The sequence below is a fragment of the Doryrhamphus excisus genome, chromosome 11 (assembly GCF_030265055.1).
Source record: "Doryrhamphus excisus isolate RoL2022-K1 chromosome 11, RoL_Dexc_1.0, whole genome shotgun sequence".
Classification (NCBI taxonomy): Eukaryota; Metazoa; Chordata; class Actinopteri; order Syngnathiformes; family Syngnathidae; genus Doryrhamphus; species Doryrhamphus excisus.
Window position 1 is genome coordinate 6,489,465 of NC_080476.1, and position 274,107 is coordinate 6,763,571.

The 274,107-nt window shown below is 41.5% G+C and overlaps 18 protein-coding genes across 38 annotated transcripts; 12 read left to right on the forward strand and 6 right to left on the reverse strand.

The window, feature by feature from the left end:
• Nucleotides 1-240: 240 nt before the first annotated feature.
• On the forward strand, nucleotides 241-37,391 carry LOC131138574 (connector enhancer of kinase suppressor of ras 2-like). Of its 6 annotated transcripts, none has more exons than XM_058087597.1 (22): nucleotides 241-752; nucleotides 8,190-8,353; nucleotides 10,256-10,458; nucleotides 10,544-10,649; nucleotides 13,387-13,428; nucleotides 13,525-13,644; nucleotides 16,531-16,590; nucleotides 16,668-16,736; nucleotides 21,835-21,981; nucleotides 23,881-24,014; nucleotides 25,513-25,718; nucleotides 25,792-25,884; nucleotides 28,118-28,308; nucleotides 28,391-28,436; nucleotides 28,510-28,688; nucleotides 28,780-28,853; nucleotides 29,765-29,836; nucleotides 29,935-29,999; nucleotides 31,168-31,268; nucleotides 32,323-32,812; nucleotides 34,267-34,466; nucleotides 34,557-37,390. In XM_058087597.1, exons 1-22 carry the CDS (start codon nucleotides 689-691, stop codon nucleotides 34,602-34,604), a joined length of 2,874 nt encoding a protein of 957 aa, XP_057943580.1. In that variant the 5' UTR covers nucleotides 241-688; the 3' UTR covers nucleotides 34,605-37,390. The 6 variants fall into 6 exon arrangements, with proteins under 6 accessions (XP_057943580.1, XP_057943581.1, XP_057943583.1 ...); XM_058087598.1 differs by having other exon boundaries at nucleotides 23,896-24,014; XM_058087600.1 differs by having other exon boundaries at nucleotides 10,562-10,649.
• Nucleotides 37,392-38,029: 638 nt separating this feature from the next.
• LOC131138684 (olfactory receptor 52D1-like) lies at nucleotides 38,030-46,119 on the reverse strand. Of its 3 annotated transcripts, none has more exons than XM_058087826.1 (4): nucleotides 45,605-46,119; nucleotides 41,335-41,404; nucleotides 41,085-41,161; nucleotides 38,030-39,387 (listed from the first exon to the last, which is right to left on the reverse strand). In XM_058087826.1, the coding sequence occupies exons 3-4, from the start codon at nucleotides 41,086-41,088 to the stop codon at nucleotides 38,411-38,413; spliced, it is 981 nt and encodes a 326-aa protein (XP_057943809.1). In that variant the 5' UTR covers nucleotides 41,089-41,161; nucleotides 41,335-41,404; nucleotides 45,605-46,119; the 3' UTR covers nucleotides 38,030-38,410. The 3 variants fall into 3 exon arrangements, with proteins under 3 accessions (XP_057943809.1, XP_057943808.1, XP_057943810.1); XM_058087825.1 differs by having other exon boundaries at nucleotides 41,296-41,404; XM_058087827.1 differs by lacking the exons at nucleotides 41,085-41,161; nucleotides 41,335-41,404; nucleotides 45,605-46,119 and adding an exon at nucleotides 39,491-39,569.
• rnf167 (ring finger protein 167) lies at nucleotides 45,682-51,878 on the forward strand. Its single transcript, XM_058087824.1, has 10 exons — nucleotides 45,682-46,102; nucleotides 46,675-46,795; nucleotides 46,872-46,949; nucleotides 47,047-47,184; nucleotides 47,265-47,352; nucleotides 47,423-47,513; nucleotides 47,598-47,703; nucleotides 48,654-48,747; nucleotides 48,951-49,031; nucleotides 49,954-51,878. The coding sequence occupies exons 2-10, from the start codon at nucleotides 46,697-46,699 to the stop codon at nucleotides 50,397-50,399; spliced, it is 1,221 nt and encodes a 406-aa protein (XP_057943807.1). The 5' UTR covers nucleotides 45,682-46,102; nucleotides 46,675-46,696; the 3' UTR covers nucleotides 50,400-51,878.
• A 283-nt stretch (nucleotides 51,879-52,161) lies between these two features.
• srrt (serrate RNA effector molecule homolog (Arabidopsis)) lies at nucleotides 52,162-59,555 on the forward strand. The gene is made up of 20 exons (XM_058087865.1): nucleotides 52,162-52,268; nucleotides 52,792-52,910; nucleotides 53,030-53,158; nucleotides 53,237-53,383; nucleotides 53,683-53,871; nucleotides 55,252-55,421; nucleotides 55,497-55,675; nucleotides 55,802-55,897; nucleotides 55,978-56,134; nucleotides 56,226-56,374; nucleotides 56,467-56,528; nucleotides 56,633-56,711; nucleotides 56,898-57,089; nucleotides 57,157-57,324; nucleotides 57,409-57,562; nucleotides 58,487-58,680; nucleotides 58,746-58,902; nucleotides 58,994-59,086; nucleotides 59,169-59,268; nucleotides 59,348-59,555. The coding sequence occupies exons 2-20, from the start codon at nucleotides 52,792-52,794 to the stop codon at nucleotides 59,421-59,423; spliced, it is 2,610 nt and encodes an 869-aa protein (XP_057943848.1). The 5' UTR covers nucleotides 52,162-52,268; the 3' UTR covers nucleotides 59,424-59,555.
• On the reverse strand, nucleotides 59,548-63,399 carry mogat3b (monoacylglycerol O-acyltransferase 3b). Its single transcript, XM_058087866.1, has 8 exons — nucleotides 63,029-63,399; nucleotides 62,279-62,369; nucleotides 62,071-62,178; nucleotides 61,194-61,264; nucleotides 60,848-61,052; nucleotides 60,595-60,769; nucleotides 60,330-60,514; nucleotides 59,548-60,261 (listed from the first exon to the last, which is right to left on the reverse strand). The coding sequence occupies exons 2-8, from the start codon at nucleotides 62,358-62,360 to the stop codon at nucleotides 60,107-60,109; spliced, it is 981 nt and encodes a 326-aa protein (XP_057943849.1). The 5' UTR covers nucleotides 62,361-62,369; nucleotides 63,029-63,399; the 3' UTR covers nucleotides 59,548-60,106.
• Nucleotides 63,400-66,378: 2,979 nt separating this feature from the next.
• On the forward strand, nucleotides 66,379-104,755 carry LOC131138529 (neuronal tyrosine-phosphorylated phosphoinositide-3-kinase adapter 1). Of its 2 annotated transcripts, none has more exons than XM_058087509.1 (7): nucleotides 66,379-66,919; nucleotides 86,738-86,987; nucleotides 96,122-96,489; nucleotides 96,569-98,269; nucleotides 98,342-98,581; nucleotides 100,915-101,021; nucleotides 101,957-104,755. In XM_058087509.1, exons 2-7 carry the CDS (start codon nucleotides 86,800-86,802, stop codon nucleotides 102,392-102,394), a joined length of 3,042 nt encoding a protein of 1,013 aa, XP_057943492.1. In that variant the 5' UTR covers nucleotides 66,379-66,919; nucleotides 86,738-86,799; the 3' UTR covers nucleotides 102,395-104,755. The 2 variants fall into 2 exon arrangements, with proteins under 2 accessions (XP_057943492.1, XP_057943491.1); XM_058087508.1 differs by having other exon boundaries at nucleotides 98,339-98,581; nucleotides 101,957-104,754.
• Nucleotides 104,756-106,493: 1,738 nt separating this feature from the next.
• On the forward strand, nucleotides 106,494-118,096 carry atp1b2b (ATPase Na+/K+ transporting subunit beta 2b). 2 transcript variants are annotated; one of them, XM_058087245.1, is made up of 8 exons: nucleotides 106,494-106,858; nucleotides 112,779-112,907; nucleotides 113,006-113,113; nucleotides 113,244-113,449; nucleotides 113,587-113,646; nucleotides 113,736-113,762; nucleotides 114,991-115,086; nucleotides 115,163-118,096. In XM_058087245.1, the coding sequence occupies exons 1-8, from the start codon at nucleotides 106,768-106,770 to the stop codon at nucleotides 115,328-115,330; spliced, it is 885 nt and encodes a 294-aa protein (XP_057943228.1). In that variant the 5' UTR covers nucleotides 106,494-106,767; the 3' UTR covers nucleotides 115,331-118,096. The 2 variants fall into 2 exon arrangements, with proteins under 2 accessions (XP_057943228.1, XP_057943229.1); XM_058087246.1 differs by lacking the exon at nucleotides 113,736-113,762.
• Nucleotides 118,097-119,935: 1,839 nt separating this feature from the next.
• gltpd2b (glycolipid transfer protein domain containing 2b) lies at nucleotides 119,936-126,315 on the reverse strand. 2 transcript variants are annotated; one of them, XM_058087243.1, is made up of 4 exons: nucleotides 125,766-126,315; nucleotides 122,285-122,343; nucleotides 122,002-122,180; nucleotides 119,936-121,912 (listed from the first exon to the last, which is right to left on the reverse strand). In XM_058087243.1, the coding sequence occupies exons 1-4, from the start codon at nucleotides 125,833-125,835 to the stop codon at nucleotides 121,306-121,308; spliced, it is 915 nt and encodes a 304-aa protein (XP_057943226.1). In that variant the 5' UTR covers nucleotides 125,836-126,315; the 3' UTR covers nucleotides 119,936-121,305. The 2 variants fall into 2 exon arrangements, with proteins under 2 accessions (XP_057943226.1, XP_057943227.1); XM_058087244.1 differs by lacking the exon at nucleotides 125,766-126,315 and adding an exon at nucleotides 122,768-123,686.
• On the forward strand, nucleotides 123,281-141,412 carry chrne (cholinergic receptor, nicotinic, epsilon). The gene is made up of 13 exons (XM_058087241.1): nucleotides 123,281-123,567; nucleotides 131,137-131,233; nucleotides 135,588-135,721; nucleotides 135,887-135,931; nucleotides 136,011-136,120; nucleotides 136,200-136,355; nucleotides 136,431-136,531; nucleotides 137,363-137,563; nucleotides 137,869-137,983; nucleotides 138,106-138,220; nucleotides 140,248-140,455; nucleotides 140,526-140,659; nucleotides 140,733-141,412. Exons 2-13 carry the CDS (start codon nucleotides 131,164-131,166, stop codon nucleotides 140,898-140,900), a joined length of 1,557 nt encoding a protein of 518 aa, XP_057943224.1. The 5' UTR covers nucleotides 123,281-123,567; nucleotides 131,137-131,163; the 3' UTR covers nucleotides 140,901-141,412.
• Nucleotides 141,413-142,405: 993 nt separating this feature from the next.
• pld2 (phospholipase D2) lies at nucleotides 142,406-158,766 on the forward strand. Of its 2 annotated transcripts, XM_058087893.1 has the most exons (24): nucleotides 142,406-142,869; nucleotides 146,090-146,248; nucleotides 146,327-146,451; nucleotides 146,802-146,944; nucleotides 147,033-147,126; nucleotides 147,789-147,854; nucleotides 147,928-147,986; nucleotides 148,090-148,335; nucleotides 148,402-148,545; nucleotides 148,609-148,692; nucleotides 148,767-148,845; nucleotides 149,689-149,799; nucleotides 149,887-150,099; nucleotides 150,168-150,312; nucleotides 150,391-150,509; nucleotides 150,887-151,000; nucleotides 152,719-152,823; nucleotides 153,267-153,355; nucleotides 153,526-153,639; nucleotides 154,526-154,572; nucleotides 154,818-154,952; nucleotides 155,783-155,936; nucleotides 156,035-156,152; nucleotides 156,254-158,766. In XM_058087893.1, the coding sequence occupies exons 2-24, from the start codon at nucleotides 146,116-146,118 to the stop codon at nucleotides 156,476-156,478; spliced, it is 2,862 nt and encodes a 953-aa protein (XP_057943876.1). In that variant the 5' UTR covers nucleotides 142,406-142,869; nucleotides 146,090-146,115; the 3' UTR covers nucleotides 156,479-158,766. The 2 variants fall into 2 exon arrangements, with proteins under 2 accessions (XP_057943876.1, XP_057943877.1); XM_058087894.1 differs by lacking the exons at nucleotides 142,406-142,869; nucleotides 146,090-146,248; nucleotides 146,327-146,451; nucleotides 147,033-147,126 and having other exon boundaries at nucleotides 146,810-146,944.
• A 518-nt stretch (nucleotides 158,767-159,284) lies between these two features.
• mink1 (misshapen-like kinase 1) lies at nucleotides 159,285-188,573 on the forward strand. Of its 6 annotated transcripts, none has more exons than XM_058086083.1 (32): nucleotides 159,286-160,495; nucleotides 165,779-165,844; nucleotides 165,988-166,170; nucleotides 166,240-166,350; nucleotides 167,773-167,863; nucleotides 167,944-168,074; nucleotides 168,150-168,204; nucleotides 169,671-169,749; nucleotides 171,449-171,624; nucleotides 171,730-171,799; nucleotides 172,967-173,177; nucleotides 173,952-174,059; nucleotides 174,597-174,683; nucleotides 176,162-176,338; nucleotides 176,435-176,605; nucleotides 176,770-177,036; nucleotides 177,177-177,256; nucleotides 177,427-177,530; nucleotides 177,610-177,701; nucleotides 178,480-178,503; nucleotides 178,811-178,962; nucleotides 179,030-179,147; nucleotides 180,128-180,244; nucleotides 180,620-180,731; nucleotides 180,896-181,045; nucleotides 181,529-181,672; nucleotides 182,041-182,175; nucleotides 182,299-182,399; nucleotides 182,484-182,633; nucleotides 182,714-182,873; nucleotides 182,953-183,092; nucleotides 184,101-188,573. In XM_058086083.1, the coding sequence occupies exons 1-32, from the start codon at nucleotides 160,439-160,441 to the stop codon at nucleotides 184,182-184,184; spliced, it is 3,903 nt and encodes a 1,300-aa protein (XP_057942066.1). In that variant the 5' UTR covers nucleotides 159,286-160,438; the 3' UTR covers nucleotides 184,185-188,573. The 6 variants fall into 6 exon arrangements, with proteins under 6 accessions (XP_057942071.1, XP_057942066.1, XP_057942068.1 ...); XM_058086086.1 differs by having other exon boundaries at nucleotides 159,287-160,495; nucleotides 176,878-177,036; XM_058086088.1 differs by lacking the exon at nucleotides 180,128-180,244 and having other exon boundaries at nucleotides 159,285-160,495.
• A 361-nt stretch (nucleotides 188,574-188,934) lies between these two features.
• gnb2 (guanine nucleotide binding protein (G protein), beta polypeptide 2) lies at nucleotides 188,935-198,736 on the reverse strand. Of its 2 annotated transcripts, none has more exons than XM_058086090.1 (10): nucleotides 198,522-198,736; nucleotides 195,753-195,833; nucleotides 195,625-195,663; nucleotides 195,436-195,542; nucleotides 194,083-194,146; nucleotides 193,775-193,937; nucleotides 191,864-191,930; nucleotides 191,597-191,798; nucleotides 191,242-191,458; nucleotides 188,935-189,846 (listed from the first exon to the last, which is right to left on the reverse strand). In XM_058086090.1, exons 2-10 carry the CDS (start codon nucleotides 195,807-195,809, stop codon nucleotides 189,740-189,742), a joined length of 1,023 nt encoding a protein of 340 aa, XP_057942073.1. In that variant the 5' UTR covers nucleotides 195,810-195,833; nucleotides 198,522-198,736; the 3' UTR covers nucleotides 188,935-189,739. The 2 variants fall into 2 exon arrangements, with proteins under 2 accessions (XP_057942073.1, XP_057942072.1); XM_058086089.1 differs by having other exon boundaries at nucleotides 188,936-189,846; nucleotides 198,274-198,736.
• A 2,197-nt stretch (nucleotides 198,737-200,933) lies between these two features.
• slc12a9 (solute carrier family 12 member 9) lies at nucleotides 200,934-211,226 on the forward strand. Its single transcript, XM_058087344.1, has 14 exons — nucleotides 200,934-201,225; nucleotides 202,926-203,150; nucleotides 203,223-203,357; nucleotides 203,444-203,581; nucleotides 204,740-205,042; nucleotides 205,114-205,221; nucleotides 205,326-205,437; nucleotides 205,667-205,824; nucleotides 205,888-205,970; nucleotides 206,045-206,169; nucleotides 206,782-206,974; nucleotides 207,064-207,238; nucleotides 207,922-208,068; nucleotides 208,512-211,226. The coding sequence occupies exons 2-14, from the start codon at nucleotides 202,946-202,948 to the stop codon at nucleotides 209,348-209,350; spliced, it is 2,721 nt and encodes a 906-aa protein (XP_057943327.1). The 5' UTR covers nucleotides 200,934-201,225; nucleotides 202,926-202,945; the 3' UTR covers nucleotides 209,351-211,226.
• A 76-nt stretch (nucleotides 211,227-211,302) lies between these two features.
• hsd20b2 (hydroxysteroid (20-beta) dehydrogenase 2) lies at nucleotides 211,303-217,038 on the reverse strand. Its single transcript, XM_058087345.1, has 11 exons — nucleotides 216,888-217,038; nucleotides 215,927-215,973; nucleotides 215,752-215,827; nucleotides 214,890-215,000; nucleotides 213,317-213,384; nucleotides 213,191-213,235; nucleotides 213,083-213,117; nucleotides 212,924-213,005; nucleotides 212,785-212,850; nucleotides 211,735-211,881; nucleotides 211,303-211,647 (listed from the first exon to the last, which is right to left on the reverse strand). The coding sequence occupies exons 1-11, from the start codon at nucleotides 217,036-217,038 to the stop codon at nucleotides 211,504-211,506; spliced, it is 972 nt and encodes a 323-aa protein (XP_057943328.1). The 3' UTR covers nucleotides 211,303-211,503.
• A 4,826-nt stretch (nucleotides 217,039-221,864) lies between these two features.
• Nucleotides 221,865-235,233, forward strand: gucy2d (guanylate cyclase 2D, retinal). Its single transcript, XM_058087343.1, has 19 exons — nucleotides 221,865-222,206; nucleotides 223,464-224,463; nucleotides 224,542-224,843; nucleotides 224,915-225,287; nucleotides 225,360-225,444; nucleotides 225,591-225,696; nucleotides 226,840-226,959; nucleotides 227,044-227,124; nucleotides 227,190-227,366; nucleotides 227,430-227,586; nucleotides 227,669-227,818; nucleotides 228,575-228,723; nucleotides 228,824-228,987; nucleotides 230,139-230,331; nucleotides 230,418-230,592; nucleotides 232,453-232,551; nucleotides 233,759-233,853; nucleotides 233,927-234,009; nucleotides 234,085-235,233. Exons 2-19 carry the CDS (start codon nucleotides 223,617-223,619, stop codon nucleotides 234,167-234,169), a joined length of 3,441 nt encoding a protein of 1,146 aa, XP_057943326.1. The 5' UTR covers nucleotides 221,865-222,206; nucleotides 223,464-223,616; the 3' UTR covers nucleotides 234,170-235,233.
• Nucleotides 235,234-237,869: 2,636 nt separating this feature from the next.
• si:ch211-284e13.4 (insulin receptor substrate 1-B) lies at nucleotides 237,870-252,330 on the forward strand. 2 transcript variants are annotated; one of them, XM_058087011.1, is made up of 3 exons: nucleotides 237,870-238,502; nucleotides 240,905-243,892; nucleotides 247,532-252,330. In XM_058087011.1, exons 1-3 carry the CDS (start codon nucleotides 238,154-238,156, stop codon nucleotides 247,537-247,539), a joined length of 3,345 nt encoding a protein of 1,114 aa, XP_057942994.1. In that variant the 5' UTR covers nucleotides 237,870-238,153; the 3' UTR covers nucleotides 247,540-252,330. The 2 variants fall into 2 exon arrangements, with proteins under 2 accessions (XP_057942994.1, XP_057942993.1); XM_058087010.1 differs by lacking the exon at nucleotides 247,532-252,330 and having other exon boundaries at nucleotides 240,905-245,408.
• A 1,083-nt stretch (nucleotides 252,331-253,413) lies between these two features.
• Nucleotides 253,414-258,075, forward strand: slc25a15b (solute carrier family 25 member 15b). 2 transcript variants are annotated; one of them, XM_058087012.1, is made up of 7 exons: nucleotides 253,414-253,922; nucleotides 254,774-254,872; nucleotides 255,470-255,728; nucleotides 255,798-255,935; nucleotides 256,784-256,959; nucleotides 257,025-257,183; nucleotides 257,259-258,075. In XM_058087012.1, exons 2-7 carry the CDS (start codon nucleotides 254,818-254,820, stop codon nucleotides 257,375-257,377), a joined length of 906 nt encoding a protein of 301 aa, XP_057942995.1. In that variant the 5' UTR covers nucleotides 253,414-253,922; nucleotides 254,774-254,817; the 3' UTR covers nucleotides 257,378-258,075. The 2 variants fall into 2 exon arrangements, with proteins under 2 accessions (XP_057942995.1, XP_057942997.1); XM_058087014.1 differs by lacking the exon at nucleotides 253,414-253,922 and adding an exon at nucleotides 254,433-254,555.
• tm4sf21a (transmembrane 4 L six family member 21a) lies at nucleotides 257,963-273,349 on the reverse strand. 2 transcript variants are annotated; one of them, XM_058087016.1, is made up of 5 exons: nucleotides 273,260-273,349; nucleotides 271,707-271,783; nucleotides 270,594-270,659; nucleotides 269,941-270,074; nucleotides 257,963-258,542 (listed from the first exon to the last, which is right to left on the reverse strand). In XM_058087016.1, exons 2-5 carry the CDS (start codon nucleotides 271,779-271,781, stop codon nucleotides 258,347-258,349), a joined length of 471 nt encoding a protein of 156 aa, XP_057942999.1. In that variant the 5' UTR covers nucleotides 271,782-271,783; nucleotides 273,260-273,349; the 3' UTR covers nucleotides 257,963-258,346. The 2 variants fall into 2 exon arrangements, with proteins under 2 accessions (XP_057942999.1, XP_057942998.1); XM_058087015.1 differs by lacking the exon at nucleotides 273,260-273,349 and having other exon boundaries at nucleotides 271,707-272,084.
• Nucleotides 273,350-274,107: the final 758 nt, after the last annotated feature.

Sequence of the window (274,107 nt, forward strand, 5' to 3'; positions counted from 1 at the left end):
ATTATTATTATTTGAATGTACATTTATAATGCAGCCTTTTCCTACACATGAAAGGCCTGCAGGTCGTGACCCAATACTTTTGTTCACCTACGTTACCTTGAGTTGCTGTGGTTCTTATTTATGGGAAATTGTATTGTCAGTTCCATAGCCCCTCCTCCTTTGCATCCTCCCCCCCGCACACGCACACAGCTTGGTGGCATGAATCAGCCCTCATACCCACGCACTGTGCGCGCTGTGGGCTGTGCCTCCTCCATGTCTGTACAATGTGAGGGGAGGATGCTTCGAGGCAACCTTTGCTTTCAAGAGTCCTGCACAAAGCCAGTGGCTTCTCCCGCCCCAGTGCTGCCGCTTGGATGTATTTTGGAAGGCAGCTGTATTTTCGTGCAGGCAGGCAGGCAGCATCACCATCATCACCCCACACTGTCCACGGAGCCTGACACGCATGTAAAGTAAAGGAGACAAGTAAAGCAGCTCTTTTGACGGCAGCCAGCAGCACAGGAATGTGCCCAAGTGTGGTCTTCAAGCCACATTTAGGCGCTACCTTCGCTTTTTTCTTAACCCCGCAGAGCAAGTCACTACCCCTGCTGTAACCCTCTCTACCTATTTTGTGTTTTATCGCAATTTGTTGCTGGGAGGACGTTGCTTTTCTTTGCTTTTTGTCAGGCGTGAACAAGACAAACTTGTGTGCATGGCTCTGGTCATGGAGCCCGTCAGCAAGTGGAGCTCCGGGCAAGTGGTGGACTGGATGAAAGGTAAGATTCCCACACAACATCCACTGCGATTCAATGTGCACTGCAAGCCTCGAACACAAAGAGACAAAACACCTGATGAGCCATTTCATCATCTTAAGATTTTTTTTTTTTTGAATGGAGGTTCAGCCCGTTTGCTGCACTAAAAGCATGTAAACAAACCTCCATTGTGTGCTTTTGTTAACGGAATCTCACAGGAGGCGTATTAAAAAAAAAACCAAACCTTTAAATCCTCATTTAGATAACCAATCTTCATCACAAAGCCACTAAAAGCTTTAATATTGGAGCTTGGGAAAGCATTTGAGCTACTCACTCATCCACAGATGCTCAGCACTGTACTACAGACTACAGGTCACTTTATTAGGTACACGTCATTTGACAATTCCAGCTGGATCAGAAATTAGAACAAAAAATAAGGTAAATAATATGACTTTTTTTCTCATATTTGCTTGCATCTATATCAACCGTTTATTTATACACTGTGCATTTCAGTTCATTTCCCCCAATATATTATAACATTCATTCATTCATTTTCTACTACTTATCCTCACAAGGGTCACGGGCGTGCTGGAGCCTATCCCAGCTGTCTTCAGGCAAGAGGCGGGGTACACTCTGTGGACTGGTCACCAGCCAATCACAGGGCTCATATAGACAAGCAACCATTCACACTCACATTCATACCTATGGACAATGTGGAGTCACAAGTGGTTAGTGTGCAGGCCTCACAGCTATGAGACCAGGGTTCAATTCCACCCTCGGCCATCTCTGTGTGGAGTTTGCATGTTCTCCCCGTGCATGCGTGGGTTTTTTCCGGGTACTCCGGTTTCCTCCCACATTCCAAAAACATGCTCGGTTAATTGGTGACTCCAAATTGTCCATAGGTATGAATGTGAGTGTGAATGGTTGTTTGTCTATATGTGCCCTGTGATTGGCTGGCAACCAGTGCAGGGTGTACCCCGCCTCTCGCCCGAAGACAGCTGGGATAGGCTCCAGCACCCCCGCTACTCTCGTAGAAAATTAATAAATGAAATAATATGTAAATTGCTTCCTTTCTGCCAACCTTCCCATTATTGCCAGGAAACACCCCCTTTCACTCCTAGAACTGTTATTAAGATTTCTTATGTCACATTCATGGTGCAAGTAAATAAACAAACTATGAGCCCTCTTTTCTTGGTTCCATACATTCTTGCCACAGAAAAAAATCAAAAAACATTGTCTAGCATGATGTTTCAATGACTGGTGTTTCTCCATGTAGATCGAGATGAATCCTCAAAATCAGGGGTGGGTAAACTGCGGCCCGTGGGCAACATCAGGCCCGCCAAGCATCTTAATCCGGCCCACCCGGCATTTCCAAATTCTGTTTGAGAATGCATGAGTCGCCCAAATAGTCACATGCAATCTGTAGCTAGTACACAAAAGCCATCCAAACAACACAACACATCAACACAACCTACCTACTGAAACATGTGGACATACGAACAAATATCTAAGTGCACTACCCATGCTAATAAAACACTGCCACAAGGCATGCTGGGTAGCTTGTGGTACCCACTACATTTTGCATGTTGAGGAGGTCATCAAAAAACAAGTTGTTATCCAATGTTTTACTGTTCATGTTGTTCTTGAAGCTGAACTATCCAGCATGCCTTGCGGGCATTTGGAAATAACAGTTTTAAGTTATGTGTTATGTTTCGCACTTAGTTTTGGATTTATGTGATGGGTTAACTCGCAATGGATGTGTTTTTGTTTTGTTGCACCGTGAGCAAGTATGCTGTTCTGCTTGATGCCACGTCCATACATAGGCAGCCTCTCTGGCAAATGTATGTGGAGTTTTATTGTATTTATTCATGTAGTGTGTATGCATGGGAAGACCTGCTAGACATTTTGTTGTTTTGAGGTATAGATTGATAGATAGATAAAGTGCAGCACAAGCAGATTGTGTTGACAGTGGTGTTTGAGTGTGTGTTGCGTTGTTTTGCTGCGCCACGTGCTCACGTGTTTGCTCACAGGTCCTTGATGATGCTTCAACTGTACATTATACCTTTACTGACAAACACCCGTTAAAGATGGATCCCACAATATGAATGTTTTTGCTTGCGCGGTGGATGAGATGAAAAGTCACACATGTAGCTGCATGATGTGATTACGTGGAGGCTAGAGTGCTTAAACCAAGATGATGTGTCAAGAAATGAAGGCGAGAGAGAGAGAGAGAGAGAGAGAGAGAGAGAGAGAGTGAGAGAGCGTCTTCACTTTCCCACATGTGACAAGTGGAGCAGTGACGGTTCCAGCGCCCGGGGCCCAGTAATGGTGATGTAAAGTGAGGGAGAGTAGGGGGATGCGGCGGCGGCGGTGGTGCTTGGTGATGAGGGGCAAGAGAGGGGGGGCTTCCGAAGCCTGGCTGCATTTTGTGGTCACTATTCAGTGTCTCCATTATTATTAGCATAGGGCTCTGTGATGTCACTGGAGGCCAAACAGGGGCGCCCTGTGACCTTCCCACAATTCCACTCTCCACCCCCCACCATAGTGCTTTGTGTGCGCAAGACGCTTTATTCCCAGCTGTGACAAAGCCGCTTTAAAGGAGAGATTCTCATTAGTGGAAAAAGAAGAAGAGAACTCCAGTTTTTAGTGGAACGGTGCACCATGTTTGTTGGAAGTACGCTAAATCTGTTTTCACTGTGGTTTCTGTTGGGTTTTTACTAAGGATGTTGACATCAAAATGAGATATTGATTCATATCTATATTGGTTTCTGTGCTGTTCAGTGCGGAATTATTTATTAGAAATTCTGCTAAAGCATTTTCATGTATGACGTCTAATCTGTTTTGTTCATTCATGACATGCTGATTGTATTCCTGTAGGGTTCCATACTTTGCAATTTTGATCTTCTATGGCTGTTTTAAAACTCCATACTTACCAGCATTAATTCCATGGACTTCCTTTTTTTTCCTATTCCATGGACTTCCTGCTTCCCATCCAAACAGTTAATACAGTAACTTTAATACAGTTAATTTACTGTAACCCCCGCCCTCCTCCACTTTGTTTGGTCACACTCCCAAGCGTTCCCGAGGACTTGCGGATATGTAGGTCCACGTTCTGCAGCCCATAAAAGGTTCCCAGAGCCACCCATAACATTAATATCTGACACTTTGGTACTGTTTAACACAATAATACAACATTTTAACAACATTTATAGGTCGAGAAAGTGCTCGCTATCAAAAATCTGCTATCCAAAAGTGCTGGACATATTGGATATACAAAGGCCAATATCGAGCACACCAAGTGTTTTTTTTTTTCAGCAATACATCCTGGCAATAATCAATGATGACTTGAATTGGCATTAATCCATCATTTAGCATGTACTATTTTCCATAATCAGTGGATTACAGTCAACACCGTGCTTTTAACTTCTTCTCCTCGTGACTGATAATCTGATTCGGTCACGAAATGGACAAGAAAACCGATGCAGCAGAGATTACTTTGGTGTAATCAGCACATCATCACAGTGATACTGTCAGGCAAGATAGCTACTATGCCTTCCCAACAGCACATTTAGCTTATTTTTCTATTTCTGATTATATTCCCTGGTAGCTAGATGCATAGACACTCATTTTTGGTCTCATAGTGGAGAATGGGAATATTTTTTAATTCCTTTAGTCATCCGTGAAATCAGACCTTTTGATCTTTGTGTTTTAGGCAAAACACACACATCAACTTTGACGTTGGCAATCAGTAATCAACAGTTTTTCGTAATTTTTGGCGTAATCAATGACTAATTGAAGCAACAGTTGTCCCTCGTTTACCGTGGTTAATTGACCCGACCGTGATGGGTGAATTTCCGTAGAATTCAGTATTAACAAATACGATATTTTGGAGTTAAAGCATAGAAAACCTGTTTATGACCTCCTAAAAACATTTTCTACATTAGAGCCCTGTGGATATTAAATAACACCCCTATAGTAGACATGATAAGTAATAATAACGCAACGTCCTGATTGTTGTAGTATCATCCATCCTCACTATGACGTTTGTCACTTGATTAATATACAGGACAGCCAGTCTAACATTAATCTGCCATACATACACCAATTCTATGTATTTTTGTATGCACCACCATGCGGAGGCTACAGGAGTTAGCATCCAATTAATTTATTCTAAAATTGAGAATAGGTTTGAAACTGAGTGCGGAAGAAGGGCGAAATTAAGAAGTCAAAAATGTACCACTGCCACACGGACTGGGAGAACTTTTTTTTCACCATGTCATGTCGGACTCATGGCTGAATTAATGGAGGTATTGTCTCATCAGTGTTAAATAACTGACATATGACTTCCATCCATCCATTTTCTGTACCGCTTATCCTCACGAGGGTTGCGGGTATGCCGGAGCCTATCCCAGCTGTCTTCGAGCGAGAGGTGGGGTACACCCTGAACTGGTCGCCAGCCAATCACAGGGCACATATAGACAAACAACCATTCACACTCACATTCACACCTATGGACAATTTGGAGTCGCCAATTAACCTAGTATGTTATCTTTCATTATTTTTGGACTAGTCAACCATGAAACGGCTTCATCCATTTTTGGAAAAACAGCGATGTAACAAGGGACAACTGTAGTTGCTGCCCTAGTGCTAAGAACCACAAGGCCCCCGTGATTAAAATGTAGTGATGATGCCGTGCAAAGCAGCATAAAAATCATCCATACATCTCCCACGAACAATCAGTTAACACGGCCCTCATATGCAACGTATTCCTTTCATTTTGCTCAGCCATCATGGGAATCCCCTGCCAATAGCCCGCTCCATGGTTTCCATGGCAACACAGGGGGATACTTCACTGACATAATGAGTCTCAATTAACTTGGTTAAGAGGCTGATTAGTTAAGCCTTTAAGTTTTGTGCAAACCATGAAACTTCTTGTTTCCTCTCCTCTGCTTTGCTGCCAGCTCAACCTGATCTGAATGCTGGATCGGCCCACAGGAGAATCACATGTGTATGACTGAGCCAATGCAGTGAAACGTTAGAAAAAGCCCTATGAAGGTGGCCGTTTTGCTCTCCTGTTAACATGCAGGGCACTTTGCTGTGACATTTAACTCTGGTTTCGATTAACATTTTATTAATTCAACAATGTACTTTCCTGGGGGAAGGAGGAACGCTTGACAAGATGGTCTGCTCAACATGAGAGGGACTTCCTGGAAAACATCCAGGAAGTAAAATACAATTCATTCATTCATTTTCTACCGCTTATCCACACGAAGGTCGTGGGCGTGCTGGAGCCTATCCCAGCTGTCTTCGAGCAAGAGGCGGGGTACACCCTGGTGTGGTTGCCAGCCAATCACAGGGCACATATAGACAAACAACCATTCACACTCACATTTGTACCTATGGACAATTTGGAGTCACCAATTAACCTAGCATGTTTTTGGAATGTGGGAGGAAACCGGAGTACCCGGAGAAAACCCACGCATGCACGGGGAGAACATGCAAACTCCACACAGAGATGGCAGAGGGTGGAATTGAACTTGGGTCTCCTAGCTGTGAGGCCTGCGCGCTAACCACTTGTTCCGCCGTGCAGCCATAAATAAATCAAATTGGCAAAAAATTAAATGTATTTAAAAAACACAACATATGACCTGGGTGGCACGGTGGTCTAGGGGTTAGCGCGCAGACCTCACAGCTAGGAGACCAGGGTTCAATCCCACCCTCGGGCATCTCTGTGTGGAGTTTGCATGTTCTCCCCATGCATACGTGGGTTTTCTCCGGGTACTCCGGTTTCCTCCCACCGAAACATGCTAGGTTAATTGGCGACTCCAAATTGTCCATAGGTATGAATGTGAGTGTGAATGGTTGTTTGTCTATATGTGCCCTGTGATTGGCTGGCGACCAGTCCAGGGTGTACCCTGCCTCTCGCCCGAAGACAGCTGGGATAGGCTCCAGCACCCCCGCGACCCTCGTGAGGAAAAGCGGTAGAAAATGAATGAATGAATGAACATATGACCTTTGAGTACTGTTAACCCAGCCATCCCATAATATTTATGTTTGATTTTATGCTTCACTGCTAATGTTTTTTGCTTTTTTTGTTCTCACTTTTTTTAATTTAGTTTAGATTTTAATGTCATACAGCGGTTACACGGTGGCCACACAGCTAGGAGACCTGAATTCGATTCCCCGCTTGGGCATCTCTGTGTTTCCTCCCACATTCCAAAAACATGCTAGGTTAATAGGTGACTCCAAATTGTCCATAGGTATGAATGTGAGTGTGAATGGTTGTTTGTCTATATGTGCCCTGTGATTGGCTGGCCACCAGTCCAGGGTGTACCCCGCCTCTCGCCGAAGGATAGCTGGAATAGGCTCCAGCATACCCTCGTGAGGATAAGGGTTATATAGAAAATGGATGTGTGTCATTATATTAGAATATTCTGACAGTACTCTGTTACTCAATCCCAAAGTACTTAGTTGCTAATTGCTCATTTCACTAATTAAAAAAAAGAGAGGTCTAACCTGGGCTTTGGATAAAAAGAGTTGGCCTGTCGGGCAGTAGTCCAAGGTCCTGTTCTCTGACGAAAGCAAATGCTGTGTCTCATTTGGAACTCGAGGTCCTCGGGTCTGGAGGAAGACTGGAGAGGCACGGGACAGAAGCTGCCTTCAGTCCAGTGTGAAGTTTCGTCAGTCTCTGATGATTTTGGGGTACCATGTCATCTGCTGGTGTTTGGTCCACCCTCTTTTATCAAGTGCAGAGTCCAGGAGATCTTGCAGCACTTCATGCTTCCATCTGCTGAAAACCGTTTTGGAGATGCTGACTTCATTCAGTACCAAAACCACTAGTAACAATGGAATTTCTGGTTTTTCCTGAACCCCTGAAGGCCGCTATGGAAGCATCCTGGGCCTCCGTAACACCTCAACAGTTCTACAGGCTGATTGCCTCCATGCCAGACCCAATTAAAGCAGTGATTCATGCAAAGGTAGCCGAAACCAAGTATTGAATACAGTAATTAAACTACTGTACATTTCACACTGCCCTACAGAGCTAATCAAAGTCAGTAAACATTTCATTTCATTTCAACTTTGATGTGTGCTCTTTTATAAGCGTGGTGGGAGACAGACGGTGAATTTGAACAACAACTGCACCACCAAAGGATTTAACACCTGCTGCCTCTGTGAAAGATGTAAAAACAAGCTAAGCACAGACGCTATGCTCACTTTTTTTTATTTTTTTACCCTCAATGTCCAAACTGGTCCTCTGGTCTGTTGACTAACGGGAAACTTGGTTTCCCATGTGAGGACCCAAGACAACGCAGAACCTGTGTAAATACTCAGTGAAGGAGTGCAATAGGAAGTCTCAGTACAAAAAAAAATGTTTGAGTGACTTATATATGCACGAATGTCCCATTGCCAGGCAACAAACAGTTGGCAAGCGTGTGAGTTGAAGTTGTTTGCTTCCCTCAGGACTGGATGACTGCCTGCAGCAGTACATCAAGACGTTTGAGAGAGAGAACCTCGGGGGGGACCAGCTGCTGCGAATCACCCACCAAGAGCTGGAAGATTTGGGGGTGTCCAGGATCGGCCATCAGGAGCTCATACTGGAAGCGGTGGACCTGCTTTGTGCGCTGGTGAGTCTCTCCTAATTTACTAAATGAAATGTACTAATTTCTACTGATTTACTAATGGTGCCTTCCATAACGCTAGGAAAATGGTAATTGCATTGGAACACCACATCTAATTTGTCCTAAAAACTATTAGTTTATATTAGTTCTGCTCTTTATCACCATTTAACACACGTTGATATACTTCCCAACCGTCGGGTGAGCCCATGCGGAAGGGAATATATATATATATATATATATATATATATATATATATATATATATATATATATATATAAGAAAACTGATGTATTGAACAGAATCAATCAATCAATCAATGCTCCACTCAGTCTTAACACAGTTGGTTTTATTGTTCCTATTAGACTGCATGACTGATTGTGCATCTGACGTATGCAAATGGCAACATGAATTCAGCTCCAAGCCCCCATTTCCATGGTCAGAACTGCAGTCCCTGACCTTTCTGATGCATGCAAGACTGCAAACAAGTACAAACACTGTCCAAGAGAGACACACTCACGTAATTTCACCACACAGTTTCCATTGAATACTGTATCATTTCAAGCAAATTGCACAGCACATAGCACAACGTGCCATATGGTGTGTCTGTAGCTTTAATGCTAATGAGCTGTATTTGTGAGTAGCATCTATTGTGCACTCATATATACTCTAACATACATACATAATAGATGCCATTAAATCACACACATGAACTCTTTCACTACCAACGTATAAATACGTCTTTGGTAGCGACTTATTTAAGGAGGTGCTGCACGGAGGTCAAGTGGTTAGCGCTCAGGCCACACAGCTAGGAGACCCGAATTCAATTCCACCCTAGGCCATCTCTGTGTGAAGTTTACATGTTCTCCCTGTGCATGTGTGGGTTTTGTCCGGGTACTCCGCGCCCAGCCCTTCACCAACAAAAGAGAACTCTCCCCAGGGCTCCCACCGGCTTCTCCGGGATCGTTTGCGTCACCGCCACGCAGCGCCCGTCTCCGACACTCCAAGTTCGGAGATCTGAACCCGGCTCACTTTCGATCGACCGGGGGCAACTTAAGCCATCGCCCCGCCCTTTGGAACGGCGCTCGCCCATCCCTTAGGACCGACTGACCCATGTTCAACTGCTGTTCACATGGAACACTTCTCCACTTTGGCATTAGTTTCCTCCCACATTCCAAAAACATGCTAGGTTAATTGGTGACTCCAAATTGTCCATAGGTATGAATGTGAGTGTGAATGGTTGTTTGTCTATATGTGCCCTGTGATTGGCTGGCGACCAGTCCAGGGTGTACCCCGCCTCTCGCCCGAAGACAGCTGGGATAGGCTCCAGCACTCCCGCGACGATCATGAGTATAAGCGGTAGAAAATGAATGATTTAAGGAAGTAGGACAGGAGGACTATGTTAGCTAGAGTGCGAACAATACACTCACATTATAAGAGTGACATCATACTACTTTTCTGAAGAAAAACACAATGATCAAACACATGGAGGTCTCATCTAGATGGCTCTATGTCCCCCCCCCCCCCACTCCCGCAAGAGACAGAATGGAGATTTAGTGGACTGAGGTCACAGATGCAATCTGAATGTAAACCCCCCCTCATCCTCCATGCCTGCACAGGGGCCTTACTTCAGCTGCAAAGCTTCTTACATAACTGGGATTTACTTTTAAGTCTCTCAGGCACTGCTGTATTGGATATGATTAGTGGCCCTCCTGCTGGGCTGCACTCATCCAAGTGGGTGCAACAGACTCCCTGAGGTCCCTGTAGGTACACGCTGGTGGCAAGGAAGGGGCCCTCACAAGTAGCATCTTCATCCACATGTTGCCCAAAATCTTCATCTCAGGCTTCACGAGTGTGTTGAAAATGCTTTGCAGATCTCAAGCTCATCAAACAATACTCTATGTTCTCTAGAATTATGGACTGGAAACAGAGAATCTGAAGACTCTTTCTCATAAGCTGAACGCCTCAGCCAAGAACCTACAGAACTTCATCACAGGCAGGCGGCGCAGCGGCCATTACGATGGCCGAGCCACTCGCAAGCTACCTAACGACTTCCTCACCTCTGTCGTTGATCTCATCGCTGCTGCCAAAAGCCTTCTGGCATGGCTAGACAGGTGAGATATGAACAGTTCCATATGCGGTATCATTCAAAATACAGACACTATCCTAAAGGGGGGGCAAACTAATGGTTAATTGTAGGTGTTCTTTCTTCTCCAGGTCCCCATTTGCTTCCGTGGCTGATTATGGTGTGACCAGAAACAACGTGATCCAGCTGTGTCTTGAGCTAACTACAATTGTACAGCAGGTAAAGCCATCATTGTCTGCTGGAATTGCTAACCTCCAGTATGTTTATAACACCTTCCTACACCAGAGTATACTAGTAATGGCGCCAATATATACATTCGGGATGTCCGATATTGGCTATTTTTGACGAAAACCGATATGCCGATATTGTCCAACTCTCAATTTCCGATACCGTTGTCAGCCCATACCGATACGTGTAACATGGTAATGGTTTTATTTCATTTGAACATGCATTATAATTGAGTGCATCACATAATCAGTTCACAGTTCCACATGTCCAAAAGGAGTAGGAAGAAGCAAAGCTTATTAAATCCTACCCCTCCATCTGGTACTTTTATAATCAGTAACTGTTACATTTGTTCACTTCCTGCTTTTCTAATATAACTAAAGTTTTTATTTTATTATCATTTTGTATTTTTATTTATTTTTGTCACATTCCTAAGTATGATGTGATATGACCATCCAATGACATAATGGGTACCATAGTAAGTGTCAATATAGTGATATATATAGCACATCATGACTGGTTCAAGACTCTTCATCCTTGTATTTAGCAAACATCAACTGCTTGTATTGTTTCTTGAATTGGCTCATCGTTGTGCATTGTTTGAGGTCCTTACTCAATCCATTCCATAGTTTGACTCCACATACTGAAATGCTATGGCTTTTTAACGTAGTCCTAGCATACAAGTGTTTCAAATTTTGTTCTTCCCTAAGATCATATTTCTCCTGTCTTGTAGAGAAGTATTGGATGACATTTTTAGGTAATTGGTTGTTTTTAGCCTTATGCATTATTTTAGCTGTTTGAAGATGAACTATATCAGCAAGTTAAAGTATTTGTGATTTTAGAAATAAGGAGTTAGTATCTTCTCTGTAGGCGGCATTATGAATTATCCTTACTGACCTTTTTTGCAGTACATTTAGCGAGTGAAGATTGCTTTTATAGTTCTAGTTTTATAGTATATTTCCCCATATTCCCGCACAATAAATAAGATAGGGTAGAACCAGAGAGCATTAAAGAGTGTGGAGTGATTTCTGATTGAGGACAAATTTTGCTTGACATATGTCCTGTGGTGGAATGAACACATTCAACAACATTCAGGTCAATTGCTGTGTAGTTTTGATTTAAATTTAAAACATTTAGGTTTGACAGCAAAAGATGAATCCACCCCATTTTCCATGTGAGCAAAATTATTAGAACATGTGACTGACAGGTGTGTCCTGCTACCTTGCTCAATAAATAGCACAGAATGTTGACACTTGCTTTCAGATTGGATAGGATAGGTTTTTGCCTGTGTAGACTGAATTTAGAGGTGAAAACAACATAAAATCAATCAGAACCATCGCAAAAACGTTGGTCACACAAAGTAAAACCATTTGGAACATCCTGAAGAAGAAAGAAACTGCTGGTGAACTAAGTAATAGATGTCAAACAGACGTCAGAACAGTCATCAACAACGGTTGACTGGGAATGTCAGGCTGGAATTTACAAGAAAGTACAGAAATGAGCCTAAAAAAATCACAAGTCCATAAAACATAATGTTTTGGTCATCACCTGCTGATGTTTTTCTTGATCTACGTCTTCTTACTTAGTAGTTTCTTAGTACACCAGTGGTGTCTTTCTTCTTCGGTACATTGCAAATGGTTGTACTATGATCAATAGACTCACAGACAGCTTTTTGGTGTTCATGTTGTTTTCACGTCTAAATGGAGGACAAAAGCTGTTCTACCCAATCTTAAACTGAGTGTAGACATTCAGTGCTATTCATTGATTGCATAATCAATACAATAGGACACATCTGGGCAACAAAACACACCTGTTCTATTACATTTTCTAATACTTTTGCTCATATAAAAAACGGGTGGCTTCCAACAATAGGTATTCTGATCCAGACGGGTAGCTTCTTTGTTAGAAGCCAAAGACATAAGAACAAAGTAGGACTCCATTGGACACTGGACTGCCATTTTGTACATTATCCAGAAAAACTGTGTGAAAAAATTGGCCAAACACACTAACTGAGGTGTTCATTAACCGAGGTTCCACTGTATACCAAAGTCACGACGGACAAGAATGAAGGCCAATAACAGTGCATGTTTTTGAAATGATTACCTCTAAGCATGTGAGTGTGCATGATGTGTTGAATAAAAACAGGAAATAGTTGAAATAGCGTTAGATAGTGTATAATGAATGTAGCTGATGAAAATAGCACTTTGATCTGAGTACTTAAACCAAATCAGTCGGCATGAATCCATTCTTGTGTGCGTACTTCATCATTTTGCATCAAAGTACTAAACACAAACATGTCTGATTGTTTTGAAATAAACCTTATGTGGTCATTCGAGTGTTTTGAGTGTGCAAACTAACTTTAGCAGTGATGCTAACAACACAACAGGGGTCCTGGCTGGTCCCACCATAGTAGTTGATGCGAAGTCATCATGGCAATGACAGTGACTTAGAGATCATGAGCTAATCACTTTCTCGATAGTTTGAGGATGCTGATTAAATGGAGGATCTTGCTGAGAATAAGCGAGAAACTGGTAGAGAAATGCCCCCGCACTGGTGGTGATTCATTTGTTTTGTGTCAGTGCATGTCTGTGTGGGAGTGTTGGAGGTTAGAGGTGCCAAGCTGCTTGCTTTTTTGCTTATATCCTCCTACAGCCAAAAAATGCCAATAATAACTCCATTTGGACACATTCTCTGGTGGTAACACTGCTGCTCTCCCTTAATGTTCCCCCAGGATTGTTCTGTATATGAGACAGAGAACAAAATCCTGCATGTGGTGAGTTTCATTTGACACATGCAGATGTAAATACAGTACAAGTATCCCACACGTTCTCGAAGGTAATTGCTCGAACCCCACTTTGTCCTCCCACAGTGTAAAACTCTATCTGACGTGTGCGACCACATTATTTCTCTGTCCTCCGATCCCATGGTGTCACAGGCTGCACATCTGGAGGTGGTGCAGCTGGCCAACATCAAATCTACTGAGGGACTGGTGAGTTCACAACGTAAATCGTCTCAGAAAATGCTTCAAACCATCATTCTGGGTGATGATCCTGGCTTATAGGGGATCTTTCTGCAGTTGGTCTTAACTGGTTTGGCTGTATCATGTTAAATTTCTCAAATGTCTTATATTCTAAAAATAATTAGACATTAGAATAAGCAGTGTTGTAGTGAGTTCCACTGCATTTGCAATGTAGTATATTGTACACTGCAATATATTACCCTGTTGTACCCTGTAAGACTCAATATACTTGCAACATCAAGACTCTTTTCCCAGGTTTGATGACGTAAACACAGGAGAAAGCGACTGAAACAAGTCAAGTACGAGGCTATTTATAAAGCTCAATCATTTCTAATAACACAGCATGATGAGTTGTGTTTGACTCCAAAACAGCATGTGTAAATGATCTCCCAGCATGCACCTCACATCACACACAAAGCACATCACTAACTGATGTTCATTTCCTTCTTCTAAGAAAAAGTGTTCATTTCGCTACATACATATGTACGCTGTTTATAGTAGCAGTTGGCAACCCACGGTTTCAGTCCTTGTTGCGGTCACCGAGGCATTTAAGCGGTCTGACTGCTGATTGGATGAGCAAAGGAGGGAGAGGTAGTCTAGTGTATGCAGTGAGCCTGTGACGCGCTAATATGAGGTGGAGACTCAGGGAGAAGCAGATAGTGCTTTTACTTAGTCTACCACATCACGTCACGTCAAGTCTCCAACTACAACAGTTCCTACATTTGGTGCTAAATCACCAAGAGATTTGGAAAGTTGCCAGATATAGTGATAAAATGACCAAGTTGGCAACACATGACATGGGTAGGAGGGGGATACCGTCCACAGATGGAAAGTATGAAATAAAAATATCAGCATCTATTTGCCAAGAAATGAGTGAGTACGTAGTATTCAGTAATGTTACATTGATGAGATATGGCATTAGATTAGTTTACCTTCACACTGGTGGAGTCGTGACAGAGTGAAACAAGGTTTCCTCCCATTCTGTGTGGAAGTGGTACATTTTCTTGGTCCTTTTTCTTTATGCTTTTTGAACTAGTTTAGGTTGTGAGTGTAAAGGTGACTATAGGGGTGTTATTTCACTGTTAAGAACTATTTAGACCAGGGGTCTCAAACGGGCCAAATGTGGCCTGCAGGCCACGTGTAGGACACTAGTTTGATATGGATGCTGTATGGTATCATGTACCCAGAAAAAATTATTACGTTTGATTAATGTTCATGTTAAAGGTTAAATAACTGTTAATAGTTATCCTCCCTATCCGTGTGGAAGTGGTAAGTTTTTGGCTATTTAAGTTTAAAGGAAATAACTTGAAGGCTACCGTTTAGGTCGCTAGCTCTCTAGTTTGCGAGTTAGCATGTGTCTCAAGACCCTGCAGTTGCGCAATATGTTGTAAATAAAAAGAGTATAAATGTGACTATAGTCGTGTTTTGTCATGTCTACAGGGCTCTAATAATGCTTTGTTCATTTTAATCTGAAAAAAAATAATTTGTCTACCCACCAACTATATGTGGTTTAAATTTTTATTATTTGCCGTTTTATTATTATATTTATGACTGATTGATTGATTTTCTTTATTCTTGATTTGTTTATTTATTTTTCATCTTATTTTGTGTAGAAAAATAAAAAGTAAGATATTTGAGAACAGTGGAATGTTTTATCAGAGCTTTTCTTGTAGAAAATTGGAACCAAAGCAAAGTTCTTTATTTTTTTGTTTTTAATAAATGCGTTTTTTTTTTTTTTTTTTTTTGGAAAACCTGATGCGGCCCAGTCTCACCCAGACCCAAGCTCCAGTGGCCCCCAAGTAAATTGAGTTTGAGACCCCTGATTTAGACAGTCATAAACAGTTTTTTTTGCTTATTGATATTGAATCCTACTTTGCGGTTATTCACTAATCACAGTCAGGATAAGTAAGGATATTAAATGTTTTCTTGCATCATTAGTGCTATATGGACTGAAGTATACAGACATACAGATTTTACTTTTTATACTACTAAACAATGATTGTACTCACACACATTATATAGGTGACCAGCATATCATTTCCACAGAAATGTCATTGACTGATGTTCCTCATTTCCATCTTCTTATTCCGAGTAATTGGGACAATGTTTCTGGAAAGACGGGTCACTGCTCCATTTTTAAGACGGCACTTTAAATATCGGTTGTGGCATGACTTCACATTTTACCAGCGAGGCTGTGAACACGGCGCTGTGGCGCTGACCTCCCAGTCATCCTAAAAGTAGGTTTTGCTGAGCTAGCGGGGGTATGAGTTGACTAACATGTGATAAGGAGCGTCGGCCATGTTAATATCAGGGAAAATAAACGTCTTATAAACTGGGCTAGTAGAAGCGTCAAGACCTAATGGGATGGCATCTTGGCACTGACCCACACTGCGGCACGGTTGTCCCAGCTTGGGGCCACGACGACAACCCCCGCCCACCTCCCCCACCCCCACATGAATACTAGCAAAGGGCCAATGCAAGTTCTCTCATCCGTTCACAGAACACTAGGCCCAGTGGCCTAAAAATAAACCTCTTACAGTCATCTTCAAGACGAGCATGCTGATGCTGTTTTGCTGTGAGAGTGTTCACGTGCACTCATGCACATCTGTGTGTGTGTTTTGGGTGTTTGTCATGCACTTCTGACCCCCTTTCGTGAAAACAGTTTTATCTGTTTCTCCAACAAGATGAATAATCCTCCATGTTTGATTCAACAGGACATGTAAACTGTTCTTCTTGGACAACTGTGAAACATTTTGCTCTACAAGCAAATCAAATCTGCTCAAATATAATCCAAGTAAGGGTTGTTGCACCAGTCTTCTACACAAGTCAACTTTCTTATCCCCCATTTTACCACAGGGCATGTACATTAAGTCAACATACGATGGATTGCATGTCATCACGGGAACAACAGAGGGAGTAAGTGCAAGACCCTTTTTGTAGCGTTTGCTGCACAACAAAGGTGTTTTAATTCATGTCTCTATTTGTCATTATAGTCTCCAGCTGACCGCTGTAAGAAAATCCATGCTGGAGATGAAGTCATTCAAGTCAATCATCAGACCGTGGTAAGATTTATAGTTTGCCTGCATGTTTTTGGATGCAATATGTATATCTTACACAATATCGTGTACACCGTCACTCACTAGACAATTCATTAGGAACACCTGCCAGTCTAATCACGACCAATAATCAATACAGTCACTCCCTTTCTTGTTAGGAACAAAAAATGTATTGTGTTTTTCTTCAAATAAGGGGGTTATTTTTAAGACATTGTTCGAAATTGTTGTTCTATATTATAAACCAAAAGCATTTTTCTTCAAATTTTGTAAAGACTTTTGAAATCATTTTTTATGAAAATTTTTTATGGAAAATGTATGACAATTCATAAGGGATACCAGACTATGTAATGACGGCCAATAAGTAAAATGTCTATCAATTACAGGTTTATTGTGGTTTATTGTATTATAATATTATTTAATAATAATAATAATAATGGTTGTTGTTGTTACTATTATTGTTATTATTGTTATCATAGCATATCATAATACTTTATTAAATCTATTTTTTTATGGTACAAATACCCCCTATTTTGTTAAAAAAAGTACTGCATTTTTCTTCAAATTAAATAATTATCTTTTTCAAATCAAAAGATTTTTTTTATTGCCATTTGAAAAGCAGACAATTAATGAGGTAAACAGCCCAATGAGAGCTAATGAGAAACATTTAAAGTCTGAATTTTTTAAAGAAAAATATGCCACCATTGTTTGTAAAACATTTTTAATTTGGACTGGATTTAATATAATAAAAAATATTGTATTCAAGACATGTCATTTATGTAAATAAACCCTGATTTTGTCAGAAATGTCATTTATTAGGTACATGTGCTGATCTAATCCATTTTTGAAATTTGATACAATGTAAATTTAGTCATTTTTGATTGGTTTGTTTAGCAAACTTTTTTTATCAAGAAAAATACTGCAGTATTTTAAATACGTATTCATTAGGTACACCTTAGTGGATGGATGGATGGATGGATGGATAGATACACCTTCCCATATGACACATGTGTACTACTTATCAAGATACTCCCTCTTTCTCCATGTTATTACTCTAGGTGATGCTGGAAATGCCCAAACAAACACAAATCCTTAGAATGCACTATTTATATAGGAAACATTTCTAAAATAATTGCTACGTGTGTATGCGTGTGTGCAACAGCAGAATGTAAACTAATTATGCAGCTGGAGTCAGGTTTCACCCACTCAATGCAGAGAAAACAAGGGGTTGATTTTTTATTTTTTTGTCGAGACTCTTTTCATGTGCTGATGAAGGAGAAGGAGAGAGGTGCTCGCTCCTTTTGGAGTACCGTACAAGAACAACAACAAAAACAAGCTCACAGCAGCCAACCTTATTCATGGCAGTTCTTCCTAGTCAAAGCAGGACGGTGCAGGTGTAATTAGGAACATCCATCATGGTTGTTCAACCACGGAAGCTGAATGTGAGCCATGATTTATGTATATGTATGATTGCCGAATAGTGTTTGTGTGTGTGTGTGTTTACAAGGCTCTCACAAGGTGAAGCTGTGTGTTCCACATTGTAACAGTCTCTCAAATAGCTATTGTGTGTCGATTCAGCCATCAGTGAAGATGCTCAGTGACTATAACTAAGTGTCGGTTCAGCCACTCGCTCTCTGTGGAATGTCACTAAAGTGGAAACTAGGGAGTGTTGGGTTTTTTTCTCGGCTCTAGTGTGGACATTTGATTCATTAAAGGGGACCTATTACGCTGTGGACTCCGATAGAGCAGCTACACACAATAACCCGCAAAGAATGCTTTCTAGATCTTCCAGATTCTGCACCGCTTTCTGCAGTGTAAATATGTAAACAGTCTGTTTAATTTACTCCACCCCTGCACCTCCTTTAGGCACACTCAACTGTGATTGGTCACCCTCTCAAGCACTGAGGGCTTCAGGATACATACAGTTGGTCCGCGTTTACTGAGTGCAGGCAATCTGCAGCCCATATAAGGAAGTTTGATTCGTCAGTGGAACTCGGTGTTAATTATCTGATGGTCTGGCATTGTTTAACACGAGAATACAACATTCTAACTACATTTATAGGTCAGAAAAGTGGATAATAAGTCCCCTTCTGGTCATTTATGACCATTATTCATTCAAGGGGAACTGCACTTTTTTTTATTGTGCCCATCATTTACAATCCGTATGTGAAACATAAACACAAACAAAACAAGTTAATATGAGCTAGCTAACAATGCATGTCATTGGGACACACCTATTTTGACTACAAAACCCTCTAAAAAAAACAATGATGGGCAAAATATTAAAACGTGCAGTTCCACTTTAACCCAATTGGGGTTTACAATAGTGTAGAACTGCTCTACATCATACCGACAATTGTTTCGGGTGTTGTGCCTGCAAAAAGTGACCCCCAAAAACTAAATTTCAGGGAAATGCATAGATATAATAATGACGTGTAATTAAAGTATAATGAAGACAAGCAGGAAACATGCAGCAGTGAGAAATAAGATTTTACTGGTGTGTATGTTTTGTGTAAATCAGACATGCCTATCAATCTTTGTTTATCCAACAGACAAACTAAAAAGCAATAATACTCCAAAATGTTTAACTTTGAATATTGTGATCACAGGATATAAAGCTGTCAAATATTCGTTTGTTTAACAAAAACAAGGCTGACATAAATACAGTATAGGCGGTGATGATGGGTGGCCCACAAATGGCTTCAAACACGATAATGTAAATTGTATCAAAATGGAAATGATGTGACATATGTATCACTTCTCCTGCAAAATAGGACAATTATGTAAAAGAGAATTTGTTCCGTGCAACCACAGCAAAATATTGGTGCAGGCTTCGTGTTCTGTATCTGTCTCTTTAACACTGGTTCAGTGTGAGGACTTCTCTGCAGCGACTGTCAAGATGAAAAATGGCTCGGAAAGTGACAAAGTAATTGCTTGGTTAGTGCCTGAAAAGTGCACACTTTCTCAGGCTGCTGGAAACACACGACAGACGCAATGTGCACAATGTATGAGTGAATGGCGTTGTGATATTTCACCCCAAACTGGAGCTGGCACATTTGGCACACCAGGATTGTTTTTTTTTAACACCAAATATCATCAAAATGGGTTAAAGTCTGTTTACAAGGCGTGCAGCTGTTCTTAACCTCGAGGGTTTAGCACAACTTGACAGTGCCTTCACAATGATGTCACGGAAGGCGTGTAAGCTGCTCCATGGCCTCCAGTGTTGCATTTAAGGCTCATCATGATCCATGTGTAATATTACAATAATCACCACAACACATAAGTCAGACTTTGAATAACCTCAATGTAAAATAAAGTTTCTTGAAGCAGCGGCAATGCAAAGTTTTAGTTCTAGAGTATATTGTGTACTGTGGTCTTTGTTTCTTTTTTTTTTTTTGCATGTTTGCCACACTTAAATGACAAGTAAAAGTTTTCTACTTTTACTTACTAAAAAGGTATTTATAAATTTGCACTTCTGGTTGGATGCTAACTGCATTTTGTTGCCCTGTACCAGTAACATGAGCAATAACAATAAAGATGAATCTAAATCTAATCTAAAAATGTTTCAGATCATCAAACAAATTAACACAACTGAATGTAAAATGCCATTTTGTAAATTAAATGTTTTATTATTAAGGGAGAAAAAAAAAATCCAACCAACATGGTGTGAAAAAGTAATTGGTCCCCTGTTAAAACTGAATTTAACTGAGATTAATCGTGATTAGTCTGGAGTTTTGGGACTCCAGCAAACCACAGTGAGAGACATTATCTACAAATAGTGAAAACATGGAACAGTGGTGAACCTTCCCAGGAAGTGTCCTGACAACCAAAATTACACCAAGAGTGCAGTGCCGACTTATCGAAAAGGTCACAAAAGACCCCACAACAGCATCCAAAGAACTGCAGGCCTCTCTTGCCTCAGTTAAGGTCATTGTTCATGACTCCACCATAAAAAAGACACAGGGCAGAACAAAAAGAACAACACAATTTGCCAGGAAACATTTCCTTTTTGGAAGGTGTGTGTCCTATTACATTTGGTGTAAAGGTAACGCCGCAATTCAGAAAAAGAACATCATAGCAACAGTAAAATATGGTGGTGGTAGTGTGATGGTCTGGGGCTGTTTTGCTGCTTCAGGACCTGGAAGACTTACTGTGATGATTTCTTTTTTCTTGTGACATCAGCTCTTGTGGGACGAGTCGTTAGAGCTCAGGCCTCACAGCTAGGACACCTGGGTTCGATTCCTCCATCTCTTGAGGAACAGATGTATGCATGCTAGGTTAATTGGCGACTCCAAATTGTCCATAGGGTGTACCCCACCTCTCGCCCGAAGACAGCTGGGATAGGCTCCAGCATGCCCCGCGACCCTCGTGAGGATAAGCGGCATAGAAAATGGATGGATGAGATCTTGTGACACCCCTACTATTAACTCTTAAAATGGCAAAGCTCACATTGATTCAAATGTGAACCAATCACTTGTGTTACCAGCTACTTAGACCGTAATGCTTGGGTGTTGATTCATTTCAATGAATCGTACATATATGCTGCTATACAAGCTGTACACAGACTACTCTTAAGTTATATTAAAGTTTCCTATTGAGAGTATATGAGATATTCATTCATTCATTCATTTTCTACCGCTTTTCCTCACGGGGGTCACGGGGGTGCTGGAGCCTATCCCAGCTGTCTTTGGGCGAGAGGCGGGGTACACCCTGGACTGGTCGCCAGCCAATCACAGGGCACATGTAGACAAACAACCATTCACACCCACATTCATACCTATGGACAATTTGGAGTCACCAATTAACCTAGCATGTTTTTGGAATGTGGGAGGAAACCGGAGTACCCGGAGAAAACCCACACATGCACGGGGAGAACATGCAAACTCCACACAGAGATGGCCGAGGGTGGAATTGAACCCTGGTCTCCTAGCTGTGAGTTCTGCGTGCTAACCACTAGACCGCCGTGCCGCCCTATATGAGATATAATAATACAATATTTGCTGAAATGTGAGAAAGTAGATGTAATAATAACCTAAAATAAAATGAGAAGCGTAGTTGTGTGGTGTTAGTCATATACTGAGGAAAGCCTTCTATTATTGTCTGCTAGGTGGGCTGGCAGCTGAAGAACTTGGTTAATCTGCTGCGTGGGGACCCGGCAGGTGTCACCCTGACATTGAAGAAACGCCCACAGAGCACGCTCACCTCCACACCTGCTCTCCTCAAGAACATGCGGTGGAAACCTTTGGCTTTGCAAGTATGACTACTACAATACTTTCATCCCCCACGTACTGTATGTTTTAGCTTGTTCCTCCTTCTCGACTTAAAAAATTGACAATGTATCAAGCATTTAATGCCCATGTTTGCGGAGACTTCCCTCCACTTCCTGGCCTGTAGAACAACACACCAATGATTGCTTGACAATGTGTCCGTTGTCCTACTTTATCAACACACATTATTAGGAATATGTGCCAGAGCCACAATGGGTACAAATACGAGTGATATGTGTGTCCAGTCTTTCTTTGAGGGCCAGACCAGAGAAAAACGCTTCTATTCTACCCCCTCAAGGCACTCAAGCGCTACGTTCCTCTGCATCACATTTCCCTTCTCCACTTAAACCCCATCTGCTCCCCTGCTGCCATTTTGGAAGACAGATAAGCAGAAAAAGAAACTGCAATGTTTTAATTCCCGCACTGTTGCCAATATTAACAAGTGCTGTGGAAGTATTGACACAAAAAAGTACATCATCGCACCTTGTCAATGGTTTTGTTCTCTTTTACTGCATTTTCACAGCTTGGTACCTACAAAACCTACATACATTATACGGTACATAGACTGTATTCCAATAGTTAGAAGTACTAAGGTACTTTAGTGATTCATTAGTACTCTATCAGACAGACATGGACGACTGCATTCCATTTTTTAAAACCCCATTATAGCACGATCACATCTTCCATTAATCAGCTGTGAGATATGACCCGAGCCTACCCGCTCATCCTGCATACTTTAATCACACAATGAAAAATCCATGATATATTATTGAATATATTATTATTGTTTAACTGTAGGCTACTAATTTACAACGGAGAGGGTTTTAGACTGGTAAGATATCTCCTGGCAGGTCTTTGGTGAAGTTATTTATAAGAAGTGGTGACAAGATGTGGTGAATTGTGATCTTTATGCATTGTTGTGCTTTGGTCTGCAACAACGTAATAATCAGTACAATCCAATCCACTTTATTTATATAGCACATTTTATAAACAGAGTTTCCAAAGTGCTGCACAGACTAGTAAAATAAAAAGTGAACATAAAATACAATAAATAAAAAGGTATAAATTGGATTTAATCCAAAACTAAAAGATAATTTAAGAAATCACAACGGACAGATAAAAAAGAACCAATTTTTCTGTAATGCATTTCCAATAAAAATTCATTGCATATATCGGATTTTTTATAACGGATTTCGCCTATTTCGGACAAAATCTCCAGTCCCGTTCCAATGCATTTCCATTAAATTTCCCTCGCATATATCGGATGGTCGCATCGTGGCGCTCCGATTCGCCGAATCGTGACAGGCCGCTATACGACATCATTTGCAGCGTTTGCAGCGTTGCCTGCGTGTCCAGGTACATTGGAAACATAGTCAAGGAAGTGCCTTTTTATAACGGATAAAATCCGATTTACGCATATACCGGATATAAATCCGATATATGCGTAAAACGGAATACGCATATAACGGATTTCGCTTGTATCGGACAAAACCAGTGGGAACAATTGAATCCGATATAGCCGAGGTTTACTGTAGCTTGTGATTGGCTGCCAAAAAAAGCTACCGTTACCTCACTGAGTCGTAGTCGTTGTTGTTGTGAAGTATAGGAGTTGTCATGAGATTAGAACATGGTCATGAATTAGCCGCACTGCTGTACAGTATAAGTCACAGGGCTCAAAGTTTAAGAAAACAGTAGCACCTTATACACTGGAAATTACGGTAATACAGTTTATGTTCTTATGTCCAGATTTATATTCAGGATGATTAAACCAGCAGAGTTATGGACACCAGTCAGTATCTAAAATATGGAGTGACGCTCATTTCTCCTCAACTTCTCAATCACACTCTCTCTCACACTCACACGCACATGCATTCACTCACACACAGCCACTGTTCCCTCAGAGTCCCAGCAGCAGTGCTGCCACACCGACCAGTACTTTAAGCACCCCATCCAGGAGAGGAAGCTGCGCCCTCCAAGACCTCTACATCCCCCCTCCTCCTGCAGAACCTTACACCCCCAGGTAAAGTACAGTAACACACAAGGTCACAGTCCAGTGAACTTACAACTAACAAACTCCAACCACAACATAGCGTCCTCTGACAGTGTAGCATATGTTAATGCAGGCAAATAAATTCAACAACACATCAGTCATTTTCAGCGGGCGACATGTTCATGATGACAATGAATATGGACATGGTCATTATGTTGAGTCAGTGGTGACACTCTGAGACAGGCATGCAGGCCAGTAGCCAGGGAGGTGATGCATGTGTGCAAACGGGTGGGGGGGGGGCTTTTGCTGAGTGTGCGTGTTTGTGACGTGTGGTAATAATTTGCAAATGAATTAATTTCTCATTTTTTGGTGGCAACACCTACTCTTTTACACACATAACCACATTATGGTAATGGTATTATTTCATTTGAACATGCATCAGATTACAATTGAGTGCATCACATAATCAGTTCACAGTTCCACATGTCCAAAAGGAGTAGGAAGAAGCTTATTAAATCCTACCCTTCCATCTGGTACTTTTACAATCAGTAACAGTTACATTTGTTCACTTCCTGCTTTCCTAATATAGTTTTTTTTTTTTTGGTCACATACCAAAGTACGAGGTGATATTGTAGAGCGGGGTGATTTTAGGGCTATCTGACTAAATAACGCAGAAGAGTAGTTCTTGAGAGTCTGAACTGGTGTAAATGAGACATGGAAACAGGTGCTTTGCAGTGAAATTATATATTGTAAACGAGGGAACAAAATGACAAACAGAAGTACATTTTCAAAAACAGAGGATTACCAGTGGCTGTTATAACAGTTCAATGAGTCTCTAGGGTAACAGGGAGTTGAGGCCTCCACTCTAGAGGAATGGTTCTCGATCCTTTAGTCCAATATCCAGAGTCAAAAAGAAAGACAGTCCTACCCGTTCGCTGCCAAGGCTTCCTTTGCTTGGGGTAGGACCAAAGCCGTCTAAGAAAAAACCTGACCGCAAAGTTGTTTTCTGTAGGTATTGATATCAAAAAGGGTTGTGAGCATGCCGCTTGTTGACCAGCCACAGCAGGAGCCACTGATTACCTGCACCTGCTGGCCCTTTAGTGCTGCCTTGCAGGACAGACAGCGAATCAGGAGAGGACCTACCGTCAGCTGACCCAGTCATATGACTGCTACTCATTTGGGTGGTGGCATGACATGGGTTACAATATGATCATACAATGACATAATGGAAACTTTAGGAGTTTTATGACTTCAAGGTTTGCTATTGTAGCATATTTCCTTGCTGGTTGCCTTAGACTTAAAATTGCATATTATAGAAAATGTGCACCTCTTTACCATGTAAGGAACAGCATTGGGTACTTTCCGAGGTCCATTTTGCATACTACCATGGCATTACTTCTGCTATGACACATTTAGCATTTAGCATGTTGTATTATTTGGACTGCATTGTTCACAACATCCGTACTGACTTTTAAACATACATGAACCCCTTTTTGTGGTCTGATGTGCTTGCTTCTATTCACCACAGAGACGACAAAGGGAGTCTGCAAACCGACGATCCACAGTCTGACCATGTCCACGCCACAAAGCGCTCCGAGTCGCCAAACTCCTACCTGGACCAGGAGTGTAGGCGACGATTCCCTCTGGTGGAGGATGATTCTATACTGTACTGCTACGAGTACGACCAAAATCAAGAGGTGTCGTCTGTCCGCAGGGGGAGCACGCCCACCTACAGTAAGACTGCAGCGTACATGTCATTATGTTTTTGCTATATTGTGCTGATCTTCCTTGTGTTTCGTGACCCCAGACAGACTACGGCCGATCTCCATGCCGCTGGAATACAACTGGACGGGAGATGAGGAGGAGGATGTGGCAAAGCTGAAGAGAGAGAGTAGGAGAGGTGGGTGAGAAAAATAAGTAGGGAGGGTGGGTGACAGATAGGAGCAGAGAGAGCTGATGTGAGTGGGAGGAGATCTCCTGATATCCTCACCCCTTTTCACATCTCACAGCCGAAGCATGAGCTGGCCTGTCGGATGCGCTAACTTGCCGGATATCATCTCCTGCCTCAATCCTTTCCGTATGTTGACCATCCATCACTCCCCCTCCCCTCCTCTTCTTTGCTATCTTCCTCACTCTCAGTGTTGCTGTTGCTCCGGCAACTGTTACATATTTTCACATGATATTCACAGTTTGTCAGAGAAAAGGTGGCAAGGAGACTGATGTGCTTTATTTCAGTCTCAAAGACAAACTTTGTTTTCTCTGGGGACGATGCTGACGTCTTTTTTCCCTTTAGGCTTCTCAGGAAAAGATGACAGAGTTATATTTATATCTACAAGAAACGCTATGACCAGCTTTGCCTGACAACAATATTCCTTTGAAACATTCATTCATTCATTTTCTACCGCTTTTTCCTCACAAGGGTCGCGGGGGTGCTGGAGCCTATCCCAGCTGTCTTCGGGCGAGAGGCGGGGTACACCCTACACCGCCTCACATTCATACCTATGGACAATTTGGAGTCGCCAATTAACCTAGCATGTTTTTTGGAATGTGGGAGGAAACCGGAGTACCCGGAGAAAACCCACGCATGCACGGGGAGAACATGCAAACTCCACACAGAGATGGCCGAGGGTGGAATCGAGCCCTGGTCCTCCCAGCTGTGAGGTCTGCGCGCTAACCACTCGACCGCCATGCCGGCCTCCTTTGAAACAAATACAAGAAAATGTCTCATGAACAATGCAAGCTTTAATCAGGGTTTCCGATACCTGTTCAGCCATTTATCATTATTAGAACATACATTTGTTTGACACTTATTATTAAAATAGTAGTGCAATTTATTGCTGACCCAATGGAAAAAAAACATTGACTCATTTTGGGTCTCCACCTCCTAGGTGGTGGCTTCAAGCAATAAAAAATATAAAAATGGCACCATCCTCCCTACATGCAGAGCACCGGCTATGCATAGGGCCCCTGCATCCTTCTTAACTCCGTAGACGCCATGCAGTTTTTTTCAGTTTTGTCATTACTATTTCAAAAAGTTGTAGCTTGAAAATGAAGATCTAATGTGCATATTATGACGTCACCAGCTTCAGAATTTATGCTACTCGCTCATCATGTCTGGCCCACTTGTGATACGTTTCCTCCTCTCTCAAGCACACCCAGCCATCATCATCATTTACAGCAGGATCTTGAATAGCCCTGCTGCCTGCATCGCCACTATTACTGCTATTGTTACATAGATAAAGTATCTATTATGCCTGTGAATATTCTCATTCATACAGATCCATATCTATCTATTATGAGTCCATTTTTAGCTGAGGAGTGTTTTGTGCAAAAATATGTTTATTAGTATCGAACCGTTTGATACACGGGGTCACGGCCGGGTGATCATGTCACTCCTCCCTTGCTGCAGCTGCTGCTCATTGCCGTGACTGGCATGCTCAAAATGGCTTCCTACGACACGGCTATCGTGACCGGGAGAACCAGAGTGTACAGTGGGCGGGGGCCATGGCGGGGCAATACGCATTAATGTGTGTCCACGGTGATGGGAAAAACCACAGTGTAGAGATGGGGGAGTGTGTCACCCGCTGCGAGAGGAGCCCCTGCCGTGGCAGGCCAATGTACATAATACTTTCACCCGCACTCCTCTCCAGCCTTGCCCGTGTTTTCCACCTCTTTGCTTTCCTCTATATAGCTGTGGGCCTGTTGCGAGTGTCGGTGGGGTGTTCTGACTCCTGGTGGTTCCACCTCTGATGCCTGAGCCTTCTTGGGGCAGGGTGGGTGATATCTTCTCCTGCCTTTAGCTGGGCGTTCCCGTGTCAGGGGTCGGGTGTGTGCTGGCCCGGGGCTGGCTGAGCCCTGCTCTCTGAGGGTTGGAGGGTGTTGTGGGCGGCTGGCACTCCTGGTTGTGGGCAGGTTTCTGTTTTGTTGGCGGAGGCGGCTCTTGGCCTGCTTGCGTGTGGCCACTGGTGCCCCACAAATAAAGACATTATAGATAGATGAATACATCAATAAAAATGCAGTAAGAAACATTGTTTAATGTATAAAGACCTTATCCATTCAGCTATATATTGAGGATGCATTTTGTGTGATAAGTGTGATTTCATAAAATGTCTTCTTTTGTCCATCATCTGCAGAAAATTCACTGCTGCGTTTTACCAGTGAAGACAAAGGCCCGGGGGGAGACTTTTTGCTGGGCCGCAGCCTGAGTCACAGTAGAAGAAAGATGGATAGGGGAGGCAGCCCGACCCATTACACGCTCATCCCGGCCCTCCAGATGGAAGTCTCCCTGTCTACATCCAGCTCTGACTCTGCCTCTCTGTACCATGTCAGTCCCTTTCTACCTTTTTCTTTGACGCCTGTGTAATAAAGTGTAGCGGTTGGGTTTACACTTTTGTTTGTCTTCACAGGTGTTTGAGCGATCCTCACTGCTGTCCAGGTCAAAGAAGAGTAAAGGTAAGAGCTCAAATGTTTTAAGCCAATTTTTTAAAATTTTTTAACAACTCTCACTGGTTGGATTTTCCTGCAGGCGGAAGCCCCATGGCCTCCATCAGCAAACGACGGATCTCCTGCAGGGACTTGGGCCAGGGTGACTGCGAAGGCTGGCTGTGGAAGAAGAAGGACGCTAAGACCTATTTTTCTCAGAAATGGAAAAAGTATTGGTTCATCCTGAAAGACACGTGTCTGTACTGGTACATGAACGAGGAGGTGAATGGAAGGACTTTCCTGCTGGCTTTAGAGAAATAGCATTTTATGGTGTTTATATTAAAGGGACACCTTTTCATTATTTTCACCACAGGATGAGAAGGCAGAAGGATTTGTCAATCTTCCGGAGTTTAAGATTGATCGTGCCACTGAATGCAGGAGAAAGTAGTGAGTCATGCTTTTTTTTTTATTTGGATTTCTCCATTTCCATTTTCTCCATTTTCTTTTAAATGACAAATATGAATATAATGCAATGTAATATAATATTCATTAATTCTTATTCTACCGCATGCTGGAGCCTATCCCAGCTGTCTTGGAGAGGCGGGGTATACCCTGGACTGGTCTCCAGCCAATCACAGGGCACATAAACACAAACAACTATTCAAACTCCCATTCATACCTATGGACAATTTGGAGTCGCCAATTATAATATAATGTAATATAATGTATATGCAGAAAACACGGTGAAATAATAACGAACGGATGGAAGTTATTGTTGAGGCAGACTTCCCGTACATTCGGTTCGATGGAATTCAATAGCCTTTCTCAACTTCATTCATTCATTTTCTACCGCTTTTCCTCACAAGGGTCGCGGGTCGGGGGTGCTGGAGCCTATCCCATCTGTCTTTTGGGCGGGGTACACCCTGGACTGGTCGCCAGTCAATCACAGGGCTCACATAGACAAACAACCATTCACACTCACATTCATACCTATGGACAATTTGGAGTCACCAATTAACCTAGCATGTTTTTGGAATGTGGGAGGAAACCGGAGTACCCGGAGAAAACCAACGCATGCACGGGGAGAACATGCAAACTCCACACAGAGTGGAATTGAACCCTGGTCTCCTAGCTGTCTCCTTAGCTCTGCGTGCTAACCACTCGACCGCCGTGCCGCCCCCTTTCTCAACTTCTTTATCAAATTGCTGGTACTCACCACTTCTCACCTCTTTGGCCCCATGGCAGGTTATTTAGCAGTCACATTGACACGTACATAAAGTGAGGCAAAGTTTTGGTATTCTACATGGCCTTGTTCTTTGGTGCTGCCATTTTGAAATAGACGTTTGGCTCTGTTTCAGCGCTTTCAAGGCTTGCCACCCGAAGATTAAGACTTTCTACTTTGCGGCAGAAAACGTAGACGACATGTCTCGGTGAGTTAATGAGCCTGACACAGTTGTACAGTTTAAACTTCCCAATGCTTTCATTGTTATACGCTTCTTACCGTCTCCACCCTCCTTTGGTCTCACAGGTGGTTGAGTCGTCTCAGCATGGCCGTGGCGGGATACTCCGAGCAGGACAAAATACGGGACCAAGGTGGGTGTGGTTGAACAGTAAATGCGCCATGTAGACAGAAGTATTATCATATATACAGTATTACATACAGTATGTATCACTTTATCACTGTGCTGTATACTTTTGTATAATAATTTTTATAATTTCTATGCTTCTTATTTTTATTGTGTCTCGTGTGTGTTTTGTTACACACTCACATGTACTTTTTAAACAGTTGTGTGTTTCAGTGAAGCTCTCCGTTCCCCGACGTGAGACGTAATTAGCACCATCTCCCACTCACATCTCACTGTCAAATTTGAAAGGCTCTGACTCATGTAGGATATTGAGCTGGAAACACAGGCACTTTTCTTATCAATTTCACATTTGATATAAGCTGAGTACAAAATGCTTGACGTCACATGAACCCAAATGGGCCAGAAATCAAGGTTCTATTTTGAGTAACCTGTGTAGGAACTGAGCGATGGTGAAGTGTGGGTGAGAACTGGTCTGTCGTTTGATGTATGTGGCTTTGGGGGGGGGGTTCTTACATCATACAAAATGAAATGACGCATAACATAACGCCTCCAGAGAACTTCACAAGGCATTCTTGCATCTTCACACTCCAAGTAGACCTTTAAATCACACCTACAATGGTAGCTCATTCTGACCTAAACTGCATTTCAGAGACACAGCTGGTATCTGTGCAAGAACATTTTGTATCATATTAACTCATTCATTCCCAACCATCCCTCTTGCTACCGGACATTTGTGATGATTTAATCTGATTTTTAAAGGCACACATAATATTGGGTTCTTCGGCTATATAGACATGGTATAATACCATAAGAAAGATTTACAATTTTCACATTTGCAATTGAACTGGATGTGCATGCGCTAAAATTTCCCTTCAATGCGTAACCTCCTTCACTCAACACGGCAAGATGCCTTTCACTTCCTAGTTGCTGAGAGCATTTATTTCCATGGAGAGATGGAGGTTGTGCTCTTATAAAATTTATTTCTGCCACCTTGTGGCCATTTTTTCTGCTTAAAACTGTCCTCTATTCTATTGTGGAGTTGCATCATCACCTCTTTGTGCCTCTTGCATAAAAAAAACATAAAATACGTATAAGACGTCTTTGGGGGCAAATAAGTTAACATAATCTGACTTTTAAAAGTTAGGATTGATTCTGCTGTGTTTGTTCCTGAATAGATTATTGGAGTGAGAGTGACCATGAGGACATGGACATGTCGTCCATGAGCAAACAGGACAGTCCCCCGCCACCATATGACACTTATCCCAGGGCATCATCAGTAAGTACGAGTGTAACCTATACACACCCGGGGCTCAAACCACAGTCCACCAAATGAGCGATGAGAGCACTAGGCATTGAGCTAAAAGCCCAAGCTGTCAATTTGATATCACTCAGGCAGTGAGGTTTACCAACGTACTTTCACACTAGCTTGGCTTCTGTTACACTTGCAGTGTTCAATCCACCTCACAGGTGTGTCATGTCAAGATGTTGATTATACAGCATGATTAGCCAACAGGAGTGTCTTGAGCTGGCCACAATAAAATGTGCAGTTTTACATTCATTGATTGATAAAATTGCACATTTTGGACTGACCTTTTATTGTGGCCAGCCAAGGACACACATATGAAATAATCATGTTTTTTAATCAAGATGCTGATAATGAAGATGTGCACTTTTATCAATCAATATAAAACAGCACATTTTGAAGTGACCTTTTATTGTGGCCAGCCAAAGGCACACATGTATAATCATGCTGTCATATTAAGATGCTGATAATGAAAATGTGCACTTTTATCAATCAATCAATACAAAATAGCACATTTTGAAGTGGCCTTTTATTGTGGCCAGCCAAAAGCACACATGTGCAATAATCATGCTGTTTTATCAAGATGCTGATAATGAAGATGTGCACTTTTGTCAATCAATCAATATGAAACATTACATTTTGAAGTTGCCTTTTGTTTTGGCCAGCCTGTGGTAGACCTGTGAGTCTAATCAGCATTTTGGTATGCCACCCCTGTGAGGTGAGTGGGTTATCTTAGCTTAAGGGACACCTGTGCATTAATCATGCATTATGCATCTTGGTAAGACAGGTGCACCTTAGGCTGGCCACAACAAAAGGCAACTCCAGAATGTGGCCAGTCGAAAGCAACCTGTGCAATAATCATGTTGTATTATTAGCATGCCACAGTGAGGTGTAGCTACAATACATCAAAGTAATAATCATGAGTACATGAGAAAATTTAGAAAAGTGCTTGATGTAAACTCAGATTTGAATTTAAATTGAACCAATATATGAAAATATTGATCGCATAACATTTGATGTATTTTAGGTGAGCCCGTTTTTAGAACCTAAACGTGGCCATTTCTCCTCATCGGACACGTTCCAATCACGTTCCTCACACGAGGATTACCACTCGGAGCCTCTAGAAGGCTGCAGCAACAACAATGGCGGCATCTCCCCTGGGCCGAAGGCAAGCAACCACCGAAACTCCTGGCAGGACCAGATGGAGAGCAATGCCAGAAAGCACTTCCTCCAGGCGTATCCCGTTGAGGAATCCCTGCTATCCAGGGACAGGGACCAACTGGCCATGGAGTACCGCAGGCAGTCCACGTTGCCCGCACAGCGAAGCCTGCTGCAGGAACAGTACCAAGCCTTACCCCTGCCCATCAGGTCCAGTATTGATTCGGAGGTGGGAGGGAAGCCTCGCAGCTTCACGCTACCCAGAGACAGTGGTCTTCACGCCATCCTGGCCGCCAACGCCGGTGCGTCGGATGACAGAGCACCTCGACACTACCAGCTGGAGCGGCCCAGGGAAATAGGTTAGATAACTGATGAAGACTCAACAAGCATGTTTGACAGCTTTTGAAAAAGCTTTTATATCAAGCCCTGTACACACAGCATGGTGTGTGTTTGTGGGGCTAATGTTGTTATAGGATTGGATTGGCCGTGGCTTGCTGGCAGAGCTCCAGGGCACTTTATTAAGTGTGAGGAAATTCAGTGTTTTAATACACGTCTGTCTTGGCACTCCAAGTCCATTCAATTGAACACTCTTCTTCTCCTTCCTCCTCATTGGAAATGTCACAGTGCCTCATGGCAGTGTTTGGATGCTAGAGCTGGGATCAATCCTCTCAGGCATGTTAATGTTGAACATGATAAAGATGCATGCTCCGGGCTTCCTCTTCTCCTTCTTTGTTGCTGTATGTTCACTTTTCTCTTAGTGCAGGCGTGGGAGGAGCACCAAACAAGCATGATACTGTACAACACATAGCTTCTACATGAGTGTAGTGTCATTGTCTTTCCATCTGAGGGCAGTATGTGACAGCATACACAACAATGGTGACGCTATCACATCAGGATGATTCATTAATGCAGGTTTTACACAATATCCTAATATTTTCGTGAAGTCCATAATGGACGTTTTCTACATGGCCACAGTGTATTATTAAGATTGTTATACAGTCGTCCTTCGCTACATTATGATTTGAATTTTGTGGCTCCACTCTATCACGGTTTTTATTAATAAATCATTATGCTCTGTGGTTGAATAAAAACAAATACTGTTACTAATTTTTACCTAAATTAAAAATCCAATACAGTACAATAATAATTACATAAACATAATAATAACAGGGCTGCACGGCGAGCGAGTGGTTAGCACGCAGGCCTCACAGCTGGGAGACCCGAGTTCAATTCCACCCTCAGCCATCTCTGTGTGGAGTTTGCATGTTCTCCCCGTGCATGCGTGGGTTTTCTCCTTGTACTCCGGTTTCCTCCCACATTCCAAAAACATGCTAGGTTAATTGGCGACTCCAAATTGTCCATAGGTGAGTGTGAATGGTTGTTTGTCTATATGTGCCCTGTGATTGGCTGGCGACCAGTCCAGGGTGTACCCCACCTCTCGCCCAAAGACAGCTGGGATAGGCTCCAGCACCCCCACGACCCTAACAATAACGGTCAACTGTTGTTGCCATAATCCAGCTAAAACTCAACTCCCAACGTCACTTCCTGTCCACATATCCGTACCGCATTTATTGCAACACACAAGCAATAATACTTATTTATGTCTTAAATAGCATATTTTCTCTGATTATATCTACTATATTGGGCACGGGGAATATATTGGGAATGACATGTTCATGTTTAGAAGGTTCTAATAATGTTAAAAACCATATTTAGAAGGTAAACAGGTTTTTTATACTCCAACTGTTATTGTAATGCAAACAGCTCATGTATAAAAATGAATGATAACTTTTATCCTCTGGCTCTTTTGAAGGACGTGGACGAGACTTGAGACTGCAGTCGGACTCAGTGGGGGATTTGTACCGAGCTCTGGAGCAGACCAGTCTGTCCACCTCAGCAGACCACCGATCATCCAGCCGCTTGGAGTACAAGCGCTCGTTTGTTCGCCGAGTTAACGACCCTCTGCTCAACGACAAGCTTCACCGCCTCCGCATCCTTCACAGTTCTCTTAATGTACAGCCACATTGCTGCACCCATATACTGTACCTCTCAATATGCTGCTGTGGTTTGCAATACTAACACCCATGACTTATTTTCTTTCAGAATGTTCCTCTTCAAGACACAAACCGCTCAATGGGCTTTTTAGGCTAACCTGTGATGCCTCCAGCGTCCGTTTGGTGCCTCAAGCAGCAGCCGGAGATGAAAAGGCACCAGAAATCTTCTTTTACCTTCTTTCTTGGTACCCTTCACACATCCTTTTTGTTGTTTTGAGGATGAGAACCGTTCCAAGAGGTCAAGCACTGGTTTGCGGGGGAAAAAAAGCACTTTGTGTGTATGTCATGGACTTGATGGACTGGTTCACGTGTGTAACCCTGCACACGCCTGGGGCTTGAAATACGGTCCACCGAAAGAGTCGTAAATGCTAGGTGTAACCCGCCTGGTTCTGCCAGTCCTGTGTTTCACACAGGCTCAAACCAGGATCTACAGAAGTTGAGCTAAAAACTTAAGCTGTCAACTCGATGTCCTGTGTAACAGAATGGTGGTGACACTCTTAAGGCGTCAGCTCCATCAAGTGGCATCCATTACATAGGCATGTCTAGCATGGCTATTAAGGTGTCAGGGAGTGATGTTTACCAACGTACTCTCACACAGCTGCATCAACTGGCATTCGTTGCATAGGCATTGAGCTAAAAGCCCATGTTGTTGACACAATGTCCGGAGCAACTCTTAAAGCATCAGGAACTGAGGTTTACCTGAGGCACCAACTGTTCATCCATTACATAGGCATTGAGCTAAAAGCACGAATTGACAACACAAAGTCCAGCGCGACTTCTAAGGCACGTACTTTTGCACAACTGCTGCACCAGTTGAGCCATTGATCTAAAAGCCAGAGCTGCCAACTCTATGTCCAGCACGACTCTAAAGGTGTCAGGGAGTGAGGTTTACCAACGTACTCTCGCGCAGTTAAACCAGCTGGTATCCATTACACAAACCTAAAAGCCAGAACTCTCAACTCAATGTCCAGCATGACTCTTAAGGCATCTGGAAGTGTTGTATACCATTGTACATTTGTACAGCTGCACCAGCTGGTATCTGTTGCATAGCCATCGAGCTAAGAGTCAAGGGAGGCTTATAAATGTACTCTTTCTTGCACAGCTGCATCACCCCCGCTAGCTCACTCTCATCTGGGTCACAGCACCAATATAACCCATCTGGTTTGCCCCCCTGCCCATGTAGGGGGGTTCAAACCAAGGCCCACTGAATGAGAGTTGAGAACGCTAAGCATTGAGCTGAAAGCCCGAGCTGTCAAATCGATGTCCAGCGTCCAGCTGACATCCGTTACACATGCATGGCTGTTTCCCGTCACTTTTTGCTGGAATTGTGTGCAACTGAATTACTATTTTGGATGTACACACCACTTTGTTATGTGTATGATGAATCTATATTATTAAGTATGACATTACTACACAATGTCTTGAGGATATGTGCTGGGATACAAATTGTTAACAAGTGCTGTGCCTCAGTGATTGTGAATGTACATTGTACTTTTTCAAGAACAAGAAGAGAAGCCGTAGAACGCACGTTTTCCCTTCAATGGGGGGAAAATCTAACCTTTGGCAATAAGGAAATAGTATTGTAAAATACAAAAGGAATGGTCAGAATAGTTGTCTATTTTTGTATGCATGCAGTCTTTCCAATGGTGGCAAAAATAAATCCTTTTTTTATTTCTAATTGTGGTAAATTCGCCTCAACCACAAGACTTATTTTAAGAAAAGCTAATTTCACTGTAAAAAACATGGAGTATTTACTGTATTTATTATTAAGTGTTTCATGTACAAGCATGTTTTGTAATACTAAAACACATGACCATGCTGTTTAAACTGCACATGTGTGCATATTGCCATATTGTAGCTGCAATACAGTACTTTTATTTAACAATAAAGTATGGCGTGGGCACACAGCCGACATGCTTTTGTCATACTTATATTTAATGGGGACCTATTATGCTTTTTCCACTTTTCTGACCTATAAATGTTGTTAGAATGTTATTTTCTCCTGTTAAACGATGCCAAAGCTTCAGATGATGAGGTTTGTGCATTGGGAAGGTAACCCTGCCCCCCAACATTATTATTATTGTTATTGTGTTATGGTTATTGTGTGTAGCTGCTCTGTAGGAGTACACAACTCAATACTAAGGGACGGAAATTAGCATAACAGGTCCCCTTTAAGCTTCTTTCAGTTTGCTTTTAATTTTTTCATATCTTCATAAATGATATACAGTGTACCATCATTTGTCATGGGGGTCGGTTCCCAAAATAGCCCACAATAAGTGAAAGCCACAAAGTAACCAATTTAATTTTTTTACAGTTTTAAGGCTGAAAGACCGTTAACCATACATTTTATTTACATATACATTTTTCCCGACGGGCATTAACATTTTCTCGCATTTATCTCTTGTTTAAACAGTCAAAAAATGTCTAATCTTTGTTTGCATTCGAACAATTAACCTACCAGGTTGGACACAAAAAATCCTTAAGTGACTCGTGTATTTCACTCGTCTGACCGTGCCTCTTCATCATCATTGTGTCATTCCACTGTATTGTAGTGTTTTTGCATCCTTGTTAAAACATATTGCTCCCGTTTTTTTTCCTTCTTCCTTCCTGCAACCTCAGGTGCCTTTGATGGTGCAGAATGTTTCATTGACACTGAGGGTGTTGTCAAGGATCAAACACACTACTTGTGATCAAACATTTATGCAAATTTGGCAAGGTGAACGTATTCTGTACTGCACAGGAAGGCACAAAGACAATTTATTGACAATGGTCTACAGTCCCTTAGCCAATCAGGACGCAGACCACAACACATGTTCACATTTAATGTATAGACCGACTTTTAGCTTATCAATGTTGCCTTAATGAAAGTGTGAGTCAGCAGCTGACAAAAAAAGCCATTGATGGAACAGTTAAATATGCATAAATATGCATCTTTAAAAAAATATATAACCCTCTTACTAGCATGCGTGCAAGGTCTTTTCTTGTGTGGCTTTTATTTGACACTTTTATTACTACTATTTTTACTAAAATTACCTCCACAATAATTTTTTCAATATATATATTCATTATGAATAAACCTACAGTCCACCCATAATGCACGGTTAAGCTGCCAAACAGGACAGATAAGAAAAAAACATTTTATATAGATAGAGGGAGAGAGGCAGGTAATCTCCAAGACAAATTCACATTTCAAGCAGCTTTGCAAAATGTCATAATTAACTTAATCATTTGATCACAAAATATATAAGAAAAATAAGACAAAATGCCATTTTCATTAAGTATTTGTTAATATTTTCATCTAAACACCCAGACAGTGCATTTTAATTAATCACAACAATTTTATTTCTTACTGGTTGGTAATATTATAGTAATATTCCCAGTACACACACTTTGAACAAGAAGTAATGAAGTGTTTTCTGCTTTGGGAGGTGTGAGAGTCAGCATATTTATTTGCGGGCTTTTTGATTGAACAGTAGTTTGAATTGTAAACAAATATGTTTTTCTAGGGATTTTAGGGAATGGATGACATGAATCTGAATCAGCGGTGTCCGTTTCTCTTTGCTTTGTATGGATTAAAAATGTGACAAGAAAAACGATGAGGTACATAGCACGGAGGAAATGTATAAACTGCATTTTTCCATATTATGGATGATTATTATGGATCATTGTCGATGCAGGGGTCTCCAAAGTGTGTCCTAGGAGTCAACGTATTTTTAAAAAAATGCAATTAAATAAGAATACTAGAAAAAAGAAAAAACACAAGCTGGCATGCAAGATGTTTTTTTCTTTAAATATATATGAGTTCTTAGCATACCTACTACATGGGTTGCAAAAAATTCCAAAATATCAAACGGCCCACAAATACTTAGAAAAATTGGACCTCCCCTGGCTTTAGGCTTGAGATTAAGCCGTTATCATCCTCCTTGTCACTTTTGCCATCAAGATCCTGTATTTAATAAACAACTTGATGATGTGGACTCGAACAATTTGAGCTCCGAGTCCGTACAGCAGCGGGTTGGTAATTGGTGGAATGATGACAAAATATAAAGACAAAAAGATGCGTACTTCCATGGCGATGTGATTCATACTAAACCTCGTCTGGATAATTTCAAACATGGAGCCAATGGTGTAATTGAGCAAAGATAATAAATGTGGGACGCATGTTTTAAGAGCATTTCCTTGAGATTCTTTTGATAATTTCTTACACACTCTCGCTATTTGACCATAGGAGAAAACAATCATGATAACCTGAGGGACGACAAAAAATAAAATCAGCACAAGCCCCACGATACCTATGTGCGATACATTTGAACACGCGTTGTTTACCAGTTCCATGTTGACGCAGTATAACTTTGCCAAGTTTTTCCCACAAAAACTCAGCTGCAGGGTGAGACAGAAATAGCCGGCAAATAGAACAAATGGATAGAGACCCACACATACCACCAGTTTGATCACCTTTGAATGGCACATGATTGTGTTATAATGGAGGGGGTAGCAGATGGCAACAAAGCGGTCGTACCCCATGAGAGCTAATATGCAAAACTCAGCCCCTGCATACGTGTGCAGGAAAAAGACTTGAGCCATGCACCACTTGACACTGACCTCAGGAGTCTTGAACAGGAGCACGCTCATAACTGACGGCAACAAGGCGCTGCTGCCGTACATCTCATTCAAACATAACATGCACACAAAAACATTCATGGGCTGCTGCAGCTCTTTGTTTTGCACAATGACAGCGATCAGCAGTACATTTAGGAAGACAGTAGCAACATACATCAATAGGAAAAGAAGAAAGAGCTTGTGTTTGTAGTTCTCCATGACCGCATATGCAGTCATGGTGAAGGTGAGTACTGTCGCGTTGACCATGCTTCTGGAAAATTCTGGAAGGAATTCAAGAGATTTGGTTAGAACAGCTCTTTGAGTACATTAAACACATTTCACATAAGCTCAGCAGCATGACTCTGCAGTCATGCTTCAAAGTACCTGTGTTGGTGCCCACCTCTCCATGCAGCTGAGTGTAGCCCCCGTGTGTGGGCGTCCTTTTATGCTTGCTCAAGGTGGGCTTTGTTTGCTGCTTTGACGCCTTTGGCACATGGTCTGATTTTTGTTACCATGGTTACAGAAAAACATGGTATGTATACTGACTTGGTGATGTGGAAACATGTTCAAGATATAATATATATTTCAAGAATATATGCTTTAAACTACATTATGTATGATATGTGCTCAATGGAAACCTGCAGATCTAATACATGGGCTATAGGAAATTATGTACGCTTAAAGATAATAACACAGAGATGCTTGGCACTGGCTGTCTTCCCTCAAACCAATCTCATGTAATGGACACATTATGCTTCTTTTACTGTGATGAGAACAAATACTGCAATATGCAATGTAAGTTATAGAGAAAGTGCCATATTTATTATGAAAAAATTTCTCTCAACAGAATAGTCATTAAGAAAATCATGACAAACAGCCAACAAGTTCCCCTATTATGAACAAGATGGGTTAGTCTTAATATATTCATGAATAAGAATCCATTTAAATGATTCTGACAGCTATACAATTTGGACAGCTGCACTTTTTTATGTGGCACAAACATCCATATAAAAACAACGTAAAGTGCCATGTCTGAAATTCTGGACTAACTACAGTCAGTGAAATCATAAACTGGCATCATTCAACACGTTTCCCATCTCTTATTATTTTCATTCATACCGGTCCGTGCGTTAGTCTTAATATATTCATGAATAAGAATCCATTTAAATGATGCTGACAGCTATACAATTTGGAAAGCTGCACTTTTTTATGTGGCACAAACATCCATATAAAAACAACGTAAAGTGCCATGTCTGAAATTCTGGACTAACTACAATCAGTGAAATCATAAACTGGCATCATTCAACATGTTTCCCATCTCTTATTATTTTCATTCATACCGGTCCGTGGCACATTTGCTACCGGGCCGCACAGATTAATCATTGACTCACTGTCTCCCATCACACCTAGATGGGACCATCTCATCTCAACAAAACAAGCTGATTCAGCGGGTGAGTTATATTTTCCCTGCACTGAACATTTGCTTTTCGCTCCGTCGTGTTATTTTCTATTTGCTGTATTTTTCTGCCACATATTGCCGGTCCGTGAAAAAAACACCTAAATCACACTGGTCCGTGGTGCAAAAAACTTTGGGGGCCCCTGCACTAAGGTGCTGAAATGTGTGATGTTTATCCATACGGCGCTCACTGAGCTGAAGTCTGAGATTTGTTGATGTCTTCATGACAATGATATGTGAATTCCCAAATTTTGTTAAGTTAAAAAAAAGGAAACCAGCAGTGTATCAGCTTGACGGTAAGTAAGCAATCTGTTGACATTATAAAGTGAAAACATGAAGTCAATGTACCTGTGACCGTATGGACCTATGTTCTGTATGACGACTGCAATGGTTGTCATGGGTCAAAGCAAGAAGATTGAATTTAACATGGCTTTGAAGCATGAAAGGAGTAGTTGTTGCCATTGCTGTCAGAAGAATACAGGACATGTGTTTGCTGATAAACATGATGCAAATGGAACATACTCATGAGAGGTCATTAGTCCACTCTGTGTTTCCGTTCCTTTTCAAGGCAATGAGCCTCCAGTGCTTTGGACAGTGTCCTGAGAATAAAGACGATAGAAAGAAAACAAAAGTTGGGCTCCCTTTGGAGATCATGATGCAACACTGAGGCAAAAGTGTCTCTGCAGACCAGTGGCCTTTGCACCAAGGATAACAACGGCAGTCATTTACAGACCTTATTTCAGTGATGCACCAAGTATGGATACAGTGGTACCTCTACTTCCCAAAGGTCAGATGAATCCAAAGCAATTTTTCCTGTAGGAAATAATGTCAATCCAATCCATCTGTTTCAAAATATGAAGAAAAGAATAACAAATAATTAGCTATGATGAATGAAATGGATAATTCAACACTTTTTTACCATTACTGAAGGCTTTTGTTGACAAAGACGGCGAGGAGCAAACAGGAAGGGAGGGGAGGCCTTCATTATTTAATGTGTTCTTTAAAAAAAAAAAACATTTTAATAGTGTTTCTTACATTTCTCACAAAAAAAGAAGACAGCACATTTTTGTTTGTGCACACCTGACTAGTTTGTTACATGCAATATTGTATGACAGCTGAGGCAAAAATTTGTTGAGAACCGAACTGTACTAAAACTCGATCATTTGAAAACAAGGGTCGGCTGTACTTCACTCTGTACTTCAATCATCTACACTGGAGTGGTCATAGTTTTATTATTTCATTTGATGGACTTGATGAGCTCACCACGGCCATTAGCGCCATTTCTCCTAAGCGATCTGGATCCATGAGAACCAACCAAAGTACAAGCATGCAGTATGTGTAAGGTACAGTACATTGAAGAACTAGAAGGCTGAATACCATATTGTCTGATATATTTATTCTCAATTCATTTGTTTATTAAAATATAGCTGCAGTCCAATCTGTTCCATCCATCCATTTTCTATACCGCTTATCCTCACTGGGGTCACCGGCATGCTGGAACCTATCCCAGCTGTCTTTGGGCGAGAGGCGGGGTACACCCTGGACTGGTCGCCAGCCAATCACAGGGCACATACAGACAAACAACCATTCACACTCACATTCATACCTATGGACAATTTGGAGTCACCAATTAACCTAGCATGTTTTTGGAATGTGGGAGGAAACCGGAGTACCCGGAGAAAACCCACGCATGCACAGGGAGAACATGCAAACTCCACACAGAGATGACCGAGAGGGAAACCGAACCCTGTTCTCCTAGCTGTGTGGCCTGTGTGCTAACCATTTGTCCACAGTGCAAGAAAGTCTAAATATTTGGGTGGTGGGGCAAATACCAAATATATATACTTATATACTTGGGCGGCACAGTGGGCGAGTGGTTAGTGCGCAGACCTCACAGCTAGGAGACCCGAGTTCAATTCCACCCTCGGCCATCTCTGTGTGGACTTTGCATGTTCTCCCCGTGCATGCGTGGGTTTTCTCCGGGTACTCCGGTTTCCTCCCACATTCCAAAAACATGCTAGGTTAATTGGTGACTCCAAATTGTCCATAGGTATGAATGTGAGTGTGAATGGTTGTTTGTCTATATGTGCCCTGTGATTGGCTGGCGACCAGTCCAGGGTGTACCCCGCCTCACGTCCCAAGAGACAGCTGGGATAGGCTCCAGCACCCCCGCGACCCTCGTGAGGAAAAGCAGTAGAAAATGAATGAATGACTTATATACTTATATACTATATATATACTTATTAGCATACCATCAAAATATCAAATTGCATCGTTTCATTTTTCAGTATGTGGCTCTTGGTGTAAAAAGTTTGCACACCCTTGCTGTAAGCTATTATCATCTGAGCAATGTTGGTCTCATGACATCATTAAGTCACAAGTTGGACGCAGTGATCTAGTTTCTTTAAATTAGATTAAGAAAAGCATGTTCTCCAGTGATGCCTATTATTCTATTGAATGTCACCAAATCATCCGTTTGCTGCTTCTTATTAGCATTGCTCCACCTCTCAGACCAACAATACCACTAAATCCTGACCCATGCTCACTTTGGAGCCAGAGAAGGACGAAAGAAGAATGTCTCGTTATTGTGTTGTGGTTTGGACCATCTTGGTGGTTTTACTGCTGAATGGTAAGTATACTCACTATTGTTTGCAGTGTGTGCTATTGTCTCAGCAGATGGGGTAAATATAACATTGGATTTCAGTTGTTGACAATGAGGCTGCGTCCTTCCCATGGTCGTGCCCTGGTCTGAAAGGCGTTTGTCGAAAAGTTTGTCTGCCAACTGAACTATTCTTTGGACCTCTGGGCTGTGGAAAAGGCTTCTTGTGAGTTTTGATGTTCACCATCATGTGATGTGAATGTGTGTAATATTTTCCTTTTTTTTTTATTTCTAGATGCTGCGTGTCTCATTTTCTATGATCGCTAGGAGAAGTATGTGGGATGCAATGTGGGCCCAAGCAGTCCATGAAGAGAAGATGTGATGAGGCATTGTTGTGTGGATGATGCAATTAGCATTGTTTGCACTGATGTAGTCATGTAACAGCTTTATGTCACCCATTTTCTGTGTTTAACTGTTGAAATGGAGTCAAATAGTACATTAAATATGATGTCCTCACTGACTTTGGTTATTCTCTTTGGGGATGAACAAAAATTTATTTAATTTTTTTTATTAATAGTTTTTTTTAAGCTTTGAGTCAAAGGGAAATAGAGTCAATTTGAACTCAGTATTAGATTTATATGTTTGTTATGGTGGTCTTAGCTTGCACAGCACTGCATCACACTGAGAGCTGTTTCTAATAATGTCACCCATCTCAATCTAGGTGTAGAAATGTATAGTCTATTTAACCCCATCATACTTTTTGATTACAGTGAGACTTTGTTATTAATTCATTGGAAAAAGTCTGATGAAAACCGAAATGTACGAAAACCAAGTTAATTTTTTCTAAGAAATCATGTATATTCAATTAATCTATACCAGACCCCCTAAAATATGAACAAAAACATTTTTTTTAGAGAATAAAAAACAATATGAAATAATTTTAAATGACAACTGGATGGCATTCCAACTTTCTTTGGCCCCATGGCGAGTTATTTAGCAGTCACACTCAATGAAAAAAATAATGATCATTGTTTTAGTATTTTAAAGTGTTTTTAAGTTAAAAAATATATAAAATAAATATATATATATATATATATATATATAGTACAGGCCGAGTGGTTAGCATGCAGGCCACACAGTCAGGAGCCCAGAGTTTGAGTTCGGCGGGCGAGTGGTCATAGCTAGGAGACCCGGGTTCAATTCCACCCTCGGCCATCTCTGTGTGGAGTTTGCATGTCCTCCCCGTGCATGTATGGGTTTTCTCCGGGTACTCCGGTTTCCTCCCACATTTCAAAAACATGCTAGGTTAATTGGCGACTCCAAATTGTCCATAGGTATGAATGTGAGTGTGAATGGTTGTTTGTCTATATGTGCCCTGTGATTGGCTGGCGACCAGTCCAGGGTGTACCGCGCCCTCTTGTCCAAAGTCCGCTGGGATATGCTCCAGCATACTAAAGCGTCGATGATAATTAGCTTGACATCTAAATTCAATTGATTAAGGGTCATCTAAATAAGGCAATACATGTCTGCCTCAAAGTGAGGTGTTTCTAAGTTTGAATCTCAGCAGAGTTTGCATGTTCTCCCTCTGAATAGGATAACGATAAAAAGTAAAAACGTTTTTTAAATTGAGTTTACAAACATAGCACCCAATGAGTTGCTGACTCACTGTCCGGGCATTTTTGTACTGAGTGGGACTACAAAATAACCCCCACGGGGCCAAAGAAAGTTGCCAGTCATAAAAAAAGATGTGAAACACTATAATTTGATATTCAGTAAGTTCCATTGCAGTCATTCATCATTTATAATTATTTGGCTTCATATTGTATAATTATTTTCATTTACCATGCTTAGTTTTCACTCATTTTATGCTGGCTTGCTGCTTAAATACAGTCACATAAGAAATTGTAGCAAGTAAACCACTTTATCATGCCATTTTGTTGCTATTACATCACAAGTCATTTTAAAAAATAGCACATTTCTATGCACAGGTTGTCACAGAATTACATAAGCAAAGGTGTCAATTTCAGTGGTATGTTGTGAGAAAGAGGTTGAAAAGGAGGATGTCAGGGAAAAAAAGATGCATAAGAAATGTACCAGTTAGGTAAGTCTGTGATGCATTGATACAATTTAAAAGTGAGCATGCCTCAAAGTTCAGGTGTACACACTGCAGGTCAGGTAGTTTGCATTCACATTTATATTGTGTCCTGATTGTTATTATTGTTTTATTCATATTTTGACATAAACATGGGCAGATTTTATTATTGTTTATTATTTATGTTTTCTGTTCTGTTAAAATGCATCTGGAGGTATCTGTTTAAAATGTCTGTGGCATGCATAGTTCTTATTGCACCACAAAGTTCTTCAAGGTGAGGGAAAATTCAAAATAATGATCTCACTGCCAAAGCATGAGGATATGGCACCACCTTATGGAATGTTTACATACTTATCCCATCTATGCTGATTAGTTGCTGTTTCCACATTCAGCCGCTGTTGGCGCTGTAGGTCGGCATGCCGCTGAGTCATATTCAATGTCGACACGCAAAGAAGAGCCAAGGCACTGGAGCAAGCAATAACAAACACAAGCCACTGGCGAACACAAGTTTCGACAGCCGAACAAAAAGCTATTTGACGTCCTTACAAGTCATTGTCGTTTTTATACTCATCTAACCGTATAACCGTGCGTAAGTGTAGCATCGTCGCCACACAGTGCTCTGGCACGTAAGGGATTTAACTGTTATCTAACATTTGCCACAACAAGCCAAACAGCTAGCACACGCTAATCCTTTCTGGCTAGCGTGTTCTCGTCCAAGTAGAAGACAGTGGCAGGTAGATAGACGTTGGCAAGTGAACACTTATTGAATTTACGTGGTGACATGTGAGAAACCGAGGTGGGAATCTTGGACCCATTATAACGGTACCGTGACATTAAAAGGATATCAAGGTAAGCTAACTAACGACAATGCTAGTCACTGCCCTGCTTCGCTTGTATTGTTGATGATAGGTGTGGAACAATCACGGAAATTAATTTAACTTCTACAACTTATACCGTGTCAAACGTGTATAGCGTTAATAACACACAATCTATTTGTTTTGGACATAGTATTTGCATTGCTCAAACGTAAAAGTAAGAATTGTTGGGGGGCACTACGCAGATACTCATCTAACTTCCTCTTTGCGGCATCATCACAAAGGAAGTTTGTTTTGTCCAAGTGTGCAGTACGTTATTCAAACAGGATATTCATGTTAATGTTGGAAAATTGACAGAAAACAAATGGCACGGCTAAAAATAGCTGTTCCGTGTTCTCATCATGTGTTTGGTCATGCCTTGGAGGTAGAAAACCGCAACTGATGTCAATTCATTCTTTGATTATTTATAAAATAAATAAATGTGCACTTAGTAACATTTGACATCACCCTCTTATTTGTATTTTAAATAGAAGATTTAAATTAAGATTTAAATTAAAATGCATGTTTTTTTCTCGTGTGGTACTCAAATTATATTTCTCACTTTAGTACTCATAACAACCATCTAAGGATGCTTCAATTGTGTGGCTGGTGGGCTGGAGCACCGCTGACAGCTCTTATCATTATAAGCAGCATATCACCCTCGCCCACACAAGCATATATCTATGCTGTAAGTAGCACGGCATCAGCATACAGATTGCTGTTGAAGTATGAGCCATCAAAAGTACTGTTTTGTTTCTCTAAAGCATTACAGTAACATGACCATGTTGTTTGAGGACCTTCCTGCCCTGTTTGGATCACCCCTTCCTAAGGATGGACTAATGGTGAGGGAATTTGAAGAGGAATGCATCGTAGTAATAATAATAATGTAAAATGGCCATTATAGTCCAAAATAATAACAAGTTTGCCTTGATTTTATAGGGTGTTTTAGTGGTGTCCCGCCCTCTTAATGGCTGTGCAGCAATTGACCCTCCGCCTCAGCTGCCATCCGTTATCGACGCCAACACCACCAAATTCATAGCTCTCATAAGACGCTATGATTGCAATTTTGATCGAAAGGTCAGTGAAAAGTTTATGGTTTTAAAAGCATTGAACCCTTTCTAGTGCCAAGCTTATCTGATACAAGCGACTCTTTAAAGGTGTTACATGCACAGCAAGCTGGGTACAGCGCTGCCATCGTTCACAACATGTACTCTGACTCTCTGCTCAATATGAACTACAGTAATGGTAAGGCAGACAACACATTTGGAGGCATGCCTGGTTTTCCTTTTCTTCTATATTTTTATGTGTTTTCCAGATACCATAGCAGAGGAGATTGACATCCCCTCAGTGTTCACCAGCTTCTATGCCTCAGAAGTTCTTAAGAATTTTATAATTCCAGATCAAGGGTACAGATTGCATAAATTAATCGCTATAGATTTGCCGGAAGCCACAATATAGTGTCTTAATTTTGTGTTTCACTTGTTTTGCAGAGCCTATGTGATTTTAAAGCCAGAGTTTGCTTTCCCACTATCATACTACCTTATTCCCTTCACTGGAGTGGTTGGCATGATCATTCTTGTCATGTTTGTTATCTTGGTGAGTATTATGTGTATGTGTGCTTCCCCATGGGAAAACTGGGTTGGGTTTGCCTTTTTTTGCCACCACATTCGAACATATTCAGCATACATGCTTGTCTGTGTTGATGGGCTCATTTGGATTGAAGCCGAAGTTTTTCCACATGGGGGCTTTTCCGTCCTAATTTCTGCTACCGTGTTTTCTGCACCATTCATTTGCACCATTTAAACCATGGCAAAGTTTCAAATAATGAGGTTTGCACATTTGGAAGTGAGCCCTGAAAGACGTTTGGGATGGCTCAAAACGGTCGGTTTGAAAAGGCGTGGTAAAACTACTCCTTTGTGATGTCACAAAGGGGCAGACTTCCTTATATGGTTCATAGTTTGGAAGAACTTTGATGTGTGACCAATCACAGTGGAGTGGGCATGCCTGCAGGCGGGCCTTGGGTGGGATAAATGAATTTTGGCAGGAAGCACAAATCAAAGGAAATACAGTTGGAATAGGTGCAGATTCTGGAAAATCTAAAAGGTTTCTGGTGTGGGTTATTGTGTGTAGCTGCTCTATAGGAGACCACAACTTGATTCAAAGGGTCGAAAATGAGCATAATAAGTCCCCATTAACACATACATAAGGGGCACTGTATTATAAGGCTCGTGCTAAAACATGCAGTCTACAAAGAGGGCTCACTTGGTTCAAGCCGTTGACTGGAAAAGAAGCACAGAGCAAGAGCACCTTCTTCCTGCCTGTTTGGTGGTGAGAGAAGATAAAAACAGACACGCATACACATATATTGAGACCGGCCAAACTGAGTTGATTTTAAGTTATTAATTAAGTTATTTTATGTGATGTCAAGACTGTTTTTTTTTCCTGAAAATGTTCTTGTGGCTGTCCCTGTCCAGAGTGTAAAGAAACGTCTTTACACTTTTCTTCTCAAATCATCTGTAAAATTGCCTTTTTTGTCTGTTTTTCAGGTTGTACGCTGTGTCCAGTACAGAAAAAGGCTTAGGAAAAATCGCTTGTCCAAGGAACAGCTCAAACGCATTCCAACCCACAAGTTCACCAAAGGTAAAAAGATTATCTGATAAATGTACTTCATGGAGCTGCACTTGACGCTTGCGCTAAGCCCATGTCAACTCATGCTCACATGATAATTTGGTTATCTATGCCAATAAATTATTCTATTTAATATTTATCTTGTTGAGCACATATCACATTTTTTCTCTCTGTGGCCTAAAATCTTCCCTCTGACCTTCTTTCTTTCCTTTCAGGGGATGACTACGATGTGTGCGCCATATGCTTAGACGAGTATGAAGAAGGGGACAAGCTACGGGTTTTACCCTGTTCACATGGTAAATATTATTTAAATACAGTCACACTTCAGTTTTTCTACATCCAAGTTTTCATATGTTTATGTTTTGTACAGTATTGCCTTCTACTGGCCTTCTATTTGCCAGGATCTACAGGACATCCACATAAACAATAGTTTCTATTCATTTACCAGTCATAATTATTTTGCATTGTATTCGACATATATTCTGTTCATATTTTTGGGTGTCTGGAAGGAACTCATTGGATTTACATCTTTTTCTATGGGGAAAATGTCCTTGTTTTTTTTCTCTGTTTTGTAATCAATATGATTTGAACTGAAAATAACATTCTGGACTTACTGAAATTCATCAAGTCGTACATAAATATCAGCTTCACTTACCAAATTTAAAGACAAAATAAATTTTGTACAATATTGTAACATGGCATATTTACTATTAAAGACACACTCACTGTGCCCGGCGTCACTTGTTAGCTCCGATGAGTGAGACGCTTTTTTTTTTCCCAACAGCTGCTGCGGTCCAGCAAGACCCTGTAGTAGTTCTACATTTGACCAAACTTACTTAAGAATTGTCAGATCAAAATACAATCGCTACATATGACTTCAAAATAGTGGCGTCCAATTCACTACTTCCTGAATCTGCACTGTAAGCATCATGGGAACTGTAGGTCTTTTAGCCATAAATTAGCCGCATCATCATTTAAGATGCATGTTTCAAAGTGTGTGAAAAGAGAGAGAGAGAGAGAGGGAGAAAAGAGAATTTACACTGCATATGGGGTGACATAAGGACAATTGGATTAGTAAGTGCCACACTTTTGCTTGTTTGTGAACCATACTGCAGCTATAATACTGTAACAATAACCTCAACCTTTTGTTGTTTTTATTCACACTGCATTTTGTGTTCTGTGAACGAGCCTCTGATGTGATGTGCTTCTTCTTTGTAGCCTACCACTGCAAGTGTGTTGATCCGTGGCTAACTAAGACCAAGAAGACATGCCCCGTGTGCAAACAGAGGGTCACCCGGACCAACCCAGAGCACTCAGAGTCAGAATCCGAGGATGAACGCAGTGTGCGGGGAGAAGAAGAAGGAACAGAGGGTGATGCTGACTCAGAGCGCACCCCTCTGCTCCGCCCGTCGAACCCAGGTTCCCCCTCGGGGAGTCCCGGGGCCTATTCAGCCACCACCACTACAGTGACCACCGCCCAGTGCATCGCCTCACCGGCTCACGACAGCTCCCCCGTCTTGGGATATGAAGGCTACTATTCCCCTCAGGAGGATACAGACTCAGAAAGCGATGTGACCGAAGATGAACAGCACCACGGTGCTGGCGGCGGCGAAGACGATGACGACACGGCTCAGCTTATTGGCCGGGATACAGTGCACATCTGATGGCTGGATCTTCTACATGACTCGTGAAGAAAAGGGCCTTTGCTGTTCTCTTAGCTCTCTATACCACTCTGTACTCAGTAGTACTTTTGTTGTATTATAACCACACGCATTGAACATTTTGACTCAAAGTTATCTTTATGAATGAATGATTCAGTAAAGGTGGAAGGTTAAATGAATGATAACTCAGTCATATTCTGGGATGTTACATGTGAAGCAAGGACACTTGTTTTTGATTCCATCCTAATTCTTTTTCATGTGACAGTCCATCCTTCATCCTACGTCTTTACTATGTGTCTATGCACAGCATTGTTATTTCAAAAGAAAAGTTTTCTTGCACATGTTAGTTTTCCTTAATCTCACACTAAACTACGCACTACTATGTGTAGCTACACATGTCTGCAGCTTTTGGAGTATATTGTTATTAATCAATATCCATCATTGTCCACATGCTTATTTTTGGTGGACTTCTGCGCAGTGTGCCTATCTGTTAAAGACTACACACCACATCATTTTTGGACCATGATCGAGTACATTTGTCCCATTATATGTTGCTTTTTTGCTGCATACTTGCATATGAGAAAAACAATCTGAAGGCTCTGTGCATCGTGTCAGGTAACAACACTGACACAAGTTTGACAACATTTTTTCTGTGGGTGCAGCCAATGGTCACTGTACAGAGTTTATTCATCACACTCCTACACGAGTACGTGTTCCTGCCACAAAGTTAGAGAGGTCTGAGCGAAGAAATACTTTTCAGTTAATGGAGTTAATCCAGGATGAACAAAGAAATTGCCTTACTTTGGTCTTTATGTACATTGTTTTATGTTCAGAAACACACAGTTATGATTAGTTTTAGTTAGTTTCTTAACTGTATTTTTATTTGTACTGCTAAACATTTTTGGGCTGAAGTAGGGGTTCTTTAGTGTGATTAATGGGTAACGTGTTGATTTGCACCAGGGCATGTATACTGTATAGTCCTCCACATTGATCACGTTTGGCTCCAGTCTGTTTGGTATAAAAACTGCAAATGTTAACTTTCTTTGGAAGCACTATTTTAGCCTGTTAATCTGCTTGGTGTAAATACACTCTTTCACTTTTATCTGACATCCTAATGTCACAGCTGGACTACGTGATTGGAATGTTTGAATTCAAATGTGGAGAAATGATGTGGAACTGTATGCTATTTATGTACAAATGAAAGCTCACAATGATATGCGGAATTAGAAATTATGTTTAATTTGAATGTCCTGTACCACCGTCAGAGTTGTTGGCTTCATTTAGCGATATAACTTTTTTAAAATCGTTTTTCATCTACTTTCACAACAGGCTCAAGTTTATCAGGCATTACTACATTTGAAATGTCAAGTTTAGACCCTCGATAACATGATGAAGGATGTCTTGGTCTATGGATAGCTGCAATTCAATGTCTCATTTAGGGAAGATTAAACTGAAAATTCATTTAAAATACGACTGCTGCCATTTTTATTTTGAAATGTTTTAATTGCTCAGTCACTTTTGATGTATTTTTTACTTACAATATTGACATAATAGAGGCATTGGAATACGTACCTGGTGATTATATTATTACTATATATGTATATTTTAATTATAGCTGTCTGAAAAAAGTATACAGTAGAATTACAATACAATTCAAGTAAATAAACGTGTATCCAATACTGGTACTTCAATGTACTGTTGTAAATATGTAGGAAAAGGTTGTGATTTGAGTTAAACTCCAGGCCAGCTGGTGGCGCTAATGTACACTGATTCCAGATCAGTCGGTGACACTAATGTACACTATGGAAGAAGACCAGAAGGAACTCGAAGAGGTCACGGACTGCAAGCGCACCGACGCAGAGAATTGAAAAGGTATTTATGTGGTTTTAATGCACGTAAACCTTTCCGTGCCACGTCGTTTTTAGATAAATTGGTAAATGAAGACTTCTAAATATTGGCCTTCTTTTATAGAAGTTCTGTTTGGCTTCTCTTTGAAGTAGCCTGAGAGCTAACCATATATTGATGACCGGATATCGGCGTTTGCTAACTGCAGTCAATACATCAATTATATATTTGAGTTGGACTTCAGTAGTTCATCTTTGTTCTTTAAAAATATTTTATTTTTGTTTTGTTTATTGTATATCTGATACTTAACCCCGAGTCTGGCAGGAAATTGAGCCGCTATTAATGACAAAGAATAATGTTAGCATAGCATGCTAACAGCTGTGCTAACCTAACCGGCTTGATGTTGCATTTCTTTTGCCTTGTGTTGTTTATTTACACCTTATCTCACGGCACTCTTGGTTGAGTTTCCTACAATGAATATGTTTAATAATGGCTGACCAGTCGCTCTGATTCTATTGCCTATCCTACATTTATGTTTTTCTCCCCACAGATGGGAGACAGTGACGACGAGTATGATCGCAGAAGAAGGGACAAATTCAGACGGGAAAGAAGTGACTATGACCGTTCCAGGGAGAGAGAGGACAGGCACAGAGATGAGTGGAATGATAGGTAAGAAACAGTCACGGCCCAATAAGCGCATTCATTTCTAAAAAGCCATCAATGTTGTTGTTGTTGTGGTCTGGTCCTCTCATCCTTGAGTTTGTTATTGATTGGGTTGTATTTGCCAGAGAGTGGGACAGAGGCAGGGAGCGGAGAAGCCGAGGAGAGTACCGGGATTACGACCGAGGTCGAAGAGAGAGATTCACCCCTCCCAGACATGACATGAGTCCCCAGCAGAAACGCATGAGAAGAGACTGGTGAGTTTAACTGCAGTCCTGTTCCACAGTCCTTAGATTATTGGCATTTATGGAACCTCTGCTATGCTTCCCTGGAAGGGATGACCACGGTGGTGATCCCTACCGTGGTGGGTATGACATGGGATATGGAGGTGGAGGAGGGCCAAGTTATGGCCCACCACAGCAATGGGGCCACCCTGACCTGCACCTCATGCAGCCGCATCACGGCATCCCCATTCAAGCAAGGTGAGAGACTTAAATGAGCGCTTAAGAATAGGGATGGGAAGGATCTGATATTTTGTTGGCGTGGTTGTATATTAAAGCAAGTTATAATAATAGTTATTATAAATACAGTGATGCATTCCAATTTACTGTACTTGCACATATCCCCACCAGTAATTGGTGCATCAACAGTTTTAGCCCTCCTTCATGGGCAATGTTAATTTTTTGAAATTGGGCATACCAATGTATGACTATAACACTAAAATATTGCTAGGAACAATGGGACTTGTTGTTCTGGAATGTAATCTCTTCTCTTTTATTAGGCTGGGGAATATCCATGAAATGGACTTGGGTCCACCCCCTCCAATAATGAAGACCTTTAAGGAGTTCCTGCTGTCGCTGGATGACTCTGTGGATGAGACTGAAGCGGTTAAGCGCTACAATGAGTACAAGCTGGACTACCGCCGGCAACAGATGCAGGATTTCTTCTTGGCTCACAAAGATGAGGAGTGGTACGGTCTTGACTCTCTTTTCTATCCATGTCTTAATTACCTGTTAGTAGATTTATAATGCATTCTTCATTCTTAAATATGTGTTCATTGTGATCACCCTCTAAGTTATTGGATATAAGATTCATGTAGTTAGCTTGGGCCTGATCCTGTGCTGTGTGCATTGTAGTGTAATGTTAATGGTCTTTTGTGTCGCTAATGAATGAAGAATTTGTACCACCAGTGCACTTCTCTAATTTGTCTAATGTCAAACTGAGGTGCTGTTGCACTCAAAAGTAGGAACAGGCCCACAGTTTCTTATTGATGACTTGTTGTGTGGAAGAAAATCAACCCAAATTCTACATCCAGCTGCAGTTGACCAAAATCTATGTAAAAAGATTTGCACTTATTAATAAACCTTGCCAAAGTGCGTCCCGTGATACGTGCCCCCCATGAGATTGTTACTGAAACAAGCCTCTCTAAATTGGAGTACCATCATGTAACAGAAATCAGAGAGAGGACATTGTTATTGTTTGGGTTGATTTTCATGATAAGTTTCCAGTTCTGTCCTGCCTGTTATTGCTTACTATACTTATTTCACAGGCATCATGCAAAATTGTTCTGTTTTGACATAACCATTTTCCTTCCTTCATCCCCACTACCACGTTGACGCCGTGTTTTTTCCTGAAGAAAAAGTGGAACTCTGCAACAATCGGATTTAGACAGCAAGGGCATGCACTGCGCACAATGCAGTTGCACTTAGACACACAGTAACAGGGCTTTTAGATAGATAGGACAATTCCTCCCACGCTTGGAGTTTTCTTGTTTTCGGCTTTTTCCTCCACCATTTTCTTTTTATATTTGGATCAAATCGAATCCCAAAACTCAAAATGTGTATACAGAAACACCAATGGGGTGAAGTGGAGCCAATTCTTACAGAGGAGACCTCTCTGTATTTATTTGTTATTAAAGTGGCAGAACACAAGGTAACTGTAGTTCACTCAGTGAACATTTCAATATGTGCATTTTTTTTATTCTGCTGTAATTTTTCCCAGCTGTGGTGAGTTGATTGCAAACTTTACTAATGCTTAACAATAAACCATGATGATCAAAGAGTTAACATGTAATAAATAAAAGCATATAAATTACAGTATATTGATTCTTCTGTATGTTTAACTTTCATTCCACTGATTTAATTTGTGCATATTTGAAAAATTCACGCCAAGTATCATCTCAATGTGGAATGATTTCTTAGATGATTAATTATTTTCAATTGCTTCATGTTTATGATTACGTTTATGATTTATGTCTAATTTTATATTTCCTAACTTCTACATCTCGTTCATCCCGCCCCTCGCCATTCTCTCCCCCACTGTTTTGTGGACCCACCAACTCCGGACACAGGTTCAGGTCTAAGTACCACCCAGATGAGGCCAGTCGGCTTAAGTTGGAGGGATTGAGAGCCCTGAACAACCGTTTGAATGTCTTCACGTTCCTGATGGAGAACGCCTGGTTTGAAACCGTCTCTTTGGACATCGAACAGACACCGGCCATCATTAAAGTCCTGGATGCAGGTGAACATCGCATCAAAAGTATTAGTTTGTGAGGACACACAAGTGTAGGCGCCTAGAGAATATCTTCTCTTTCAGCTGTGATAAAGATGGAAGGAGGGACAGATCATGATCTTCGCATCTTGGAATTGCCACTTGAGGAGCAGGAGGACAGGGAAAAGTCAGCACCTGGTGGAGCAGAAAATCAAAAGAGTGACCGTCACAAGAACATGGATGGGGACTGCAAACCTTCAGCGGCCAAAGACAAGGATGAAAAGGTATGGTTGGCCACCACAGATGGTTAATGAATATTTGACTAAATGAACATGTGAATATGGTAGGAGAAACACCACTCTTTATGCCTAGTAGATTTCAGTTGTAAACATTTTTTAATTGCCCTATAGAACGAGAGTGATTCTGCCTCCAATGAAAGGACCGTTGCAGGAGGCGGGGATGAAACAGAGAAAGCGGTCGAGGAAGAAAAACCTGAACCCAAGAAGGTTTGTGTTGCCTTCAATGATTTTCTTCAGGAACCCGGAATGTTCAATGTGCCTCTGGTATGCTATTTTGATTTGTCCAGCCAAGGAGAAAGAGGAAGCGCAGCGCAGACAGCGATGATGAAGCCAGCGCCTCTGAGAGCGACTCTGACTCTGAATCTGACTCCAACTCTGTCTGTTCTGAAAAATCGGTGAAGAAGGAAGAGGCAGAAGATAAGGATGAGGGTGAGGAAGGTGGAGGTGAGAAAAGCATTTTTATTTTATAATACATAGCACGTGAAAAGACTTGCATATACACACACACACACCAATCTGCTTTCACCCATTGAAGATGATAAACCGAAACCGAATGCTGAAGAGGAGGAGAAAGTGGAGAAAAAGGTCAAGGATGACACTCCTAGACCACGGCCTCTCCACAAGACGTGCTCTCTCTTCATGAGGAGCATTGCTCCGACCATTTCCAAGGCTGAGATTATAGCTGTGAGTTGATCACTCACAATTCTGTATTTCCTATTCAGTGATGTGTGTTCTGTGTAAGGATATCCTCCTGACATCTTGTTTCCTCTTATCAGCTGTGTCGGAGGTACCCTGGCTTCCTGCGTGTTTGCTTGGCTGACCCTCATCCAGATCGCAGGTTAATCACGTACAACTAACATGTGGCTCTCTTTACAATGCCTTTTAGCTTATGCTTCCTTATTGTGGCTGTATGACTACTTAAAAAGTGGTGTGGTGTTGTAGGTTTTACCGACGCTGCTGGGTAACATTTGACCGCAGTGTCAATATCAAAGAAGTCTGCTGGAATCTTCAGAACATTCGTGTAAGTGGCACAAAGATCTTTATCACTGCACGTAACTGCCAGGTCCCTACAGTAGTAGTATGTAGTGGTCTTTTTGTTGATATGGATTACTGTTTCATTTAATTATTTTTAGTGTTTTAGTACTGTGTATGATGTCCTTCCTTGGGTCAAGTTTTCCATGTGTTGGACCTGTTGGGCCTATTACAGTTACGTGATTGTGAGCTGGCACCAGGCGTCAACAGGGATCTGGTTCGAAGGGTGCGTAATGTGAACGGCATCACTCAGCACAAGCAGATACTGCGGAATGACATTAAGATGGCCGCCAAGCTAATCCACGCCCTGGATGAGAAAGGAGAGCTGTGGTGCAGCCCAGCCCAGAAGGAGGGCCATAGTGCAGAGGTAGCACACAATATAAAGCGACTCATCTTAAATTGTCGCATTAATCATTTAAAATGTATCATTGCAGAAGACTCAAAACCCCATCTTGAAGAATATAACTGATTACCTAATCGAGGAGGTTAGCGCTGAGGAGGAGGAGCTCCTGGGCTCTACAGGTGGGGTGGATCAAGAAGAGAACCCCAAGGAGGGTCACTCAGCAGAGATGACTGTGGAGAAAGATGAAAAGCTTGCCAAGGTTTCCATCGGCATTTGCTATTTGTTTCCCTACCTTGTTTGTATTGCCACTTCATGCTTTGAAATGTACATTGTCGTTAATCAGGTGTTGGACCGCCTGATCTTATATCTGCGCATTGTGCATTCCATCGATTACTACAATGCTTGTGAATACCCAAGTGAAGATGAGATGCCAAACCGCTGTGGAATGATCCACGTTCGCGGACCTGTGCCGCCAAACCGCATTTCAAATGGAGAAGGTCAGTGACTTATGTAGCACAGACGAGCATTGTACGAAGACTGACTGTTTTCTAGCTGTAGCTTTAATGCCGGAATTGATCTTGTTCTTGTTTTATGTGCATGAACGTATTAACTCCCCTCTACCTTTTTATCTAATTGTATCCCACTGGGCTACATGATATTTATAGTCTTTCACGTCTGCTGCCGCCATGTTTGTGTGTGCATTCACATTTCCAAATTGTCCAGGCGTATATGAATGTCAGTGAGAATGGTTGTCTATGTGTGTCCTGTGATTGGCTGGCAAACAGTCTGGGTTGTACATTGCCTCCTGCACAACAATCACCCGGGATAGGCTCCACCATGCCCCAGCAACCCTAATGAGGATTAAGTGGCATAGAAGATGGATTGATTATTCACATCTTAGGATTTAAAAACAGGCCAAAATTGATATTAAAGTTTGATTTACTTCCAAAATAAGTGCAGAGATCATCTGGAAGATGGGCTACATTGTGGTCATCTGTGGCCACACATTTCCTCTTGGGCATTTACTCGATACCAGGGATCTCAAACTCAACTGAACTGGTAATTTTTTTATTGGCACTGTGATTGTAGTCATGTTCTGTTTAGGGACTCCCTGTTAATTTCACTGAGTGACAAGGTGAGTGACAAGGTCACTGTTGGTTCAGTGCTGACTATTGCTTGCCCAATTAAAGAGCCCCTTCCTTTAAGCAAGCTAAAGTACCTCAAGCCATCTGACCAGGGTTTGTGGGTGCACGTATACTGAACTTGATGTCAGATGTGGGGGCATAAAAGCTGCATTTTTGAGACCTCTATTGTATAATTTGACTGATATATGAAGTGAAACTGTGTGCTCTCATTAGACTTTCATTCTTTACATATCGTTAATAGCAACCGGGCGTTAATACTGCTCTTGTATCAAATAGTGCAACAATGGCAGAAGGTGATGGAGGACAAGCTGGGTTCTTTGTATAGTTCCAAAGAAGTCCTGTCTGAGGAAGAGGCAGCCAAGATGGGTCGCAAGGACCCCGCTGAGGAGGTGGAGAAGTTTGTTTCTGCCAACACGCAGGAGCTCGGAAAGGACAAGTGGCTTTGTCCACTTAGTGGCAAGAAGTTTAAGGTACATTATTTGTGACATTTTTCCAAGAATGAACATGGTTGCTTAGATTGCACGATTGATTTAAGGGCCCAGAGTTTGTACGAAAACACATCCTGAACAAACACGGGGACAAAATTGAAGAGGTGAAAAAGGAGGTGGTGTTCTTCAATAATTTCTTGATGGATGCCAAGAGGCCATCTCTGCCGGAAATTAAACTTCCTCCTCTTCCAACTCCCGGTCAAGGTGGGCTTGTCAACATTTGACTGATCACTTCCGATTACAATGGATGTTTATCCGCTGTCTTTCAGTAATATGAGCGTTTTTTATTCTTCAGGTTTGCTTTCTCCTGCCATGCCATTCCCTCCTCAAGGTCCTCAGGGCCCAATGGCCTTTGCACAGCCCCGCCCCCCACTGATGGGCTATGGTGGTATGTGCAGTAGTTGTTCTCGTTTGTAGTTGTTATCCACTTCTTTGTGGATAGTGACCCCTGAATGCTTCCCAAATTGTAGGTGGACCCCCTTACCCACCTAACCATTTTGGAGGCGGGCGAGGCAACTACGACAACTTCCGTGGACAAGGCGGATACCTTGGAAAGCCACGCAACATCAGGTAAGACCGCTACTCTGTGATTTGTTATACACCTGGAGACGCAATAGAATTGAATCCCTAATTGGGTTCTCTGTTCCAGAATGTCACGTGGTGATCCCAGAAACATCATTGAATACCGGGATTTGGATGCACCAGATGATACGGACTTCTTTTAGAAGGTTCACTTGGCCCTGTCAGTTATTTTTTTTTCTCAAATGTAGGGTTTTTGTTAGTTTTTTTGCTTTGTAACTACTGTGTATTACATTGCATGTACACCCATTACTCAATAAAGCTGTCAACCTATAATATTTAATCTGCACAGATACTTGAGGTGTGCCACAAAGACAAAACATCAATCAACGTCACAATACTGTTAATGTACACTCACACACATTTATTTTAATATGGTGCTGGAGTGCATTATGTGTTTTTCTTATATCTAGTCTAGACGCAGTATGTGAAGACATGGTGCCCTCTACTGGGCGAAGCTTTGAATTACACTGAGTTGTTCCAGTTAGCTATTTTTAAAAAGTGAAGAATATATTAGATGTAGAAAAAATAAACTGTGGTACTTTCTTTAACAAATCTATAGTGAGAAACAACCAATTACGTTTGTTTGATTTCCTTCATACACTGAAACACATTGTGAGCATCAAGTTGAATTATTGCCGTCAACTCCAGTATGTTTATAAAACACTGACAGAAATGGCCCATCTGATGTAGTTGTTGCCGTCATTGTTAAGTTCTCACGTTTCTTGAAGGGATTTTGAAGCGATAATGTCTAGTTTTATAAATTCTACACAACACACCCACATAATGACCAGTTATAGTCCATTGAGGGCCCAAACAAGTGAAACCTCTAAATAAAACAAAGCTTGTGACTCTCTGAAAGTCCACACCTGACTTTGTGGTCGTGGAATAACCGTGACAGGGCGTCCATGTAAAGTTGATGATAGTGGTCCACCTCCTCCTCTGTGGGTGTGGCACGCTGAGGCATGGAGATGGGACTTCCCACTAGGAAGGAGGGTAGGTGTTAGAATATAGCAGGCACATGATCTCCGCTTGTGGGAATGAAGACTCACCCACTGTGGTGATGGGAGTCCTGTAGGGCAGCACTGCCCAGCGCTCACCGACAAACAAGCAAGGGGCAAAACCCACAATTCTTTTAAACAGGTCCTGTAATCTCCGACCAAGTGTACCCTCTGCGAAGATGATCTGATGGAAGAGCTCAGTTTCCCCGAAGGAGTAAACGGGCACCAGGTCAGCCCTGTGTATGATATCGCAATGTTGCAGTAATGTCATCAGATGCTGCCTATGGGTGAGTATCTGGATAAGCAGTGTTCTCACCCAAACTCAAGCGCCATCCTAACAAAGCCTTTTCTCTGCTTCAGCAGGACTGTCTGTTCTCCAGGACGGGAGGCCAGAGACTCTGCAGCGCCACCTATCACTATTACCACTGCGTTTCCTGTGCCCTTCTTGGACAGAAGGTGGACAAGGCATGACTTGCTGACTGGAACCAGGCCTGTTTAAACAAAGTAAGACAATGCATCATTCTGTTGTATTCACACAGCTATAGAGACGGCCAACTTGTTAGAAATACCTCCACCCATCAGGTACTCCCGGAAAAATGGGATGCGAAAGAGCCCAGCCAATATGGCTAAAGAGGCCCGCATCCCAGGAAAAGCCTCTGGGAAGCCGCAGCAGTCTGCACTGAAGCAGCCGAAGGCTCCAATACTCATTATACCGTGTGGGTGACAGCCTAAGATGTAGTTTTTGTTTGGACTCAGCTCAGCCGTCTTCACCAACTGAACAAGAGAATGAAAAGCTCACCATTCGGAAGTCTGCGTTAGAAATTAGGTTGTATTATACCTAATCACAGACAAGTACCCACTCGAGTACAAATGAAATGATGACTGTGGATTCAAATATGCACAGGTGGGTCTTACCTTGATCGGAAAATAGTCTCGGAAGTGTTCCCACACCTTCCACCTCCTCACAAATTGTTTTCTCCTGCTATCTGTAACATAATTCAGGTGAAGAATATCATACAGTGTATCTGGGGCGGCTTAAAAAGTCTATAATTCAATCATTTGAATTTAAGGTCTTAAAATGTCTAACCATAGGGGAAATTGATAAACTGGCAAACTGGTCGGGGGGCAGACTATATATTGATACTGAATAAGACACCCAGAATGTAAGTGAATAAAGGATTTCCTCCCATTCCATGTGGAAATTGTAAGTTTTTGGCGTTTTACTTTATCGTTTTTCCCCACTCCGTTTGAAACACTGAAGTCAAGAACAAATAAATTGGCAGCTAACTAGTTAGCTTAGAAACTGCTACACTTTAAAGTATTTCTAGGGGAGTGGAGGAGAAGGACAAAGAAACCAAAAACGTACCACTTCCTCACAGAACGGGAGGAGAAAGTTCTTTCACTCAATCCCAGCCATGGCAAGTGTCCATGCAGTAAGAAATGTAATGTAATGCATAACATTACTGATGCCTAGTTACCAGAATACTACATATAATTTGTCTTTCAACATTTTTTGACTAATAATAGTCAATAGTCAACCATGAAACAGTGATCATTGATTCATTATTTTGAAAAAAAAGCGAGTGTGTGGGAGCGATACTCGAACTGCGACAAGGCCAGGGAAGACTGTAATCTCCCAATATCATGAAATCATTTGAACTTAATTGCTTTTTGCCCTGGTAATCTGACCTTTTACTTTTCTTGCAATCTTTCAAACTTGAATTGAGGAAAAAAAAAAGGCTACCCACCATGAATGACTACATTGTCTCACAACTCTTGTCATTTCCTTTACCTCTCTCAGGGGTCTGCCAGTCAATCACAAGCCATATGAAGGACAGAGTGGGAAGCAGCCACAGGGATGTAAACATCAGCGCCACCATCAAGATGATACATGTCACACCTCCAGTTGAATGCAAATGGAAGGTTATAAGAGATGCGGGCAAGCACTAATATCCCATACTACTAATAGTAGCCTAAAAGTACAGATGAAGTCAACATACCCAAGAAGAGAAAGGTCAGTATCCATTGTAGAACACTTATGGCTTCTAAAAACTCCTTCCTGTGAGTTTTTGCATCTGTCATGTTGGTAACCTGCAACATGAGCATCTTTCTTTGAGTTGTCCTTCGCATGAAAACTTCAAAATCAAATCAAGCTTGACTTTGATTGACCTTAATGCTAATGCTGGACACAGTATTAAAACTGTTATTAACAGCCATCCAACACCTCACCCCTCTATACCATCATTAGACATTCACAAGGATACACACACACACACATAGAAAAAGGAGGACTAGAACACAAACAGCACCATTAGTCATAGCACTTAGTTAAGTTTGATTATTATTCAAAACATAGATAATAGGTTAAAATAAAGTACACTAAAACCTCAGGCTAGAGTACTTTCAAATAAATAGTTATCCATAAATAATAATACTTCCTGGGTACCTAACAGCAGCCTTCGGGTCATCAGGAAGGCTTTGATGCAATAAGTGGCTACATACTGAAGATAGCACTGTGTTAAAAAGCAACATTTTAATGCAAAAATTACGTTTTAGACGAATCCAGATGAACAGTGCTCCATATTTGGCAGACAAGACAACAGCAGCGTCAAATGACTCCCGATTGAATTAGCTCACAGGCAAAAGCAGCATTTGTAACTTGCTCAAAAAGAAAGTTTTATAAGGCACACCAAGCACACCATTCCACACGTGTCCACAGGAATTTACACCATCTCAATATATTAGTTTACCTGCTAGCTGCTAGATGCAAATGAAGCAGTGCTCCTTACACACACTTTGCACTTTAACCCTCAAAGCTCCTGATAACAAATCCACTCCCTCGATACTTTGGCACACGGGCCATCAGTGTACAAGATAAAACGTTTTATAATCACATAATTTTTTGGTCTAAACATTATGTGTCGTGTCTTGGAGAGAGACCATAGGATTTCACGGTCCAGTCTGAGTGAAGGTTCTATTGCTCCCAGTCACTAAATGACGCGTGCAGTGGTCATTCTCCAACTTCAAAGCAGCTCAGAGAACATTCCAGTCATAGCTACGTTGTAATAAACACTCTATTTAGCTCCATAAATGGAACGCTCCTTTGTGCCTTGTTACAGTATTTCCAGTCCTCATAGAAATAAACAGAGCATGTCTTGTTTGTCTCGGAGCTCTGAGGAAACATGAGAAAGTCATATTTCTCTTGCTTGCCAGAGGGCAAAGCAACTTGAGTCAAACCGGTCACTTCCTGTATGACCTTCACAATACAAGCTTGACACAGAGAATCCAGTAAAATGCCTAAAGTATAATACATTTCTGGGAAATGTCACTTTTTTGCTCTTTAATAATAATAAATAATATATAATAATAATAAATCTGCCTTTTTGACAAAAAAATGATTTATGTTGTTAGAGAATAAGAAGTGGCTACACGGCGGTCAAGTGTTTAGCGTGCAGGCCTCACAGCTGGGAGACCCGAGTTCAATTCCACCCTCAGCCATCTCTATGGGGAGTTTGCATGTTCTCCCTGTGCATGCGTAGGTTTTCTCCGGGTATTCCGGTTTCCTCCCACATTCCAAAAACATGCTAGGTTAATTGGCCACTCCAAATTGTCCATAGGTATGAATGTGAGTGTGAATGGTTGTTTGTCTATATGTGCCCTGTGATTGGCTGGCGACCAGTCCAGGGTGTACCCCGCCTCTCGCCCGAAGACAGCTGGGATAGGCTCCAGCATGCCCCCACGACCCTCGTGAGGATAAGAGGTAGAAAATGAATGAATGAATGAATAATAAGAAGTAGAACATGTGACCCCAATTTAAGAACCAAGGACAGCTCTCTGCCCCCTAATCAGCACTTTCGACACTACATCAACAAGTATTGAGACACACTGCTTAATTAGAGCTCTGCTGTCCATACTAGAATTTTGGTGCTTTCCTAAAACTTTAGAAACTCATGATCAGAACAGATTCTTTGAAATAAACAAGGTACAAATGCTGAAAGCTGCTAGCATGCCAAGCATGCCAATGATTTATTTAATGCCAACATAGCTAGTAAATTGACAGGCGACTTTGGCTGGTAAATACCAATGACTCCATATTGGAAGAGTCATGATAGCGTACAGCAACCGGTCTCATTGATATGCAGTCATCATCAAGTAATTCATCCTGCTGATGCTTTTTGTTGCTGTGAAAACACCTGTGCGGGCGTATGGTAGGTGTGTTGCAGCTTTTAAAATCCCATCTCGTCGGAGCCTTTGGGGCGGATTTGCCATCTGCCAAGAAAATAATGGACGTTTTAAATGATGATCTATTCTTCTGATCTTTACACTGTATTTACTTTTTGGTTCATTTTCTGTTGTACCCTGCAGCTAAACGCTAAATATTGACCAACAATGATAAATATGTGTAAAGTGCTTGTAGGAAGTAAATGTTATCTTCTGGACACATGAGGACAAGATTTAGGCTTCAGGGATTGATTCAACTATGTTTATTTTCGTGCTTGTAGGTTGCATTGCTTCACACTGAGAGCTGTGGCTCATATTTTGGTGATCCTATTTTTCATCAATTGAAGGGTTTTTTTTTGGCTCCACTATGTGTGCCTTATGATGTGTCGTAGTATGTACTTCAGGTGTCTGCTTTATTGTACCATGGCATCACTTCCATGTTGTTATGGACTTTCAGCTTTCTTGCAGATGGTCCAAAGATCACAAAGAGGCTCTTGTTCTATAGTTTCTTTGTATATTTGCTCAAATGAGATAACGTACCTAATGTTGTGTCCAGTTAGTGTAGCTTCTTCCTTCAGGGGGCATGTACTCCGATATACCACGGGAGGGGTGTCCAAAGTGTGGCAGTTCATTTGCTAACCAGAGGAGGTTTTTATCTGGAAGCTCTAATCACAGCAGCTATATCCACCCCTCCCTCCATTTTGCGCATGGGGACGCATTCTCGGCAAATGTGCAAAGGATACTGCTGTCAGGAATAGGGCACAAAGTCAGCCTGAGGAAAGAAAGGAGAAATAAAGAGGCTCCTAATTTGGAACCATGCCCCAATTAGATTATAATAATCAAAATTTTTTGAAATATTTCACTCTGTGCAGTGACTCTTTCAAATATAACACAGATAGCAATATGAGTTTCACATTTTTAATTGAACTACTGAACTAAAAGAACTTTTCATAAATACAATATCTCATTTATCACTGTTAATCCATATCTAGATCCACCCGGGATGAGTGAAATTTTCACAAAATAAGAGTAAATCAGCCATATATGTCAGAACTTCTTAGCCGGTTGGACCCAGTATACATTTATTTGACCCACAATAATCCAGCAGGCAACTCAGGTCAGAGGTCGAGGTCAGAAACAGTTCGCTGGGCTGATGTGTGCCAGGCGAAGCCATGAGACAAACAAGGAAAAAATAAAGAGAGCTTAGCAAATGCTTAGCAAACTTACTAAGGATTCAAACCTAGGAATCTGCGTGCGGGCAGGAAGGGTCAGGAAGGTGTGACTCGATTCAAACAGAAGAACGAATAGAAAATAGAAACAACAGAAGCAGAACATGAGAACTGAGGTAAAGAGCTAAAGTGATTACAGGTGTGTCTCGAGTTTCACTCAGGACCAGGGACAGAGGTGTCTATGACCACATACATAAGACTCATGCTTATAAATACAGACAGGAAGTGGATTTCTTTTAGGGATTATGGGTCAGTTGGGAGAGAATAATTACAGACAGGAAGTGGATTTCTTTTAGGGATTATGGGTCAGTTGTGAGAGAATTCACACCTGCAATAAAAGCCTTTTGTTGTGGCGATCAGGTGTGTATGTCTCACCCGTATAAAACCTATAGAAAAATATCAAGTGGCTCAAGAATCCTTTGGATTTCTTCTCTTAATAGACATTTTGGACACTCCGACATACCAACCATGTTTATATTTAATATTCTGTTTTTTTTTAAATAATGCCATAATACAATGCTGTGTCTTCTTCCTGTTTTGGTGCTTTAGGTTTAAGGGAATCATAAATCATCTAGTGAGTGGATGGATGGATGGATGGATGCTAAGCCCCTACCAACTGGTGAGTGAGTACTCAGGAAGCACTATGGTGATGCTGTTGCTGATGATGATGATGTGTGGATATGGAGTACAGAGAGGATGCCCGGCTCCAGCTCTTGAACCAACATTGACATCTGCGCTTTTTTTTGTTTTGACGTCATCCTCCTCCCTCTTCTTTTTCATTGCCTGCAAAGCATGTTTTTTCCCCCTCACACACAAATACACTAAAGGATGTTTTTTTTCCTGCACGTTTTTCGTCTCCCCGCCAACGTCGCATTGACTTGCACGATGCTTCTCAGTCAGGAGTCTGCGCCGAGCAGCGCTGTTTATCCGAAAAAAATGGAAGAGCTCCCACATCAAGGGGAAGGCGTCAATCTGGAGAAAGGCGTCTGAATTGTTGATTTTTCAACCCATCGTACGTTGACACATCTGGGAAGAGATTTTTTTTTCCTCCATCCTTTGAACTCACGCCCTCTCTCTGTGGCGCCTTAGCAGGACAGCTGTGTCATCAACAACCGGCGTGGTTTTGTTGTTGTCTCATCCGGGAGCCGCTTGGCTGCGTCTGCGCCAGCCCTCGGCTATAGCAACACCAAGGTAGGTCTCACCTTCAATTATTACCCTCTTTTTGCGCCATAAATCACTCACTTGCGTGATGTCGTCGTCAAAAACGCGCCTTTTTAAACGGCGGTAGACGGGATGTGCACACACCGCCTCGCTTGCGTGGCTGCTGCGGAGGTAGCATCGCAGCAGGGGCCTTTTTTTTTTTTTTAAACAGCGTTTTTGCAACAAACAACAGAATGACAGCGGGGTATTTTGCGTGCATAATAGCCACTATTCAACCTTGAAGCCCCCTCACGGCGCTGTAGTGAATATTAATCCTTTATTATTTTGTTTCAAAATAGCGCTCACTTAAAGCCCCGCGAGTGAAGTCGTGACGAAGCCCCCCTTATGAATATTTCACCCCAAAACAAGCTCCTCCATCAGCTGAGCGGTGATGCCCGAGCGTGCACGCCGCCAGGAAGCAAACACCAGGCGGGTTGTGCGCGCTCATCGGCGTGCGTGTGCGCGCTCGGAGCATTCTGCAAAGCCCATGATGAAAAACATCTGCATGTTTACGCATGATAAAAGCATGGCAGGATGCGAGTGTAGTGTAGTGTCGTGCGTGTGCATGTCGCGATAGTCACTCCAGTTGTGTGTGTGTGTGTGTGTGTGTGTGTGTGTGTGTGTGTAGCCAGGTGAGGATGTGCTGGCACGTCTGGGAATAAACACACAACATGATTGATATAAGCAGCAGGGTGCTTGTGGTTTTTTATATTTTGGTTTATTTTGAAAGTTCCACTCGAACCCTGGCGGTGTGGCTGTGGATTAAATGTGAAATTAATGACTGTCAGCAGCACTTGTGCTTTTTTTTTTCCACGGGCGTGACAGTTCACCAGATCACCACAGGCTTAACAGAAGTCCCCTCCCCTGTGATATGTTTATCGCTAATGCACATGGCACACTCTTTACCTGGAGTGAATAGACATTGCATGTGGATATTATATAGGAATGTAATGGTATGTAATATAATCTGGCCTGCTGGATTGTTCACTCTCACTTTGACCTTGAGGCTGAATTGAAAATAAGAATAGAATTAGGCTGAGATAAGCAGGGACGTGTTTGTGTGTCAGTGCGGGTGCCGTTCATCATGTTGCTGGAGGAGAGAGGATGTGTCTTTGGTGGCTGGCTGGCTGGCTGGCTGGGGGGGGTCAATGAGTGCAGGCTGTTTTAGGAATCCAATGCGGAGGGAAGTCTGCATGCTTCCAGAGTCTCTAAATGAGCACAGTCAATGAAGACGGAACGTGCTCTGTAGTAAACCCCTCGTCCTTGAGGATTTAGCCTGTTAAATCCAAATGTAGACATTTTCAAAGACGACCTGCAGCGGGAAGCTTTAAGGTGGAACACCCACCTCAAATTTGTTTGTGTTGTCACCCAATTTCCCCCTAGTAAGTATTATAAAAATAAGGTAACTCCAATAGTTGTATCTTTACTGACCTGGTTGTTGTCATTAATTTGTTCGGAAAGGTGAGCTGAAAACTGAAATTCATTCATTCATTTTCTATCGCTTTTCCTCACGAGGGTCGCGGGGGTGCTGGAGCCTATCCCAGCTGTCTTCGGGCGAGAGGCGGGATACACCCTGGACTGGCAATTACAGCCAATTACAGGGCACATATAGACAAACAACCATTCACACTCACATTCATACCTATGGACAATCTGGAGTCACCAATTAACCTAGCATGTTTTTGGAATGTGGGAGGAAACCGGAGTACCCGGAGAAAACCCACACATGCACAGGGAGAACATGCAAACTCCACACAGAGATGGCCGAGGGTGGAATTGAACCCTGGTTTCTTAGCTGTGAGGTCTGCACGCTAACCACTTGACCACAGTGCCGCCGAAAACTGAAATATCCAATTAATCTGGTCCAGACATGCAAAAATATGGACACAAAATACATCTTATATAGAATAATTATGGTTTTGCATGTAGAAAACAAAGCACATGGACTAGTTTGTGTAACATTGGCATTTGCCTTACAGGATACTGCAGTGTTTGTGATCCAAGATGGCTGAATAAACAAGCAATGCCAGGGGTAAATACAAGACCTTGTTAATATTCTATGGTGACTGTACAGTAGCTAACATTTTAACATCAGGCGTAATAAGTTGAGCTGTCATATGGTTAAAAATGTTAATCAAATTAATCACCATTTGCAACTGAGTGAACTTTGCTCACTTTTACTGTATTTTATGAACAAAGCTGTGGACTTGAACCCAGAACCTTTGGAATGAGAGTTGAACGAAGAGCCTGTTACTAGCGTACATGGCTGGCATCTCTTACAATAGCAATCGTAATAGTTTTAGGTTTTTTTTGTTTAACTCTCAAGTGTAAAAAGAAGCTAACCACTGTTAACAGCAGTGACACTGGAGTTCCAAACTTCCTGTGTCTATTTGTTATGGATGCCGGCTGGTGTTATGGAGTCACGCTGGACATTGACTTGACAGCTCAGGCTTTTAGCTCGATGGCTAGTGCTTTTGATCCTCATTTGGTGAACCTTGGTTCATGTAACCAGACGGGTTACTCATTAAAAACCCTTGAGTGTGATCCTTCTATTAGTTGCATAAATAGCACTTTGATAGATATTTTAGCATGATTCAAATGCCATGATCGCTGTTTCACATCCCGTCTGATCCCATGAAAAGATGAATTTCACATTGTAAGACTGAAATGATGAATCCATATAGCAGAGGACCGTCAAGCCCCTCACCGGGCCAAAGAAGACGAACGATGCGATGATCTACTGATGGATGTAAGAGAAATTTGGTAGATGATTATATTTAAAGACCATTTCTCATGTAGTGGATACACCTATTGTTTCCATATATTCCACAAGGGGCTGCACGGTGAATGAGTAGTTAGCGCACAGGCCACACAGCTCGGAGATCTGGGTTCGATTCTCCGCTCGGGCATCTCTGTGTGCCGTTTGCATGTTCTCCCCATGCATGGGTTTTCTCCGGGTACTCTGGCTTCCTCACACATGCGAGGTTAATTGTCAACAAATTGTCCATAGGTATGAATGTGACAGCTGGGATAGGCTCCAGCATGCCCGCGACCCTCGTGAGGATAAGCGGTAGAAAATGGATGGTGTGGTTAACTTTTTGTTTTGACTTTTTTCCCTGACCACTTGTGTCCCTATGTCTTCAAAAACAATCTATTTATCATAATGTTCTCTGCGCAGTCCACTCTTGTTAAAAATATCGTAGTAAACCATACGCTTCCATTGAAGAATCGATTGATACGTGTACTTATAGCTTATTGACATATTGACATAATATTTATTTTTATGGGTGGCAGACTGCTCTCTAGTCAGATTCCTCATATGCAAATTGAAGGCACTTTCATGATTGAGAGTTGTCACCAATCCCTCCACAGTAATCCCTGCCATCATTTTTATTCACGATGAAGTTGAATATATATCACTAATGTATTGCAAATGCTTGAAATTAACCTGAAGTGACACACGTTAACATTTGTTAGCATTAGGGAATTTCCATAAAGGTCGAAATAGAGTCGAAATAGTCCTCACTTTGGTTGGGTAATAATTGAATGCTTTTTTATGCGTTGGTGGTTAGCAGTGGTGGCGAACTATACTTCATAAATGAACATTTCATGTGGTATATTTTGGAATTGTAATAGTACGTGTTGTTTGTGTTAAATTGGTCATGTCCGCGTTGCGTTTTGTCTAATGCTAACTGTCGGTTGTGTCCCAAAGGGCGGCCTGGGAGACGACAAAAATGGGGAAAAACTGTGCAAAAATAACTAATAATAATTAATAACTAACTAGGCGGTCAAGTGGTTAGCACGCAGACCTCACAGCTAGGAGAGGGTTCAATCCCACCCTCGGCCATCTCTGTGTGGAGTTTGCATGTTCTCCCCGTGCATGCGTGGGTTTTCTCCGGGTATTCCGGTTTCCTCCCACATTCCAAAAACATGCTAGGTTAATTGGCAACTCCAAATTGTGCATAGGTATGAATGTGAGTGTGAATGGTTGTTTGTCTATATGTGCCCTGTGATTGGCTGGCGACCAGTCCAGGGTGTAGGGTCCAGGGTGGGATAGGCTCCAGCACCTCCACGACCCTTGTGAGGATAAGCGGTAGAAAATGAATGAATGAACTAATAACTAATATTTTATCCTTACATCCACATTCAGCCCCTCTGAGTGCAAAAAGATGGCCATCTGTTGCTCCTCCTGTGTCAACACTGACCTGTGTGTAATGTGGAGCCGAGTCACAATCACGTAGTTCTTACGCGTGGACTGTTAAAATGCAATCCTTTTTTTCTTCTTCAAAGCATCCACTTTTCTTTCCAGTCCACCAATTTGTTTACGCAGCTTCTTAATGTTTCATTAAGGATCTCATGTCGTTGTGTTGTTGATCTATTTTGTTGTTTAGCGCCTTGCTATTTACAGAGCTCTTCATCCTCATGTCGTTAATCTCCCTGCAAACTTCAGAACTCTCCTTCCTGGTGTCATTCAACATCAACATTATCTTGAAATTTGTATATAATGTATGTGTGTCTAGCTATGCAAATCCAAGTGAAAGACTTTTCTGGATTGGAAGCATCTTTCCGTATATCCATGCCTCGTGTCAGTCAGTAGTCAAGAGTAATGATGCGTGGTAATGATTTCCTTCAGGCAACTCATCTTTGTTCATTTCCTGCGTTTTTCTCTCATTACTGTTTTTCAAAGTCATTTTCACGGTGCCATGCAAAATGAATAACACGGAGGCGTCAACACTTTTTACAGTCTTGTCGGCGGTGGTGTCCTGGAATGTAGGATGATCAGTGTGCCTTCAGGAACATTTCAAGAAGAAGGTTCCCTGAGCACATGATATTAGTGTAGCTGGATTTGAATGATGGATAAGTGGAGGATTTAGTTACATTTCTGACAGTAAATCAGTGCCAAGGTCCTTGAATATTTCCTTTTTGGTGTGTGGCAAGTTCAAATTTAACTCTGCATGCCAGTGTGTGCCTGGAGCTGAAGTGAAAGAACATTATGGTCTGTCTAACAAGCATCCCAAAGTGCTAATTCATTGGTGTGTGTGTGGCCTTTCCTAAAAGGTCACAGCAAAGCAGACAAGTATTAGCTTTATACAAGAGTGTGTGAAACAGGTGACTTTGCATGCTTTAAAACACAAATGTCAATGTAATGGTTGAAAATGGGATGCAAATGTCACAGCAATTTTCATTTGGATGGAAACGCAGAAAGCTAGTGGCCTGCCCGAGCAATAGAACATGTAAATTGTCCTAACTGATCACAATGATCAACCCCCCCCCCCCCATCCACATGTTTATATCATGCAGTAGCATCTTCCTAGATCCCTGCTAAACCGTTTGTTGGTACACGTTGTCCTCTCCTGCAAGGAGATCCACATGCTTTTTTTTTTCCATAACTTGAACAGGATCCTTGGAGTGCAGCTTCAACTCTCTTTGAACCGTATCATCTTTAAAAGCTCTGACAACAGAAGCACCCCCACCTCCCTCTCATTCAAGCTTTAGGCCCATGCTCTCCAGTGCATTTCCTGTTCCACTCAAGAGGTTTTTTTTTTTTTAAACTCGAAAGTGAAGGCTTTGAAAGCTTTTTGGAGGTTTCATCTTCATCTACAGATTTCTCCCCATGTAGTTGTTGAAAGTCAATTGGTGTCACGCTTTTTTATTAGTTATTTCTCAGCTACCGCTTGTGTCCATGGAGGGTTTTTATTGTTTGGTTGTACCTGTCTGATAATGTTTTGGCTTTCCCCATCGGGAGTTGCCACAGCGAGGCAATTACATGTTTGATTTTGGTTTAGTTTTGACCTCCTTCCCTCCTGTTTATCCAAGCTTGGGACCGCCACTGGACATCTCCTGGGATTGGACTCAAAGAGGACATTTTTCCTGGACTGTATCGTTTTGCAAAATGGAGTGCCCAAACAAAGCAACCTATATGTTGCTGACTCACTGGCCATTCATTTTGTATTGATGCTGACTACTAAATAATCTGCCATGGGGCCAAAGGAGGTTGCAAGTTTTTTGATTGAAAAAAAAAAAGGTGGGGAGGCAGGTCGTCCAGAAACCGGAAGGTTGGCCTTTTGATCCTGGTGAGACTTTTTGCTCTAGAGACAGTGCCACTGAGGAAAAGACAGGAAGCAGAACTGGAGGCAGCAGAGATGAGGATGCTGAGGTTCTCAATGGGAGTGACCAGGATGGATAGGATCAGGAACGAGTACATCAGAGGGACATTACATGTTAGAAGCCTTGGAGATAAAGTCAGAGAGGCCAGACTGAGATGGTTGGGGCATGTCCAGAGGAGAGATAGTGAATATATTGGTAGAAGGATGATGTGTTTAGAGCTGCCAGGTATGAGGCGTAGAGGAAGACCAAAGAGGATGTTCATGAATGTAGTGAAGGAGGACATGAGGGTAGTTGGTTAGAGACAGAAGACAGGGTTGGATGGAGGAGATTGATTTGCTGTGGCGACCCTTGAACTTGAAGGGAAAAGCCCAAAGAGAAAGAAGAAGCTCTCCACTAAGTCACTGGTGGAGTCACACAAACTATTCCAGGGCTGCTGTGTATACGGGTATAGTTTACCACCGTCAGCATGTGACTAAGGAGTGAGTGAATAATGGGTTCACTTCATTGTGAAGCGCTTTGGGAACCTCGAAAAGCACCTTTATTATTACTATTATTATTATTTTATTATTAGCCAGTGTGTTGGAAGTTTCATAACATTTCCCCAGAATGTAAAATCAGTTTTCACTTGTTTGCAGTTGTACCCGAGCTGGCGGAGGTCTGTGCCTGACTGAGCAGTCTTGTAGTTATTTTTATGACACTAATGTCTTTCCTGTTGCTCGTCTCATGATCATGTGTTCTACTCGCGCACAATAGTAAGTAGTCTTGAGGGTATGCTCATCACCTGTCATTTGTCACACTTAGTAGCTTTTGATCGTACAGGAACCAGCAGGGATCGGCCAAGTGAGACCCTGAGCTGAAAAGCTGAGAGTCAGACCTGCATGTCCAATACAGTATAAACCTTAAAGGGTCTTTTTAAGGCCTAATGTATTGATGCAGTCTCTTCATAGAAAACATCCTTATGCATGTGATGTGCTACTGTATTTTTATGTTATGTCCAGAGGCCCTTGGTCTAAGGAGACGTGATGTGTACTGGATGCAACCACATGAATGAGTGGGAGAGCTGTGTGTGGGAATGTGTGTGTGGGCTACCAACACTCTGACTTGTATTTTGTGGGGGCTTTTGAGCACAAGGAGTGGGATGAGTCCAATGTTGGAGGTTCACTTGTGGCCTACCTGGCGAGATAATCACACCAACGCTTCTGCTCCTTGTTTCAATCAGGACTAGAATGAGTCAAGTGCCCAGAAAGGCATATTCGAATAATAAATAAAGGGACTTTTTGTAGAGAGCACCACGCTCTAAGGGCTGTACATCAAAATAAGTAAAATGTAGGAAAACAGAAAGAAAACACAATATTTGATATATTGGTAATATTTCAAATTATGAAGCCAGAGCTTTTGTTCTGTTAATACTTTATTACATGGAGTACTGTAATTGAAATTTGAAAATTGAGGTATAAACATCAAGTATAAAGTACTTTGCACTTAGCCTCTATCTAATATTCAACAATATAATCATTTTTCTTCTTTTGTCTCGTTTGGCTTTTCTCCTCAGGGGTCGCCACAGCAAATCAATGTCCTCCATCCAACCCTGTCTTCTGTCTCTCTCACACCAACTACCCTCATGTCCTCCTTCACTACATCCATGAACCTCCTCTTTGGTCTTCCTCTACGCCTCCTACCTGGCAGCTCTAAACGCAGCATCCTTCTACCAATATATTCACTATCTCTCCATCTCAGTCTGGCCTCTCTGACTTTATCTCCAAGACCTCTAACATGTAATGTCCCTCTGATGTACTCCTTCCTGATCCTATCCATCCTGGTCACTCCCAATGAGAACCTCAGCATCCTCATCTCTGCTACCTCCAGTTCTGCTTCCTGTCTTTTCCTCAGTGGCACTGTCTCTAGGGCAAACAACATGGCTGGTATCACCACAGTTTTGTATACCTTTCCTGAAACTCTTCTACCACACAGGGCTCTACGTTAAAAACAAAAATGACTTGCCCATGGGGAATCCTTAAGGTGAGAACTACTTGCCCGAACTTGCCCCATGTAAAATGAAAAGACTGCCATAATGATATCATATATCAATATATGCTGATAATTCATCAGATAATAGTACTGATGCATTGTATTTGGAGGAATGTCTCAAAATTTGTGGAGATGTATGTTAACATGGCAAGCCATGCTACCTTACACATGGTAGTCGTAGTAAGCAGTGATATTTATAAGTTGAGCACCACAAAGAAACATTTGACACATTTGTGTACTAGTAAAGTGTTTTTAATCCAGAAAAAAATGCTCAATGGTCAAACAATAATTTGTGAAGCAAAAGTGAGAAAAATACACAGAGAAATGAAACCGCTAGGTTTTGTAGCTTGTGCAAAATCAACACTTGGTATTGGATCTAATCGGTGGTGTTTCATTGTGACCACTTCAAATTGTCACAGTAATGTGATTCACTCACCTGTGCCATCATTTGATTTGCTGCCGCTAATAAAATACTCGTTTAGGAGGCACTGTTTCATCACTTTTTGCTGTTTTCCTTCAGAAGTTGTTGAAGAATTAGATGATGTTGGCAGGGACGCCATGATAGATGTTTTCCTAGTAAAACGATCGCTGATTGGTTGATCGCGAACAAGAACGGGTGTGGGTAAAACGCGGATTGTGGATTACGGACCGCGGTCTAAAAAAACGATTCTGATTGGTCCATTTCAAGATTTGCAAGGATTGGTTTGCAAATTACCACCGGAATTACGCAGTCCGTGTTTTACCAACACCCAACAAGAACCGCTTTAAAAAAAACTCTTGGCAGTACGGCATGCTAAAGTGCACTTGCCCGACGGGAATATTAATGATTGGATTTACTTGCCCGAATTTTGTTTTAACTTGCCCCGGGCCATCGGTACAACGTTATTGTCGAGCCCTGCCACACATCACCCCTGACACTTTCCTCCACCCGTTCCATCCTGCCTACACACACTTCTTCACCTCCTTTTCACCATCTCCATTGTTCTGAACTGTTGACCCCAAGTACTTAAAATTCTCCACCTTGTGTATCTCTTCTCCCTGTAACCTCATTCTTCCACTTGGGTCCGTCTCATTCACACACATATACTCCGTCTTGTTGCGGTTAATCAACAATATAATCCAGTTTATTACTTTAAAAGTAACACTTAACTAGCATTAAAGATCATTACTGATGTCATAATGATAAAACACTGACACATAGAAATCCATGATGTCTTGTCAGTCACCAGTAGCGTGAATCACACCATACCATGTTTTCAGACATAAACGCGACATATTTAAACATGTTTGTAGTTTCCCTGCGAAGTTAAGGACTGTACGCCAAATCACAGCTTGATGCTCCACAGTTGAAATAAGATGAATGGAGTCCAGTGAAAGCTGCTATGTGAGGGAGAAAATCAAGTTTGTAAAGATGCTCAGCTGATCCGTGTTTTCCTTCGGGCTGTTGGGATTTGCTTAATTATGGCTGAATAGTTGATGAGGTTTGATGGCGGGGTGGCGGTACCGAGCACTCCTGCACACTTCGAGGGGGCAGCCGGTACAAGAAAGCAGTGAAACCATCAGTTTAGGCTTCTCAAATTCAGTCAGATGCAGTTTTATTTGTTCAGAGCGAGCCAACAGGAAGGCAGGCGATATTGTTTTGGTAAGAAGGGACTCAGTGGAGTTGTAAAGTGCACCTCTTCCCCTCATCCACCAGCACAGAGAAGGTTTTTTGGCACTTCCCCCTGCAGCGCTACCTTGTCACGTGACCCTTTCTTTGTTGTTGATCTGCTGTTTGTGGTCCAGCTTTGGACAGTTTGACAGAAACAACACAAACAGCAGCCGCACATTCTGAGGCCCTAAAAACGTCTTCTCTTTTAAATTCATTGTCTTGTTTTCTTCTCTGAGCCTCTCCTGACCCCGCTCCCCCATGCCAAGGTCTACCCTGGGTGCTTTGCCTTCTCTGTGATATGATGCGACATTTCAACAACACTTGTGCGTGCGACACAGAAAGTAAACAACATAGTGCATGAGAATGCGCCCAGTGTTGTATAAGCATCATACGCTATATGCTAAGTGCAGCCTGTCACCTTGGTTACAGGGAAATATGCAAGACATCATACCTCTTTTAGAACGGACAATGTCAGGACGGTGGATGCTTTGTTTGGTTATACCATAACTGAGACATATCTTCTAATAACCAGGATCATCCTGGAGCTGTGGCCAACAAATTGTGTGTGTTTAGACTTAAACACAAAAACTAAGGACATTTGTTGTAGTTTACATCAGCGTCCCTGAGGCACTGTGTAGAAAAGCTTTTTTTGTCGCAGTCCATGAAATATATATTTTCTCTTCGGTTTATCCAATGGTGAGGAGAATCCCAGTTGTTACTATGAAATGACAAAGAAGGCCTTCGGTGGTTCTTTCTTTCAACATCACAATAAATAAAGTGGATGGAAGAGCAAGAGGTATGCAAATAAATGAGCCTTTATGTTTAAATATCTCACGTTTGTTTAGTGTGATATAAATTCAGGGAAGAATTTAAGAAATTCTCTCAAAACTGTACGTGGAAATTGAGGAAAAGCCTTTTTTTTTATTTAGTTTTATTTATGTACTAAATAAAACCAAACAAAACAACACTTTTGTTTATGTCTTATTAGTTTTAAACTGAATGCTAGGGAGGGTTCCACTCTTCTAATTTCAGCAATCACGTATCTTCTAGAGTACGACCGAGTATTACAGCTGCATTGAAAAAAAATCTGAGATTCCAAAAAGAAACTCATAAATTTACAAGAATAAAGTCATAAATTTCTGAGAAAAAAAGTCGTACTATTATGGGAGTAGAGTTGTACATTTACAAAACCAAAGGTGTAACATTACGAGAATAAAAACTTAAATTTATGAGAATAAAGACATACATTTATCAGGAAAAAGTTGTAAATTTACAACAAAAAGTCCTAAATTTACGAGAAAAAAGTCCTACTATTACGGGAGTAGAGCGGCATATTAACGAGACAAAAAGATGTGACATTATGAGAATAAAATAAGAAATTTACAAGAATAAAGTCCTAAATTTATGAAAATAAAGACATACATTTATGAGAAAAAGTAGTAAATTTACGCTAAAAAAGTCATACATTTTACAGTAATAAATCCATAAATTTACAAGAAAAAAGTCATACTATTACGAGAGTAGAGTTATACATTTACGAGACAAAAAGGTTTAGCATTCCAAGAGTAAAATCTGAAATTTACAAGAATAAAATCCTAAATTTATGCAAATAAAGACATACATTTATGAGAAAAAAAGTACCTAAATATACGATAATAAAGCCATCAAATTCCAACAAAAAATCTTACTATTACGGGAAGAGAGTTGTACATTCATTAGACAAAAAGCTGTAACATTATGATAAATTTTCAAGAATAAAGTCCTAAATTTATGAAAATAAAGACATAGATTTATGAGAAAAAGTGTTAAATTTACGAGAAAAAAGTCCTACATTTACAAGAATAAAGTCAGAAATTTCTCAGATTTCTCAATTCCAAAAAATTGCACTGTTACGAGAATAAAGTCATACATTTGTAAGGAAAAAAAAATTGTACATTTACGAGAATAGTCATAATATTACGTGTCATCGTGTCATACTGTATGTGTCGGAGGGAAAATCGAGTACAGGTCCTCAGGAGGGAAAGAAACGTCCCTGTTGCATCAGGCAAGATTTTATTTATAACGTGGCAGCAAAACAGAGCAGTTGAGCATGTCTAGCCCTCCTCACCTCCACCTTCCTTATCCCGTCCCTTCCACACGCCCAAGGTCAAAGGTCACATAAGTCAATCCATCCCATTGGATTGAGTTTTAAAGACACCTGGAAGTTAAATGTTGATGTATATGACGTGTCGCATGTGTGACCAAATGCTGACAACACAGCGTCTCTGAGTGGCGCTTTGAACAGACAGTGTGAGTAAAGTTTGCCGTTCATATGCTGAGGCTGCATTTCTATCTAGTGTGTATCATTTTATGAGGACACAACAGGCTGTCCGTGGTTGTTGTTTTTTTATTTTACGAGCCTATGCGGGGCTTTTAATATTTGTCACCAGATTGCTTTAAAACACTTGAAAGGAGCCTACTTAGATGTGTGATCTCATGGGGGCGTTAATGCCATAGTTCAAGTCACATGATACACATACAGTACGTATAGAAGAAGAATGATATGTTACTTTACTGGAGAGCATACAAACGTATTCAAGAGTCAAATTGCATGTTGGGTACTATAAATTTGTACATGTTGTTAGGTCTGCATTGAAATGAAAGCCAAGCACACCCTTGACAGTACCCCCCCCCCCCCCTCCCACCCCCACCTGAGAATGCCTTGCAGTACATATTATAGAGAACAATTATATTGTTAATAGCAGAAAACTGATACATAATGGGCTGCATGGCGACCGAGTGGTTAGCGTGCAGGCCTCACAGCTAGGAGACCCGAGTTAAAGTCCACCTTCGGCCATATCTGTACGGAGTTTGCATGTTCTCCCCGTGCATGCGTGGGTTTTCTCCGGGTATTCCGGTTTCCTCCCACATTCCAAAAACATGCTAGGTTAATTGGTGACTCCAAATTGTCCATAGGTATGAATGTGAGTGTGAATGGTTGTTTGTCTATATGTGCCCTGTGATTGGCTGGCGACCAGTCCAGGCTGTACCCAGCCTCTCGCCAGCACCCCCGCGATCCTCGTGAGGATAAATGGTAGAAAATGAATGAATGATACATAATGCTATATGATAGAAATGGATGAATGAACATTTAGAACCTAATTTTGGCCTTTATTAGAGACTTGTAGGCGAGAGGATGGGTTCCATCATTTGTGATCTCTGTTTCGTCAACACCTTTTCCCAACGTTAGCTTTCTTGGGTTCTTTTTCTTCGCCAGGCTGGAAGTTATTGTTGATGCATACTTTGCAATGACTTTTATTCCTAGAATTCAATAGTGTTTCTCACCTTTGTTATCAAATTGCTAGCACTTGCAACTTTCTTTGACCCCATCGCGGGTTATTTAGCAGTCACAGTCAACTTAAAAATACACAAACGATGAGTCAGCACTTGTTTCTGCAGAAATAAAAAAACACATTTTTTGGTCCAAACGAGCTGTTTCCCTCCTGTACAGGCGGTGTTTCTTATATACTATATATATCATGAACAGTGGTTGCTATGCTAGCGTGGTTGCTATAGGTTACAGATGCTATCTCTAGGTTAAAGTGCTTTGCGGTCTTCCCTTGCAGGGATGATGACATGCAAATGATGGAGGGAAGTTTTTACGCTAGCATCATCATGTATGACGGGGATGGCGGTGGTGGCTTTGTGCATATTCAGTAGCCAGGAAGGAGATGCATGGCAGACAGTGTTGCTAAGAGACCACACACAGCGACTAGTGTGAGAGGCTTGATTGCACCTCCCTCCCCCATTCTTGTACGATAGCTACTCGCTATATTCCCTAGATTTTCTCCCGTTTGCTTATTCCTAACCTCTTGTATATTCCAGATCTCAATATTCCCTGTCTCCAATAGCTTTGAACATAATCTGCATAGTTTAGCCCGCTTTTTACCCCGTGGCTCCATGTTTATTGGCTTCCCCCCATATATTTTTTTTTTTTACCCCTCCCCTTCTCTTCTCTGCTGCTTTGCTGCTCTTCCTCTTTTTGGCTGTGGGTTTTAAGCAGCTCAGTCTTCTCCTGAGCGGTTCTCTCCCTGCTGCATCCTTGCTGCTGCCCCCCCCCCCCCCCCCCCCTCTCTTTGGTTAATACTCTAGACTGAGCTGCAGCATTTTGTCTGGATTCTGCGAGTTTTGCAGTGAGGCTGGGATGTCGAATTCCAGAGATTAGCAAAATAAAATTGCAGCAGGTTACAGATAATAGAGGAGTAGGTAATTCAAGGAACACTCTACTCCAGGGGTGGGCAAATATTTGGACTCGAGGGCCGCATTGAGTTAACAAAATTGTCTGGGGGGCCAGAACATATATTTAACACACACACACTATTTTATGCTTATCATTTTCCTTGAATTATTTGTCTAATTTTATCTGTAAAAGTGTTATCCTATATCAGTTGTATGTTCTCATGTCCCTTTTTTAGGAGCACTTTAAACATCACACCACATCAAACTATGTCATTTAATTTTACAGTTTTGTTGTTTATTTTTTACTAAATCAGACATCCGACTTGCAAGTCATGTTGCCAGTTTGTATGTTAAAAGTTGAAGTTACTTAGAAAGCAACTGGCGGGCCGGATTCAAACGCTTGGTGGGCCGCATGTGGCCCCCGGGCCGTAGTTTGCCCACCCCTGCTCTACTCCAATCGAATTATTAGACTCAAATGACATATTTTGCATCCTTTCACATGCTCAAAGTGCATAGTTACTTTATGTTATTGCCAAGGATCAGAATTGCTGGGTTTATTCAACGCAGGACAAAGACATCCGAGTGTTATAAATATACTAGTGAATGATGGAGGTCGTCATGCAATACTGAATCCAAAATATATATACTATATCCATCACATTGAAATACACACAGTCAAACCTCAGTTGTATGATTTTTCTTTCCAACATTTTGACTTGGTTTTCATACACTTGTCTCTGTTTTTGTACAACACTGGTAGTCCGTCACATGCCTTGTTCTGTATTGTTACATCAAGTTGAGTGGCCCAAAAAAGTTATTTTTATTGGGTGTGACTGCCAAATACGTGTGACGGCCAAAGACAGTTGCATGTGCAGCAATTTGATAACAAAAATCACAAACAATATTGAATTCCATCAAGAAGTTTGCATCAAGAATAATTAAAACTACAATTATACTCCATAAATTGTAATTTGGTTAATATCTTTGGGTGTCTATAACATTAATTTCATTTAGGTTATTTTCTATGGGAAAAAATTGTCTTGGTTTTTGTCTGACCTTTTACAATGATTTAATAACAAAAACTAGGTATGCTCCGATCGATCGACCACCGACTAGTATCGGTTGATTTCCAGAAAAAAAATGTGATCCGCTATAACAATATATTTCAATGACATTTCTTCTTCTTTCGCTTTGGGGTTTTCCCTTCAGGGGTTGCCACAGCAAATCAATGTCCTCCATCCAACCCTGTCTTCTGTCTCTCTCACACCAACTACCCTCATGTCCTCCTTCACTACATCCATAAACCTCCTCTTTGGTCTTCCTCTACGCCTCCTACCTGGCAGCTCTAAACGCAGCATCCTTCTACCAATATATTCACTATCTCGTATCTCAGTCTGGCCTCTCTGACTTTATCTTCAAGGCCACTAACATGTAATGTCCCTCTGATGGATTTGTTCCTGATCCTATCCATCCTGGTCACTCCCTAGGAGAACCTCAGCATCCTCATCTCTGCTACCTCCAGTTCTGCTTGATGTCTTTTCCTCAGTGGCACTGTCTCTAGACCAAACAACATGGCTGGTATCACCATAGTTTTGTATACTTTTCCTTTCATTTTAGCCGAAACTCTTCTATCTATTCTATCACACATCACGCCAGACCGTTCCATCCTGCCTGCACACACTTCTTCACCTCCTTTTCACAATCTCCAGTGTTCTCAACTGTTGACCCCAAGTACTTAAAATTCTCCACCTTCTGTATCTCTTCTCCCTGTAACCTCACTCTTCCACTTGAGTCCCTCTCATTCACACACATATACTCCATCTTGCTGCGGCTAATTTTCATTCCTTTCCTATCAAGGGCAAACCTCCACTCTTCTAGCATCTCCTCCACCTGTTCCCTACTCTCACTACAAATCACAACGTCATCTGCAAACATCATAGTCCATCGAGAAAAGCGGAAGAAGCATCATAGTTCCCATTTACACTAATATAAAATACATTATTTCCCATGTATTTTATAACTCCAAAGCATCCATCCATGTTAACCAATACAGGAGATATCATCCAAGACAATAAGCCATTTGAGACATAATAAATAAAACTTGTGCTTGAGTGTGATGCAATAAATGGAAGAGACGTCAGGGCTTCAGAGCTGAGTTTCAGTTGGATTACGGCCACAACTGTAGCCAATGTTGTTTGTTAATTCAAAACTACAATAAAAGATTATTGTTCCAGTGATCAAGTTCAACTACTGTGCACCTAGTGACAGAAGTATGATATGAAAAATAGCTCCCCAAAGTGTATTGATTATAAAAATAGACGTGTGGGTTTTCTCCGGGTACTCCGGTTTCCACCCACATTCCAAAAACATGCTAGGTTAATTGGTGACTCCAAATTGTCCATAGGTATGAATGTGAGTGTGAATGGTTGTTTGACTATATGTATATAATGGAATTCTTCTACAAATATGCCATGAAATTCGAACTGCGGTGTGGTTGGGTACGACCATAACTCCAATATCAAAATAAATACATTATGTAAATGACTATACTTTATGCTTGCATATGTAGATTTATGATCTTTCAATCAATATCAATGCTGGCTTTCTAAACCAATCTCATTTTCAGTTATTTGCAGCGATATGTTGCTAATATTTGATGAGAATGTTAGGAAATCTGCGGCATATTACAAGCGAATTGTAAAATGTCGTTGCTGCACTGTTCAAAGCTGTTTTGCATCTCCTGCTGCATTGCCTGCGTGCACGTGTGCTAAGCAAGTATTGGCGATTTGAGTGGTGTGTGTGTGTGTGTGTGTGTGATCTGATTGCTTATGTGCATGAATGAGTCGTCCGCTGAATTGCATGCAGCTCCAGTTCTATGAATCATGGTGCCATCTGCCTCCTGGTTCTAATCAGAGGAACTGAAGCGTCTCCTGACCCTACAGATGTCCCTAAAATTACTAAATGTTGTCATTTGAAGTGATTGTAGGGATTGATGTTCTCCCGGTTCTCTAGCTGGTCTAGAGACACCAACTTGGACCATTTCATTGCCTGGCCGCCCGCTCAGTTGCCACCATCCCAGAAACTCCAATCAAACCCTATGCCCCCCCACCTTTTAAAAAGATCAAACTACACTTGCAGTTCTCTAACCTAATTAACATTGAGTCAGCAAGCATGGCGACGTCAGCGGTCGGGGTTGTGGTCAAGGGCCAAGGGATACAAGAATAGAAGACGCAGCACTGACACACTGCATGACACACTCGGACCTGACAAAAGAATTAGACATCAGCACACAACTCAGCGTGCTGCCTGGTCCAGGTAACACAGCCTGATGCTCACACTTTGGATCTGACAGGGCTGTGTCCAGGGCGGTGCTACATTACTGAAATGATCCCTGTAAAGCTTTGTTTCACAGGACTTAAAGGGGCTGTAGTAGCGCTACAACAATTCAGCCATGATGAATCCATGATCAAATTAATGATATTGATAGTATTTTGGCTTTTGATTGATTGTTTTTCTCGTAAATATCCTCTCATTGTGATTAGTTAGCTATGACACTCATTTGTCATATGACACAGCATTTGTTTTTTTTGCATCTTTGATGCACAAAATGTATGAAAATGCAATATCCTGCAAATTTTTCCCAAGCTCGCTTTTCCCAAGATAGAAATTGTAAATGGATTGCGCACACACTAGAGATTTATCATGGCGGTAGAATGTAAAGATGATGAATGTTTCATGCTTGGTTCATGCTTCTTGCATTCAGATCACATTCAAAGGGAATTCACATGCAAAGGCACAGTCACATGTCTTCCATGGACAGCACTTATCTATTTTAAAAGGTAAAATAGATGTTTGTTTTTAAAAGAAACAATAAAAAAAAGTGTCTGATCGAATCCCTGAACAAAGTGGCATTGCAAAGCCAGAGGCAGCGGAAACCCTTCCAAGTCTCTGTTTCCATTTGCGATGGCAAAACAAACATGCATCAGCTGACAGCTGTGCTTTTCTTAGCCAGTTGCACGATGCATTCCCATGCAGCAACGTGGAAACACTGCTGGGCCCGCCCATATCTGCCCCACAACAAGGCTGACGACTCAGGGCGAGCGTGAGGAGGAAGCTGTGCATGCGCTACATATGACATTCTACATTACTGTCTGCTTGGCAGAGAGCCTCAGCTAGGCCATCCCGGGGCCCGCAGCCAGAGACGCGCTGCAGCTGAGTTACCGTGCTTACTCAAATATTCATAACTGCATAATGAAAGTAAAAATAGTTTCCATGTGATACACTAGAGCAGAGGTAAACAAAACAGAAACCATTATTTCTTTCTATTACGTTGTCACTACTAGCATAACGTGACAGAACCTCGATGGCAGGGGTGTCCAAACTATTTCTACAGGAGCCCGCATGAAGGATGGAGATGGATTTGATATATTCTGCACATTAAAGATCCAGTATCGTTTTGATATACACTAAACTATATGATTTTAGCTTTCTGTATTAGTGTAATATCTAATAACACATTTCCTTAATAATACATTTGTTTTATGTTGAAGGAGGGCTGCATGGCGGCCGAGTGGTTAGCATGCAGCTAGGAGACCCGAGTTCAATTCCACCCTTGGCCATCTCTGTGTGGAGTTTGCATGTTTTCCCCGTGCATGCGTGGGTTTTCTTCGGGTACTCTGGTTTTCTCCCACATTCCAAAAACATGCTAGGTTAATTGGTGACTCCAAATTGTCCTTTTGCCCGAAGACAGCTGGGATAGGCTCCAGCACCCCCGCGACCCGGTAGAAAATGAATGAATGAATACGAGTAAGTCAAATCTGACATTTTGAGTCGTCATCAATGGTCCTTCAGTTAGTTAAAAATACACCAAATATATATATATATATATTATATATAATTTATATAATAAATTCCATGAGCTCTGTTCTCCCCGTGCATGCGTGGGTTTTCTCCGGGTACTCCGGTTTCCTCCCACATTCCAAAAACATGCTAGGTTAATTGGCGACTCCAAATTGTCCATAGGTATGAATGTGAGTGTGAATGGTTGTTTGTCTATATGTGCCCTGTGATTGGCTGGCGACCACTCCAGGGTGTACCCCCGCCTCTCGCAAAATGAAATGAATGAATACGTTGAAGGCTAATAAATAAAAAAACTGCTCTAAGGTCAAACACAATAATTTGTTTGGATTTTGAGACATCTTCCCCGTTTGGAAATGAAAAAGTATAGAAATATCAAACTCTGCAATATGCGGCCCTACCATAGGGTAAAATGTTTAGGCACCCCTGCCATAATTGAACTAGAATGAATATATTCCAGGATAACTGGGGCCATAAAAAAGTACATTAGTGGTAAAATACATGCAATGTTGTATATTAACATAATGACATAACGGTCATACAGGTGCAGATAGTACAAGTTAACTTCTGTTGAAGCCACAAATCCATCCATGCATTCATTTTCTTTCGCTTATCGGGGTCCGGGTCACGAGGGCGGCAGTCTCGGTGGGAAAGTCCAGACTTTCCACCGGGAGTTGTCAGGCCAGCTGTGAGATAGCATACTCCAAACACCTCACCAGGGAGGCATCCGTGAGGTATCTGGACTAGAGCTCCTCAGCCAATAAATGTGCAAAGAATGATATGATGTCTCGTCTGACATCATGCGGCGACTCTGGAGGCCTTCCCCCGTGAACGTTTTGGTCGAACTCCAAATCGTATGACAGCCAGCACTTTATAGGTTCTGCTGTAAAGTTGTGCTGTAATTAGTTCATTACCGTCAATGACTGCCATTGTTTGTTCTCATTCAGGTGAAGTCAACAAGGTGGCCTTGTGACGACACGTTCCATCATCTCTGGCCTCCTTGTGTACCATGAGCTCTGGCTCTGCCCAGGATGTGGCAGTCGAGCATTTCCTGCGTGACATAGAGAGGCGGAGCAAGCGGCTACACTGCGCTGTGATTGGCTGCGAGGTGGAACGACCCCGCAGCGATATGAACCTGCTGTATCGCAAGAGCCGTTTGGATTGGAGGCAGAGGGACCAAGATGGGAGCAAGAAAAGGTGAGATGAGCAGAATTTATATGCAGGATTACACCAGGGTTCATTTCAGTGGGGGATATAAACCTCTTCGCTAGAGTCAGTCAGTTTTATTAGCGAATTTGTATTCCGTACACTACTCAATAAGTCAGGCTTGTTAGCTGGAAAAGACCTGGACACATTTGCATAGCAGCACTTCTTACTTACGTAGCATTGATGAGATAAACTTCTAGAATGTCAACCAAATGTCAATGCACAAATACCAGCAATGCAGATGGCAGAAGAAGAAATACATGCGAAAATATACCATGTCGTCATCGTATCGCTAGTTACAACGGCCAAATTCAAATTCTACAGTTAGGATCCAATCTTTCCAATCATTAGCAGGATTATGCAAAAACGATTTTTCAATACCAAGGGTTCTCAATTAGTCTTATCGTAGGAACCCCATTTTCGCATGGTCATTAAAGGAAAACTGCAGTTTGCACCTTGTGAAAAATGTTTCGCTTCATACACAATCCTTACGTGAGACAAAAACTGCTAGAACTGCTAATTATACACTTAATGGGATTCCCTTATTCCGCCTATAAAGCCCTCCAAAAAATGTCGAAAACCGCCAACAATGCTCCATTGTTGTTGTTATAACATTGTTATTGTAGGAACTCACACTGAGGACCCACTTTTCTGTGTATATATACGTAGCTGTGATATCTGGTCCAGCTTGCATGGGCCGTCAGTGTCCTCTTTGCCAGATGCCCAAAGCAGACCCATCGATGGTAATACTGTATGCCACTCAATGCAATAGAAACACTCGATTTTTGTCAGCCTGGCATTTGGATCCTCATTTGTCCCAAAGTAGTCATCGGTGGCAACTCACAAAATTGTGTTGATAAATGTCGATGTGTACTACCTTACCCAAAAGGCTTCGTATTGTCGTGGTAAACCCGACAACTATGAGTAAGTAAGCATGTTGTGCTAATGAAGCAGTAAGGAGTTCCTGGTTTGTTAAAGGTACCTCCTATGCTTTTTCCACTTTTCTGACCTATAAATGTAGTTAGAATGTTGTATTCTCGTGTTAAATGATGCCAAAGTTTCAGATAATAAGGTTTGTGCATATGGAAGTGAGCCCTGAAAGAAGTTTGGGATGGCTCAAAACACTCGGTTTCGAAAGGCGTGGTAAAACTGCCCCTTTGTGATGTCACAGAGGGGCGGACTTCCTTATATGGATTATAGTGCTTCCTAACTTATGACCAATAATAGTGTAGTGGGTGTGCCTGGAGGTGGGCTGTGCGTTGAATAAATTTAAACAGACCATTTTGACAGGAAGCACAAATCAAATGAAATACAGCTGGAATTTAGAAAACCTAAAGTTTTCTGTGCGGGTTATTGTGTGTAGCTGCTCTATAGGAGACCACAACTCAATACAAAGGGTCAAAAATGAGCATGATAGGTCCCCTTTAAATAAGCAACAAACATAACAAAGTCACGCTCTCGATGCTACTGTTGACGAAAGTAGCGTTAGCCGCTACGCGCGCTGTGAAATCAGTACACCCAGTAATGCTTAAGATGACCAAAATGTAGCAAAATACTGTAAGTATTACATGTTATCATGAATGTACCTGTTACTATATGGTTCCAGCATGTATATACAACTTTTTGGATTTTTTTATTATTATTATTATTAGCACTGATCTACAGTATGCTAGCTACCACTTGTACTCATTAGGGTCTATCCATCCATTTTCTTTGCCGCTTGTACTCTCGAGGGTCGGTACGCTGCGATATGCTGGAGCCTATGCCAGTTGACTTTGGGTGAGATACCCTGGACTGGTGGTCAGCCAATCACAGGGCACATATAGACAAACAACCATTCACACTCACATTCATACCTATGGACAATTTGGAGTCACCAATTAACCTAGCATGTTTTTGGAATGTGGGAGGAAACCAGAGTACCCGGAGAAAACCCCCACACAAAGATAACATGCAAGCCCAGATCTTCCTGATCTCCTGACTGTGTGGCCAATATGCTGACCACTATGCAGCATTAGTGTCTTGTGGAGTTAATAATAAACAATCGTTACCAAATATGGTTATATGTCTGATAAGTGTGAGGTGTAATCATGTCTCCAGGCAACAGCAGTAAATGTTCTCCTTCTATTATCAAGCAGCACGTTGGAAGAGTCAAACAGGATGTGATTTATTCAAATTGCATGGACATGGACAAGCTGAAAACATGCAGGCATCAAAGCAGGCTAATGAGATCACGGCAGAGGGAGTTCATGCACACTTTGAATCAGGTGACGGCGAGGCGACGGCATGACACTTTGCTGGTGACAATGACAATCTTCAACCGTGTGTGAGCTTGTGAGGGAGATGTTGTGCAGCACGTGTTTGCAGCAAGTGTTTCAGAAAAGAGATTTCGTTACGCATGTTCTTTGAGGTTATTTGTGGCTTGTTTTGAAGCGTTGTCCGGGGATTCCTGACACCATGGGACGGGACCACGTGATGACGACCACGAGTCCAAACAAACAGGACCGGGTCAGGGGTGAAGTTGCACTGGGACAAAAGGACGGACGCTATACCAAACGGAGATGGACCGTACAGCCGTTGGGGGTGTTGGCTGGGGACAAAAGAGGCAATATGAAGGGCGAAGGTAGACAGTTTGAGATCAGGACAGCCTCGGGAGAGAAATCCCATTTCTGAGGCAGAGACGGATGTGAAGATAAAGAAACAGGCGAGTTTTAGAAAACTCAAACAGGCTATTCCCAGCAGCAGGACCCAGAAATAACACGACAAAGTTATTTAGCAGTTTTTTTTTACTCATACTTTAATACAATATATCTTTGAGTAGCACCAATTAATATAGAATTTCATTGAATCATCCATTCTCTCTCTTCTGTGATTAGCCTTGGATTGGTTTACCTGTATCTACTGTATACCCGTCAGTCAGAATCCGGGGCATAGATGATCTATGGATGGATTCTTTAATGAAACATTAAACAGTTGCAAGGGATTATCCAACATCAAATATAAAGGGGCACTCCTTCTAGCTCAAGGATATACGTCAAGGACAATTTTTGGCCATGTTTAATTGATCTGCCTATAGATTGTATAAATAATGGATGTGGGTGTGAAATGTGAAGTCAGTGCATACACATTAATAAGATCCAATACAAAAAAAAATATGCCTTTAAAAGTTCTTTAAAATTGAACCCGTCAGAGAAACAGCTAGTTATGGTAATCAAAATACAAAACACTTTACTTGACTTAGTATTTTTTATTCATTAATTTTATTACAGCTATAGTATTATTGTTTTTATCTTTATGAGTTTCATTAGTGTTATCTTCTAGTATTCCTAGAGGGAGGGGAGACCTCTACATCAGGGTTTTATCGGTCATGACTGCAGGGGGTCCCCAGTGTAGGGGTCCTCCTGGTGCAGATGGCTCCTGTGATAGTGTTTCCTCACTCTGTGCTCAGTCATATTTGAATTCTATGGGTATACTATGTGTGTGCATATGTGTGTGGGGGTTATCAGGGCATTGATTTTAACTGTGTAAAACACATAACATTTGATGTATGAATAGTGCTTTATTAATAAGGTTTGTATTGATTTAATAACAAGATTTGTGTGTCCTTTTATTATTTAAAATAATATGGCACCAGGCCACAGCTAGGAGACACGGGTCAAATTCCCCTCTTGGGCATCTTTGTGTGGAGTTTGCATGTTCTACCCATGTTCTACCCGTGTGTGGGGGGGATTTCTACGGGTACTCCGGTTTCGTCCCACATTCCAAAAACATGCTAGGTTAATCGGTGACTCCAAATTGTCCATAGGTATGAATGTGAGTGTGAATGGTTGTTTGTCTATATGTGCCGTGTGATTGGCTGGTGACCAGTCCAGGGTGTACCCCGCCTCTTGCCCGAAGACAGCTGGGATAGGCTCCAGCATGCCCGCGACCCTCGTCAGGATAAGCGGGACAGAAAATTGATGCATGGGCATTTACTGTCAATCAGCACACAGAGGCGGGGCGTGCCGACAGGTAAACCAGCCATTTACCTGGGGGCCCCCGGATTTTAGGGGACCAGGGAGAGACCGGGTGCCCCAAGTGCTAATACATGTACTGCACAGAAACGACAACAATGGGTATTTCTGATGCAATTATGAAACAATGACATAGCAAACCCCCTTTGGGGTGGGGGGACCCACCCCCGCACGGCCCTATCTGCCTTCAGCGCTGTCTGCATCAATCAGCACAACACTTTTTTGTGTGCCCCATGAATGTCTTGCTTGGAGCCCCCAAGGACCCTTGCCCTGCCAATGAAGTCCACCAAGATTTATTAAAAGAAAGTAAGCACCCTCGACGGTGTTGTGTCACAGACACGATGTCATAAAACATATTTTCATAAGTGGCGACATTAAAATGTCTAACTCATCACATCCAGATGATGATGTTTACTGTGGTTACCCCCGTAACACAGTATGATGTCTATATTTGGATCCCGTCAAAGCTAACTATATTATCACAAACCTAAAGAGTGGCATTCTCACTCCCAGTGACAAAAGATGAATCACAAGCGTGGAGCTATACGTTTGCAGACAAGCCATAACTTAAGGCCGTCAATTAAAGTGTCATGTGTTGTGTCAAATGTGTCAGTGAGGTCCGTCACAATGAGGACACTCGCACACTCAATGTCAGCGCTCAACCTTAACCTACAACTTTCCACAAGACATGACGGATTGCTCCGACACCACGTTGCATGTTCTCATCTCTTTGCACACATTCACTTGTTTGAACGCAAACCACTCGTGAACATTGGCCCAGAAAGGTAGATTAGAAATGGGACGCCTCGCTGCTAGGGGCGGCGTGATCTACACTGTATTTCCCCAGCAACATCTTCGTCAGCACGGTCCTAATGAGGAGACTTGGAGATGAAGAAATGTTGTTGCAAGCAGTTGATGACCTCATCTTGTGTTATTTCCCCTCCTGCTTCTTTCCACATGATTGGGTCAAAGGTGGCAAAATCACCATCTTTCATGGCAGGGTTTTATTTGCACAGTGGGACTAATGGGACATTTATGGGGGTGGGAGGGGAGACGCTCATTTGGACCATCAGCTGGAGCATTATTACATTAAATGTTTATGATTAATTGCTACTGATGAAGATGTCTTTGTGATAAAAAAAGCATGTCATTTGCCAGGCGATGAGATCATATGAGTTATCACATGCTTGTTAAATAGCTCCGTCCAGAATTAAAGACGGCTTGAACTCAACATATGCTTGTGACTGTACAGTATGAGCCCAATGTCTTTACTAATAAGATGAAGAGCACTATGTAAAGTTATTTCGACATTTTACAGAGAATGTTTACATTACAGGCTGCACGGCGGACGAGTGGTCATAGCTAGGAGACCCGAGTTCAATTTCACCCTCGGCCATCTCTGAGTGGAGTTTGCATGTTCTCCCCGTGCATGTGTGGGTTTTCTCCGGGTACTCTGGTTTCCTCCCACATTCCAAAAACATACTAGGTTAATTGGTAACTCCAAATTGTCCATAGGTATGAATGTGAGTGTGAATGGTTGTTTGTCTATATGTGCCCTGTGATTGGCTGGCGACCAGTCCAGGTTGTACCCCGCTTCTTGCTGTAAATCAGCTGAGATAGGCTCCAGCATGTACCCTAAGAGGAGAAGCAGCACACAAAATGGATGGATTTAAGTGTAGTTTGTGCACACCTGGAGTGTTGGATTTGATAACCTTTACCTTTAGAAAGTACCATGACATCACTACTATTAACAAAACAAAACAACTAGTGGCGAGTGGTCGAGTGGTTAGCGCGCAGACCTCACAGCTAGGAGACCAGGGTTCAATTCCACCCTCGGCCATCTCTGTGTGGAGTTTGCATGTTCTCCCCGTGCATGCGTGGGTTTTCTCCGGGTACTCTGGTTTCCTCCCACATTCCAAAAACATGCTCGGTTGTGACTCCAAATTGTCCATAGGTATGAATGTGAGTGTGAATGGTTGTTTGTCTATATGTGCCCTGTGATTGGCTGGCGGCCAGTCCAGGGTGTACCCCGCCTCTTGCCCAAAGAATGCTGGGATAGGCTCCAGCACCCCCGCGACCCTCGTGAGGAAAAAGCGGTAGAAAATGAATGAATGAATGAACAACTAGTGGCGGTTCAGAGGTTCAAACAATGGTGCCAAGGTGTTTACTATCTGGCAAAAGCCTTTATATTCAACGAGGGTAGACAGGTCATCATCATTTCTATGATGAAATAACAGATGGCTGTAGCCCTTGGGTTATCTCTGGAAAAATTCTGACACTTTTCAAATGACGCAGTGATAGGAACAAGCCTCGGGTGTCGTTGTAGTGCTGATGTTTCAGGTGGATGATTTGGTTTGATGTTTTTTTTTCCCCCCTCATTGCGGAATGTATGCACAACATTTGACAAAATGTTGTCCTCTGAAACAGTGAAAGGTCCCACACGATCGACACCAGCGCCGTCAGAAAATTGACTATTGTGCAATGCACGAGTCTGGGAAGACCAAGCATCTTTATTTGACTCGACCCAATCATGAGCTGTGAGAAAACTCACAACGAGCTTGGAAATTGCAGGCGGTCATTACTCAATATAACAGTCTGCCTTACAAAGAACACTTACAAGGTATACTTAATAAATATACAAACATGTGCCAATAGGAGTTTCAAGATAACAAAACAATTTTAATTTCTACCCATAATGCATTACTGTAGCTGTCATGAGTGCACATGAGCTCAGCTCCAGAGGGAGAATTACATCTTTTTTGCCCAGTGATCCAGTCCTCTGTGGACGTGACTATTTACTGTGATTTTTTTTGTCAACTCACCAAAAAACCCCAAAACAAAACTGTCGACAGGGCCTTTAAGAGAAAGCCTGATCAAACACTGGTGGCCTCTTTCCACTCCCCAAATGCTTGTCCCCTCCTGCTGAGAAGCCAATAAAGTCGCTTGGAATACAAAATGTGATTTCGTGATTTTCCATCACAAGTACCTTTTTATTTGATTATTTTTTTTACACTTTTCCTCACAGAAGCTCTCTCAATTTATCAAATTGAAAGGAGAGATTGAAATCTCCTGTGTACAGCCCTCTTCAGATCACACCACACATTTTCAGTTAAATTTAGGTCTGGGCTCTGGCTTGGTTCTGGTACAGTGAGCTCATTTGGATATACAGCATGATTGGCGCCTTGTCACAGCTGTAGATAAGGAGAGTCTGAAGACGTGCAGAAATATAACAAAAATTTAGAATATATATGTAATATCACGGCCCGCCGGACACGACCCTCGTGAGGATAAGCGGCATAGAAAATGGATGGATGGATAAATATATAACAACACCATATGGATAAATCACTACTCCTTCAGGTCAAAAACACAACACAGCGAACTACAATAGGCCTTTTTTACATCCATTATTTATGGATGTCAATGATGGTTGTTAATATAAATTAGCCTAAAGTAAAGTAGCTAAGGGAAATAAAACCACAAGAGGGTTCCAAGATGAGCTGCTTTCGCCTGTAGAGTAGGAGGATAAAATGCACTTGAAGACGCCTGGAGGAATCACTCAGCCTCTGTTCTGGTCTAAATTTGGCCCTGTAGTATGTGTGTCCAATGTGAGGAGTACATCTCTATAGGAATCCGATGGCATAAACACACACAGTGATGTGAAGAGGAAGACAAACAGGAGCGCCATGCTCTCCGTGATGAGGAACCTGAGGTGGAGCTGCAGCGTTGGCCACATATTGTAAGCTCTAGTTGTCTTCCTCCGTGCTTGACTGCATCGCAGGGATGGATTTGCATGACCCATAGCCATATATTGCTGTGTAATAATTGCTCATATGAGCTGTTTAACTGCGCACTTCACACGCGTCTAACTGCTCCCACTGTCGGCACAGATGTAAATATGCAGATGGGTCCCTTGTGCCATCACTGAGATGTGATCAAAACAAAATGGAATATCTTGTGTCTGCATTTTATAGCAAACATGTACTGTTTGTACAGCATAGCAGCATCGCATCTCTAGAGACAACATCAACAGCCATCTCTGTGAGGGTGGTTAGCGGACAATATGTGTGGCAATAGTATTCCAGATTTTTCTGTCCACACAGATTGGATTGTGGTCCAAGTACCGGATTTTTTTTTTATTCATACAGAACATAGTGTCATTAGTATTCCTAGACAAAGTGTCTTTCCCAGGGACACAATGACAGTCACTGAGTGTCGGGAGTGAGGAGTTAGGCCTACTAAAAGGATATTGTCACTACTATAGTGCAAATATCGAGTTTGTTAAAGTGCATTGCATGCTAGGTTAATTGGCGACTCCAAATTGTCCATAGGTATGAATGTGAGTGTGAATGCTTGTTTGTCTATATGTGCCCTGTGATTGGCTGGCGACCATTCAAGGGTGTACCCCGCCTCTCGCCCAAAGACAGCTGGGATAGGCTCCAGCACCCCCGCGACCCTCGTGAGGAAAAAGCGGTAGAAAATGAATGAATGAATAAAGTGCATTGCACAAATAATCTATAGAATCAGGTCAGTTCTAAGTTTTATAACAACATAGGTACCACCTTGTAAGCCTCACAGAGTTGCGTGCATTGAGAATACGGTTATCAATGGAAATTAGTGTTCATGGAAGAAAGCGCTGTCAGTCAAAAGCATAAAAAAAACAGTAGCCATTGCTCACTTTGTCAGATCCCGCTTGCTTTTATTTATTGTTTTGGGAGCTTGTGCCAGTAATGATTCCTCGATTTCAGAGAGGAAGCATCAAACGGTGGCACATTTCCATGGTAACAGCTGAGAGCAGAAAACAGATGTGGGTTGAGAGTATAAAGAGTGTGTGAATTCCATCAGCACGGTGAAGAGTAAGAGTACTCTGTTTTGACAGAGGAATTGATTTCCTAATTAAGTGCGTTTGAGAGCAGCGTAGATGGAAAAAAACATGAATGTGAACGATGGAGGTGACTCTAGGGTGTTCCTTTTTGCGCAAGGAAGCCCTCCAGGCAGAGATGTCGTTTGAAGACTGGAAAGAGGGGGAGTGACGAACATAATGTGGAGCGCATTTACGTTTTTGATGCTTCTTTCATGCCTTGATGTGTTATCTTTCTGCCTAAACTGCAGCTCCTCTCAAAATGACCCATCAGCGACTGTTGGCAAAGTCAGAGACTTGGCCTCGTTCCGTCGCCACTTCAGAATGGGCTTCATGACCATGCCGGCCTCCCAGGATCTTTCCCCTCACTCGTGTGCCTCAGCCATGGCGCCGCGTTCGCAGTCCTGCCATGCGGTCGGTGCCGGGGACGCAAGTCTTGAGAACGGAGATTACTCTGACAGCCAATCCCAACATGGTGGCCGATGCCCGCCGGCCAAACCCAAGCGTCACCCCAGCACTCGCCTCAGCTCTTCATCTGCTGACAGCCGAGGACCTCCTGAGACGCCGCCGCCTCCCCCGCCCTCCCATTCACAATCCAAGCACTCAGAGAAGAAAAATGGTTAGAAGCGTGTTTCCTAGGGCACAATGTACTCACAAGATGATCCATTTTTTAAAAACTTTTTTCTCTACTCCCGCAGCCATGAAGAAGTCCGACTCTGGAGATATTGGCTCCAAAAAGGTGCCTCCTTTAAAGCCCAAGAGAAGTCCCAGCACCCAGCTCTCCTTTGACCCACTTCCTTCACGCGTGCCTCCTTCTGCCGCATCCCTCCCTTTCCAGGGAGCCGACTCTCAGATCCAAACTGGAGACGGGGACGATGAGCCAGTCTACATAGAGATGGTGGGTCAAGTGTTTACCAGAGAGAGCCAGACTGCCACCCCTCACCCTGTCACCCCTGTAGCCACCACCCCCGACTCGGACTCAGACCAGAGTGAGGCCATCTATGAAGAGATGAAATACCCGCTACAGGAGAACCGAGAGTCACATAGACACCTGCCCAGCAAACATGACAAAATGAAAAGTTCTAAACACTACCATGTTGCCCCCTCACCCTCTAGTAGCTCCTCCTCCCTACCGAGACCCTCCTCTTCCTCTCCTTCCTATTCCAAACCCAAAGCTACCGTCTCCATCTCCCATTCTTCCCCCTTGCCTTCCTCCACTTCCTCTACCCCTGTTCCCCAGGTCTTATCCACCAGCCCCCACACCCCACGAGCTCCGACACCCTACCTGCTGCAAGGAAGCAAATGTGAGCCCGAGTCGAACACAAAGATCCCAGCACCTTTCCCGAATCTTCTCCAACATCGGCCCCCACTGCTGGCTTTCCCTCAACCGGCTGCAGCATCCAGTGGAGTTGGCATGCAAAACAAGGGTTCTGCCTCCTCTAAAATGGGGGCTCAAACGCCCAGCGTGACCACTCAAGCTGGCTCCTCCTCCTCTACAGCATCCTCCAACGTTCCAGCATCAGGCTCCAAAGAGCCATTGGGAGGAAGTGTAACACCTCAAGAGAAACACAGCAGAGATTCCCAGTTGGGACCCGCTCCCGGACTCAGAGCAAGGAGCCACTCAACACCCCTGCCTCCTTCTTCCAAATCGACATCACCTTTCTCCCATCACCATCACCACCCTCACCATAGGCCCTCACACTACCATCACTATCGCAAGCCAGAGCGGGGAGACTCTCCTGCTCCAACCAAGAGCGGCTCTCAGACTTCCACGCAGGCCACCGTGCAGACCCAAACATCAAGTACTGGCAAGGAGGGGAAGTCTGTTAGCTTCCTGTTGAAGACAGACAAAGGAGAGAAGGATAAGGACAGAGACAAGGAGAGGGACAGAGACAGAGAAAGGGACAGGGACAGGGATCGGGGTAGAGACAAGGACAGAGAGCGAGATAAGGACTGGGACCGGGATGGAGGTCCGCATTCTTTACAACTGGATGCTCTTCTGTCCACAAGTAGTCAAACCTCTCAAAGCAGCACTAGCTCAACCCCAACGCCCCTGTCCTCATCCCAGCGCCCTCATTCCCGTCCTCATCTGCGCTCTCACACCCCTCATGGCCTTCCAGCTTACAAGCCGCCATCCTCCGACAGCCCCCTGCTGTGGACTTACCCCTCCGGAGGTTTTCGGAGACCGCCGGCTTACGAGAGCTTGAGAGGAAGCTCCCAGACGCCGTCGCTGCAGCCCTCCAGCCTCACCGGCCTCGGCGAGGGGCTATCCAAGGGTAACGAGTCCAAATCTGGCTTCATGCCATGGGACAGCAGCGCTAGCTTAGCTGCTGATGAAGGCGCTTACTGGCCCATGCAGAGGAAATTATCCTTCAGCCATGGAAGCAGAGAAACCGAAAGTAAGTCAGAGGTCATCTTATTTTAATGCAACGGTAAAGGAATCTTTCAACGTTCTCTCCCTACAACAGAAGAAGAAGCACGGACTTGGAATGGCAGTGCCGATGCCTTATCGAGGATGGATAAGGAAGAGTTTGGAATGGGGCTGCGTGGGGGCCCTTCAAGCATCCCATTGCACTTCAGCGGGGCCACCAGCAGGACTCTTGGTCACAGCGAGTCCATGGTGGGTGCAGACAGCAGCCCGGGGTTCAGAGCCCTTCCCAGAGTTGGCATGCCTCTTCCCTGCCAGACGTTTCCTGCCTGTCGCAACGGAGGTGAGCCGTGTTCCTTATCCAGAAACCCTCACAACAATCAGGATTGACATAAGCACTTTTATATCTACACTGTGTTTTCTTGATCTGCTTTTATTTGCGCTCATATGAAATTTGCCATAATTTAAAGGAGAATTTACCAAGCAGTAAGTCTTTCATCTGTCATAAAAGTCTAACGGCTCTGAATCCTCAGAGTCTCGTTATAATTCTGCACACCTTTCTAGCTTCCTCAGATTGACATACCACTTACCTTGAGAAGCAGAGCGATGCTTTCATTCATGCAGAGCCAGGAAAGGAAGTGTTCATTTTTGAATCCTCAATCCCTTCCGAGACGCTGGTCGACCTCCGATTTAATCCAGAATTCTATTTGGAAAGCACAGAAATACAGTAGCAATCATCTGAAAACCCGCTTGTCATCCAGCCTGTTTGGCAGGAAGAGAGGAAGAAAATGTTATGTCAATCTATCGAGCTCGGCAGAATTATCATAATTATCATATCAGAATTAGATAATGTTTTTAATTATCGTGCGGTTAATTGATTTATTGATTATTGTAAACAGCCCTAGATCACACAGAGATAAAAGTGTAAAAATAAGTTTTCCGGATTTAACAGTAAAGAAGAAAACTGTTAAGAGCCGCTAAACAAGTGTAAATAGAAGCTAACCCCTGTTCATAGTAAAACGATGCATACTGCTTTGAATGAGTCTGCTACCTTAAAGTCACTATGTCATAATTCTGGATCACTGTAAAGAGCCGTCCATCCTTTGATTGGCACCTCTGATTTGTGGTCGTAGTACCTCAGTTTTCCTTTTTGGTTCGTTCCAAAGGTTCAACAAGAAAATGAAATGTAATATGAAATGATGTAAATATAATTCACCCCTTATGGACACCCAAAAATATTACGAAAAATACATTTCACATTGATTAATAGCACGGCACGGTGATCAAGTGGTCAGCAGGAAGGCCACACAGTCAGGAGACTGGGAAGACCTGGGTTCGATTCTCCGCTTGTGGAGTTTGCATGTTCTCCTTGTGCATGCATGGGTTTTCTCCGGGTACTCCGGTTTCCTCCCACATTCCAAAAACATGCTAGGTTAATTGGCGACTCCAAATTGTCCATAGGTATGAATGTGAGTGTGAATGGTTGTTTGTCTATATGTGCCCTGTGATTGGCTGGCGACCAGTCCAGGGTGTACCCCGCCTCTCGCCCGAAGACAGCTGGGATAGGCTCCAACATGCCCAGCGACTCGTGAGGAAAAGCGATATAGAAAATGGATGGATGGACATAATCATATGAAGACTGGGGCTTACAAAAACTATAGTTTGACTGTATTACCAAAAATAAATACGTAAAATTAATTTTTTTGTAAATGTAATGTAAATTGTAAATGTACAAAACACATATTATATCATTCATTCATTCATTCATTTTATACTGCTTATCCTCACAAGCCTCGCAGGGGGTGCTGGAGCCAATCCCAGCTGTCTTCGGGCAAGAGGTGGGGTACACCCTGGACTGGTCGCCAGCCAATCACAGGGCACATATAGACAAACAACCATTCACACTCACATTCATACCTATGGACAATTTAGAGTTACCAATTAACCTAGCATGTTTTTGGAATGTGGGAGGAAACCGGAGTACCCGGAGAAAACCCACGCATGCACGGGGAGAACATGCAAACTCCACACAGAGATGGCTGAGGGTGGAATTGAACTTGGGTCTCCTAGCTGTGAGGTCTGCGCGCTAACCATATTAGCCATACCATATCCATACTAACCATATCCATTTTATATCAGTGCTTTTCAAATAGTGGGGCAGGCCCCCCTGGGGAGGACCCGTGAAGCGTTGAGGGGTGCGCAAGAGGCAGCGAGTATAGATATAGATAGATATAGTATAGATATGACCAGTTTCTATAGTATTTTAAATTGGGAATGTGTGAAAACCTTTCCCATGTTCCCTTGGGGTGGGAATGAGACAGAAACACTGTATTATATCAAATTATTATAACGTATCCCAGCCTCCTCTGGACTCAAAGAGCTGCTTGGTTCACCCCCATCGTATCACTGCAATTATTCCTGATGTCGTGTACAACTTATTCCCACTGTTATTACCTGAAATCAAAGCAAAGGGATACTAACATGTCATAGAATGCAATGGTTGTGACAATGTATGCATCATGCGACTTTACCATTATCTAATAGGTCAATACATAACAGGAACACAATGTACAGCCCACATAGCCAAAACATTCACACCCTCATGTGTTAAACCGAATAATAATATTCCAGTGTTTTCATTAGAAGGCATGCGGTGAACGTTGGTGTCTTTTGCAGAAGTGGGGCGGCTGGGCCGTTCCTCCTCAGCTGCTGGAATGAGACAGGTAGGCGGAGGAGACGTCCAGAGGCAGAGCAGTCTACCAGCAAGAGAAGCCTTGAACCAGGTGAATATATGACTGTCGGCCTTATAACTCTAGACTCTATTAACTTCATTCAGAGTGAACATTAATATTGTCCTCATTATTGTCTCCCCTTCCTTGTAGAGACAGTGCTCCTGCAGGTCTATTTATAGCTGCAAGATATGCTCACTGAGCAGAATAATGTTTTGGGCTTGCAACAAAAGAATAAGCGCAGGTATATGACGCAGGGTGCCGTGTAAGCCTTGAAATGTATGAGAATAGTGGCGGAGGGAACATGCTGTTTTTATGTAGTGGGCTGCAGCATATTTAGCGGGAGTCTGGCAGCATGGCAATTGCTGACGCACTTTGAGTGTGCTGCAGAGATGTCTGCATGCGTCTGCTTGGCTCTCCCTCAACAGATGAAGTGGTGCTACATCCTGGTGGATGTCAGCAGGAACTGCAGTTGTGTTCAATAAGCTTTCAAAGTGAGTTTGTCTTTCCCAATGCTGGATACACTATAAGGGCAGAAATATCTGGACACTGTATCTGGACCACAGTGAGTGGTTAGCATGTTGGGCACACAGTCAGGACATGGGGAATACCTGGGTTTGAATCTCTGCTTGGGCATCTCTTCCTTCCGCATTCCAAAAACATGCATCTTAAGTTAATTGGGAACTCTAAATGTGTCCTGCGATTGGACTGGTGACCCAAAGACAGCTGGGATAGGCTCCAGCATACACTCAGCGAGGATAAGCGGCATAGAAAAGGGATGAATAATAACTAATAATTGACTCTGTCGTAGTTGATAGGGTTGAGGTCGGGCTGGTGAATTATTCCACACCATACTACCGTGGCTTTATGGATCTCGCTTAAAGGCATGCAGGAGCAGAACCTCTCAAAATTAGCAAACTAATGTGACACAGTGATTGGGAATCGCTGTTGTGTTTACTGACGAACCTCTTGTCTCGTTGTGTCATTAGCTGCACAGTCTGCCCCAGCCTCAAGCATCCTGCAATCCCAGCAGTCCCAGCGTGTCCCGTCAGCAGCAGCAGCTTCAGCTCCACCAGCAGCAGCTGCAGTTAAAGCAGCAGCTCCAGCAGCTTCAGCAACAGCACCACCTGCAGCTGCAGTTCCAGCAGCTGGCTCAGCTGGCCCAGGGTCAGCCCGCCTCCTCCTCCAGCGCCGGCTCCGCTGCGTCCGCCGGACAGACCCAAAGAGACGGCAAACTGCTGGAAGTCATCGAACGCAAACGCTGCCTCTGCAAAGAGATCAAGGCCCACCGGCGCCCTGATAAAAGCCTGTGCAAGCAGGACAGCATGCCCATCCTCCCGAGCTGGAGACGGACACCTGAGCCACGCAAGACTGGCACACCACCTTGCCAGAGGCCGCAGGCCGTTGTATGGGACACAGCGATCTGATGTGTAAACACAAGGCAGTGAGGACAACACAGATGAACTGAATGAAGGTGGTTGTATCAATAGAGAAGAGTAGACGTGGGGTCGATGGTGGGGGTTGCATCACTTCCACAAAGCAGGACAGGTTGTGGACACGGAGCACTGAGGTGATACACAGGGATGCTAATCAAACGATTTCAAAGTCTTACCCTGTTAAGTCGCTATAATGTCCCTCTCAGTGGGTTCTAATTGCCAATATTATTACCACTATTAGTAAAGGGTGAGATGAGAATTGCCAAATTTCCTCCTGACTACTTGACACATAGCGTTCTTATTTTTTTTCCTCCAACTCACAGAAAGGAATGCCATGAAGGCACCAGCCAGACAAGAGCTGCTCTGTGGGTGAGTACAGGCTCGGACTCATTGTCAAGTGTTTTGGTATCAATAAATTGTTGTTGTGGATGCAAATAATCATCGCCCAAGTGTAAAAGCTACCTACTCTATCTGTTTGCATAATCTTTGTAAATCACCTTGACATTTTTTTGCAATTTTATAGCAATATGCTCCCAGCGCGGGGGCGACATAACTTCTAGCCTATAAACGTACATATCTTAAGACTTGAATGAGTCGTATTTACTGTGTCATTCTCTGCATGTCACAATAGACATACAGTGCTGTACAAATGTTGTGTAGACATGTTTGACTTTGACATACAGCGGAACTCGGCGTGCTTGTATAAAGATGTTTCTCGGTTGTGACAGATGGCACATCCAGCCAAATTTAGGTACAAAAGGGTACAAAAAGGGTCATCACTGATAGAATCAGACCACTGTGCCATAAGGTACAACTAATAGGACTGTAAGTGTTGATCACCTCAAACAGAATGCTGGAACAATCTGCACAACACACCTAATGTACTGTAAATAGTGATGTACAACTGTATTCAAAATGTAGCAATGATTTCCATTTTCATACTTGTAATCAATACATATTATGTAGCATATACTGTATAAACTTTGTTCACTTGTTTGTTTTTCTAGGAGTATTTTATCTTCTGCTGCAGCCAGTCCTTGCGTTACTTAGAGTTCTAACAAACGGTAAAAGCCCTCGAAAGAAAGGTCCAATGAAGTTTATTTATGCAAGATTCCCTTTAAGATCAGTTTTATTTATGCTTTTTTTTTTTTTTTTTACAATAATGTTTATTTATGGACAGATTTGAACAGCTTGTCGTCTCGTTGCTGCTATCTTGAACTACTGATGTTGTTCATCAACTGTACATGAGGAAACAAGGTGAATATTCTACTGTAGTGCTTATTGTCACATTTTTCTTTTTTTCTCTGAAAGCCACGTGAACCAGAGTTTGTACTTTGAAGAGTGAGCCCTACTGTAAAAAGTATCAAGGCGCTTGAATGTCTCTTGGTCGTTGTTGTTTATATGATAGATAGCACCAAAATGTACACACCGTGAGAAAAAGACCTACCTAAGTGTTGGAGAGTCCCTGCTTGGCCTTTTGTTTGAGTTTCACCTGCGTATCTTTTCTTATTTGGCAATTGGCATCCATTTTCAAACAAAAGCACGCCAGGTTGAAGGAAATGGGCAAGTGCAATGCATGCAGAGACTCTTTACACACAAAAAAATCCTCAATATTGTGCCCCATTTGATTTCAAATGCCAATGAATCACCTTACTATGGTTACTTTTCCACCAACTAATAACAAACCCCTAGGGATCGTTTCCAAAACTAGTTTACAGAAGCTGTTGGTTTTGTGTGTCTACTAAAAACAGTGGCCATTATATGAGTGCCATACTATATTGATATGGTAAGATACGGTGTACCTTGGAAATCACTGTAGTGCTATATTTGCATTTATATTGTCATTCAAATAAATTTTATATAATGAACTTTACAAAACGGCCTTTGTGTGTGTGCGTGTGCGTGAGCGTGCGCGCAGTGAACATGATGTTCCCCCGCAATGCTGCAGCACATGTTGCAACACCCAAAAGGTCCAAATGGGGGCGCACTATTCACTCTGCATGATTACGGTGGAGCTCCATCCACATTTCCCACAAGTATAGCATTCATATTTATAGTTTCTGCCATCGTTATTTTCTAATAAATAATACAGAGAAAATGCACCTGACCTGTTTTTTCCCCCGCAAAAGGTCATCCAATCCACAGGGTGCAGCTACAAATTTGGGCTCCTATTCATCCCCCCCAACCCCCACTTCTTCTAGCCGGGAATAATCCCGTCATTATCTGAGAATAGACACTGGAAATAAAATGACCTCATGCTTTTGACAGTTAAATCCCCTACTTCTCTTGGAACACAAAAATCGATAATTTAATACAAACTTCACACAGTGATAATTGATTAAACCAATGTATTTTTTTACAAAATGTCACCACGACCTCTCACGTGCATCACTAAACCTATGGAAGGAACGTGGCAATCAGGTACGTGTTGCCACACGGACGAATATTACATTGCTCTTCCAGTCTTTACGCAACAAACACTCAACAATGACATAATATTTGCAGAAAATGAATAATAAATGTTATTTTAAAGTGATATTGGATAATTGCTCACAGCACACCTGATTATTTCTCACGGCACACCAGTTCGACGTAGCACAGTGGTTGAAAATCACTGGATTAAACACTAAATTTCACAACTGAATTGATTTTTTTTAATAATTTAATAATTTAATTTGTCAATTAAGATTCCTTGTCATACCATACACTTTTCCAATCATTTGTTGCTAGGCAGATTTGCTGGGGCTCAATCCTAGCTGACCCACAGCACAATGAACCATCTTACTTGTAATATGAAAGTCACATCCAATAGTATGATTGAATAGGAGAACTACACTTTTCTTTTTCTTTTTTTTTACATTTTGGCCATCATCCACAATCCTTATGTGAAACATGAACACATATTTGTTTCCCTTTGATACATACTAGTCCCAACTAGCCATGAGCTTTATGCTAGTTAGATAGTATGTAGATACATCAACAACACTTATGATGTCCGCTCTGCTTGGGATGGCTGTGTCTTCCAGCACAAGACGTGTGCTCCAGTCCTCAGGTAAAAAATGCTGACAGCAAACCAGCATCTTGTCGAGTCTTTGTAGCGAAATTGAGAGCTAGGTATCCACTCTTCTCTCTGTGAATGACGCTGAGACTAGTGGTTAGCGAGGCGTCGTATTAGTCCGCCAGATAAATCTAGTTTTTCATGTTAGCTGTTACAATAATAATATCGCTGTAGCTTGGTTAATATACAAGTCAGTTATGTAAATGGAATTTTTAAAGGTTTTTTTGTGAGGTACTTTAGCGTCAACGTATAGATATTTCCCATGACATCCATTGTTAGCTAGCTCATCTTATGCTAGAATGCACAAAAAATTGAAAGAAATATGGGTTGATGTTTTTTGTAAAGATCGTAAATGATGGGCAAAATAAATAAAAAAAGTGCAGTTCCCCTTTAAAAGGCAGCAGCTGTACCATTACACCACCAGGGACTGACATGTGAGCAGGTGAATTCTGCCATTTTATTCTCCTATGCAATGCCCCATGCAATGTGCATCTTTTGCGCATTTGTCAATAATGCAGCCCCTTGCACAAAAATGTTTGTATGTTAAATATAAATGACATATTGGAAAGTGGATAAAATACATAGTGGCAGCGGCCGAATATCATCATACTTTGTATGAAATATAAGTTAGTTAACCCATAGTATTGTCCTGCCTCAACTAGCCTTCATGAAAATAAACACTACAGACAATAAGATCGTTTACCTTTCATTATTAATGAATACAAAATATACAGTACACGGCGGCGGATGGGCTTTTATTGAATCATGTAAACAGGATACAGTACATGTCATAATTTCCCTTCTTTTACCGTGATGACGTTTAATATGTTGGAGCCAATCAGCGCTGCCCGTACGGGACGCCATTCGCTTCCAGGCTTGAGTTTCACGTTGCGGGCCAGTGTAGAGGACGGGGAGGGGGTAGGAGCGAGGAGGGGGTGCAGATGATTGGCTGTGGCTGCAGCAGAGGGAGGGAGTGAGGGAGAGAGGGAACAGCCTGATGAAAGCGGATGGAGGGTGAGAGAGGGCGGGGGTGCGCTTTACCGCAGTATCACTAGATTTCTGCAGCACTCATCAAAACTCTGCGGCATGAAGACAAGAACTGGGGGGGAGGGCACTCACTCGGACCCGGCTACCTCTTACTTTTAGTCTCCCCTTTCTCCATCCTTAGATAGGCGGTTCTTTTTCTTTTCTCCGATTTGAGCTCCTCCATCACTCCTAGAAAAAAGGGCTCCATCCTCTCTCTCTCTTCTCCATAGGCTGCATTTATTTCAGGTTGTCTTAAAGGAGGCTGATCTTGTATGACATAATGGCAAAGGATGGAGAAAAAAGCGAGTGGAAGGAGTTTCTATGGAACCCCAGGACGAGGGAGTTTCTGGGCAGGACGGCCAGCAGCTGGGGTGAGTAGAGTCCAGCGATAGTGTACAGCATTGCAGCAAACATGGAGCCTTTTAACATCCTCTTGCCTCTGAGGGCTTTCTGCTGCTTTTATTATGCTTCCTTCAGCTTCTCAATGCGACACCTCGCCTTGCAGAAAGAAACCGGCGAATATTATCACTCCCTCTCCCGCTTGATTTATTTATTTATGAATTGATGGCCCCTCTTCCATTGCGCAATGCGCTCAGCATAAGGGTGGAGGCATATGGTGCTACATTTGACAATATTTAGCTGGGTCAGGAACAGGTTTCAGGCTTGATGCAAGGAGTGCACGTCATCCTCCATTGAGGGCAGACTCACTCTTAACTGAAGTTGGACACACTCAGGCTTGACATGTCATTTGAATTGTGTGCAAATGAATTTTCTTTTGAATAAAAAGGTCCTTGGACTGCTGCTACATTGTAATGACATTGGAACATTATAATCTGGTAAAGCCGAGGGTCAAATGCTATTTGTATCACCTCCACTCTGGCCCAGCCCTGTGAGTATGAGTGAGGGATTTAAACCTAATCTAATGACTTCATTAGCTGTTATGGGAAAAAAAGCATTTCAGGATTTCTATTATAAAATAATAGTATTCTAGGTCACATCTTGAAAGTTGCGTCAGTTCCTTGTAAAGAACCCAGATTCACTGTCAGGTCTATTCTTGCAGGAATCATTGTCTGAAGCTTCCGTTTTGTTGGAATCCTCCAGCGCTGTGCCAGTTAATCCAGCTCAGTGCGTCCCAGGTGCTTTAAGGTCTGATGGCCTTTTTAAGCTGTGCTCTCTTAAGGCCGCCTAATTGGGCTATTTCTGTAGTGAGCTACTACTGTACATGGAGTACATGCAGCTAGACTTGGCTTTCCACCTTGTTGCATGCTCCTAACCATGTGTTCAGTCTCTCTTCTTTCCTACTTGATTCCTACTTAGAACGGTATCATTATTAGCTTTCTTAGCAATATCCCATTCAGCACCTCATTACAAGCTTTAAACATTTTGTCTCAATAAAATATTCATGAGTCAGAGGTAGGAGCAAGTCTCAAGTCAAGTCTCAAAGTCAAGTCAAGACAAAACCAAACAAGACTTGAATCAAAGCCGAAGCACTGTCACATCTATTCCATTTGACATATACAGTGATGAGTGCTGAAGAGTGCTGACGTAGCATTCAGGCTTTCAGGATTTAGTCATCGTGTCAATCATGTTGTTGAATTGTCGATTAAAATAACATGTTGTCCTATCAAACAAGTAAGACAAGTTAGTCTTAGTAAGTAGTAAGTAAGAATCTAATAGTCATAAACATATGTATACAAAGTAAAGTATGAATCTCTGGACTAATAATTTGAGTGAAATTATAACCTGGGCTCATTGAGCACATCACGCATGAATGCAGCATGAAACCTTAACCGACACTTTCATTGCAAATTGCATATTTACAATCCAAATGCTTCCAGCAAGCTTAACAGGTTACATCAGAGCTCCTCAAATAGTAGGGCAGGCCCCATGGAGGTGCGGTGATGTATGAGAGACACAGGGGGCACTATATTATACTGCAGTACCATATACTACTGTATACTATACTTTATATCATGCTGGTGACAGCAACTTGTGCAGGGATTTGTACAGAAAAATAAATCTGTAAATAGCACAGTTCCTGTCCGGTAGATTGTCATGACAGAAAACATACACAATTTCACATGTCTGAAAAAGAGCTAATCATATCTTCATACCCTTTCTCCTTGCAATTATTGATTCTCATATGAATCTGTTGTTGCCGCTTTTGTCTATTTGTGTTCTGCAGCTCCTCCCCACCCGAAACAGAGCAGACAAAGATCCAACAAGCACTAATATAATGCAGCTGTTCCTAAACACATCACAAAGCTTTCACTTCGTTTGATCACCAAATTCACGACCCAGTGTTTCACTGTAAAGCATCCCTCCTGGATGCTAAACAAGCCCTCTGTTCTCCGCTTTCAACTGCCGACTGAAAAGTAGCCCCTCCGCTATCTAGGAATTGACCGTAAACCCAACACCCTCTCTGCTGGGGGGAAGGGGGGGGGCACAGATATTTGACCCCCACATGCAGTCTCCCTAGGGTGGTGTCATATTGTGGTTATCACTTAAGTACTTTGTCACCCTCGCTTCATCTGTTTATATTGAATGAGTCGGTTTGTGTCAATATGCCAGTCGACGTATTAACCGCCCCCAATGCAAATCATTCAACATGTAATCTGATGTAAAGTGGATTCTTTTGGAAGTTATGGTCAATTTTATTTTGTTTCCCTCTGAGTATTTTAAATATTTTTCCATATTTATATCTTAATGCGTCACTGATAATGTTTTTTCATACGTTGAGATTTTGCACTTTGTTTTGCGGTCCTTGAATGCACCGTTTGTGCTGTAAGACCCAAATGTATGTTTGACTACGGAAGAACCAGCTTTGTCAGCCAATCCAGCCTCAAAACTCTGGTAAACTCCTGCTATGACAACATAGGCAGTGTGGATTAAGTAGACATGGCCTAGCCTGCTAATCTCTAGCGCGGGGGTGTCCTAACTTTCTCCTGGGAGGGCCACATAAGATTGCAAGGGCAACTTTGATATTTTGGAAAGGATATGCAAACAAGTTGAAAAGAAGGTGGAAAAAGTGTATTATAATTTTTAAAAATATATATTTTCCCAATATTTGAACTTAAAAATATCCTTAAAATATATTCATAAATTTTCTTCTTCCAATTTTAGGACTTCTCCCCCAACCTAATATTATGACATTAAAAAATTTGGTTTTTCTTTAATATTTCAACTCTGCGCTACTAAAATTAAATTATATTTCCTCATATTATTAAGAGTTTATTTCCATATTTCTAATAAATTATTGTAATATTATAACTTTCTCTTGCAACCTAAATGTCCAAAAATGTCATCTTTATTTATTTTGTATCTTTTTGAGAATATTACAACTTAAAAAATAATATCTTATATCGTTCATATTTCAAATATTTCCGAAATGAAATTATTTATCCTCATAATATTAAAATGTTATTTTTGTAACATCTTCTTAGAGTCCATCTTATATTTACTTGGAAAATTACTGCATTTATTTCCATTTTAATGTTGTGAATGTTTTATTTAGTTTGGATGTGAAATTACCTTTTTAGAATGTCCCTAGCTATTGGCTAATGAAAACACAGCCACGGGCCACCCTTTGGACACCATTGCACCAGGCTAAAGGCTACACTGTGACTCCGATTCCTTCTGTTCATGGATCATCTTACATTACCATCCCTTAATGGTGAATAAATATACATTTTATACTTTAAATGTGTTTAATAAGAATGTGAAGCATATTTTGGCTTAAACCTTTTAAACCATGTTGATCAGAAATTGATGGGAGCCTGGTACCAAATATAGACATATTCATGGGTGTGTCAATTATTCACCAGTCGCAGGTGGTCTTGGAATGAAACCTACAATTAATAGTGGCGCTGCACTGTAATAATAAAAAATATATACACCCCTGTGGAGCGGATTAGGAAAACCTGGGTTCGATTTCCCCTTTGGGCATCTCTGTGTGGAGTTTGCATGTTGTCCCTGTGCATGCGTATGAATGTAAGGTATGAATGTGAGTGTGAATGATTGTCTATATGTGCCCTGTGATTGGCTGGCGACCAGCTGGGATAGGCTCCAGCATACGCACCCGAGGATAAGCAGAATAGAAAATGTATCTATGTATGGATGGATGGATGGATGGATGGATGGAACATCTTCCCCTTGACTTTTGTTGTGGATTCCAGTGAAGTGATGCAGATGCAGCCTCCATGCTGGGGGGCATCCAGCAGAGGCACAGGGGTCAGGGTGCTCAGCTGCTACCCTTCACAGGCCCCAGGTGTAGACGCTGAAAATGGGGGGGATGGGTCATAGAAGATGCTATTTTTAATACTCTCGACATGAATGTCACAGACAAGGTAGACTAGGAAAGATGATAGCTGGATAGGTAGGTTATTATGGTTGGAAAACCATACTGATAGTTATATTGGATAGAAACGTCAACATATACAGTAGTTGTAGATTTAGATGCTAAAAGAAATGCATCACAGCATCTCCCACCAATCAGATATGCCATCCCTTGTGGTGATAGCAGATAGCTAGACAGATAGATGGCATGATACAACCGTATCGCTCTCGTCCCCCCTGTGGTGTTTAATTAATTAAACGACCTCCTGTAGTCAGTGCAGCCCTATAATGAAAGTGGGCGAAGAGCGGACATTATATCATTAGATGTTTAATTAAGACCGTTTCGTGCCACACGACCAACAACATCACTTTCCGTGTAACCTTTTATGAGGTTTTTGTTGATTTAAGCGATTAGTGGTATTAATGAACTGATAAACAGCTGGGTTAATGTGAGCCAGATGTTGCAAATGGAATGAAGTCAATATGACCCAGAATGAAGCGGAAAAGTGGGACAGTTCTTATACTTTGTTGTAAAAGTTTAATCACTTAATTTAATGGTGAGATTAGGTATAGATGTAATGATCCATCTTGTCAACCAAATTCAATTATTCATTCAACAGAGTATTAAAATATATTGAAAGCATGTTAGCTGTTAGAGTTAATTCATTCATTCATTTTGTACTGCTTATCCTCACGAGGGTCGCGGGGGTGCTGGAGTCTATCCCAGCTGTCTTCGAGCGAGAGGCGGGGTACACCCTGGACTGGTCGCCAGCCAATCACAGGGCACATATAGACACACAACCATTCACACTCACATTCATACCTATGGATAATTTGGAGTCGCCAATTAACCTAGCATGTTTTTGGAATGTGGGAGGAAACCGGAGTACCCGGAGAAAACCCACGCATGCACGGGGAGATGGCCGAGGGTGGAATCAAACTCGGGTCTCCTAGCTGTGTGGCCTGCGCACTAACAACTTACCGCCGTGCAGGCCATTCAGCAACAACACTGGAAAAAATATCTCTCAAAGATAGGCAAACTTCTGATCCTGATACCTGGCTTTGGATGTCTGCCGATACCGATAACATTCCAATCCCAAAGCTCTGTTTGTTTTAATACGCGACCACGTCAAACCAGGCAACCACTAAACATAGCTAACAGCAAACATAACTGTCTCCACACATGTAGCGCTGCACACAAGTATTACACCTGATGCGTTCACAGCTTCACAGCATGATATCGTATGATATTGTAGTGAGTGTAATTATCAGAGTTTGTGATGTCCGGCTGTATTTGTTGCTGACAACATTGAAATACAGGCGTGGCCCATGGATCCGAAATGATGTCTTGTGGTATCAGAACCTGATAATGATACTGGATCGGATCGGGTCCAACCCGAGTTCATTCATTCATTTTCTACCCCTTATCCTCACAAGGGTCGCGGGGGTGCTGGAGCCTATCCCAGCTGTCTTCGGCAAGAGGTGGGGTACACCCTGGACTGGTCGCCAGCCAATCACAGGGCACATATAGACAAACAACCATTCACACTCACATTCATACCTATGGACAATTTGGAGTCACCAATTAACCTAGCATGTTTTTGGAATGTGGGAGGAAACCCACGCATGCACGGGGAGAACATGCAAACTCCACACAGAGAGTGGAATTGAACTCAGGTCTCCTTGCTGTGAGACCTGAGTGCTAACCACTCGTCCGCCGTGCAGCCCCAACGCTAGTTATGATGATCATATTTAAGATAATGGTGATTAATGAAGCAGTCATCAAACAACATGTAGCTAAGAAATATGATGTCCATTTTATTGCGGCCTTGAAGTTGTTATTTATTGATATTGGGAAAAAATGATAAATCAGAGGTAGTCTTATTCTGGCACGCTGAGCATCATCATCACATTCTTCATTTGATGTTCCTAACCACACTCTTTCTTCTTCCACAGGTCTCATCCTTCTCTTCTATTTAGTTTTCTACATCTTCCTGGCCGGCTTGTTTGCTCTCACCATGTACGTCATGCTGCAGACCTTGGATGACCACAAGCCGACCTGGCAGGATAGGCTCTCCACACCAGGTGCTGTATTGTAACCAGGTCTTAAGAGCCACATGAGCACAGGTCACGGTCTGCGACACAGTGTTGTGATCTCTCCGCTTTCCCTGTGGCACTGGCAGGCATGGTGATTAGACCCAAAGCTGATGAGACCTTTGAGATTGTCTACAACATCCAGAACACAGAGAGCTGGGACATGTATGCTCAGGCCCTGGACAAGTTCTTGGAACGTATGTCTTCAAAATGCTTGCTGTTGCAGATTATCCCACAAGCTTTAATAATTCATGTCATCAGTAGGATGGACATTGCTTTGCATGAGAGGCCCCTTTTAAGTCCCGCCCTCACTTCCTTTCCCTGCAGCCTACAACAACACCGTCCAGGCCCAGAAAAATGACGAATGTAAACCGGACCAGTACTTCCTGCAGGAGGACAGCGGCGATGTAAAGAACAACCCCAAGCGCTCCTGTCAATTTCATCGCAGCCTTCTGGGGGACTGCTCGGGAATGACCGACCGTTACTATGGATACCAGGAGGGCAAGCCATGCATCATTATCAAGATGAATCGGGTATGAACGAGGAGGGGAAGGCAAAGGATGGTGTTGCTAGGAGACATGCAGTACCTGCCATAGAGAAGACTGGAATGGGGGTTGGGGGGGTCCTAGTTTCCTTGTAGAATAGGAGTGATGGCTTTCTTTCTCTGTAGGTGATTGGGATGCTGCCAGGAAAGGATGGCCAGGCTCCTTATGTCACCTGTGGTGCAAAGGTAACCCCAAAAATAACCATCTTCCTATTGCTCATCACCATGACATTGTTTCAACTCCATGCTTTTCTTTCTTTGGTCATTACTCTCAGAGATATAAAGTTGGCAAAGATGAATGGGTAAGGATGGCTGTTTAATAGTGTAGAGTCCAATACTACAGTAATGTAGACGTAGACTGTAGTTGTTGTATCTTTAGCTATGTAAATGGAGTAGAGACATCACAGCACAGTTGCAAATGACAATCTCAGTACTATAAATCCACTGGACACTTCATTAGGCACATCTATTGAATACAAACAAATGTACCCTTAATTGTACTGTACATTATTGCAGTTGTTGCCGTTGTTATTATTCATACATTCATTTTCTACCCCTTACCTCATGAGGGTTGCGGGAGTGCTGGAGCCTATCCCAGCTGTCGTCGGGCAAGAGGCGGGGTACACTCTGGACTGGTCGCCAGCCAATCACAGGGCACATATAGACAAACAACTATTCACACTAAAATTCATATGGACAATTGTCCTATGGACAATTTGGAGTCCACACAGAGATGGCCAAGGGTGGAATTGAACATTTGTCTCCTAGCTGTGACCCCTGCGCGCTACTACTCGGCCGCCATGAAGCCCATTGTTATTAATATTATTATTATTATTGTGGTTGCAGTTTGTACTGCATAGTCATGTCATAACTAAACACCCAAAACAGCTCCTAATTATAGCTCAGTCCAAACCGTCAAGGTTTTTTTTTTTTTACTCATCAGAGAAAACTCACTGTGTTTGGTGCTCTTGGGAAAATACTCCAAATACTACTCCAAAAAGAACTTTTGCAGCCGGACTGCACTCGGTACTAGTAACAACCTGCATTTGGGCCAGTGTCAAAAAATGGATTTGTACTATTGATACTGACATGTAAAAATCTGATACAGATTACATATGAGCAACAAAAAAAAAAATTGGAATTGACCTGCAGTGGGAACGTTGTCCAAAAACTGAAGTTCCATTGTACGGTACTTTAATTCAGCAAACACAAAAGAACAGAGGGTCATCAACTCTAACCACTATCTCACCCAGTGAGATATACCGGTATACCGCCTGTAGAGGGCACCAAAATGAACACTTCATAAATAAATGTGAATTTTTATTTTCTCCTCATCCTTGCTGTACCCCCTCGAAAATGCCGCCCTGGGCAATTGCCTATGCGGCCCATAGCTAAAACCACCACAGGGTAGACATGTTGGCTAATGAGATTTGCAGAAAAGAAGGAGATTAATGAGGCTCACCTCCTCCCTCGCCGACATAAAAGAGGCATTTTTAGGCCATAACAGATGAAATTGTTTCACCCCCACAGAGAGAAGACACTGACAAAATTGGACAGTTGACGTACTTTCCTTCCAACGGCACTTTCAACCTCATGTACTACCCTTACTATGGCAAGAAAGCTCAGGTAAGATTGCTTTAATTCAATACAATTGAATACGAGTTCCTGTGTGAAAAGATTGTTTGTTTCGTGTTTTTCGCAGGTGAACTACTCGCAGCCTTTGGTTGCCGTCAAGTTCCTTAACATCACCGTCAACGAGGATGTCAACATTGAGTGTAAGATCAACTCCAACAACATTCCCACAGGCAGCGAAAGAGACAAGTTTGCCGGACGAGTGTCTTTCAAGCTGAGGATCAACACCGTTAACTAGGTTTTCAAGCCTTTTTCCTCCTCTGAACACCTTATGCTCTGCAACATGGACACACGCACAGAAACTAATCGCAGCATTCCCACCCTTTGTGGCTTTTGTTTACAACCCATCTGTCAAACAAATACTTGACGGGTGCAGACATTGTGTGTGTCCGGGTGTGCGATAATGAGAAAATTTTGGAAGAAAAGGGTGGGAATCCTGTCATTGTTTCTGTCTGTGAGCTTGGGGACAAAATTTGTTTCTGTAAATTAATTTGAGGTGACGTCTATTTATACTGCATGACAAACAAAGTAGGGGATGTGAAGGATATACACGTGTGTTTTTAAAGTTTGCAAGGACCAGTAACATTAACACTACTGCTGCTCCTGTCCTGCTGCCTCAGTATAGAGCGTTATTCCTCTATATGTGATACACACCATTACAAATAGTGTATACCTGCAGTTTTTATTTACACAATATCATAACCTTCTAGCCGTAACAGGGATGGGCATTTTAAATAAATACATTTCACTAATCCTCAATTATCAATCCATTGTTTTTTTTAATCCATTTGAGATTGTAGAAAATACTAAGTAAAGTGTCTGCATGTCTTTTTCGCTCTGCTTCTTGAGACAGAAACAACAGCGCCTCTGCTGGTTGCAGCCAAGTAGTGCACTCCATGATTAACCAACATTCCATACAATTCCTAACAATCAATTATAATGCCCATCCCTAATCCATAGAACTAATCAGTTGCACTCAAAAGATGAAACCAACAGTATATATATTGATGGATGGATGCCGAGACGAAGCCATTTTGCATGTGTGTATTGTCTTTAGTGTGCTGTGAGGGCAGGAGGCCGCCCCCAAATGTCCCGGCTCTTTGCGCAGTGTGGTAAAAAAAAAAACGATTCTGTGAAAGCGCTGGCCACCAGGAGGGACCATCATGTAATCTACGAAACATTACACACACACACACAAAGACAAAGATAGTCTCCTAACACTAACCTTTAAGCGTGTTTGTGGCTTGAATGCGCGTATGATCAATCCAATTTCATACTATAGGTCGGGAAATTGCATGCATTGTGCAATACTCATTAAAATTATACATTATGAATGCTTGATCTCATCGTTTAAGGCTAATTCTGCATAATTCAACATGCTATATGGTCTTCCACCCTCGCCATCAAACACAAAACCCTCACCCCTACTTGAACTCTGTGAGAGGTAATTCTTTTTTTATCCCAATTGAGTTAACAACTCATTTGTGGCCACACACTAGGGGGCATTTCTGACATTTTTAGAAGTTTTTGCTTGTATTTAATTGATTTATCAGACTTCAGTTTTGTGTTGATTTGCATTTGTTGTGCTTTTCAGGGGGAATGAATTTATACACAGGAAATTGTCATGGTACATAGTCTGAAATAAATACAACTGTACTAGAGGAGGGTCTTATTTTCAAAATAATTTCATTATTGAGGATTTTCAGTTACGCTGTGAGCAGTTAGATGACACAATGTGCAAGTGTTTGGTGCTAACGATGTGCTTTGACTGATCAGTGTGGGGAAACAGCGTAATAATAATTCAAACTCAGGCATTCCAGAGAAGCTTTCTGTTTTTTTCCACTCCATTCACAAGCACGCTCCCCTCTTCGGCTGCAACACTTACTTAATTTCACTCTAATCTCATAATCTGGTGGGCTAATCCACAGCCCTGCACACTGAACTTCTTTGCCCTACTTTGTTGCTCCTTCGTGTGGTCCAAAGTAGACATGAAACAAGGATCATTTATTCATTTTGTTTATTTGTCACGGCATTCAATCCTGATTATTACGTTCTAATTCATCCAAGAGCTGTTCAATCGCAAAAACAGCCATTTCCATTTGACGTCTTCAACCAAAGATCCTCATTAGAGTGAAAAATTTGATGCAGAGACAGTGTAGGATCCTGTGTCTGCATAAAAGCTGTGTTATAAAAAGGCCTACTCTTATATAATACGCACAACAAGAATATGTTTCTCCAAGACATAACAGTGCCTCCTGGTGGACAGAACATGTTGTTGCCAGTGTCCAGGAACATACTGTACTTGATCCTTTGACTGTATCTCCTTTTATCAATCTTCCTCTCTGATAATTTGGAGATGTCCTCGGAAAGCAATATATTTCTTTCTCATGTGGCGGTGTGGTGTATTTATGGAAAAATAACAAAACGAGGCGTTAAAAAAAAGTGCGAGACAACTTTTCATGGAAGAATAGAAGTCATGTATTGTTTGTGACTGATTATTTTTAATTGCAATTTTTGTTGTAAAGATTAGAGAATGTATCAGCTGGGATTGTATCACGTCAGCTGAGATACACGGCAGGTTTTCATCATTATTTTATCAAACGTCACCGCCTGGTTGACGAGGCTTTCTCGTTTGTTTTCTTTGTTTTGTGACATTTCCACTCCTTTCCCTTATAAAAGCTTTTCAGGTTTGCAATGAATGCAAAGTGAAGGTGTGTGTCAACCTTTCCCAAACTACGACACAGTGTGTTCTGACCAAAAATATTGATGGAAATATACAAATCATATTATTAAAAAAAAAAAAAAGAATAACACATATACTGACTATTATGAAATCATAATCATGAATGTGGTGCAAAGGGAGGATCAGATCAGTTTGTTGCCCAAACGGATGATGAATCTACCCTGGATCTTTATTTTATGCTCTTACTCTATGTATATTTTTGCTCATGTTTACTGCAAAACAAGATAGAGAAATAAATAAATGTCATTTAAGGAACCAAAACTCAAAGCCTCTGCTTCTTTTAAGTGTCATGTTCTTATTTACGAACTAACAAGTCAAAGAACACAATAGCAGTGTAGTTTAGTGCAGGGGTCGGCAACCTTTAGCATCAACAGAGGCATTTTGCGTCTTCTGGGGGTCGCAAAAACGTGACACAGTCTATAAACGGTTGTTGTTCCCTTATTTATCACAATTATTTGTGAATAATTTATGCTTTAAATGGCACTTAATATATCTATTATAGTGGGTATTGCGAGTGTAAAGGTGACTATAGGGATGTTATTTAATGTCTAGAGGCCTCTAATAATATTACAAACTGAACTTGGGTGGTCACAGAAAGGTTTTCTAAGCTCTAATTATGAAAATATTCAATTTAGGAATAAAGAATCCAAGAACATGGAAATGTATTTATCATGGTGGAGTCTGGAACCCGGACAATGGATGCTGTGATATTCTTATGAACGGCTCTTTCATGCGTTCTCCGTCCTCCTCCTTATGCGCTCCAGTGCAGTGAGTCAGCGACAACGTTAGCAACTGCAGTTGAGCGTGGAGCCTTCATCCACTTTTTGAAAGTATGTTCGCTCTGCTCAACCTTCCGTAGTAGTTCCGAAATCACTCTCTTGCGCCTATTTGCAGTAACTTTACACCCATATTGTCCAGCGCTTCATTACCGATCCTGGCAGCAGCTCTTCCCTCAAACTATTATGTAATGAACGTATCATGCTTCTTGCACTATAATGCCATTGGATGCACCCAACAAATAAACACTTTATATATACAACAATATTTAATGTAACTTTATGTGCTTTTGCTATTGTGGAAAATTATGGGCAATAATTAAACAAAATAACCTGTTCTCCTACGAGTCTTAATAAAGTCACAAATAAGACTCCAATGAACTAAAGCTGGCACTGATACAGTTTAGAAACTGCACATTTTAATGCGGCACAAACATCCATATAAGAACCAGTGCTTATTTTGCTGCATGTACACAAGCTCAGAATTATTTTTTTCTGCGGTGCAATATCAGATTACAAGAGATAAATGACACATCCTCACTTGGGTTGTGATGGATATGCTGGAGCCTATCCCAGCTGTCTTTGCATGAGAGGCAGGGTACACCCTGGACTGGTCGCCAGCCAATCACAGGGCACATATAGACAACCATTGACACCACACTCACTATAACAATATTATTAAAGAATATTATATGGCTCTGGTGGAAGTACATTTTAAAATATGTGGCTTTCATGGCTCTCGGCTAAAAAGGTTCTCAACCCCTGGTTTATAGGTTTCTTCCCCATGTATTTTGTATTATCGGCTATATGCAACAGATAATTGATGAGTTTGTCTACTCTCATAGACAATTGGATCGACTAACAACCATTCATACCGTGGGACAATTTAAAGCCTCCAATTGAGTTAGCATGCATATTTTGGGGTTGTTTTAAGTGAAAAACCAATGACACAAGCTGTCCAATCCTATACAGTTAACTGTACGTCAAAGCTTGGCATATTTCAGTAGATACTGTATATGTTTACAATCACATCTATAGGCTGACCCTAAATTGAAGGATAAAAATCTTGAATTCTGCTGACAATCAGGTGTGTGCGTCCACTTCCAAAGTCTTACTGCGTGTCTCCTCTTATCTCTCGTCACCTTTGTCCACCACGTCACTGTCTTCTTAGAAAGAGAGAGCAGGAAAAGAGAGACAGGCAGGATTACCTGGCATTAGTGGTATTTGTGAACCTAAAATAGTTTCATCGACACCAGTGCGGTGCTGGCGGGGGTAAGCAATTACAATCCAGATGAATGAACACTCCCTTGTTAAGAAACAACACTTTATTTGTATGGAGAGATTTGTGGGTACAGTAGAAAACCTGACACATCAGTGCCTTCCATCATCATGAATGAAGCAGCACATTTGTCCAGCATAGAACAGTTTTCTAATCAAACAGGTCCCAGTACTAATACGTTCATTAAGACTGTGGTACTTTTGAGGTAGTGCTCTATTCTAGTCTAACACTATTAAAAGGTCAACTTTCAGGTTCTTTCATCAATAGAGTCTTGTCATTGTGTCTATTTACTTTTCCTGTTTAGCTCTTTAGCTTACACAAACTGTAAGACGTGTGACATTACCAACAAGTTTGGCAATTTTGCTTTGTGTACCTTTCTTTGTCTTTGTTCCATTTATTTACAAGGAGATGTTGACAGAAGGCACGGGATTCAGGATGTTTAAGGCTCTCGTCGTTGCAGTTCTACACTGTTAGTTACGGAAAAATAGTTATGTTTCCCATGCACAACCCCTGGAAATATAGCATGAAAAAATACTTTTTGGCACGTAAACATACAGTAGCCACTTCAATTTACAATCAATAAGTTACAGAGTTAACGTCATGCTGTACTGAAACAGAAACAGAACAGTTTTCTGCTCAGACCAGGACAGATTGGCCATCGAGAGTACCAGCTACAGAGAGGGCGAGTTGGCACAATCCGGGCTGCCGCTACGTACATGCAGAACCTGTGCTAGCCCACAATGCAATGGGGCGCATCACTGCAGAGCTTAAAATACCCTCTGAACCAAAAAGTCCAGGGCGAAATTTTTCTCCCAGTCCACTGGGACACTGAATTTAGCATAGCTAGTTAAAAAAATGTTTTTCTTTATTTTTCTCCATCTGTTACACATTTCATGAAGACTTCTAGTGCCACCCACTTTGAAAACCACTGGCTTAAAGTCATTAGTACTATGTTTTTTGAGGTATAATAAGTTAAGTCAAGCCATGCAAATGGCGTATGCCCCCTGCTGGCCATTTGAATGAATTCAAGTGTAAGGCACTTCTGCATTAGTCTTCTCTTTCCAAACCCACTACGTCAGTTGCATCATTAGCTGCCTTAAAAACACCTCTCAGGTCCTCTGACTGTATTGACACAAATATAAGACAATAAGAAATAGCCGATAGAGTCCAATAGTGTCATAATAGTTCTTAGCTGATTGAAAGTTGCATCATTGATCACCATAACATTGTTGTTTGCTAGTGTGTCTTTTTCAGGCGTTTCACGAGAATAAGTGTCTTAAATCTGGCTCAATACGGTATAATCACCAACAAACGGAACATTTGTGAATTTAAGAGATGGTACTGTGTGTTCATTCACACATTGACCAGTTTTGATGCCCAGGAATGCACAGTTTTGAACAATGACAGCTTCTGTCTCATGGCAATTCCAGCATGCCATTCTCCTCCAGGGCTTTCTGAGTCCTGTCATAGACCACGCCGATGGCCTGGGTCACCCGGCCCAGTACTGTGCTCAGTTCCTCCTGGTTCTGCACACACACCAGCCGAAAAAAGAAGTTCCTCTCCGGCAAGGCGATGAAGGCCAGCTCAGCAGCCCGGCGTACGAACCAAGTGTGGTGGTTGGCCAGGGTGCTCTTGTAGGCCTCGCGACACAGCTCTGACGGGCTCCTAAGCCGTCCCGCTACTGGGATCTCAGCTAGTTTCTCCAGAAAGAGCTTCAACCAAAGCAGGGCTCGATGCAGGCGAAGAAGAGTCCTGCATCCAGAGTCCGTCTGGTGATGGAAGTCCACTAAGTCTCGTTTCAGCTCCACCCAGATCATGGAACGTACTGAGTGGTAAGCACCAGAATGATATGAGGGGTCCAAAGTGTTCACCTCAGAATCAGGCCTGGCGGAATTGACATCTGGATTCATCTCTGCTTCAGGGCTGGCCTCGGCTAGAAGGGCCAGCTCACGAATAAGAGAAGTTTTGGTCACTATCTCTTTCGAAATAAGGCCAACCATGGGACCCAGAGAATCCATAAACCTAGAGAACACGGAATGAATCATCGTCATCAAGACTAGATAACCACCAATGAAGTCATTTATGAACAGCTTTTTATCTGAAGCTCTTACTTAACAAGCTCATCCCAGCTGGACAGATAAGGCTGTAGCAGCACGTCAGAGGTGAAGGCTGGCGACGCCAGCAGGTGGGTGTGCAGCAGTGACACCTGGAAAGTCTGACCGGGGCACACATCCAGGTCATGAGGGATCCCGGACTCGTCGGAGGCACTGCTGTTAGACAGCTGGTGAAGCTGAACAGAAGGGGGTGGGGAGGTACGGATGAGTGACGTGGGACAAAGAGAGACAGAACAATGCAAATTGTTTCAATATGGAACTATACAGGATCACAACTTACATCATTCACTGGATTGTAGCCTTTTAGACAAGCATCCCAGTGATAATCCAAACTTCCATCTGCATTGGAAGAAAGTTTTTCAGTTTTCAGTTGTTCAATATGACAAATTCATACATGTTGGCAGGTCTGCACTAATATTGAAAGTCGTCCCTGCATCTCACGCCACCCCGACCCCCTACCCCACTGTTTGAGATGGGTGGTGTCCAGGGTTTCATTACATTTGATATTAATATGAGTGCTCTGCTTTACGCAGTTTAAGGCAAAATGATCGCCAGACCTTCGCTATGAAAAAAATGCATAAATCCATAAGGGTATGAATGTGAGTTTGAATGGTTGTTTGTCTATATGTGACCAGCCCAGATCTCGCCTGAAGTCAGCTGGGATGTGACCCTGGAGAGGCACATCAGCAATGTTAAGCTTCGCGCATGCGCAATAGTGTCCAGCCAATGATAAGATCCTGTTTGCACCACAGCCAATACATACCTTGTTGCCAATTTGTCGACTTTGTCACTAGATCTGGCGACATATTTTCTCAAATTTAGCGAGTTTTCTGGGTTTGTTCGGGAGGTTTTGATATTTGGGGTGGAGCTTACACTGTTTTACATAGCGAGATCTAAAACGCAAATGTTATTTAATCTTGTGCCTGGATAAAAGAGGTGTGTTTATGTTAGCTAACAATTATCTTAAATTCTTCGGGTAAACGTAAGTAATTGATAATCCCACTGCATTGCTATGTTTTCAGTTGCCTTTACATATAGTCACCAGAGGAGTGTGCTACATTGAGTCATGTTAACAGAATAAACATTTGAGAGTGAAATTATGGTCAATTTTCAATGAACAAACCAGTAATCAATCATTCGAAAGGCATTTTTTCTCTTTTTTTTCTCTCCTATGGGGTTGTTTTTCCCTCCATAATTTTACTACGTAATATGCAGGTTGTATGCAAATTATACAGTGACGTCATTTTGCGCCGTCTGGGTACCTGCCAATAGCTACTTTTTTTACTGAAAAGTTGGCAACCGTGAGTACGTCTCTGTTTTGCCGGTTAGCATATTGCTAATGCTGCTGGCTGTGGCGAAACAAACGGGCAGCGACAGCAACAGCGACTCACCAAGTCAAAGTAAAATTAAAAAAGCGGTTCTTTTAAGGTGCACTGGCTGTCGCAGTAGGTTCCAGTATACCCCGCAACTTAAGGGAGGATGAGCGGCAGAAAGTGTGTAGCTGGTTGGATGGATGCCGATTGGAGTATGTGCAAACAGAAGAACAACAGGTGAAATTGAGAGGTGAGATTATTTTCATTTTTGAATGAGAAATGGCTGCTTTATAAAACAGGCTGAATGAAACGTGTGGACTAAATGTGTGGCTTAATTACATGTTTTACTGCCGTGCTTTTATTTTGACGGCTGGACGTACCGGATACAGAAAGTGTGAGTTTGTTTTGCTGAAGGTGATTTAATTTGAATTTTTTAAATTTAGACAAAAGTAAACATATACAACACACACAAAACAAAATTAAACATTTTTATTTTGACCTTTTCAAAACTTCTCTATCCCAAATATTAAAGAGCAGATTTTATAGATATCGATTTTATATACATCAGTTATTATCAGTTTTAAAAGTCAGCAGAGGATCCATTTACATTTTTGATAATGAAAAAGTCCAGGGAAGAAAGTAATCTGTGATATGTTTTTATGTTTCGGCCTCATGTTGCAGTGCAGCAGCATCCTGTGTATTCTTTTCACCACAGACTAACCACAATGCAAACGCGATATGTAGTGTTTCCAGGCAAAAAAAAAACCCTAAACATTTCAAACAAAATGTTGGGTGTTTTTTTGTCTTAGGCTGAGATGAAAGAAATCATCCTTGCCCTCTGTTTGAAACCACACATATACAAAATCTGACAGAACAAAAGTTCTCAGTTCCAGGTTTTGGACACGTTTGATACTACAGTGTGTACGATGCTGCTCACAGAGTCCAAGGATACTTGTCCTTGAACAACTTCTAGGAAGGGGAAGTTTGGTTCGTGCGTAGGATTGCTTGGCATTTTTACACCACCTAAAGTCACAAAGTAGCCTTTGAGTCACAATTCCGTGGGCAGCACTGTCATCCACAGAACCGAAAAGGATCAGCCTCCTCCTAACCTCATCTCGTGAGCGCTCTGTCACACTGCTGGGCTGCTCTGTCTGCTGACATTTCACCATCAGGCTAACTTCAGCATGACACTTGTCACACAAAATGAACTGTTGTGACAAGAGGTCACAAGGTCTGTGTTGACACAGAGATTAAAAGGAGCCAAAAGTTAATTATTTCTCGGCTTTTCTCACCTTTAAACTGTATTGTCATCATACAATATTGACATAGGCTAGTCTGACATGACTCACACCTACTGTACATAAAAGGGATATTTAATCCTATAAATTTAGACTGGTCTATGTAGTTCTTTCTCAGGAACAGACACATTCACATAGTCATGTTAAACTTTTTATATAACATGAATGGTGTTGTTGCGCCAAAACATTGTCTGTGTCATTAAAACTTACATTAATACTCTACTTAAGAACCTTAGCAATCATTAGCCAAATGATAGTGCTAACACATTAAATATTAATTTTTTTTTCGATTTAAGCCAAAAATTCTATAATTTTTCATATGACAGTCAAACACCGGTTTCTGTGTGCCTCAGTTTTTATATGATTGCGATTTTGTTAAAAAATTTCCCTCAAATTTTGCCTCAGTTTTCTTACAATGTCTCGGTTTTCATACGGTTTTGCACTTAACAGACGAGTCCATTCACCCTGGACTTTAACGTACCGCAAAAGTGAGTGCCCAAAGTACCCTAAGTGTTGCTGACTTGCTGTGCGTACATTTTTTTTAAAGGATTAATTGGATTTGGGGCTGCGGGGTGGGTGAGTAATTAGCGCAAAGGCCTCACAGCCATTAGACCCGAGTTCAATTCCACCCTCGGCCATCTCTGTGTGGAGGTTGTATGTTTTCTCCGGGTACTCCGGTTTCCTCCCACATTCCAAAAACATGCTAGGTTAATTGGTGACTCCAAATTGTCCATAGGTATGAATGTGAGTGTGAATGGTTGTTTGTCTATATGTGCCCTGTGATTGTCTGGCGACCAGTCCAGGGTGTACCCCGCCTCTTGCCCGAAGACAGCTGGGATAGGCTCCAACACCCCCTGCGATCCTCGTGAGGATAAGCGTTAGAAAATGAATGAATGAATAAACTGCTAAGTAATTGGCTGTGTGATACATAATTAAATCTCATAGCCTGCCAAGTCAAATGAAAGCTTATTTTAATGAAATGTGTTATGTAGAGACCACGTGTATTGGCCAGCATGGCTGTGCCGCTACCGCATGACATGTGACACATTCCTGATCAGACTATATACATTCCTAACAGGGGAGGAGTTGTATGGATTAATTGTACAACACATGCACAGACAGAAAGACAGCCAGAGAAAAAAATACTCACGAAGCCAGAGGGAGCCAAGGAATAGCAGCAGGACTAAGATAGCCGCGGCTGCCTTGCTCTTCACACCCATGTTGAAGTCCACTTTTGCTGCCACCTTTATCTTCTAAATCCTCTGCGTCTCACATGAGTCCTTGTCCCTTGCACTGCCTGTCACCACAATTACTTTCTTGGCCAGACCCCTTCCCTGTGAAGCCCACCGGCCCTCCCCTTTGCCCTTAAATCTTTCATTCTCCTCCCCAAAGCCTCACATCAAAAGTTGCCTCCACCATTGTACCTCAAAGATGTGAACCTCCACAAGCTGCTTTTTCTTCTCATTCCCGTGTCCTTCCCTGGCTGCCTTTGTGTCTAAATGATCTCTCAGGCTGCTGTTGTCTAACGTGTGAGGGTCCAGAGATCAACCGGAGATCAGCAGTGGTTGGCTGATAAAGCAGAGCCAACACAGCATGTCCGCCAGTAACCCCTCTTTTTCTTCTTCTTCTTCTTCTTCTTCCTCCTCCACATGCATCTCCTACTGTGCATGTGCGATATTCCTGGTCAGCTTGAGCAAACACTTGCGTTTTCTCCTCCCACCAACGCCCTCCCTATTTTCCCTCTCTTTCTGTTTCTGCCCCCCCTCACTTATTCACACACGGACCATTAAGAGCACAACATCCTCCACCATATATGTATTATAAGGTGGAAACCATGAAGGTTTTAAGTGCAACAGGAAACATCCTGTTAGGATGCTTTTCATCTTTACTTGTCTGTTAATGTCCAGTGAAGCTGGTGTAAAGCTCTTTATTGGTCAAGCTGAGGCTGCAGAGGTCCGCATTTATCAATGCCTCCTGGATTGGTTTGAGCAGCAAAGCAGCAAAGACCTCTAGGGTGCATATCTTCCAGCATGTTCCTCCAGCTATCATCTCTGTGATAATGACAGGAAATTCTCAACTGAGGAGAACATGAAGAGACACTGAACTCTAAACACTCAAGCTGAACCACATGTGAGGGACCTTACAATGGTATTTCTCAGCGGAGGAGCGCGTAAGAAGCAAAAGCATTCATTACTTGGCTGGGAGGGGCTGGTCATGTGCCTTTTATTCCCTTCAACCAATGGATGATCCCAGCTGAAGCAGGCGGTAATGGACGAGGCAGACTGAATCCCTGTGGAAAACATGTGACCCGCTAAGAAGACCCGAGTCGACAAAGCATTGACTCTGTGATTTATGTACTAACGCAATAAACATGCTTTATTCAAGAGCGGGAAAGCAGTCAGCTATTGTTGCTGTAGCACAGTTTGCCATTGCGCAATGCTGCTGGGTTTAAACATGTGGCCTCAATGCAATGTGCTGTACTGATATGTTTATGTATGGGGGTTCACTAGAGCAAGAAAGAGACATTTCATCATTGTCAGACACTGTATATCCCCCAACCAAATTTTACACCACCCTGTGGCGGCACAGCATTGCTCAAGCGGGAAAAACATCTCCAGTTTCAAAACATTCAACCACACTGTACCACGAGTGACTTGTTTGGGTTAAAGGAAAACTGTCCTTTTTGGAATCATCCACAATCCTTATGTGGGACATGAACACATATGTCTTTCTCTTTTCTGTGCGCTCTAAATCTATAAATACAGATAAAAAGAGACAGCTCATTACTGCACATAATGGGAAACACTATTCCCCTATGTAAAAAACTCAAAACAGTGCATATTAACCAAGCTACAGCGACACTGTTATAAGTATTAGTGGTTACTGTTACTGGTATGAATGTTGGTGTGAATGGTTGTTTGTCTATATGTGCCCTGTGATTGGCTGGCGACCAGTCCAGGGTGTACCTCGCCTCTCGTCTGAAGACAGCTGGAAGGAAGTTCCGGTAATGCTTTAATGCAAAATACATGATAGTATTACATGATATCATGAATGTACCCATTACAGCATGTATTTAAAACCATAGAATCTTGTTGGAAGTTTTTGGAGATGTTTTAACAGCAGTCTTTGTAGGCGGCATAGGTGTGTCTCTCTTTTTTGATCTGTTTATATATCTTTAGAACACACGGAAAAGAGAAAGACCTAAGTGTCCATGTCTCACATAATGATTGCGGATGAATTCCCAAAACAGTGCACTTTTCCTTTAAGACAACCTTCCTATATATTTTAGACAGTATTGATATGCTGTCCTCACTACAATTTGTTGCAGGCAACGTGATCTTCAGCTATATATCTAGTTAACATGACCATTTTCCATTATTGCAGCCGCCCAGGAACAGGCAGCTTGTTGTACTTGTTTTAAAATGAAAAAGGCATAAATATAAACAATAAATACTATTCCCCAAAACTAATTATCACACACCAAAATTATGACATAAATGTGTAAATATAACTGAACAAAAGAAAAAAAATGACGGGATGAAGCCGCACTACGGACTTCAAACAAATAATGGAGAAGATTGAGATCCTCATTCTGTCATGCCTGCAGAAAAGAGGACTCCCTGGTTCACACTTCCTGTTATTGGTTACTATTTTTAACCAACACCAGATGACGCCAAAAACACCCTAATTTCAACTGAATAGACCAAAGTTGTCCAAAGTGCGCCTCAGTTTAGCATATATGAATTTAGATTGAATTGGTTTTCAGCATTTTTAATGTATGTGATTTTTTGGTATGTGGCCAAAAGTTTGGACAAAGTTTGGAACACATTTGATATAGCCATCAACATTCTTATATTTTGTGAACATTTATAAGGTTCAAGTTGGTGGAGGTTTTCAGGTTCTCAAGATCTTCCATACCAATAAAATAATGGGAATGTTTGGACATCAAATTAAGATTCAGGAGAAACAAGAGCAGGGGTCCTCAATTACGAGATGAGGGCCAGATGGCCTCCTTAAAAAAATCTATGATTTATTTATTTTTTCTGAAATGATGAAGTTACAGTAAATTATTAATATGGTGCTTTGACATTCATAACCCCAATTAATAATATATAATTTACCACATAAGGAAATAGGTGGTATATTATCCTACAAAAGTAAGCAAACCTTTTAACACTGAGTTTTAAAAAAATTGTCCAGGGGGCCAGACTATATATCTATAGTATCATACAATCTGTTATAACATCAGAACATATCAAATAATTTATATATTTTTTTTAATTAATCAGGATACTGTAAGTAGGATAAGTTTAGATGTGAAAACAACATGAAAATGTGGGCTGTCATAACCATTGAACAAACATTGGTCATATTCAGTACAACCATTTGAAAAGTTGTGAAGAAGAAAGAAACCACGGGTGTACTTTGTAACAGATATTGAACAGGTAGACCAAGGAAAAGAGAACCATTGTGGGAGCTGTGGAAAGACACTAAAATAACGGTTACTGACATCAGCAACAACCTGCAGAGGGCAGAAGTGAAAGTATCACTCTCTACAGTTCATAGAAGACACATCAACAAAAATACACTACCACTCATAAACAAGAACAATAGGAATTCCACCCTGGAAAATTTGCCACGGTTCTCATACACTGTTTAGGTTATCGTAAAAACTGTTGAATTCTACCCTTTGGTACCTTGAATAAATGTGGACAGATATTACTCCTAGAATTGTTTATTCAGCCATCTTGGACATACACACATACAATACCAAAGTGTACACAATACTACGATATCCTGTAATACAATAGTTTCCATCCTGGGGACGAAAGAAGATGTCATGGTAGCTAATGTTGACAGAATCAAAGCAGCTAGAATCACACTCTTAGTAAACACAGTACTAAACTTTCACTGATGATTCACTTTGGTGTCAAAGTGATCACACTCTTGGACAGATGCAACCTTTCTTCTGTCCCTGTTCCTGTGAGACATGCAATCTGCCTTGTGGAGGCTCCAGTTACCTTAAGGAAGCTCATCTCTGTTTCACAAACTGTATATTTAGAAGTACATCACATACTGTGCAACTCACATGGCACATTCCCAAAATCAGTCTCTTGCCCTTGTCACCGCAGAGCAACTCTACTTATATTACTCACAGCACTAATTATAATGGCAAGTTTAGTCCCTGGATTTGAACTTGTAAAGTCTCGGTTGTGTTCTTTTAAGGTTGAATTGGTAGCAAGTTGAACAGAACTTCTGTTTGAAATGTTGTTGATCATGTCATAAGTTTCTCATGTGACACACCTTGACGAAGAGCTAAGGCTGTGGCTCCAGGTTTTATGACTATTGTCTGCCTATAGCCTTCTAACCCCTCAGCGCTGTGGTCTGCAGACACTGTCTCCTACCAGAGACTCACAGCCAAAGTAGCAAGGCTCTTCTGTTATATTTATACATTGGATACGTAGCAGGGAGTGGAGCATGTTCACCTTACCACATCAGCAGGCATGTGGCATGGAGTCCACACTTGTGCCCAATGGCGGAGCTACGAGGTGGGCAATAGTGGCTGTGGCCACCCTTGGTCCGTCTCTGGCCACCTCAACATTTCAGGTATCAACTACTGCCACCTCTATGTGAGTAATGGACTCACCTTGGCCACCCCAATGAAAAATTTCTGGCTCCACCAATGCTTGTTCGCAATATATATGTGCTTGATATCATGATGTGGGTTTTTTCTAATATTTTGACCACTTTGGTAACACCCCTCAGTCTGAGCCATTGCAGTTATAAACTCCTGCAAATGTCAGCCACAATGACCATAATTTCAGCCACACATTTTTTATTTATTTATTACAATAACTATGGGAGTTGGTGTTGCCATCAGAGAATTGATGAAAAGCGGTCCACATAATTTGCATTGAGCATATTTGGGATGCTCTGGTTCTACTCAGGTTCCTGCCAATATCCAGTTGACCCACATTCCACAATCCAACTCTAGGCGAAGATGTGTTGCTCTGCACGAGGCAACTGACTGCACCCCCCCCCCCCCCCACACACACACCTTTGGCCTTTTATTGTGGCCAGTCTAAGGCACACCTTTGCAATAATCATGCAATTATCAAAGGAGAAGTGCTCACTAACACAGATTTCGGCACAGGACTACACCTACTGTGTACACAGAAAAAAGTTTCTGATCTTTCAGTTCAGCTTATAAAAGATAGCAGCAAAAATATTACTAAAAATTATATTTGTTGTGAGTGTATATTGGAGCTACAGAACATTGGCATCACCCCATATAGTTGGTGTCTAATGATGGTAATGATTATTATTGTGGGTGACGGGACTGTGACTTGACATCCTGGTTTAGTAGCCCCACAGCTGCTGCGTAATCTGAAGCCACAGATAGCAACAGCCGGGTCGGGCACAGTCAGAGGTTTTGGTGGCGGTGGGATTTAGGGCTCTTCCCCCTCGTCTTTACTCTTCCTCTCTCCCTCTCCCCTGTCTCACTGTATGTTCCAATATAGTTGACTACAGCCAGGAGGCCCCTGAACATGATGGCGGCATGCAGTTGGAGGCTATTTTGCGGAATTGTGACTCTTCTTGGGACAGTTATGGTTCAAGGTAAGTAATATGTTTGGCACACCCTCTTATCTATTTAATGTTGTCTGTGACATGGAGACAGTATAAGATTTTATGAGGAATGGTAACTCCACTGACGGTCCTACAGAGAACAGTAGAGTAGATTTGAAAGTAAATGATCAGATTTTTATACTCCTTATACCAGAAGACAGACTATATCTGGACTGGTCTCCTGTCAGTCACAGGAATATTGTGAATGGCGTACTGAGAAGCAATTCATCTCACGCCAGCTGCGTAAAGGTCAGCTATGTGAACCAGTGCACTACCAACGGCCCTGCAGTACTGATGTGACGTGTAAACAAACATGGTTGTACACTGTTGGCAACATACAGTATGCTAGCTGATGGTGGTGTTCTTAGATTTTTGGGTTTAAATAAATCTAATTCCCTTTAATTCTTTGCCACAAGGAATCCATAATGTTATGTGAAGTTGCAGTTGCTAGCGTGTACTAGATTGGGTAGAAAAGTCTAAATAAGCCTGTATCGTATGCATAACTCGCAGTGAGTGAAAATGTCAGTGTTTTGCAAGTTTCAAGTATGTCTGAAGTATTTAATGTCAAATAAAGTACTAAGTCAAGTCAAGACATGACAAGTCCAAGTTAATTCTCCAGTCAAGACACGACAGGTCGAGTCAAGTCCGAAGTCATAAGCACTGTTTAATTTCTCCCAAATAAAATGCAATTTTAACAACGCAGCAATGAATACATGTACAAGTACAATGAATGCATTTTGAATTGTTTTATTTTTTAAATAAAATTATTTTGACAAGACTTAGTCACAGAAAAAGAGTGCTGACACAGCATTCAGGATTTAGTCAGTGCACAGAAATGTAATTCACACATTCGTTGTCTTTTCTTAAAACTGATTGGACATTAATGCATGCATCCAATGAGGCAGATGCAAAAGGAAAACTACTTCATAACAATAATGTCAGTTGAATACTTGCGTCCAAGTCGCTAACTAGCAAGATAACACACAAGCCGGACACATAACAAGTATGAAAATACGGTTTATGTCATAAAATGTACATATAAAGGCATAATTACCAATCATGAATCATCTTCAGGTCAGCAAAAACAGCAGAAAAAAGATGTTAGTGTGCAAAACTCACAACCCTTCAAAACAAATAATGAAACAAAGAAATGAAAGACCTGTCTTGACCACAACACAAGATATATTTATTCCGAAATTACTCTGCAAAGTAATATCATTGGTGGTATGTTTACAGCTGCATGGATTTGTAGCTGGGAATGAGGCCAAGGAGAATGAACGCTTCAAAATGACATACTTGGCTACAAGCTTCCTGCCTTCAAACACAAATGACTATAACATTGACTGAAAGAGTTGTCGTCATGGCAAGTTAACTTTGAACGCTATGAACTAGACCATATTTACAGCTACTTTATAATAGGGTGACCATATTTTGATTAGCGAAAACCAGGCCTGGCAATTAGATATTCGAATAATACATGAGGTTTACTCAAGATTTTAAGATGCCTTAAAATTTGATAACATTTTTAAGTACTGTATACCTCCTCTGTAAGGATAAAAAATGGTTATACAATGGAACCTCGGTTAGTGTACGCCCCAGTTAACGTTTTTGCCTTGTTTTGAGTATATTTTGTAGTTAGCGTATAATATGTCATTTGTCCTGTTGTGTTGTTAATACAAGTGTGTTCTTGGTGTCCTATTAGTGGGAATCGGTAGTTGACTCCGTCTATGTTGTCATCATCGGTTGGCTCTGTAGTTCTTTGCTAACTAACACATACGCCACAGGTTTTTGCTTTTCTGTTGATCACAGCTGTAAAATAACCCATGGCAGAGCCAAACAAAGCTGCAAGTGTCAGCACTTTGATAAAGAGGTTGAAAAAAATAGTATTGAATTCAAGAAATAACTCCTCTGACAAGGCAGCCTTAATGCCAGTCCACTTAACGGTCCAATGAAAAACAATGTAAACAGGGACATATCATCACTTTCCAAAAAAATAGAACAGAATTTGACAACAGAACATGACCTGGGAAAAGAGCACGGTTGGTCACCTTACTGTATAACCAGACCAGACTAAACAAAGGATCGTCACAGAAGGATAAACCAGAAAGTTACACTGAAGTCCCTTTGTGTTCTCATATGTTTAAAAAGTCCCATGATTAGCTGATGGTCTCCATTAAAATATTACTGATAGAGTATTCTGTTGCTACAGCAGTTGTGCTTGTGTTTTTCGGAACGCGTGGGTCTTTCAATGAGTCTCTCCATACACATTGAAAGATCATGATTAGCATGATGACTTCGTCACTGACAGACAATGTAAGGAATAACGATTCATGAATAACGATGGCCATATTGTAGTGGTATAGTGATGATTATTGCAGATCACCTGAGGTTGACACTTCACAGTCCTGTTTTGAGTGTCCCATCTGTGGTGTAATCGGAGCTAAGCATAGTGACAGCTGTGAGGGAAGAGGCAAGGGGTCGGAAATAACCTCTGCCTTTCTCTCCCTTGGTGTGTCATGAAGTTTGGACTATTTGTGGCTGAGAAGTGTTACATTGTGACTGATGAAGACTGAATGATGCTCATTGTCATTAAGGGTCTGTTTACATGACATTGAACTGACGTCACATAAAAACAGTGTTATGCAGATATGAACATTTTGCTACCTGAAAATGACGTCAATGACAGTTTGATAATGTCATAACCTAAACAACAAATAGCAAAGCATATGATGTGTATTAATTAATACACTCATAACTTCCCTAATGTTGCCAAGACAACAGTATTGTAGTTTTTTTATTGGACAATTGTTCCACACAAATTCTGCCTAGCAACAAGTGGCTGACCAGAAAAAAAAGAAATCAGTAATCCTCTTGATCCTATTGATCGTAGCCTCCTAGACGTTTTATTTCAGCTCCAGAAGTATATGAGCCACAAATGGTTTTGTTGTTATGGGACGTGGGAAAAAGTAGTACAAAAGTAAGTATGATGACATAAGATCATTGTGCCAAAGATCCACAGCTGTGCAATGTCATAAGTTTACCTCGACCCAAATGTGAACCAGAACGGCATGCCATTAAAATAATACAAACCCATTTGGAGCCAGCTGCTTTCACAGCAATGGCAGTGTCATTGTGGTCTTTATCTTTGCTTACAGGTATAAACTGTATCCCAGAAACCTATCTTTTCTTCCAGCTGTGTGAGTTGCTTTGACACTGCTGGGACATAAGAGTTCTCTTTTTTTTTAATAGTCTGCAAATTCCTTCAGCATGAGTAAAAGTGGAGCCATTTCTCAGTAGATAAAAATCAATGTGAGATGAGTGGTCATACTTGTTTCATCCCAAACTCTTAGTTTTGATGGACTTTAATCTGCAGAAATGGCTGGAAAATCAATTGGTACTAACTTGGTTAATAGCACTTTCCTGTATTTTCTTTAATTTCCAATGGCAAATGCATAAATCTTAATGACATAATTCTGGCAGGTGGTGGTGTTTATGCATATATGCTATTTGGTGCTTAGTTAATTATTAAATGTCTAATGGGTCACTTTCTCTGTTTCCACAAAGTCTGTGTTGCGTGTTGGTTGATTTGCATACTAACAGTGATTGGATGGTTACTGAGAGGAGGGAGGGGCGATGTGAGCTATGAAGAAGCATCCAGCACAGCCACAGAGATGAGTGATGAGTGGATCTGCCTTGTGCTCTTACTGGTCGAGTTTTCACTTCTAAAATGTTGATTTGGGGGGGGCAAGTCACTCCAAAGGAGTCAGTGCCTCACCAGCCATAAACATCACCGCTATCGTGTTAGGTTAACATCCATCCACCTATTTTCTATTCATCTTATCCTCACAAGAGTCACAGGTATACTGGAGCCTATCCCAGCTGTCTTTGAGCGAGAGGCGGGGTACACGAGGGGGGAATCGAACCCGAGTCTCCTAGCTGTGTGGCCTGTTCACCGTGCAGTGTTAGGTTAACCTATTAAACTGAAAAACGACACAATGAAATTTACAGCTCCCACATCTGTAGCTGACGGACAGGACCGTTGACAAAGCTCCAAGTTTTCTTTTAACATGTGTAGTGAAGCCTTTTTTTTTTTACAATAAGCTGTCTTCGATTAAGTGTTGGTGTGTCAGAGATAGCGTCATATGATGTATTTTGTTCATGATGCTGTGAAAAGCTGCAACTTTGTGTTCTGTCTTCTTTCTTCTGCACTGTCTGCTGCTGTGTTTTATTTTTATTCACAGATCCCCTATGACAATTTGTACGCGTACCCCACTTTGGGAACCTATGCACTCGAACACATTTGCACATGAACTCATTCCCTGTCCTTGTCTTTTTCTGCTCGTAGTTCAATGTAATGAAGAGACACAGCTGATACAAAACTTGTTCAAAGGCTATAACAAGAACATTCGCCCTGTGGTTCATCCTGAGGACAAACTGGAGGTTCAGATCAAGCTGACCCTCACCAACCTTATCTCTCTGGTGAGACAGGGACACTCATATCTGTTGCTCCACTGAACAAATAGCCTCAAGGGCTTAGCACTTTTTGGAACACACAGTATGTGATAAAAAATGAAAATGAGAACCCATTCAAAGTCATTTACATATGGATTCATCCTGAATGTCTTTCTTAACTTTGTACTACAGAACGAAAAAGAAGAGACTCTTACGACCAATGTGTGGATTGAAATAGTGAGTGTTGTCTGCATAAAAAAATTATTTCCACGACCCCATTGGCTGAAGTTATTCATTTCTCAAATATCATCGACAGCAATGGTCTGATTATCGTCTAGCCTGGAATACATCAGATTACTATGGCATTGATATCATCCGTGTCCCCTGCAAAACCGTCTGGCTCCCTGACATCGTCCTTGAAAACAAGTAAGAGTGAAATCCTCACTTTCTCTTCCTCACACTTTGGGTATCGGGGTCTTTAACTCTTCCTCCTTCATCCTTGCAGCATTGATGGCAAGTTCGATGTGGCTTACTATGCCAATGTATTGATCTCCTCCAATGGTTGGATATATTGGCTTCCTCCAGCTATCTATCGCAGCACGTGTGCCATAGAGATCACCTACTTCCCTTTTGATTATCAAAACTGCACACTCGCGTTCAGGTAAGCAATAATTAATTATACAAATGTAAATGATATATGTGATGATATATATGATTTTATGCTATTTTGTCCCAGATCGCAGACATACAGTGCCAATGAAGTAGACCTCATCTTGGCTGTTGGAGAAACAGGCGAGACAATCCAATGGGTGGACATTGACCCTGAGGCTTTCACCGGTAAAGAGCTTCCATCCTTTGTCAGCTATATGTAAAAATAGAAAATAGAATTTGGCCTCACAGCTAGGAGACCCAAGTTCAATTCCACCCTTAGCCATCTCTGTGTGGAGTTTGCATGTTTTTCCCGTGCATGCATGGATTTTCTCCGGGTACTCCGGTTTCCTCCCACATTCCAAAAACATGCTAGGTTAATTGGTGACTCCAAATTGTCCATAGGTATGAATGTAAGTGTGAATGGTTGTTTGTCTATATGTGCCCTGTGATTGGCTAGCGACCAGTCCAAGGTGTACCACGCCTCTTGCCCGAAGACAGCTGGGATAGGCTCCAGCACCCCCGCGACCCCCGTGAGGATAAGCGGTAGAAAATGAATGAATGAATGAATGAGTTTAACATGTTAATTCATGGGCCGCACAGTGGTAAGTGGTTAGCATGTTGGCCACACAGTCAGGAGATCGATATATTTGAATTTACGTTGGGCATCTCTGTGTGGAGTTTGCATGTTCTCCCCGTGCATGCGTGGGTTTTCTCCGGGTACTCCGGTTTCCTCCCACATTCCAAAAACATACTAGTGGTTAATTCTTACTCCTGTTGTCTTCTCCTGAGTTTAAGACAACATAAGACATGTTGGCTCGATTAACGTCTCGTTAGTTATCATGGTTGACTGCAGGTGAGAGTGCAGCATTAAAAATCACTATGTAACAGCACTCATTGGACCTACCAGTACTAAGAACAAGAGACAATGACATTCATGCAAATGTAGAGTGTATGTAAACTAACCCCAACTGTAGCCACAATGTTCTCTGTTTGCTTACTATAGTTTTTAACTCATAGAGAATGGTGAGTGGGCCATCGTCCATCGCCCAGCCAGGAAAATGATCAACCCACGATATTCCCCCGATGACCTGGAGTATCAGGAGATCATGTTCAACCTGATTATCCAGAGGAAGCCCCTCTTCTATGTCATCAATATCATCTTGCCCTGTTCCCTCATATCTTCACTGGTCGTATTAGCATACTTCCTACCAGCTCAAGGTCAGCAAGGCCATTATTTATTGCCTATAACTTATATTACAGTCATTGTTAATCTTTTCAATGTGGTAATTTTATATGGATGTTTCCTCTTGGTTACGACATGAAAACAATGATCCTATTTAATTCATTTGGTTTGATACTTTGCAGAACTACGATTCATTTTTTATTATCAGATTTATTTTTTTTACTAAATGCAATGATTATTTTAGTATTTAATTAATTGAGCTACTCAAAAGCAGTACTTCCTAAAATGTCACTTTACAGCGTCTTTTCGTTTTATATGATGTCTCTCGTCCACTTCACAGCCGGAGGTCAAAAATTGACGGTGTCCATCTCCGTCTTGCTGGCCCAGACTGTCTTTCTCTTTTTAATTGCTCAGAAGGTCCCAGAGACGTCGCTGTCGGTCCCTCTCCTCGGCAAGTGAGTCAGCATGTGGTCTTGTCACAGTCATCAGGCTTCAAGTGACCTTTTAAATGCAGCATTGTGTCCTAAATTTTCCACTGCCTTTTTCTTTGTGTGATCTTCTCTCATGTGCTCCTCAGGTACATCATCTTTGTTATGTGCGTTACCACCCTCATTGCTACCAATCAGATTGTGGTGTTGAACTTCTCTCTGCGCAGCCCCAGCACTCATACCATGTCCCATAATGTCAAGCATGTAAGTCAGTGCACCCACTATGGACTGTTTATGGAAATAATTTACATTTTGGACAGTTGGATTTTAAGGAGGTTTTGAGTAGGGTGGGGTGTGGAGTACAAAACGAAGACCACAACCTTAAAAGTCAAAATCCTGCTTTGTCTTTGATTTCTTTGATTTGGGTCAAGGATGGTCCCGTGTCTTGACACACAGCCAAGCGAATTCTTTGCTTCAGGATCGGTGACATTTAATGGGGGTCTATCACGTGACGTTTTTGTTCCATAACCGTCAAAATGACTGCGTTACTGCGTCCAATTTCAGCAGCAGTGGTGCGTTGCAAGAGGCAGACAAAGTAAAAAGGCTTTTTTCCTGCATCAATACATCATACCAGTGTGAATGCCTGATAGAAAATGACAATGAATCCCCATTTTTGCCAAGATTTGGGGTTTTAACAACTGTGGTCTTAAACTTTTGATCAACTGAGAAACGGCCTATTTCATTTTAATTCTAATATTTCTTCTTTTAGCATTTTGTCACTTTACTTAGAACTTCCTTCAGAGCCAACAATGTAAAATGTAAATTCTTGGAGATTTTCAACTGGTCTGATCTATATCAATGATTGTTGCTTCTGTCACAATTGTTCACTCCCACATCCACACAGGGAACTAAATAGCTAGTCAACAGGAAATTCCGATTCTTTTAATTATTTAATGTTTTTTTTAAAAAAGTCAACAATAATTATTTTACCCCCCGGCTGCACGGGAGTGGGTAGCGTGCAGTCCACACAGCTAGGAGACCCGAGTTCGATTCCACCCTTGGCCATCTCTGTGTGGAGTTTGCATGTTCTCCCTTGCATGCATGGATTTTCTCCAGGTACTCCGGTTTTTCTCACACATTCCAAATGCATGCTAGGTTAATTGGTGACTCCAAATTGTCCATAGGTATGAATGTGAGTGTGAATGGTTGTTTGTCTATATGTGCCCTGTGATTGGCTGGCGACCAGTCCAGGGTATACCCCGCCTCTCGCCCGAAGACAGCTGGGATAGGCTCCAGCATGCCCGCAACCCCCGTGAGTATAAGCCAGGGGTGCTCACACTTTTTCAGCATGCGAGCTACTTTTAAAATGACCGAGTCAAAAATGCAAAACATCTATTTATTTTCAAATGTATTGAGGATTATTTGTACGTACAATGTATGTTGATGTACCTTACATAACCAAATGAGCCAATATTGCAAAACACACATAATTAACTATTAAATTTTTTTGTAATTACCTGAGTTTACTTTGATGACTTGCACTGAATTGAACCAGCCAGGGATGCATAGTCCGGACAGTAGCTGCTGATAGCCAGCCTCAAGCACACTTCCAAATGTTTATCAGTCATGGATAATATCCGTATCATAATATCCGTATAATATTCCATATCCGTATGGAAGTGATATGTTTTTTGCCTTTTTACTTGGTCCAGCTCCTTCACTCATTTTAGTGACCATAAACTTTAGCGAGGGCTTAAAATCTCACAATTCGCCGACTAGCTTAGCACTTTGCATCGTTGTTTACGCATGAGCGGTGACCTAAAGGTCAAAATTCAGTTGTCATCTGACTGGTTGTCCTGTATGTCAATCAAGCAACGGCGATGGATGATAGGCTGACATCGTAAGTTCTGCTGCACTTAGAGACGTTGTTTGATTTGATTGGTCACCCGAAGGGCAACATTCAGTTGTCATCTGAATGGCTGCCCTGTATATAAATCAAGTGACGGCATTGATGCTGGGATGATATTTTTTTAATGTCACGCCGCGATCGACCAGCGATCGACCAGTACCACCTCCGCAATCGACCGGTAGCTCGCGATCGACTTAATGAGCACCCCTGGTATAAGCAGTACAAAATGAATGAATTAATTTCAGGGCACCCAGAAGACCACTTCCTCATGGATGAGGCGGAAACCATAAAATACTTTGCAGTTTTCACATGGTGTGGATCACCTCGAAAACTCAGATCCTGGAGTCTCCCTGTAACCTTTACCCCACTTCCTCCCATTCAGCTGTTTTTAGAGATGGTACCCCGTTTCCTCGGCATGTCCCCATTGGTGGACGACAACGAGGTAACATCAGAGATGAACGGCATGAGAGATCGGAGGCGGGACTCCTTCGGTCTCATGCAGAGAGCAGAGGAGTACGTACTCAAACAGCCTCGCAGTGAGATGATGTTTGACAAGCAAAAAGAGAAGCATGGTCTGATGCAACCGAACGGTGAGACGTGTAGATACCCACACAATCCAGGTTGTCGTAATATTTATCTAAATGCTGGTGTTCTCTCCAGTGGATGGTGTTGATGCCAACACTACCGCCAATCTTTACAAGAGTTTAGCCCAAGCTGCACCCGAGATAAAGCAATGTGTGGATGCCTGCAACTTCATTGCTGAGACGACAAGACAACAAAACAATACCGGATCTGTAAGTGTTATTTGCACACATGTCAGTGTTTTCCTACACTTTCATATTCATCCTACCCTCATTCCCAATAAAGGAAATAGAAAGCTGGGTGCTGATTGGGAAGATGATTGACAAGGTGTGTTTCTGGGCTGCCATTCTCCTCTTCATCATTGGCACAGTGGGGATCTTCCTTACAGGACACTTCAACAGGGCGCCCGAGTGGCCATTTCCAGGGGAGAGCAAAACCTACACCCCAAATTGAAGAAAAAAAAGAAAAAGAACTGAAAACTTTTGAGGCTAAGACCTCCCCAAGGTTTACTGTGCTTCACACGGTGTGTGAGGATAACAGTAGTGATCTCTGACTCCTGTGCAGGATCCCCATCTGGGTTGAATTGAGTCTGTAGAGCAGCAGAGATATTTGTGGTGTGAATGAAAGTAATTCATACTTCAAGGATGAGTATGAGGTAAAACATCCTTACTAGAAATCTATGTATTGAGGCAAGGGAGAATTTTTGTCGGCTTTGTATAATAAACTTGCCCTGTTTGTGTGGGCTTTTAGTGACTCTAAACATTGCAAAACACGTCTGATTGAATTTTCCTGCATATACTATGTCTTATATGAGGAATATGGTTATATCATTTGAACCAGTTCATCATAGCCTTGTTCTTCTCATGATGACTTATTTTTCAAGATGTCTTGTTTGAGGTAGACGCCACCAAGGGCTTGTTGTTTTGATGTCTTCATGCATTGCTTTTTTTAATAAACAGTTTTTGACTTAGTAACATTATTCTCATGTTTCTCCCTCTCGGGAGAAGGCACACTCAAACAAGGTTTGAGTCTTTGTTTGGGCAACTCTGTGTGGAGTTTGCATGTTTCCTGCGTGTCTCATAGGCATGTTAGGACTTTACTTGATTATTAACCACTGTGACGTGACGAATTATCAATTTTTTATATTAACATTGATGAATCATTTTGCACAAATATGTCATTGTTGAGTGTCCGTGTTGTAAAGACTGGCAGGGCAATGTAATATTCGTCCGTGTGGCAACACGTACCTTATTGCCTCGTTCCTCCAATTTACTTAGTGATGCACGTGAGGTGGTTAGTGGTGTGCGGTAAGATTTTTCCAATGTCAAAAACTCCAAAAATGTTAAAAAAAAACACTGTTTAGGTTACCTTAGGTTTCTCAATTATTTTCTGTCATCCCACCCCACCCCCCGAAATGTTTTCATGACCCCCAATTTGAAATCCTAGGGAAACTATTTATTTATATGTACTGTTCAGACTGACCTTGAAAGTGAAACCAGAAAAATGCAACAAAATGGAGAGCATACAAGTGTATTCACTAACATTGAAAGTACCCATGCCTCATTTCCGAACCACGCACTACGCTTCTTAAGGTATTGGCTGCCCCCATCTGGCCATGATAGGAACTACAAATTTTCCATGTACTGTATTGCATGAATACAGCAGCATACTGTAGTTAAATAAAGTGACCAGATAGTGGTAAATGATTGGTACAGCTAATGTTCTCTTGAAAGTTTCTTCAGTACTACCGGTACTGTTTTAAGTTCGCGTGTTGTTTTGTGTTTTATTTTTCTTTCATTTCACACATTTCAGTCATTTAAAATATCACTACACAATTCGCATTTGTTTGGAATGCAATTTATGCTGAAAGAGTTGAGCGCAAATCTCGTGATACTTTGCGTGACTCACGTAGACGCCGCACCTATTTTATGGAGAAAAAAAATCCTTCGTCATAGGTCATGCATTCCTGTGCTTGTGTTCGTTCGGTCCAGTTGTGGCTTGCCCTCACTACTGGATAAACAACTGTAATTTCTTCCCCAAAACAGACCATCTTCTTTGGGGGAGACGCGTGTTAATCCTCGTGTCTTCTTGTGGTAGTTTTCACCACATCCCACAACAGCATGACAGTGTGCTTGTTGCTAGCATGACGCATGACACATCAAGTTAATGACATTCCCAGTGAGAGCTAGTTTGTATAAAAACTCCTCGTCCTCCCCTCTTCGTCCTCTCCGCGTTGTGTTTCTCCCGTGGACGCCAAATGGGCGGGACTAAAGTGTACATCACCTACGGGGAACCCCAGGCCATTCTGCCAAAAACACCGTCGCGCCATGAAACACGACTTTACGTGTGAATGTATAAGTTAATCGTCGTGGTTTGTGGACTACCTGAGTGTGCTGACGGCGGCCGTTTCCATTTGAGCTGAGTGAGTATTCGAACACAACCCGACGCTGGGTCTGAGCTAAACACATAACTGCTGAGCTGTCACACCCATCCGTGATAAAATGTCTAAAATCTCATGTGTCGTCTACCAGCTTTGACTGCCTTTAGGAATGTGGCGCTGTTAGAAATTGGGGACTGGGTGGAAGCGACATGATTTAGCTATGCATACATTGCATACCGAAAACAGCTTGCAGATTGTGCTGCAAGTTGTGCCTCCACAAAAGCCATTAGTTTATTGGGTAGACTTGCAGACTGTCATGTAACCCACGACAAAAGTTGCATTCAATTATTTATTTTGCTGCTTTGGTTGAGAATGTCCACGAGATGTTTGTTTAATACTACATATACTATCTGTGCAGGTGTACCTAATGACATGTCCAGATAATGCATATCTTTGGTGTGTCTTTAAAAACAACCCTTCAAGCATTTCGTAACATATTTAAATATCGATTTTAGTGCCCATTATTATTACTATTAAGGTGGAGTCTGATGCAGCACTAGTAGTGGATCTCAGACTGAGATGGGGGGCAGTGGATGTTTGATTTTGTGAGGATGTTAAAGGCGCCAGAATTACTGAAGTTAAACCCACAGGTAAGTATTGGACATAAGTGTTGACCCACAAAAATAGACAAAACTGAACTACAGTCACAATAGTAAAAGTGTAGACATCTGTCAATGTCAATCAAAATTGAGAATTGATATCTTCATATCATGAAGATATCAGTTGAAAAATTGCATATTCGTAGAGCTACAATATGCAAAAGTGAGACAAAAAACATTTGGAACTTAAATAAAAAAAAAACCCAAACAACTCAAATAGGTTGGCTGCATGGTGGGCAAGTGGTTAGTGTGCAGGCCACACAGCTAGGAGACCAGGGTTTGATTCCTCACTCAGGCGTCTCTGTGTGGAGTTTGCAGGTGCGTGGGTTTTCTCCAGGTACTCCGGTTTCCTGCCACATTCCAAAATCATGTTAGGTTAATTGGTGACTCCAAATTGTCCATAGGTATGAATGTGAGTGTGAATGGTTGTTTGTCTATATGTGCCCTGTCCAGGGTGTACCCCGCCTCTCGCTCGAAGATAGCTGGGATAGGCTCCAGCATGCCCGCGACCCTAGTGAGGATAAGTGGTAAAGAAAATGAATGAATGAAAGTTTATTTTTTCCCCTGATCAAAATCTGCATCCATCATCATCCATCATGATCTCCGGTGCTTTTCATTCAGTGGAGCACCGGAGCTTCAGGTGGTGCAGGTTTGACGTTATAAAAAATGGCCATCAGTTCCAGACAATTGATGCCCTTTGTGAAGTCATCTTCACCACTTTGAGCAATATAGCAATAGCCTCCTGGAAACACTCACATCAAGCGTGCCCAAACCAATTTCCCTTCTTTCTTTTGCATATTATAGCTCTACTTAAAACCTCATTAAGATCCAATTGTTTACAAGGTGGCGGCACGGCGGTCTAGTGGTTAGCGCGCAGACCTCACAGCTAGGAGGCCAGGGTTCAATTCCACCCTCGGCCATCTATGTGTGGAGTTTGCATGTTCTCCCCGTGCATGCGTGGGTTTTCTCCGGGTACTCCGGTTTCCTCCCACATTCCAAAAACATGCTAGGTTAATTGCCGCCTCCAAATTGTCCATAGGTATGAATGTGAGTGTGAATGGTTGTTTGTCTACATGTGCCCTGTGATTGGCTGGCGACCAGTCCAGGTTGTACCCCGCCTCTCGCCCGAAGACAGCTGGGATAGGCTCCAGAACCCCCGCGACCCTAATGAGGAAAAAGCGGTAGAAAATGAATGAATGAATGAATGTTTACAAGGTAAAGTTTACCTATTTTTTTTAACTGCTCTTGTTATTTTGATCATCACATGTACGGTTAAACCTAATGTTGTGGCCGGTGAATGTACTGTAGTTCACTTCCTAAAATGTAACAGTATTGCATGTTTGACAGTTCTAAAGAAGATCAAGGAACATCCCAACATGTGAATCTGAGTCAGTTTTGTGTTGCTTTGACACATGTAAACAAGACCATGGAAAAAGGCAGCATATTCCCTGCGGCGCTCAATTGAAAATCGGAAGTGTTTCATGTTTTTTTAAACTGCCATCAATAACCTCAGGTTATAAAATGCTGACCTCTGTCCAGATAATAAACTTGATGCAGTTTATTAAGATATCAAACTTTCAGGGTAGGAATATCATGGTTGTATGAATGTTCCAAACCATAACCAACCAAAATTTGAAACGAAAATCTGCCATTTTTGTTTAAGTGTGGGAAAATCTGTTGTTGTTTTTTCAACCTAATCTTTTGTTTCCCTCCCCCACCTCACTTTCTTTTTCATTCATATACACAGCAGCCCTCGCTTCCCCTGCCCTCCCTTTGCCTGTTTCCCAGGAAACATTCAAAGACACCCGCCCACTCATACGCCATACAAAAGCGTTCACACACATTCTTTTTTCATACTGCTAGCTGCATCCTGTCCTTTTTAAATCCCAACACTGATGACATTGGAAGCAGATAACTGCTGAAGAGGTCAGTGATGCTGTTGCTGACCCCTATGAGTCTGTGTAAAATGACCTTTTACAATGGGAAAGGCCCTTATTTCAGTCAAATACTGTACATTTTTTAAATGATGTCAAATAATATGTATTGTATCATTTCATAATTAAATATGGCAATGTTCATTCATTGAAATTATTATGTCCATCCATTCATCTTATCCAGACTCGCAGGTATGCCTATCCCAGTTTTCTTTTGGCAAGAGGCAGGGTACACACTGGACTGGTCGACATTTTCCATTATGAGAGCCCTGTATACATGAAATAACACCCCTATAGTCACCTTTACACTTCGATTATACTTTCTTTACAACACATTGCTCAACTGTAATGCGCAGGCTACGGGATCACTGCTGGGACACTGATTACATCAAAAACATGGTGTTACATTTCCAGAATAAAGTGTTGCAAATGTGCCTGAAAGGGTTGGAAGTGTATCTGTGTTTAGGAGCCTGTGCCATGCTGAGTTGCATTAAACAGCCTAATAGCTGTTGGAACAAAGGACCTCCTGTACCGCTCTGTACAAGAACGCTGAGAAATGAGGCTCCCGCTTTGGCTGCTGGCAAAAATCACAAAAATAAATACATGAATTATTTACAATAAATGAAAAAAAAAACAGTCAATCTTCATAATCGTTCTTTGTCTTTGCAGCAAAGTAGCTGGCACTTTCAACCACAATGGCTAGTCCGGAGGCTGACATTGAACCACCCAATCAAGCCTCTACCGCTCAAAACCTTGATAGAAGACGCTTCTCTCGTGACCTTCGCAATCTGGATCAAGATGAGATAGACAATCTGTTATCCAGCAGTGGTAAGAAATACCTGATCAATATCTTAAGGACTTGAATAAATGAAAATGTCAATCAGTTGTTTTCCTTTTCCAAAACAGATGGTCGTCTTTTCAGGGTGGTGCATCATCTTCCAGAATTAAAGGAAAAAGGCATAACTTTAATACCCGGTGTGCCTATCACATGCAGAGTGGATAACACGGAGAAATACACTACTCGCTCAAAGGTACTTGTCTTATTGAGTGCTGAGATACAGGCTCACACACGTTTTGCATGAATGTGAATCAAGATATTCAATCAAGGTGGTGGCTGGGGGGGTACGTGAGAGGCAGGGAGGACTTTCAATATTAGTGCTGACCTGACAACATGTGTCCATTTTGTACTCTTGAATGTGCTCGTATGCCCCAGTGCTCTCCATTATGTTGCATTTTGCCTTCATATCAAGGGTTTTGGGGGGACAGCGGTGGTGTGATAAAACAACTAATTGGGATTGTGATATGTTGTTCTATATTTGGTAGTGTATATTACTGAATAAGGGTACAAATATTGCCTTATACAACTCTCATCCACCATCAGGTCAGTGTAGGCACTCTATACACAGTGATACTAACTCATGGTGAATTCCACTGGACGCTGAAGAAGAAGTACAAGAACTTCCAGGAGCTGCATCGAGACCTGTACAACCACTGGATGATGATTCGCTGGCTACCTTTGGGAAGGTTAGCGCATCTGATTATGCAAATGCATGATGACAGGGTCTGTGTGATGGGTTGTTTCAGGGCCATACAATTCAAACATCTTCCATAGATTTGCAAAGGAGAGGCAGCAGCTGAGAGCCATGTTCGAGCAAATGCCCAGCCTCCATGGGACTGAACGGGCCAGAAGAACTTCTAGCAAAATGGTATCAGAGATGTACTTAAATCATAGCTAAATTATCTCACATGAAGGTCAAGTGATAATAAATAACACACTAAATAAAAATATTAAATGAAACAGTCAAAGCACTAGCAACATTTCCATGTTAATAATAATAATACTGCAACACTGCTTAGTTTTTACTGTCGCTTGGCGGTTATACATATGTCCTTCATTGTAAAGAGTTTATTTCCGACCATATGTGATCATGACGTGTGTCCTAATTGTGTGTGTGTGTGGCTGCATGTAGAGAGGACAGTTGACTTTGCTGATGTTGTTTTGGCATGGTGAAGTAGTTTTTGTTACCACATGAATCGTGTATCCAGCAGATAGACGAGCACGACCAATCGCTGCATCGTCAACTTTTGTCTGCCACACATGTGGTTGAGATTCTCACATCTGAATTGGCCTTCACAGCCATTCTAGAAAACATGGCAGCACATCAGCATAGTCTCTTGAGTTTCTCTTAGCGGCCAGAGACAGTGTATTCTTCGGTGACACACCGACCTGTAACTAGTTCTCGAGAGAGTCTCATGTTCAAAGCCCTAAATTAGGTTTTCAATGAATTTATGGGAGTGCACACGTAACCACCATGTGCCTAAACATGTATATAGAAATGTTAAAAGAGCTTCTGTTTTTGCGGTGCAGAAATACCTGGAGGAATACCTGAACGATCTGCTGGAGAAAAGCTTCTGCAGAAATGACCGTAGCATGGTAAATGCTAAAATAACACATTCATAGCAATGATTTCTAGCTTCATGGCATTTTCACTTTCTTTTTTTTTAAGCTGGAGTTTCTGTCTGTTGGTGCGCTATCCTTTGTCCCTGATCTTGGGCCCAAAGGCTTGTAAGTTGAGACTATTTGTGCTAGTGATAGACATGGAGAGCAGTGAAATGACTAACAGCATGTTATTGATTTACTGTGCTAAGTGTGTATGTGCTAAACGCAGGGAAGGACCCATCTTCAAGAGGTCTGGGGGTCACCGCATTCAAGGTCTGAATTGCATTGGTCATCATCAATTCTGCTTCCGCTGGTCACGCCGCTGGCTGGTGGTGAAAGACTCCTTCCTGATGTACATGAACCGAGACAATGGCAGCATCAACTTTGTGTTGTTGTTTGACCCCGAGTTCAGTGTGAAAGTGGGCCGTGCTTACACAGACACTAAATATGGAGTCTGCATCAACAACTTCACTCGGTAAGTGTGCTTTGTGTTGACTGATAGAATGCACATCCTTACATGGGTCATTTTGTTTGACCGCAGGAATCTGATTATCAAATGCAGTAGCTATAGACAAGCACACTGGTGGAGTCATGAAATCAACCGGCTAGCCTCAACCTGTGACTTTCTCAAAGTGCAACGCTTTGAAGGGTTTGCTCCTCCACGGGACAACACGTGCACTAAATGGTAGGGACTGTAGAGTCATTTCTATCTGGTGGATTGTCACTTATATAAATGTTGTTGTTGAAGGTATGTCAATGGAAGTGGCTACTTTGCCGACCTCGCTGATGCACTTGAACAAGCCAAAGAAGAAATCTTCATCACAGACTGGTGGTAAGTGTTTTTTCCCAAGTGGATTTTGGTGGAGATGCTTTACTTTATTATGTAATCCAACCATATTCTCCCAGGCTCAGCCCCGAAGTATTCCTGAAGAGACCAGCGACTGATGACTTCTGGCGCTTGGATCAAGTGCTCAAACGCAAAGCAGTGGGTATTATTTTGGTCTTCTTTCAACTCTGAAACTTAAAGTCATACTTGTACACAGGTGATTGGAGATACTGCTGATATTCTAACTGATACGATACAAAGTGAAACAGAGCTCGGTATTACCGACGCTGCCATTGTCACATCAACACTTTCATGACTTAGTTTGTTTTTACTGAACAGTTTGCTCATTTTCTACCGCTTATCCTCATGAGGGAATTGAACCTGCATCTCCTAGGTGTGTGGCCTGCGCACTAACCACTTGCTCACCGTGCAGCCTAGGTTGCTACATTGCTATAATTGGAAAAAGTGCACACTTTTTACTCAATGCAGTGTTCCAAATTACATTGAGACTCATTTTAGAGACAACTGGAACATTTTCACCGCATTCAAACATCACGCAAGCATCAATTGAACAATGGTGATGGTTATTTGAAGTGAATTCTTTTAATATCTAAATATATTGCAGAAGCATTGGAGATAAATTCGAGCTGCATTTCGGCTAATTTGAGGCACATTTGAGATATTCCAGCAGCATATGAAGTAGCTTTCGAATGCCGTTCAATAATTTTCTACTTTAAATGCACCTTGAAAGTTTTCAGCATGAGCAAAACATTTGTGCAAGATTTTTGGAATGCACTTTTAATATCCAGGAATAAACCAGGAACTTTCATTCCGCCGCATTTCTGCTCAATCCACCTCTAGTGTGACTAGGTTTTAAGTCTTAGCACTCAGGTGGGTGATATTGTGTTCCTGCCAACATTAAGTTGTCATTAACCCGTTCCTAAAGGTCAGACAAAAACGGAAACATATGAAAAACTGTGTTTCTGTTTGTTTGTTCTGTAGGAACAAGGAGTCAAAGTATGTGTTCTGCTTTACAAAGAGGTAGAGCTGGCACTTGGCATCAACAGTGAGCACAGTAAAAGGACACTCATGGATATGCACCCAAACATCAAGGTTTGTTACCTCTTAACCTACTGTAATTTTATACGTCGTAAAAAAAATATCTACAGCTTTTAATTGTCAAGTTTATTCATTCAACAGGTAATGAGACATCCTGACCATGTGTCATCTGTGGTGTTTCTGTGGGCACACCATGAAAAGATGGTGGCTATTGATCAAACGGTAGCTTTTGTGGGGGGAATCGACCTGGCATTTGGGAGGTGGGATGACAACCAGTACCGGTTAACGGACCTTGGCTCGACAGACACTGCTGAGAAACTGACAGATAAGGATCTATCACAAATAGATACAGATGTAAGACTGACAGTGAGTGAGCATATTATTATTGTCAGTATTTTACCCTTCCTCATTATGGTTTCCAGGAAAACAATGTGGCTGTTCCAGAATCATCTGATGGCCAAACACATGAGTTTGTGGACCTGACAGGCAACACCAAACTGTGGCTTGGCAAAGACTACAGCAACTTCATTAAGAAAGACTGGGTCCAACTGGACAGACCGTTTGAGGGTATAAAAACAGAATATACAAGCGCACACATGATGATGCACAATGGTCTTTAAAGTACTGCTTTTTTAACTTTTTTAGATAACATTGATCGTACTAAAGTTCCACGCATGCCATGGCGTGATCTGTCAGCTGCTCTTCACGGAAGGGCAGCTCGGGATGTAGCACGTCACTTCATTCAGCGCTGGAACTTCACCAAGGTTAGAATTAAAGGGTGTTAGATTTGCAATCAATACAAGAGAAGATGGAGTGGTTCTGCTTGGTGGCTTTAACAGCTTTCACTAAGCAGAAGATTTGTCACCATTCATCCAGGAGTTCATCTGTGAGGTCAGAGGTTACCTATGTTGTGTTGATAGGGTTGAGGTCAGGGCAAGTCAAGGTCCTCCACACCAAACTCATCCATCCGACCATGCTTTGTTCACTGGGGCACAGTCATGCTGGAACAGAAAAGCCACACATTCATTTGAAAGTTAGCAGTGTCAGCTGGTTGTAAATATCGAACATAACATTGTTATTATTTTACAAAATAAGAAGAAGGTCAAAGGTAATCTGTTTTTCATTTGCTTTGTCTTTCTAGATCTTCAAAAACAAGTACAAGGACAATTTCTACCCTTGTCTTCTCCCTAAATCTCATTGTACTGCTGAAACACTTGCATGGACTGTGCCTGGGTCCCAGAAAGCCAAAGTGCAGGTACCATTTACTCACACATTTTAACTTCAGATTATGTCAATGTCTGTTGGTTTGACGGAATTAGATGTAGCAAACATACCACTGGCGTATTATTCACAACAGTCAAAGAATGAGTCATGGAGGTTAAAAAAAAAATGTGAATCCCGATGGACTCCAACTTATCATCTGGAAAGGCAAGTTATTCAACTACACATTAGCACACAGAACAACAGGCTGAATAAGTGTCTGGTATGTTAAACAGTTAGAACAGTTATTCAGCTACACAGTAGCATAAAGAACATACCTGTATAGTTGCCACAAGTCTATCGACTGTAAAGTTCACTCCTTGGTTTATGTCAGTCAGTATGAATTAACATTTAAAAACATGATAAATTATAAACATTCTGACTCAGTTTTTAACATTATTGGAGCCCTCTAGACATGAAATAACACTCTTATCCACTCGTATTACTCAATCTAGTAGATGTAATCACAGAAAATAAGCCATTTAAGACTTGTGCGTGTTGCTATAAATGTGCTCCGGTGGTAAGAGAACAAAGTGGCAGGCGAACAGGAAGTGATGTCAGGGGTTCAGAGTTGAGTTGTTGCTTTGCATGGATTATGGCCGCAACAGTAGCCTGTTGTTCCGGCGATAAAGTCTGCCGCTTGTGTCTCACTGGACATTACATTAACATTCCTGCCACTTAGTGACCAGTGTAGAATACCTCACATCATTCACAGCATCTTTGAGTGGGTTTTACTAATGCCTTATATTTGTATTTTAGTAAAGGTATACATTTTTCCATGTTTTATAACGCATAAGTTAGGCAATAAATGTGTAGAATTTGCTTCAATGTGCTTTTAGAGAAGTCGCAAGGGATGACATATATATGTACATTATATATTTTGATGTAGAAGTTGCACCTGACTTTTGCAGAACCAGACCAAATTATGAAAAAAGTGCAACTTATAGTCCAGAAAATATGATACTTCTTTGTAAAAAACTAAGGTCAAATCGTTGTTTTACACACAAATACATTTCAGGGTGCAGTAGTCCAGAAGCTATGGCAGAGCAGTCTCTTTGGAACTGTGGAAGTGGAAGTGCCTTTTACATGTAACATCCAGCAGTGCTGGGTTCAGTTGTTTTTGTATTGTGGTTTTTAAGCCCTCACAAATCCATACTTCATCCTATGCATACATTCTATTCTGCCTATGTGGTGAATTGAAGCCTGTTCTCACATTCCTCTACAAGTCAGGGTTTTTTTTTCATTATGCACCATGTGTTGCAGCTCTCCTCCGGAAAATAAACTAGTGGAATCGTCTCATTTGCTGCAAGAATCTTTGTAAATGCAGTCTACTTCTGGTAGTATTGACATTGCGAGTTCAGGTTCCCAAACTAGAGGGTTAGGAATAAAAGAAGAGGCCGTCGACCGTGTGTCGGTCCTGTAACTTGAACTCCATTATGCTGCAGTGTTCCAACAAGTATCAAGCACAGGTATCGGGTATGGTTTCCCCCCGCTATTTATGTTTGCTTCTTTCTTTGTACACCTGCTCACTGAAGCTTACTATGCATCTTGTTTAAGTTGGAAGAAATTAATGCATCACAAACTTAAATCACAATAAAAGCACTTTTAGAATCTATACTGTTGGGAAATACATACAGGAAACGGGCAACACATTCACATCTCAACTAAAACACGCTGAAAATATACATTAACGGCTCCACTTTATTTCCCCAGGTGTTACGGTCTGCAGATCGTTGGTCTGCTGGAACTTGTGAGAATTCGATCCTCAATGCCTACATCCAGACCATCAAGAACAGTCAGCACTACATCTACATAGAGGTAACGACGAAATGTTGTGTAAATTACCAAAAATGTTGAATTTTGATGAAGAAGGTGAGAAACACTATTGAATGCAAGAAATAACTCACGACACAACAGGAAGGTGTTGATCTTGCTGCCACATCTTGTCTGTAGGTATTTTCACGCCTTCAATGAATTGTATATTAATAACACCATGTTAGTGGATGCTATGTGAGGTTCCACTGTACTTAAAGAGCAAGATGGCCTTATTCTATAGGAGTGTGAGCAAGTGCAAGTGATATGTGCTGGCTTCACACTGCTGTGTTATTCTTACTACTCATTCATTCCATGTCAGTGACAGACCGTGTCAGTCTTTTCAAGAGGTTTGCTGGCTATGAATGGAATCCCACCAGGAACCTCCCTGTTTTAGCACTAGCCTCATACTGAGCTACCATCTGCTTTTATTTCTTTCTTGCCATTAGAACCAGTTCTTCATCAGCTGTGCCGATGGGAAGACGGTCTATAATGGGATTGGCGATGCCATTGTGGAACGAATCCTGCAGGCTTACAGGTCGGGCCCACTTCATTTTAATGTCATACAAATATATCTCATAATAATCATAAAATGATATCTCTTTCAAAGTTTACAAAGCATGTGAATACATCATAAAAAATAACACAATATGAATGAATGCAGTGTTACTCGAATAATAAAAGCAGGTGATTTTTTTTTCCTAACAGAGAGAAAAAGAAGTATCGAGTGTATGTGGTAATCCCCTTACTACCTGGATTTGAGGGAGACATCACTACCGGAGGTGGAAATGCCATCCAAGCCATTCTTCATTTCACTTACAGGTAAGAGCCTTTTCATTTCTTATCATTGATATCATCATCTGCACTCTATGTTGTGTAAAGTAATACCAGTGTGATGTATTGATTCCAGACCAGACCATGATAAATGAATCCCTTATTTATTTATTTTAAATTTAGTTTTAAACGTTATTAGACTTCCATAGAGATGAACTAACAGCCCAATAGTCACCTTTACACTCGCCAATATAGTAGACTTCATAAGAGTAAATACACCATTTAAGAGATACTGTAAAGAAGCCTTGTGATTGTGTGTGTTACTATAATTGTGTTCCCCAAAGGAGCTGAAAGAGGGGCACACAGGAAGTGACCTTGGTGGTTCAGAGTTGAGTTTCAGGTGCAAAAGTGGTCCGTGTTTTTATTAGGGGTTTTTATTTGGGGGTATTGTGCCTGTTGTGAAATAATTCAAACCTGCTCTTCCGGCGATCAAATCTGGTGCTTGTGCGTCTCATCGAACATTACAGTAACATTACTGAAAATGAATGTGCTTCTAAATAAAATGTATTATTAGTATTGTTAGTATTCTTACCGACACCCAGTAACCAGTGTAGAATACTACATACGTATCTTCAGTGTCTTTGAATGCCTTATATTTGTATTTGTATTAATTTAGCTATTTTTATGCTTGAAAATGCTTAATTTGTGCCCGTCTGCCACTCACAGAGGCCCAAGGAATTCTCAGGTTGTGTGTATTCTCAGATATTTGAAAAATAAGAGGGTACACACTCATGTAGTACCTGGACTTGTACCAACTTTCACCTGTTCAACCTTGTCACTGTGGTTCCATTTGACTGAATATTATTTTAATGAAAATATTGCATTATGGCTTATTTTTTAAGTACCTAGTTTTCATTGTTTTTTAATGCTGTAGGACTATATCCCGTGGGGAACAGTCCATCCTGTCAAGACTAAGTGACTGTGAGTGTCATGTCTTCTGATGTTCCGATTTCATAATCCACCTCATCTGCATTTCTCCCCTAGTAACCTATTTCTCTTTCTTCCTCCTTCTGTTGCCCCTTTAAACGAAGCCATTGATCTTAGGTATCTGCCCATTCTGTCTCCATTTCCATTCTTCACTTGCTTCACATTTATTATCAAGCCAGTATGTATCATGAATTGAATATCTTGTCAGATAAATAATGTGATTCTGTTGTGCCTCCCAGTGGAGGACCGGTGGACAGAGTACTTCACAGTCTGTGGCCTGAGAACAAAGTCTGAACTCTCTCAGTCGCTTGTCACAGAACTCATCTATGTTCACAGCAAGACCCTTATTGCTGACGACCGCTGCTACATAATTGGTGAGTCACCACCCGCTCTTTGTTAGTCGGCACATCCGCTTGACCTTGGGTCATCACAGAGATGCTTTGTTAAAAATAACTCGAAATTGAAAATGAGTCAGGCACTGTAATGTTAGTTAACATTTCATAATACAGCCGTTCAGGGGTGGGGGTGTTACAATCAAATGACACACGGCTCACTCCTCCCCCACCAAACCCTCCTACGTTTGCGTTCTGCTTCAATTTCGGATGAACATTTGCAATGAATGAATGAATGAATTGACTGTTGCAATTAATAGATTAGATTCAGCCTATAAATCTCTAATATTTAGCTGATCATTGACCTTTTTAATGATCTAAAATTTAGATAGCGAAATTCAAACAGGGATGTGCCCTTATTTTTATTTTTTTACTGTTACTTGTTTTATATAATTACATCCCTGTCCTGAACTAGTTTCTTTAGCCACCACATCCCGACTTACAGTATAATTCAATAACAATTAACAATAACTATAATTACCTTTCCACTATACATTATAAATCATATCAAACACAGTATATGTCATACCTCATCCTGGGATCCACATTTTACCATTAAGTAGTGTCCCATGTTATTTTCATGTAAAAAAAAAGCCTTCAAAACACATACATGTAATTTTTTTTAACATAAGTACAGACCCGGGTTCGATTCCCCGCTCAGCCATCTCAGTGTGGAGTTTGCATGTTCTCCCCGTGCATGCGGGGGTTTTCTCCGAGGACTCCGGTTTCCATGCCCATGACGCTTGTGAGGATAAGCGGCACAGAAAATGGATGGATGTTTGTAAATGCTTGTACACTGTCTTTGATCCCAGGATCAGCCAACATCAATGATCGCAGCATGCTCGGAAGCCGGGACAGTGAGCTGGCAGTATTTGTGGAAGATGAAGAGAGAATCCCGTCCATAATGGGCGGGGAGGAGTACGGAGCAGGACCCGTCACGCTTGCTCTGCGCAAAGAGTGCTTCAGGTCAGCAGGAAGTTTAATGTTTTGGAAAAACCTCTTGGCTGTCTGGCTGTTGAGTTTAGTTCCTATTTTGCTAATCTGTATTTTCCCTTCCCATTCAGTGTTCTTGTCGGAGCTGCATCAGACCCCACAATCAACATTGATGATCCAATCAGTGACAACTTCTTCTTCTTGGTGTGGAATTCATCAGCCAAACTGAATGCCGCTATTTATGACAAGGTATCAATGAAACCACAGAGTTTTCGGTACTACAAGTATCATAGTATAATATCCACCCTTTCTTTTGACTTGGCGTGCCCATCTGTGCCACAATGATGCAGGTCTTCAACTGCCTGCCCAGCAACTCTGTCCACAATATGCAAGAGCTGAAAGACTACACCAGCAAGGTGCGCCTGTCTGACACAGACCCTGAGAAGGCTGTAGAGGAGCTCAAGGCTGTCCGAGGACTGCTGGTCCATTTCCCGCTGAAGTTCTTGTGCGAAGAGAACCTGCTGCCTCCATTGGGCACCAGAGAAGGCATGGCCCCTGTTGGACTGTGGACGTAATTGCGTCATGGCCCAGTCAGACCACGTTATAAGAGCTTAAGTGCTCTGGTAATATTGCAGCTAACATCCTGCCCTATAAAACTAAATAGTGGCAACCTGGACAGTTAAGTGGTGACTAAACCCAACACTATAATATTTATATTAACCACTGAAATGTAGATTTTATGACTGACACTGTGAGAATATGAAATTAACATGAACTGGCCAGTTGGTTTATGACAGGAATATCTACAGTCCATCTCACATAATCCGGGTACATAATGTACACTTATTGGTGCAAGGTTTTAAGTGGCTAGGTTATTTTTTTCCATCTGTCTCACTCTCTCGCTCCGAGGCTTCACCTCTCACTGCAGTGCCAGCAAATCCGTCAGAAAATGTGGGGTTGTTATGGCGACGGATACAAAGAAATGGCTGGATATTAGCTGGAAAAAATAAACCGGGTAATATGGTCACACGTGGATAGAAGATACACTATGTCCATTATCCGCACTTGCGCGTCGTTTTTAACACATTTTTGAACATGTTTGTTAATGTATTGTTTTCTTTTTAGAGTTACCATGGCAACCAAGTGAATTGTTATATTCCTCACGTTGTTAGCAGTGCACAACTGGACATTCCGCCATCATCTTTGATCTGGGAAAACTGTGAAGCAGAGACATGCAGTATATTGTCGAGACTATTCCACAACAAGATTTACATTTGGATGCCGCAGTTCTGTGTCCCACTGCCTTACCTTTCCACAGTGTCTTCATTTGATTGTGAAAGACACATATGTAGTGTATGTGTGTTACATTTAGAAAAACACTGTACTGTGTATTGTTACATTGTAGTGATTTTATATTTGAGCGATATCAAGCCACTAAATGATTGAAGTAGAGTTAGTGTGGACCATAACACTGTACTGAGTACAGTATAGCAATTAAACGTTTGATTTATGTCATGAAACAAGCAGAAATAGCAAGTCTCGTCCCTTTTGAGGCTGGAAAAGTTTTGCTTTTGAACAAACCCAGCATCAATCGGAGAGAAATAGCTAATTTGGAAGTGCTGATGCTTCTTTAATGCAGAAAAACTATGCTATGAAATTCATTCATTCATTCATTCATTTTCTACCGGTTATCCTCACGAGGGTCGCAGGGGTGCTGGAGCCTATCCCAGCTGTCTTCGGACGAGGGACGGGGTACACCCTGGACTGGTCGCCAGCCAATCACAGGGCACATATAGACAAACAACCATTCACACTCACATTCATACCTATGGACAATTTGGAGTCACCAATTAGAAATCGACAACTTTAAATGGCAAGTAAAGCTTAAACACTAAAAAACAGCAATAAAGGCACAATATAAGGAAACAACTTGAAATGTTGACACGAATAACATAGCTTTAGCTTTTAGTATATGTAGGGTTTTTTTTAGCCTTTTTATAAAATAAAACAAAGTCTGCAGTAAACTGTATCTAATTTATAACTGCTGTCTACTTCATTGTTGCTAATGAACCTAATCACACGTGGTGATGCATTTTCAAGCCTTATGATTGGCTGGGTTTTATTCATGAGAAATAATGAGTTTAACTCTTTACAATGTGCATCCAGGTCATTGTATTCTCAGGGCATTCAGGTGGGACACACACCTGATAGGACAGCCCAGTCTGTCTAGAGCTATCTAGTCTGACTGGTTTCTTTACAACGGTTTTCTCATGTATCTGTAGAATGCAATCTGAAAAAATGATGCATGCCTTATGTATGTTCATGACTTGTATTGAACCTGTGACAAAGCCAGCAATTTTGTACAGACTGTATTTACCAAGTGCCTCCATCATAACCATAATGTCAACATTAACTAATGTTCTGTTTGAAGCCATCTTTTTGTAAAGGGCGGTTATATAATGACAAGTTGCCTTATATTTTTCTGTCATTTACCACTGTCACCAATTTTCACAAATTCATTTTACCTTTATGTACTGTATGCCACTCAGCTGGTTGAGGTCATTACTTCACAATTAATTGTGCAATTAATGCTCAGGGGTTGAGATACAAAACAATTACTAATCACATTCAAATACTATATTGCTGTTACTTAATACTTAATAAATCTGTACTGTAATCATCTCTCACTTTTTGTTTGTGGGAAAATAACTTCTTGCAATAAAGTACCAAAACAGCCGACTGCCATGTTATGGCATCAATTTTATGAACAGACTCATTGTTCGCTTGAACCCTTGCTGAACAGCTGTGGAAGTGAGTCATGCATTATTCACAAGCACATCACGATCTGTGGGAGATAAGGTGGGTTTGCAGAAACCGGAAGTCTGATATGGATGCAAGCCAAAACTAACAAAAGCAAAATAATATGTAAATTAAAGAATGACTAAAAAGAATGTCTGTGTGCTTGCATTTAAAAGTTGTGCTTCGTAGAGCATGCGTGATGACATCATATGCCCAAGTGGCAGCGTGCTTATTGCGCTAAATTGTCCCTGATGGCATGCCGTAACCTCAGGAGATGTGCAATAGTGGTGTGTAATGCGATTCTTCAACTGATTCAAGTTTGTAAGACTCGGATACTTTGATCACGCGAGTCTTAAACTCGTACATACGCAACAAGTTCCACCGCCTCCCCGACTTGCCCCACATATAATCACGTCCTGACATGTTACCTGCTTTCCTTTTTAAATTTAGCTAACGGTAGAAGGGATAAGTGAGTGAAGGAGTTGAAGGAGACCAGTACCCGTGAGTTCCGATAGAGTAAAAAACTCGTGAGTTTTGAACGAGTCGTTCACCTCTCCTGTGGAAACACTTGAGGAGTTCTCTGCGCAACCAATCTTCGACGCAACCCTGCAAAGACTGAATGTGGAGCGAGGCTGGGAGTGGGAGGGAGGACTTGGAAGCAAAACATGGCGAAATAACAACTTTGGCTGTTAGACGCAGTTCGAAGCTGTCATTATATACCGCAGTGTTGGAATTACACCTACAAGTGCTCAAATCTGGATGATACCAGGACAACGATACGCGTAACTTTAAAGAGTCGAGGCCCAGTTTAGATTAACGGGGGCTGGTCCAGAACACACCACCCGCCTGTCTGCTTGTGTTTTTCCTGGAAGGCTGGCACCGCTGGGCGCGACTGTCAACACAGAACATGGAAGAAGAAGGAAAGTTGATTCGAGAGACTATTTAGCTGCTGCCTTAGCCGCCATAGCTAACCAGTCAGAGCTGATTTGATTGCGCGCACCTGCCTCTCCGCGGACTGTCATGTTGTAAATTTGTGATTATTTAACAAGTTTGACAACTGCCGCATTGTAGAAAAGCTCAAGTAACAATACAATCGGTTGATATTTACTTGAACATAATGGTGTCAGTTTGATAGGCGGTTCTGTTGCGGTGCGGACGGACCCAGACGCCATCACATCAGACATTACGTGCTCCCAAAAAAAACACTGCGTTTCTTGGCTGAATGTTTTTTTTTCTTATACCGCCATCAACCAGTGGACCTGGTTCTATTTAGTTGTTTTATTTGCTCTACCGAATGCAGCATTTTCCTTGATAACGTCAATTGGAATGTTATTCGCCATCAAAGACGCTGCGTCTTGCCAAAATGAAGGCAGCAAGGTGTTGAACGGTGGATGTGAACCTCTTTGAAAGCTACCCGCTCATCGACCGATCAGCAGTAAAAGTTTGTTGAAATCTCTTTGAAGCTGAATGTGTTTTATCTCGATTTTTTTGTAGACTACAGTTGAGGCGAGCTAGCCAGCTGGGAGCTTGTAACTGCGATGTCTTTGCTTATCGAAGTGCTACCGCCTTTTCCCTAACAATTTCAGCAAACTGGACTGCCTATTTATAGCCATTCATGCTACATAAGCCCATTTGAGCTCACCAAAGGTGCCATCTACATCTCCCCCCCCGAAGTGCTTGTTGAGAAAAAAAACCTGGCTAACTTGTTAAGCTAACGCTCCAAGTTTTGGCCAGCCATGTCTGAAAACGCCCCCACGCGAAGCCTGGATGACATCGACCTGGCGGCTCTGAGGGTGAGTACTGTTAGCACTTGGCTGATACTGCAGGTTTTGGTATCGATAAGACACAAAGTAAATACATCGGGCCACTATTGCAAATACACACGTGCTTTTTTACTTGGACATTTTTTTCAAGATTGTGAAATTATTTTGTGTTTTCACCTTTGATATGTTGATTATAAACAGCATATTAAACAGGAGTAATATTTTCAGCGAAAATGAATACATAACATATTGTTAAAATGTTACAAATGTATATATGAACAATTTAACATTGACTTCAATTACCTATTCCTTGAGTTTGTAAACAATTTAACATAAATATTACAATATCAACAATATGAGCAAAAGAACAACAACAATAAAACAGAAGAAAACGGATTAATACCTCATTGGGCGAGTATAGTCCCCCACTTGTGTTTATAGGTGTTATATTCAAATCTTACTTTATTGTGGTTGACTTTGATGTATGCAAAACGCATCTCTGTTTTTGGTACAGTGGACCCTCATTAGCGTTGTTAATTCATTAATATGCATCCAGACTGTCTTTTTATAGTATAACTATAGAAATTATAGTTTCAGATTCAGTAAAAATGCATATAAATGATGAATGAAAGGGACAAATAGACATTTAAGGTTACTTTTATCTTCATTGAAGACATGTTTTTTGACGTGACTGTTCCCAAAGACCCCATGTGGCAGTTATTTCTTGAATTCAATCGTCTTTCTCACCTCAATAACCCAAAATGGAAACAAAGAAAGTGACAAGTACCAGCAGTTTGATAAAGAACATGAGAAACGGTATTGAATTCAAGAAATAACAGGAAGGTGGTGTCCGTGTTGATGTCGATGTTGCATCATATCTTTGGCAACAGTCACAGTTTCCATCCATTCGTGGGGTTTTTCCGGATGCTCCCACATTCCCAAAAAAACATGCATGCTCGGTTAATTGGTGACTCCAAATTGTCCATAGTGTGAATGGTTATTTGTCGATTGTGCCCTGTGATTGGATGGCGACCAGTCCAGGGGTGTACCCCACCTCTCGCCCAAAGGCAACTGGGATAGGCTCCAGTATGCCCACGCTCCTCGTGAGAATAAGAATATAGAATGTATAGAAAATGGATGAATGGATGACAGGTTGCACACCAGATTGTATGCTAACCAAAAAAATATACGCAAACAGGTAAAAACACGAGGTTCTGTTGTATTTATGCATCTGACTTTGAAGGGGGATTGTTGCTTATGACAAGCAACAATTCTTACGACAAGGTCTAAGTACAGCATTTGAATGGATTAGGATGTTCAAAGCTGTAGCAATGATATTTTACTATTTCTTTAGAAAATGTTATGTGGAGGTTTAATGGTATGCTGTGATGTATTTGGCATTTCAGATCGTCAACATCATCTCTCAGCATAAACCCTTTCCAGGGAATTTTCTTCAGCCAAATTGAGCTCTATTAATACCTGAATGTGTTTTCTAGGGTGTAAATGAAAGAACAGTCACGTCTCTTCAGGGAACTGTATACAGATATTATTCCCAGATGCTTTTCTATACATTTTTTTGATTAGACTTTTTATTATTGGTCTGTTTTCATATGCTAAATAGTAAGCCGTTTGATGAAGGTTGGCATACGCATGGCAAGCTTGTGGTCATCAAAGCGGTCGTCATTTAAATCCATTTTCTTCTCGTCTGTACTAGTTGCTGTTAGATGTCTCAAAGCAAGTGCTGTAGCTCTAACTGTTCAGTGTGAAACTGCAGTTTTGTGATTTGGGTCAGTTACAGCATTTTTTTTTATGAAACACATTACAGATGGAGTACAGCGTGTCTCCAGTGTTGCATAACAAATGTACGTCTCACACTTTTTGTGCATTTCTGACCGTATAATAAGTGTGACAATGCAAATGCAGTTTGTTTTTGATGTGTGATCTGACTGACGGCACATTTGAATGTCAAGGGGAGATGTAAGGATGCAAGGTATGGCGGGTCACTCAGGAGAATATCTGAAAGCTTGTTTTGTTTTTGTTTTTTCGCTCTTTACCGCACAAGTTTTTAAAGTTTGACATACAAAAAAGATAGCTTTGCCTCCTAGACAAAACAATAACAAGCAGCAGTGAAATCCAGACAAATGATTTGAAGCATCAAGTCATGATATCCACACCGACCCGGCGTGTGCATATGTTTTCCATTTGCAATACACCAACTCGGGTTACTATTACAACACAAGTGGGACCTTGTGTTTACATCTTGCTTCCTCTGTTTGTAATATATGCACTTACTTACTGGCTTATTGAGTGATCCTACTTTTGCTGCGTATTTCCATTTATACTGATACTAGGAACAGGACCACCTCGGTCGTAGCTCTGTAGAATGTATGTGTGAAAACCGAAGCAACATTTGCATTGACGTACAATGTGAACTTCAGAGTATTTATGGCTTATTTGTCACTGACTCAAAATAGAAATTTTGTGATTTTCTTTTTGCTGGGAGGGACAGTCAAATTTATTTGTTTTTGTTTGTTTAAGGCACTATGTTGATGTTTTTTATAGGTAATTTGCATAGGACAGTTATCATCCAGCAAAATGTATTATTGTGACAGACCTAACTGTAAAGTGTTATTTTGAAAACATTATGGATGACCAAACTTCACATAGGCATTTTGCCTCTTGTAATTGTTAACATGTTAACAAAGCGACACGAGTGATGCAGATTTAGCTAACGTGTATATCTCTGCTCCAGGTAGCCATTAGATTTAACGCCGTTTTGCATTTTGTATTTATGCAGTCATTGTCCACAGTTTGTTTGGCAGTATATCTGCTAGCGGCGCTCCTCCTTGAGCAGAACTGTACCCTTCCTCTTCTATCACTCCATTCCTCTCATCGTACTCTCGTGGGTGACTCTGCCGCCTCTGCCTCGCCACCCACTCTATCATTACATTCTTCTCTCTATACTGTCTCTCCACTTCCTACAAGGTTCCCCTTCTTTAGCATTGTACCTACCATACTTTCATCCATCTGGAATGTTTGTTTGAGTTCTATCCTGCCATCTATCAAAGTATGTGTACTATGTTCCCCATAAATGTTCACAGGAATTTCTCCCCGCGTCGTCAGAGGCAGAAACCCCGTCAGTGGAAAGAGATAAAAAGCAGGATGGGTCATGCTTTACATTCTAAACCCAAAGCAGCAGTCTCACCACCCACGCATCTTCTTAGCGCCATATTGAAATTGCATGAAAGTGGAAGTGCTTGTCATTTTCCTCTGTCACTCCCGGGATGGAGGTGTGTAATTAATTCACAGCAACCCACTCATTAGTGCTGCTTATGTGTGGTCAGCGAAACGTCAAATGTACAAATTGGGAAATAAGGTCAGACACTGTGTTCATGTTGACTTTCCTACGTCGTTCATATCTATCAATATATAGTATATAGCATCCTGAAATGCATTGTTAATGTCATACCACAGCATCCCAATAGGATTCAGGCCAGGACTTTGACTAGGCCACTCCAAAGTCTTCATTTTGGTTTTCTTCAGCCATTCAGAGGTGGACTTGCGGGTGTGTTTTGGATCATTGTCCTGCTGCAGAACCCAAGTTGGTTTCAGCTTGAGGTCAAGAATAGATGGCCGGACGTTCTCCTTCAGGGTCTTTTGTGACCTCTTGGATGAGTCGTCGCTGCCCTCTTTGGGTAATTTTGGTTGGCTGGCCAACCCTGGGAAGGTTCACCACTGTTGCATGTTTTTGTCATTTGGGGATCATGGCTCTCACTGTGGTTTGCTGGAGTCCCAAAGCTTTTGTCATTTGGGGATCACAGCTCTCACTGTGGTTTGCTGGAGTCCCAAAGCTTTTGTCAATTGTGGATCTTGGCTCTCACTGTGGTTTGCTGGAGTCCCAAAGCTTTTGTCATTTGGGGATCACGGCTCTCACTATGGTTTGCTGGAGTCCCAAAGCTTTAGTCAATTGTGGATCTTGGCTCTCACTGTGGTTTGCTGGAGTCCCAAAGCTTTTGTCATTTGGGGATCACGGCTCTCACTGTGGTTTGCTGGAGTCCTAAAGTTTTAGGGGCTATCCACACTGAAATGTTTTCAGGTCAACACGGCAAAGTATTTTATTATTTCAGCCTCTCATCCACATGAATGGTGTTCCAGTTGACCTGAAACTGTATTTTTTTTTTTTTAATGACTTCCAGAGTGGGCAAATCTGAAAACGGCAGCTCGCCATGTCTGTATGGACTAGCAAATCTGCCACCGCTACCGCCCCTTTGCCGTCATGTGACCAGAAGTGAGCTTTGATGACAAGCCAACATAATATCTATTTCTACCAGTATTTTCTTGTCTTATACCTCAAAAATGACACACGTGCAAATCCTAAGCCCTTTACAAATGGCTTTATAACCTATTCCACTTGAACTCATGTGGTCAACTACACTTCAGTTATGTTTTAACAATGGGACAATCATTTTTTCATATGCATGTGGGATATACAGTAATTATCCACAGCATAGTGACAGTTAGGCATGAGGTTCGACTGCAGGCTGCTTGTATTGGCGTGCCAATATCAGATTTGAGATGGAGGCCTGGATGGGTGTTAAAAATAATAATTTGGCTGGTTGCTGATACAGGTTTTTCAGTTCCCTTTTTTGCTTTGTTGCCCACATTGCACAACAACTGAATTGCATCTTGTGTAATTAAAGATGCTGTAGTGTATTTAAAAGAATAGGTAATCTTTCAGTGCATGCATCAGTGCATATTTTCATGTTTGACAATTAGCAGATTGAGTATAACTGGACACAGCCTTGACATAAACCTTGACATATTTTACTTTGCAAGTGTTACCCGTGAAGTGAGGCTACATTGCAGCAAGTAGCTGAGCGGGTGGAGTTGAATAGCATTTCTGCTTTTTATCTCAGCTACATGAAATATAATCTCTTCTGAGTGTCATCGTGCAAGTGTCTGCAGAAGACTCAAAGATGTGCAAAGCAGCTATCATCCACTTAGCCAGACTTGGGGGTATTCAAAATTGACCTCACCCTCACATGCCTCTCACTATGAGGCAGATGCGCTGCATGAGTTCTCTCAATCCAATCAATGAAAAGAAATCTGGTAATGTTTCTAACAATGTAATGATGCCATTCTGATTATTAAAAAGGCATCCAATGATTGGCAGTAGGTCGTCATTGTGTGCTTTGTATGCAAAGAAAGTTACACTGATGTGTGCACAGCAAGGCACAGAACCTGAGTATGTATGAGTATAGACTTTCTGAATATTGTCTGACCTGTAAATGTCTGTCTGTGTGTATTCCACAGGATCCAGCAGGAATCTTCGAGCTGGTTGAGGTTGTTGGCAATGGGACATATGGTCAGGTGTACAAGGTGAGCTGTGATGACGAAACTCCTTGATCAAGTGAAATTTACTACATTTTATATACATTCATTTAGCAGAATATGAGCAGTGTCGGAAACAAATGCAAAGGCTAAATTTCGCCGTTCACCTTCCACTGTGTCATTTAAATTAGGGCCGCCATGTGAAAACGGGCCAGCTGGCGGCCATCAAGGTGATGGATGTTACAGAGGAAGAAGAGGAGGAGATCAAAGCCGAAATCAACATGCTGAAAAAATACAGCCACCACCGCAACATAGCCACGTATTATGGTGCCTTCGTCAAGAAGAGCCCACCAGGACACGATGACCAGCTTTGGGTCTGTCTACTTGTTAATTATTTGTACATCCCAACAAAGGCACTCGCTAAGGTTTGTGTTTCTTTTCAGTTGGTGATGGAGTTCTGCGGGGCGGGCTCAGTGACTGACTTGGTGAAAAACACAAAGGGCAGCTCACTGAAGGAGGACTGGATTGCATACATCTGCAGAGAGATTCTAAGGGTGAGACATAAAGCATCCCAAACAGACGTGGCTCGCAACATACTCTGTTGACTCGTGTGTGAGACTGGCAAACATGGACTGACTCCTTTATGGTCTTGGCCACACTGCTGTAGCTCAGTTTGTTGGCAAGCTTCTTGCTGAAAACTAGGCATGGGCCGGTATGCCATTCTGACAGTAACCTTCGGCAAAAGTAAGTATCACAATTTGACAGTAAGGCTGCACGGCAAGTGGTTAGCACACAGGCCACACAGCTCGGAAACCTGGTTTCGATTCCCTCCTTGGGCATATCTGTGTGGAGTTTGCATGTTCTCCGGGTACTCCAGTTTCCTCCCACATTCCAAAAACATGCTAGGTTAATTGGCGACTCCAAATTGTCCATAGGTATGAATGTGAGTGTGAATGGTTGTTTGTCTATATGTGCCCTGTGATTGGCTGGCAACCTGTCCAGGGTGTACCCCGCCTTTACATGGTTAAACCATGAATGGATGAAAGTGGAACATGTATTCCAACTCAAGTCACAACACAATATTTGTTTTAGTAACAATAAACAAAGCAAAATGCTAATTGTTGTTGCCAATTTTTAGATTTATGCTTCGTGTGTGTGTGTGTGTGTGTCCTTAGTGAGGCACTTGGTTGTCAAGGTTACCTGCACACCTGTGGGCATTGGTAGCAATCAGCCAGACAGAGGGCGGATTGGGGGATGCAGCTGATCAGTGACAGGCATTAGAGCCAGAGAAGCCACACTGTTTTTTAACTGTACTTGGGTGTATGTGACTGGGTTTTTAAGTATTTTTTGTAATTTTAAATAATTTGGCACCTGGCCTTTTGGAGGTTTTTTTTTTCAATATTTGCAATTAATGTTAAAGTCTTATACCTCACATCCATGGCTGACCTTGTTTACACACCATCACCATCAGCCTTCAAAATCCTTCAAAAGCCTTCAAATGGGTAGATTTTGCTGCTACAAAAATAAATGCGTTCAAGTGACTCAAGAAGGCCACAACATTAATATAAAAAAAAGAAAACTCATTATTGCCTCAAAGTGGCCGGTCACACTTTTCCACAAACTTGTGTTTCCGGGTCATGTGATTGTTAGCAACTGAGACGTTAAGTGGGTGTTGTTCAGTGGAGAGTAAACACTTTATACCTCTTGTCTTGTTCTGAATCTCTCCACATTTCGTAATAAGTTCACCGACAACAGCCTGGCTGTACTGGCGCGCCGGTCAATGCTAACCATTGTAGTGGTTTTGAAACCATGACTTTTTCATAATGTGGTACACCTTCAAATTGTTAAGCGGCCCATGCTGACTTAGAACATCTTCATGTTGTCCCATGAAAAGATAGAAACAAATATTTGTCAGGATGTGTGGAGTGTACTCGCTTTTGTTGGATATTGTAGTAACCACATTTCTTTGTGTCCAGGGCCTTTCCCATCTTCACACTCATAAAGTCATCCACAGAGACATCAAGGGCCAAAATGTACTGCTCACAGAGAATGCTGAGGTCAAACTTGGTATGCTGAGTGTTTGAATATGGTTAGTTTGTTCATTAAGCAGGTGTACGGCCTAAACATTCCGTATTCTCTCTATGCAGTTGATTTCGGAGTCAGCGCTCAGCTGGACAGGACCGTGGGGCGTAGAAACACTTTCATCGGCACACCTTACTGGATGGCACCAGAAGTCATTGCCTGCGATGAAAACCCAGACTCTACCTACGACTACAGGGTAACCGCAGCTCTGGTGTTCATCTGCGAGCATCTGAAAGCCAATGGCTGATGCGCTGTCCTGTTTATTTTCCAGAGTGATATTTGGTCCTTGGGAATCACTGCCATCGAAATGGCCGAAGGAGCACCTCGTAAGTCATTCACTATTGGGTTGGCAACTTTTGCTAGACGCTTTCACCTGTCTGTAGTTGAGTCATGTCGATCTCTTTCACCTCAGTCTCGAAGCTTTCTCTGAATGAGTCCGTCTTGCAGCTTTGTTGTCTTCAGATGGACAGCTGACTCATTGTAATCAAGCGAGTATAGTCGTGAGCTGGCAAGCCGCCTGTGGAGACTGATTGCATGAATCTCTCTGGTCTGCTTTGCAGCGGGGGAGCTGTCTGACAATCCTCACTAAGCTAGGAAATGTTGTTTGGAGAATAAATTACAGATCTGAAATTTCATGTACAACAGTGTCAAACGACAAGACTGTCGTTGGACACTTTTTTAGCAGTAGCATTTTTAGCTTTTTACAGTATGAGTGCCATTTTAGCAGCTGTGTCTGAAAATATCAAGGCACTCTTGTTTTAACTTGCAACTCCTCCAATCCTTATGCGGAAACTGCAGATAAGCATGAAGAAACTTGTGATCAGAAGTTGGTATTTAATCACACTGGCACTTTCTTGTAAGGCATATTTGAGCAGTGATGCAGTATTTGTTGATTTGACTTCCCTTACAGCCATACGGTGGACGAGTGGTTAGCATGTCAGCTACACAGTCTGGAGCTCGGGAAGACCTGCATTCCAATCTCTGCTCGGGCATCTCTGTGTGGAGTTTGAATGGTCTCCCCGTGCATGGATTTTTTCCTGGGTTTCTCTGGGTTCCTCCCACATTCCAAAAACATGCTAGGTTAATTGGCGACTCCAAATTGTCCATAGGTATGAATGTGAGTGTGAATGGTTGTTTGTCTATATGTGCCCTGTGATTGGCTGGCGACCAGTCCAGGGTGTAACCCGCCTGACGTCCGCAGTCAGCTGGGATAGGCTCCAGCATACCCACGACCCTAACGAGGATAAGCGGCATTGAAAATGAATGGATGGTTTCTCTTTTCAATAATGATCTACACAGTATATGTTTTTTGGGTTTGGTAATGTGTAAACCATTAAGTAATAGAGCTCATGAACATTCAACCATTTATATAATGGTCCTATATGTCCTATTTGTCTTTGGCTTTATCCACCACACTGCATATGTCCAAAAGGCTGCCTTACAAAAGCCTATTTACTGTGAAACTCGAAAGCTAACCAGTCAGGTTTAGCAACCTACCTACGCTGAGAACATGACTCACAGTCCTTGCTCTTACATTCAGTGTAACAATAAGCCTGAGGCACTGGAAAAGATTGGATAACAGCAGCTGTAGCCGTGTTTGAGGATACAAAGAATTGTTGCATTGATTACCAGTATAATTTTCAAGCCACTGTGTGGAGGAATATATGTTATTATGTCTAATACATTGAAACGTTACACATTGACCTAGTCTTCACTTTCCAGTGCAGATAATGGTATGTTGCAGCTAATCTAATAACACCTAAACAAAAATGTCTCTTTTTTTTTCCTTTAGCACTGTGTGACATGCATCCAATGAGAGCCCTCTTCCTTATTCCCAGGAATCCCCCTCCTAAACTCAAATCTAAAAAGTGGTGAGTTGACAAACATGCTTAAATTCTCTAATCAAAATCTGCTTGCAGTTTTAATAGGCATCTTGTGTGAACCCCCTACCCCCAAGCTTAGACAGTTTTAGCCTCATTCCAGAGGCTAGGGCAAATGAAAGAAGTTGTTGTTCAAACAAAACAGGTGTAATACAAAAATACAGTAGTACAGCATCTCCGTATGGAGTTTGCACGTTCTCCCCATGCGTGTGAGTTTTCTCCAGGTACTTCGGCTTCCCCCCACATTCCAAAAATTTGCTGGTTAATTAATAGGACGACGGGTTATTTGTCTATATTTCTGCCCTGTGATTGGTTGGCGGCCAGTACAGGGTGTATCCCGCCTCTTGCCTACAGTTAGCTGGGATAGCCTTCAGCATACCCCTGCAACCCGAGTGAGGATAAGTGGTATAGAAAATGGATGGATGCTTGATTAGAGCTCATTACATCAGGCAAGCTCAATTATAATATAAGTGGTTATTGTTGGACACATTTATAAATAAAAATGAATTGCTCATGGTTGCTCACAGTTAATATGGATACAGAGCTAACATTCCAACCTCCAAGGCACTAATTGAAACAACCAACGAAATTACCAAAGCTATAGACAGAAAGAGCTCACTTACAGTATTTATCAATTTAATCGTAATATCTTAATTTAAGAACTAGAAAGTTATGGAATCAGAGGGTTAGTTTTCAACTTGGATGAAGAGCCACTTAGCAAATGGGAAGCAATAAATGAAGCTATGAGAATATACATCTGGGAGCTTCAATAGGTCTTGTGGCGTACCCCAGGGGTCAAAACTAAGACCAAAACTGTTCAAGCTATATCTAGTTATGAAATACTGTAAAGCGCTAATTTAAAAAATGAAGACGAATTGAGTACATTAAAAAGATGTTTTGATAAAACCAAAGTGAAACTGGAATAATGATATTTGGTAATATCAAAAAGGATACTTATGCACAAATACAAATTGACAGAGTGAACGAAAATAGATTTCTATGGGTCATAATAGATGATAATATGAGCTGGAAATCTTGCATTACAAATATACAATACCAAGTGGCAAGAAATACCTCAATACTGAATAAAACAGTTCTCTGGAGATATAGAGAAATGACTATAAACCTTGCTAACCGTGCCCCAAAAACAGTCAGTTATGATAATCCATAATGCCTCTTATAGAGAACATACAAACCTTTTATTCCTAAAATTACAAATATTAAAATGTGCTGATCTTATTGTGACTGTTAAATTATTTACAGTGATTATTAATCTTGACTCTTATTATTCCACATTGTTATATGGCGTCATCATTTTCCTGTGCATTTAAATTAAATTAAATGGCAAAGAGTAAGTGCACTTGGAATACAGGAAGTGAACAATTGTAAGTGATGTGAAACAGACGAGTGTGTAGGGTTAAATAAGCTTGCTTTTTCCTTCTCCTTTTTGTGATATATTCCAATGTAACTTTGCATGTTCAAAATAAGTTAAACCATTGCCAATTATTTCTTACTACTGTTATTTTGTGGTCTAAATTGATAATTGTTAAGCACATTTTTTTGTGTCTATTTTCAAGTGCCTCTTGAGAAACAACATTTAGTACACTTTCAGACCAGTGTTGTATAAGTACTATGGACATAAAAAGTCCACCTGACATTCTCATTCTCAAGCGTCCCCCTTCCTCCCCAGGTCGAAGAAATTTATTGATTTTATTGAGGCCTGTCTTGTGAAGACATACCCCAGTCGACCATCCACAGAGCAGCTGCTCAAGCACTCCTTCATCAGGGACCAGCCTACCGAGCGGCAGGTCAGGATTCAGCTCAAAGACCATATTGACCGGACGCGCAAAAAAAGGGGGGAGAAGGGTGAGTAAATGTGATTGGTGGAAATAACAAGCATGATTGAGTTGATCATGTTATATCATAACGCTGTGGCTGACCTGTATTGTAATTTTGTAATTTTAATCACAGAAGAGACAGAGTACGAGTACAGTGGTAGCGATGAAGAGGATGAAAATCGTAGCGATGACAGAGAGTCAAGGTAATTTTGTAGCATTTTTGTTTCTTTTATCAAGTGGGATAATGGTTTTAAGAGCACAAGCAAGTCTGAGAAAGTGAAGCCGCCCAAGTTTATTTCAGAAATGGCACTTTTGTAGTCAACAACAACAAAATTTGCAAATCAAGACCCCCAAAAATCCAGACATGTATTATTATAGTCTGGCACTGCCTTCGTTAGACACAAAAAATGTCTCATAAAGGGAGGAGAGCCTGAGGCATTGAACTAAATCTCTTCATATTCAAATGCAAAAGCCATCTTAACAATATAGTATCACCATCCTACTGATGCTTTGTTGAGAAATATGAGCATGGAAAAATGCTTAAGGGAGAGACCAAACAGTCTGTCTATCAAAACAACCAACCTCAGAGGTATCAAATGCAAAGATAGTTTTCAGCAGCAAACATGATGGCATGGCATGGTGGAAAATAGGTCCCTGATTTGATTTGGACTTGGTTCGCAATGAAAGGAAAACTGCCCTGAACTTTGCCCATCATCCACAATAAGGTAAATAATGCATGTAATGGGACACACCTATTCTGCCTCTAAAGAATTAAAGCACCCCCCAAAACCTCTTATAATGTAGCATTTTATATATATGCTCTGACCATATAGTTGGAGGCACATACATGATAACATGTAATACTTACAATATTTTGCCGTGTTTGGGTCATTTTAAGCATTCATGGAACTTCCTTCCTGACTGCATTGTTGTCACCTAGCAACATAGAAATGAACGCTACACCTAGCGTTACCTTTCAGTAGTGGCCTGAGGCATTGTGAGTGCCACATGCTGCTGGTGTGGTGAGCTATCACTGAGGTACTAATGTAGTACTTTGCCGTAACAATGTTAAAAACAATAATAACAATGTCGCTGTAGCTTGGTTAATATGCAGGTCAAGTGTAAATGGAGCGTGGTTGCTGTTTTTGGAGGGTTTTTTCCAGAAGGTTTTATAGGCCTATGGGAATAGGTGCGTGCCATTACTTGCATTAATTACCTGCCCTTTTCTTTAGCTGTTTTTAGAACTTTCAAGTGCACAGAAAATAGAAACATTTTTACAAATTTTCCTGACCACCTCGAAAAGTTATTTTTGTCATATCCTGAACAATCATGTCTGACTGTTATATATTTTCTTCCTATCCAATCACCAGCTCAATCCTCAATGTGCCTGGGGAGTCCACCTTGCGCCGTGACTTCCAACGTCTCCAGCAGGAGAACAAGGAGCGCTCGGAGGCCCACAAGAGGCAACAGGCACAATTGGCCGCTCAACGCAGGGACCCTGAGGAACACAAGAGGCAACTTCTGCACGACAGGCAGAAACGCATCGAAGAGCAAAAAGAGCAGCGTCGGCGCCTGGAAGAGGTAGCATCGATAGATATTGGACCTTTCTGAAGGATAGATACATTTGCTATCGGAGGGATACATCACTTGGGTTATTACATTCCATTACTGAATTCAAACACAGTATTTTGTTCAAAGCAGTGCCGTTCAGGACAGTTTGATTGCATTCCTAGTGTTTAATACTTAACGGCCTGTAGTTGGAAACATCTCATTTCCCCTCAAAACGTACTTCTTGTTGTCTGTCATAACTGTCTGAATTTCAAAGATCATAAATGCGGTGGGCCAGGTGGTTAGCGCACAGGCCTCACAGCTCGGAGACCCGAGTTCAATTCCACCTTCTGCCATCTCTGTGTGGAGTTTGCATGTTCTCCTCGTGCATGCGTGGGTTTTCTCCGGGTACTCCGGTTTCCTCCCACATTCCAAAAACATGCTAGGTTAATTGGCGACTCCAAATTGTCCATAGGTATGAATGTGAGTGTGAATGTGTTGTTTGTCTATATGTGCCCTGTGATTGGCTGGCGACCAGTCCAGGGTGTACCCCGCCTCTCGCCCGAAGACAGCTGGGATAGGCTCCAGCACCCACCGTGACCCTCATCAGGATAAGCGGTAGAAAATGAATGAATGAATGCAGTGTGTGTGTGTGTGTCAGTGCGTGCACACCAACTGTGTATAGCTCCTCAACTCCTCACAAAAATGGAGGTTCTACTCATAAGCAGGCTGTCCATAATAAATTCCCCTCTGCAAATGTTGCCCCTTTGCTCATTTCCCTTTTTTTGTCACCCTCTTCTCTCCCAGCAACAGAGAAAGGAGCGAGAGATGGTGAGGCAGCAAGAAAAAGGTCCCCATCGGAGACTTGACGATATGAGACGGGAGGAAGATAGAAGGTTGGCTGAAAGAGAGCAGGTAACCAACCACAGGGGAGAGTGGCTCCAATCAGCCAATTGGGGTGAAGTGTGGGTGTGTCGAAGAGCAGTGTTGTGCAAGTGGTGAAATTCCACGAGTAGGTTGCCATAGCAGCAAGGGTCTAAATTAGTGTATTTATTCAGAGATGAGTTTTCTGTGGGTGAGCTCTCTGCATCTCTCTTGCTCCATTTCCCGTCTCCCCTCTGAAACCGCCTGGTGTAATGTTACAATCACTTATTAGAGCTACATTCATATTCTAATGATCAGACTTTTCCTCCATCACATCCTTTGAATGCCGATCAGATATTGAATGCTGACATTGATACTTCTTGATTGAATTCCCAAACAATCAACAATTGAGCATGTTTTGTCTAAAAAAAATGGACTTCCTCCAGTGTTCAAGTGGTTTGCTGCTGTTTACTGGAGTGATGTTGCATAACTGTTCTCTGATTCCATTCTCTCCCCCTCCTCTCGTATATTTGATTCCTCCTTTAACACCTTTATTACTATCCTCCCTGCCTCCTCACCTCTCCTCAGGAGTTTATCAGGCATAAGTTAGAAGAAGAACAGCGGCAGCTAGAAATCCTTCAGCAGCAGCTGCTTCAGGAGCAGGCACTGCTTATGGTAACTAGTCCTCACTGTTGGCTCATCATGTCTGGCTACTAGTGATGGGCGTATCGATTCCGTGGTATCAGTATATTGATACTCACATGAGTATTGATGATTATCAGAAGTATTAATAGTAATTTTTAAATCAAACAAGAGCATATGTCACTTCCATATTTCTTAGGGTCATTTACTACATGTAGGCATTGGTGCTGCAACTCAAGCTTTGATCGATTAGCACCGGCACCAGCCGAGGAGCAAAATAATAAAATTACACCCGCAATGCTCTCATCATTCACACGCCACTGCAAGAACACACATCTCCACCTGTTTATAACAAATATATCTAGATTATACTTCTGGCATACAGTCTAGTAGTAGCAAATATGGACCACCCATGCCAACTTCAGGCCACTGGGAAGCAACTTAACAGGGTTGCAATTGCAAAGTTAACAAATGAATGTTGTATGCTACACCCTATTGGGAAAACAAGGCTTCAAAACAATGCAGAGTGACTTGGTGTGAGAACCCATGTTAGAAACGTTTCCATCTGCACCAGTTTGCCCCATATAGTTTGCCACAATATAGGAGCAAATGATTTCAAGTGTTTTCACATTAGTCTGTTTGTAACATGTAACATTGGAAGTGACACAGCTGTCTCTAGGTCACATGGTTGTATTCCAGCACTAGTAACAATGACACCATATAGGTTCATTGTGTAAAAATAGTAGTATAACTATTATAGTTAAATTATCAGGTGTGATAACTAATATGTTGGGGAAAAACAAACTTGTTAAATGGCGAGTATTAGTTGTGTATAATTGAGATGTTTTCAAATATGCCCAAAAAAGTCTGGTATCGCCCATCACTACTGGCTACTACTAACTCATCCTCTTTCTCACCACTTGAGGTTTGAGATCATGAGATTGATTTATCAGCACTGACATACATGCTCTAAAGTTGTAGTACTTAAAAATGCACCAAAATAATGTGGCTCCAGAATTACAGATGCTTTTGCTTTTTCCACATGTCGATCTTCTGGGCCATATGAAATCCATCAGTCATGGACATAGACGTTCATAGCTGATATGATATGAATACAAGTCAGTGCTTAGGAGGTGCTTGTTGGTTACATTTATTTTCATTATCGTTGTTCTTGTGCCATGTAGAAATATAAAAAAGCATCCGTCTCATGTAGTTCATAACTCGGATTTGAAAACCAATAAGTTGACTGCCTCAGTTACACTTTTATTACACCACATGGAATGTGAAGCTGCAGTAACAAATCAATATTTTTTCATTGTGGGCTGGTAATTGACTCTCATACAGTATTTATAATAGCAGCATACAAATGTGATGATAAAATCAGTGTGGTCTGTGGGCTAAAACTGTGATACGTTAGTATGTGGAAGATAAGTTATTGTTTCTTTGATAAGGTGCATGTCTTCTCTGATGTGTTGAGCAGCATCATGACTACATTGTGTTGCTTTGCTCAGGAGTATAAGCGTAAACAGCTGGAGGAACAGCGTCAGTCCGAGCGGCTGCAGAGGCAGTTACAACAGGAGCATGCTTACCTAGTGTCTCTGCAGCAACAGCAGCAGGAAAAGAAGCCACAGCTCTACCACTATAACAAGAACTTGGAGCCCAACAACAAACCCACATGGGCCCGGGAGGTACAACTGTGTGAATTGCTTGTAATGCACACACACAGTCAAACTGTAATACATTGTTATCCTTCTGAATCCATTTATTGTCGTTTTGTAATCCAGGTGGAGGAGCGAAGTAAGCTCAACAGACAAGGCTCTCCCAAAATCTGTACCACTGTCTCTGATACGGCCATCCAGTCACGCTCAGACTCAATCAGCCAGTCTGGAGTGGCCCAGTCTGCTCAGACCCCTCCAATGCAGAGACCTGTTGAACCACAAGGGGGGCAGGGCAAGGTGGGTGATGGCAACTGCAAGCCGCCTTCTGGAACCACTTGACCTTGAAATTCTTAACCTTTGGCTACCTCTTTCTACTCTTTTTTTCTATTTCGGGCTCTTCTGGGATTGAACTCCTTTCTGGGCCTGCTCCATCCTTTTGGGCTCCTGCTGCTCCCCTTCAGTTCCAGATGGCTCATTTGGTTCCATTAAAACCTTATGCTGCTCCTGTTCCACGCTCCCAGTCTCTCTGTGACCAGCCCACTAAGACCATGTCCGCATTCCCCACCCAGGACCCCTCCCTCACCCCCACACCGCGATCCATCCACTCCAGAGAGCTAGTGCGTCAGAACTCAGATCCCACATCTGAGACCCCTGCACCACAGGTGCACCAAATCAGGGAGGAGCGTGGGCCCTGGATCCGCTTACCAGATGTGGAACTCCCACCCAAGGTGAGCTAGAAGGATTCATGTGTACCAAGTACATGTGGACTACATTTGTTAAAGAGTTTAGCCCTCTTGTGAGGAGTCTTAAATGTTCTAAAATTCAAAATCTATGTTCTCATTTCTAAGATGCTTTGCATAATCCACAGATTCCCCAGAGGACAGCGTCAATTGCCACCGCTCTCAACACCAACCTGACCTCTGGCATTCGCCATCCAGTGAGAGCCAGGTACCCAAATGATCCTTTGTGGTCATTTTCTAAATACTCAGTCAGCCATTCACACAAGTATTATTCTGTGCGAAAACATGGTACATTCTTTTCAGTTTAATATATAGTGGGGGTTTTCTAGTTTGAGTTCAATGGTGATGTGAGACCATTTGTGTTCTCAACAATGACAGCAATCCAGATCTCAGCCGAAATGATCGCTGGGAGAGAGGAGACAGTATGGCCATCATATCTAATCTTCCACAAACGGGCTCCTTAGAGAGGCATCGTATCCTTAGTGAGTCCTATCACCAGGAACGCTACTTCTCCAAAAAAAACATTGCACATAATTACACCAAAACTATAATTATTTTCAGGTTCCTCCAAAATGGATTCTCCCATTCTCTCCAATGATAGTCGTCATAAGCCAGGGGAGTCTCGCACCTCATCTCGCCCGGGCCGTCCAGCTGTAAGTGACTGACCTTAATTACTATTTATAAAACAAGCTTATACCACACAATTGCTGGGTTTGCAACCAATTCCGGTGTTCGGATGAAGGGAGGCAAACATTCAAGATGGCCACATACACTTGGTACAATACTTGCTCGATTAATGTACATGGTGTGTTGCATGAAGACATGAAATACCGAAGTAGAAAACAAGGCGATCAAACAGAACAGAACGCTTCTTCTAATATGTTTGTGTTCTTACACCAAGTCATTTCATCCATGCCCTTTGTTGTTTTTCCATGGGGGAGTTGCATTCTAAACGTTTTAAACACTACTTTTCCATTGTTTTCTTCTAATAGAACACTCTTTGTAATCTTGACCATATATTTATGGTGTTTAATGAAACCTTATTGGAGCATTTGGATAAAGTGTTATGTTCCAACACTATTTTAATTATGGTTTTAGTATAAATATTGCTTATTATCACTCAAACTAGAGCGTGTTCATACTCGGAGAGAGGGATACGTTCGCCAGCTACCCTTCTCAACATTTTTGTTGTTGTTTTTATACCCCCAAGTGGTTGAGCCATTGCAACCTGATGTTATGTCACATGCTACCCAGCAATCTGTCTTTGTTGATTTCTCAATAAACTTATAATAGACTAAAATGCATGTTTTCAGTTTTTGGCATATGAACATACAGTACACTACCGAGGTATTCTATCCTAACTTTGACACTGTTGTTTCCCCTCATGCTTCTCCTCTTCCTAAATCTGTACTGACATTTCCTCTATTGTAGAGTTACAAGAGAGCAATAGGAGAGGTCAGTACTGCAGTGTATGGATGTTCAGTGTTTATGCTTGACTTTTGCATTTGCATTCACTTGTAGGAAACAGAGATGGAGTCGCATGCGTTACAGTGTAATGTCTTTCATAAAGGTAGTTTGTTATTGTGTGGACATGTAAAAATAGGGACTTCATCAGGTGATTCCGTTTTTATTTTTTTGTTTCTATTTCTCCGTCTATTTCTCCGTCTGTGCTCATTTGAAGTTGTCTGCTTATTTTTTAATGGAGATTTGTTGGAAATATATCAGCACACTTCAATAGATTAATGATGGTGCACAATTGCAGGACCATGGGCTTTTTGCCAAAGAGCGTGCTGAGGAGCAGCCGAGGCCCCCAGTCAAGGCAAATGACTACTCCTCCTCCTCGGAGAGCAGCGAGAGTAGTGAGGAGAGCGAAAGTGGGGAGGGAGTGGAGGAGGAGGAGAGCCCCACCGATCGGTAATATTATCATCCTGGGAAATTAAAAAAAAACAATTGCTATGTGATCGTCTCCTTTGTGCTTCAGTCACAGGGATGCAGACACTGATTCTGTCAATACTATGGTGGTTCATGAAGATGAGGGCGAGGAGGGAGAAGGAGAGCAGGCCGGAGGATATGGAGATCAGACAATGTTGGTGCAGAGGGTGAGTGTATGTGTAATGAAGCGCAAAATGCACTGTGACCATTCTGCACTGTGACCTGAATGGAAAAAGCCATTGGAATGCACATCAAACACTGTTACAAAATACACAATAATAACCAAATACTACCCAACAATGTGAGAGAGAAGTCACGGAAGCATGTTGGGGTCACATTCCACACATTTAAATCACAGAAATAAAATATCTTACACATAACCAATAATCATCCAAGCTACTTTAAAGCTAAGAATGCCACTCATTTACATCGGGTAATCAAAAATAATAATATATGCCAAGAATAAACTGTAAATCCATCTTGTGGTAGAGAGAAAGACTACAGGCCAGCTGGATCTTGCAGGTGGCTCATGATGTGTTGAATGCATCACTTTCACTCAAATGTTTTTCAATGTGTCTTTGCTTTAATACTAAATGTTCATGCCAAATTTGTTTTCATATCATGCCCAAAGATTTTTTTTTTTTTTCTAAATGGAATTCCCCCAACACCATAAACCTGTCTATACGACTTGTTCTCATTAGGGTCAGAGGTGAGTTGGCTTGGGGCTCCTGAGGTATACACATTGGATGATGTTGAAGTCTCTTCTTGGATTAGTTCCTATGCAGAAATCAAGGCGCACCTATGCCTTATGGTCCTGCACCTTTTAAATTAAGGTTAAATACCTAGCACAAATAGACAAACAACCATTCACACTCACATCTATGGTTAATTTAGAGTTTCCGATGCACCTAACATGCATGTTTTGGAGATGTGGGAGGTAGCCGGAATAACCAGAGAAAACCCACACAGGCAAGGAGAGAACACACATTCTCTAAACAGAGACTTGAACTCTCAATATCCCGAGCCTAATGCCAACACACTAACCATGCTGACCTGTCTGAGACAATGTCGGAGACAATGCCCTTAAATTGTGTGCTTGAAACACTGGAATGTATGTTGTTGTTGTTTTTTTTCTTATACCTGATAGACCCCAGAGAAGCGGAGCCACAATGGATACACTAACTTGCCAGATGTGGTGCAGCCCTCTCACTCCCCCACTGATTCCACCACACACTCTTCCCCTGGGAAGGATTCTGTGTATGATGTAAGAGTGATGCTAAGTATATCTGCCCTAAATACTTGGTTTGTTTTCATGCGCTCCATATACTGCATGCCATCCCATCATGGAGCATCATATAGGAAGTGGAATTTCATGACAGCCAAGTTATTCCGGGTTTGGCAAACGTACATGGCACTCTTGCATCTTGAAGCACAATACACCGCCTTTTTAAAATTTATTTCACTTTTTTAAATTCTGTGCATTGGTTTCATTTCACCTCACTTTACATTACCAATTTTGTTAGTGTAATATATCTCCTGCATGTTGCATAGAAAATATATCATGCCCAAAAACTCCTTACAGATATTGTAGTAAATTAAACAGCTTTGTTGTGCTCATCCATATTGTCTGGTCCACCAGTATCAGTCCAGATGTTTGGTTAAGGCACCTGGCAAATCCTCCTTCACAACATTTGTGGATCTTGGAATGTACCAGACACCAGGAGGTACCGTGGATAACATCTCTGTTAGCAGTGAGTCAGAAGGCTTTTCAGAGTTTGTCTCAACACGTTCATAGTTTAAAGAATACTTTCTGTGATATTTCTGCATAAATTATTAACCAGACATTCATTCCTTTTCCCACTTTGTATCACATATTATTTCCTTGTCTAATGAAACCATCCCCTTCATGTTTTAGGCTCAAGATTTGAGCAGCTAAAGATGGAGGTGAGGAAAGGTTCCATGGTGAATGTAAATCCCACCAACACTCGCCCCCCCAATGACACACCTGAAATCCGAAAGTACAAGAAGAGGTTTAACTCAGAGATCCTATGTGCTGCGCTCTGGGGTAAGAGTTTATTTCATATTACAAATCATGGCATGAATGAAAGGTTTATTCATTGTTATTGGAATAGTTACAGTTTTCCAGGTATGCTGCAAAATGGATAGCGTCGCTGGTGTTCCGAGGACATGAATAACCCTACATGAATGAACTCAGAGCATCTGCCTGTATTATAGAAGCGTTTTTTATTGAAGTCAATTCCAGCTCTTCCGACATTTCTCAAAAGATATTTAGCATGAGTACCATGTCTTCTGGTGACGATTGACTACTTAGTACTTGGGTTGGAACTCAACTACTGTATATGTAGCTTTAAAAAGATTTCCATGATGGTAGAGTTGATATTGGCTGTTATGTCATTGTATGAAATTCCCATCAAAACAATCAGTTGCCCTTCAAGCATTAGCGATGGCTGTGTCCTCATCCTGTTTCTAGTGCAGCTATAGTAATGCATCACCAGAACAAGTGGTAACTGGGGTAATGTATCCCCAGGTGTGAACCTGTTGGTGGGCACTGAGAATGGTTTGAAGTTGCTGGACCGCAGTGGACAGGGCAAAGTCTATCCACTCATCAACTCTCGCAGGTTCCAACAGATGGACGTTCTGGAGGGCCTTAACCTGCTTATCACCATTTCGGGTCAGTACCATACTCTGTCTGCTGCTGGGCCATCTTTTGGGATAGCAAACGTTTTCAGTACTTTAGTATTGTAGTGTAACATCTGTTTCAATGTATATCTGTGGTCCAAAGGTTATGCAAATATCAAGAATGTGACATAACAAATAGAGTACAACACAAGCATTAGCTTTAGTTTTATAATGCTGAAGGTTTTAACTTTGGAACTCATAAACTTTATTTCCATTATTTTTTATGGGGGAATGAATTGGAAGGTCAAACAGTCCCTTGGCATGGATTTTGTTAGGAGTTCTGACTTTACATTTAAATAATGAAATACACCAATAATTCTCATCCTGAAGGCAATCTCTTGCTGTGCTGATTTTATTAAGGCAAGAAAAACAAGGTCCGTGTTTACTACCTGGCCTGGCTCAGGAACAAGATCCTCCACAATGACCCTGAAGTGGAGAAGAAGCAAGGCTGGACCACTGTGGGTGAAATGGAGGGCTGTGTGCACTACAAAGTTGGTGAGTGACAGGCTTATTACTCCTGACAGATTCTCATGATTGCATTTTGGTGCGTTGAATTATTGATGCCTGTATCCAAAGTCACATATTAAAGTCACAGATCCTTGTGGTTGTTCTGTCTAGTGAAATATGAGAGGATAAAGTTCCTGGTGATTGCTTTGAAGAATGCAGTGGAAGTGTATGCTTGGGCACCCAAGCCTTATCACAAATTCATGGCCTTTAAGGTAGTATGAGCAACAACAGCAAAGTATTACAGATGATTGTCTCCTCACCTTTGTTTACATTTTTCACATCCTCCCCTGAACCAGTCTTTTGCAGACCTGCCACACAGGCCTGTCCTTGTCGATCTGACTGTGGAAGAGGGTCAGAGGTTGAAGGTCATCTATGGTTCCTGTGCTGGCTTTCATGCCATCGATGTTGACTCTGGGAACAACTACGACATTTACATCCCGGTTCATGTTAGTTGAGCATTTCTCCCCTATACTGCACTATACCGATACATTGAAATCTCCATCTTATCCACATTGGTCTCAAACAGATCCAGAGCCACATAACACCACACGCTATTGTGTTCCTGCCAAGTTCAGACGGCATGGAGATGCTTTTGTGCTACGAGGATGAGGGCGTCTATGTCAACACGTATGGACGCATCATTAAAGACGTGGTTCTGCAGTGGGGTGAAATGCCGACATCTGTTGGTAAGAGTCAATGTGGAAAAATTCACATGCCAGGTTGTATTAACTTGCCATTAACCTGAATAATTTTCTCCGACTGCAGCTCATATTTGCTCAAATCAGATCATGGGTTGGGGAGAAAAAGCCATTGAGATCCGTTCTGTGGAGACTGGACACCTGGATGGCGTCTTCATGCACAAGAGAGCTCAGAGGCTTAAGTTCCTTTGCGAGAGGAACGACAAGGCAAGAAACAGTGGAAATAGGGATGGAGCAATCCACATTTTTTCACTTCCCATCTCAATACCCGATTTTGGATATCTGCCGATACTTGGGTTCCTGAGATCTTGTGAGATTAAAATGTGAGGATATTTCTCATTTAGAGTACAGCTGTCTCATGAGAACAGAAGCAAGAAGCCAATCAGATTGTGAACCACGGCATCACTACTATGAAGGATAATACAGTAATATGGGAGTGGCAATGTATGAGGCATCATTGGAACCACACATGAAGTGCTTTACGTACATTATAAACCTTGCAATCCATCCTACCTTTGTGTTTCCAACGTAACTCACTTGTGACTTCCATCAAAGTTAAACGGCTGCCGTAATTGTAGAACATTTGATCAAAGTTACTTAAGATATGTTAGAACAAAACACATGGACGTTTGGACTTATCTGCATCCATTTATCACAGAGCGGTTCTATTTATGCTTGTTGCATTTGGCTGAACACCAACTTTACAAGTGTTTGTGATCAATCACCAGTGGATTTCAGTTACGAAGTTAATAGCAGAATTGGAAGATAAAGGGTTTGGGTGTTTTGCTTCATTAATTAATAATGGTACTGTGGTGACTCGGTTCACAACACACCTCATATGAAGAAATCCTTGTTGGCAATTTAGCAACATGGTCACTATATTGAGCGGGCTGTGCCTTAAAAGTGAAGGACAGGAAGTGTTTCATGTGTCATGCCTTTATTTGGTAATTAAATACAAGTGGTCAATGAAGCCATGTTGGCAAGTCGGCGTGGCCTTCCACAGCTGATTGTACAGAAGCAAAGCAATGCAACCCAATTCCTGACCAGCTGGTACTCCTTTGGCTTCATTGTAATACCATTTTGGCTACCTTTGCTGATAAACTTCTAGCTATATTTGGTAACAACATTAAGAACATTGGTATCATTTTTACTGGATGAGATGAACTCCATCCCTAACTAACTAAAGCTGACCTTCTTGTCTCTGTGTCTCCTCAGGTATTCTTTGCCTCAGTGCGGTCGGGAGGCAGCAGCCAGGTGTACTTCATGACCTTGAACAGAAACTGCATCATGAACTGGTGAAGGAACAGCTGTCCTGCTCTTTGTGGAAGCAGCAGGATTTGGAGATGGGAGTGCATCCAACATTATCTCACGCACACATGCGAGCATGCTCGTTCCCGGTAGTTTACACACACACACACACACACACACACACACACACACACACACACAAGATAAATGCGCATGCACATGTTGTCTGATAGACTTGCACACGTCTACTCCAGCCTATACTCCCATCAGATCATTTTGAGCCCGCCCCCAATAACATTTGCCACTGTATCCACAAGTAAATTTGTCTATAGCATTTATTAGTTCCTACTGTATATATTCCTGTCTTGACTTCCTTTTCTTGGTGGACCCGTGCTCAGTCGTAACAATTTAGTTTGTGAAGTGCATTCCTAGATGGTTCTCCAGTTACAGAAGGAGCTATTTACCAATCCTGTATGTTCAAGCTGTAAATAGCACCAGTCACTTAGAACTGAATCATCTGCAGCCTACATTTGTCGTGTTGCCACAGGATGCAGTCACTGAAAGTGTTGGCACACCCATCTGCTGTGGCTTATGGCTCCCAGTTGTTTTGGGGATCCGTAGAATTTCCATGGAGGCTTAGTACTTTCATGCAAAAAGGGAACATTGGGGCCAGCTTGTCCAAAAGTGAGAGCGTATCTGGGACCTATGCTTTTGCTCATCTCTGTCGCAGCAGTTTAAAATATTTGTAACAGAGCAGTACTTCATAGCGGTACTGTGAAACTCCTCGCTTTGTCTTTTTCCTTCAGTTGAGGCGAACCAGTTACCTGTCTCGTCACACTTGTACCTAACATTTTTTTCATGGATTTACAACAAATTTGATATTTATATGTAGTGCTTCTGTATGAGTATTAGCCTACTGGTATTCTTGATTTTGCTCTACTGTAATTATATTGCCATAATATTGCAATATATGCTGTTCTTGTGCAGTCTGTGGAGGAGAGGAGACTTTGTTAGTGTCTGTGGCTGTAACCAATGTGATGATTTAACTTAGGAGGCGCGCGGCGATCTCCTCTACTGTAAAATACTCCACTTGTGTTTTCCTAGTGTGGATCTGTCATGAGCCGTAGCTCACCACAGATCATACAGTGGAACCTCAGTTTTCGTCACCAATCTGTTCCTAAAAGATCAGATGAAAACCAAATATGTTTAGCAAATCCAATAAATCAATTCCAGACACCCCAAAATATGACCACAAAACGCCTTAAATCTTATTTATCATCACTTTCACCATCTTGTTGGTGAACACAGATGAGTGAATGGAGGAGGTGTGAACTTGAGCAGCAGGCACAATAATCATCACACCTCACTTTCTGTTATGTGTCTCACTCAAACGGTTCCCCCTGCAACCTGTGTTAACTAGGAACTTTTACATTAAAACCCTATACTACTTTGCTATGAGTATGATGCACATATATATTAATCTTATTCAAGGATACTTTGTCTGGAATCTGTTTATAGTGTCCCAACTCGAAAATAGCCAATATCCAATATGTGGATGCTTTGTTTGGGCACTAGATTCCACAGAACGATATATACTGACAAATGGATGAATTTGTTAGGCCGTACGAATTTTTGTGGAAAACTGAGGTACCACTGTATTTCCCTTGGGCCCATAGAAAGACGAGGATGGCGTCCCATCAGGGTGGATATCATTTCTGTGTAAACATTCTACCAAAGCCATTAGAAGACACTGCAACATGGGGGAGAATACAGGCCAAAGGGAGGACAAGATGCACATCCCCCAGATAACCAACCATGTGTAATGACACTGGCATAGAAACACTGCAGCAGGCGAAGGGTGTGGAATTATGAGTTTTTGACAGCTGATCTCTGACACCCAAAAAGTTGCAGCAGTACTGCAGTTAGCTGTTTAGATAGCAGGGATTTGTTGATGTCTAAAGGATGGAGTTGTTGCTTGTGTGTGCTCAATGGGTCCATCTGATCCAAGGTGTTCCCTTAAGGTGAAGAGATATTTCTATATTGTCAAGGCAAAGTGGTTAGATATACAAATGTACTTGTAAGCCATTCAACTACAATATATTAGCATATCAAACTTGTTTAGCTATTGTGTTCCTATTCTTGGCATCTCTGACTGACATTCCACGCAGGATCAATGGCACGTGTGATTTTATTCATGTTTATCAATTATAGCCATGTTTACAGTTTAAGCAGTGCCTTGGAGTTGGAAGGAAGAAAATCGAATAAGATGGGTTTAAAGCCCGCCCCCGTTTCAAAGAGGTATAGTTTGTTCCCTTGAATGATTAACATCTGCCTGTTAAAGTGCACTTAATAAATTTAAAATGCGTCCATATTCCAATGATTTCAGTATTGATCAGTGACTATTCAGAAAGTTGCAATAACAAGGAATCAAACTGTCCCGTTACTCCTATACGTGTGAAATGTTTCGTGATGTCTGCTTGTAGATTGGCTCTACTCTTCAATATCAGCGGTATAGTGGGGGGGTAGTAGCCGGACTATATCCAGAGAAGTCTATTTTATAAAATATATAAATGAGTCAAGAGAAATAACCGTGAATGTACTTCTATCTAAGAGAGATTTGTATTTATATATCAATGTGTGCCGCTCCTATTAGTCAAAGCACAATGTAGAGCAGTGTATTTTCAGTGTTGGTCATCAGGTAGGAGGTAGTAGACCCGCATCCGCATTTCTCGTCTTATATCCCAAAGTGGGATCAGACCTCTCGAGTTCCTCCGCACCGAGCAGTCTGTCATGCTGGAACAGAAAGGTTGGAAGAATGAGATGGTTCAAAAAGGTCCCCTTGATTGACACATTGGTTTATATCAGGGGTAGGGAACCTATGGCTCGCAAGACATTCCATAAAATGCGATTGGCTAGCGGCAAGTCCAGGGTGTACCCCACCACTTATAGGCTCCAGCAGCATAAAAAATGAATGAATGGATTTTGAAGTCAAACATTACAGAAATCACAGTATTATTATTAAATATCGTCATGCATATTAATTCATCCATTAATTTGCTACCACCAGTGGCCAGAGCCAGTGCTAGCTATATCCTTCCCATATTTTGCAGCAAAGACACCAAAACTCCATTATTATTGGATATTGCGGTAGCCTGACCATGTCTACCAGAGGTCAGGAAGTAACCTTCCCTCCTTTAATCACTCAGTGAGCCCATTTTGTCGAGCAAACCCTTCTGATGGAGAATATAGCGCAAAAAAGTAAGAAGTAATGGATTTATTATTGGGTGGCTACAATATTCATTCATTTTCTACCGCTTATCCTCATGAGGGTCGCAGACATGCTGGAGCCTATCCCAGCAGTCTTCGGGTGAGAAGCGGGGTACACCCTGGACTGGTCGCCAGTCAATCACAGGGCACATATAGACAACCATTGACACCACACTCACTATAACAATATTATTAAAGAATATTATATGGCTCTGATGGAAGTACATTTTAAAATATGTGGCTTTCATGGCTCTCGGCTGAAAAGGTTCTCAACCCCTGGTTTATAGGTTGGTTTTTCCCCATGTATTTTGTATTATCGGCTATATGCAATATAATAATTGATGAGTTTTGTGAGTTGACCTTGTCATTGGAGTCTGATTGTTTGTGGAGCACCTTTTGATGGCACATATATATACTATCATAGACAATTGGACTCGATTAGCTACAATCATGCATTTCTAGTTGAAAAACAAACTAGCATCACATTCCTGTGTTGAAGTGCCCTATAGTTCCTTCTTCTTCTGAAAGTGGCATTGGTTGGTCATGTCCTTCAGAGCCCTTCAAGGCTGACATAGTGTGACCTTGAGGGTAGGACGTGAATGTTCCTGAACAGGGCAGGATGCACAAAGAGCTCTGTCATAGAAATAGAAATGGTGTCTAACTTATTTTGCAAGCAATACAAGCATCTCAGTACATCTTATAGAAAGAGAGTATTTGGAGGCCTTTGGCAGCCTCAGCGATGGCTGCTTTGTGAGTTTCCCATGACGGATATTCCGGTTCTGTGCTTTTGCTTTTTGGTTGTAATTATGGGGTTACAGCTTTTCTCTGTTGGCGTAACACAATCGGTAGCTGTGATGCTCATTCTGTTTTGCTTTTACGGAATCCCAGAATTTATGAAGAAGATCTAAAGTGATAATGGAAACTAATCATCAGCAGCAATCACTAGCTGAAGCAAATCAACTGTAGTGGAGACCATTTGGACACTAATATAATTTATACATATATCTATTTTTTAATGGCATTGCAGTGTTTTAGTTGGGCAACGCTTCTTATTTGTGAGAGGTTAACTCCAGATTGTATTTCATAAGCTCTTTAAAACTTTCAAAAAGATTGTGTTTCAATGAATTCTTGTCTAATACAGAAAGGTTTGAAAAATAAAAAGTCTTGATTTCACATTTTGTCTCGTTTTATTATTCAGCATTTCCTACTTTGTCCTTGCTGGTCCAGTTCAGAGATAAGTGTACTTTTGTATTTCACCGCACGGTGGCGCCACACACCGCCTTGTCTGATCAGATTGTTGCCAACGTATTTTCATTATTTTCCAGATACAGCTACCTTTGTTTGGGGAAAAAAATACAATTTATTCACATTTAAATAAGGACAGGTGTTAAATTATCTTCACATTAGCCAATGCATTATATGTATTGATTGAAATGTGATTTGTCTTGATACTTCCTAATCTAAAATGTATGCAAAACTTTATATAAAAACCAATAGATGAAATAAATATCAGAGCACTAACAAGAAAAAAAAAAAGACCACAATGACTGGCAGGAGAGGTTATTTATTAATATGTACAATTATACCATCATCATGTCCAGATTTAAGCGTGAATACTGGCTCCTGCTGCATTCACACACTAAACAATGCTTTTCTTTTTTTCCCCATTTACTTCTTATACCTCTTATCCGTATTCTCTAGTAATAATCCTGTAAGTGTATCTGAGGCACACAGGGAGAACATGAAGTAAATAAGTGTAAAAAAACAAACAAATGCACTGAATATGGGGGGGGCATAGAAGTAAGCTATAAAAACCCTGGAAAGCATGATGGTTTGTTTAGAGAATAAAATGATATTTCATTCATTTTTCAGTATTCTAATAATCCCACAACTTCCAAAGCATCACTGCAATACATGTGGCACGGAGACGGGGAAAAAAAAAGTACTTCATTGTAAACAAGACGGAATTGTCTCCTCCCCTGCTGAACACAAGCGCAGGAAAAACGTTTTATTTCAAAGGCTTCAGGTCATAGATGTGTTTTTGTTGGAAATACAAGAAAACTGTATTTGGTCACACTGATTTTTTTTTTTTGTTTTGTTTCTTTTTTACGTGTGTGTTTGTGTGTGTGTGTGAGAGAGTAGCCTTGCAGCTGCAATTGTGCACCTCAGTCAGCTGAAGGTAGCACGTGTGATGGGTGTAAACTAAGTTGTCACACTATGTCTTATGTACACTTGTTGCACTTTGTTGAAGCTTACATTACAGTGCGAACACCAGCTGGCCAACCTGTGTTCCCAGAAGTGTGTGTATATGTATATGTGTATGTGTGTGTGTGTGTGTGTTAGTTCCAGATCTTGAGGAAGCTGTCCCAGGACCCGGTGCTGACAGCCATGCCGTCATCAGTCACGCCCAGACAGCTCACACGATTGTCATGGCCGGCCAGGACTCCTGCAGGAGGGTCGGCCGCAAACAAAAGAAGACTTGTTAACTTTGAAATGTTTTTTTCTTTGCAGACTCGAGCAGAAATGTCTTCAGCCCACACAGAACACTGCCGTCTTTGTGTTTCACAGAACGTCATCATCCGTGACACTGAAATATGTACAGCTGTGAATGTTTAAATGTGAACTATTTTACAGTGAAGTCTGACTCTTCAACGCGTTTACTGCAAATCATTTATTTAATACCATAATGGACTCTTCTAGTATATCTAATACCAGAACTGTATCTAATTAGGGATGGTCGATACTGCCATAAAAATGACTATTCGTTTTTTCTGCCGATAATGACATCGGCACGTGAGTGATCCACACAGCTGGAATTATTTGCAAGTTTTGCCTTAAATATGCAATTTGCAATGACTATAAATTGCAGCCAGGGGAGAATACTTCAAATATCATGTCTCAGAAAGACTCAGTTGTAGTACCTACAGCACAATGAGGCCCCTGTGCTGAATGAGCCCAACTTATATCACATATTGTATTAGTCCACAGTTTCATACTTTGTTCTTATGCAGATGTTTGTGGCACATAGGAATGTGCAGCTTTCCAAAAGTATTATTTAGTCGGATTCATATTTGTGAATTTAGTAGAATATATTATTTTATGTCAGTATTGGTCATTTGTTTTTTAAATGAGATTTCTCTCCTCTCTAATAAGCCCAGCATTGATTGACACTGTCCATAAACCTTCCCATACAGTATGATGCAGTGCACTTCGACACTACTGTAAAAAAACAAACATATTCCAAATATAGGTGAGTCGTATGATCTTAACTATCAGCACAGCGGCCCCTAAATTAAAAATTTTAGGAGCACAAGATGAAAATTTACAGGCACACACCATACATTGATAGTAAATATTCTCGTGTATGTCCAGGTTTGAGTGTGCGGGATACAGGCATTATGTCTGAATGGAACAGCAAACTTAGTGTTTTGAAAACAAGACATTATTACAATAAGAGTGCAAGGTTGTTAAGTGACACGTTAACAAAGTATTTTTATGAAGGTGATATCCGCTTGTAAGTTACTCCATGGGACAAAAATGAGCTCCAAACTAACTGCATTGCTTGTACTGTATGTTTTAAAGACAAAATATCACTGTGGTAATGAAAAAGTCACATGAGTAGTCTGAAGACCAGACGCCAGGCAGAAAACTACTTACTTACTTACCTACCTAGCTAGCTAGCTAGCCAGCCAATGAGAGCCAGGCTAAGTACTGTATGTAAACAAAAATACCAGAAAAGGGGAACGGCAATGAGGTTGAAATGTGAGTGATCACACACACTGGCATCAATAAGCTTAATTGACTCTACGTTTGGATGTGTTTGTCAATCAAGTGCACCTACCTGCTCTGTCTCCCTTCATGGCGTCCCAGATGTTGCAGTTAAAGTCGTCATAGCCCGCCAGCAGCAGGCGGCCCGAGCGGGAGAAAGCCACCGAGGTGATGCCGCAGATGATGTTGTCATGACAGTAGAGGCTGAGCTCCTGGTCGGCACGCAGGTCAAACAGCCTGCAGGTGGCGTCGTCGGAGCCCGTGGCAAATGCGCTGCCGTTGGGGAAGAACTGAGGGACGCAGAGAAGAGGTTAGCCAATGACACTAAACCTGAGAGAGAGCCTGGCTAATGAGGTTGAGATTAGGACTGTTTGGTTCTTCCACACCAAACTCATCCAAGCATAAAACAATATGCGTCGGGCACTCACACAGATGGCGTTGATGTCCGACTCGTGACCCGTAAAGGTCTGTCGACACATGCTGTCTCTGATGTCCCACAGCTTGACCGAGGCGTCGCAGGCCCCCGATACAAAGGTGCGAAGATCGGGCGACAGGGACAGACTCATGACGTCGCCTGTATGGCCTGAGAACACCGTGGTCTGCTGGCTCGTCTCGATGTCCCACAACGCACTGCGGCGGATGGACAATGTGTGGGGTCAGGTCAGCAGAATGAGTCGTCAACATATTTGACTCACCAGGTGGTGTCTCCTGAACTGGTGATGATTTGATTGTCATCGATGAAACGGCAACATGACAGGTAACCTGAGACAACACACAGCGAGCCCAGTTATTATGCAAATAGGTACGAAACTCGGACTGGGTTATCTATTTAAAGGGTTCCTGACATGAACAAATTAAGAGGCTTTGCAGGTGTCACGACTGCATCTCTTCAGGTCACTGGTGTGTGTGAGTGACAGGAAGAAAAGCTCCAACTAGGGTACTCCGGTTTCCTCCCACATTCCAAAAAACATGCTAAGTTAATTAATTTGTGACTCCAAATTGTCCATAGGTATGAATGTGAGTGTGAATGGTTGTTTGTCTATATGTGCCCTGTGATTGGCCGGCGACCAGTCCAGGGTGTACTCCGCCTTTCGCCCGAAGACAGCTGGGATAGGCTCCAGCATACCTCTGCGACCCTTATGGATGTATCCATTGTTTAGTGTCCAAACAAAGCACCCTACACATTGCTGACTCACAGTCTGTGCATTTCTTATTATGTAACTGCTAAATAATCTGCCATGGGGCCAAAGAAAGTTGTTGCTTGCAATTTGATAAAAAAAAAAAAGAGAAACACAATTGAATTCAATCTCAGCAGGATGTACGGAAGTCCACATCAACAATAAGTTTCATTCAGTCTCCATTTTCTGCACGTAAAACTAGAAATATTCTCTAGAAAATATATTGTTTGTTAATATCTATGGCAGAGGTAGGGAACCTATGGCTCGGGAGCCAGGTAGGGCTCTTTTGATGACTGTATCTGGCTCTCAAGCATTTCTTACCACAATAAAAATGTATGTTTGCTAACATTTTAAAGTAAACCATCACAGAAATGACTGTTAAAAATAATATTCAAAATCAAAACTTTCTTATGCATTTTAATCCGTCCATCTATTTTCTACTGCAATACGGCCGACCATATCTATCTTTCCTGATGATATTTTCCAGGTCAAACACCAAAACTCGATTATTACTGGGTAATGCGGTAGTCTACCTCAGTCATTAAGATGTAAATATAAACTTTTCTCCTTTAGTCAAATAGTCACCTAGCTAAAGCTGCAGAACCAAGCCTTCTGACGAAGATGGCCAAAAGAATGAAATATACTGAGTACGGTGCAAAACCATGCAGCAGCAGAAGTTGCATTAATGGCAACAAGTATTTGATTTATTATTGGACACTGCGCTGCTCACGAAAGTGTGCTGGCCACACCCCCTTGGCGTGGGGTAGTGTGCCTGGTCTACGTAATTAGAGCCCATTATATCTAAAACTGTTGGTCTTACATAAAAATGCACACATTTTATTGCATTCAATGTTTAAAAAATGTATATGGCTCTCACAGATACACATTTTAAAATATCTGGTCTTCATGGCTCTCTTAGCCAAAAAGGTTCCCGACCCCTGATCTATGGGAAGAATTGCTTCAGTCTCCGTATGCGTCAATTTTCGTCTGGCCTTTTAGAACTAATTGATAATGAAAACGGAGGAACCATAGTATTGCACTGATTTGACTGATACAGTAATGATAATATGTTTGCATTGGTTTGGCTATCGATTGGTTAGCATGCAGGCCACACAGCTAGGAGACCGGTGTTCGTGGGCATCTCTGTGTGGAGTTTGCATGTTCTCCCCGTGCATGCGTGGGTTTTCTCCCACATTCCAAAAACATGCTAGGTTAATTGGCGACTCCAAATTGTCCGTAGGTATGAATGTGAGTGTGATGTCTAAGCTACAAGAGTAAATGTCTTACTTCATTCCCAACCCCTGCTTAATGAACCATGTAAATCAAATCCCAATTGTATTGTCCTCTTGCAACTGGGACATTCCCACGAGGCAAGCAACTGACCTGCACACTTTGCGTCATACTAAGTTCGATGCTCGGTTTTCTCACCTGTATGTCCAGGTAGTTCTCTGCTGATCCTAACGTTACCCTCTCGTGTCTTCAGGCAGTAGATGGAACAGATGTTATCGAGGCCTCCGCATGCCACATAGTTTCCAGACGGGGCGTACGCACAGGTCATCACCCAGGACGAGCGCAGGGGGATGGCGTGTATCTACAAAACGGTAACACATACAGTATCAGATGGCATGTTATATAATCATCGCAACAAGCTTAACACGCTTTGTCAGGAACGCAGACTGTCACTAATGTAGGAAATCAAATGGAGATGTCAAGATATGTGTTACGATGGAGTGTACCTTGTTAGTGGTGTAGCTGTCCCACACGATCAGTTTGCCATCTTGAGAAGCGCTAACAAGAAGCCTGCGGAGAAACACATCGCGTCATGTGATCAGCACTTACTTGGGATTGGTCTTTGAGCATGCGTTAACCTTAGAAAGGCTCCTCGCATGTTACTCTACAGCAGCGCTTCTCAATTATTTTCTATCATGCCCCCCTAAGTGACAGACATTTTTTGCCACCCCCCTAATTTAAAATACTAGAAAAACTGATAATATTTATCTGTACCTTACAGACTGAGCTTAAACTGAATAATGGCTGGTGGTTCCTTTAGAGTTGGGACAATCCAGACAGATTATGGATAGCTAATCCTTTCGTCATCTTTATTATGTGTGTGGGGGGTGGTTTAGTTATCCAAAGATTGCACACTGAAGGTTACAATAAAGTTGAAGTGAGCAAGTACACAGCTCTAGCCGGGGTGAGCAAAACCCTGGCAACATGTGCTATTACAGTGCTATTGTGGCATACTTCAGTCATGCAGGAAATAGTCATAAGCAATCTGTAGCCTGTACAAAAAGGCCATACAAACAACACAACATGCATGTGATGCAAAACATAACCTAGCCACTGCATAATGTGTACATACAAATAAATATCTGCACAAAATACCCATGCCAAAATTACACCCACAAAGTCCTGCCGCAAGGCATGCTGGGTAGCTTGTGGTACTCTCTCTCCCAACGGTTTGTCGTGTTTTTGCTTTATTTCAAATAATGTTGAGGAGGTTGTCAGGGAAGTAAACAATGAGGGACATCGACATACTCTTGATATCCAGTGTTTTGCTGTTCATAGCTCATATTGTTGTGGCTATTGGACTACCCAGCATGCCTTGGGGGTACTTTGAATAGTTGAAATTCTTCTTATTATTTTTACTTTTTAAAATTAAATTATGTTTACCACTTAGACGTTGTTATGTTACCGCTTAGACTTTGTTTACCACCAACGTAGTAGTATAATAGTAGTTGATATATGTGATGCGTTAACTTAGACATAGACATAGACTTTCTTTGCACAATAACACAGCAGTGAAATTGCCAACGAAATGTCGTTGCCTGGCTCCTGCGTAATAATAAATAATAAATAATAAATAATAAATAATAAATAATAAATAATAAATAATAAATAATAAATAATAAATAATAAATAATAAATAATAAATAATAAATAATAAATAATAAATAATAAATAATAAATAATAAATAATAAATAATAAATAATAAATAATAAATAATAAATAGATTACATCAAATATGAACAACAATGTACAGCGTTTAGCACTATATGGAGTGGTGACACAATAAGAATGGCCCCACCTTGAGTCTGACCCCCAGTGCATGGCATAGATCTTAGCAAGGTGGCCTCGAAGGGTGCGCCTTGTCCGCATCTGTATCCTACCCACTGGATCCAGACCAGCTGTTATCTAAAAATAATAAACCATGCCAATTTCAGAATATTATTTTATTCTCAGCACAACAACATCTGGGCCATTTTGTGACACTTGCCTGTGTCAGCGTCGAATCCCCACATGCTTTCCTGGCATCCTGAAAACCACCAATGAGAGAAGAATGGAGAAAAACAACATAACACACACCAAGACAAGTACTCGGTGCAATAGAAATAATCAAAGTACTCGTATCTGGTTCCTCAGTTGCTCGGCCTCCTGACGAAGCTGCTCCAACTCACTCATTTTGGGATTTGTTGTAGCTGCTTCCTGTTAATCAGATCAAATGAAGAAAAACAAGAAAATGTTCATGTTTAAACTCACAGGACACAACATTAGGTACACATGAGGTAGCTCATATAATGTAATGTAAATTAAAATAATTAAATTAAATAAATGTAATGTTTAAATTACATTCAATGTTGCACATAACAAAGTTTTTCCTGTACTGTATGGTTATTTAGTGTGGCTGCTAAATAACCCGCCATGGGGCCAAAGAGAGATGTGAGTACCAGCACTTTGATAAAGAAGCACTATTGAATTCAGTCTTGTCAGGGTGTACAATAACAATAAGTTCCATCCATTTTTGCATTTTTTTATGCATATAAAATTGCAATTATTCTCCATAAAACTTATTTTTTGTTCATATTTCTGGTTTTCTGGAACGGATTAGTTAGATTTAATATACTTCCATTGGGAAAAACATTGTTTTTTATACATTTCGGATCTAAAGGAAATGGAAATGTATGAGGCAGTTTTTCCCATATGACATCCAATTAATATGTTCCAGAAATCCAAAATATTAACAAAACAAACATTTTATAGAGTATAATTAGAATATAGCCCTCACTAGTCACTTCATTAGGTAATCTGATAATCTGCTTATTATTGTGGTTATTGTACAGTGGAACCTCAGTTAGCATCCACCCCGGTTTTTCACTTAGCGTAAAAAATGTACACCAAAATTTTTCCTCGGTTTGCCTGCTTTTTCCAGTCTTATTGCGTTATTAATACAATGTGTGAGTCTATCACAAAACAACCTTAGCTTCTAACAAAAAATGGAAATCAGCTACATCACCTGTCTATGATGTCATCAGCAGTTGACTCTCAAAACACGTTTTTATAGTTTTTGAATAAAAAACTATACATGAGGAATGAAAGGTATAAATGAACATGGTTAGCCTTCATGGAAGATCCATTCTATTTGTCTTATATATTTTTTGATTTTGTTTATTATTATATTATATATGATATAATTTGTGGCAATGTATACATGAATATAGTTATCAAAAAGAAACTAGTAGTGTAAATTTATGATCGGCATCATTCAAGCCAGAACCGCCACTGGTAATCGTAACCTTCAATGTCCATTTATCCCTTTATTTCATCATGTACGTATATGCATTTCACTGTTTTGTGCATGTACAGTAAATCTATAATTGAAAAACTATGTATTTTTAGCTTTCTGGAACAGATTAATTGGATTTATGTATATTATATCTTATGTGAAAAATGTATTGAGTTGGACTTTCTGGAAGTGATCAATCATGCTAACCAAGGTTCCACTGTGCTTTGCAAGTACAGAGATGAGATGCACTAGAGATGCACTGTTCCTAATATTTTGGCCCTCTCATGTCACCAAAATAGAGTAGCTATTAATCCTGTAAGAAGTAAATGTTATCCAAAAACTAATTGTTATTCCTACCGCTCTTGTTTCGGATGAGTATCTTTGTCCACTGAGTGCTGCTGTGTCAATCAAGTCAAAATCATGCTTCATCCCATCCCATCATGATTTATCTGGCCTTTCAATAAAAATAATAATAATCTCTTAGTTTCAGTGAGAATAAACCCTGTAATCTGTTTATGTCCGTGTGACCATGTCTGCTTTAACTGAACAAGTAAGAATAATCCGTATAGACTCGACTAAGCCAGCCTGCATCATCAGCAGGCCGAAGAAGAAGATGCTGAGGGACCACTCCCTCTTGAGCGGAGGGGACCTGTTACACTCGTGTGCCAAGTGCAGGCCTCGCTATAATTAACTTAGCAGGAGGATATATCTTGCCATGGCAGCGGCCTAATGTCCTATTCCGCTTGAGGCCAACTGGGGTCACTGCAGTAGCATGTTCCTCCATTGGTGGCTTCAATCCATCATAATGGGTTCCAGTGGGTGACTGGAACTTGCTACTAATAGAAGCCAAAAGGGGTGTTGTCAGCTGACACGTCTTCCGCAGCCAATGGGGAGCTGAGGAGCTTCCAAAACGAGTCCTGCACGATAAATAAAGGATTTCTCTTTTACTACTCGCCTCCCCTTGTGTGGATGCATGGCGTGATCCTCCTCCATGATGTTGCTCAGAGGGGGTTTGAGCTAAGAGCACGCGGCCCCACCCCTTAGACTTGCACACCATGGTTACATCTGCAGCTGGAGGAGAGCCCACAGCTAACATGGAGCGTGTAATGTCAGGGAAAGTGCGGCCCACCCAGCATAATGCCATCTTTAAACATGCAGGCCTACACTAAATTGTATCATGAGAATACACACAACAGTCCACACATCGCTCCAAATGGTCAGCAGGCCCACGGAGGAAGTCATAGCAACAAGATGTTTCCCAATGCGGATGGATAGAGCATCATCATCATCATCATCACCATCATCATCACCCAGGCTTACATATAAAAAAAACGGCCTATACACTTAACGATGGGTGGCTACCTGTTAATTCTCCCGATCCTTCTTCTTCTCCTTTCTGATGGGGACTAAAAAAACAAAAATCCTCCTCCTCTATTCAGAAAAAAATCCACTAGATGCAACAATATGTCTTTTTAAAAAAAAATAAAAAATGTGCAGAGAAGATGCACACGAAGAGGCGTCAGTGGGCAGGCACACGGAGGAGGAAGAAGAGGAGGTCTTCACACATTTCCACACAAAAAAATATACATATGTTTTATATGTATACCCACAGCTGCGTGGCCGCTTTTCCCTTCTCACGCCGAGCGAGTCCACGATGACATGTTGCTTAAAGACGAGTTCCAGATGAGTCCACGGTAGCGTCAATGTAAGGAGTGTCCATTAAATAGCACTCGTCTTTTTTTTTTTTTTTTTTTTTTACTCCGATTCTGCTCTTCGTGACGTGATCTTCATTTCCTTCCTCTCTTCGTGGCTTCCTCCTCCTCCCTCTTCATCACTAGGGGCGGGCGATACTGCAAATACTGGTATCGATCCAATACCAAGTGAAATCGGGAACAGTATTGCCGATATCGATACCAATACTTTTACCTGGAATATTTCGATCTCATTGAATTATTTTGTAGTTCTTGCCTTTAATTTGTTGCATTATTTACATACGTATTCAACAATAGCAACAATGTAGCAATATAAACATCACAACAATAACACAAACAGACATAAGATAGATGAGAACTAGAAAATATGGATCTCAACCATATAGAAATAAACATTTTTTATAGTTAAAACACAGAAAACCAGTTTACAACCTTCTAAATATATTTTTAAAATATTATTAGAGCCCTCTAGACATGAAATAACACCCCTATAGTCACCTTTACACTCATAGTACCCAATATAGTAGACATAATAAAACGAAATAAACCAATTAAGACATAATGTTACATAATTTAAGACTCATGCTCCTCACTATTGGAGAAGAGCCGGTTGTGTAACATGAGGTAAACCACTGAATGTACCCCAGCACATCAAACATCTCCATTCCGTTGTGATAAATCAGTTAATACAATTTTCTGGAACAAAGAGCCGCGTTCGAGTCCACCCTCAGGCATCTCTGTGTGGAGTTTGCATGATCTCTCTGTGTGTGCCTGCGTTATCTCCGGGTACTCCGGTTTCCTCCCACATTCCAAAAACATTCTAGGTTAATTGGCGACTCCAAATTGTCCATATAGGTATGAATGTGAGTGTGAATGGTTGTTTGTCTATATGTGCCCTGTGATTGGCTGGCGACCAGTCCAGGGTGTTCCCCGCCCCTCGCCCGAAGATAGCTGGCATAGGCTCCAGCATGCCTGCAACCCTTGTGAGGATAAGCGGTAGAAAATGAATGAACATAAACTTCTGACTCCCATCCACATGACATTTGGCCATCAAAACTCTTGACACACCCTGTCAACCAACAATATCTTCCTTGGCATGAGAAGATGGTGCTTCAGAGACAGCTCTGAAGATCACCAAACAGGCTAATGCTAAAGGCTAACATGTCACAAAACTACCATGATTGCCGTCCCGGGCTGAAGACAAAACATCACTTCACACTATATGAGTACTGAGCAGCCATCAAAATTCCTGGAGGATATAACCAATGGGAGTTCTGAAATACAAACCATACTTAATGAGGAACACATGCTATATTTATGAAAATTCTTGTAATCTGCTAGTATGTACACAGACACTCAGCAGACAGATGCCTCTGAGTTAAGATGTAAATCACTTCATAAATAGAATATTATCATATAGTATAGATAGTATAGAAAAACTGTTTATGATTGACTTTCTTAATACAGTTTTCAACATTATTACAGCCCTGTAGACATGAACTAACACCCATATAGTCACCTGTACACACCTATAATTAGGTGTGTAAACCAGTTAGTCTCCATCCATTTTTTATGCTGCTTATCCACACTAGGGTTGTGGTGGGCATGCTGGAACCTATCCCAGTTTTCTTTGGGTGAGAGACAGGGTACACTCTGGACTTGTGTCCAGCCAATGGCAGGGCACATGCCAATTTGTGGAATTTATTCACCTCTTCACCATTCTCTCAATGTTTGATAAGGTCCAGCTCAATGCTATTTCCCAGTTCTGTGGAACAGATGAAATTGCATAATGTGCCAGATTTGGCCCCTGGGCCTGATGCTAACCACTCATCCACCGTGCGTCTCAAATGTATATCCAAAGCCACACATTTCTACACAGAATGGAATTACAATTAAGACATAACTTCTTTTCACTCATAGGACGAAGCAAAAACACAGGCTTATGAATGCCTTTTTAAGGAAACATAACAATTGTATAGATAATAATAAGACGCATATATTTTCAACTATCTTTCTAACAGACCTTTAATAGCTCTATGAAGGCACACTTGTTGTTGACCCAACCTGTCCCCTTTGAAGAGCTGTGTTGTCGAACAACAGCGCCCCCTAGTGCCTAGAAACATTGCGGTCAAAAAACATTAGCCGTTCAACATTACATCAACACAATACAGACCCATATTATGTCTAGCTGAGTAAAATAATGAAACATATACAAGGTAAAATAAAGAGTTAGAATAAGGAAACAAGGAAAAAGAAGAAGAGGAAGAAGGGGCGTGGCTATTCTGCTCTTGAAGCTGTCCACATTGTAGCTTTCCCCTCCCCTTTTGCGAGTCACATGGCGGCTTTTCCGCTCTCTCATGACAATTTAGCGCAAATAATCGCAGGACGAGGCGTGCCATGCTGCTATGTTGTCATTGGGCATCTTCTTCAGCCACAGCTCTCGGTACCGGGCACTACTCGGCGCCGACCGTCGGCCTGACACACCAGCAGCACCAGCAGCAACCATCACCACCAAGTGGACGTAAGCGGACATATTAAACAACAAGACTACAGAGTTGACGAAGCAGGAAGTGGGGCTATAGTTTGTCGACGAACGCCAGTGGTGAGTTGGGGAGTCCATATTGTGGTTTAGCCTGACAATTAAACATTACTCTTTTATATGTGAGTCTATATGTACATTTTCAGGATGTGTTTGATTGGTTTGAATGTCACTTTCTAAGGTGCGTTGCTTTATTAACACCGTGTGTGCCGCCGGCCGGGCCGGCTACTGTCATTTCCCGACAATGAAACAAAACATTAGCAAAAAGGCAGTTTTTTCTCGGTGCATTTCTTCTTAACACTGAGTTAACTCGTTTTAGCGTCATCTAGCGTGACTAAAGATTTATGTTGAAACGCAACTGTGCTCCAAAGTAACAGAGACCATCAGATGGCCTCCTTAAATCATTAGTGGCGTTTTGCATCAACATCTGGAATGGACAGTCTATGTTTTCAGTGTCAACAACAAACTAGAAAACAGGATGCAAATCACATATCGGTACTAATCACCACATTTAAATTGATTGATCATGTCGCATTTTAGCTATTTGAGCATGTATCAATTGACTAAGAATACAAACTTGCCATAACCTACTACACAATTGTATGGGGTCTATTATACTGCCTGCTACCACCTTTACTGCACAAATAATGGTTGGTTTGGTAATGATCTGGTTTATGTGAAACATGTTTAACAAAGTTACATCGAAGTACAGCCTAATTAACCCTACATAGTAACAAGTCTCACTTGTTCACTTCCTGTATTTGGCTTGTTCATACAGTATGTTACCATTTTCTAACAGGGAATAAGTGTGATAGGGTTAATAGAGTTTGGCAATAGCACAGCAAGAATAAAAGAAGTAAAAGAAGTAAAAGAGTAAAAACATGACAAAAACGGTACAATAAACAAATATTTGTTTTGGTCATTGGAGTGCAATGTCTAATGTCGCGGTGATGTCTTTGAGAAGAACGCAATGGCTGTTATGTACAGTATTTGAAGATGATGTCCAACAGTCACTAACACACGCCAACAACAAGAGGTTATTGTTTGGAGGCAGTTGAGCCTCCTGATGTTATCAGTAGATGGGACTATTACTGACCATGCACATGACCTCACCCATGGGAAGGGAAGCACTGCTTCTTCCTCTCAATGTGCACAAATATTAGCAGCACATCAGCATTGAGCCCTTGCTTTACTATTTCAATAAAGTGTCAGGTGGAAGAGAAGCACGTGCTTCTTGCATGTTTCATCATGTTGTTCCTGTGGATGTTTGAGCAAAAGGAAGAGAGTAACGAATGGGAGTAACGAACGAAGGGGAGCCTTCCAATAGGTTAAATATAGAAGGAAGAAGTACTTTAGTTTGAGCTGTATGTCAATTCTGACACGCAAGTGTGAGTCAGCTGACTCCAAATACCAAACAGAGGTGTGAGCAGCTTTCATTAAGTCTAGTGTACCGCAAAACATCACACGCTGGGCATTTCCTGCTAGTGTGTCATTGTTTGAACATTTGCTGTGCTTTATGCAAAGAATTGGATAATGAGTGTAAAATTGTCAAACGTAACGTGATGCGTCAGGCTACATTTTAGCAACACTTTGTCAGGCTTTTTATGAAATTACCAATCAGATTTGCTGCATTTCAATATGCTCAGATGACCTTTACAACAATACATGAGTCTTGGAGCATTTTTAGTGGAATGAATAGTGGAATTGAATGAATGAATGAATGAATGAATGAATGTTATAGTGTTTTGTTTTGTGTTTCACAGGGCAAACTGAAGAAGCAGCCATGTCCAATGAACGCACGCCCCTCGTCACTTCAGGGGTGTGTGGTCTGACAGTGGCGTCGGCAACATGCGGGGCCGTAGTGGACACGTCACCTGACTCCAGCTCTGGCACACCTAGTAAAGAGCCCCGAAAGCTCAACACATTTTTTGGGGTGATGGTGCCGACCATTCTCTCAATGTTCAGCATCGTACTGTTCCTGCGAACAGGTGAGCAATGGACCTTTTACAAAAAAGGATATCAGTTAGGTGAACCTAAACTGACATGGTTTGATTTTGCAGGGTTTGTTGTTGGTCATGCTGGTCTCCTGCAAGGTCTCCTGATGGTGTTTGTTGCCTACACCATCATAATGCTTACCATCTTGTCTATATGTGCCATTTCCACCAACGGGGCCATACAAGGCGGCGGCGCCTACTGTATCCTTACCAGTACCTTTACAAATTTGCAATCTGTGCATTTCCCTGATCTTACATACATTACACAAGCCTTGACGATTAATCAGACATGATCAGTCGATCGCTGGGCCCTGAGTTTGGAGGAAGTATTGGTTTGATGTTCTTCTTGGCCAAAGTGTTTGCGTGTGGAGAATATGTTCTTGGTCTTGTGGAAGCTATACTTGATGTCTTTGGCATGGATGCTGGTAAGTTTATTTGTACTGTGTAGCCATTTTTTTAAAACACATTTCATATTTCAGACAAAATACTAAACAACAAACACAAGAGAAAGCATTTTCCACAATGGACAGGGAACCTCGTTCCATTAGTGACATCCATCAGTCTGTGTTGTGGGTTATACTGTGATCCTTTCTTTGCGGTGGTTAATTGGTTCCAGACCTCACTGTGAGAAGTACATTTCCACTAAGTAGGATTCCTTAGTTATTATTCCTTATTGAAATATTTTCACAGGTCGAGCATAGAAAACCTGTTTACGACCTTCTATATGTGTGTTTAACATTATTAGAGCACTCTAGACCTAAAATAACACCCCTATTATGGTTGTACCATTCAGATATGATATATATCATAGCAGAAATTTGGTCAATATCAGAAATAAATAAATAAATAGATAAATACACATACAGTATATGTGTGTGTTTTTATATGGAAGAGTACTGTAAATAGTGCATGTTGAATACAGGAAGTGAACAAATGTATTAGCAATATTTGGGCATGTGGCATTGTGAATTGTAACATGACGTATTCCAATGTCACCTGTATGCATGTTTGAAATAAATTACAATAACAATTTTAATGCTTGAAAATGTTGCAAAAATACAAAAAAAATGTATAAAATTTGCTTCAATATTCATATCTGTGCACCATTAATAAGTCACATTCAACCACTAAACAGTGTCATTTATTAATTAACATTTTTCAAAAAACAAGCTAGCGCGCAGTCCACACAGCAAGGAGGCCCCGTGTTTGATTCCCTGCTTGGGCATCTCTGTATGGAGTTTGCATGTTCTCCCCGTGCATGCATGGGTTTTTTCCGGGTACTCCGGTTTCCTCCCACATTCCAAAAACATGCTAGGTTAATTGGTGACTCCAAATTGTCCATAGGTATGAATGTGAGTGTGAATGGTTGTTTGTCTATATGTGCCCTGTGATTGGCTGGCGACCAGTCCAGGGTGTATCCCGCCTCTCGCCTTAAGACAGCTGGGATAGGCTCCAGCATGCCCACCACCCTTGTGAGGATAAACGGTAGAAAATAGATGGATGGATGGAAAGAACAAGCGAGTGAAGTTGCATAATTTAAACCAACTGTATACAGTAATTCATGATTTGGTCCTTCCTTTCAGAAACATCCGTGTCCCAGGGTGTGCATGTCCTTCCTCAAGGTTATTGGTACACGGTGCTCTACTCCTCTGTGGTCCTCCTGCTGTGTCTGATGGTGTGTCTGGTGGGCGCCCACATCTACTCCCGCACCGCCTTCGCCATCCTGCTGCTTGTCACCGTGTCGCTGCTGTCCGTCTTCATCAGTTCTTTGGCTGTCAGTCCACGGGAATTCGTCATCACTCACTTGGGTCCTGGCAACCAGACCCTGCATTACAATGCTAGCTATACTGGCTATAACATCACCACACTGAAGAACAACCTGGACTGTAAGTGTTTGGGTGCACTCTGGCATCGCTTCATGCCTGCTTACCTAATGTCTCTTTTTTTTACCCTCTAGCTGGTTACTCTTTGGACTACAGCACAAACACCGTCATGTCCTTTGCCACCGTGTTTGCCGTCATGTTCACCAGCTGCACTGGAATCATGGCTGGAGCCAACATGTCAGGTTATCGCTTGTTACTTTTTTTGAATAAGTTGTTTCTTGTGAGGTGATTCATGGAATGAATTAGATTATCTACTCCACTGAGATCTTTGCGCTTCTCTCTGAAGGAGACCTGGAAACTCCAAGTGTATCCATCCCCAAAGGTACCATCGTGGCCGTCATTTACACATTCATTGTCTACGTTCTCTTCTTCCTCCTGGTCAGCGCCACCTGTGACAGGTGGGCAACAGTGGTGATGTCTATTAAATGCTTGGTGGTACTGTAGATGACCATAATGTATTCCACTGTGTGTTTTCTTCATGCTTTCTAATCTGCAATAATTAAGCTGCTGTTACTATTGGGGAGATTTTTTTTTTTAATTTTTTTACACAACATACATTGTTAAAAATTGAAGAAAGCCCATTTAAAGGTGAATGTTCTTCACTCAATAACACGATTTTATCTGTAGGACTCTGCTGATTCAAGATTATGGCTTCCTCCAAAGAATAAACATCTGGCCGCCATTTGTGACCATTGGGATATACTGCGGTGCCTTGTTTGCTGCAATGTGCTCCATGATCGGAGCATCCCGAATCCTGCATGCTCTTGCTGTGGATAAGCTTTTTGGTACCGCTGCACAACATCTCTCTTTGTCCAAGTCTTTTCTACTAAGCAGATTCTTTCCCACAGGTTTGCCATTAGCACCCGCCACCATCACATCCAGTGCAGGAAACCCATGGATGGCCGTGCTTTACACCTGGGGGTTGGCACAGGTGAACAGGCCCTCTGTGGTAAATACTCATGTACTCATACGGCATGACAACTTGCATTGTGTGTTGTGTTGCAGTGTGTGGTGTTTGCCGGTCAACTCAATGCCATTGCCAGCTTGGTAACTGTTTTCTACTTGCTTGCCTACGCTGCTGTCGACTTGGCTTGTTTGGCACTTGAGTGGGCATCAGCGCCAAATTTCAGGTAATCAGAAAAGAGTGTGGAGCACAACCACTCTGTCATTTACCAATGTGATAATACTGCTATTTACAGCTGCATTGCTGTAAAAAAAAAAAAAACTTAAACTATATTAGGAAAACAGGAAGTGAACAAATGTAACAGTTACTGATTGTAAAAGTACCAGATGAAGGGGTAGGATTTAATAAGCTTTGCTTCTTCCTACTCCTTATGGACATGTGGAACTGTGAACTGATTATGGGATGCACTCAATTGTAATCTGATGCATGTTCAAATGAAATTAAACCATTACCATTATCATTACCAAAAGTTCCTGCCAACACTAATCTACCCTATAGGATAATTACAGAACTGTTTTTCCTATGTTCTACCAATTGTTCAGCACTTCATTTCCCATGCCGGTGTCAACTGATACCGTTATTGACAGCAGCTCTTCCCTCAAACCAATGTCACATCTTGTGTATTTAAAAATTAATCATAGGTGAGGTTCTTTTCTTTTTCATAGTTTTATTTTTTTTACGGATACTTCTCCAACATTCTGTTTGCTTCTCCTGTAGGTCACTAAAAGATGTGTTTATCGTCACACGGGCATCCTGATTCTATTTTTGTGTTTTACAGGCCAACGTTCCAGTTCTTTTCCTGGCATACGTGTCTGCTGGGCATTCTGAGCTGTTTAGTCATGATGTTCGTCATAAACCCTGTGTACTCATCCGGCAGCATCGTGCTCCTGTTATTGCTGCTGCTCTTCCTTCACTACCGATCTCCCACCAGCAGCTGGGGCTACATTAGCCAGGCTCTCATCTTCCATCAGGTACTCGAGAAGGGACCCATCATCTCCCATGTACCTGCATCACTGTTCCCTCCTCAGTCTCTTATTCTCCACCTTTGGCTGTACTATAGGTGCGCAAGTATCTGCTGATGCTAGATGTGAGGAAGGACCATGTGAAGTTCTGGAGGCCACAGGTCCTGTTAATGGTTGCAAACCCACGATCTTCCTGTCAGCTGATCCTCTTTGTCAACCAGCTGAAAAAGGGAGGACTGTTTGTGTTAGGCCACGTGCAGCTTGGAGATCTAGGTAATTATCCTGGAGTGGTCTGTGTAGGCCATCTGCAACTAACATTAACATTAAGCAATTGAACTTTTGTTTACTTCTTCTCAAGCAAAAGGGTAACTGATTGTTGTCACATGCTTTCATTGCTTTGCTGTGCACAAAACAGACTACAATTCTTTCACTTCCTGCTTGACATTGTTATTTATAGTAAGGCAGGCTACAGTTGTGCTAGCATTGCAAAGTACCTCCAATATCGACCTACTACTACAATTTAATTACATGATTTTACTCACTCTTTGTCCTACCCTGGAGCAAATGGTGTCTTGTGATACATTATCTAATTGAAACCCAAAGAGCAGGACATACTAACAGTATATTCTTACAACAGTACCATAACCAGCCCACAGAAAATGAAGTTTAATATGAAAAATACACATTTAGGTGAGGACCCAGAAATAATGTGGGCACCACTTTCAATGCCATTGCCCTCTAGTGGCAGATAGAGGTAACTGAGACCTTTGCCTAAATGGCAAGTTTCTATATTCCTTTAAGGTATAGTTTGTATATGAAGTTGTATGACACGCAAAGACAGCTGGGATAGGCTCCAGCATACCCGTGACCCTAGTGGGGATAAGCAGCATAAAAGGTGGCTGATGTACCATGAATAATGTGAAAAAGTCACACTTTATATCTTCCTTCCTTTTAAGATTCTCTGCCATCAGACCCTGTGCAGCAACAGTACAACTTCTGGTTGAGCTTAGTCGATAAGCTCGGGGTGAAGGCCTTTGTAGACCTGACGCTCTCTCCATCTGTCAGACAGGGAACACAGCATCTTCTGCGCATCACAGGTCTCGGTAAGCATTGAATTGATGCTCCTCTTTTCTCGTCAGGGGTTAAAAAGTCACTTATGGCTGTAATTAACGTTACTGTGACCCGTGCCAGTGGTAGAGATTTTTACCACAGCACACCACCGGAGACATCTGGAAAGCTGAGGCTGGAGTCTATGGAAAATTGTCCAGATAAATCATGAGGAAAAAAGTGAAAATATTTCACATGTAATATAACAATGATATATAATAGATGGTTGTCATCAATTAAGTAAATAAATGACCTCATCCACATATATATATATATATATATATATATATATATATATATATATATATATATATATATATATATATATATATATATATATATAATACAATCATTACTAACGCATCCATCTTTAGGCATATTTAGAGGATTTCTTCTTGTTTTTAAACATCCCCTAGTGACATCATTACGTCTTTTCAAGGTGGCATGAAACCCAACACTCTGATCTTGGGTTTCTATGACAACTGCACCCCTGAGGACTTCTTCCTTCAAGATACTGCCTTTTGTGGCACAACATTGGGACAAGGCGCTGAGGGCGAGTATAATTTTGGGGTTGACCTGCCTTCATTACAGGCTCATTTCCCTCCAGTCCGACATGTTGAGAGCCCACGCTGGCTCTCGCCTGAGGAGTACATTGGGATCATTTCCGACGCCATCAAAATGAACAAAAACGTGTGCCTCGGACGTTATTTTTTCCACTTGGAAGGAGAGGGGAAACAGAGCAAAGTGGACGGGTCAGAGCGGACCATTGATGTGTGGCCTCTCAACCTGCTGCAGCCTGGCTATCGAGATTACCAGGACGTGTGCAGCCTCTTTTTACTGCAGATGGCCTGCGTGCTCAACATGTCCAGCAAGTGGCGCAACGCACGAATGAGGATCTTCCTAAACGTGGAGACGGAGTCCAGCGACCAGGGCTGGGTGGTCAACGAAGAGACGTTTCGAGACTTGCTGAAGAAACTCCGAATCCGAGCGTCCATCAAGATCGTCCCGTGGGACTCGGTGGTGCAACACCACACTCAGCCAATAGAGGGTGCTGAGGGGCAGAGCCAAGCTCTCTCAGAGCCCTTCTTGTCTGCAGTGAACTCTATGTTAATGGAGCACAGTTCTCAGGCTGCTGTCCGCTTCCTGTATTTACCACGCCCTCCTGCTCATCACAGCCAATCCCAGATGTACTTGGCTCAGCTGGAAGCAGTCACCAATGCTTTGGGGCCAACGCTCCTCATCCATGGCGTCACCCCTGTAACTTACACTGATCTGTAAGCATCTGTGTTTGTACAAACTCTTTCCTGACTTATTTAAGTATATATAAGCACTGGTTACATGTAAATGAACACATCATGTGGATGCAATGGTACAGCATAGCAAAGACTCACTGGCCACTCCATTAGATACATCTAATGAGCTATAGGAGCTCTATCTTTACAGAAATGAACAATGCCAGAGAGGTATTCATTTACCAATATATTTATTACTGTGGCAAACATATTTTTACTTACCTGCGGATGAGTGGTTAGCGCGCAGACTTCACAGCTCGGAGACCCGAGTTCAATTCCACCCTCGGCCATCTCTGTGTGGAGTTTGCATGTTCTCCCTCTGCATGCATGGGTTTTCTCCGGGTACTCCGGTTTCCTCCCACATTCCAAAAACATGCTAAGTTAATTAATTGGTGACTCCAAATTGTCCATAGGTATGAATGTGAGTGTGAATGGTTGTTTGTCTATATGTGCCCTGTGATTGACTGGCGACCAGTCCAGGGTGTACCCCGCCTCTCGCTCGAAGACAGGTGGGATAGGCTCCAGCACCCCTGCGACCCTCGTAGAAAATGAATGAATGAATGTCTTACAATGGCAATGAAAACTGAGTATTATTACTTTTGCTCCGGTATTAGATCACATTAGATGGTGTGGGTGTACCTAATGAAGTGTCTGGTTGGCGATTGACACTACATTCTAATCTGTTACTGTCAGCCAAGTGGATACGCACCCTTGAGTATTGTACGTTCTAGTAGGGTATTTTCCTATACCGTTTCATGCACTTGAACTCCTTTAGTGATTATTACACAATTATCACACTGTCTTAATGAGCTTTTTTTTTTTAGAATGCCCATATAAAGAGTCTTATCATCGGGGATGTAAATTGGAATTTTGTGGTATTTGAAAGACAATTGTAGAATCTTTTTCTTTAAATCATTTTTTGCAGGGCCAAATTTTCAAATAAGGGAACAATTTCATTTACACAAGTCTACTTTTTTATATGCATACATGCACAAAGGAGAGTCTAATCAGTCACGTACCAATGATGGATCCAATTAGGTAAAGATTGTTACAGACAAGTTATCCTATCACAGGTGTAATGTAGCAAATGCACTTCTTTTTGTGTTACATTGTCGTGTTTAACACTGCATGTTACCTCAGCAGGAACAGGAACTTGCTAAAAGAAACGGCGGCAAACATGACTCAGCAACAGTTCATGAAACGCCACTAAATGTACGTCTTTATAAACATGCATAACTCTTGTTTGTGAAAGGCAACTGAATGTATACTCACAGGTCATTAGGTGCACTAATCTTTAATAAGATCCAATACAGGAGCGGTCACAAACACTGCCTTTACTAGAATGAAAAAATAAATTAGAAAAATATTATATTTGTGTGTTTGACAGTGCTCTTGTATTGGAGCATATAAGATAGTGCAGGTGTACTTCATGTTGTGGCCAATGAGTATATCTTTGTAACCACAGTAGTGCTTCAATGTAATAAATATCGTGTTGTTAATGTTGTCTTTGTGATTACTAGTAGACGTGTTCTGCACGTTTCCGGTACGGATCGCTGAGTACTTCCTGTTAGCCCAATCTTGTGTATCGTCTCATTTTGTGACATCCCTAGAAACAACACAACTTCAACAAAACACGTTACACAACCAAATATAAACTAAAATAAGCAAAACTTAAACTTTCGGGCCTTTCAGAAAGCATTCAGTTTTTGTTTCTTGTTGCTCATTTTCTTCACCTTTTCAGCTTGCTTGTGTGGGTAACTCGCCACCCCCCCCCACCCCATTTCGTGTCCCCAAATATGGCACCACTTAACCAACTGTCAGACAACCATGTTGACCAATCAGATTCATCAACCATCTTCATCCATTCATGAAAAAGTAGTAATAGTAAGTTTCATTAGACAACCCCCCCCAAAAAATCACAAATCAATGAAATCCATTGGGTGTCAGATTTTTATTATTATTTTTAAAATATATTATTAAATTATATATATTTTTATATTATTATTTTATTGTGGTTTGGCTTTTGAACTAAACAGTGAACTGCATTCTTGGGTCTCCTTTGAGGATATACAGTACCAGATTCCCCAAAGTTATTCAAGTTAGTCATTTTTTTTCTGCTTCCTGGTTTACTCCTGGTCGTTACCCCTCTATTCCTTCCAGTGTATATTCCTCCTTGTGCACTCCTCTTTGGGCTTTTCTCTGCTGTGCTCCGTTGTGTAACTTTCCCACAAAGATTGATGACATACGAAGCCAGTCGGGCATGAGGAGTCCAAAAGCAAACCTCTGAAAGATTGTGGAAAAAATAGATGAGTTGATGTGTTTCCTATGAGAAATATGTGTTAATATAAGATTGATATGATTGATGCTGACCTGTACTGTGTGTAACAGACAGCCACTGGTGTAGCTGGAGTAGCCAACTGTGTTCAAGGCCTCTCGGGCGAAATTTGTAGCGCTTTTCACCAGACAGCTGCTTTTCATTTTGTTCATGTTGGTGGACACCAAGAAGGGCATGACACACTGTGGAAAAAGTGATGATTATTCCTTATTGAGTACAATGTCATCTACAATATAAGTTTTTTTTTAATGAATTTATCTGTCATCAGGCAGCCAAAGTATTGATGAAAGGATGCCAGCATTATGTTGAGGAGAAAATACAATTTTAGGGTGCACTCCCACCACCCCCTCTCTGTCCCACATTGGCAGACACCGCCCAAGCAAATGTGTTAAATATGTACATATTCTCCTCTCATTCCATGTGGAAGTGGTAAGTTTTTGGCTTGTTACTTTGTCCTCCTTCCTCACTCCATTTGAAACACTTGAGTGAATATCATGAATATATAATAAATGAATTACAGAGAGGTGGCACGGCGGTCTAGTGGTTAGCGCGCAGACCTCACAGCAAGGAGACCAGGGTTCAATTCCACCCTCGGCCATCTCTGTGTGGAGTTTGCATGTTCTCCCCGTGCATGCGTGGGTTTTCTCCGGGTACTCCGGTTTCCTCCCACATTCCAAAAACATGCTAGGTTAATTGGTGACTCCAAATTGTCCATAGGTATGAATGTGAGTGTGAATGGTTGTTTGTCTATATGTGCCCTGTGATTGGCTGGCGACCAGTCCAGGGTGTACCCCGCCTCTCGCCCGAAGACAGCTGGGATAGGCTCCAGCACCCCCCGTGACCCTCGTGAGGAAAAAGCGGTAGAAAATGAATGAATGAATGAATTACAGAGACCAACTAGTTAGCTCGCTAACTTGCTATGCTATGTCCAATTAATTGATGTCCATTTAAGGTCCACCAAAGGCCATCACTGTGTCCAGATCCGGACCGATATCGGCCATTTTGTGATGTCTGGTCTAAATGAACGTCTAAAGAATGATGTTCTGCAGGTAAATCTAGTTCTCAACTTTCTTTCAGTTGTTTACCTGGACAGTAATCCCCTTTGACTTGTACTCAGCTTGCAGACACTGAGAGAAATAAATCACAAACGCCTGCAAGAAAGAAGAAGACAAGGTAAGTTTGAATCTAAGTTGCAAGGAATTGGTAGTATTTTGAAACGCGTACCTTTGTAGCGGAGTAAAGAGCCAACAAAGGCTGTGCGTGGATCCCCACTTGAGAGGAGATATTGATGATCAGCCCTTTCCTTCTGCACCAGACAACCCACAACCATGTGTAACCCAGCAGTACATTATATTCAGTAGCCACATGACTTCATCAACATACCTTTTAAGCATGCCAGGAAGAACTAATCTTGTCATCTGAGCAAGGACAGAGAATTAAATAAGATATCATGAAATGCAAATAGTCATAGTTGACATCACATCATCTTACCTGAGCTACAGATAGCGTGTTACAGTTGATGACCTCACTGATTTTCTGGTCACAAGAGAACCTAGATGTTAGTAACGCCTCACGGATGAGTCTGTGTCATTTGGAATCAAACTAAATATACAATACCTGTTCAGCACATGCAATTTCATGGAACAAGGCAAAGTCATCAGAGTAGGACATTGCCACATTGTTAACTGTAACACAGAGATAACATGGAGAGTCATTTACAATTGAGAGTCAACCACTGATTGGATCATAGACAGGTGACGCAGCAAATTTCCAGTTCCTGTTTCCATGACAGTAACAAGGATCTTTTATCATTAATAATACATGACAAACACAGTTGGACTCAAGCATTGTATTAATAACACAATGACACCTGCACCATATTGTACGCTAACCAGAAAAATGTCCTCAAACTGAGGCAAAAATATGGCAACATGACATTTCTTAAGTTGTATTGAAATATAATGCAATTGAACATACTATAACAAAACATAACATAATGACTAGGGATGTCAGATAATGGATTTTTTTTATACCGATATCCAATTCTCAATTTCCGATTCCAATATCAATCGATACCGATATGTGTAACATCACATACTATTGGAAGTATTGCAGGAAGAAATCTTAATTCCGCCTTGCATAACCAACAAGTTTAATATCCGAAAAAGACATAACGTTAGTCAGGAGCGAGCTAGCTTGTTACTAGCCACCCACGGTTGCTTACACGCTTCAGACTGGATTTGCTGAGGTCATCATTTGCATGCCCGAAAATACGGGAGCCCGTAGGCCTAGAAACAGCATTTAAAAACATTTATTTTTATTATCATTTCACTTCCAATATTAAATTTTTATGTCGATATCGTCTTGATAGTCACAATATTATCGGGCATCCTTAATAATAAACATCATAGCATCATAACAGAGCATTACATTACATAATAACATAATATCATATCACCTCTAGTCTACACAAAAACAACCTCAAGTCTTGTGTTGCTAGGCAACAAGCATTAGCTTCAGCATACTGCTGTGCACTGACTGTTGACAACATTATTAAATCAAACTTCAGAATGTGTCAGGTCATGCTTATGATCGATAAACTAAGATAAGCGTAGACTTAGGATAACAATTTAATATAAATAAGATAATGACTGCTACGTTGTATTACACTGTATTAATGCACTGACACACTTATGGATGAAAGATGAGCAAGCAATTATTATGGAGCGTGATGAGAAGTCGAAAAAAATTATTACTGCCAAAAGGAACATTGTTGTTGCCAATAGAGTGAAGCAGGACCACTGCAAATATTGTAATACTAGAAGACAAATAGGATGAATACTCATGCAAGGACTGCTGTGACATATACGTCGGCAAACTTTGGCCACGGTAATATTTCATATTACTTTTTATTCCTGATGCACGGTCCAAAATGTGAGCAAATGCAGCGTATTGTCTTGTCTGAAAATCGATATCTCTTATAGAGAAATTCATCAGGGAATGCTAGCGAATCGGTGTGATCTCAAAGTAGCCACTCTCGTCGTAGTGCTGCATGAATTGTTCCTACATCTGCGTTCTCAATAAATGTTTGTCGACTATGGATAAAATGTTATGAACCAGATTTGACCATGAACGTTCTTCTTTAATTGTTCCCAATATATTTCCCAATTCCCATTAGCCGTTTTCTTACCTAGAATTCCAATCTCCAGGTCCTGTAGTTGTTTGGCCATGAAAGGGTAAATGTTGTGGTCGTGTGTGAAGTCCACCCGGATAGTGTGAGTCTTTTTTCCATGCTGTCCCTCTGACAGAGTGAAAACAATTTTAGATATACAATTAATTTATAGAACTTATTTTAATAATGCTGTATATTGAGCCAGAGCCCTGCCATTGAGTTTTGATGTCTGTTTTAAAGTCTGTCAATACCTCTAAATAGCGGTTCAAACATTGCTCCCTCACTCTATTGCGTTATATATTTTTTACAATTATATATATTGTTTCATGGTTAGTTCACATTTAGTCCACAAAATGCATATTTAAGCAAATGTTACACATTCTTGGCCTAAATCAAGCATTTTCAAGCATACAAATGTTCTAACTTGCCTTAAGCGGCAAGCATCAGGCAGAAGTGGTGGGAGTTTGTGATTCCCAGCCAACAAATACGGGACTGTTTTGCGAAACTGGACTATCCGTAGCTGGACTATCTACCAAACTATTGCTGAAGTCGTTGGTCATGTTGAAGAGTCAGAAGAGCAATCTTTAAGTAATAATTTATCAGTGTCCTAATTGTGTAATCCTAAAGTAATCTGAAAAAATGAGCTCAGCAGCTGTCCGGAAGTCCTCGGGAACCTTGGGAGTATGACCAATCACAGCAGAATGTAAATATATAGAAATAGAAAGTCTTAAACTAGTTTTCTATGCTGAAACTATGAAAATCTTCAGTTTCTTCATATTGATTCAGATTTTGCGGAAATGTACTTATCACAGTCGGGTTTGGAACCAATTAAATTGAAACTAATTTCAAATTTAATGGCAGGGTTTAAATCTCTTCTCACCAATCTCTTTGGCCACCTGTCGAAGCTTTTCATCACATCTGCTCACCAAAACAACATTCAGGCCTCTTCGAGCCAACTGAAGACAAGAACACCATCAATAAAATAAATAACAAAAATATGAAACATCACAACATTGCTGGACTTTTTCTCATTTCGGAGAATTTTAGAGACTCACCTCCATGGCGTACGCTTTACCTATGCCAGATGTGGCTCCTGTGACAACTGTGGGAGGAAGTACACAAACTTTTCAGGACTATTGTATAGACTTACCGTCACTGAGGAAACTGAAAAATGAAAGGATGCAGGGAGCCACTTTATATTTTAAAATTTGTAAAAAGCCTTAAATATATGTTATTTATTTAAAGACTAATCATTGTGGTATTATTAGTTATTAGCTTCAACAGTTCAGCTTTTTTACTGTTACGTGATGCCTTTTCTGTTTTTCACCCCCCCCTTCCCACCCCCCAACAGTCCCATTTGTAGAAAAATGCAAACTTAACATGGAACAGATAATAGAAATGTGACAGCTAGCCCTATTTATGTACAGTCTTTGTTATATACACCGAAATATACAAAAAACAATTTTTCATGTAAATATATTTTACAGACAATAACTGTAGTTTTACACACAGAAAACAACACAAAATCATTACAAATGATAACTGGAAGGAAATTATTGTTGATTGTAGACTTCCTGTGCATCCTATATGCTGGCCACTTCCTGTAGACCCATGGCGGATTACTTAGAGTCACATGTGATAAAAAATGCACAGATAGTGATAGGGTGCTTTCTTTGGGCACTGGATTTTGTGCAAAAATAGAATTCGGGGCAAACTGAACTCTATTGTTGTCATGCACGTAACAATTGTTAAGTGCATTATTGTACGAAAACGAAAGGTAGAATTTTAGCGAAAATTAAAAACGAAACTATATAAAAACTGGGGTGTTCTAAGATTTTGATCACCAGATGCGTCCTTAATGACAGAAAAGTCCACAATACCATGTTCAAATTTGATTTGAAATTTGATTTTCACCAAATAATACCTTGTCCAAGTAGCATATAAGTATCTCTCACATGGACTATCATAAACTGACACACAGTTGTTTAAATGAACACTGAAAACGTTAAACATTACCTGCCCATTGCCCGTACGTCCTTAAATCCATTTGCCAAAACTTAGATAAAATAAACTCTCTGAAGCCACACCAGAATTTCCCTCCTGTTTTAAGCAAGTAGAAAAAGAAAGTCAATCCACCAATGATGACCAGGATGTCAGGGAAAGACATTTTGGTAGACTGTGACCAAAGTCTATAATTCTATGCAAGACATCAATAAGTATGTGTGCCAAGATGACCTCTGCTCCTCCTTTATTTGCTGCTCCACCTCTTACTATGTACAACTGGCATGAGAGGTACGAAACTACCACATACAGTACATTTATTTCAATTGTTAACAAAATCTATAGGATTACAATATTCCAACACATTTTTGAATCTGAATTTTTAAAAATTACTATAAGCTATTTTATACTTAAGGATGCCCCACTGATGCAGTACAGTTGAAAGTTCTTCCCCTGATGCAGCATGTAATCATAAAAAAGGGCTCATGTGAGTGATAAGTAAGCTGACATCACCATGACATCATCATATGGTGCAGTTGAGCATCCCACCCAGTAACACAAGCGGTGGCAATCTAATCACAACATAACAAAGCAAAGCTACAGTACATGGCACTACTTAGAGCTGTGAAGGAGATAAAACAATGTTGTGATTAAAAAAAAAATGTGTCACTAGTTTTTGGATGCACAATTCACGTGCACATGTCCTGTCTGACCTTTGGCCCACACCGTAGTTTCAGAAAACACATTGGTGGAAAATAGCGGGAACAAATATTGAGCAAAAATGAAAGGTACTCTGAATGGTAAATTTATCTCCAAATTATCCACAGGTATGAATGTGAGTGTGAATGGTTGTTTGTCTATACCTATGTGCCCTGTGATTGGCTGACGACCAGTCCAGGGTGTACCCCGTCTCTTGCCCGAAGAGAGCTGGGATAGGCATTGAAAATGGATGCATAGTTGCCATAGCCGAGGACAACTCTTTGGGGGCTTGCGTCTATGTGACCATGACTGAAGGCGAGAATGGGTTAGCGGTGCACTAGCTAGTCATCGGGGAGGATTCTCAACGTTATAGCGAACTAATTCATCTGATTTATTATGCATTATGTAAAACTGAGAGAAACAACATGAAATTAAAAGCACTAAATGAATACGGAATCACCATCCACGAGTATGAGCCTGGAGTTTGTTTCAGACCGGTACATTGTACAAATATGCACATTATCACTCAATAACATCATAAATTCTTACCTTTATTCATTCTCACATAATATCAGGATATGGAAACAAATATGAGGTGAAAAAAACATAGTAGTCTAGATAGTCATGGGAGAAATTTAGATGGTGCATTCGAGGACTGTCGAACCACGTCGGACAAGTCACCACTCTCAAACTGTGGAATTTCTAACTTTATATTATTATTGGAATAAAATAATGACCCATATTTCCAAATGTTATATCCTTTACATAAGACAAAGATTTAATCACAACTTATTATAGATAAAAGCGTAGTTCTACATGCGATTAATTATGAGTTAACTATAGACAAAATGCGATTAATTGTGATGAAATATTTGAATTGATTGACAGCCCTACTTGTTATATAACGGTGCATTGCAATGTTTACATATGACATAGAGTAAGCTTGAAAGTTGACTGACTTTGATGGATGAGGTTGAATGCCCCCTAGATGATATGATTAATGCAATCCTTATAATATCAGTCTTGTGAATATGGATTCTGGGTGGTAGACATTTTTTTTCCACGCTGTTGTGAATGTGTGCATGACACGTGAGGAATAAATCTTTTTTCCTGCGGTTGCAATCTGCCATGTTTTCATATCAGCAGAGACAGTCCACACTCACGGAAATCAGCGTCTGTTGACGGGTAAGCTGAAAATACTCCTGATTAAATGTTTGAATGATAATATTAGTGATAATCCGTGAATGCGGACGTCATCAGGATGGCCGTGAAGACTTGTAGTTTGAGGAGGATCCCGGAAGAATTCTTCCAGGAGAGCATGAAGGCGTGGCAGAGAAGGCTGGGAAAGTACTACTTTCCTACAGTCTAGGGTAGGGTGTTTACTTCAAGTGGGAAAACCTGTAGATTGGATTTGAAATATAGATTTTGTAACACCAGTCCTGGAACATTTTTGACGTACCCAATATATTGTAGTAATAATGGTTGCAGAAAAGTGACGATACTGTAGCTAGGCATTGCTAGTACATTGTTCTGAACTGTTGACCCCAAGTATCTCTTCTCCCTGTAACCTCACTCTTCCACTTGGGTCGCTAGCACTCCAAAACAACATCAGCAAACTGAGCTGCCCTCTTTGCATGCAGTCGTCCAAAGTCAGGACTCAGCATGTCACCTTCATAGCCTCACAGACCATTGGAAATCATAAAACTTTTTAATACGACAAGAAACTGCCAAATCCTTACTGTATCCTTAGCAAGAAATGAAGCAGCATAGTGGTCTTATTATTCAGATGGAAAAGTTGCTTGTGCTTCGGGAGATCAGAATCATTACTTCTCCTATTTCCTCCTTATTTCCTCCTTGGTTTTGGAGTTTTCATTACTGCATTTTATCCCTTTTATGCTTTCTGTGTTCAACGTGAGTTGTTTCGTTTTTTATTACCAATGACAGGTGACATTTGAGCTGAAATATTGCAAAAAGTATGATTCTACTGGGGGGCACTCAGCAAACTCCTATCAGCCACTAGAGGGAACCACAGCAACAACAGAAGAGAACAGCATGGGACTGCAGAATTTAAAGTGGTTGTAAAGATTGAGTAGTCCCATGGAAAGCATGGGTATGCATTTCAGTCAAAGTAAAAGAGACCATGAATAGTGTCCATGAGAAAAGACAGTGGCGGTTAAGGTCACATGATGACACACTTTTGCGTGTTTTGTTATACTGTACATGTAGATAAGATAGTGTATGACTGCAGTCTTCATACACAGGCTGAACTTCTCTTGTATTGCTTTCTGGGATGCTTTTTGTGTCTTGATGATGGTACAGTCTTGATGCACATGTTGATTCACTTGAGCAAGTAAGGTCACAAGGAGGCAAAAGTCTAAGCCTCTATGGCCCCGCCTACATACAGGCTGTTTGATTAATTCCTGGCGACAAGAATCTTCCTCTTAAAAAGTAACAAATTCCTGGAGGGATGTTCTTTAAAAGTCATGCAACCAAGGATCTGCCATGTGAAAATGACATCCGTCATACAGTATTACATCTTTTTTGGTTTTAATGATTGAAGGACAAGTTTGGGGACAAAGATGTTTCTCTGTTTAACATCAAGTTCATAGGTTAAGTTCAGTTCAAAAGTGTTGAACGCTGCCTCTTATTTGAGCGGGTCCAACCTTCCTTTGCGGTGATCTCCGACAGTGCCGTTAGCCATGTCACTAAGAGGCTTGCAGGCAGCAAGATGAGTTTAGCACAGCCTCCCCTGGCTAATCTGATTACTGCAGCGAGGCAGCTATCAATGTGCAAGTCAGGACAAACATCCTCACACTTACATGTGGAGGAGAGCCATGGGACTTAAAGCTCCACCTGAACACAATGTAGCCATATCGAATGTGTTGATGTTGGCTCATGTGGTTCTTGAAATATTAAAATGTGGAGTTGACACAGAGGTTGGATTACTGTAGACCACATGTGTCAAACTCTTTTTAAGATTAAGATTAAGATATGCCTTTATTCGTCCCTCAGTGGGGAAATTTGTATAAATTTATAATTTGTTTTTTCTTCTAATTGAACATATTTGATTGTGATTAATCCCAGTCAACTCATAACTAATCACAATTAATTGCAGATTGGAAAAAACTGACCCCCCCTTCCCCCTGAAAATAGAAATACAATGTTAAAAAGGACTCACTAATGAGTCTGAAAATATATTATTGAACTGCAGCATAGTTCTGTTGAAAATGGCCAAACGCGGGGGGCCTTCACTCGTGAAAGATACCCCCCTTACCCCCGTGTCCACATAGCCAGCTGCCGTTTGACGCCCCTGCACAACCTGAAAATCCACCCCAGATCCCGATGCCGCCGTCTCCACTGCGCCGTGTGGTAGTGATGTGCGGAACGATACTGAAAAATTTATACTTATGATACCATGTTCTAAAATTGACGACAGTTGTATGCCATTCAACCTCAGCAGCAATATTAAATAAATACAAAAGTGACAATAAACGTCTTAGGTTGTCCACAAAGTATCTATATGTAAAAAGTAATATGCAATACAACACGGTACTATGATATCAATATATTTGGGGTTATACAGGGTCAGGCAAAATGATCTGACACATTTGTAGGTTAAATAAAAGGCAAATAAACTAAAGAAACAAAAAAGTGTTTCATTTTGTTTCATATAATGCCATTTTACTTTGTTTCTTTATAATGCCATTATTTTTAGTTTCTTTTTCAGTTGCTGCCATGAATTGAACTGGTGAGCATTGTGCTTTCATTGTGGAAACGTTTATTAAAACAAACCAATCTGTAACTGCAACACAACAAGCGTTCCGTTTGCACTTCAATCCTGGTAGACATGATCCCGTACCAGCTCCAAACACCATCTTGTTATGGGTTACCAACTTCAGAGCTACTGGATCTGCTTTGAAACGAAAATCAACCCGCCGACCTCAAACTGATTTCATTATTAAAAACATAATGAAACAAAATGGCATTATATGTACTTTTTGAAAATAAAAACACTTTGTTCCTTTACTTTATTTGCCCTTTATTTAACCCACAAATGTGTCAGATCATTTTGCCTGACTCTGTATGTTGCTATAAATATCCTCAAGACCAATATACATAATAGTGTAGAAGACAAATGGATATGTCCACCCCGACCCTCCTAAAGGTCCCACCTGAATTCCACCTGTGTCCACTCCCAACTTTCACCTCATCTCCTTGGGCCCTCCCCCACACTCACTCTTCCCACACTACGATGGATTAAAAGCTAAAGAAGGCTGAGAAGTCCCAGCTTGACGGTCCTCCCCATCCATTCCCTTTCTTGTCATTCCCTGCAATCTGCCCCCATTCCCCCCCCATTTTTTTTTTTTAGCTCACTCTTCTTCTCATGCATCAGCTATCACTCTGAGGTTTGGGGAGGGTCCCAGTCCCAGTTTGGGACAGCAAGAAGCCAAGCGAGCTTTGATAAATGGAAAAGTGGGGATTTTAATTTTTTTTTATTATTCTAACCAGGATATCTAACATCAAGCCGTGTTTTTTTTTCCTTGGATTACTTTTAATACTTTTTCATAATAAGCTGGAACTGGGACAGGACTGCGTGCAATACTGACATGGCTCCTGTGTAGACAACCACTCCAGGTCAGAATTTTCGATTCTACTGAATTGTCTCAACTTCACGTTACTCCAGGAAACATCGACTAGTACCTTCACACATGTATGTATGTATGTTTGTCAAAATTTCAATTTTGAACCAATGCTTCTATGAGCCTATTAGCATCTGATGAGCCACCACTATTACACTTAGTCACTTTAAGTGGCTTCTTCATTTCTTCTTATCAACTGAATGAAACTGACAAGCCATGCAACAAAGTTATGTATATTGTCAACAACATTCAAATCAAAAACAATAATCAAATCATTTCAATTTGGAGAAGATTTGGTTCGGAGAAGTTGGTTCGTCAGAATGACTGACAAGATCTTGAGACATTGCCATCGGATGGACAGATTTACCTCCGCAGGCCCGGCAGCGCTAATAGGCTTGCTAAGCACATGCCAGTAATTCTACGTCAGGAACATCACTTTAGGGACGGTGTTCTCCATGAGACAGATGTACAGTGTGTCTTTGTGTTCAAGTGAACTGTACATTTGTGTCTATGCTTGTGTATGAAGGGCAGGAGGGTGCAGACCCAGGGGATGGGGGCTATTTTTACTGTATTTCCAAAATGTATTTATATTTCATACAGATTAGTGAAGTTTCTTGGATCATTATCATTGACCTATGGAAAAATCATAGATAAAAGGTAACTAAGAAATATATAAGAAAATAATTTTATATTAAACATTTAAAAACACTACAAAAAATTGCTCATATGTGACCAGTATCTCATTTCTACAATACAGATTTTTCAAATGCGACCCAGTTCTCGTTTGTATGTAGATATAAATCCAATATGTATATGATCTACTACGACTTATACATCATCAAAAGGCGTGGTGCGAGACTTGGATAAAGGTACTCACCGATGATTTTTAAAAGGTGTGAGTGAAGAAGCTAATGCCAATGTCCAACCACACCTACCACCCAAACGTTGTCCACCAACTGCCATAGCCAAAATTCCTGCCCTCTTTGTTCTTTACCTCCGACACAAAATCATTGGGTTTTGAAAATATTGTGTCTGGTTGCACTAAATTGCCACAAATGTGTTAAGGAGAGCAGTGTGCACACATTGAAGCAATCTTTATTTCCGTAAACACATTGAAATGCATGTGACTTTGGTTATCATAGAACAAAAGATCTGAATTGGGCATCATACCCTGCAGTGTGAATGTAGCTTTAGTGTCATTATTCATATTTTAAACCCTTTTTATGTGTACATCTTTTTCCTGTGGAGGCAGTGATGGCTCGGAGTTTCGTCGACAGCTGTCCATCGTAGGACTCAAAGGCCGCCGAGTGCCAACAAAGACGTTTCTTATCCATCCAGTGTCACTCCACCACAAGCCACGGCAACCTTCTCTCCGAGAGGACATCCCCAAAGCTGTACAAGGGAAATGGCAAGTCACAGAGACCCTCGTTTTCTGCACAACCTGTCCTACCATCCTCGATGGCAGCAGGACTGCTTAAAACTGAGAAGAAAAAGACACCTATGGACTAATAATGGCGGGGATTGTAGTCTCTTTAATTCCTTGTTCATGCCACCAGCGTTGTTAAAACCACAGTTGCCATTGTCCCCAGTGCAGCATTTTAAGAGCAGGCAGGTGAGCTGGCTTCTAATACCCTTATTGCTAATCTTATCCCTACCATGTCAAGCCTGGGCAACCACCTTCAAGGTGGCCCTGGTTGGACCCTGGACTTGTGACCTCTTATACTCCAAAGCCCTTCCGGACTTGGCTGCACGCCTCGCCGTAGCACGCATCAACAAGGACCCCTACCTCAACAAAGGCTACTGGTACGACTACACGCTGATCAATGAGGACTGCAAGTCATCCCGCGCCCTTGCCCGCTTCGCTGAACTTGAAGGCTATGGTGCGGCGTTCCTGGGACCGGCCAACCCGGCATACTGTACCTCAGCTGCTTTGTACGCTAAAGAATGGGATGTTGGGATTCTGTCCTGGAGTTGCCTGAAGCCAAACATGAGAGAAGGAGGGGTGTATCCCACTTTCCTACGACCACAGCCGTTGTCCTCACATGTTCTTTTCACAGTGCTGCGCTACTTCCGCTGGGCCCACGTGGCCATCATCTCAGAGGACAGTGACATCTGGGAGGCTACAGGACATGAGCTGGCATCATCTCTGAGGGCTTTGGGCTTGCCTGTCAAGCCTGTGGCGACCATGGGGGCGGACAGCGATGGTCCGAGGAGAGCGTTGACAAAAATAAAGGACACAGATCGGGTTAGAGGTGAGCAGCTTTACACCAGAAAAGACAGATGTTCATAAATACAACGTCCATGCTAGTTAACCCATATTGTCTTTGCAGTGGTCATCATGTGCATGCCTTCTGTCCTGATTGGTGGCCAAGCCCAGTACAAACTTCTGACTACAGCTTTGGCCATGCGACTGATCGACCGCGGCTACGTGTTCATCCCGTACGATACCCTGCTCTACTCGCTTCCATACAACAACGCCTTCTACTACGCCCTCGGCAATGACACCAGGCTCAGGAAAGCTTACGACGGGGTGCTGACCATCACCATGGACTCTGGAGAACGTAATTTCCATCAGGCTTTCAAAGACGCTCAGGACAATTATGAAATTCACAGCACCTCCTCACCAGAGAACGTGAGAACATCTGTCTCGTTGTGCATCCATTTCAGGAAGTGCACATCATCTGTCTTTTTTTTTTTTTACAGGTTTCTCCGTTCTTTGGCACCATCTACAATATGATGTACTACATAGCCATGGCCGTTGAACATGCCCGCGCGAAAAGCGGCCGCTGGGTCACCGGGGAGATCCTCAGCAGCAACGAGGGAGGCTTTGAATTTGAGGGCTTCAATCAGTACTTGAGGGCAGGTAGAAACGGGGAAGGCATGCAAGGTCGTTACGTGGTTCTGGACTACAGCGGCATGGGCAACACCCTCTACTCCACTCATCTTCTGGAGGCTGCACACACAGACGGCAAAATGGGAAGCTTGAAATATCTTGGCAGATCCATCCATTTTGCAGGAAGCACTCCTTATAAGGACTCCAGTTGTTGGTTCAGTTCTTATTTTGCCTGCACTGGAGGTCAGTGATTATGCGGGATCATCACGGTATGTCTTCCAGCAGCATCACCTCAGGGCTCTTCTCTTCCCGTAGGAATGGACTCGGCTTCTCTTTTCCTTCTTTTTCTCGTTTTCTCTATGGTGGTTGGGGGTGCTGTAAACATCTTCATACATTTCAAGTATGTAAAGTATATAAATTATATATATACGTATATATATATATACGTATATATATATATATATATATATAAAGTATATAAATGGACAATTTGGATCGCATTCAGTACACTTGTGTGTCATGTTTCCATTCCATCTGTCTATCCAGGAGGAGCGGCAGAGTTGGATTTACCTTTGGAGGTGGTGGCACATCCACCAAAGTGGTCCTGACTCTGGATGACTTGGTCTTCATCAACACACAAATCAGCAAACGGGTGAGTTCTCAGTCAGGAAAGATATCTGAAAAAGTAGTAGAGTAAGTAAGTAATTGTAATGGTTTTATTTCATTTCAACATGCATCAGATTACAATTGAATGCATCACATAATCAGTTCAGTGGTGCCAAACGACTTCTCTCCATGTGAGAGCTTTTCTTCCTGCCACAATAAATGTGTCCGAAAGAGTTGGGCATGCTATGAAACAGCAGCTGATAATGTTAAGATGACGATGATCACTGAAGTGGAGTCATCAAGCAACTGTCGAGCAACCTTGGTTATCATCATTAATCTGTTACAGAAGGCCCGACTCATACTGAAACGTACTCTAACCAAATCAAGTTGCAAATGCATATAAATGAAGAATGAAAGGCGACAACAGCAAGATCCACATAGACACCATCTTCATATTTTGTACGTAGTCATTTCTTGAGTTGAGTAGCGTTTCAAGTGCCGGCCCTTGGAACGTTCTTTGGCTCCATTTTGGATTATTTTGTAGCCTTGATCAATAAGAAAAGCAGAGACTTGTGGTGTAATTGGATGTCTGGGTTTACAGTGCCAAATATGTTTCCTTGCCCAAGAGCTAATATTTCCATCCATTTTCTATGCCGCTTATCGTCGCGGAAGTATGCTGGAGCCTATCCCAGCTGACTTCAGGCAAGACCCTGGACTGGTTTACATGGCAATCGCAGACAATAAACAATCATTCACACTTGCATTCATACCTTGTAGTCGCCAATCTTCCTGATCTGTGTTTGACACATGCTAACCACTCATCCATCGTGCGGCTAGAGACTAAGATTGATCAATCAAAAACACTTTGGGGAAACACCAAACAAACAAGACTTGATGGATGGTGTAGAAGACGCTGACCTCAACAACATTCGCGTTTGGCATGAGCTACAGCACAAATTGTGAGAGAGGCCAGCGTCCTTTGACCACAATAAAGTTCTAAATTCCCACCAACACACGAGTTTATTTTTATAGCTCTTAATCACAAAAAAGCCTCAAAGGACTTCATGTAGACTTCCCAACTGCAAAACAGGATCAGCAGCTGTCATGCCAAGGTGTCCTAATACTTTTTACATATGTACGCTAATAACCTGTAAATGATGTGCTTTGTTTGATGTGTTATTGGGAGCAGAAGCTGAATGACGAGAGCATCCTGAAAAGTCAACTGGACATGAAGACGCCCCATCACTCAGTGTCTGGTCGCAGTTACATGGCGTCCACACCAGACAGCTCCAATGTTGCTGTGTTTGAGGTGAAGTGGACACACCAGTCCTGTTTGTGTGTGTTGTCTTTTTAATAAACAGATGTCAATCAATGCTCCCTACATGTCCTCTAGGGGGATTGGGTTTGGTTGAAGAAAGGCCCACCTGGAGCCGTATCATGCGTCAGTGGCAGCACCGAGTCAGTCTTCACCAAGGTGTGTTTTGTAGGAAAGTTGTGTATTGGAATGTTGTTCTGATTGTGTTACTAACTAACCTGCAGCTCAGAGACATGAGGCATGAGAACCTCAATCTATTCCTGGGACTGTTCTTTGACTCTGGAATCTTCGGGGTGGTGACGGAACACTGCTCCAGAGGGAGCTTGGAGGACCTACTCACCAACGAGGATGTGCGTCTTGACTGGATGTTCAAGTCGTCCCTGCTGATGGATCTCATCCGGGTATTGTAGAAATAAAATATATATAATATTGGCGTGCATGATTCACCCACTGGGTCCTAACAGGGCATGAAGTACCTACACAACCGTGGCATCATACACGGACGTCTCAAATCCAGAAACTGCGTGGTGGACGGTCGCTTTGTGCTGAAGGTGACTGATTATGGCTTCAATGAAATTCTGCTTGCCCAAAACATCAACGTAGATTCGGAAAAGCCTGAAGGTGAGGTGAAGATTGAGTCATCCATGACCAGTAGTAAATACATAACTTTAATATAAAATTAAATTTAAAATTGCATAAAAAGATCTGTTCTGGACCGCTCCTGAGCTACTGCGAAATTCAACCATGAGGAAAAGGGGCACCTTTCAAGGAGATGTCTACAGTTTTTCCATCATTGCGCAAGAGATTATTTCCCGCTCTGCACCTTTCTGTATGATGGACATGCCACCCAAAGGTGAGTTTGATAGCATTAGCTTTATTTCAGTAGCGAGCATGACACTGTCTTTGTTAACCATATGTATTTTATATTTCATAGAGCTGTAATTAAAATGTGATTGTCATTGTGGTTTTAAATACACCTGTAGTTCGTCTCTAATACTTTTCTAATATTTATATATTAATATATATGTGTATGTATATATACATATATTAAACTAATATAATATATTAGATAATGTTTACTTATCTAATATTTCTAATAATAATTTGTGTGTGTTTTTATTCTTGCATTGGAAAAATGATAATGAGTCACAAATTCTGCCTAGCAACAAGCGCATGTGTGACTGGGAAATAAAAAATATTGGAGCAATTCAAATAAGTTAAAAATGCATTTTAATTGTGATGTTTTATGATGATACACAACAAAAACACTTTCTAAAATCAGAGTACTGTATATTGATAGATAATATTTACTTATCTAATATTTCTAATAATAATTTGTGTGTGTTTTTATTCTTGCATTGGAAAAATGATAATGGGTCACAAATTCTGCCTAGCAACAAGCGCATGTGTGACCGGGAAATAAAAAATATTGGGGCAATTCAAAGAAGTTAAAAATGCATTTTAATTGTGATGTTTTATGATGAATGATACACAGCAAAACACTTTTTAAAATCAGAGCACTGTATATTGATAAATATTCAACAGTAAATCTGCACGTGCATCTGAATTGATATTGCTTGTGTGTGTGTGTGTGTGTGTGTGTTGGCAGAGATTATCAGCAAGGTCAAAGAGCCCCCTCCTTTGTGTCGGCCCACTGTATCTGTGGATGAGGCCCCACTGGATGTCATCCAGATCATGAAGCAGGCCTGGAGCGAAGAACCTGACAAGAGGCCCACATTTCAAGACATTTTTAAACAGGTAACCACATATAGAAAAAGAAAACCCCACATCTAATGGAAATTCCAACAGTACATGAAGGTCACCTTATCTTTGTGTGTGCTTGTGTGTGTATGCATAGTTTAAAAGCATCTCCAAAGGCAAGAAAACCAATATTATCGACTCAATGCTGCGCATGTTAGAGCAATATTCTTCCAACTTGGAGGATCTGATCAGGGAGAGGACAGAGGAGTTGGAGGTAGAGAGACAAAAGACGGACGCCCTGGTGGCTCAGATGTTGCCCAAGTAAGTTGACACACCACACAGCACCACTTTGACTATTGTGTACACCTTTTAGACCAACACTGTTTACAGTGTTACACAATGAAACTTTTTATTATGGGGGGGAGGGGGGAGTAATAAATCCAAACCTACATGGTCCTGTGTGAAAATGTGATTACCCCCTAAACCTAATAACTGGTTGGGCCACCAACAACAGCAGCAACAACTGCAATCAAGCGTTTGTGGTAACTTGCAATGAGTTTTTTTTTTCTTTTGGCCCGCTCATCTTTGCAGAATTGTTGTCATTCAGTCACATTGGAGGGTTTTCTGGCATGAAGCGTCTTTTTAAGGTCATGCCACAGCATCTCAATAGGATTCCGGTTAGGAATTTTGTTTCAGCTTGAGGTCATGAACTCATGGTCGGACATTCTCCGTCAGGATGTTTTGGTAGACAGCAGAATTCATGGTTCCATTTATCATCGCAAGTCTTCCAGGTCCTGAAGCAGCAATACAGCTCCATACCATCACACTACCACCACCATACTTTACTCTTTACTGTTTACGGTATGATGTTCTTTTTCTGAAATGTGGCGCTTACTTTACACCTTCCGAATGGCTTTGTCTTGTCAGACCGCAGACTGTCAAGCATTTAAACTGAAAGGCTTCTGTCGAAAATGTGTCATTCTCAGGAAGCACAATACAAAGACATTGCTATGGAATGGTACAAATGCTTGGAAAGTTGACATTTTATCCATGCATTGCATTTGAAAATAAGGGAAAATGTCCAGAAAATAAGGGAAATTTTCAAAAAGCTCAACAGAGGATGATCAGACCTGTACAGCAAAATAGCAGTGGTTTTCCTGAAGTAGAAGACCAATGTCTTTCGGTTTATAAAAACGGAAATAAGAAGTCTGATAATGATTTTTTCATTAGCACAATGAAACTCTAAAGGCCAAGGAATTGTATTTAGTAGCTTAAGCTTACATCAAAATGGATGCCACAAGCCTTAATATAGCCGTAGAACCATGTGCTTTCTCCTTGCCAACCAGCAAAGGAAGGCGATGGAATTAAGGAAAAAGGTTATGTTATATGTATTTTCCTGCAAAATGACTTTTCCAGTGTATCACTTTTGGAAGGAGTCTACATCAGTCAATGTTCCTGTGCTCCTCCATCAGGTCTGTGGCCCAGGCATTGAAGACAGGCAAGCCGGTGAAACCTGAACACTTCAATGAAGTCACTCTGTACTTCAGCGACATTGTTGGCTTCACCACCATCTCAGCTCTCAGCGAGCCCATCGAGGTGGTCGACCTGCTCAACGACCTCTACACGCTTTTTGATGCCATCATCGGGTTGCATGACGTGTACAAGGTGCATACAGTATCTTCTATGTTCAACATCTCCATTAAAGTGCGCTCGAAGTGCTTATTGTGTTATATTTTTTGGTGGGTTTCTAGGTGGAAACTATTGGCGATGCATACATGGTAGCCTCGGGGGTTCCCAACAGGAATGGAAATCGTCATGCCGCTGAGATGGCCAACATGTCTCTTGACATCCTGCACTGCATTGGCACCTTTAAGATGAGACACATGCCTGAACTAAAAGTCAGGATCCGCATCGGCTTGCACTCCGGTGAGCAACACATGCGTCCTTTTTATGGGCCTGCAAAAAATATATTAGAAATAAGAAAGAATCACTCTTTTATGGTTCACTGTGGACCATTAGCATAAGTGGCACATACGATGAATGCATAGAAGCTATAGTATTCTGGCCACTGGGTGTCAGAAATGACACAAAATATTGATGAGACATGACCATGGAGTCTGCCATGGCATGTCCGACATGATGAAAGTGAAACTGTCATTTTTGGCTTCTTACTTTTTCATTCTTCCCCTACTCCGTTTAGAATAAATTAATTGGAGGCTAACTAGTTAGCTCGCTAGCCTTGCAATCTTGCTATGCAGTCGTGGCCTTTTTTGTGTCCCTGCAGTGATGCCGTAGCCCGTGCATTCGCAATGTGGTGTAAACAAAGAATAATAGGGGTGTAAAAGTGATATAGGGGTGTTATTTACTGTCTACATGACTCTAATAATAGTTAAAACTTATATAGACAGTCCTAAACAGGTTTTCTAAGCTCTGACTGTGAAAATATTCCATTTCTTAAAATGTAATCCTACATCACGGAAGTTCAAATGTTTTATCTCGGATACAAAGTTTTGTTATACCAAAACACACGGCCGACATCACTCCTTGTTACTCTGTTAACAGGTTTGTACAAGTACATTATGTTGTTGTGATAACATGGGCTCTAATGGGCCACTGCCGGAGTGTGGTATCTCCAGTATCGGAGATTTCAGATGCAGGCTGATATAATCCGATACCGCATATCAATATCGGATCGTGATACTATATAAAAATAAGATGATTATTTTGTATTTTATGATATTATAATGATGTACTATATCATAATTATGGGCCTGCAAGCAAAGTGCTCATATTTGTTATTATTATATTTTCTTCTGATGCAACAAATGTGGGAGACTTATCTTACACCTATTTATATTTTCCAACATTATGTGTAACTATGGTGATGTCACGGGCCACTTGATTAGGAACCCTCTTTTCCGTCCATGAAGTGCACAAAACTACACAGACAGTCCCGCTCAAAATTTCTGTGGACATTTTTCAAGATTTCTTTACAATTTTGTAGTAATGCAATGTTTGAGGGCTGCACGGTGGAGAGTGGTTAGCGCACAGACCTCACAGCTAGGAGACCAGGGTTCAATTCCACCCTCAGGCATCTCTGTGTGGAGTTTGCATGTTCTCCCCGTGCATGCGTGGGTTTTCTCCGGGTACTCCGGTTTCCTCCCACATTCCAAAAACATGCTAGGTTAATTGGAGACTCCAAATTGTCCATAGGTATGAATGTGAGTGTGAATGGTTGTTTGTCTAGATGTGCCCTGTGATTGGCTGGGGACCAGTCCAGGGTGTACCCCACCTCTCGCCCAAAGACAGCTGGGATAGGCTCCAGCACCCCCGTGACCCTTGTGAGGATAAGCGGATGAAAATGAATGAATGAATGAATGATATTAATATTAAGTTTGATAACCAACGTTGAATATCTTTTAAAATTCTCCCATCTATCTGAATTTTACTGGATTTATTTAGCCAGTATGCTAGCCTAATTCAAGTCATGTCGCTAGTCACGAGGCACAGGGATGTGAAGTAAAATCAAATGAACGGGATAAATAAAAGTCAAATAAAATCCAAGCTGGCTGGTTGCAGAGAGGTAAGCATGAGGCAACCCAAGCTGCTAAGGCAAGGAGGTATTTTTACCTGCTTCATCCTTGTCTGGAACTTACTCCTGGAATAGTGAGGCGCTATCCACTTATCCAATTAACACACGGCATCAAGCACAAGTCAATGCTATGCATCTTGTCATCGAGCATAGCTTTCATTTTCATTTAAGTTTGTGTGTGTGTGTTCTTGCAGGCCCAGTGGTAGCAGGAGTAGTGGGCCTCACGATGCCTCGGTACTGCCTCTTTGGAGACACAGTCAACACAGCATCTCGAATGGAGTCCACCGGGTTGCGTGAGTGTATTATACAACATCAGCATACGCTGAATGCTTCGTCTGATAATAATGATGCATCACTACTGAAAGACACGAGAAAAAGAAGAAGAAGAAATGAGTGTTTTTGTAGAGGACAGAGGACAGGTGTATGCATGCTGCTTGAGGCTAAACAGGGCTTTAAGCGACGAGTCCTTTCTAATCCGTTAAGACTATAAACAGAATTAGAGGTCAATTTGAAGTTTCAGTGTAAATAAGCAGGTACGCCCCGTCGCCCTTCTGCATGCTCTTGGATTGTTTTTTTTCAAGGAGATGAACCGAAATCACACTCTGAAATCATGATTTCATTTTACATTTTTAAAATAAAATTAGTTCCAGGGTCAAACAGTCACCCTTAAAAAAAAATTATTAACTGCATAAGTGTAACAACAGGTTAAGCAGTTTATCATCCAACTTTGAAACAATTGATTCATATAATGTATTGTTTTTATTGACCATTTCTTTTCATCATTGTGATCATCGAGATTTGAGACATCTCTACTGTTCCTTTTCTGGATCTATGGTCGTCATCACACTTTTTCTCTTTGCAAACGGTAGGCTTCTGTGGTCATATCTAGAGATGTTGGATATTGGCTTTCTTTCCGATACCAATAAGAACTGATCCTGATATACGGAGCACGTCTTCCCTCAAACCATCCAAAAAGTGACATATTTATTTACTCGGTCGAGTGGTAAGCACGCAGGACACACAGCTAGGAGACTCGAGTTCGAGTCCAGCCTCTGCCATCTCTATGTGGAGTTTGCATGTTCTCCCAGTGCATGCGTGGGTTTTCTCCGGGTACTTCGGTTTCCTCCCACATTCTAAAAACATGCTAGGTTAATTGGTGACTCCAAATTGTCCATAGGTATGAATGTGAGTGTGAATGGTTGTTTGTCTATATGTGCCCTGTGATTGGCTGGCGACCAGTCCAGGGTGTACCCCGCCTCTCGCTCGAAGACAGCTGGGATAGGCTCCAGCACCCCCGTGACCCTCGTAAGGATAAGCGGGTTTGAAAATGAATGAATGAATAAATAAATCCCCAGCATTTTTTGTGTGTGTCATGTTACCATCAAGAGCAAAGCGATAAAAAAGCTACTTCCAAGTGGCTGAAAACACAGAATGCCCAATAACTATAATATGAAAGTACCTTTAGTGTGCATTTATTGTGTATTTTTATGTGCCGTGTAGCTTACAGAATACACGTCAACCGGAGCACAGTCGATGTCCTAAACGGCTTGAATCTGGGATACAAAATTGATGTTCGAGGTCTCACAGAGTTAAAGGTAAGTTGGCTGAAACTCACAGGAAAAAAAGAAAGAAACGCTCACGACTTGGTGATGCTTTTTTTTGAAATAGGGAAAAGGTATTGAGCACACATACTGGCTGGTTGGAAGGGAAGATTTCAAGAAGCCACTACCCATCCCTCCAGACATGCAAGGGTATGTGACGCGTACTTTAAGATGATCAAACTGTGTGTGATTACACATCCTAAAAGTTGCAAATTCCTCTTCCAGGGGAAGTAATCATGGCATCGGTTTAGATGAGATTCCTCCTGACAGACGACAAAAGTTCCTGGATCGACAAAAGAAAATGGGCTAGGCGGGTTGCTACTACGATTAGTGGGACTTGTTTGGATTTGCCAAAAAAAGACTTCCTGTTTGAAAAATGACTTGAAAAGGTACAACTGCCCATGTTTCTTCTATTCTATACTATTTCTTTGTACAAATAGACTTGACATAATATTACAATATGTCATGTTATGGTCTAAAAAGTATGTGCAGTTAGAGGGAGGGGCTGATGTAATACTGGTGTGTATAATCTTAATTTATAGTAAGACAATATTCTATGAACACTCCAAGATTATTCATAGTGACTCCTCATCTATGGAAAAACATTTTCACAAGACAATTATTATTTTTCATATCAGTGAAGTATGAGCTATTAGGTTTCAATAAAATAGGATATATGTTGGTCTGCTTCATTGATCACCATGATCGTAAAGTTAGCATCATACTCCTCTGTTGACCTTTTAGACACTTTCTTTTCCCAGCATATGTCTCTCAAGGTCACTGGTGTATGTGAGCGACAGGAAGAAAAGCGCTGACTTGCTTGTGAAGAAGTCATTTGGCACCACCTGCTGGTTTGCATGGTGTGAAGGGGGGGGGGGATTATTTTTGCATTTAAACATGTCACTACCTATAGGGAGACTTTAAAAGCAACAGGACTGCTTGATGCGTTTCATTCAAATTTGTTCAAAAATTCAATTTTCTAAAATGTTGGTTCAGCATGTTTCTAAATTCATGTGTATATTGATTTTCATGACATCCAAACAATCTTGCAGAAGGCAAATTCTACATATTTTGACGAGCTGATGATGATCACGCTGTCTTTTGTCTGGGAACATGTACTGTATATACTGTAAATGTGTACGTGCTACACATATGGGCGCTGATGCTGTATTTCAAAGAGGTAAACGCAGCATTACACATCCACATGAATGTGAAAGATGTATCTTATAAATAGTTATATAGCATTCTTCTTTTTTCTGTTTTTTTTTAGGCATTTAATATTTTTTTGCCAAAAACAGTAGTGGTCTGTATATTCAACATTTTGAATGTAAACTTAATTGTGTTTATTTAAATAAATTGTGAGAAAGAATGATATACCGCTGTAGTCAAAATATGATTTATGACCACAAAGGTCATACTGCATAAGATAGGTCATAAGTCATAAATCACGTCCATGTGACCATACTCATGAGGTCAAAAGTCATATCTCATAGGTCATAAGGGGGCCGAGTGGTTAGCATGTCGGCCACACAGTCAGGAGATAGGGAAAACCTGGGTTCGATTCTCTATGTGGAGTTTGCATGTTCTTTTCTCCGGGTACTCCGCTTTCCTCCCACATTCCAAAAACATGCTAGGTTAATTGGTGACTCCAAATTGTCCATAGGTATGAATGTGAGTGTGAATGGTTGTTTGTCTATATGTGCCCTGTGATTGGCTGGCGACCAGTCCAGGGTGTACCCCGCCTCTCGCCCCAAGACAACTGGGATAGACTCCAGCATACCCCCAACCCTACTGAGGATAAACAGCATAGAAAATGGATGAATGTCCCTCCCTTTACTCTTTCTCTGTCAGTAAGAATTTAAAATCAATATTACATACAGTATTTATTGACAAGTACAAGCTTCAACCTCTGTAGATTTGCCGCTTCCTTGTGCTTTAGAAGACCCAATTTCTCATGTATTTTTAAAAAACAATGATAATAAATATTAGATATTTATTGACAGGTACTATAAGTTCAGCCTCTGGAGCGGTTTTACCACTTCCTTGTATTTCAGTAGACCAATTTCTTACAAACGATTACAGGCTCTGCTATTTCGTAATTACAGCTATTTTGTTTAAAATGGAAGGTAACCATTTATGAATGTTGTGTTGTGGTAATTACCTTTTAGCGCTCTGGGTTTGTTCCTGCAAGAACTGATCCCACTCCCAGTACCTCACACCTTACCCTTGACCTTTCAGTATCAGCTAAACCCACATGGGTGACATGTGGTGAACATGGCTAAGTCCGAAAGCTATCAATTTCTTGTCGAGAAATTAGCCAGGCCAAACCATAATATATCTGTTAAAAAAAAACAGAAGCCTCGGCTTGACCCATCCGTGACCTCCACCCACAGATTTGTTTTTAGGTATATTGCATCATCACCATGATGTTGAGGTGGGGTACTCCCTGGACTGGTTGCCAGCCAATGGTAGTGAAAGAATACATTTGTGCTCTCACCCAGCTGGGATAGGCTCCAGCATACCCTTGACCCTAGTGAGGATGAGCAGCATAGAAAAAGGATGGATGGATGTTTTTTGTACATTATATGCATATATGTCCCTGAACCCCCTCTGTTGGTGGAAGCCACTGAAGGGTCACATGAGGTACCGGTATCACCTTGTTCTCAGTTCATGCAGAAACAAGCTTGATGGACTAAAAGGTAAAAGGTCCTTATAATATTGCATGATTTATCATTTTTTAGACACAACATCCATGAATAGCCACCTTCCATTTTTAACCAAATAGCTGTAATTAGGTGAAAAGGAAGTAGCATAGGCTGTAATTGTTTTTTTTTATTATAGTTCCCAACATAAGAACCAAATTTTGACTTTCTGTTGCGATTACAGTGAAAAAAATGTTTTTTTGTTGACAGTATAAATATGTATGGGACAATGCAACTACATTTATCCGAACAAGGTTTACAGACATGAACAAATCCCTGCACAATATTAAAAAAAAGCGTCAGCATAGTGAAACAGTATGCTGTATGCTAAGAGAGGATAAATGCTGACTAGGGAACAAAAAAATCCGGTCATTTGTCGCCCACCCTGCCGTCAGACGTACATCGTGTTCCTCTGCGCACCTCTGGTGTCCTGAAGCCGCCCTGGATGTGTTGACTGGCACCGGCTTGAACGTGCCAGTCTGGCAGAAAAATCCACAAGTCAGCTAGAGGAAGACAGAAAAAACCGGAAGCGTGGGTGCTCTGCTTTCAAAATAAGACACCATAGTGAGGTTGTTGTATGGCTATTTTTGTAGTGTCATTGCAGAGTTGTTGATATATTCATTAATCACTTACCTGGGACATTTACATGCGTTCAGGTTAGATTAGAGTAGATTGCCGACATTCGTGGGGGTTACATCGATATCTTACATGGGAATACATGTGAGATCATTGGAATCATTGTAGCATAGCATGTGTTTAATTATGTAAAATAAACAAATAGATTGAAAAATTAAATTGATTTTTTTTTTACATTTCCTTTAATTTCTCAGTTAATTATGAATTCATTTAATGTGTTAATGCATTAATTTCACATAGAATTTATTAATTTAATTTCAAAATGTTTAATGTTAATTTCTTTTTTGTGTTTGTTTACATTTTTAGACAGTTTTTAAGGGCTTTAAAACCCATTATATATACAGTATTTAAAGACAAAGCTTTGTTTTATTAGTTATTAGTATCAACAGTTCAGCATCTTACATTTTTGCTGTATTTTTTTCTTAATTGGATTTCTACAATGCGCTATGGGTCAATGGAAAACCACCTGCAGGTCACAAATGCCCCCCACGACGCACTTTGGACACCTCTGGTTCACATGCATGCACCCAGAAGTCAGTCTATCTCGAGAGAAACTGTATTGACGTATAATGCCGCACGTGCACGTGAGCGCCTGATGCTTTTATTGTGGAAATCCTTCAACGGATGCTCTATTTGAACCCACCAAACTTGCCTGCTGGGGCTGCAGACTGTGTGCGCCCTCAGTCAGACAGGCGGAGGAGACGTCGCTTAAGCGGCTGAGGTGCACCGTATTTGGACTTGAAACGGAGCCGGACCGGGCCGGTGGATGGTGTTCTGATCCACCTGCAGCCGCCGGATGATCGGAACCATGCTCCGGCTCGGTTCACCATACTGAGCATCGCGCACATGCTTGAGTGTGGGCACTGGGAGGAGGAGGAGGCATGTAGTTGCGATGGATTAATTAACGAGGACTTCACATGGACTTGTTTGTTTTTTGACATTAGTGCTTTCTAGTCATGGAGAACCAAGGCGCCGAGCTGCACAATTATGAAGACGTGCAGAAAAGCGGCTATCTCCGCAAGCATAAATCAATGCACCGGCGCTTCTTCGTGCTGAGGGCGGCCTCCGAGCATGGTCCTGCACGCCTGGAGTATTACGAGAACGAGAAGAAATTCCGCAGCAAATCTCCTGTGCCCAAGAAAGTCCTCAACCTGGAGACGTGCTTCAACATCAACAAGAGGGCTGACTCCAAAAACAAGCACCTGATCGTGCTGTACACCCGCAGCGAGAGCTTTGCCATCGCCGCAGACAGCGAGGAGGTCCAAAACGAGTGGTACCATGCCATGCTGGACCTTCAGTGCAACTGTAAGACGGCAAAAGTGGAAGAATCCACCATAATTTGTGATCTTTCTGCTGTGTGTCTCTGCATTGGGCCCATCCTGCCTTGGGCTGTTTTGCTCTCCATCTGCCTCGGCCATTGCATTCACTCCAATGCATTTTATTTCTCAGATTAATATTTACCTCTTCTGGCTGGGGCAAACGAACGCATCAAATTATTAGGGGGTGTTTTTATTCAAAACATGAAATGGCGCCAAGTGAATGATGCTTTTATCATGCGGTGATGGTGGGATTGAGAAATATTATTGCAAATATACGACTTGATATCAGCAACGGTGTACACAGCGGCGTTTAGTACAGCGAATAAGGTGCAGCCTTGTTTTGCATGGCGCAGTGGGCATATAGCAACCATCCACGGCATGCATCATATAGCTCCAGCCTATCGTGGAGCACTACACTCCAGCCCGTGTTGTTGTTTTTCTGCACAGCCCGCCCGCCTCTAATAACCTACATTTCTGCAGGAGGTGCAGGCATCAGCATCCACGCTCTCTTGATGCGAGATAGAAAGAATAAGAATTGTAATTTTAATGTCGTTTTTCTACTCGTTTCTCTTCGTGTTGTTTTCCTTCGTGTTCTGGTGCTGATGGGGACCAGAACAGCACCAGCACAACCCCTCCCTTTCCCCTCACCGTGCACTCACTATGATGGGCTTTCCCAGCTCTGCCTGTACTGTACTCCAATGCTGAGAGATGACTGATGGATGGATGAATGGATGGATGAATGGATGGATGAATGGATGCACGGCCGATCACATCAAAAACACCTGTATTGATGTGTTCATGGAGCTAAAGTGAAGGGGAATATAGAAATACTCACACTATTACTGACTGTTAGTTCAAATGTAATCTGTGGTTGTAATGCTGTGTCCTAGAGCAGTGGTTCTCACTGTTTTTACGATTTTTACACCAAATATCACCTCCATTTTTAAAACGTTGCAATTACCTCAATTTTTGAAAATGTAAATTCAGTGAATCTTTGGTTAATACATTTGAAATACTTTATTATTTCAAGCGTTTTTAATATTTATAATAATATTTAATAATTATGTATATATTGAATTATATATACTTTTCTCGATGTTGTTTTGCACCGCATACTGTAAAACCTAAGGATTTTAATATTCATTAATTCATTTTCTACCGCTTATCCTCACGAGGATCGCAGGGGTGCTGGAGCCTATCCTAGCTGTCTTGGGGCGAGAGGCGGGGTACACCCTGGACTGGTGGCCAGCCAATCACAGGGCACATATAGACAAACAACCATTCACACTCACATTCATACCTATGGACAATTTGGAGTCGCCAATTAACCTAGCATGTTTTTGGAATGTGGGAGGAAACCGGAGTACCCGGAGAAAAGCCACGCATGCACGGGGAGAACATGCAAACTCCACACAGAGATGGTGAAGGGTGGAGGATTTTAATATGTTTATATTTAATATATTTAATATACATGTATTTTAATATACTTAATATTGTTTAAATTTTGTAAAAAGGCTAAAAAAAAAGTTCTATACAACCTACACCCGTGATGTAAGTTAGAGTTTAGTGTAAATTGGAACTTCAAGTTATTCACACTTGCATGATGGTCACATAAAGTACAGTAGCGATAACATTTCATCAAAGAATTAAATGATACGATGATAAACAAAATAGAAAACCGTCTTGGACATGGAAAGGGCGTTGCAAAAGAGAGAGACAGGCTTACTATGAGGAAGAAGTCTCTTTAATGAGAGAAAATTATTGAATTTTATTGTAAATTATTAATAAGAGCATTTGATTTGCCTACCCGTTCACCCTACAGTGCATTGGAAACCACAAAACTTTGTGTTGCTAATAGTTAATATTATTATTTACAATTATTTGTTTTCTTTACATTATATTTTTCTTGCTGTTTTGTTGTTGTTGTGGTTGAAATGTGCTGCAGCCCAATAAACAAACAAGCCAAGCTGCACTTTGGACACTTCTGTCCTAAAGTATTTGAGGCTAAATGAGCCTGTTACACAATTCTTGACGTGACATCAGCACTAAGAGGTTGAGCTACTGTAAATGTACAACAACAAAGGCCATATACTAACTTCTCTGGGTAACAAAGGAATATCTTCCAATAAAATACTATTTACAAAGTAAGTAACTTCTTTTGAAATTGAATGTCATGGTGTAAAGGCAGTATTTTACCAAAGGTACTACTTCTTATGGACCCTTAGTAACCTACTCGTATTAGCTTTAGCTTAGAAAACATGTTTATTCAGGAGTCCAATAATTCCCGCTGTATAGATTGTATCTTAATGGATAGAAATGGATTGCCTGGACAATTTGCCAGGATTTCAATTCCTCATTTTCATCCATTTCCTGTTCTTTCACTCACAGGTAAAACACCTGAAGACTACGGCAGCAGTGGAGAGTGTAGCTCCCCGTCGCCCATTCCAACTTTCAAAGAAGTGTGGCAGGTCAAAGTTTGGCCGAAAGGTCTTGGACATGCAAGGAACTTAGTGGGCATCTACCGTCTGTGCCTGACTGACAAGACTGTCAACTTTGTCAAGCTCAACTCTGATGTGGCTGCTGTGGTGCTGCAGCTGATGAATGTTCGCAGGTGCGGCCATTCGGAGAACTTTTTCTTCATCGAGGTGGGTCGCTCAGCCATAACCGGGCCAGGAGAGTTCTGGATGCAGGTGGATGACTCCGTGGTGGCTCAGAACATGCACGAGACCTTGCTGGAGGCCATGAAAGCGCTCAGTGAGGAGTTCCGTCAGCGCAGTAAGTCTCAGTCTGTGGGTACGTCATGCGGAGGAGGCACCGTGTCAAACCCCATCAGTGTTCCCAGCCGCCGACATCATCCGAATCTTCCACCGAGTCAGGTGGGCTTCACCAGGCGAGCCCGTACGGAGACGCCAGGCAGCAGCACCAGCACCTCGCCGACATCGCGTCATGGCTTCCCACGGGCGCGAACGGCCAGCATCGGGGCAAGGTCGGAGGAGAGCGGTGCAAGTACCAGATCAACATGGGCCAGCTCCAGCCCGAGTCTTAATGGATCATGCTCAACTACTCCAACCCTCAGACCCAAACCCACCAGAGCTCCCACCCCTGCTAAGATTACCCTCAGTCTTGCACGTTACACACCTAACCCAGCTCCCTCTCCTGCTCCAAGCCTCTCCTCCAGCTCTGGTCACGGTTCTGAGTGTGGCTTAGTGGGGGCGGCGGTGGGAGGAATGACGGTGTGCTCCTACCCTCGTGTAACTCAGAGAGTTTCTGTTTCGGGTTCCCCAAGTGACTACGGTTCCTCGGATGAATATGGCTCCAGTCCTGGTGAGCACTCCTTGCTCATGCCTAGTATGGCTGCCCATCATGTGCACGGGGAGGGCCCGTCTAGCTACATAGTCATGGGTCAGCGAGAGGGTCTTCTCGGTTCCCATCATCGCTCTAAAGGCAGACGGATTCTTCGACGCTCATCCAGTCGGGATTCTGAGGCAGAACGAAGACTACTAAGTAAAAGGGCTTCCCTGCCTTTGGCCGCCCATGAACGACTAGTTCCGCATCGGAAAGATGATGACGAGGACGATGAGGAATATGCCATCATGTCACAGTGCGCTAACAGAGAAGGTTCTGGCGGCTTGGCGTTGGGGCGTGGACGACGAGATGCAGCGGGAGAGAACAGAAAGCAGTTTGAAAAAAGGAGAGAAGTGGAAGCAGGAGCTACCGTGGATAGCGGCTACATGTCAATGCTGCCTGGAGTCACTTCGCCTGCTGCAGACGACGAGTACATGGCCATGACACCCAAAAACAGCGTGTCCCCACCTCAGCATATGCGGCAGCCCAGCGCAGAGGGCTACATGGTCATGTCTCCCAATAGCAGCGTCTCCACAGAGTTGCACGGACTCGGTATGTGGGATAACAGGGGCTGCATGGAGAGCCGGGTCGCAAGCGACTACATGAACGTCTCCCCCATCAGTAGCCGCTCTGCTTGTAGCACACCGCCCTCCCATCCTGAGCAGCACCAGCTACAACCAAAAATGTTCAATTCCTACTTCTCCCTGCCCCGAGCTTATCAGCATACCCTCTATAGTCGCTTTGAGGAGGATTTAAACAAAGGCGAGGAAAAAAAGGACAGCAGTGATAGCGCTGGAAGAGGTAGTGCAGCAGGGTTCAGCAAGAGAAACAAAACAGGAGTGGGGCCCGGTGGAGGCTTCCAGCTCTCCATGTCTTCCTCTTCTTTCTCCTCGAGCTCGGCCAGCAGTGAAAGCCTGGAGGACAAGACCATATCAGCAGGGAAAGGCTTAAGTTTGTACAAAAGTGCAGGAACATGCACCAAAGATGGCCACCTACAAAAACGTGGATCGAGCTGTAAGAGCCCAAAGCAACAAAGGAGGGGCCGCCCCCTCAGTGTGTCTTCAGACATCACTAAAGCAAACACCCTCCCCAGGGTCAAAGAGAATATGCCCCCCATGGCAACGCAGAACGTTGGTGAGTACGTGAGTATTGTGTTCAAGGGAGAGAATAAGTTTGATAATGGAAGACATGCGGGATCCGAAAAAGCGCAGCCTGTCATTCACGGAACCCTCCGCCCCTTGAACCAGCCCCTTACTGACCCCAACAATGTTGCTAACCTTCCTCGCAGCTTCTCTGCACCATTGTCCACCTCTGCCGAGTACGTGAGCATGGATGTAGGAAAGTCCTCAACATCCCTGAGGTCAACGTTCAGCCCCCCCCAGGGCCCGTCGTCTGTACCCCCCAAGGGCACATCGTCTCCTCTGGCAGCTGAGGGAAACACTGTACATCGAACAAAAACAAAGACGGCACCAGACGCCCATAATTTATTCACAGACAACAAAGATCCTAGCATTTCAGCGAGACCTGACACCCACTCGGGTCCGCCTGTGTCCATGGAGGAGGACGCAGGGTCAGGCTTTTCTCCAGTCAAGTCCTTCCAGTCTCCCGAACAACGCAGCAGACTCCGATCTGAAAACCAGGGTCGACGCGGACACCGCTCAGAAACCTTTAATGCTCCTCCATCTGTAACGAGCCACCCACCCCCGACTACCACCCTCTTCCCAGAAGGTGCCCAGGCGGCGGGCCACCGGCATGCTTTGGACTGCTCTCTGTGGGAAAGCGGTCAGGTGGCGAATTTGTCTGCCACGCCGCCTCCTCAAGCCTCCGAACAAGGCCTTAACTATATTGACCTTGACTTGGCCATTAAGGAGAGCCCTCAAGCTGGAGGGGAGCGTTCCTCTACCGCCTACAACATCGGAGCAGGTGCTGTGGGTAGCGGCGCCGGCTCCAGCCTCAACTTGTATGCCAGTATTGACTTCTATAAATCAGAGGAACTCAGAGCACAACAGATGGGAAGAAAAGATGATCAAGGTAAGGACTCTTGGGAACCTTGATGTTTATTTGGACGTTTCTTCGGTTTATTTGGATGGATTAAGATACTATGTCTTTCACATGCGATCGATTGCTTTCAGACATGCCTTCATGTCACCCTGCTAACAAAAAAAAGAACAGTCAACTGTTCTATCGATTTGTCTGCAAAGCGCAGACAAAACTTGTGTGGGGAGCTGTTTCTCCATGCTGAGGGTCGTCTGCAAGGTCTCTTATTATCACGAGTGGGTGTCGAGTGAGATCACAGCCAATTGACGTGTCTGCCACTGGTAATGAGTCTTTCACATAAACGGTAATAGACGGACGGGAACACGGGCCGAGTACTTTGTGAGCCACTGCGTGCGTGTGGGCGAGCTCTCGACCGCGGCCGGTTCACACGGCAACCTTGAGGATTCCTATCATGCTGTGCGCAGCCCAAAGTCATGTAACAGTGTAATGGATGGTGTACAGTAGCATATTAGAGATGAGTGGCTCTCACATCCCGAGTTCGATTCCACCCTCGGCAATCTCTGTGTGGAGTTTGCATGTTCTCCCCGTGCATGTGTGGGTTTTCTCCGGGTACTCCGGTTTCCTCCCACATTCCAAAAACATGCTAGGTTAATTGGTGACTCCAAATTGTCCATAGGTATGAATGTGAGTGTGAATGGTTGTTTGTCTATATGTGCCCTGTGATTGGCTGGCCACCAGTCCAGGGTGTACCCCGCCTGGGATAGGCTCCAGCATGCCCGCGACCCACGCGAGGTCGAAAATGAATGAATGAATGAATAATTCTCAGTTTTTGTTTACACTGCTGGAGAGGTATTCATATAACAATATGGTGTTTATTATTGTAGTAATGGTATAGTTCATCTCAAACAGGCTTAATTGTGTCGATTCTCAGTCACTCAGGTCATGTTAATGCTTAATCTATACCCGTATGTACACGTGTTATCATTTTCTAAGACAAAAAGTGAAAAAAAACATTATTGTGGTTGTAGTTAGCATCATATCTTTATTTATTTATTTATTTATTTACAAAGAGCGACCTGGGTACATATCCCAATGTTTTTCGGTTGAATATCAATACACAATATCTAACAATATTTTATCAACAAAGTGAGTTTAGACAAAAGTCAAAGCCAAATACACATCCAAAGTTTTATTAAAATGTAAATCTTAGATAACAATATCCGCTGAAATAAAATTGTATATTATCACTAAATACGTAAATATAGAAAAAAGTTAAATATACTGTTCAATCTTCAGTGCAATCATGCTGCAGCCGGGTTAGTGCCGTTAGCGCTTCTATCTCACGTTCCCTATGACGACAGATGGTAAACATGGTTGATACCATCTTTATCCAGCAACCTTTATACAGTCTTTTTTTGCTGTTCACTCCCGCTATCCCGATCCTGCTACTCCTGCTACTAATAGATGACGTTATCATTTAATTTGCACAATTGGCCATGACGCATGTGCATAAAAGGCTAAAAGAATGTATACATACAATATATTTAAAGACAAATGTTTGCATTATTATTATTTCTCTGGGTGATATAGTGAGATTTAAAAAAATATTACTTTATTACTTAAAAAAAAAAAAATATATATATATATATATATAAAATATCGATATATCACCCAGAAAATAATAATAAAAAAATTATAAAAAATATATCGATATATCACCCAGAGAAATAATAATAATAATGCAAAATTTAAAAACAAATCTATTGTATGTATATGTTTTTTTAGCCTTTTATGCACGTGTGTCATGGCCAATTATGCAAATTAAATGATAACGTCACCTAGACCCTGCCCCCTATAAACAACAAGCAACTCTAAAATATGAATTAGGAGCGCACACCGTTCCTGCATCTAATTTATTCAGAATTTCCATAATTGATTCATCTAATGCATGTCTGATCATAATAATTGCCTACTTGTTGCAACTGGGAATGTCATGTTTGTGCATTTAACATGCATAGAGTAAAGCTCTTGTAATATTCAGTCAATAGCTCCTATACGAGTCATGTTCCCATGGAGCTAGTACAGTGTTATGTGCTGCATCTCCTTTGTTAGTCTTCATTGTTTCATCTGTATGCATAAAACATTGCATACACAATAATTCATTGCATATATTTTACATCCAATTATCAAGACCATAATGCTGCTACTGACACATAGTATATTTATTATATATATTCTGACTATATATATTTATTAATATTTTATGTCCACTCATGTTGGTTGACCTGACCAACACAGCCTGACTTTTATTTTACATCCTTATTATACATCAATAAGAATGCAACGCAACATCTGTCACCTTTTCTCGGGCGTGAGTACATCACGGTCTGAATGGAAATTAGCCAAACAACCTTCAGTCGACATGTTTTTGCGTCTTTAAGACTGTAATGATGGATGCATGCATTGGTGAATCATAGCTGACCTAAGCCTGTTTTTGTAGTGTTTCACACTATCATTTGCCTCTTATGGAGCTTGAGTCAAGTTGATGTATGAGCACTTTTATCCATAAGTGTCCCCAGAGGTACAAACTAATGCTTTATGAGCTTTAATAAAGAGAGGCTCATTTGGTCTCAGTGGATCACTATGGGACACATTCACGGCCATTGCAGGCTGATTATTGCAAAGCTCAGATGTTTTCTACGTGGCACGGAGGACTCGTGATGTGATTGCATAATATTGACATATGAACGACTGTTTTAGTATCAGTAAATGCCACTTTAAAAGATAGCATTCATCATGTGATGTCTCCAGTACACAAGCAGCCATTGATTAAATGTTTTTAAAGAAAATACATTCCATGACTACATCATTATTGGATGTGGCATGAATGTAAAAGGGTCCAGACACCCAAAATGTTAACACAACACACTTTTAATACACAATGATTGTAGTTTTACATTCAGAAAACAATGTGAAATGTTTAAAAAATTACACGAAAATACATAAATTTAACATTATAACATTTAACATTTTTATCATTTGTGTTTCTCACCTCCCTTATCAAAGTTCTTTGGCCCCATGGTGATGTATGCCGTATCCGTCCTCAATAGTAGTTACACTATAAAGCTCTGCTGTTAGGTAGCAAAGTACTTCAGCGTCAACTGTTGATGACATCATAGACCAGCGAAGGAGCTGGAAAAAATGACTTCCAGGTGGGACTTGAAAGCGTATTTTGTAATAAAGACACATTAAGAACACAGAGCAGTGTATTAATTACACATCTAGGGCTTCAACTATTTCAACTATTAATTTTCCTAGTCGATTAATCTGAAGCATGTTGTTTTGATTAATCGAGTAATTGGTTTGGCCCTGGATGGACCAACCAAACAGAAACAGTCAAAGTTTGGGCGGTAACACATCAGAAAAGGTGTGTTCCAAATGTAAATATATACATATTTACATCTTTCAATTAAAGAAATGATTAATCAGTTAATTTTATCGTGGATTAATCATCAATTCATCAATAACCGAGACAGTATATGAGAACCGAGGCAAAATGTTGGCAAAAAAATGAAAACTAGGGTGTTGTAAAACAGAGGCTCCACGGTATTTGGGGCTAAAACAAGTGAGGGTGTTGTCTCCATGTTAATTCCTGTTTGTGTTTTCCTCCAGATTGTTGATTCATGCTCAAATCTGGGATGGATGGCTCCACACTCAGCAGCCCAACTGTTGCCACAACACAACCTTACACCGAGTCCCAACACTGGAACTCTGGAAAACCTCATCCTCATCCTGTCTGCCATTTTCTCTCAACCAAACATGTGCCAAATACAAACACACACACAAGCACGCACGGTAAGGAAGAGCCTGTTTTCTGCCTCACTTTGATCAGCTAACCGGAAACAGATAAAAGATGTATGTTACATTATGTCCGTTTCACATGACGACAACCATCTGACAATCAAGTAAAGCCATAAAGTCAGTGAAGTGTCGTGCTTTGGTTTCATTTGTGACATATGTCCTCCCAAATTGACACCATCAGGATTGGCAGCTAAGCAAATGTAATGAAATGTGACGACTCACCTTAGCCAGCATCATCCTTTGTCCATATTCCGAGTTCATGATCAAAAAGGTTCACCAGAAGGAACGAGAGCTTCACACAATCATACATTTTGTCAGTGCTGTGATACAGAATACATACACTTCCCGTGATGCTGCTTCGTGGGTTTTTCTCAAAGCATTGCATTGATCACAACTGGACCGGACAAGTCAGGATGTCAAAGACAATAACTTCCTTTTTGGAGAGAGATATCGGTGTGTGATACCACTGATTTCCTTTCCGATACGATTTTGAGGAAAATTCGAAAACTTTTAACAACTATGCATAATGTGTCTGGTAAATTTTAAAAAGCCGTGCACGGTCGTCCCTTCGAATATCACGGCGTCACGCTATCACAGTCTTTCACAGTATAATTAATTAATAAATCATTGCTCTTTCATAGCCTATTATTAGTGCATTTCTGGCCCGGCATAAAAATGACTAAATGAACGATCAGACACATTAAAAGACACAATTACATGTATACATCAACAGTGGTCTTTAATGTTATATTAGCTGTAATAAGTCCTGGAAGTAAAAAAAAAAAAAAAAAAAAAACCCCAACACAAACCAAAACTCCCAATGCTAACGTGTGAGTCTATATTATGGCTTATTTTCTGTTATTATATCTACTATATTGAGTAATACCAGTGTAAAGGTGGACTATAGGGGTGATATTTCATGTCTAGAGGGCTCTAATAATGTACTGAGAAGGTCATTTTTTATGATCTAATTATGAAAACATTGCATTCATAAACAAGAAATCATACTTCCTGGAAATTCATTTATGATGACTGTATTTTAAAGCATAGCATGTATTTCATAGCATAAAAATACAATACATCAAATATTTAGAAAATAAGAATTAAATAAAGTAATAACTACTATTTAAGAATGTCCGATAATTATCGGTGTAGATAATTATCATCCTGATAGCAGCATAAAAATGTGATATCAGTCAACATCTGTATCAGAATTTTTTCTCAATCATCAAAACCGATATTTTAAAAATGCTGTATACAAATCATATGTGTTCATTCCACCACAGGAGATGTTACACATATCGGTATCGGAAATTGAGAGTTGGACAGAATCTGCAAAAAAGCCAATGTCGGTCATCCCGACTACTATTACTGCATTCCTTTTAATGATATACATTACCTCAAATGAATGAAGTAGCAATATATTGATAGGAGTATTGATTTTAGAGACTAAAGATCTAATATTGGAGGTATTAATATTTCATCCATCTGCACCAACTGACTATCAAATGACGGACAAAGTGTGCCTTTCTCCTTAGCTGATAAATACTTGGATCCTACAGAATACCCTCAAACTAGTCTTGAACAATCCAGTTGTGATGGATTCAATGGTCTGAGAGTACACTGACCTGGGTAATTCATTCGAAAATGTTGGGTTGGGATTTGCAGTTTGAACTGTTATGATATTTTCTGCACAGCTACAACACAACAAAGTGTATGCAATTGAGAATTTAACATTGAATTCTTGTTGTTGTTTCCCATTCCACGCCAGTATTCCTGATAATCCAACATGCATTCATGTAATAATCCTGGTAGCAAACAATGCATAACAATTGGCACATTTGCATAACATTCTTCTTCAGCATTGTTTGTTTGTTAGACACGATTCAGTTCAAATGTGATGATGATATAAAATAGACCGAATTGACTTGATTTTGACGTTTAAATTGATATGGCAAGCAAACATTTTGTTTTCCCCTCATTCATAGAACAGTTTACACCAATATAATGTGATTCATTACACTACAGTACAGCGGTATATAAGATACACAGTATACATACAGTATAAGGATGAATACTTTATAGCCTAGATATCTATATACTCTTTTATAAAGTGCCTCTTTTTTGATTGTAGCTGTTTTACACAGGTAATCTTAAAATGGGTTGTCAAAATACACAAAAGTGAACAAACACACTGATATCAGTAAACTATTTTGCCTTACTGTTTATCTGAAAAGTATTTTATGGGGGAGGGGGTGCCTAACAGTTAAGCCACAATGTAAGCATTCCCTCAATCTTGTAGGCCCAAAAAAGTGAAGCAAAAAAAAAAAAAACTTGAGATGGGGTCCTTGAATCCATTTTCACTCATTTTACAATGAGGACTCTAAATTGTGTACATGTTAAATCAAGTTGTTTTTAACCTGACACATGTCAGTGGCTTGTAAATAAAATCTACTAACAAAGCAGGACTTTCAAATGAAATGTGTGTATTGATTTAGACCTGCAAGTGTATTTTGACCCCAAACACCAGTGGAGGTCCTTTGAACTCTTCAGAGCAGCTAAACGGGCTAAAACACTATGAACACGGTTGTGTGTGTTGTTTTTCTATATTTGGATGTGGAGTCAGTCCTCAGATGGTGTGAATAGTGCTCCTTCTTTCTAATCTCTGCTCCTCTCACTCAACCCAAGTGTTACTTTTCTACTACCACTTCCGTTGCTGTCAGACTCATTGCCAAAAAAAAATACCACAGTCTGTCAAGCAAGCGCCATTTGTGAACCGTAGAGACAACAAATTAGCCTCACTTTAGTCGAAACGTTTTCACTTGAGAGCTTCTGGGCTTCATTTTCAATTCAATAATTTTAATGGTTTTTATGACCGGTTACATAGGAGAACCTGAAGTAACTTTAGTGACAAAACTCAGTGGGGTTCCTGGTTGTGTGTATACAGGGTACAAAGAAAGAAGGCTTTCTCAGTGTATTTGTCACATTTAGAATCATATTGGAATTACATCATGTCATTTCCAGTTAAAAGAAACATAGACAAAGTCACTAACTCTTCAATTTGGCTGAGGTATGTATAATTTTGGCCTTAAAAGTACTCAACAAAAATATAAACGCAACACTTTAGTTTTTGCTCCAATTTTTCATGTGATGGACTCAAAGATTTAAAATTCATTCCAGATAAACAATATGACAATTTCTTTCAAATGTTCACAAATTGTTCACAAATTGAACAAATTGCTTTGCTGAGATAATCCATCCCAGCTCACAGGTGTGCCACATCAAGGTGCTCATCAGACACCATGATTAGTGCACAGGTGTACCTTAGACTGTCCACAATAAAAGGCCACTCTGAAACGTGCAGTTTTGTCTCACAGCAAAATGCCACAAATGTCGCAACCAGATCTGTTGCTCGTGCATTGAATGTTCATTTCTCCACCATAAGCCGATGGGCGAAGAACACGGGTGGATTTTATTGATGGCATTTTGAATGCACAGAGAGACCGCAATGAGATCCCGAGGCCCATTGTTGTGCCATACATCCATGAACATCACCTCATGTTTCAGCAAGATAATGCACGGCCCCATGTTGCAAGGATCTGTACACAATTCTTGGAAAGCATACTCACCCGACATGTCGGGTGTTCCAGTGTGTGTACCAGTTTCCGCTGATATCCAGCAACTTTGCACGGCCATTTAAGAGGAGTGGACTAACATTCCACAGGCCACAATTGACAATCTGTTAAACTCTATGTGTTGCACTGCATGAGGTTCTGAGTCCCCAGACCCCCAATAAAGTAAACAAATGCACATTTCAGGGTGGCCTATTATTGGGGACGGTCTAAGGTACACCTGAGCACTAATCATGGTGTCTGATGAGCATCTTGATGTGGCACACCAGTAAGGTGGGATGGATTATCTCAGCAAAGCAGAAGTGCTCACTCAGATTTGTGAACAATGTTTGCGAGAAATGGTTCTATTGTTTATCTGGAATGAATTTTAGATCTTTGATTCCATCTTATGAAAAATGTGAAAAAAAACAAAAGTGTTGCATTTTTATTTTTGTTGAGTATATATTCCTCAAGCGTTAAATGTCCAAAATGATAGTACCCACCATGACAAAGCTCTTTTTTGAAAACACCGCAATTCAAGAGAATGACTATTCTAAATCAGCATAGCCCAGCACTGCCAACAGTTTGTGGTTCATTCTGCCAAACTCTTGTAATTCAACTACTGACTGGGTTGAAGTGCTCCTTTATAATCTTGTTGTTATTCCATCAGTGGAACTCTCCTAATTAGGGATTAAAGAGCCTCTCTGACTGTACCTCATAATCTCAAGATCTTGCAGACGAAACAGTTGGTAATTAAACCCCTCTCAGTCTGAGACCACAACAGGATATCGTCACATTGGGGCAAAAAATTATATCCATCAAAGCTATGGAATGGAAGTGAGGGAGCAGACATGTGTTACTGTACGCACAATCAAGATAGCGTCTCTAATTACAATTGAAAGAGCATTCTATGTATTTTAAAGGTGTTGATACTTTGATAATAATGTAAACTGTACAAAGACTGAACATGAGCTATGTAAAATACAGTGTGTACAGAGGAGGGGGCTTGTTGGGGGGGAGGGCTTGGGCAAGAAGTGGTGCGTGGGGGTTCATTCTATTCATGTTCCAAACAGAATATTGATGATTCTTGTCTGTGATGTAGACAACCAAGTCAATGTTTTTTACACAGTATATATAAAAAGGCAAGGTGATACAAAAGGGGATCTGTGTGTCTTTTATTGACTACTGTTTGTGTCCAAAGTCAATGTTGAAACATTTCATACATACTACAGAGAGTCCAGACTGTGGTAAGCCATCACTGATCGGACTTTTTGAAGGAATTAGCCAGACGTTATGTTTTTAAGCCCAGATTCCACTGGTACAACAGATGGTATTTTGGCAAGATCATACATTGGGAATTTTACTGCATGTTGCATGTTCGAAGACATTCACTCTTTAGGTCCGTACTGGTACCAACAGCCCTTACTGATCAGCAGATTATTTTTAACTCATACATACACTACTACAAACACATTCTGAGGCTTAACAGAATTGCAATATCAACATTAAGAGCGTAACTCACTTTTTATTGCTCATATAAAGTAGCCATATGGTAACTTGATATAAAACAGATCAGTGCAACATTTACCGAAATATAGCATCAACATCACCAGCAACACACCTCCTAAGGTTAAAGTATACTAGACAGATATGTTGTGTACACAGCATTAAAAAAGGCATCCATCTGCACCATCAGTATGTTTTAGTCACATGACACCTGCACATTGACCCCAGGAACATTGCTCAGCGTTGTTTGTGTTGTGGTGCCGTTTCAACTCTCTTTGCAGTGAACGCTGTGTTAGCACATTTTAATCGGAAAAAAGTGTACGGGTTGAACTTTGCTACTCGTGTTTGAATATCTTTTTGTCCCCACCCACAGATTCACAAATTTAATCTTTTACATTAGTTAAATCTTATACATTATTTTTTTTATTATTTATAAAATGATAAATGCCCTCATTAACATAACACGAAAATGTATTATTACAAACTCACTGACATCAGGTTTCACAAAGTAGCCAGCAGGTGGAGCTAGAGGATTATTATTGCCGACTGGTGAGACGGCGAACCGGAAGTTGTCATGCACATGACGTCCGCACAAAGAGGCAAAAAACCCCAACACGACTAGTGTACTTATTGTAACGTATTTACTAATGTTAAAATCTAATGTTGAGAATTTTATTTAACTAAATTTGACTTTATGAAAATATAATTATATTTTGTATGGAAGTCCTACCATATTTAGACAGCACGTTGCGTCCAAATGGAGTGTAGAGGAAACTATCCCGGTACCTGGAAGGTGGCGCAGAGTGGGACCTCTTAACAGCTTTCCACTCGCAGATGTGTTGCAATACGTACCGTATTATTAATAGTCTCTGCACGGTTATCATTCATTCATGCATTGACTTGAAGGCGGCACGCTAGGAGAGGGAGATGATGTTGCAAAAGAGATAACAGTTGAGATAACGATGTGTGGACTGCTGGTGTACGTTAGCATGCTCCAGGTTAGCTGTAGCTAGCAGCTCACCGGGTGAACATCGGGCATTTCACCTCTGAGGTCACTTGGAGTGAAGTGCTACTTCCCCTTTAAGGTATGTCACTCGGATGTATCATTTCATGTTTTTCTATCTTGCTCTTTACATTGACTTTATTGCGTGTGTCATCACACGAAACGTCCACTTTTTATCGCGTTTGGTTCACTAATTGGCAGAATGCCGGCGTGCTGCGACCCAAAAAGAAGTTGTGATTTGTGTGCATGCATCTAATAAATCCCTTTGAGTACACCTAACTATTTCAGTATGTGTACTAAGTTGAAACTTTACCTCCATCTCGTGGAGCATTTTTCTTAATATTAGTAAAAGTGCAACACTGGATTTAAAATGAGAACACAAGAGGCTTTCATTGGCTATTAAGATAGTTTAGAGTAATGCCATAATACATACCAATATGTGGTAAACAACGTGTTGAATAAATTGCCTTAAAAGGCAGCAGCTGTATCATTACACCACAATTGACTGACAGGTGAGTGGGTGAAGTGTGCCATTTTATTTATTCGCTTATTCTGCTGCATGCTGCTTATCGTTGTAGCAGATTACTTGTGATGTTCTGTGCTTCATGGCAGTGATACGCATCCTTTGTGCATTTGCCCATAATGTGCCCCTTGCACTGCTTATATTTATTAGTGCCAAAAATATTTTAGCTTGGTTCGTCAATGTGGTAGCACGGTGAGTGGTTAACATGTGTGGAAGTGGTCTTCCCGACCTGGACTCGAATCTCCTCTTGGCATCTCTGTGTGTAGTTTGCGTGTGTGGGTTTTGTCCGGGGACTCCAAATTGTCCATAGGTATGAATGTGAATGGTTGTCTATATGTGTCTTGCGATTGGCTGGCGTCCCGCACCAATTAAACAACACTGACTTGACATAATAAATATATGTTTGACAGGTGTCTGACAGAAAGAGAGAACTCTTCTGACCATTTTGGACACGATGGCACCTCACCCGGTGGTCCAAGCCATCATTGACCTCTCTGCTGGAGCTATAGGTAACCATGCTGCCAAAGTCATGAAAATACATTACAGTATCCAACAACTGGCAAAAAACATTATACACCACTTCCACAATCTAATGAGATCCAATATGAGGCTGGTTGATGAGTGTTGTTCAGGTGTTTTAGGTGCTGACTGCCAAATTTGTTTAAAGAGCGTGGTCACTTTCAGGTTAAATCTGAGCAAATATTGATTATGTCTTAAAGTATGGCCCTAATGGCTGTAGACATCTGTCTGCTTCAGTTTTCTGGCTCATTTGCCCACTCGTGTACACTGAATATGCTCCTCAGTTGATTGCCCTTCCCCGGTTGTGCACTTTAGCGACAGAGACACACACCCCGGATTCACCACAATCTTGCACAGTTCTCCTGAATGGAGTCTGTTATAGCTTTAAAAGGCAGCAGCTATACCACCAGGGGCTGAGTGGTCAGGACATCCTTTGTGCATTTGCCAAGAATGCACCCCCTTACACATGGTCCAAGTAGAGAGGGGTAGCCCTGTCAACTATACTTTAATACATTTTCCATTCATATAGTTTTAGTAACATGGATTTATATTAGTTAAACCTGACTGTTTGGATTTTTTCTTCCAAGGGGGGGCTGCGTGTGTCTTCAGTGGTCAACCTCTAGACACCGCCAAGGTCAAGATGCAGACCTTTCCCACACTCTATCGAGGCTTCATCCACTGCATCACATCTACCTACAAACAAGTTGGTATAAGGGGCCTCTACCAGGGAACCTCGCCAGCTCTGATGGCCAACATCGCTGAGAACTCTGTGCTCTTCATGAGCTACGGCTTCTGCCAGCAGGTCATCCGCTTCACGGCGGGGCTGCACAGTGACGCCGTGCTCAGGTAGGAGGATGTGAGAACTGTGAGAACACGTGGGGCGATCTCTCAGTCGGTTCCTTCTTTGCTCGGTAGTGATGTGCAGAAGGCGTGTGCCGGCTCAGTGGCATCCATCTTCTCTTCGCTGGTTCTCTGCCCCACGGAGCTGGTCAAATGTCGACTACAAGCCATGTATGAGATGGAGGTCTCAGGCAAGATTGCAAGGAGTCAAAAGTATGTGGTCTTCCAGTTTTTATTTCCAGTCGCCATTTAAGCCACCAGTACAGTATGCATTATTGATTGACTTTTTTTTTTTTGCATTTTCCCGAGTTTGGCCTAAATTAAAGGCCACTCCAAAATCTGCGTTATTGGGAACTAGTCGGTCATCTGGTGTGTCTATTTTTTTTTTTTTGTATATTTTTTCAAAAATATTCAAGTCTTATGTAGTATTCTGGTCACCAGACGTCAGTAATGTTACATTGATGAGACACTGCAGTACCTTAGATTAGATTACCTTAACACTGCACAAAGTCAGCTATGGCATGTCTGACAGTTCTCCTTCCATTCTGTGTGGAAGTGGTAATTATTTTTTTTACTTTGTACTTCTTCCCCATTGTTTTTGAAATAAATTGGAGGCTAAATAGTGCCCTTGTGTCCTTGCAGTGATTCTTAGGTTGTGCATTAAAGTTGCGTAATGTATTGTAAACAAATAGGTGTGTAAAGGGGACTACACTCTTATGATAGTGAAGAACATATTTACAAAGTCAAACTGTTTTTCTGTGCTCTTAACTACAAACATATTCTGTTTTATATTGAATCCAATTCACTACCACAGTCGGGTCTGGAACTAATTAATCGCGATTAACCACGGATCCACAGCATCCCAAACATTGGTGTCATTTGCTTACTTTGCTGTGTTCCTCTTCTTTGTTGACTTCACCGGCGGCTTCCACTCTGTTGCATTGGCATGATGTCACACTATTGAGCTGGAAAGCTAAGCTCCATTAGGATTTACTGGTCCAAACTGTAGTCCACATGCCGGAAACAAGGCTGATCGGTATCTCTGTGTCCTCTCTCTGAAGCTCAGTGTGGTCGGTGGTAAAGTCCATCATGAAGAATGAGGGGCCGCAGGGCTTCTTTCAGGGTTTGACCACAACCATTGCACGAGAGGTCCCTGGCTACTTCTGCTTCTTTGGTGCCTACGAGCTCTGCCGTAGCGGTTTTGCAGACTACATGAAGTGTGACAAAGACGACATAGGTGAGTATTATGGGAAGTAATCATGAAAGCCCAACGCTGATGTTTTCTGTGTTTTTGCTGTGTAGGTGTGGCTCCGGTTGTTTTCAGCGGTGGTTTTGGAGGGGCATGCCTTTGGCTGGTGGTCTACCCGATGGACTGTGTCAAGTCCCGCATCCAGGTCATGTCCATGACCGGCAAACAGGCTGGATTTTTCAAAACCTTCATGACCATCGCACGCACCGAAGGTACGGTAGCTGCCCCATCTTCACGGATGTATTTGTGGTCTACTGCGTCTCAGTTCTTTTGTTTCCTGTTTTTAGGTTTGAGAGCGCTCTACTCCGGCCTCACCCCCACCATGGTCCGCACCTTTCCTGCTAACGGAGCGCTCTTCCTGGGCTACGAGGCCAGCCGCAAGGTCATGATGAAGCAGTTTGAGTGAATTATGCATATTTTTAAACAAGCTGTGAAGGAGCAGCAGGGGATCTGCATTTCTTTTGAACTTTGAAACATAGTGTTTACATATTTTAAATCATGGTATTATTATATCTATATCTATTTGATGTGGAATTGTCAACACTCCAATTTCGCCTACCTCAGTGACAAAAAGCACAGATATTATATACTGTATACATAAAGTACATCAAGTACTCCTTTTTAATGCACATGTTTTACACTAAAAGTGTTCACTGCTCTGATGCAGCACTAAAAACTTTTTAGTCGACAGTTCATTTGGTTTCAGATCGAGTGTCATAACATTTCCGAGTTATTATTAAACAGACTGATGGATGCTCTAGATTTCAATAACGGTGATACTGTGTTCTTATATGCCAAATATCTTAACTCAGCTGAAGCACTCCATTGCAACTTACTATCTCAATTGTTTGTCTTCTGTCTGCTGTTTTCATCCCAGCCACTCCTATTGTGAAGTCCCCGCTATTGCCCAGCACAAGGCTTGCCTTTTATTGTGTCTGTGTGGTAGTGTGCAGGGTTGTTCCGCTGTTTTGAAGTACGGCACACCTTTTTACGATAAATCTGTTTATTAACATAACACCAACAGTTGAACACTAAAAGTAGTTGTGTACAGTATATATAACAACCTTGATATTGTAGTTTGGAAATTCATATTAAACTTTTCTCTGTAAAGCTTGTTGTCATGTGTGGTTTTGTGTAAAACTGCTATGCCATTCATGGAAGTATGAATTAAAGTGAATTAGTGATACTAGAAATTTACATTTTTGCGTTAGTGAGACATCTGGTGAAATTTACATAAAATGTGTCAAGTTGCAGCTCCTTTTATGCAACTGCAGCAGCTTGCCAACAGAGGGCGCACGGAGGCCACCAGCGCCAGAGACATCAGGCAATGCATAGGGTAGTAAAAGCAAGGTGTCCTCTGTCAGCGTGGAGTTTTCTAGATGACTGTTTTGCGGCTGCAGGTTCCACACAGGCAGCCAAAGAGACCATTGATCATCTGGATGGCACAGAGAACCAGCTGCAGACAGCTGCAGGCCAACAGGGTACCAAACAGTCCAGCGTTGAACTGAACAATGTTCTTAGGCTCTGTGCATTTCCCCCACCATTTGTCCTCAGTCAGGTAATTCAGATCACTGGGCACAGAGGAGAGTTATATTAGTGGAAAATGTATCATATTGACATTTATGAAAATACAGCAGGCCCCAGCAAATGTGTATAGTACAAATTGTATTTTTCAGAATTATATATTTTATTATATATGTAATTTGTACTTCATTTTTACATTATTGTACAGGGCTCTACGTTAAAAACAAAAATTACTTGCCCATGGGGAATCCTTAAGGTGAGAACTACTTGCCCGAACTTGCCCCATGTAAAATGAAAAGACTGCCATAATGATATCATATATCAATATATGCTGATAATTCATCAGATAATAGTACTGATGCATTGTATTTGGAGGAATGTCTGAAAATTTGTGGAGATGTATGTTAACATGGCAAGCCATGCTACCTTACACATGGTAGTCGTAGTAAGCAGTGATATTTATAAGTTGTGCACCACAATGAAACATTTGACACATTTGTGTACTAGTAAAGTGTTTTTAATCCAGAAAAAAATGCTCAATGGTCAAACAATAATTTGTGAAGCAAAGGTGAGAAAAATACACAGAGAAATGAAACAGCTAGGTTTTGTAGCTTGTGCAAAATCAGCACTTGGTATTGGATCTAATCGGTGGTGTTTCATTGTGACCACTTCAAATTGTCACAGCAATGTGATTCACTCACCTTTGCCATCATTTGATTTGCTCCCGCTAATAAAATACTTGTTTAGGAGGCACTGTTTCATCACTTTTTGGTGTTTTTTCCTTCAGAAGTTGTTGAAGAATTAGACGATGTTGGCAGGGACGCCATGATAGATGTTTTCCTAGTAAAACGATCGCTGATTGGTTGATCGCGAACAAGAACGGGTGTGGGTAAAACGCGGATTGTGGATTACGGACCGCGGTCTAAATAAACGATTCTGATTGGTCCATTTCAAGATTTGCAAGGATTGGTTTGCAAATTACCACCGGAATTACGCAGTCCGTGTTTTACCAACACCCAACAAGAACCGCTTTAAAAAAACTCTTGGCAGTACGGCATGCTAAAGTGCACTTGCCCGACGGGAATATTAATGATTGGATTTACTTGAATCCAATTTTGTTTTAACTTGCCCCGGGCCATCGGTACAACGTTATTGTCGAGCCCTGTTGTATTCTATAATATACAATAGTAATAATAATAGTATATAAAAATATACAGCATACTAACCCCTTATGATTTTTGTCAAAAATCACCGCCCTCAAAAACTGCCATTTTATGCCATTTTTGGATGCTTCTGGGGCCCCTGTTGAGTGTGTGTGAGGTTTCCACTGTGATTTTGACCAGAAAAAGGCATTAGAAGGAAGTTGAATGAAAAAAAAAAAAACGACATGCAAACCTCTTGTGAATTTTGTTAAAAATCCCCGCCCTCAAAAACTGCGATTTTATGCCATTTTTGGATGCTACTGGGGCCCTTGTTGAGTGTGTGTGAGGTTTCCACAGTGTTTTTGACCAGGAAAGTGCATTAGAAGCAAGTTGAATGAAACAGAAAATAAGGACATGCTAACCCCTCATGATTTTTGTCAAAAATCCCCGCCCTCAAAAACTGACATTTTATGCCATTTTTGGATGCTACTGGGGCCCCTGTTGAGTGTGTGTGAGGTTTCCACTGTGTTTTTGGCCAGAAAAGTGCATTAAAAGCAAGTTAAAAAAAACTTGAAAAAAATGACATGCTAACCCCTTATGATTTTTTTCAAAAATCACCACCCTCAAACATTGCATTTTTATACCATTTTTGGATGCTTCTGGGGCCCCTGTTGAGTGTGTGTGAGGTTTTCACTGTGTTTTTGACCAGAAAAATGCATTAGAAGCAAGTTGAAAAAACACAAAAAAATGACATGCTAACCCCTTATGATTTTTGTCAAAAATGACCGCCCTCAAAAACTGCCATTTTATTCCATTTTTGGATGCGTCTGGGGACCCTGTTGAGTTTGTGTGAGGTTTTCCTGTTTTATTATTTTTTTTACCAGAAAAGTGCATTAGAAGCAAGTTGAAAAAATGACAAAAAACGACATACTAACCCCTTACATTTTTTGTAAAAAATGACCGCCCTCAAAGTCTGGCTTTTCATGCCATTTTTGGATGCTTCTGGGGCCCCTGTTGAGTGTGTGTGAGGTTTCCCCGTTTTTTTGACCAGAAAAGTGCATTAGAAGCAGGTTGAAAAAACCCGAGAAAAACAACATACTAACCCATTACGTTTTTTGGCAAAAATGACCACCCTCAAACTTTGGCTCTTTATGCCATTTTTGGATGCTTCTGGGGCCCCTGTTGAGTGTGTGTGAGGTTTCCAATGTTTTTTTGAACAGAAAACTGCATTAGAAAGAAAGTCGAAAAAATGACAAAAAACGACATACTAACCCCTTACGTTTTTTATCAAAAATGACCACCCTCAAAGTCTGGCTTTTTATGCCATTTTTGGATGCTTCTGGGGCCCCTGTTGAGTGTGTGTGAGGTTTCCCCGTTTTTTTGACCAGAAAAGTGCATTAGAATTAGGTTGAAAAAACCTGAAAAAAACGACATACTAACCCCTTACGTTTTTTGTCAAGAATGACCACCTTCAAACTCTTGGCATTTTATGCCATTTTTGGATGCTTCTGGGGCCCCTGATGAGTGTGTGTGAGGTTTCCAATGTCTTTTTGACTAGAAAAGTGCATTAGAAGCAAGTTGAAAAAAACAAAACAAAAAAAAAACGACATACTAACCCCTTACGTTTTTTGTCAAAAATGACCGCCCTCAAACTTTGGCATTTTATGCCATTTTTGGATGCTTCTGGGGCCCCTGTTGAGTGTGTGTGAGGTTTCCCCTGTTTTTTTGACCAGAAAGGTGCATTAGAAGCAAGTTGAAAAAATGACAAAAAACGACATACTAACCCCTTACATTTTTTGTAAAAAATGACCGCCCTCAGAGTCTGGCTTTTCATGCCATTTTTGGATGCTTCTGGGGCCCCTGTTGAGTGTGTGTGAGGTTTCCCCGTTTTTTCGATCAGAAAAGTACATTAGAAGCAAGTTGAAAAAAAACAACAACAAAAAAAACGCCATACTAACCCCTTACGTTTTTTGGCAAAAATGACCACCCTCAAACTTTGGCTTTTTATGCCATTTTTGGATGCTTCTGGGGCCCCTGTTGAGTGTGTGTGAGGTTTCCAATGTCTTTTTGACTAGAAAAGTGCATTAGAAGCAAGTTGAAAAAAACTAAACAAAAAAAAAACGACATACTAACCCCTTACGTTTTTTGTCAAAATGACCGCCCTCAAACTTTAGCATTTTATGCCATTTTTGGATGCTTCTGGGGCCCCTGTTGAGTGTGTGTGAGGTTTCCCCTGTTTTTTTTTTACCAGAAAGGTGCATTAGAAGCAAGTTGAAAAAATGACAAAAAACGACATACTAACCCCTTACGTTTTTTGTAAAAAATGACCGCCCTCAGAGTCTGGCTTTTCATGCCATTTTTGGATGCTTCTGGGGCCCCTGTTGAGTGTGTGTGTGAGGTTTCCCCGTTTTTTTGATCAGAAAAGTACATTAGAAGCAAGTTGAAAAAAAACAACAACAAAAAAAACACCATACTAACCCCTTACGTTTTTTGGCAAAAATGACCACCCTCAAACTTTGGCTTTTTATGCCATTTTTGGATGCTTCTGGGGCCCCTGTTGAGTGTGTGTGAGGTTTCCCCGTTTTTTTGACCAGAAAAGTGCATTAGAATTAGGTTGGAAAAAACCCGAAAAAAACGACATACTAACCCCTTACGTTTTTTGTCAAGAATGACCACCCTCAAACTCTTGGCATTTTATGCCATTTTTGGATGCTTCTGGGGCCCCTGTTGAGTGTGTGAGGTTTCCCTTGTTTTTTTTTATCAGAAAAGTACATTAGAAGCAAGTTGAAAAAAAACAACAACAAAAAAACCGCCATACTAACCCCTTACGCTTTTTGTCAAAAATGACCACCCTCAAAGTCTGGCTTTCTATGCCATTTTTGGATGCTTCTGGGGCCCCTGTTGAGTGTGTGTGAGGTTTCCAATGTTTTTTCGACCAGAAAAGTGCATTAGAAGCAGGTTGAAAAATGAAAAAAACGGCATACTAACCCCTTACATTTTTTGTCAAGAATGACCACCTTCAAACTCTTGGCATTTTATGCCATTTTTGGATGCTTCTGGGGCCCCTGATGAGTGTGTGTGAGGTTTCCAATGTCTTTTTGACTAGAAAAGTGCATTAGAAGCAAGTTGAAAAAAACAAAACAAAAAAAAAACGACATACTAACCCCTTACGTTTTTTGTCAAAAATGACCGCCCTCAAACTTTGGCATTTTATGCCATTTTTGGATGCTTCTGGGGCCCCTGTTGAGTGTGTGTGAGGTTTCCCTGTTTTTTTGACCAGAAAGGTGCATTAGAAGCAAGTTGAAAAAATGACAAAAAACGACATACTAACCCCTTACGTTTTTTGTAAAAAATGACCGCCCTCAGAGTCTGGCTTTTCATGCCATTTTTGGATGCTTCTGGGGCCCCTGTTGAGTGTGTGTGAGGTTTCCCCGTTTTTTCGATCAGAAAAGTACATTAGAAGCAAGTTGAAAAAAAACAACAACAAAAAAACCGCCATACTAACCCCTTACGTTTTTTGGCAAAAATTACCACCCTCAAAGTCTGGCTTTTTATGCCATTTTTGGATGCTTCTGGGGCCCCTGATGAGTGTGTGTGAGGTTTCCAATGTCTTTTTGACTAGAAAAGTGCATTAGAAGCAAGTTGAAAAAAACAAAACAAAAAAAAACGACATACTAACCCCTTACGTTTTTTGTCAAAAATGACCGCCCTCAAACTTTGGCATTTTATGCCATTTTTGGATGCTTCTGGGGCCCCTGTTGAGTGTGTGTGAGGTTTCCCCTGTTTTTTTGACCAGAAAGGTGCATTAGAAGCAAGTTGAAAAAATGACAAAAAACGACATACTAACCCCTTACGTTTTTTGTAAAAAATGACCGCCCTCAAAGTCTGGCTTTTCATGCCTTTTTTGGATGCTTCTGGGGCCCCTGTTGAGTGTGTGTGAGGTTTCCCCGTTTTTTGACCAGAAAAGTGCATTAGAATTAGGTTGAAAAAACCCGAAAAAAACGACATACGAACCCCTTACGATTTTTGTCAAAAATGACAGCCCTCAAACTCTTTGCATTTTATGCCATTTTTGGATGCTTCTGGGGCCCCTGTTGAGTGTGTGTGAGGTCTCCAGTGTGTTTTTGACCAGAAAAGTGCATTAGAAGCAAGCTGAAAAAATGACAAAAAAACGACATACTAACCCCTTACGTTTTTTGTCAAAAATGACCGCCCTCAAAGTCTTCAAACTCTTGGCATTTTATGCCATTTTTGGATGCTTCTGGGGCCCCTGATGAGTGTGTGTGAGGTTTCCAATGTCTTTTTGACCAGAAAAGTGCATTAGAAGCAAGTTGAAAAAAACAAAACAAAAAAAAAAAAACGACATACTAACCCCTTACGTTTTTTGTCAAAAATGACCGCCCTCAAACTTCGGCATTTTATGCCATTTTTGGATGCTTCTGGGGCCCCTGTTGAGTGTGTGTGTGAGGTTTCCCCGTTTTTTTGATCAGAAAAGTACATTAGAAGCAAGTTGAAAAAAAACAACAACAACAAAAAACGCCATACTAACCCCTTACGTTTTTTGGCAAAAATGACCACCCTCAAACTTTGGCTTTTTATGCCATTTTTGGATGCTTCTGGGGCCCCTGTTGAGTGTGTGTGAGGTTTCCAATGTTTTTTCGACCAGAAAAGTGCATTAGAAGCAGGTTGAAAAAATGAAAAAAACGGCATACTAACCCCTTACGTTTTTTGTCAAAAATGACCACCCTCAAAGTCTGGCTTTTTATGCCATTTTTGGATGCTTCTGGGGCCCCTGTTGAGTGTGTGTGAGGTTTCCCCGTTTTTTTGACCAGAAAAGTGCATTAGAATTAGGTTGAAAAAACCCGAAAAAAACGACATACTAACCCCTTACGATTTTTGTCAAAAATGACAGCCCTCAAACTCTTGGCATTTTATGCCATTTTTGGATGCTTCTGGGGCCCCTGTTGAGTGTGTGTGAGGTCTCCAGTGTGTTTTTGACCAGAAAAGTGCATTAGAAGCAAGCTGAAAAAATGACAAAAAACGACATACTAACCCCTTACGTTTTTTGTCAAAAATGACCGCCCTCAAAGTCTGGCTTTCTATGCCAATTTTGGATGCTTCTGGGGCCCCTGTTGAGTGTGTGTGAGGTTTCCCATGTTTTTTTGACCAGAAAAGTGCATTAGAAGCAGGTTGAAAAAAATGAAAAAAACGGCATACTAACCCCTTACGTTTTTTGTCAAAAATGACCACCCTCAAAGTCTGGCTTTCTATGCCATTTTTGGATGCTTCTGGGGCCCCTGTTGAGTGTGTGTGAGGTTTCCAATGTTTTTTCGACCAGAAAAGTGCATTAGAAGCAGGTTGAAAAAAATGAAAAAAAACGACATACTAACCCCTTACGTTTTTTGTCAAGAATGACCACCTTCAAACTCTTGGCATTTTATGCCATTTTTGGATGCTTCTGGGGCCCCTGTTGAGTGTGTGTGAGGTTTCCCCTGTTTTTTTTTTACCAGAAAGGTGCATTAGAAGCAAGTTGAAAAAATGACAAAAAACGACATACTAACCCCTTACGTTTTTTGTAAAAAATGACCGCCCTCAGAGTCTGGCTTTTCATGCCATTTTTGGATGCTTCTGGGGCCCCTGTTGAGTGTGTGTGTGAGGTTTCCCCGTTTTTTTGATCAGAAAAGTACATTAGAAGCAAGTTGAAAAAAAACAACAACAAAAAAAACGCCATACTAACCCCTTACGTTTTTTGGCAAAAATGACCACCCTCAAACTTTGGCTTTTTATGCCATTTTTGGATGCTTCTGGGGCCCCTGTTGAGTGTGTGTGAGGTTTCCAATGTTTTTTTGAACAGAAAACTGCATTAGAAAGAAAGTCGAAAAAATGACAAAAAACGACATACTAACCCCTTACGTTTTTTATCAAAAATGACCACCCTCAAAGTCTGGCTTTTTATGCCATTTTTGGATGCTTCTGGGGCCCCTGATGAGTGTGTGTGAGGTTTCCAATGTCTTTTTGACTAGAAAAGTGCATTAGAAGCAAGTTGAAAAAAACAAAACAAAAAAAAACCACATACTAACCCCTTACGTTTTTTGTCAAAAATGACCGCCCTCAAACTTTGGCATTTTATGCCATTTTTGGATGCTTCTGGGGCCCCTGTTGAGTGTGTGTGAGGTTTCCCCTGTTTTTTTGACCAGAAAGGTGCATTAGAAGCAAGTTGAAAAAATGACAAAAAACGACATACTAACCCCTTACGTTTTTTGTAAAAAATGACCGCCCTCAAAGTCTGGCTTTTCATGCCTTTTTTGGATGCTTCTGGGGCCCCTGTTGAGTGTGTGTGAGGTTTCCCCGTTTTTTGACCAGAAAAGTGCATTAGAATTAGGTTGAAAAAACCCGAAAAAAACGACATACTAACCCCTTACGATTTTTGTCAAAAATGACAGCCCTCAAACTCTTTGCATTTTATGCCATTTTTGGATGCTTCTGGGGCCCCTGTTGAGTGTGTGTGAGGTCTCCAGTGTGTTTTTGACCAGAAAAGTGCATTAGAAGCAAGCTGAAAAAATGACAAAAAAACGACATACTAACCCCTTACGTTTTTTGTCAAAAATGACCGCCCTCAAAGTCTTCAAACTCTTGGCATTTTATGCCATTTTTGGATGCTTCTGGGGCCCCTGATGAGTGTGTGTGAGGTTTCCAATGTCTTTTTGACCAGAAAAGTGCATTAGAAGCAAGTTGAAAAAAACAAAACAAAAAAAAAAAACGACATACTAACCCCTTACGTTTTTTGTCAAAAATGACCGCCCTCAAACTTTGGCATTTTATGCCATTTTTGGATGCTTCTGGGGCCCCTGTTGAGTGTGTGTGTGAGGTTTCCCCGTTTTTTTTATCAGAAAAGTACATTAGAAGCAAGTTGAAAAAAAACAACAACAAAAAAAACGCCATACTAACCCCTTACGTTTTTTGTCAAAAAGGACCACCCTCAAACTTTGGTTTTTTATGCCATTTTTGGATGCTTCTGGGGCCCCTGTTGAGTGTGTGTGAGGTTTCCAATGTTTTTCTGACCAGAAAACTGCATTAGAAAGAAAGTCAAAAAAATGACAAAAAACGACATACTAACCCCTTACGTTTTTTGTCAAAAAAGACCACCCTCAAAGTCTGGCTTTTTATGCCATTTTTGGATGCTTCTGGGGCCCCTGTTGAGTGTGTGTGAGGTTTCCCCGTTTTTTTGACCAGAAAAGTGCATTAGAATTAGGTTGAAAAAACCCGAAAAAAACGACATACTAACCCCTTACGATTTTTGTCAAAAATGACAGCCCTCAAACTCTTGGCATTTTATGCCATTTTTGGATGCTTCTGGGGCCCCTGTTGAGTGTGTGTGAGGTCTCCAGTGTGTTTTTGACCAGAAAAGTGCATTAGAAGCAAGCTGAAAAAATGACAAAAAACGACATACTAACCCCTTACGTTTTTTGTCAAAAATGACCACCCTCAAAGTCTGGTTTTCTATGCCATTTTTGGATGCTTCTGGGGCCCCTGTTGAGTGTGTGTGAGGTTTCCAATGTTTTTTCGACCAGAAAAGTGCATTAGAAGCAGGTTGAAAAAAAACGAAAAAAACGGCATACTAACCCCTTACGTTTTTTGTCAAGAATGACCACCTTCAAACTCTTGGCATTTTATGCCATTTTTGGATGCTTCTGGGGCCCCTGATGAGTGTGTGTGAGGTTTCCAATGTCTTTTTGACTAGAAAAGTGCATTAGAAGCAAGTTGAAAAAAACAAAACAAAAAAAAAAAACGACATACTAACCCCTTACGTTTTTTGTCAAAAATGACCGCCCTCAAACTTTGGCATTTTATGCCATTTTTGGATGCTTCTGGGGCCCCTGTTGAGTGTGTGTGAGGTTTCCCCTGTTTTTTTGACCAGAAAGGTGCATTAGAAGCAAGTTGAAAAAATGACAAAAAACGACATACTAACCCCTTACGTTTTTTGTAAAAAATGACCGCCCTCAGAGTCTGGCTTTTCATGCCATTTTTGGATGCTTCTGGGGCCCCTGATGAGTGTGTGTGAGGTTTCCCCGTTTTTTTGATCAGAAAAGTACATTAGAAGCAAGTTGAAAAAAAACAACAACAAAAAAACCGCCATACTAACCCCTTACGTTTTTTGGCAAAAATGACCACCCTCAAACTTTGGCTTTTTATGCCATTTTTGGATGCTTCTGGGGCCCCTGTTGAGTGTGTGTGAGGTTTCCAATGTTTTTTTGACCAGAAAACTGCATTAGAAAGAAAGTCGAAAAAATGACAAAAAACGACATACTAACCCCTTACGTTTTTTGTCAAAAATGACCGCCCTCAAACTTTGGCATTTTATGCCATTTTTGGATGCTTCTGGGGCCCCTGTTGAGTGTGTGTGAGGTTTCCCCTTTTTTTTTGACCAGAAAGGTGCAATAGAAGCAAGTTGAAAAAATGACAAAAAACGACATACTAACCCCTTACGTTTTTTGTCAAAAATGACCGCCCTCAAAGTCTGGCTTTCTATGCCAATTTTGGATGCTTCTGGGGCCCCTGTTGAGTGTGTGTGAGGTCTCCAGTGTGTTTTTGACCAGAAAAGTGCATTAGAAGCATGCTGAAAAAATGACAAAAAAACGACATACTAACCCCTTACGTTTTCTGTCAAAAATGACCGCCCTCAAAGTCTGGCTTTCTATGCCAATTTTGGATGCTTCTGGGGCCCCTGTTGAGTGTGTGTGAGGTTTCCAATGTTTTTTTGACCAGAAAAGTGCATTAGAAGCAGGCAGAAAAAAATGAAAAAAACGGCATACTAACCCCTTACGTTTTTTGTCAAGAATGACCACCTTCAAACTCCTGGCATTTTATGCCATTTTTGGATGCTTCTGGGACCCCTGATGAGTGTGTGTGAGGTTTCCAATGTCTTTTTGACCAGAAAAGTGCATTAGAAGCAAGTTGAAAAAAACAAAACAAAAAAAAAAACGACATACTAACCCCTTACGTTTTTTGTCAAAAATGACCGCCCTCAAACTTTGGCATTTTATGCCATTTTTGGATGCTTCTGGGGCCCCTGTTGAGTGTGTGTGAGGTTTCCCCTGTTTTTTTGACCAGAAAGGTGCATTAGAAGCAAGTTGAAAAAATGACAAAAAACGACATACTAACCCCTTACGTTTTTTGTAAAAAATGACCGCCCTCAAAGTCTGGCTCTTCATGCCATTTTTGGATGCTTCTGAGGCCCCTGTTGAGTGTGTGTGAGGTTTCCCCGTTTTTTTGACCAGAAAAGTGCATTAGAATTAGGTTGAAAAAACCCGAAAAAAACGCCATTATGATTTTTGTCAAAAATGACAGCCCTCAAACTCTTGGCATTTTATGCCATGTTTGGATGCTTCTGGGGGCCCGTTGAGTGTGTGTGAGGTCTCCAGTGTGTTTTTGACCAGAAAAGTGCATTAGAAGCAAGCTGAAAAAAATGACAAAAAACGACATACTAACCCCTTACGTTTTTTGTCAAAAATGACCGCCCTCAAAGTCTGGCTTTCTATACCAATTTTGGATGCTTCTGGGGCCCCTGTTGAGTGTGGTGAAGTTTCCAATGTTTTTTTGACCAGAAAAAGTGCATTAGAAGCGGGTTGAAAAAAATGAAAAAAACGACATACGTTTTTTGTCAAAAATGACCGCCCTCAAACTCTTGGCATTTTATGCCATTTTTGGATGCTTCTGGGGCCCCTGTTGAGTGTGTGTGAGGTCTCCAATGTTTTTTTGACCAGAAAAGTGCATAAGAAGCAGGTTGAAAAAAAATGAAAAAAACGACATATGTTTTTTGTCAAAAATGACCGCCCTCAAACTTTGGCATTTTATGCCATTTTTGGATGCTTCTGGGGCCCCTGTTGAGTGTGTGTGAGGTCTCCAGAGTTTTTTTGACCAGAAAAGTCCATTACAAGCAAGTAAAAAAACTGAAAAAACACATGCTAACCCCTTATGATTTTTGTCAAAAATCACCGCCCTCAAAAACTGCCATTTTATGCCATTTTTGGATGCTTATCAGGCCCCTGTTGAGTGTGTGTGAGGTTTCCACTTTGTTTTTGACCAGAAAAGTGCATTAGGAGCAAGTAAAAAAAACTGAAAAAAACAACACACTAACCCCTCATGATTTTTGTCAAAAATCACCGCCCTCAAACACTGCCATTTTATGCCATTTTTGGATGTTTCTGGGGCCCCTCTTGAGTGTGTGCGAGGTTTCCACTGTGGTGTATATTACTGCTGAAAATATATCTGATTGCTACAATCCTAGAACAAATTGAATTACCTGTCTTTGAAAGGCGTTGTCCATATCAGGAGGACTTTACAAAGGGGACCGTTCTTCAATCCAAGCACAGCTACACTCAAACTGTACAAGGCCCCGGCCACGCCCACTGCAGCAAATGCAATTGATAAGAACATCTGAGGAGGTTAAAAGATAAACCAAGTTCAGGAACATGTCACACGATGGGCCACAGACTGAACAATTCATTTCATTGAACATGTCAACATGCCTTCCCGAAGGGCATCAACTGTCTGGAACTGATGGCCATTTTTATAAACTTCCCTTGACATCCATCCCCAAATGTGCTCTATAGTATCTAAATCAGGGGGACATGCGGGATGGTCCAAAACAAAAGAGTGATGTTATCTTTAGAATGTGGCGCAAACCAATAAAAAAAAACAGCCGCGGGCCGAAGATAACCCTAGGCAGCACTCTGGACACCCCTGATTTACAGCATTCCGCACATTTTCCCTTGAAATTCATCTGCGTCACACTACATGCATTTGTCCCACTGCAGCTAAATCAGATGTTATGTCAACAACAACACTGCATGCAAACACACAAAAAACAGATTGACTATATGAGCTCGTCGTAGAGGTAAATAATAAGAGGTGTAATATACTGTATTATTGTCATGATTGATATTATAGACTCACCCCACAGCGATTCCCACAGCATCCTTGTTTTCCTGTCAGGTGGATGTAAAGTGCAGGCAGCAACACCTGGCGCAGATTGATATTAAATCATAATTCATATTGTTTTTATTTGACTATGACTGAAATATACTGTTCTGTAAATTCTATAAATTCCTATTTTGTACGAGAAAAAGCTGTATGGGAAGGAGGTTGCAGGTTTACCAGAGGGATAATTTGTCACATGCTTAAAAATATTAATTTTAGATCTTGTTATATTTTTCTTTACTTATACTTTTAATAAAATACTTGTAGTAAGAACCAAGGCTTAATAGAAAAAAGTGTTTAATTGTAAAAAATATATACAATTTCCTGAAAATAAATAATAATTTTTCTAGATTTCTAAAAAAAACTTAAATGTATCAAAATAATATAAATACAGTGTATTCATTCATTCATTCATTCATTTTCTATCGCTTAACCTCACGAGAGTCGCGGGCATGCTGGAGCCTATCCCAGCTGTCTTCGGGCGAGAGGCGGGGTACACCCTGGACTGGTCACCAGCCAATCACAGCATACAGTGTATCATAATATATATTAATGTATACAAATATCCATAATGGCCTGACAAGTTAAAAATAAAATAAATAACACTTATAGACAAAAACAATAAAAACAAATAATACACTTATCATATAGTCCCTAAATTTAGATTGACTGTCACTAAGGTATTCATTTAACAATGTCAATATATTTAGGAAAAAAATCTGTGTACTAATAAATAACATAACATAAAAAAACAATAAGGTAAAATCGTGCTGAGCCATATCGATATACTCAGACAAGAAAGAACCAAATACTATACAGTAATACATACAATATATTAGGATTATATTTTAGGATTAGGATTATATCCCTAAATAAGCTTAGCAACATACTTTTATTACCTTAATATTTGACTAATAATGTAGCCAAATGCAGTGCAGTTCTGCATATTGTAATGTTGTATCATAATGTGATATGAATAACTATGTACATACATTCTTCTTAAGGCCTACACATACCAATATGGTTTGAAAAGGTATGCACAACAGCATGTTGTCACACCCTTCAGAGAGACACGTTAAGACAACTCACCATGACACCCCCGCCGATGAGTCCTCCCATGTATTTCACCTCTTCAGTAATATGTCCATCTTTAACATACTTCATGTCTCCACCAGGAAAGAACAATACAATGTTACAGATGATGGATATGAGCGCTAATGGGTACAAAGTCACAGCAATGCAACGGGAACATGTTCCAGTGCACATGTTGTCTGTATTGATCAGTCCTGGTTAAAAATGTTTTTAAAAAATTAAAAAAATCCCAACTCCGACAGGGAGAGAATTCTCGGTCAAGACGTTTATGTGGCTCCTTCCTCTTCCTTGCTTGGAAAGCGAGTGACCCTTAAGAGGGAAATGTGTAGCACTTGTTTCTGCACTCTGTGAGTGATGTTTGGGTGTGGGAGGTGGAATGACAAGCAGATAACATGGACAAACATAAAGTCTGGCATTGGCAGCAGAAGCAAATGTGACTCACTCATTGCAAACAATCCTGGCTTTGTTGAGTGCACATGAAAAAGTAATCATTCACCTCACAAGAGTCATGTGGCCTGCAAGGTGATATTAAGTTAGGCTAAATTCAGCCTCAAGCTTCCACTATTTGGCTAAATCAGTGTCTTGTTTGTTGGTATAACAACGTGTCATTGACATTGACTGAATGCAAAACATTTGTGGGCGGCCATTGTGGATGATAAAGCATGGATGCAGAATGTTTCTACATGTTGGGTATTACTGTGAATGAAAAAGAGGACTTTCCTAGCAACCACGTTTCTAACTCATAACAATGTTTGTGTATTTGCGCATTTGTCGCGAATGCGGCCCCTTGTGCAAAATGGGGCCCCCGTAGATCGTAGAGCCCAACACAAAGTGAGTCTTCCATGTGTAGGGAAGAATGATCATAGACAAAAATTCAATGACTTGTGTACAATCTGTTGGACTTTTTCCACTTTTCTGACCTATAAATGTAGTTAGAATGTTGTATTCTCATGTTAAACGATGCCAAAGTTTCAGATAATGAGGTTTGCGTATTTGAAAGTGAGCCCCAAAAGACGTTTCAGATGGCTCAAAACACTCTGTTTCAGAGGGTGTTGCAAAACAGTTCTTTTGTGATGTCACAGAGCGATACACTCTCTGCCCTTCCCCAAGCTCTGCTTCTCTGTTTACGTTGTTAGCAATGGCTAGTAAGGGAAAGCCTGATTTGTTTACAATTCCTAAAGATGCCACCATCAGGCACACGTGGTTGGAGTTCCTGATTCCCTACCAGCAAAAGAAATTAATTTTAATCTGTCAACAGCATGGACTGTTTCGTGAACATGGGCCAGTATGCAGCTGGACTAGCCGACAAACTTGCTGAAGCCTGATGCCTTGGTAGTGTTGAAGAGTCAGAAGAGCAAGCAGTAAGTAACAATTTATCAGTGTCCTAACTATTTTGTGTAAGTCATGGAACAAACGCCTGTGTAGCATTATAGAGTGTACATACAGAAAGCGGGGTTGCTAATAGTCACAATTACTAGCTCTACCCGAGTTTTTTTAAACATAGTCCTGCAAAAAACGTGTATTGGCGGTAAAATGCTAAAGCTACTTACCATTGAGAAATGTCTTCAAGTAACCTCTTTTCTTGAGAAACTTCAGACTGTCCAGTCTCTACTTCCGGATCAGATTCTGGATCCAACCTATCCTGAGTTGAGAACGCACGATAACACAAACATTTTGTAACAAAGTCAAAGCAAGTAACAGTAAATACTTTCCACATGCACACTAGAAGACTGAAGATCAGGTGATACCTTACGACCCACTGTTACGTAATGTTGGAGTCTCAGAACTCCGTCCATGGCGTCTTATCTACTGTCTGTCTTCATATTGTGCAACAACGTCCATTATTCCTAGCAGCTTAACCAACCAACATCATTTTATGGCATTCAAAAAATGTTTTAGTAAATGCATACATACTGCTGTCTGACAGCAAGAGGCCCAATATGCATCATTCAGTTACAGATGTAAGTGGCTGCTATAGTCTAGTTTAATGGCATAGAATGGTTATATAGCTGTGACAATGGGAAAGCTGTGGTATGTTTGGTTCATTGTAAGGAGTAATTACATTACATACTTGTAGGATGGTGTGGAACTTTAAGTAAAGGACAAAAGGCATATTGTTATTATGTCATACCATGAAGACCGTGTTTTAGTATGTATTCTTGAACTTAAAATAACTCAACTCACAAAAACAATTAAAAACATTATACAATACACATATTTTTAAATAGCCATCTATTGAAACTTAGGATGTTTGGAACATAATTGTAATTTGCAATGGGGGAGGAATCATTTTGAGTGCATGGTAAGTAAATGTAGTTAATATTTAATACACCGTAATGAAAAACTACATGATGTTGTTTTAGTGAGCCATTTCCTTATTATGTCTGCCTGACTCCAA

Bases quoted from the DNA above. Each gene is read 5' to 3' on its own strand.
- LOC131138574 (XM_058087597.1), top strand. From the start codon at position 689: ATGGCTCTGGTCATGGAGCCCGTCAGCAAGTGGAGCTCCGGGCAAGTG. The intron at 16,591-16,667 runs GTAAGTGCAAGA...TTGTCATTATAG, and splicing joins TCACGGGAACAACAGAGGGA to TCTCCAGCTGACCGCTGTAA. The intron at 34,467-34,556 runs GTACAGCCACAT...ATTTTCTTTCAG, and splicing joins TCCTTCACAGTTCTCTTAAT to AATGTTCCTCTTCAAGACAC.
- slc12a9 (XM_058087344.1), top strand. From the start codon at position 202,946: ATGTCCAATGAACGCACGCCCCTCGTCACTTCAGGGGTGTGTGGTCTG. The intron at 205,825-205,887 runs GTACCGCTGCAC...TCTTTCCCACAG, and splicing joins TGCTGTGGATAAGCTTTTTG to GTTTGCCATTAGCACCCGCC. The intron at 207,239-207,921 runs GTAATTATCCTG...CTTCCTTTTAAG, and splicing joins CGTGCAGCTTGGAGATCTAG to ATTCTCTGCCATCAGACCCT.
- gnb2 (XM_058086090.1), bottom strand. From the start codon at position 195,809: ATGAGTGAGTTGGAGCAGCTTCGTCAGGAGGCCGAGCAACTGAGGAAC. The intron at 191,931-193,774 runs GTGAGAAAACCG...GTGTTGTCTCAG, and splicing joins AGAACTACCTGGACATACAG to GTTACCTGTCATGTTGCCGT. The intron at 191,459-191,596 runs GTGAGTGCCCGA...TGCGTCCCTCAG, and splicing joins CGGACATCAACGCCATCTGT to TTCTTCCCCAACGGCAGCGC.
- gltpd2b (XM_058087243.1), bottom strand. From the start codon at position 125,835: ATGGGTGTGAAGAGCAAGGCAGCCGCGGCTATCTTAGTCCTGCTGCTA. The intron at 122,181-122,284 runs GTAAGTTGTGAT...CCTTCTGTTCAG, and splicing joins GCTACAATCCAGTGAATGAT to CTTCACCAGCTGTCTAACAG. The intron at 121,913-122,001 runs GTAAGAGCTTCA...CGTGTTCTCTAG, and splicing joins AGCTGGGATGAGCTTGTTAA to GTTTATGGATTCTCTGGGTC.
- srrt (XM_058087865.1), top strand. From the start codon at position 52,792: ATGGGAGACAGTGACGACGAGTATGATCGCAGAAGAAGGGACAAATTC. The intron at 53,872-55,251 runs GTACGGTCTTGA...CTCCGGACACAG, and splicing joins GCTCACAAAGATGAGGAGTG to GTTCAGGTCTAAGTACCACC. The intron at 57,325-57,408 runs GTTTCCATCGGC...GTCGTTAATCAG, and splicing joins AAGATGAAAAGCTTGCCAAG to GTGTTGGACCGCCTGATCTT.
- hsd20b2 (XM_058087345.1), bottom strand. From the start codon at position 217,038: ATGTCTTTCCCTGACATCCTGGTCATCATTGGTGGATTGACTTTCTTT. The intron at 213,118-213,190 runs GTAAGATGATGT...GTCCTTGCTCAG, and splicing joins ACACGCTATCTGTAGCTCAG to ATGACAAGATTAGTTCTTCC. The intron at 211,648-211,734 runs GTCAGCATCAAT...ACAATCTTTCAG, and splicing joins GTCTGTTACACACAGTACAG to AGGTTTGCTTTTGGACTCCT.
- LOC131138529 (XM_058087508.1), top strand. From the start codon at position 86,800: ATGAGCTCTGGCTCTGCCCAGGATGTGGCAGTCGAGCATTTCCTGCGT. The intron at 96,490-96,568 runs GTTAGAAGCGTG...CTACTCCCGCAG, and splicing joins GCACTCAGAGAAGAAAAATG to CCATGAAGAAGTCCGACTCT. The intron at 98,582-100,914 runs GTGAGCCGTGTT...TGTCTTTTGCAG, and splicing joins TCCTGCCTGTCGCAACGGAG to AAGTGGGGCGGCTGGGCCGT.
- si:ch211-284e13.4 (XM_058087010.1), top strand. From the start codon at position 238,154: ATGGAGAACCAAGGCGCCGAGCTGCACAATTATGAAGACGTGCAGAAA. The intron at 238,503-240,904 runs GTAAGACGGCAA...TTTCACTCACAG, and splicing joins GCTGGACCTTCAGTGCAACT to GTAAAACACCTGAAGACTAC.
- pld2 (XM_058087893.1), top strand. From the start codon at position 146,116: ATGGCTAGTCCGGAGGCTGACATTGAACCACCCAATCAAGCCTCTACC. The intron at 147,127-147,788 runs GTATCAGAGATG...TTTGCGGTGCAG, and splicing joins GAAGAACTTCTAGCAAAATG to AAATACCTGGAGGAATACCT. The intron at 147,855-147,927 runs GTAAATGCTAAA...TTTTTTTTTAAG, and splicing joins GCAGAAATGACCGTAGCATG to CTGGAGTTTCTGTCTGTTGG.
- slc25a15b (XM_058087012.1), top strand. From the start codon at position 254,818: ATGGCACCTCACCCGGTGGTCCAAGCCATCATTGACCTCTCTGCTGGA. The intron at 256,960-257,024 runs GTGAGTATTATG...TTTGCTGTGTAG, and splicing joins GTGTGACAAAGACGACATAG to GTGTGGCTCCGGTTGTTTTC. The intron at 257,184-257,258 runs GTACGGTAGCTG...TCCTGTTTTTAG, and splicing joins GACCATCGCACGCACCGAAG to GTTTGAGAGCGCTCTACTCC.
- tm4sf21a (XM_058087015.1), bottom strand. From the start codon at position 271,883: ATGTGCACTGGAACATGTTCCCGTTGCATTGCTGTGACTTTGTACCCA. The intron at 270,660-271,706 runs GTGAGTTGTCTT...AATCTGCGCCAG, and splicing joins TCATCGGCGGGGGTGTCATG to GTGTTGCTGCCTGCACTTTA. The intron at 258,543-269,940 runs GTAATTCAATTT...CTCTGTGCCCAG, and splicing joins ACAACGCCTTTCAAAGACAG to TGATCTGAATTACCTGACTG.
- rnf167 (XM_058087824.1), top strand. From the start codon at position 46,697: ATGCTTCAATTGTGTGGCTGGTGGGCTGGAGCACCGCTGACAGCTCTT. The intron at 46,796-46,871 runs GTAAGTAGCACG...GTTTCTCTAAAG, and splicing joins CACAAGCATATATCTATGCT to CATTACAGTAACATGACCAT. The intron at 47,704-48,653 runs GTGAGTATTATG...TCTGTTTTTCAG, and splicing joins TTGTCATGTTTGTTATCTTG to GTTGTACGCTGTGTCCAGTA.
- mink1 (XM_058086083.1), top strand. From the start codon at position 160,439: ATGTCTGAAAACGCCCCCACGCGAAGCCTGGATGACATCGACCTGGCG. The intron at 176,339-176,434 runs GTACAACTGTGT...TTTGTAATCCAG, and splicing joins AACCCACATGGGCCCGGGAG to GTGGAGGAGCGAAGTAAGCT. The intron at 180,732-180,895 runs GTGAGTCAGAAG...TTCATGTTTTAG, and splicing joins GGATAACATCTCTGTTAGCA to GCTCAAGATTTGAGCAGCTA.
- atp1b2b (XM_058087245.1), top strand. From the start codon at position 106,768: ATGGCAAAGGATGGAGAAAAAAGCGAGTGGAAGGAGTTTCTATGGAAC. The intron at 106,859-112,778 runs GTGAGTAGAGTC...CTTCTTCCACAG, and splicing joins CAGGACGGCCAGCAGCTGGG to GTCTCATCCTTCTCTTCTAT. The intron at 113,450-113,586 runs GTATGAACGAGG...CTTTCTCTGTAG, and splicing joins TCATTATCAAGATGAATCGG to GTGATTGGGATGCTGCCAGG.
- mogat3b (XM_058087866.1), bottom strand. From the start codon at position 62,360: ATGACAGATGCAAAAACTCACAGGAAGGAGTTTTTAGAAGCCATAAGT. The intron at 62,179-62,278 runs GTATGTTGACTT...ATTCAACTGGAG, and splicing joins ACTGACCTTTCTCTTCTTGG to GTGTGACATGTATCATCTTG. The intron at 60,515-60,594 runs GTGAGAACACTG...TATCATACACAG, and splicing joins AGGATGGCGCTTGAGTTTGG to GGCTGACCTGGTGCCCGTTT.
- chrne (XM_058087241.1), top strand. From the start codon at position 131,164: ATGATGGCGGCATGCAGTTGGAGGCTATTTTGCGGAATTGTGACTCTT. The intron at 131,234-135,587 runs GTAAGTAATATG...TTCTGCTCGTAG, and splicing joins TGGGACAGTTATGGTTCAAG to TTCAATGTAATGAAGAGACA. The intron at 136,121-136,199 runs GTAAGAGTGAAA...TCATCCTTGCAG, and splicing joins GACATCGTCCTTGAAAACAA to CATTGATGGCAAGTTCGATG.
- gucy2d (XM_058087343.1), top strand. From the start codon at position 223,617: ATGGCAAGTCACAGAGACCCTCGTTTTCTGCACAACCTGTCCTACCAT. The intron at 224,844-224,914 runs GTGAGAACATCT...TTTTTTTTACAG, and splicing joins GCACCTCCTCACCAGAGAAC to GTTTCTCCGTTCTTTGGCAC. The intron at 225,288-225,359 runs GTCAGTGATTAT...CTCTTCCCGTAG, and splicing joins TTATTTTGCCTGCACTGGAG to GAATGGACTCGGCTTCTCTT.